Source organism: Carcharodon carcharias, chromosome 7, assembly GCF_017639515.1.
Source record: "Carcharodon carcharias isolate sCarCar2 chromosome 7, sCarCar2.pri, whole genome shotgun sequence".
Taxonomy (NCBI): Eukaryota; Metazoa; Chordata; class Chondrichthyes; order Lamniformes; family Lamnidae; genus Carcharodon; species Carcharodon carcharias.
Genome location: NC_054473.1, coordinates 17980025 through 18217802, shown reverse-complemented (window position 1 = coordinate 18217802; position 237778 = coordinate 17980025). Strand labels below are relative to the sequence as shown.

Sequence of the window (237778 nt, the reverse complement as noted above, 5' to 3'; positions counted from 1 at the left end):
TCTCTCTCTGGTGGAGGGTGTTCACTGGCAAAATGACTTGAAAGGAAAGCATCTGGGGCTGGGGTGAGGAGTCTATAAACATAAAAAGGTAATTGGCATATGTCTTTTTTATGCAAACTTAAAGTGTGTGTATGGGTGTGTTTGAGAGAAATAGAATGTGTGAGGGGGAGAGGGAGAGATGGATTTTCCTGCACAGAGATGATTCTGTTGAACAGCTTTTGTCCTGTTGCAAACGGACTGGTGTTTTAATATACACTGAGTGTTGATATGTAAAACAAAACTTATTATTTCTCACCAACGTCTGCTGCATCATTCATTTCACCTCAGCCTAGATTCAGGTCTTAAAATGCCACTTCTCCTGTCACATGATTGAGCTGCAAGCGGGAAGAACAACATGATGGTGGTTAATCAAAAACACAAATATTCCAAGAGTGTTTCTAAGCTTCTTCAAGATGCTGCACATCTTTGGACTTTGGATGACTAAATAAATTGTTGCTTTTGCAGTTTAAAACATCACCCGATACCCTGAGGGCCTACTCTCGATGCAGTATGTGGCATTTACAGGATAGTTATTCTTTCCCTTAAATTGAGCTCGATGACCAGCTAGGAAACGCTGAGACATCTATTTAACGCTCTTTATTGGTAAATCAGTGCTATAACCCATTACATGCAGTGTCCATGAGATGCTAATTGAGAATCACTCATGAATGACAGGCTCATTGGAGCCCTGTCATCACATCATCTAAACTGCTCATGCAGTTTAAATATAGCTGAGTGAAAGTCCTTAAGGGAACTCTATTTTTGTAGGGTTAATTACATCTTCCTAATGTGCATTCTAGCTCTGCGTGGTTAGTGCATGTGCACATTTGCAGGATATGTCATTACGTTAAATGATGTTGGTACTCCCTATGTTAAGCATGCATGGATGTTACTTTGATTCATTGATTTTTCCATAAGTGGCCATGGCTGTTGTTATGACCACAGCTGATGTTATTGCTGAGCAAGTCAGACCCCAGAGTGAAATCTGTCTCGCTGATCATAAACTGTTCTTTTTTATTGTGAAAACGAGGAGGAAGAGCTACTGACCTAAAAAACATAGAACTCCAGTGACACCTTTAGAATTTTAAAAATTAAAAATAAATAAAAAACTTCAGCACACTAGTTAAAAGTTACACAGTTAAAACAGTCTAATAGAACAATCCTCAAAAACATGCTTGGTTAAAAGTACGCAATTAAACTATCTTTTTGGCCACAACCCCTTCTAGATTTTTAACCATGAAAATTCAGTAATATTACCCAAGTCAAGGAATTGTTGTCATTTTAATAAAGGTACACATCATGGCTTCTCAGACATTTCCACTCTGAAGTTGAATTCCAAAAGGAGGTTCAAAAACAGACTGTTTCCTAAAATAAAGACTCTCCTGGCTTTGCTCCGAGTTGCTTTCTTCAATTTAAAATTTTCACAGCTTCTCAGCGCTCCAGCACACAGAACCTGTCTTCAGTGTACATCCCTCACAGCAACATTCCTACAGTTAAACAACTCTTTCCTTAAATATCTTTTACCCAATTCATCCCCGGTTCGGCTATCCTCAAACTCCTCTTTGAAACTCAGTTTCTCCAAATATAAAAATCTTTCATGTTCTCTATTTCGCCTCTACTTTCAGGTCAATAAAATTTAATATACCTTCCCCTGATTACTCTTGGGACCCCTGCAAGATGCAAATGTTGCTTGACACCTCTGAACTCCCTTTTGAAATTCTGCAGCTGAAAACCAATTTCCCACTTATTTCACGATGCAAATTTCAGATTCAACCTGTTTACTTGTAGCTCAAACCCACCATAACCTCTCATTGCAAATGCACAAACCTAACATCTTTAACCTTTCCTCCCTTAGACCCCACAGACAACCTGCCTCTAGTAACCTTCAGATAAAAACAAAAAAACTGCGGATGCTGGAAATCCAAAACAAAAACAGAATTACCTGGAAAAACTCAGCAGGTCTGGCAGCATCGGCGGAGAAGAAAAGAGTTGACGTTTCGAGTCCTCATGACCCTTCTGTCGAAGGGTCATGAGGACTCGAAACGTCAACTCTTTTCTTCTCCGCCGATGCTGCCAGACCTGCTGAGTTTTTCCAGGTAATTCTGTTTTTGTTTTGGATTTCCAGCATCCGCAGTTTTTTTGTTTTTATCTCTGTGTTTAATTGACTGCCACTGCTCTTCAAGAAATGCCTACCTCCTAGTTCTGTCGAAGGGTCATGAGGACTCGAAACGTCAACTCTTTTCTTCTCCGCCGATGCTGCCAGACCTGCTGAGTTTTTCCAGGTAATTCTGTTTTTGTTCTAGTAACCTTCCCCCTGGTTTAATTAGCCCTGGACACACACACCCACAGCTTTCTACATAGACAACCTGAAGGATTTTCCCCTTGGCGATTTGGGGGCAGGGCCCGCTTGCTGAGGGGTAAATGATGCGAGATGACGTTGGGAGGAACTCCCGACATCATCCCGGTCCCTTTAAATCTTCAGGAAGGTGGGCGGACAGCAAAATCAGCTCCGCCCGCCGACCTGTCAATGGCCAATTAAGGCCATTGACAGGCTAATTAACCTTGTTAAAGGCCCTGCCCGTCCAAGCTTAAGGCTGACAGGCAGGCCAGGAGCCCCAGCGGGTTTCTGATTATTCACAAAACTTAATCACCGGCGGGATGAAGTCTCATGTCCGTTTTAAAAAAATGTAATAAACTTTAATTGTTTCTTATTAACATGTCCCATCTCGTGTGACATTGTCACATGAGGGGGACATGTTAATAATTTTAATACTTCTCTATTTTTTGACTTTTCTTACTGGTCAGTAGACTCCCTGAGACAGCACTTAGTCACAGGGAGCAATGGGGATTCCCTCCCTCCCAGCACAGGAAGCGCATACATTTCCCATCGGGCAGGCCGCTGGGTGGGGCCTTAATTGGCCCATCCACTCAAAATGGCGGCGGGCCCCGTTTTGGCGGCGGAGTTCGGCTGCCCGCCCACCAAAAACTTTACGTTTCTTATCGCACAGCCTGATGTGGCCTTCGCTTACCTACCTTTTTCTCTCTTCAACATTTATTAGAACGAGAGCTAGTCATCTCTTCCACTCTGCTTTTACACCCAGAATGTGTGTGACTATGTGAGGGGGAGATACTGTGGCCTGGGGTTTTTTTCTTATGGCGGGCGGGAGTGGGCAGGGGTGAGTGTGCAGCTGAATGCCGCTGGCGAACAGCTACGTGCCGCCATTCTCCACGGGCAGGGCAATTAAGGCGCTAGTGCCCAGCGCTACCTGTGCGGGCTGTGGGGTGGGGGGGGGGTGGAGGGAGAGCTGGGGCCTGTGCCCTTCCACGCGCGTGTGCAAAAGGCAGGGAGCTGCCTCAGGGAGACTGTATGGTTATGAAAATAATTAAAGAATTGATTCGAAAATTTAGTCAAACTTGTCCCTTCCTGTGACGGTGCCACGTGAGTTGGGACATGTTTGTAAAGGTGGGGAAATTTGTTTAATTGTTTTATAAAAGCTTCAGGAAACCTCATCCCGCCCGTGGATGAGGTTTCCTGAAAAACGTGAAGGTCGCTTGGGCTCTTCGCCTGCCCCCCCCACCCTGCACTAAGGTTGAACAGGCAGCTTTCCTCTGTACTCCAAGTAATCCTTTAAAGGCCTTAATAGGCCATTAACATTTCGGCAGGTGCACAGCTGACTCTGGCGTGCGCCCCCCGACCAAAATATTGTGATGGCGCCGGGACACAGGCCTGATGTCATCGCGCATCATTTTACACAAGGGCGTGTCGGACCCGCCCACGCACAACAGCTGGAAGATTCTGCCCTGTGTGATCATCTCTGTGTATGCGAGTGTGTATGTCTCTGTGTCTGTGTTGCTGTGTGTGTGTGTGTGTGTGTGTGTGTGTGTGTGTGTGTGTGTAGGCAGGTGTGTGTGTGCAGGTTTGGATGTGTGGGCAGGTGTGTGTGAGGGTGTGTGCGTGGATGTGGGTCTGTGTGTTTGGGTTTGTGTGTGGATGTGTGTTTGGGTTTGGGTCTGTGTGTGTGTGTGTTTGGGTTTGGGTCTGTGTGTGTGTGTGTGTGTGTGTGTTTAGGGTTGGGTCTGTGTGTGGGTGTGTGCGTGGATGTGGGTCTTGTGTGTTTGGATTTGGGTTTGTGTGTGGGTATGTGTGTTTGGGGTTAGGTCTGTGTGTGTGTGTGTGTGTGTGTGTGTGTGTGTGTTTAGGGTTGGGTCTGTGTGTGGGTGTGTGTTTGGGTTTGGGTCTGTGTGTGTGTGTGTGTGTGTTTAGGGTTGGGTCTGTGTGTGGGTGTGTGCGTGGATGTGGGTCTTGTGTGTTTGGGTTTGGGTCTGTGTGTGGGTGTGTGTGTTTGGGTTTGGGTCTGTGTGTGGGTGTGTGTGTTTGGGGTTAGGTCTGTGTGTGGGTCTGTGTGTTTGGGATTGGGTGTGTGTGTGGGTGTGTGTGTTTGCGGTTGGGTCTGTGTGTGGGTGTGTGTTTGGGGTTGGGTCTGTGTGTGTTTGTGTGTTTGGGTTTGGGTCTGTGTGTGGGTGTGTGCGCGGATGTGGGTCTGTGTGTTTGGGTTTGGGTCTGTGTGTGGGTGTGTGTGTTTGGGGTTAGGTCTGTGTGTGGGTCTGTGTGTTTGGGGTTGGGTGTGTGTGTGGTAGTGTGTGTTTCGGGTTGGGTTTGTGTGTGGATGTGTGTGTTTGGGGTTGGGTCTGTGTGTGTGTGTATTTGGGGTTGGGTCTGTGTGTGGGTGTGTGCGTGGATGTGGGTCTGTGTGTTTGGGTTTGGGTCTGTGTGTGGGTGTGTGTGTTTGGGGTTGGGTGTATGTGTGGGTCTGTGTGTTTGGGGTTGGGTCTGTGTGTGTGTGTGTGTGTGTTTGGGGTTGGGTCTCTGTGTGGGTGTGTGCGCGGATGTGGGTCTGTGTGTTTGGGTTTTGGTCTAATTGTGGGTGTGTGTGTTTTGGGTTGGGTCTGTGTGTGGGTGTGTGTTTGGGGTTGGATCTATGTGTGGGTGTGTGCGCAGATGTGGGTCTGTGTGTTTGGGGTTGGGTCTGTGTGTGGGTGTGTGTGCTTGGGGTTGGGTCTGTGTGTGGGTGTGTGTGCTTGGGATTGGGTCTGTGTGTGTGGGTGTGTGTGTCTTGATCAGTTCCTGTTTTCTCTCATGCAAAATGCCAGACCAGGCCCATTGTGACTTTTGTTTGTTTAGTTAATTTTCTGCCCATTTTCCCCTTTTTGGAAAAGGCTAGCCTTTAATCGGAAGCCTCGAGCACTTCATCCAGACATTTCCAATGCAATCAGAGACAAAAGAGAAGGAATGAATCAACTTCTGATGAAAGGTCACAGATGTGAAACATTATGTGTTTCTCTCTCCATAGATGCTATTTTTAAATTCATTCATGGAATGTGGGCGTCGCTGGCTAAGCCAGCATATATTGCCCATCCCTAATTGCTCTTGAGAAGGTGGTGGTGAGCTGCCTTCTTGAACCACTGCAGTCCATGTGGTGTAGGTACACCCACAGTGCTGTTAGGAAGGGAGTTCCAGGGTTTTGAGCAAGCAACAGTGAAGGAACGGCGATATATTTCAATTCAGGTTAGTGAGTGACTTGGAGGGGAACTTCCAGGTAGTGGTGTTCCCATTTATCTGCTGCCCTTGTCTTTCTAGATGATAGTGGTCATGGGTTTGGAAGGTGCTGTCTAAGGAGCCTTGATGCGTTCCTGCAGCGCATCTTGTAGATGGTACGCACTGCTGCTACTGTGTGTGGGTGGTGGAGGGAGTGAATGTTTGTGGATTTGGTGCCAATCAAGTGAGCTGCTTTGTCCTGGATGGTGTCAAGCAACTTGAGTGTTGTAGGAGCTGCACTCATCCAGGCAAGTGGAGAGTATTCCATCACACTCCTGACTTGTGCCTTGTAAATGGCGGACAGGCTTTGGGGAGTTACTTGCTGCAGGATTCCCAGGCTCTGATCTGCTCTTGTAGCCACAGTATTTATATGGCTAGTCAAGTTCAGTTTCTGGTCAATGGTGCCTTACTTGCTGAGCATTTCCAGTGAATTTTGTTTTTATTTTGTGATGATCACAGTCGATGTTAATTACTGCACAAACCAAATCTCAGAGGGAAACTTGGCTTATGGACCATACCCTGTATTTTGTATCCTGGAAATAAGAAGAAAACATATTGATCTCAGCAGTAAGAAGTCCAATAACACTTTTGGGGTTTTAAAAATTAAAAGTAAAAGTTTTATTAACAAGAATAAAAGAAAAGTTAAGCACACAAGATTACAGATACACAGTTAAACTTAGTCTCACAAGACATTCCCTCGAAAAGACGTTCTACTTGATCAGACCAACAAGTAACACCTTCCAGGTAACACCTCCTTATAGATGTTTAACTATAAAAACCCAGTAATATTACCCAAGTCAAACTGCCGGAGCTTTAATCAAGGCATACCACATGACCTGTAACTCTCTTCCACTCTACTGTAGAAATCCAAACTTCAGAATAAAACTGCTTTTTTGCAGCCCAAGACTTTTCTGGCTTAACTGGATGGCTGATTCAAACCTGTATCTCCTCCCAGTCCAGAGCTCCAGTTAACGCTCCAGCTGCTTCATCTTGCAACTCTAGCCCAACAGCAGCTATCCTAAGCTTGCCATAGTAACTCTCAAATACCTATTTTTCCCCTTTCACCTTAGGTTCCATTGTTCCCCCCAAATCCTTCCAAATAAAAATTTTTTTAATGTTTCCATCTTGTTTTTGCTTTCGGGTCAATAAAACATAACATCCCCACTTCCCTTTGTATATGGAACTCCTACAAGCTGCAAACATGTTTCTTGTTACCTCTTCCCTTTGATATTCAAACAAGCTCTCCACTTATCTAAAAATGCGAATGTTAGATCCACCCTGTTTACTTGTAGCTCAAACCTAACACTTCTATCCTTTTCATATTTTAAATCCCCCCGGACAACCAGTCTCCTATTAATCTCTGCCCAGCTTGATCAAATCACACATACACGCACTCACAAACACACACACACACTGTCTTCTTCACAGAATAACACAATATTCCCCAAAAATATTTAAAAAAAATAACATCCATATCTCACAATTTAACCTGAGAAAACAGCCCTGGGGATGGGCATTTTCTGTGGAATTTGCACCACAATTGGGTCAAAGTCCAGTGACACAGTCCAGAGAAAATTGTTATACAATAAACGCATCGTTTTGATTATTTTTTTTCCGATGTGTGGAAGCGGTGTTGGGAGTGTGAAGTGCAGAACTTCCTTTGGCAACAGGGACTCTGTCAGTGGCAGCGAGGCTGTGTTATTGCGGGTCACAGCTCATTTCCAACATTCCCTTCCCTATCCTCCCTTCCCTTCCTTCCCGATGGCAAGGGATACATGTAGAGATCGCTGCAAAACCGTGGCACAGACTGAAATCAAAAAGGGGAAATGGGGAAATTGTTCTATGGAGGGTCAGTATGGATTTGATGGCTGAACGGCCTCTTTCTGGGTTGCAATGACTCCATGAACTTCCGGCCACTTGTAATCAGTATGAGGTGAGTCCACCCAGTGTGTTACAAAGGAAGCGTTAGGAAGTGTTGACATTGACAGAAAGGGAAGCACAGTTTCAGGATCTCTGTCCGACGCCGTTATCAGGAGCAACTGTGCGAAAGGTGTGGAAAGTGTCAGCAGGAGAGAAAGAGGATGTTTAAGAACCGACAAAATGTTCCTGAAGAGCAGGTTTCATTCCAATTCCGGAACACTTTGAGTTTAAAGATAGCAGATGTTGTTGAAAAATGTCAAAGCCCACACTGTACAGGGTTCATTGCCGGATGGGCAGTTTACTTCCTTGGCTACTTCAAAGCAGCACTCGAAATGCTGTCACCGAGTTAGAGGCAAGTGTCTGGAGCTGCTCCTGCTGTGTCTGGAGCTGCTCCTGCAAGTGTCTGGAGCTGCTCCTGCTGTGTCTGGAGCTGCTGCTGCAAGTGTCTGGAGCTGCTCCTGCTGTGTCTGGAGCTGCTCCTGCTGCACCGCTCTCCCAGGGTTTCCATCCAACTTGCGGAAAGATTATGACATGAGCGCGGGGACATTCTGAGGCAATGCCTGACCCCTCTTAAAGTGCCCTGGAAAGAATCTTCTATCCCTCTCAGGCACTCGTTTCTCGATATTAACACCATCGAGTGCAGCCCTAAAAAGCTTGCCTGGCGTCAAGAGACTGGGCTCAAATCAGGGGCTCGGGGAGATATCCGGAAACCTAGCTCTGATGCCCTCCATCCTGTAGTCAGGGTCCCCTGGAACTCACAGACTGGCAGAAATGGTCACTTGTCACTGGACAGATTTTAATTCCCATAAGATTTTTGGCCACTTGTCAAAAGTACAGCAATTCTGAACAATGGGAAAGGTTGGGAGGAACCAGAATTCTCCATAACCTGTACAATGGATTAAGGCCAATCTTGGCTTAACATGGCTTTAGCCAGGCCCTGTGTGAGTAGTTGCAATGTAGTGCTTCTCGCTTAAGTGTGCCATGGCTTGCTTTAATTTCTTGAGTGCTTTAACAGAGATAAATTATTCCCCTGGATTTAGCTTGATGGCAAGGGCTTGGGGTTTGGGGGCTAGTGAGTCGTGCAGAACTGGCTTTATAAAAAGCTGGGACTTGTGAATTATGTTTATATGTTGCAGTATTGACTTTGTCATAAGACAGTGCTCCCAGTTTCCTAGCTCTCTCCTGCCACCCGGTGTAGATAACTGGCATTACAAAGCTACCATCATGGGCAGCTACTTCCAAAACTAAAACGATGACGGCCTGAAGGATTTAACACTGCGAAAAGCATCGACACCTCAGGGTAAACGTTCATTGGTGCCGGAGAAGAATCTTTAATTTTCAATTAAAATGGTTGAGGACTCAATGGTACACAACTGCTCTGGGCGCAGGGTGTGGGCGGGGTTAATGGGACCAGAATGTTGCCTGCAGAATGTTAAGATTGTATTAAAAATACATCCTGTTGTTGTACATTCATTTTCTAGACTCCTAATTAGTGTAAAGTTATATGAGAACTAGAAGAAATCTAATACTGCATTTCTGTGTCTGCTTCTGGAGGGCATTGGTGCCTCTGGAAAAATGCTCCCTCTAGTGGAGATAAGAATGGCATTTTTCTGTAATTTGGGATCATGTTGAAAATCACTGTAATTAAGGAGGATGCGAATAAGTTGCTTGAATTTTCATAATTGCTACTTCGGTGAAAAATGAGAAAAAAAAAATTTGTAACTTAAATAAAGGATTGCTGGAAAGAAACCAATTGTGTGCGTCTTCCTTTCAATTCTTTTGTCACACATTTTAAAAAAATCCGCAAGAATTTAACTCCTTTGAAACATGTTTAAACAGAGGAGAACGCACAAAAGGCTTGTCACAAATTGGAGGCAGATTGCTGTCCAGGAGTTGGAACGATTGGGAAAGGGAACCAAGAGGTGCGTGGGTGAGGAGAGATTTTAAGCAAATTACAGGCAGTGTGAATCACAAGAGGCCTTTGTTCTCTGGGAACTAAACCCCGTGAAGCCTAGGCAGCTCATTCTTGTTCGCGCTTTGATGTCTTACCTGACGGTTTTTCTTTTGCATTCTTGGGATGTGCACATGAGTGGAAAGGCCAGGTTTTTAACGCCCATCTCTAGTTGGAGCTTGGTGCAATGGAGTGACCTGCTAGACCACTTCAGAGGGATATGCACGCGTGCACGCACACACACACGCACGCACGCACGCGCGCGCGCGCGCACCTAGTCACGGAGTCAGGCGCTGAGAGCCTATTCGGCCCGTTGAGTCCACGACCCACCCCCACCCCGCAATCCCCATCCTGCCCTCGGTCACCTTTGGCCTGGGATCCTGGACCTCTGGACAGCTGCCACTGCTCCTGCTGGCACTGGGGTTCTGAATCCCAGGGGAGGCCCGACAGTGGCTGGCTGAGTGCCCGAATGGCACTTAATGTCGTCAAGGCCTCCACCATGGAACGGGCTGGGGTTCTTGGCCGCTTCGCCGACCAGTGGCTGGGATCCCTGCTTCGATTAAAAGGCCAGCAATCCATTAGCCTTTTCGATCATTCTCTGCACCGGTTCATGATAATTTAATGATCCTGCAGCCCCCGTTTCCCTTTTGACCTCCAACGTTTCTCGCTTTTCACCATTTCCAAAGTATCCTGACCTATCTTAAGCCCAAAGTGAATAACCTCACACCTGCCCATGTTGAAATCTGTTTGTCAACAGTTTTGCCCATTCATTAAAACCTATCAATGCCTCTTTGTAATGCTCTGCTTTCATCTACCCTACTTAAAATGCTGCCTATCTTTGTGTCATCAGCAACCCTAACCCATCATCTAAGTCCCTAATTAATACAGTGAATAATTGAGGCCCCAACACAGACCTTTATGGGACACTAAACTGTTAATGAGATTACCTGCCCATTATTCCAACTCCCTGAGATCCCGTTCTTTAATTTATTAAATTCTAAGCTCCTGCCGCTCTCCAAACAAGGCCTCTCACTGACTCTTTGCTGTGTGGTTGGTCCCCTGGCTCTCCAATAGCCTTCAAGCCGTTCTGAGGTGCCCCTCCCCCGGCAACATACCCGGCGGGACCCTCGATCCTAAAGGATGTTAAAATAAAGGCACCAAATGCTAAGCAGGCCAGGCAACATATGTGCAGTTCGGGACAGAGTTAACGGCTCATGGTTGACAATCCTTTCGAACCGAGGGACACTTCGAGACGCAAACAGTTCCTAAGAAAGGCTCGGCCGGGAAAAGGAGGGAATGGGAAAGGGAGAAACGGGGAAGCTTGTGATGGGGTGGAAGGCAGGAGAGATTAAAAAAGCAAATTGGATGATGGTGCACAGCGAAAAAGAAATGGTGAGCAGACAGGCAAAGAAACAACAGATGCACCTCGAGTGCAGAAAGTTAGAAGCATTGCCCACAGTCCAAGTGTTAAAAAATGAGTGGGGCCAGGGGTCTTAATCTGAAATTGCTGAACTCAATCAAAAAACAGAAAATGCTGGAAAAGCTCAGCAGGTCTGGCAGCATCTGTGGAGAGGGAAACAGAGTTGACGTTGCGAGTCCGTATGACTCTTCAGAGCTACAGAGAAGTAGAAATGTGATGAAATTTATACTGTTTAAGGGGGGCTGGGGCAGGTGGAGCTGGATGGAAGGCCAGAGATAGGTGGGGACAAAGGATGGACTAACAAAGATATCATGAACTGAAGGGAGTGTTAATGGTAGGGGTTAGTGCTAAAAAAAGGGTGCTAATAGTGGCATAAAGGTTAGAAAGCAGAACGTGATAATAGCAGACACCAGGGTATCATTGTGTGAAAGAACAACATGGAACAGGTGGCCCTATAAGGGATGAGGTGGGAAGAGGGGCAGGGGGAGGGGAAAAAAGGATAGAAAATGGGGTAGAAGGGGGGATCTGCTGAGTTTTATCCAGCATTTTCTGTTTTTGTTTCAGACTTCCAGCGTCCGTAGCATTTTGCTTTTATCTTCCTGAACTCAATGCTGAGCCCAGAATGTTGGAAAGTGTCGAGAGGAGGTGCTGCCCCTTGAGCTGTTGTTGAGCTGTGTTTGAGGAGGACGGAGAATCAGAGCGGGAGTGGAGTGAATGAGTAAAATGACAGGCACGCTCAGGGTCATGCTGACAAACTGAATGGAGGCGTTCCTCAAAATGATCACCCAACCTGCGTTTGAAGTCACCAATGAGACTACATCACGAGCAGCAAATACATTATATTACATTGAAAAGAATACAAATAGGTCACTGTTTCTCTTGGAAGGAGCATTTGGGGCCTGAGATAGTGAGAAGGGAGGAGGTAAAAGAGCAATTTAGTATACAGTGCGATTTGCTAAAAGAGCGATATCAGCACAGCAATGGTCAGGCAGGGACAAATGGTGGAAGAGGCAAGCAGGCTTTATTTAGGGGCAAGGTGCACACCCCTCAGCTGGGTTTCAGGCAAGGCCATGATATCAACGTAATCATCAGGGATGAGCCCATGGATGGCCTTGTTCACAAGGCAATGGAGATTCTGGAGGAAGATGTAGGGAGAGGTGGTGATAGCTGATCTCTGGCAGAGTTTTGCAGGGTCAGATTTGGAAGGGGTGAAGCAGACAGGAAGGTCAGGGAGAGAGTACCATGGGACTGCTGGGGTTGCTGCTGGTGTGGAGGTAGCGACAAATACCCTGATGCATCCTTCGGAGGATGGAAAGAGAGGCCCAGAGGGAAGCTGTAGGGTTACCTAAGATGGATCCAAGTCCGCAATGGCAGCCGGAGGTGTAGGAAGGTTGAGAAGTGCTGAAGGGTTGGAGAAGGGTCTTGGGAGCAGAGCAGAGTACCCACAAGAAGAAATAAAAGCTGGCATTACAATAGGAGAGAGGGATCTCAGAGGGATAAAGAGACAAGTAATAAAAAGGGAGAGAAAAATGTGGAAATAGAAGTGAAGTCCAGAGGGGTGGTCAAAATGGACCAAGTTTTGTGTCATCTGCAAATTTCAAAGTTGTGCCTTGTACAGTCATTAACGTAAATCAAAGGTCCTTTTCCCTGTCTCTCCCGGCCCTCTGTGCACCTTGTTTCTACTTTTTAATATGACATCTTGTTTACCAATCTCCAGCCAAGCTACTTTAAACACTATCCCACAGAGCTAGTTAACTTGCCTGCAAGGATACTGGTCCCAGCTCTGTTTAGGTGAAACCAGACCATCTTGAACAGGCCCCAAGACTGGTTCCAATGTCCCAGAAATCTGAACTGGGAATTCCCTGTCCATCATTTTCATCCCTGCAACTGTCTTAAGTTGAGCAGGACTGTTTGCAACCTCAGTATCGTGTTTGACCCCCAGATGAGCTTCTGACCACATTTCTGCACCATCACCAAGCTCATATACCTCTGCCTCCAAAACATCGCTTAACTCTGACCTCGCCTCAGCTCACTGGCTGTTGAAACCCTCAGCCATGCCTCTGTTACCTCAGGACTCAAGTATTCCAATGCTCTCCCAGCTGGTCTCTCATCCTTGACCCTCCATAAACCCGTGCTCGTCCAAATGTCTGCTGCACCTGTCTTAATTCACTCCAATTCTAATTCACCCATCAACCTCCCTGTTATGACCGATGCATTTGGTAAAGCTGAGTTATTTAAAAATCCCAGAGGGAAACTTTAAACAACTGTCATAACCTATCATTCTAAGTGTTATAAAACAAAAACAGAATTACCTGGAAAAACACAGCAGGTCTGGCAGCATCGGCGGAGAAGAAAAGAGTTGACGTTTCGAGTCCTCATGACCCTTCGACAGAACTGTTCTGTCGAAGGGTCATGAGGACTCGAAACGTCAACTCTTTTCTTCTCCGCCGATGCTGCCAGACCTGCTGAGTTTTTCCAGGTAATTCTGTTTTTGTTTTGGATTTCCAGCATCCGCAGTTTTTTTGTTTTTATTCTAAGTGTTATGTTTGAGATGCGATTCTAAATTCAAGAATCAGACCACCAGCTCTGGAGGCTTTACATTAAACTAATTGAACAAAGAACAAAAAAAAGTACAGCACAGGAACAGGCCCTTTGGCCCTCCAAGCCTGCGCCGATCATATTGCCCGTCAACTAAAACATTTTGCACTTCTGGGGTCCGTATCCCTCTATTCCCATCCTATTCATGTATTTGTCAACTGCCTCTTAAACACCACTATCGTACCTGCTTCCACCACCTCCTCTGGCAGCAAATTCCAGATACTCACTACCCTCTGTGTAAAAAACTTGCCCCGCCATTTCCATAGTTTTCTCCTCTCACCATAAATCTATGTCCCCTAGTAATTGACTCTTCCACCCTGGGAAAAAGCTTCTGACTATCTACTCTGTCCATGCCACTCATAATTTTGTAAACTTCTATCAAGTCGCCCTTCAATCTCCATCACTCTAGTGAGAACAATCTGAGTTTCTCCAACCTCTCCTCATAGCTAATAACCTCCAGACCAGGCAGCATCCTGGTAAACCTCCTCTGCAGCCTCTCCAACACCTCCATATCCTTCTGGTAATGTGGTGACCAGAATTGCACGCAATATTCCAAGTACAGTCTAACCAAGGTTCTATACAGCTGCAGCATAACTTCCCAGCTTTTATACTCAATACCCCTGCCAATGAAGGCAAGCATGTCATATGCCTTCCTGACTACCTTATCCACCTGCATTGCCACTTTCAGTGACCTGTGGACCTGTACACCCAGATCCCTCTGCCCATCGATGCACTTAAGGGTTCTGCCATTTACTGTATAATTCCTGCCTGTATTAGACCTTCCAAAATGCGTTACCTCGCATTTGTCCGGATTAAACTCCATCTGCCATTTCTCCGCCCAAGTCTCCAACCGATCTATATCCCATTGTATCCTTTGACAATCCTCTTCACTATCTGCAACTCCTCCAACCTTAGTGTCGTCTGCAAACTTACTAATTAGCCGAGTTACATTTTCTTCCAAATCATTTATGTATACTACAAACAGCAAAGGTCCCAGCACTGATCCCTGCAGAACTCTACTAGTCACAGCTCTCCATTCAGAAAAGCACTGCTTCCACTGCTAACCTCTGTCTTCTATGACCAAGCCAATTCTGTATCCATCTTGCCAGCTCACCTCTGATCCCATGTGACTTTACCTTCTGTACCAGTCTGCCATGAGGGACCTTGTCAAAGGCCTTACTGAAATCCATGTAGATAACATCCACTGCCCTTCCATCGTTGATCATCTTTGTCACTTCCTCGAAAAACTCGATCAAGTTAGTGAGACACGACCTCCCCTTCACAAAACCATGCTGCCTCTCACTAATACGCCCATTTGCTTCCAAATGGTAGTAAATCCTGTCACGAAGAACCTTCTCCAATAATTTCCCTATCACTGACGTAAGGCTCACCGGCCTGTAATTTCCTGGATTATCCCTGCTATCCTTCTTAAACAATGGAACAACATTGGCCATTCTCCAGTCCTCTGGGATCTCACCCGTAGCCAGTGAGAATACAAAGATTTCTGTCAAGGCCCCAGCAATCTCCTCCCTTGCCTCCCTCAGTACTCTGGGGTAGATCCCATCTGGCTCTGGGGATTTATCCCCCTTAATGTTCTTCAAGATGCCTAACACCTCCTCTTTTTTGATCTCAACATGATCCAGGCTATCTACACACTCTTCCCTAGACAAATCAACCGCTAAGTCCTTTTCTTTGGTGAATACTGATGAAAAGTATTCACTTAGTATCTCTCCCATTTCTTCTGGCTCCACACACAGATTCCCACCTCTGTCCCTGAGTGGGCCTACCCTCTTGCTTTTTACATATGCATAAACATATGTAAACATATGAACATTTTATTAATTTACACAGGTTAAAATATATACACATGGCTACAAATTACTATTCATAACTTTTAACAAATTCCCAAACTGATCTCCTTTAAGGCAACAACCCATAGACTTAACCAAACACCAGGCAAAGCATTTTCACCTTACAAATTCAAAATGTGGTTCCTTTCACTGTGGAGCCAGTTGAAGGCTTCCAGCTGCCTTTTGATCTTACATTGCCTCTGCCTGCACACCCGAAAACTACTGAAGTTATACCGACCAGCCCCAATGAATGTTAATTTTCATTGTATCAACAGCATCTTTGAACTTTACCTTTTAACAATGAAACCCCTTTCATAGTACCAATTTTATTAGTAATATAATCATATTGCTTGGTAGCTGTTAGAAAGGTGTCAATTTTCACTCAGCTTCTTGAATGCTCTATTCAAAAAATGTAAATGCATGCTCTCTCTCTGTTTACATCTCAAATTAGTTAATCAAAGCACCCGGACTAGCTGGCTTTAATCCAATGAAGACAAACCCATAGACCAACGTGTATTTTAAAAGAATAATATTTTCCAAAATATTATATACACTAATAGCTTCATGACACCTCTGCTTGCTGCCCTTCACTGGTTCCCTGTCCAACAAAAACACCTCAATTTTAATATTCTCATTTCTGGTTTCAATTGTCCTTATGTAAATGCAAGTCTTTTTTTTTTGCTTATGGTTTTTTTGAAGGTTTCTGGGAGCATCTCATAGTTTACATAAGAATTAGCCACCTGCTGCTCAGGGTCTTAACGTCAAGAGTATTTGGGGACGGGTAGTCTAAAAGCGGAACACTGAGTATTAGTGGCCTGGCTAGTGTTTATTCTTCATTTTTAAAAAAATTATACCACTGAAAATTTTGGGCTGGATGTTGAAACGCTGGCGGGATTGGGACCTGGTGTGGGCGCGATTTTAAAATCGGGGTGCCGAATGTTGTCTCAAGGTCCCAGTGCCTCTGGGATAGTTTGGCCATCTAATGATGACCGTGAAACTATAGTCGATTGTCATTAAAAAACAAACCCCCATCTGGTTCACTAACGCTCCTTTAGGGAAGGAAATCTGCCATCCTTACCCAGTCTGGCCTACACGTGACTCCGGACCCACAGCAACGTGGCTGACTCTTAAGTGCCCTCTAGAATGGCCTGGCAAGCCACCCAGTTCTCAAGGGCAATTAGGGGTGGGCAATAACTGCTAGCCCTAGCCCACATTCCATGAACGAATAAAGAAACAAAATGTTCAAAACGCTGGGGGGAGGTGAGAGTGTTGGGGGTGGGTGGGTGGGGAGAATGGTAAACCCGCTCGCCACTAATTAATGGTCCATTCAGCCCCTTTCGGAGGTCACTAAGAGGTCGGGCTGGTTGGGAATCCAATTTTTAATGCTGGCTTCAGTGAACCTGAACAGCCTCAAGCACCTAAGTGCACAACATCAGGTTTGTGACTGGGCCAATGAAACGTTCTTCGAATGTGCGAGTTATCTGGGTAACCTGCGCCAGAACGCCCACCTTCCCTCGGTTTGGCCCTCATTCTCAGGCGTTTATCCTGCTGGGGCTCTGAGGAGGCCCCCTCAGCAAGAGGGAGTGGGCCTCAACATGGCCGCTGTTTTCTGTTGCCGCTGGCGCCAGACAGCAGCTCCCGCCTCCTGGAAGCACCCAAGGCCACCAATTGGGCGCCGAGCTTGCCTCCTGCCCAATCAGGAGCATTTGAATTTCAAAATAGTGTTGTGTGAGTGATGCAGTTGAGGCTTGGGGGGGTTGGGGGGGGAGGGGGGGGGGGGGGCGGCATGGGGGGATGGGGGGTGAGTTGTGGGGGGGGGGGGTTCAGGGCCCTAAATTCCCCTGAGCTTCGGGTTTCCGACCCCACCTTGAAACTCCAGCCCTCTATCTCCAAAGAGGCAATATTAACAATTGAGCTCAGCTTGTCAGTCACAAAGATATTATAGCTTGCATTTGCATAGCACCTGTCATGGACTCTGGGCGTCCCACAGCATTTTACAGCGATTGAAATACCACCTGAAGTGCTGTTACTGTTATAACGTGGGAAGAACGACACAGCCAACTTCCACAAACAACCGTGGGACAATGGCCAGATAATCTGTTCCTGTGAAGTCGATTGAGGGATAGATATTGGCCAGGTCACTGAGGATAGCTCTCCTGCCCCTCTTCGAAATAGTGCCCTGAGGTCGTAATTTACATCCATCTGAGACAGCATTCACCTGATCTGAAAGATGGCCCCTCTGACAGTGCAGCACTGCCTCAATGCTACACTGGGAATTTCAGCTTACATTATGAGTTCAAATCTCTGTAGTGGGAATTTTTTTCCCCCAAACATATACTTTATTCATAAAATTTATAAAAGTACGTCACAGAACATTTTGTCTTGAACATTATAGAAAGTACTGTGAGGTGCCTCAATACAATTGAAATACTCTTGATACTGTGAGGGACTAAGACCTCACCCTGTATATATATTTTATAAAATATGTAGAGATATGCTCTTGCTATCTCTAAAATATTTTAATTGGACAAAGACCTAAAATGGCTGAATCTATGTCTGCCTGTGATCCTCAACAAAAGAAGCTACCTGACAATATCAGAGAAACTCACACCTCGTTATCTCTAAAGAGCCACGAACGACCCACTGTGGGCTGTACACACCAAATTCAAAGAGAGCTATACAAAGGCCATCTGCATTTCATAACCCAGGCTGGCCAACAGGAGTCTGCGCATCTGCTAAGACGAAGGGCCCTCAACCTTCCTTTCAATTCTTAATGGTTGAGACATTTAACAATCTCAGGGACACAGACAGTGGATACACATCCTTTGTCAAAGACAGTATGGAGAGGTGGGAGTCAAGTGACATGGGCCTCTGGCTTGTGGAACCAGTAATATTGCCTTGCTGAATTACAAAGTCTCAGTTTGCCTTTTTACCATATGACTAGCAGCTTTAAGGAAGAGCTCTGGCCTAGGTTGGACACCTGGTCCCATCTACACCGCTTCTGCTGGAAATTCTGTACCATAGCCTACAAGATTGATACATCTCTGCATGCCTATCTCATCGTGTGAAGTCAACCCCACTGGGAAAGTGAATTATCCAGCATTGCAGCTTACCAGCCTCTGTGAAGGAATACCTCATTAGACTTTGATTCTGTACTTTGGAACCCACATGAAACAATATTTCTTTTCTGTGTGGTCTCTGCACTGCAAATTATTCTTTTCTCTATCCCTCTCTTTACGGTCTGAGTGTGGAGGCAACAGTGTGACCCTCCTCTCGCAATGAGTGTTTGCAAATAAACTAACCCTCTGAGTTCATCCTATCTCGAGTTTACTGTGGGGGTTATTAATAGAAAATTGGATCACACCAAAACCGAGTGGTTGGGGAATATGCCACTGCTTATAAAGCGGGAAGCAAATCCAAAACACCTTTCTGTTTACGGATGTGTTTTGAGAGAAGAAATTAGAGCTGTGTAAATGAACCCTCCTCCTGTCCATAACAATATTTACAATGTACATTCTGTGTCGGGCATACAGCCCAAAGGCAAAACATTTCAAATTAAATATTACAGGAAGTGCAATGGAATTCAACTTTTCCCCATGCAGCATGTTTCACTTTGAGGTGCTTCAATACAACTTAAGCTAAGGCCTCTCAGCCATAGTACACTGAGGGGCTGGAAACCGTAGAAGCACTCGGGCTGTATGCTTGACAAGGAATGTTGTGAATACCAAGAGTATTGGATCTGAACAGTAAGAACCTGGTCACCGAGTGTGAGGCGCTCTCGGTGTTACTATACTTGAAGCGGCCCATCCCTCACTCCTGTGCTGCGGCCATCACCTGCGCCATCTTCCTGTTTACCTGGAGGACAAAAACCTCTAGATAAAGGGGGAAAAACGTACCCAACATCACCCTCATCCTGATTGCCACCTTTGTGTGAATCTCCATCAAGCGTTGTGTAGACCCTCAGTACGCAATCACCAAGTGTCACTATATTTTGAGCTTTGACTTGTCCCCGGGGTTGTGAAGGATGTGTCTGCCAATGTTGCTGTGGAACACTCAAAGCCCTGCCACACGCACCACCTGTCCCTCGTGAAAGGTTTATGGAGAAAAATGCCCTTGACCGACAGGCAGCGGTCTCCACATAATGTCCTAGAGGCCCTGTAGGGAAAAGAGATGGTGGGTCCTGTCGAGTTGTTCCCCAATCAGACTGTCAAAGTCATTTGGCAGAACGCCTCATAGCCAGAACTTTCAAACAAGCACCAAGATGTGGCTTGGTTGGTGGTGAGAAAGGCCCTTCCCGTCAGATCCTTCCTACACGCCCAGAGTCTCACACCCTCTGCATATTGCCTTCAAAGTGGCCGTGGTGGGGAAGGTACTGACTGCATCTCTGAAGTGAGACATTTTTGTTTGGCAAAAATATACTTTATTCATAAAATATCTGAACAAACATTATAAAACATTTCAAAATAGCCCCCACAAAGAGTACAACCATATTCCAGTTTTTCACACAGAGCATGTTGCACCCTGAGGTGTTTCAATACAATCAAGGGACATGACAGTCATTTCAATATGGTCATTACAGACAGTCAGACAGTGCAATGGTATTGGTGTTATCGACATAGATCATGTTGCACTCTGAGGTGCTTCAATACAATTGTGATATATGTAGTATTCACTGCATACATTCAATGTGAGTCATATAGCCCGAGGGGTCTACACAGTTCCCAGTCCCTCGGTGCACTGTGGCAGAAAGGTCTTAGACAGCGACCCTTCCCCATTGCACCTTTGCAGCGGCTGCCCCAAGCTTTAGTGCGTCCCTCAGCACGTAGTCCTGGACCTCGGAATGTGCCAGTCTGCAACACTTGGTCAGGGACAACACTTTGCGCTGGAAGCCCAACAAGTTTTGGGCAGGCCAAAGAGTGTCTTTCATCAAGTTGACAATCCTCCAGTTGCAGTTGATGTTTATCTCGGTGTGTGTCCCCGGGAACAGCCCGCAGAGCACAGAGTCCTGTGTCACAGAACTGCTCGGGATGAATCTCGACAAAAATCACTGCATCTCTCTCCAGACATTCTTTGCAAAGGCACAATCCACAAGGAGGTGAACAACGGTCTCTTCCCCACCACAGCCACCTTGAGGGCAGCGTGCAGAGGGGGGTGAGACTCCTGGCGTGTAGGAAGGATCTGACGGGGAGGGACTTTCTCACCACCAGCCAAGCTACATCTTGGTGCTTGTTGGAAAGTTCTGGCGATGAGTCATTCTGCCAAATGACTTTGACAGTCTGCTCGGGGAACCATCCCACAGGATCCACCCTCTCCTTTTCCCTCAGGGCCTTTGAGACGTTACGTGCCGACCACTGCCTGATGGACTTGTGGTCAAAGGTGTTTCTCTCCATAAATTTTTCCACGAGGGACAGGTGGTACTTGGAGCGTTCCGCGGCACCGTGGCCAGAACCATCCTTCGCAACATCGGGGACAGGTAGAACCTCAGCACGTAGTGACACTTGGTGTTTGCGTACCGAAGATCTACGCACAGCTTGATGCAGCCGCACACAAAGGTGGCCATCAGGATGAGGGCGATGTTGGGCATGTTTTTTCCCCCTTTATCTAGAGGCTTGTACATTGCGTCCCTGCGGACACGATCCATTTTCTGACCGCCAGATAAAGCGAAAGGTGGCTCAGGTGATCGCCATCACGCAGGAGTGTGGAATGGGCCAGACCTGCGCCACGTACAGCAACAGCGAGAGTGCCTCACACCCGATGACCAGGTTCTTACCCACGATGAAGAAGGAGCATCGCTCCCACATGCCCAGTTTTCTTTTCACCATAGCCACTCGCTCCTTCCAGTTTCTAACGCATGTCCTGCTCCCTCCGAACCATATCCCCAGTGCCTTCAGGCCGTCTGACTGGCGGTGAAGGGGACAAAGGATCGGTCAGCCCAGTTCCCACAGATCATGGCCTCGCTCTTGCATGAACTCAGCTGAGTGTGGCTGACAATGATAGTTCATCATGGCACTTAACTAGGCGAAGGTAACCGTGTCACAAAACAAAAACAGAAACAGAAATACCTGGAAAAACTCAGCAGGTCTGGCAATGCTGCCAGACCTGCTGAGTTTTTCCAGGTATTTCTGTTTCTGTTTTTGTTTGGATTTCCAGCATCTGCAGTTCTTTGCTTTTATCTATGAAGGTAACCGTGTGCTTGCCTGGTATGGAAATGTCTTCTCGAACCCTTTTCTAAAAAGATAACCCCCCCCCCAGTAGTAAGGAAACACACACACACACAGGTGAGGCATCAAACATGCACCTAAGATGTGAGTCTTAAGGAAATAGAGGTAAACATTGAGACATGCCTGAACTGACATTTAAGTGGGGATGAAATACAGAGGTAATTGCCACAAGAGGGAGACTAGCCCTCAAGTTGTCGACCGGAGAAAAGTTAAAGCAACTTTTCGGTGGAAAGTTGGGTTAAAATATAAACTCTGCAGCCCATCCCACCAGTGTGAACAAACGTCTGACGTTAGCGGAGTTGGACTCTTTCCCCAGCGGCGAAGGTACACTCTACCATTACAGAGCTCAGACAGTCCCCGGAATCCAGGTGTGAGGGGCAGAGGGACAAGTCCACCCTGCTTCCCCCCTTCTCTCCCCCACCCCTCAATATCACTCGGTGGGGGGGTTTAATGTTTAAACAGCAGCCGGCCAGGGCAGCAGAAACTCTGAGCAGTGGTGGAGGTTATTGCTGATCCGGATTAATCTCTCTTTTCACCCTTCTCCATACCTGTGGCACAAGCTACCTGGACGGTTCCGGAACCCGCTTTCTTTCCAAGTCGCTGAAACCAGGTGAGTGGGGCTCCGAACCAGACTTTATCAACCTTTTTCTTCCCTCCCCGCCCCCAATTCCCATTGAACCTGAAATGTTCTTGAAGTTAATGAGCAACAAGGACCTTTGGTAACAGGTCGAGAATCAGGTAGAATGCTTACTTAAAGCCTGAGAATCCCATACAATCCCAAACCCTTAAGACGTGGGTTAAGTTACAAGGCCCCAAAAACTAGCTTGAAGACACTCAGAGGAGCTGAGAGGTTTACCTGAGACTTGGCCCGGAGTGGGTAGGGCCAATTTCACTTCCCTTTGAAAGGAAAGAACTAGAACAGGTCTCAAGCTGGTGAAACAATGAAGGGGAAGTTGAGGGTGGGGGTGAGAAAGGATATTATAGTAACCTTCTGGAGACTGTCCAATGAATTTTTTTTGCTTTGGTTTGGGATCACACAACAACACCAGCCCCCTAACCAGCACAGGGAAATTCCAAATCAAGACATCATTCAGGAATGGATCTGCCAGTGGCTTTGTCCCAAGTGGTGCTGTGTCTGGATAGGAGAAGGGGGACTGGACAGAATGGAGATTATTTTGTGTTGGCTGTTTCTGATGGAGCCTGTTGTTTGCAAGCATTTGTTGACCTGTAAATGACGTCCCTGGCAGCAACCTGTCACTTCTTCAACAGCCAGAGACTCCCTAGAATGGCCATTGCTGGAGATCGCAGTCTGTGGCTTTAAAGGGATAGGCCAGTTATCCACAGATCCCCCACCCTCCTCTCCTTAGGGCAGGAAAATACTTATTGTCTTAACCTTTGTCAAGCAGCTTAGCTCCTTGGATTTCTTGGATTCCTGGGTGCTTTGTTGGTTAGTCTGAACAGTAAGTTCCCCCCTTTAAGACCAGCGACTAGTTTCCACCCCTCTGCGTCTCTCCTGGTGAAAGTTAATATGAATGTCCAGTTGGACATGGCTTTCACTGCTGTCTGATGAGGATAAAACTCTCAGCTAGGAATAATTTGTATTTTCACAGTACAACTGAAAATCAAGATCACAATTCACTCTGTCAGGCAAAGAATCAAGGAAATAGCTTGTGCAACTCAGATAATTGTACTGTTGGACACAGCTGGGGCGCTATGTGGCAATGCTTGTGCTGTTTTTGAAAAAAAATTAACCGTGTGAGTGAATATATAATTAAAATGTTTGCAAGTTTATGTCCTTTCCTGCTACTGTCAGTTAGTGAGATATTTAAAGCTTATTTTTATTGCAGTAGTGTTTGGTTATGGGATGTGTGGTTTGTATCTTTAGCGCATTTCGAGGGTTTCAGGTCTATTTTAGTCAAAATCCAGGGATGACAAACAGATGTCAATACACAATTGTGCAATACTGTACATTAGAGAAACTGGCATCTGCAGAGATGACTAAATATTTTTACACACACACGCGCAGAGTGTATGTGCCTTTGTTTCTCGCCTCTTCCTGCCAAGTTTCCTTCCCGTCCTTCTCCCCTGCAAGATCTAATTCCTGATCATGTTCCACACCTGAACATGTAATGTCAGTTGTGGGGAAGCTCGTGGTCAGGAAGAATCAGAATGACGGAGCATTTGAGCTATAATGAGGTGATCAGACAGAACCATAAGGCTTTGCTTAAGGTAAGTCATGTTTGACTGACTTGCATTTTTTGAGATAAGGGTGTGATTAATAAAGTCGACAAAGGAGTGTCTAGAAATGTTATCTATATGGACTTTCTGAAGGCATTCAGTAAGGTTCTACGCAAAATATTATTGGCAAAAATGAGGATGCGTGGAAGTTGAGATAACAATTTTTTGATTTGAGTTGGTAATTGGGTAGGTAGGGGACAGAGAGTGGGGTTAAAGGGTGTACAGTCAGATTTACAGGGCGCAACCAGCAGTATTCACCAGGCATCTGCTTTGGGTCTCAATTTGCTGAGCATGAAGGAATAAAAGAGCTGATTAATAAATGTAAAAGCAAAATACCGTGGATGCTGGAAATCTGAAATAAAAACAGAAAATGCTGGAAAAGCTCAGTGGGTCTGGCAGCATCTGTGGAGAGAGAGACAGAGTTAACGTTTCGAGTCCATATGATTCTTCTTCAGAGCTAAAGAGAGGTAGAAATGTGATGCATTTTATACTGTTTAAGAAAGGGGTTGGAGCAGTTGGATCAAAATAGAAGGTCATAGATATGTGGGAACAGACGTCATGGGCACAAGATAAAGGGAGTGTTAGTGGTAGTGTTGAAGACTAAAGAAGGTGCATAGTGGCATAAAGGTAAAATAGCAGAATATGTTAATAGCATGACAAGGGTCAGCACTACGTGAAAGCAAAACGTAAGAACAAATGACAGATGGCACTGTGGGATAGGGGTTTGTGTGGTGGGATTGGGGAAAGAAGGGGTTAAGATAGTTGTATATCCAAGTTTGTAGATGACACGAAGTTCGGAGAAGTAGGTAGTGCAGAGGTGAGCAGGAAGTTAGAAAGGTCCGCAGATATATTAAACGAGTGGGAAAAGCTAAGGCAGGTAGAGTTAAACGTGGGCATGTGTGAGGCCATCCACTTTGGACATAAGAAAGTTAATGCAGAGCATTTTCTAAATGGTGAGTAATGAGGAGCTGTGGAGGAGCAAAGAGATTTGGGACTCCAAATAAACAGATTTTTTGGAGCCAGTAAAAGGGTAGAAAAAATAATCAAAATGGCTGATGGAATGTTGGCCTGTATGAGGGTGGAATACTAAAGGGATGAAGTTATACTTCAGTTGTTTGGACCTTGGTCAGACCTCATTTGGAGCACTACCATCGGTTTTGGACATTACATCTTAGGAGCAGTTTTATTGGGCTTGGAAAATGGTGCACTGCAGATTCAACAGAATGATACTGAGGCTTAGAGTGTGACATTGTGAGGACAGGTTGCATAAACTTGGCCGTATTGTCTTGAGTATAGAAGATTGAGCTGACTGAAGGGTTAAAAATGTTAAAAGGGTTTGATATAAGGTAGTGTTATGGTCCCTGTCGAGACCAATAATTTTTAAAAATAGTTATGGGGCTGGATTTTACAACCACCCCAAACCAACACCCCCCAACCCCCGCCAGCAGATTTGAAGGTGGGGTAGCCCATAAAATAACGTGTGTGAGCTTCCTACCCACCCCTGATCTGTCTACCATATTATGGTGGGTGGGAAAGGCCTTGGGCAGCCTGCCCACCATGTGTCAGCAGTTTTCACTGTGCGGGCTGCTGTCAGGCAAGAAGGAGCGGGTGGGGGGGGGGGGGGGTGGGGGGGTGGGGGGGTGGGGGGGGCCTCATTTAGGGGGGTGTTTGGTGTTCATGGGAGGCACACCACCACCCTCCCACCCCGCCCCAAGATTATATCCCTACTTTAACCCTCTCCTCCAGGCCTCTGAAACCTTGCCCCCCACCCCTGTCACCTGCCTGGCTGGGTTCTGCCACCCAGCGCCATCCAAAACCCGAGACATAGCTCTAAGTCCGGGTTCCGTCCCCTCTTTTTCTAGGGGACTGCCTGTAGTCCCAGCAGTGACCACCGCATGATTGTGGCGCTGCTGGGACTACAGAGCTACTGGCCAGTCAATTGGCCGGCAACTCTCCAGGGTGGGACTTCCTCCCAGATGGGGCTGGAAGCCTCGACCTGAAAGAATTAAGGCTGCTTCCAGCTTAAAATGGCTGTGAGGCAGCTGGCTTTTGGGTGGGAGGGCTGATAACCGACATTTCAGTCGGGCCTGAGGGGGAGGCGGGGAATATGGCACCTCATAAAATCCAGCCCATGAATTTCCCAGTGACTAAATCAAGAAGCGCACACAAGATTTCACATCGTAAGACTTTTACTGCAACAAACGAAAACCAACATTGACTAAACATTGCTTAGTAGGCAACTAATACCACACCACCTTTATACAGTATGCCACATTCTCATCAGAAATGTAACCTTGTGTATAATGTCCCAAGCCCCTCCAGCCTTTAACAGGCTCTTTTCTCTCTGTCCCACTAGGGTGCATCTTCCAGTGTCCTTTTCAAAGAAAGTCCCTTCACTCAATCTTCTGAGCATAAGTGAATGGACTTCCAGTAGCAAAGCCCCCTCTAGTGACTCCTCTCCACAAGCCTCATTTCTTCAAACAGGGAATCTGACCTCACCTTCACTCTGCTTGTTGGTTAACGTAACAAAACAGTCCCTTTCTTCTGCTTGGCATAGCAGCTGTTGTGGGAACTTTCCCCCAAATCTCTCTAGTTGTGATCTTCACACAGCAAGGCCAACAGCTTCCTCTTTTCTGTCCAGGTATTTAAACTTCCACCTTACTTTCAATAATTAAAAAAATTAGGTTTGATTTGAGTTTTTGTCTCCATTACAAGCAGGTGACATGGGTTTGTTGCCAGGCAGATCTTGTAGTAGGCCACACCCCCCTCTCCAAACTACTCCATTTTACCTTGAATTAATGGAGACAGTTTAAAACATAGCCACCATATAAAGTCCAACATTCATAACAGTAGATACAGAGGAACAATTTCCTCTGGTGGGGGAATCAAGAAAAAGGGAATATAATCTTAAATTTAGGATTAGGTCATTGAGGGAAGAAATCAGGAAGCAATTTTACACACAAAGGTTAGCTGAAACCTGGAACAGTCTTCCCTTAAGGGTTATAGATGTAGGGTCAATTTGAGCTTTCAAGACTCAGCTTCATAGATAATATGTTACTTAAAAGCATCCGGTGTATGGGGCTAAGGTAAGCAAAAGGAGTGATGATACAGATCATTGATGATCTAATTGAATGGAGGAACAAGCTCATTGGCCTGCTCCTGTTCCTATGTTCCCATGATATAGTCCACCAATACCTCATGTAATGTTCAATGGTTGAATTGTTCTGTGTTTGATTATTTGAGTCTGGTAACTGATCTATGCTCACTGTGCTTGATTGGTCAAACCTGTGTGTTGACTCAGAGAAAAGTAAACAGAGCTGCTAGAAGTTGCTAGAGCTGGGAGAAGCATGGTGTAGACATTTTATAGAGATGTTTTCTAACCTGTGTAAATAAACATGTTACACACTTAGAAACTAGTGTAATCCCTGCATTGTTTTGAGGCAAATCAAACATAGGATGTACAACACCTCATTCAAGGTTTTGCAAGCAATGATTATGAGTGTTAGGAGGGTTTTATATAAGGGGGGATGGGAGGGGGACAGTTTTTGAAACCAATCCTGCCTTGCCCAATATCCTCCAATCCAGTAGCATCATTGGATAGTGACCAGGGATGGGGACAGCAGTTCTCCTGCTATAAACTAGAGATTAGGGCCACTTCTTTGTAACTGCTCCATTGGAGATATCTAACTCAGTACAGATTCAAACTGAACCTGGGATCTTTCTGGTTGATCTAATTCAGCTTTTGTGACTGAGAGCCCAGATATAATTCTAATTTTTAAAATGGCTTCCCTCACTCTCGTCTCTGCAGGCATGTGACAACCGAGGAGCGTTGTTGTTTGCAAATAATTATTTTCTGAGGTTAAAAAGGATAGTAGAATCTGTAAACATGTAGTTGGATTTAAAATTCTCTTGCACTGAACCGTTGGACAGGGCAGTGCTTTTTGTTGACAGTGTTATTACGATGTGGGTCTCCACCTGCTGATCCTTGCATGACTGGTCCTGTTTCTCTGCCTTGATGGAAAAATCAAAGGCTGAGTGAAATTTGGGCTATTCCTCCTTCCTTGCTGGGATTCACAGCGGCCAGCCTCAGTGCAGATTTAACTGCTTTGCTGTGGAATAGCACCTATTAAACCTGGAGACAGAGAAAATGTGAAGCTCGGGCAAGCCTTTTGTTTTGGATTTGATCATTTTCTTTTGAACGTTAGAGCAGACCCTCCAAAACCTCTGCCCTCCTCCAATTCTGGTCTCTTATTTATTCCTTCACAGGATGTGGGCGTTGCTGGTAAGTGCAGCATTTATTGCCCATCCCTAATAGCATTGCCAACCCTCCAGGATTGGCCGGGAGTCTCCAGGAATTGAAGATCAATCTCCAGGACACGGCGGTGTGCAACCCTGGAAAAAAGGCTGTTTGGCTGACAGTCAAGCATCATCCAGTTGGGTAATGAGTCTTTTTGCTTTCCAATTGGTGTTGGAAGGCAGTGCGTCACAAAGATGGATGTGTTGGCTGACTTAATGGCTGTAGCATGGGGGCCAAGTCACGTGATGAAATCTCCAGGAATGCGCTTAATCATTGTTGGCAACCCTAATCCCTATTTGGCCTTGAGAAGGTGGTGGTGAGCCATCTTCTTGAACCACTGCAGTCCATGTGGTGTTCACCCACAGCGCTGTTATGGAGTGCATCACGATTCCTTCACGTCATCTTCGGCAGTGCTACCTTCAGCCTGGAATTCCCTCCCTAAACCTTTCTGCTCCTATCCCTCGCCTTTCCTTTAAGTCGCTCCTTAAAGCTCGTTGGTTACCTGCCCTGATACCCCCTCAAGTGGCTATCAATTTTCGACTGATAGTGCTCCTGCCTTGGGACCTTTAACTGCGCTAAAAGCGCGATATAACTGTGACTTGTTCTTATACGACTTGACTCATGACTGGGTAGCACTCGAGGCGAATCAATAAGAATGACATAAAAACAGGATGGGCGGGATTTTCCCGTCCCGCCCGAAGTCAAGGGATCTTTGGCTGGTCCATTAAATTTTCTGTCCTGCCTGTGGTGATTCCTGTCATGGGTGGGACCGGAGAATTCTGACCAAAAACGTTGGAAAACCTCAGCAGGTCTGGTGGCACATGAGGAGAGAAAAAAACAGAGTTAATGTTTCGGTTCGATGACCTGTCATCACATTGACACATCTGCCTCCCATTAAAATGACTACTGTAAACCTGAGTACTAATCATTTACTGTTGAAATACTCATGTTCGCTTTAGAATATGCCCCTGGAAATTGGCACCCTGTTCTCTAAGTACTCAACCCCAAATGGGCAAGATTTTTTTAAATGGTAGGGTTTTCATTCCTGCCTCCCAAAGAATCACAGCAGCCCCACGGCCATTTAGCGCTTTGAGGAGTGTTAATCGGCTGGCGCATGGGATTCTTGCCCCTCGCTCAGACAGGAGGGCAACCTCAAAGAGTCTCGCCTCTACCGTGCTGACAGTGCCAGTGGCAGCAGTAGCCAGGACTGGGACCACAAGCAATCCCCAGATTCTAAGTCCCTGAGTCCAGGACCAAGCAATTGTGGGGGTTTCTCATGGTGGGGGGGCAGAGGGGAGGCCTGGGGGTGTGTGGAGAGGTGGGCAGGAGTCTGGGCTGGGGAGGGGTTTGGGAACACCCGCGGGACGATAGACCTGGGGAGGTGCCTGATGTGGGCCTGAGGCCTGACAAGGGTGAACTGCTGGACCTCCCCCTCTGCCCTGGAACTCCTCCCGCCAGCCTCAATATTGAGGCCGGGTGGGAAGTGGCCCATCGAGACTGCACCGACACGTGGGAAACACCTGATCTACCTACCTAGGTTGAATAAAATTGAATGTTGATTCTTTTTGCCACTTCTATTAATTCCAGAGCCTGTTGGTTGTTCAGAGGGCCTTTGAGAGTCAACCGCGTTGCTTCTCTTCATTGTAAGGTCGGAAGTGGGGATGTTTGCTGACGATTACACGATGTCCTGCACCATTCGTGACTCCTCAGATGCTGAAGCAGTCTGTGTCCAGGGGCAGAATATTACGCTCGGCGGGTGTGCGCGCGCCCGACACGCCGGAGCGTAAAATGACACGTGATGAGGTCGGGCGAGCATCCCGACATCATCGCGTGCTCTCACGCTATTTCGCTTGGCGGGCGTGCGCCGGAATCGGCTGCGTGCCTGCCGACAATTCAAAGGCCTATTGAGGCCAATAAGAAGCTAATTAAATTCAAACTTGCGCTGCCCGCCCAATCTTACGGTTGGCGGGCGGGTGAAAAGGCCACGCGGCCTTTACATTTTATAGGAAACTTCATCCACGGGCGGGATGGGGTTTCCCAAAGCAAATTAACATCAAATATAAATTTTAGTTTTAAATTAAGAACATGTCCCAGCTCAGGTGACAGAATCACATGAGGCAACATGTTTTATGGCAATTTTATTTTCTTTCTTTTTTTTTTAAACAGTGCTTCATCTCCCTGAGGCAGCTCCGTGCCTCAGGGAGGTTGAAGGGCTCTTTCGCGCGCATGCATGAGGATTGCGCTAGGCCCGCTCGCCCTCCTCCCCCCGCTTGCACAGGCTGGCGCATGGGACTCTTGCCCCTCACTCAGACGGGAGGGCCACCTCAGGGAGTGCTGACCGCTGCCGCTCACATTCCACGTAAGGCCCACCAGTGTGAAATTGCAGTGTGGAGCCAATCACGGGCGGCAGTCGGCTTCCTGAACCCACCCCCCCCCCCCCCCCCCCCCCCCCAATCCGCCCACCCCCACCAAGCAACCCCGCAAAGGGCAAAATCCTGCCCCATATGTAGCAAGACCTGGATACCATTCAGGCTTGGGCTAATAAGTGGGAAATAACATTAGTGCCACACAAATGCCAGGCAACAAGAAGAGAATCCAACCATCTCCCCTTAATGCTCAATGGCCTTACTATCTCTGAATCCCCCACTATCAATATCCTGGGGGGTTACCTTTGACCAGAAACTGAACTGGACCAGCCATATAAATACTGTGGCTACAAGAGAAGGTCAGAGGCTGGGAATTCTTCAGTGAGTAACTCCCCTCCTGATGCCCCAAAGCCTGTCCACCATCTACAAGGCACAAGACAGGAATGTGATGGAGAGTGGCTGCTCTCCACTTGCCTGGATGAGTGCAGCTCCAACAACACTCAAGAAGCTTGACACCACCCAGGACAAAGCAGCCCACTTGATTGGCATCCAATTTACCATCGCTAATATCCACTCCCTCCATCTACAAGATGCACTGCAGGAATTCGCCAAGGGCTCCTTCGACAGCGGCTTCTAAACCTGCGACCTCTACTGCCTAGAAGGATAAGGGCAGCAGATACATGGGAACACCACCACCTGCAAGTTCCCCTCCAAGCCACTCACCATCCTGACTTGGAAATATATCGCCATTCCTTCACTGTCACTGGGTCAAAATCCTGGAACTCCCTCCCTAACAGCACAGTGTGTATACCTACAACACACGGACGGCAGTGGTTCAAGAAGGCAGCTCACCATCACCTTTTCAAGGGTAATTAGGGATGGGCAATAAAAATGCTGGTCTAGTCAGCGATGTCCACATCCCATGAAAGTGTGAAAAAAGACCTGAAATTTTTTTTTCTCTTCAGGTAATTATCCAATTCCCTCTTGAAAGCCATGACTGAATCTGCCTCTACCACACTGCCAGGCAGTGCTTTGCAGATCCTAACCACCATGGTGCAATAAAGCTTTTCCTCATGTCACTTCTGGCACTTTCGCCAATCACCTTAAATCGATGTCCTCTGCTTCTCAACCCTTCTGTTAGTGGAAACAGCCTCTCCCCATCCACTCCGTCCAGACCCCTCATAATCTTAAAAACGTCCTCCTAACGTTCTTCCACCCATTTAGAAGACCTCCAACCCCTCCGATGAATCCATCCAAAGAGAAATCCTCATCCCTGGAACCAATCCTTCAAATCTCCTTTAGTCTTTGATTTCAGACTGATTTGCCTAGAGGGCAAAGACTCATGGCATCTCATTAGGATGTGGCTTCTCCTAATAACCTTGAATGGAGTAGTGATTTAATATTTCCACAAATGTTCAACCGCAGAACGGTTATAGAATGGGCCTTTGATCAATGCATCAAAATGAGATGTTCGTTGCCTGAGCAAGCAGTGACGAGGTGCAACAAAATCAGGCGTGATTTATTATTGTATCTCACTTCCAATAAACCAGCCATGTACATTTATAAAGAGAAGAGAAAGGCAGATATGAAAAGGGGATTCAAATCGAAAGATCCTAGGCTTTAATCAGCTACTCTGCAATGCAGGTCTCCGATAGTCCTGTTAGTTACAATTACCATTCCTCATCTGATCCATGTTGTCTTAAGAAAAACTTATATTTACATCGTGTCTGCTCTTTCACAACCTCAAGACATCCCAAAGTGCTTCACAGCCCTTGGTGAACTTTCACTAGCTGCGGAATTTAAATTTAGTTAAGAGCTAAACATGGAATTAACAAAGCTAGTTTCATTGTGACCATGCAACTGCCGAGTTCTTGTAAAAAAATAACTAGCCCTTCAGTAAGGAAATCGGCCAACTTTAACCTGCCCTGGCTTGTACTTGATTCCAGATCCACAGCAACGTGGTTGACTCTTAATTGCACTGTGAAGTGGAGGCCACTCAGCCAAGGGTAATTAGGGGTGAACAATAAATGCTGGCACATCCTCATCTTGTGATTGAATATTGCTCAGTACCTCTCTGTTCGGTGCATTTAACTCTTTGCATTCTGTTTGCAAAGTGGAAAAGAGAGGAAAGAAGGATACACGTGGTATGTTTGTGTGTCAATATATTAGTATTGCAGTTATTATCACAGAGCTTATTGCAAACTGGCAATGCTGATCATCTGGAGTTGTGTCCTGAGCCAATGATACCCTCTGTTTCATTTTTTGTTAGCTCCTCCTCCTCAAGCCCGTAACGTGATGGTGTGTGATATTATCAGCTATTATGGAAAATATGTAGAGGATGTAGAATAGCTTTCAGCTTATTACTCAACAGTAATCACAGTGGCTGGGTCAAGTGCTCTCATAAACTACAGTAAAATATGATTCAGATTTTGTCTCAGATTTTGATGAGATTGGAATACATCTTGGAAGTTAATAATGGCCATTGAATATCATACAGAGGTTATTGAATTTAAAAAGCTAAATGGGAAGATATTTTTGTAGCTAGTAAAACTAAAAGCGCAATTAGTATTAATTGACCAGGCTCACTGCGTATGCCATCACATCTTATATGAGGAGGGAGGAGAGGGGCTTGTGGGATAAAGTGCTCTTTTCAATGGAAATTTGGAAAATGTCTCTTTTCTCTGTCATTAATGAGTCACCAATCAAATTTCAGGAATGACAAATTCAAAGTATTTTGTTAGCGGATAAGGCTGTCTCCCTTCTTTAAAAGAAAAATTGTCTTTTGGGAATTTAATAAAAATCATTGAAGAATTTATGCATTCTTGTACTGTGAGAAAACATCCATGTGATTGGATCACACACTTTGTCCAAACATGGGCTGTGTCTAGTTCGAGTGCATTGAGCACTCAGTTACACATCCGGTATTTGTTGTGGAAGTGACTTGAGGTGATTAATTGGACATGACAACATTATACTGCGTTGGCTTTAAGTGTGTAATTTTGAATCACTGATGGGGACCAGTTAATCAGATAATGTCCAGGGATGACAATCAAAGATACTGTAGGATGATATTGATCCCGCGGCACTGTTTTTGAAGAGCAGGGGAGGTGTTGGCACTGTCCTGGTCAATATGAATCCCTCAACCTACATCATTTAAAAACACAGATTAAATAGCAATTATCATGTTGCTGGGGTGGGGGTGGTAGAGAGAGCTGCAGAGCTCTTTTTAAACTCCAGAATGAAATGCGAACAAGGGAACTCAAATAACAAAAGCTGGGTGATTGATTATTCTAAGGAAATCTCATCCTCAGATGCAACTTGAAAAAAATCTTTGTTGACATTTCCCCAAGGGCTATTATTATGTCATTATGAATGTTTGACCAAGTTTCAAAAGTTACACTTGTCTCAGCAGGGGATTCAGAGTTTACCATTTCATTGTCAGTTTAAAGTGGCTATTAAATGATTATCTATCCTTGAGGTGGAGTCTGAATAGAAATGTGTCTTTTTTTAATAAGAGATTAACCACTTGATATTTAAAAGCTTTGAATGACTTTCATGAATGGGAATTTTTTTTTCATGATCAAGTGTATAGGAGTGAGAGCTGTATTAGATTGTTAGAATTTTTTTCTCATCTCCACATGGCTCTTGAGGTCTGCCTATAATGAATGCTGGGCTGTTGCTGGGGTGAGGTGGCATGGAGGTGTAGGGCATGAGTGGGGCATGGTTGCCAAGGAGGTGGTATAGGGTGTGAGAGGAGAATGGGGGTATGCGAGGGGTGAAGGCTAGAGGGCCAATAGCTTCTAAAATAACTGGAAATAAGTCCTACAGAACTGAGGTGGGCCTTCTAACCAGCCTGCCTCAGCACTTGCCCACCTCTGTGGCTCCCTATAATCTGCTAATGGGGTCAGCGGGCCCAACTCAATTGCACCCCCAGCCTCCCTGGAACAGAAATTGGGTATGGCAGGGCCGTTTAAACTGAGGTGGATCTGCCGAATCAAGAAATTACCCAGAGCAAAGATCTGGCCCAAAACTTCTTTAATTCCCCCAAGGTGATCCATTTTAAAAGCTTGCAGAGTATGAAAAGATTGAATATGCTTTAGCCCGTAGGATGTTGAATTCTTTAGCAGATGGAGTGTTCTGTAAAGTTCCTTGTGCTTATTTAGTTGTTACTTAGGCATTATTACACTTCACGAGAAATGGAAATTCTGCAACATTCCTTGATTTTCAGCTAGCTAACTTTACTTTTTTCTCCCCGGTGTAGCAGTAGGATAACCTTCACATCTGCGAGGTTTCTACAGGAACAGAACAGCCCTGAAGCAGATACAAGTTTTGAGTCTGGACTGCCCCACATTTACCTAATTTTTGGTGCATAAAACAACGCATTGCGACCACGTTTTCTTCGTTACTTTGTCATGTTGCCGGAATTGAAGCAGAACCCTCACAAGTTAAGGATTTTTTCTTGATCCTGGGAAAATTTGGTAATTGTCGATCCCCCTTCACCTACCGGCTCGCCTTGTTGAAGTGACACCTGGCAACGGGATGCAATTAGGGACAGAAATCCTCCTTTGGCTAACTGTCTGCTTGTCGACAAGTATTTCATTCTGCGATACTCAAAAGTGCCCGAGGGAGGCAAAGCACTTCAACTTTGATTTCCACTACACCCTGACAAGTTTTAATGCAGGGCAGCCAATCCAGAATGTAGTGGTGTACGAGTATAGTCCACAAAACGTGTACCTAGCTGTGCGGAACCGCTTGTATGCTTTAAATGGAGCTCTCGAAAAGACATCTGAGCTTCAGACTGGTCCAGTTGGCAGCCCGGACTGTGCAATATGCAAACTTTGTGCAACAGACTGGGAACCAGCAATTGGCATGGAAGATAATGATAATGAAGTTCTCGTGTTTGATGCTATTGATCCAACCTTATATAACTGTGGAAGCTCTCAACATGGCATCTGCTACCGGCACAATATTGAAGAAGGTAATCTAAGTGATGCAAATTGTCTATTCAAGAAAGAAAACAACAGGCCGGACTATTGTCCTGATTGTGTGGCAAGCCCATTGGGAACCCAAGTGCATGTTCATGCAGATTTATTTGTCACCTATTTGTTCATTGGTGCCACGGTCAACAGTACGTTGGCAAAAACTTACAGTCCAAAGTCAATATCAATGAAGAGATTGCTGGGATCACTGGATGGGTTTGAATTTCCTTCTCGCAATGAATCTTCTTTAACTGTGCTGAATGAATTTCTAGACTCCTACCCTATAGATTATGTTTATTCTTTCAGCACTGAAGATTATGTCTATTTTCTAACTGTTCAAAAGCAAAGCACAACTTTAAAAAGCTATGAGACTAGAATCGCTCGTTTGAAGGTTGGAGAGTACGAGGTCAGAAATTACCGTGAGCTTGTTCTGCAATGCGAGCATGAGCCAAGACGTAGGAGGAGAACAGCTGGTGGTAGGGAAACCCTATACAACATATTGCAAGCTGCTTATTTGGCTAAACCGGGTGCACATCTTGCCGAGGAGCTTGATGTTTCGGAAACAGATGATGTGTTGTTTGGAGTTTTTGCAGAAAGTGATCCCCAAAGCAAAGATGTGCGCAGTAGGTCAGCCCTATGTACTTTCCCAGTCAAAATGATCGATGAGGTCATAAAAAATGGCATGGACGACTGTTGCATGAGTTCAATGGAGCCCTTGGAAAGGGGACTGGAGTTTTACCAGAAGATGGAGTACTGCCCTCAAAACGTGAGTATGGAATTCTTTTCTGCTATTTTACTTCTTTCTATCCCTACCTCTCTTCAAAATCTGCTCTGAAGCACCAAAGAGGAAGATTAGAGGTTGGCTAGGCTTAAGCCAGTTAACACAAGACCAGCGATTGTGGGAATATGACTTGGAGGAAGAACTGCATTCAAAAACAGGTTTAGATCTAATGACCTTAGGTCTTGATCATATTCAGAGAGCCTCAGGCCTCAACTTTTGAATGGGAGAGTGTGCATAAACAGCACCCTGGCCATGACACAATTTATAGGCCATTGTGTCTTTAAAGTAAAATATCTGATGGGGAAAGGGATTATATTTTGAGCTGGTCAGAATGAGGGACATTACTGTTCTGAAATGCAAAACCTATGTTCTATTTATCCTGCTTTTTAACTTGGTGCCAACTATTTCATTGAGCTAATTTTGTTTTCTGTAACCAGTAACAAGCTAACTCTACAATGGGACCTATTTGCCAATGGGCTGATTGTCCCGGTGTAGAGTGGATGATCGCAGTTCACATGACTCCAACCTCAAGCTGAGCCCGGCTCTATTTTTTGGGGGTTTAGAATACATGATTAATGTCAGTGAATTCCAGGTAGACTGCTGCCTCAAATTCTGTGCTGACTGAATAGGTGTCTGAAGTACATGTGCTGTTGCAACTCTTAAGGTCTGGTGTGGTTGAAAGAACATTGCGCTATTTCTCAAGGGAGGGCGGAATGCTCCCCTGGAATAAAGTCAGCCGGAAGCTGACTTGTTCCCTGCCAGCCCACCCCACAGCCATACTGTGCAGCGGGCTGGCTAAATTGGTAGAGATTGGGACTCCACTCACACTTGGGAGGAAGCCCTGCCCTCGGGAGCTGTCACCGTCCATCAATCCGAGCAGTGCCTGAGCTAGGAATTTTTTTATGAATGAGTTCCAATGCATTAACTAATGAGTCAGAAGGGGAAGCCACATAGAGGAAATGATTAACTAAAGTAACTGAGATAGATGCTAGTGAATTAAGTCAATAAGATATTTTGTATTTATAAATATCATCTGATGACCAACTTTGCACTTGTGACGTCTTCACCAAGCTTGTAAACTGAAGGACACCCAATCAATTTTTATTTTTGACACGCATCCATTTTTTGCTCTCAATCTCTTTCTCATAAATAAGCTGCTGATCGTAACACAAGGCAAGACCACTGACACAGATTAAACAGGAAAAGAAATTGCAAATCTGAAAAACAAGAAGGCAGGTTTGATTGAGGTATTCAGAATGGAACTGGATTGCTATCCGAAAAAAGAGCATGTGCAAAGTTACGGGGGTAAGGCCGGGGAGTGATACTAGGCAGAATGCTCTTTCAGAGCAGACTCGATGGGCCAAATGGCCGCCTCCTGCGCTGTAAAGATTCTGTGAGAAACACTTGATGTTGGAGATAACTTTTAGTGCCAAAGAAAGGGAAAAGATAAGGTGAGGGTGAAGTTAGGGAGCTTCAGGATTTTTTGCTGAGTTCTCAGCATTCTTGGAGACTTGTATCCCATTCATTCTCTTTCCTGTTTTTCCAAGAGACCGTGTTTTATAACCCCCAAGAAGATGGCAGAGACCAACCTTGTTGCTTTAACAAATGCATAGGGACATTGGAACAGGGGTAGGCCATTCGGCCCATCGAACCTGCTCCGCCATTCAATTAGATCATAGCTGATCATCTACCTCAAACCACTTTTCCGTGCTATCCCCATATCCCTTGAAGTCATTCGTCCCCAGAACTATATGAATTTCTGTTTTGAACATGATCAATGATTGAACTTTTACAGCTCTCTGGAGTAGAGAATTCTGATGATTCACCAGCCCCTGAGTGAAGAAATTCCTCCTCATCTCAGTCTTAAATGGCCTGCCCCTTATTCTGAGATTATGTACCCTTATTCTACACTCACCAGCCAGGGGAAACATCCTATCTACTTCCACCTTGTCACGGCCTGTAAGAATTTTATAAGTTTCAATGAGATCACCTCTCACTCTTCAAAACTCCAGAGAATACAGGCCCAGTTTCTTCAATCTCTTTTCAGAAGACAATCCTTCCATCCAGGGATTAGTCTGGTGAACATCAGTAGTTCTCCCTCTGTGGCAAGTATATCCTTCCTTATTTAAGGAGATCAGAACTGTACACAGTACTCCAGATGTGGTCTCACCAAGGCTCTATACAGTTGCAGCAAGACAGCTTTGTTCCTGTACTCAAGTCCCCTTGTAGTCAACATACCCTTTGCCAAATCTGAGAAGAGAATTTGAAAATCTGCCTCTAGCCATGCTTCAACAACTCCTGCTTTCATGCCACAATCAGGAGATGCCACAGAAAGTTTTAACTTAACTGAAGCTCAGCAGAATAGTCACAGAAGCTGCATTATGGGAACGCAAGAACAAGAGTAGACCATTTAGCCAGCTGCCTGCTGAGACTGTTCTACCATTCATGGCAGATTTGTACCTCAACTCTTTCTTTGGATGCAAAAGTTACCTCAGACATTCCCCTGTTTTTATTTCAGGTTTGCATTTTTTTCTATTTAATCTGTGAGAGTATTCCTGCCTTTTGTGAGGATTAGGAGATGTTTTATGGGAAAGAGAATGGGAGCAAAAATGGATGTGCATGAAAAAAGTTTGATTGGACATCATTCAGTTTACAAGCTTTGTGAAGGTATCGCCAGCACAAAGTTGATCAAAAGATCATATTTCCCCCCCGCCCTTTGCTCCATATCCCTTGATCCCCTTGCCCAACAAAAATGAATGGATGGCAGTTTTAAAGTTTCTATTGTTCCAACATCCACAATTATTTGTGGGGCAGGAGAGAGTTCTGGATTCCCACAACCATTTATGTGAAAATGTTCTTTCTGAGTTTGCTTTTAAGTGTTTTAGCTCCAATCTTAAAATTTCCTCCTCTCTATCTGCCCTGTCAAATCCCTTTATCATTTTAAACACATTGATTCAATTACTTTTCAACCTTTGAAACACAAGGGAAAACAAGTCACATTATGGAACCTGTCCTCATAATTTAAGTATTGTTCTGGTGAATCTGCACTGTACTCCCTCCAAGACCAGTTTATCTTGAGCTGCCATACCCAAAACTGAACCCAATGCTACAGATGCAGAGAGTACAGAGGAGATTCACAATAATGATTCCCGGGATGAAGAACTGCAGCTATGAGGATAGATTGAAGAGGTTGGGACTGTTTTCCTTGGAGAAAAGAAGGCTGAGAGGAGACTTGATAGAGGCATTCAAGATCCTAACTATGGGTATGGACAGCGTAAATAGTGAGAAATTGTTCCCATTCATTTGAGCATCAAGAACTAGAGGGCACAGATTCAAAATATTTGGCAAAAGGAGAAAAAGTGATGTGAGAAAATATTTCTTCACTCAGAGGGTGGTTGGAGTCTGGAACGAACTTTCCCGGAGGGTGATGGAGGCAGGTTCCATTGAGGTATTCAAAAGGGAATTGGATTACTATCTGAAAAGAGAGAATGTGCAAGGTTACGGGGATAAGGCAGGGGAATGGGACTAGGTAGAATGCTCTTTCAGAGAGCCAGTGCAGACTCGATGGGCCGAATAGCCTCCTTCTGTACTGTAAAGATTCTGTGATTCATTGGCCACCCAGAAGGAGTTGTTTGAATTGCTGCTGATTTCTAGAACAGATTGCTTCAGGTGTGACAGCAATCGGTTACAATGCAAGTGGCTCTGATAGTTCCTGTGTCCACTTCCAGCAATAAGCAGGGATTCAAGCAACCAGACTGATCCGAAGGGTTGCCCTGTAGTACACCTACTTTATCTTGACTAGACCAGCCTTTTAGCACCCCCTTAATAACCCCAATGGAAGAATATCTGGTTTAAGGTATCGATCCTTTGAAAATAACAGTTCAGCCCCTTTACTGACCAAAACATAGAGGGAAGGAAGAACAATAGTTAATAGATGTAATTGTATGTTAATTATGTTATTAAGACACACAGGTGAAGGGCATTGCTTAATTAAGTACTTAGAGCACTAATAAAGAGAGACTGTTGGAGTGCTTCATTAGCCTCCAAAAGGACATTTTATTTTAATTTGTTAAGTTTCCTTTAAGATTTTGTCTTTTGTTGCAGTGCCCCTTTAAGTAGCTAACACTTTTATTTAACTTGGCAATTGGTTAATTAGCCAATCTAATTTTTGTTTAATCAAAAGAGTATAAACGGAAACTGAAGGGGGCAGTCAATTTACTTAGTTTATTTGTTAATTAGTTTTTTTTGTTCCATTGTTTACACAAAAGAATATAAAGAGATACCGCTGGAACACTGGCTGTTGGTACGTAGGAGGCAGGCATATGTAATATTGCATTCCGTAAATAAACTAACCATTAAGAAAAAGATTTGCGTCTAGTTTCACATTTCGCCAGATGGTTGGGTTCCATTTAACAATGGACGTGAATGGCTTTATACTTATAACTGATAGCGCAAAACAGCTTCTAATGTGTTTGAAACATACAAGACATAACAAATCCATTCACTTTGTAATAGTAAGGGTAGACTTTCCATTGGGTTCCCCGATTGTGTCTCTGTGGAACTCTATTCCCCAGAGAGTGGTGGAGGCAGGGTCATTTAATGCTTATAAGGCAGAAATAGATCAGTTCTTGATGAACAAGGGAAAGAGTATGGGGGATAGGCAGGGAAGTGGTGTTGAGGCCACAGTCAGATAGGCCATGATCTTATCAAATGGCGGAGCAGGCTCAAGGGGCTGAATATCCTACTCCTGCTCCTGATTCATATGCTTGTATGATCTGACTGAATGGAAGCCTAATGGCGGGTTGTAAAGGGTTGCTATCCACAACAATGACCTATCTCTTCTTCATTCAGGGGACTTTGTTACTTTTTTCCAAGATTTTCTGTTTTAATGTTAAAGCAGTTTTAAAAATTTTGCTGTTTTAGTTTGGATTTGGAAAGCCTGGCAAATGTGGAGCCTGCTTGTGAATGTTATGTTGCTGAATCGTTCTCCCTTATCTCAGCGGTGGGCTTGCTTAAACAAACCCAGGCAGATTGAGCCTACATGTCAGCTGCTAGTTTGTGTAAACCACCTCCTGGTATATGAACTACAAGAGTCCCTTTGGATGTTATGACAGTCTGAGTCATGTCCTGAATGGAGAGAGAAGCATAGGCATTGAACCCTGAGCTCTCTGTCTCTCACCTTGGGCTGTTTTACCAGTTAAAGGTGCTATATGGATTTAAGTTGTTGTTGTCGTCCCCAAAACTCTGCAACTGTTAAGAACAGAAGCATATAAGAAATAGAAGCCAGAGAAGACAATACAGCCTGTCGGGCCTGCTTTGCCATTCAGTATAATCAAAGATAACCTTGGGTTGGACTCCACTTCATGTGCAGATCTCTGGCTGCTGGCCTTGATCTCTTACAGTCAATGGCCAATGATCTAGATGAAGGAACTGAGGGCATCCTGGCTAAGTTTGCAGATGATACAAAGATAGGTGGAGGGATAGGTAGTATTGAGGAGGTGGGGAGACTGCAGAAGGATTTGGACAGGTTAGGAGAATGGGCAAAGAAGTGGCAGATGGAATACAACGTGTGAGGTCATGCACTTTGGTAGGAAGAATTGAGGCATAGACTATTTTCTAAATGGGGAGAGAATTCAGAAATCTGGAGTGCAAAGGGACTTGGGAGTTCTAGTCCAGGATTCTCTTAAGGTTAACTTGCAGGTTGAGTCGGTAGTTAGGAAGGCAAATGCAATGTTGGCATTTATTAAGAGAGGACTAGAATATAAAAGCAGGGGTGTGCTGCTGAGGCTTTTTAAAGCTCTGGTCAGACCACGTTTAGAATATTGTGAGCAATTTTGGGTCCCGTATCTCAGGAAGGATGTTCTGGCCCTGGAGACGGTCCAGAGGAGGTTCACGAGAACGATCCCAGGAATGAAAGGCTTAACATATGAGGAACGTTTGAGGACTCTGGGTCTATACTCGATGGAGTTTAGAAGGATGAGGGGGGATCTGATTGAAATTTACAGAATACTGAAAGGCCTGGATAGAGTGGATGTGGGGAAGATGTTTGCATTAGTAGGAGAGGCTAAGACCCGAGGGCACAGCCACAGAGTAAAGGGAAGACCTTTTAGAACAGAGATGAGGAGAAACTTCTTTAGCCAGAGAGTGGTGAATCTATGGAGGCCAGGTCATTGAGTGTATTTAAGACTGGGATAGATAGGTTCTTGATTGGTAAGGGGATCAAAGGTTACGGGGAGAAGGCAGGAGAATGGGGTTGAGAAACTTATCAGCCATGATTGAATGGCGGAGCAGACTTGATGGGCCGAATGGCCTAATTTCTGCTCCTATGTCTTATGGTCTTATGGCCAGATAAATGTTAAACTCCCTGGATGTTGTTGGCACTTCACATGCTAATACCATGATGCCAGCAAGTTCACTTTTATCTTGCGCTTGGCAGCAATGGGACAGGTAGTAGAATGTGACTGCCAGTGTAAGTTTGAGAGAGTGGTGCTCCTAGACTGCCCTCCTAAAAGACAATGTGTTATTATGAAAGGTCCTTAAACCCTTCAGGAGACAGGCTCTGGAGACAGCACCTTCCAAACTTAAGGCCACTACCATCTAGAGGAACAAGGGCAGCAGACACATGGGAACATCACCACCTGAAAATTTCCCTCCAAGCCACTCACCATCCTCACTTGGAAATATATCGCTCTTCCTTCACTGTCACTAAGTCAAAATCCTGGAACTCCCTCTCTAACAGCAGTGTGGGTGTACCTACACCACATGGACTGCAGCGGTTCAAGAAGGCAGCTCACCACCACCTTCTCAAGGGTAAATAGGGATGGGCAATAAATGCTGGCCCAGCCAGTCAAGTCCACAGCCCTTGAATGAATTAAAAAAAAGAGTACAGACCTATAAGCAATACTGGGGGAGGTGGCGGCATTGTGGTATTGTTGCTGGACTAGTAATTCTGGGGACCCAGGTTCGAATCAGATGGTGGAATTTAAATTCAATAAAAATCTGGAATTAAAAGTCTGATGATCATGAAACCATTGTCAATTGTTGTAAAAATCCATCTGGTTCACTAATGTCTTTTAGGGAGGGACATCTGCCATCCTCACCTGGTCTGGCCTACATGTGACTCCAGACCCACAACAATGCCCTCTAAACAAGGGCAATTAGGGATGGGCAATAAATACTGGCCTAGCCAGCGATGCCCACATCCTATGAATGAATAAAAAATAAATCCCAAGCAGAGTACAAATTGTTCTCAACCAGCCTGTGCTCGCAAAAACCAAAACAAAATTTATACTGTTAGGTGCAATTCTGTGATTGGGCGGCACTTGCTGAACAATCCTGAGTGCACCAGTAGCTACACTAGCAACCAACTTAAGACAATCAGTTGAGCTTGTGAGGTGGTCATTAAAGCTCGATAGAAGTGACATACATTCATACACTGGGACCTGTTCTCTGTAAACAAAAGGAACATGTTGAAATCTTATGCCCTTTTTGAATTACCTGGAACCTTGGTGAGCCTACAGTTACCCATTGCTTTCTTCATGGCAATGCCTTGGCTAGTCAGATTCAACTTGCCGACCAGTTAGCAGCCTTTTCTCTTGCAGTATAAATCGTTGTGATCGTTTGAAATTTGGAATTCTTGTGTTTGTCTTGATGAGTGCAAGACACACTGCTTCAGCAACATGTCTCTCTTTTCTGCGATATTTAACCTCCAAGGAATGATGGGTTAGGCATGGATTGGAAAGCAGAATTTTTTAAATTCTTAAATCCGATCCCAACCTGCCTTCAGTTTGTCTATTTCTGGTTTTAACAGAAATATGTCGGGGGTGAGGGTAGTTGACCAACTCACTCTCAGGAGCCGGTCAGTTACTGACATCTTCTAAGGGGGCTGTGATTTGACAATATTGTTGTTTTTGACTCAGGAATCCCAGGAGGTTAAAGAAAGCAAATGGGTTGGATCCAAAGGGTAGGTGCCTTCAATGCACTCCACACCCCGGCTGCTGTCCCACCCAACAGGCAACCAACCTGTCAATCTGGTTGGCTCTTGGGTGGAAAAGCTGTTGAAAAAGTTTCAAAGTCGCTTTGTGTTGAATTATCCTCTTCCTGGGCAGTCCCTCAGGACAGAGGGCGACTCACTTACACTCCGGTTTGATGGGTTCTGAGATGGCTGGAAAGTCCATTGTGCAATTTGCAGACTCTGCCATAAATGGTGCAGGTAGTGGTTGAAGAGTTGGGTAGATGGTTTATTTGGAGGTTTGTCTGCACCCTCCGGTGCCTTGACTGCTCCTCCGCATCTTCCCGAAGAAGTTCATTTCTGTAGGTCGTGGGGGATACCCTGACTTCTTGTTTGCCATCTGAGAATGCTACCCTGCACCTTACCCACCAGCCACACCCATCCCCCCCACCCCCACACCCCACCCACCCCCCCACGCCCCCCTCCCACCCCTCTCACCACCCCCGCTTACTGCCTGTTCTCTTTCCAGCCCTGAGTGAATATCAGGGCCTTACTTTGCAAGACTTTTCAGTATCACATGAATGATTGAAACAGATTATCTTTTCTTGAGGAGTGATTGTGTCTGAAATGGAACATCCCACGTTTAAGCATCCACTTGTTAATCTGAACACTGAAAACGTTTTGAAGCATCCCACTCATAGCCACTTGAGACACTGCTGAGATGTCTGGGCTGTGCACACATTCCTCTTATTTGGCTTTCGATCAAAAATGGGACCTAAGGCAGGAGGCCACAGTTACATTCTGGTAGAGTTTGCTCCAAGAGTAAGGGAATGTTTGCGTTTGCAGCTTGTGCACATGAGGAGGACACTGAGGCAACACTTATTAACTGATTCCTTTTCTCAGAATGCTGTCCGCACTCCAGCAGTGAAATGCATTTCAAAAAATTGCGAAGATGTGAGCATACTCGATCTGTGAAGCTACAACACAGGGTTTTCAGGCCTCCCCAAGGAAGGGAACAGAGGTGGATGGGGTCCGAAAATACTGGCGCTGGCTGGTGTGCCAGTCTCCTGACCCCTGTTCCCGGCAGCGCCCATTTTTGGCTGAAGTGGGTTTGTGGTCCAGCAAGACTCATCAAGAGCCTCGTGAACGGTAAGGAGGCTGGCTGGGATTTTCCAGTTGGCTTCCAGTTTCCCGATGCAAAGGGGGACAGGTTAGCTGCCTAGAGCGGCAGTAGGCCGAGGGATGGTGGGGTGCTGTTGTTCTAGGCAGGACTAAGGACCCTCCCTGGGTGGGATTGCAGCCAAAGGCCACCTAATATAGGGGGATTTCTATCACTTCCCACCCCACAGTGGTTGCCTGGCTGTTTTTTCCATTTTTTTATTGCATTTTTAAAATCATTGCTGAGAGGGTACCTCCATACTGAAGTGCCATCTCAGTTACTTACCCTCTCTTGCAACCGGCTGTGTCTCTGGTGTTGGAAGACCTCTGGCCCGTCAACTTCGAGAGTCCGCCCTCCACCCTTAATTAGACGGAGAACCTGCTCCATACTAATAAGGGGCGTCTCAGTCAAAATCTCAAAGAGTGACAGTTTCCCTCCAGGGGCACGTTCGGACTTGCCTTACAATGATATGCAGATGTATTACAATGAGGTGCCTGACATCTGATGGCAGGAAATGCGGCCCACCATCGACAGGCCTAGCGGACGATTGCAGACTGGTTTCACAATATCCTGTAACAAACTTTTGGCCTTTTCGCCATTTTGTTCACTCACGCCGGTGAGCACGCCCGACGCCGGTGGGCACACGCGTCCACACGTTCGGAAGTGTTGTCCCAGTTCCTGTTTACCGCCCTCACATTTGAAAATCTAGCCCAAGGCCTATGTACAGCAGCAAGCTGTCGGGAGTTTGTGTGGAGGTTGAGGGGGTTGGGGAATGGAAGTGCTGCAGCCCTGGATTTCGATGGGAGGAAAATCACAGGGTGGAATCGCCTGTGCCTGCTGGCGTCGGGTGTGCTTGGCGGCGTGAGTGGACTGTATGACGAGAAGGCCAAAAGTTTGTTTCACGATGTCGTGAAACCCGTTTGCGATTGTCCACTTAGCCCATCGATGGTGGGCCGCATTTCCTGCCGGCAGATGTCGGGGGCTTCGTTGTAATATATCTGCACTTCATTATGAGGCTAGTCTGCCAGAATCATCCTCCCTGCTGCCATGTTGGCGTGATTGTACACTGATGTGTTTCACAACTGCGACGTGAACCTGGCTGGCTGCACTGCGCTCAGGACTTCGAGGTTTGTTTGCCCACCTTGCTTCGGGCAGCACTCGCTGTCATCAGTGCTAGGCTTTGCAGACAGCACACATCACTTTTAGGGGGGCTCACAGACAGGTCTCTACCTACCAGATCAACCATAAGGCGGGGGTGGCTTTGTACGGCTGCAGGGCTAGGGCTTGCTTGGCGAAGGGGGAGAAGTGGCCTCAGGCAAGGGAAGAGGCTGCAGGATGAGGGCTGTACTGGGGAAGGGGAGTATCCCAGGGTGTGTCTGTGGGGACACAAGTTGATGTCTGCAAGTGGCCTCAAGATGGTGAGGGCTGAGGAGGTGGTCTCCAGAGGAGATGAGGCTAGATGGAGATGTGACAGTGTGTGTGAGAGAGAGTGGATGGTGGTGTCCCTTGAGCTGGCAGTGAGTGAGATGCCAGTGAGTGTGTGATGGGCTTGTGAGTGTGTGAGTCTAGAGTGATGAGATGGTTGCCTTACCCTGGCGGCACAGATGAGATCATTCATCCTCTTTTGCACTGGAGGGCCAACCACTACTTTGCAGCATTGGCAGAGCTGGGGTAGAGGACATCATGGCAAGCCTCCTCGGCGTCCAAAAGGCGCTCAAGGGACACATCACTAAACCTGGGGGCTGCAGTCTTCTAGCCTTTCGGGGCCATGTCTTGTCTGCAGCAGTCCTGGGCTGAAAGCACTGGGAGGTGTATGCACAGCAGTACTTTAAATGTGGTGCCCGGTGTGATGAAGTGGCGAGGTGATGGCGTGGCGGACGAATGAGAGCCACATTGAACAGGCAGGCTGTCATGAGACAATACCACTAGCATTCAGGGTAATGACAGCTTCAGCAACAACGTTTCTGTAATTCATGTTTTGCGACTTCTGTCTTGAATTTTAAACAGAATGGCTGCAGTGTGCAGGGTCAAAGTGTCAGCGAGAGATTAGAGATTGGGTGATAGGTTGAAATGAAAGCGAAGCACCCCGGATACTGGAAATCCGCAATTCACGCAGAAAATGCTGCAAAACGTTCAGGTAGAGTCTGTGTGGAGAGAGATTCAGAGTTAACAGGTTGGATTTTCCCTGCAGACATCCAGGCTCCCAATGCCAGGATCAAGTGAGATTCTGAATTGGGGGCAGCAGTAACTCAGCGGGGGCTTTCCCTGAGTTAGAGGGATTGGGGGTGGGGGGGGTGGGGGGTGGGTAGTGGGGGTGGGAGGGGCCAGGGGTTTGAGAGGCGGAGGGAGGAGGGTTAAAGTGGGGAATGGGGAGCATGACCTTTTGGGGAGATGCATCTGATGGGCACAGGGGACCCCCAGAGGAAGTGCCCCCCCCCTCCCCCCATCTCTCGCCCGACACCAGCTCGCCCAGTAAATACTGCGGAGCTTCCTACCTGGCGTGGGTACCCCCCCCACCCCCCCAACACCGTGAATAAAGTAGCGGTGGGGGCAGGATGAGGGCCTCAACAGGCTCAAGGGCAGGTGGGCCTGCTGGGCACCTCCACCTCAACCAGCCCCAAAACAGGAGACAGGCTGGGGCGGGCGGGTGGGCTGCAGGTGGGACCAGTGCTGAATTTTACGAGCCCCCTGCCTTCAAACCCCCTGGCAGGGGTCCATAAAATCCCACCCATTGTTTGCTGCAAAGCCCTGTGAAAGCCCATGAAGAAAGTGGAGGCCAGGCCTCTCTCTCCAGAATCGAACTCCAGTTGGCCAATGGCAAAGGAGGCAAAGGGCAACCTTGACTGAAGAGAGCGGCACCTTAAAGTCATTTCAGTGTTAACCTCCTGCAACCTATTTCTATCTTTAAGGGTTCCCATGTTGTACCAAGCATGTTTACATGATCAGAGCTGGTTGGTGCAAGGACAGTTTTCACAGTCATCAATCTGCGAGTTGTTGATGATGACCTTTGAAACATTGGGCACAATTTAATTCAGGCGATGTGTGGTTAAGAGCCTCGCACTACCTCCAGCGTCCTCCTTGCTGAAGGCCTGCTGTATTAAGTGTCAATCAGGCACTTAACTGATAGCAGTGGACCTCTGTGGGATTAAGGGCCCCAGAAGGGGGAGTCCTCATGCCCCGAGAGCTGCCGGTCACTCAGAAACTGGCAGCTGCCCGTTGTAGGCAGTGGCAGCGGGAGTGGTGGAAGCTACTGGCGACACGCCCGCCAGATGCCCAGGCATCAGCGAGGGGCCCCAGGCCATAGACGAGAGTCGGCTTTCGGCAATCCCACCCGCTTCCCTATGCTGTGTCCCTAAATCAGGCTCTCTGTGCCTGGCACCGAGGGACACCCCACCCCGCTCCACTGGGAGTACACAAAGTAACCTGATAGGGATGATTACCAGTGGCAGGGGGATGAGGTCCTTAAGTGAGCATTAAGGGCCTCAATTTGGTCGCGCAACAGGAAGGCTGTCCAAGGGCCTTCCCACCACAGACTCAATCAGGCCTCACCTGGCATCCTCCCACCTGATTAAATGCCTCTCCTGCCTCCAAACTCGGCACAAAGGAGGGCATTAAATTCTGCCCACTATCTTTGCACTCTGCTCCCTCATGGTCTTGTCAGAGAGAAGGCTTTGATTAATTGTTAGGATTCAATATTCACAACTGAATTTACATACATCCTATCATTTGCTACAGAATTAAAGAACAGATACAATACAGAAGAAGGCCATTTGGCCCATTATGCCTTTGCTGTCTCTTTGAAAGAACAATCGGAATTAGCCCTACACCCTCACTTTGTGTATATAACTCTAAGTCCCTCTTCAACAAGTTCAATTCCATCTTAGAGTTATTTATGGAATTAGCTTCGATCATCTTTTCGGGCACAGTGTTCTAGATCCTGACAATCCTGAGTGTGAAAAGGTCCTCCTCCTTCCCTCCAGATTTTTTATCACTGTTTTTAACATCTGTGACCTCTTGTCATTGTCCCACTCGTGAGAGGGAATAGTGCTTCTCTATCCGCTCCAACAAATCTCTCATCATCTTGAAAATCTCTCGCAGGTCATCTCTTAATCCCCTACGTTCCAAGGAGAGCAGTCTGATCGTTTCCAAACCTCCTCACAACTGAAGGAACCCATCCCTGGTAAAATGGTGATGAACCTCCTCTATACCCTTTCTGAGGCCTTTACATCTTTCCTGAAGCTTTAGACTCAGAATTGTCCACAAGACCCTAGATAAAGCCATAACCAGTGATTTATAAACTCTGAGCAAGGTCTCTTTGCTTTCTTACTCCGGTACTATTCATAATTCCAGGTAGCCCCTATACCTTTTTTGCACCTGATTAATACGAATCGTTGTTGGATCAGATCAAAAGCTAATGGTTCTGCATCTGGAGTTTTGTTTATAAGAAGGGTAGGTTAACTCTTTGGTATTAAACTGTCATGTACTTTTATGATGCGTTAATACTCATCCTTCCAGTAACAAACAGCAAAATGATGTCAAGCGTCAATTAACTACTTTGTCAGACGCGTTATACTGTGAGCTTGTTGAAGTTGGCTGCTAAGAACACTTTAAAGTAATTGCTTTTACTTTAAAGAAATAAAACACATACATATGTTTACATATATACACTCACACATATGTGTAATATATAGAAAATGCATACATATGTGTGTTCATTCCAGTGTTGTACAAGATCCAATATATCAAAGACTAAGTAACTGCTTGTGTGTCCCAATGAGAGTTTGTCATTTCCGGAGGAACTGGAAAATGAGTGTACTTTGAAATAGACCTTTTTGCTTGTTAATAGCATTTGTGCTGCACCACATCAGTCTCTTTGCTTCTGAAAGTCAATTCTTTAATCACCTTGATCAGTAGTTTAGAAAAAGAAATAAGAAGGACTTGCATTGCTATCGCACCTTTCGTGACCACTGGACATTACAAAATGATTTACAGCCAATGATGTTCTCTTTGAGGTGCAGTCACTGATTAGTGTAGGAAATGTGATAGTAAATTCATGCACAGCAAGCTCCCACAACAGCACGATAATAACCAGATATTGGGATTTTTTGGTGATGGTGATCGAGGGATAAACATTGGCCAGGGCACCAGGGATAATTCCTCTGCTCGTCCTCAAAATAGAGCCATGGGATCTTTTACAATCCCCTTGAGAGGGCAGTCAGGACCTTGGTTTAGCATCTCACCTGAAAGAACGCACCTCTGACAGTGCAGCACTTCCTCAGTACTGCAGTGGAGTGTCAGCCTTGATTGTTAAGCTCAAGCTTGTGGAGTGGGACTTGAACCCACAACCTCCAGACTCAGGTGAGAATGCATGATTGATTGGGAGCAATTACACAACTTAGTCCAGACATGCAGCTATCTATCTGCATTGTAAAGAAACACTCAACTTCAGGAAAATGATTTTCTTGTGAACCAACGCCCTGTCTGGGATTCAGGACAAGGTGGAATTTCACAAACCTGTGTTCACAAGTTGATTCCTTTTTGTCCAGTCTATTTAAATCCAAGGGGCGTGATTTTGAGACTCTGCCAGGGCTGGTATTAGAGGCGGATGGGTGCTAAGAATAGCACCACTAGCCTCTGTGCAAAGCCCTTGTGCCACCCTGCCCCCGAGTTGGAGGGTAAGCCTGCCCTCTGGCCCCTAGTTGGCCATTCCAGGGAAATCACGAGTGATTGCCCACGGTGCAGGTTCCTGACCCACATATTTCAGCCTGGGGACGGGGCTCAAACGCCCACGGTGGGGTGGGGGGTTGTGGGGAAATCCTGCCCCAGTTTTCAGAAACGTCCTCTCGGCCTTATGATCTCTTTCCATCCCACGCCCACAGGAAGTAGCCGCATGTGTGTCCAGTTTGGAATTGGGATAGATTTGTGAAGCAAGAATGTTTGTCGTGTGTTTACTAATTGTTGGTGTAAGGCGTTGTCTATTCAGTTGCCAAGGTAACAAAGAACATTTTGCAGACAGGGTTGGGCTATCTGCAATAAGTCATACCGGAGTAGACTCTGTCTCATCAATGAGATAATGACAGAAACAAACAGGAGTGCTATCAGCTTGGTATCAGAAGGGCGGGTCATATCCAGCACCTGTGAATGGGAGTCCCTGAGCTCTGACAACTCAGCCTTAAAGTCCAGGAAGCTCAGCTAACATTTCCTTTTTGCTGGTTTGTCTATTTGAATTTCCTGTTGATTTGAAACAAACTGTTACCTGGAGTTTAGAAGAATGAGAGGGGATCCCATCGAAACGTACAAAATTCTGACAGGGACGCGGGGGTGATGTTTCCTCTGGCTGGGGGGGTGGGGGGTGGGGGGTGGGGGGAGGTCGGTCTCGAGCAAGGGGTCACAGTCTCAGGATACGGGGTGGGCCATTTAGGACTGAGATGAGGAGAAAATTCAATCAGAGGGTGGTGAACCTGTGGAATTCTCTACCACCGAAGGCTGTGGAGGCCAAGAGACTGATTTAAGAAGGAAATAGATAGATTTCAAAACTCCAAAGACGTCAAGGATTATGGGGAGAGAGCGGGAGTATGGCGTTGAGATAGAGGATCAGCCATGATCATAATGAATGGCAGAGCAGGCTCGAAGGGCCGAATGGCCTATTCCTGCTCCTACTTTCTATGTTTCAATATTTCATTGTTTACCTTGGAATTAGATGGCCTCAAAACACAAAAATTTGTTAAGATCAGCAGCTTATGGTAGACGGGAATTAGAAAGTAAGATGCTTGAGAAAGAAAGAACTTGTGTTTGGACAGCACCTTTTATAATCTCAGGACTGCCTCAAAGCCTATTACAGCCTGTAAAGTACCTATGGGCTGGAGCGGAATTTTATGGCCCCTCCCACTGGGCGGGACTTTCCGGTACCGCCGAGGGCGGTGGACTGTTGAAGGGCTCGCCGCATTTTCTGGCCCTGCCCCCACCATGGTGGGGGCTGCAAAACTCACGGCTGCAATGCAGGAAATGCGGCAGCCGGTCTTGCTTGGTCGGTCGGGTGAAAAGGACCTTGGGGAAGCTACACCACTGGGACCCTCACGGGCCTGAGGGAGAGGCGGCTCGTGGAAGTGTGCCTCCCTGATAATAATCGTACCCGGGGAACTCGGAGGTGGAAACTGTTGCCAGCCAAGGAATCCTGACTTACCCTGTGTGAGTAACGAACAGCATGCTGTCGAACTGCGCAGCTCCGTAGTGCCACATGTCGGCAAGGAGCGATATGGGTGTTTGTGGTTACGTAAGACCTTATCTCTGTCGTATCCGACTGTTTAACTTTCAGTATCATTCGCTTGTTAATTCATGTTTAATTGACTCAGTTCTGATTTGGGGGAAAATAAAAAGTTTCAAGGAGTGAAATCTTGGTAATTTCTACATTTGGGGCTCATTTGGTAAACTTGGTTATTTTGCTTTATAATTTCCCTGTGTTTGGCTGTGGGTGAGGCTTCCAACGTGGTGACATCAAGTCGAAATTCCTGTCGGTAAATTTTACCCTGAGGCTCAGTCACCCTTTTGCAGTCCTTGAGAAATAAAAACTTGGGCACCTCAGCTCTGTATAATCCACTTGTTGACAGCTGTGCTAAAGGGTTAAATGGATATGATCTACAGACGTTAGTCAATTGTTTATTTTTAATTTGTTTTTATGGGATGTGGGCATCGCTGGCTAGGCCCAGCATTTATTGCCCATCCCTAATTGCCCTTGAGGGGTGTGATGTGTTTGTTTTGCTAGTATCGATTCAGATTACCTGGTGTCCTGCTGCCATTTCCCTCTTGACTTTTGTTCACCTGAAAGACGGACACATCTTTTTTTTCTCTATTCTTTCATGGGGTGTGGGCGTCGCTGGCTAGGCCAGCGTTTGTTGCCCTTTACCGCCAACGAAGTACTTTTTGAAGTGCAGTCCCTGTTGTAATTGTGGAAATGGGATTAAGAATATAGCTGTCCTCTGAGTGCACTCTTTACAAAGATTGAGGATGTTTTTAAAAAGTACAATGCGTGTTGGGATGCTTTTGGAGAGATTGAAAGGACAGGCCTAAGATCATGAGGAAGAGTTTGAGTGCCTGCAGTTCAGAGGACGAATGTGTGTTGTCCCCACCACCCCCCCCCACCGTGGCACTATCCTCTCTCTGTGACTGTAACCCCCCTCCAGCCCTACAACCCTCCATGCAACTCTGTGGCCCCCCAATTCTAGCATCTTTAATACCTCCAATTTTAATCGCTCCCAACATTGGCGGCTGTGCTTTCAGCTGTCGAGGCCCTACAATCCGTCTGTAAATCTCGCCATCTCTCTACCTTTCTCTCCCCCTCGGGGTTTAATGTAACTTAACTTTCTTACCTGCACAGTCATATCGCAAACCCCTTCCCACCTCTGCTCCAATTGAACAGGGATAATCACTAAATAAAACTCCCAGATCAGAAGGCCCAGAAGCAGCACCTTTCACACCCGATTAGTGCTGCTTGTGCACCGGCCGGTAGCCTTTCATTTGATCACTCACTGAAAAGGCAGCAAGACAGCTGACCTGTGCCGCACTTCATGAGGGAATGGCTGAGAGAAGAACAGCCGGGCACCCCACCAGGATCAGCACGGAATACCGGAAGCAAATGGGTCGAAAACTTCCTTCCCCTCAGCTCCAAGGAAGAAGCTGATGAGAGAGAGAGAGTGGGAGAGGGGGCTTCAGACCCTGAGGCTATTGGCCAAATCGAAATGGGAGCCTTCAGTGGAATCATAAACCCTCTCCCTCTTAGTGTTCTGGGACCTTGGCATTCTGCAGGAATCTCCTAAAATGTTGATTTCTCATGGCAATTCCTCTGATGGGTTAATAACGAAAGTAGAATTGTGCAGTCAAAACCACTGCTTCATTTATATCCCCCCAACCAATCAGAAGTATAAACCAACAGCTTTTACAAACGGAGGTACTTGCCCATGTGAAAATACACGGCCACTTTCTTATCGGGACGCTGTGCCGGACTGTACCGGCTTACTTTCACCTCTGCTCCCGCTGTAAGACAGCCCTTAGAAACTACAGGCGGGATTTCCTGGTCTCGGGTGGGATGGGAAAATCCCGGCCAACCTCTTCGTCCAAGCTTGTGCTCATCTCTTTCTGATATCCCCTACTTTGGCTGGGTGTCTAATTTCGATTGATAACCCTCTTGTAAAGTGGCTCAGGACATTTTATCACATTAAAGGTGCGATATAAATGCACGTTGTTATTTCCTGTTAACTCAAACTTAAGCTTTCGCAGCTTTGAGAGAAGGCGTCTGAATTGTGACCTTGAGGTATGGAAGATTGCGAAGCTATATGCGAAGCTACTTTGAATTTTAATTGTAGGAGGAGGGGGCCACAGATTCAAAATAATTAATTAAAATAGTCAAATTTAGAACTGATATACCAAGGCCCATCTCTGTAATCTCCTCTAGCCCTCCGGCCCTGGGAGATATCTGTGTTCCTTTAATCCTGGCCTATTGTGAATCCACAGTTTTAATTTATTCACCATTGGTGGCTATGATTTCAGTTGCCTATAGGTCCAAAGCTCTGGAATACATCGAAACATAGAAACTAGGAGCAGGAGTAGGCCATTCGGCCCTTCGAGCCTGCTCCACCATTCAATAGGATCATGGCTGATCCTCCAACTCAACGCCATATTCCCACTTTCTCACCATTCCCCTTGATGTCCCTAATATCCAAAAATGTATCAATATTTTTCTTGAATATACTCAGTGACCCGGCCTCCACAGCCTTCTGTGGTAGAGAATTCCACAGGTTGACCACCCTCTGGGTGAAGAAATTTTTCATCATCTCAGTCCTAAATGGCTTGCCTTGTATCCTGGGACTGTAGCCCCTGGTTCTAGACGCCCCAGCCAGGGGAAACATCCTCCCTGCATCCAGTCTGTCTAGCCCAGTTAGAATTTTATACGTTTCAATCAGATCCCCTCTCATTCTTCTAAACTCCAGTCAATACAGGCCCAGTCAAACCAATCTCTCCTCATACAACAGTCCTGCCATCCCCAGCATCAGCCTAGTGAACCTTCGCTGCACTCCCTCTATGGCAAGTATATCCTTTCCTAGGTAGAGAGACTAAAACTGCACGTAATACTCCAGATGTGGTCTCACCAGGGCCTTGCATAACTGCAGTAAGGCATTCCTGCTTCTGAACTCAAATCCTCTTGCAATGAAGGCCAACATATCATTTGCCTTCCTAATTGCTTGCTGCACCTGCCTATTTACTTTCATTGACTGGTGTACAAGGACACCAGATCCCTTTGTACATCCACATTTCCCAATATATCACCATTTAAATAAAATTCTGCCTTTCTGTTTTTCACACCGAAGCTTATAATTTCACATTTATCCACGTTATACTGCATCTGCAATGTGTTTGCCCACACACACAACTTGTCTAAATCGCCTCCTTGTCTAAATACCCTCCCTACACCTCTTTATCCAGCTTTCCTCCTTTGAAACACTTCTTAAAACCTACCTCTTTGATAAAGCTTTTGATCATCTGACCTAATGTCTTTCTATGTGGCTCAGTGTCATACTTTGGTTTATATTGCTCCTGTGAAGCACCGTGGGACTTTCATTACACTAAAGGCACTAATTAAATACAAGTTAGTGAGAAGGCTCTGTGGTGCAGTGGGTGGTGTCCGTGCCTCTAAGCTAGAAGCTCCAGGTTCAAATCCCACTCCAGGACCTGATAGCCAAGGAAGGTGTGCTCTTAATGTGGCCAAACAGGTGGAGTATCAACCTGTGTAAATCTTTCCAACATATGACAAGTAGTAAGAACAGGATTGATTCCTAGTCAGCCAGGTGATGGAAAGTAATTGGAGCTTCTACCATCACTATCCATATCTCCAGACCACAATGTGCATGTTACCACAGCAACTTGGGCTCTTGGTGGGGAGCACAGGCCAGTTGGTCAGATAGCTGGTGTGGATCTGATTGGTGCCAGCAGCATGGGGTTTGATCCCCATTCTGGTTGGGGTGGATCTGGGACCTGCCTCCTTGCCCTATCTGTGGTGGAGATTGTGGGTTGGACCTGCCTTCAAGCAGAGAACTGAAGAAGATAATTGTTGTTGAGTGATTATTCATGTAAAATAATGTACATTAAGAGTGGTGGAGGTGAAAGCTACAAAAGTATTTATGATCTAATTGGATGCTGCAAGGGAGGAGATACCTTGATGGCATCTGGAATTATCTTGTGAATTTTAGATGTAGTCGTGAAACTGTTTGCCATCCGAATGGCCTAATTTCTGCTCCTATGTCTTATGGTCTTATGGCCAGGTGCAATGAAGTACAAGTTCATTCTAATATTCATTCAATAAATAGGAAAGTACTTTTACATGGGAAGGTCAGACATTTGACAGGCACCACAGCACAGAGTTAACAATTTTCCAATTTCTATATCCACTGCCAATAGACCAGTGAGGTAATTGAACTAAATCTTCTTTCCAGAAAGAAAACATTTGTTAAAGGGAAAACTTTTCTTTTGAGTTTTGAGAGGGATCTGGACGATGGGAGAAGCGAGCTGAATATTTGTAGAGCTGAAGGGATGCCATTTTGGAGAATGAGCACAGTTCTGGATGAAGAAGCAACAACTATTAACACAGGGAAAGGACCCAAGATGGAAGAACGCCAAATTTAGAATCAGGGTTCACCCCAATGTTATGCTTTATTAAATATTAAACAATTTACAACATCAATCCTGGTGATCTCTGTGAGCGGGGCTGCCAACTGAGCAGTTTAGTTCTATGAAGTCACTGGAAAATAAAACTCTGTTCCAAACTCATCCCAAGCCCTACTTCGATATTGGAGGGGAACCCCTTTATTCCACCAGGATTCAATCCCACAGCAGTTTTCCAGAGAACGTCAGCAAAAAACCTTCCAGCAATATCTATCTTGTTGCATGAAGTACAAGTGGAATTGGGGGAATGCAAAGGTGTGTCCAAAAAATGTGCGCTTGCATATGCACTTATCAGTGCAAGTGGTGAGTGTATTAGTGTGCGTGTCTCTCTAGTCTGCGTCGAAAGTTGTCATAGTGATTCAACATTGTGTGAAATCAAGCAGCGGTTATCCTGTCTCGTCCCTCGTTTCACACGCCTGCTCCCCTGAAAAATATTTGTTTACTAAAGAAAGACAGGCTTGGGCTGAATTTTTCGTGGACCTTGAAATCCTGCCGCTGGGGCAAAAAGCAAAGGGGGTCCCTGCTCCTGTGGGTTCGAGGACCCTGGGTGGCATTTTGCTAGGAGCTAGCGATTAAGGGGCCGCCGCCAGGGCTGCCATGGACCCCAGGAGCAGCCGGCTCAGTCAAAGGGCTAGCCCCTCGGCAACACCACCACCAGTGGCAGTGGCCATCGCTAAGGCTGCATCATAAAGGAGAGAATGTCTCAGCAGTGAGGCACCCTCAAGAATTGGTGCATTTGGTTGGGGAAAGTTGAGCCTAGGTGAGCAGGCTCAGGCCGTGGGGTAGGTGGGTTGTCATGGCGCATTGGGGGTGCAGTCGTGGTGAGGGCAGCCATTGTTGCCGCGGGAAACCTTTTGTGGATCATGAAGCGTCCATCAAGGAGGGCAGTCACCCTCACACTGTGCTCGGAGACACTGGCAGTCTCCCCACCTGGAGACGGGTCCTCCTGATGCGGGCAAAATGCTAGCAGGGGCAGGAAGCGGCCTTTAATTAGCCACTCATATGGCTCAAGCTGCTGACCACTGGCAATATGCCACAGCATTAGAAAGATGCCTGCCCCCTCCCAACACCTTTCCCCATGCAGCCTACCTCCAATGGGGCAATTCAGCCCTTGCATTCTTTACACCCACCAATGAGGGCAGGCTGTGTATAATGCTTTGTTTAAAATCCAGCAGGCCTCTGACAGTGCAGCCCTCTTTCAGCATGGCTCTGTGTGTTATCCTAGGTGTCATGCTCAAGTGTTTGGAGTGAGACTTGAGCCAATAACCTTCTGACCTAGAGGCAAGTGTGCTAACCACTGAGCCACAGCTGAAAACCAGCTGGTAGTGTGTGCATTCTGCTATTTTTCTGCTTTTCTTCTCCATTTTCTAACAATTGCCCCTTCAATTCATGTTGACACTCTTCCTAATCTTACCTTTCCCTCTTATTCCTTCTTCCCCAATTTTTGGGGGCACTAGTCTCTGTTTTCTTTACCTACTCCATTTCATACTGTCACTCCCTTTTTATCCCCTTCTGCTTTTTCAAATTATAATGACACATGGCTGTGTAGTGATTGCACCAATTGGTACATACCTCTGTGAGTCATTAAAGGTAGGTAGGTAATTAGTCATAGTTCATGAGGGACCACGTATCTCCCTCTATTAGGGAGGGACAATTTGTTATACAGCTGGAGGGGGCACCCACTCAACATTAAGCATGTGCCAGATGAGGAAACAGGTCCCAAGTCAATTGAACCCATGCTGTTGGCGCTATTCTGAACCACACACTAGCCATCTAGCCAGTTGGCCCCCAATCATTTAATATTATTGCACTCATTTAGGGTGTGATTTGAGTGTATGTTCTTTTTTAAATTTAAAAAAAAATTGAAATATGTTAAATGAAGTATCTTAAATAGAAAAAATACCTGATTTTCTCTCTCAGTGCAATTCTCTTTTCTTCCACTTTTGGAAGAGGATCCTGCTATCATCGTTCCCCATCTCAGAGGTCAGACTGATGTTTTGCTTCTGGAGCTGTAACGAGCTACGCTGAAGCTACATCCCAGTGGGGCAGTGCTGTGTTCATAGGATTATGGTGACAGACATAAGGAATTATAAGCAGCTTGTTTACTGTTGCTCAAGTGTAGTGCAGGAGAGTTGAACTGTCAAAATGGGATTAAGTAAATATTTGGTATGTTAGCGAGACTGGACAAATACTTTGGGAATTTAGCCTGCAAGTTTGGCAGAGGAAAAGCTTCTTTTAGCCAAAAGGCAACCAAAATGTTTTTTTTCTCTGTCTGTTTCTCTGATTGTATCTGCGACTCTTTTTTCACCCTTGTTCTCTTATTTTTCTTTCTGTTTCTCCGTTATTTTTTCTTTTGACCTCTTATGCTTTCAAGTATCCGCTCTCCCCTCCCTCATTCTTTTTCCTCACTCCCAGTCACCCTCCACTCTTATTAAAACCAATCTTACAGTCCAGCTTCTTTCGATGAACGTCCCCATTGTTACCAGGCACCTGCTTGTTGTAGAATCATAGAATGGTTACAGCACAGGAGGCAGACATTTGGCCCATCGTGGATGTGCTGGCCCTCTGAAGGAGCAGTTCACCCTGTGCCGCTCCCCTGTCTTTTCCCAGTAGCCCTGCAAATTTTTCCTTTTCAGACAATTATCCAATTCCCTTTTGAAAGCCTCAGTTGACTCTGCCACTACCATACTCTCAGGCAGCGCATTCCCGATCCTAACCACTCACTGGGCGGAAATGTTTTCCCTCATGTCGCCATTGTTTCTTTGGCCAATTACCTTAAATCTGTGCCCTCTGTGTTCTCGATCCTATCAAAGGAAGGCAGACCTGGGATTTGTGGTTTCCGCTGTCTTGCTGCCTCCTTCTGCGAGATGCTAAACCAGACAGGTTTAGGCCGCAGCTGGAATTTTGTGTACAGTTCTGGTCACCATGTTGCAGGAGGGACATAATTTCTCTGGACAGAGTACAGAACGGATTTACAAGAATGTTGCCAGGGCTTGAAAATTGTAGCTATGAGGAAGGATTGGGTCGGCTAGGGTTGTTTTCCTTAGAACAGAGGAGGCTGAGGGGTGACTTGAGTGAGGTGCACAAAGTTATGAGGGACCTGGATAGAGGAGACAGGAAAGACCTGTCGCTCCTAGCGGAGAGCTCAATTATCAGGGGGCACTGATTTAAGGTGATTGGTAAAAGGATTAGAGGGGATATTAGGTAAAACTTTTAGGGTGGTAGGTGTCTGGAATTTGCTGCCTCGATTGGTGGATGAGGCAGAAACCCTCAACTCCTTTAAAAGGTACCTGGAACTGCACCTTAAGTGATGCAACCTGCAAGGCTACAGACCGGGTGCTGGAAGGTGGGATTAGGATGGGCAATTAGTTTTTTCAGTCACGCAGACACAATGAGCTGAATGGTCTCTTTTTGTGCTGTAACTTTTCTATGGTTCTAGGTAAATCCCCTTTTGTTTCCAACTTTGTTTAATTATGAAAGCTCATATGGGTGGGCACTTGTTGCTGAAATACTGATTCTTGGGCCTTGTGCCTATGTTTTGGAATTCATTGGGTATTAGTGTTAGCGTAGGGTAATTAAACTAGCTTTCTATCTGCTTGCAAGGTTTTGTGACCCACACAAAATGGAGCTCAGTAAATTGAGATGATGAGAGTGTTGTGCACTAATTAGCGTGCATTGTGCAATATGCCATGCGTCCACCTTCCATTCAGTAATGGTCTTTCTCTTCAGGAAAATTGAAGCACATTCACCTGGTCAGCCTAATTCGCCCAGTCACACTTGTATCTAAATCTGCTACCTTCTTTAATGTTTGCGTAGATTAATCTAATAGTCAGGTGCAGGATGGTTTCAACAGGTGTCATGGTGGATGTTCATTCTGGGGTATTCTCAACAAGGATTGATTATGCTGGAGCAGGCACAGCATTCATCCATTTTTGATGGAACTCAGTGGAAGTGATGTGCTGTAAGTTTAGGATTGCTGTCTATTATGATTTTATACTGAACTCATAATACTGTGGTCAATGCAAAAGCTTAACAATGACGATATAACCCCTAACTGCCTGGCATTGATCTAGTATATCTCCAGATGCTTTTAAATGTGTCAGCATGAACCTTCCTGCCTGCAATGTCATTTCCTGCTAAAGTATTAAAATTCTCATATATGAACATATGAACAAGGGGCATTCAGTCCCTTGAGCCTTCATCGCCATTTAATAAGATCATGGCTGATCTGATAGGAACCTGAAATCAGCATCCCACCTACCCCTGATAACCTATCATCCTCTTGCTTACCAAGAAGCTATCTACCCCTGTCCTTAAATATTCAGACTCTGCTTCCACCACCTTTTCAGGAACAGAGTTCCAAAGACTCACGACCTGCTGAGTGAAAGAATTTCGCCTCATCTCTGTTTTAAATGGGCGACTCCTTAATTTTTAAACAGTTGCCCCCTAGTTCTAGATTCTTCCACAAAAGGAAACATCCTCTCCACATCCACCCTGTCAAGACCCCTCTGGATTTTATAGGTTTCAATCAAGTCGCCTCTTACTCTTCTAAACTCCAGCGGATTCAAGCGTAGTTTGTCCAGCCTTACCTCATAATACAACCCACCCATTCCAGTATAAGTCTGGTAAACCTTCTCTGAACTGCTTCCAATGCATTTACATCTTTCCTTAAATAAGAAGACCAAAACTGTACACATTGGTATAACTGAAGAGTCCGAAGAAGAGTCTTACGGACTCGAAACATTAACTCTGTTTCTCCCTCCACGGATGCTGACAGACCTGCTGAGTTTTTCCAGCATTTTCTGTTTTTATTTTAGATCTCCAGCATCCGCAGTATTTTGCTTCTATTAAAGTTCTCATCCTGTGTTTAAATTTCTCCATGGCCTCGCTTCTCCCTACCTTTGTAATCTCCTCCAGCCCTACAACCCTCCAGGAAATCTGCACACCTCCAATTCCAGCCTTGAGCATCCCCGATTTTAATCACTCCAACACTGGCAGAGGTGTCTTCCGCTGTCTAGACTCTAAGCTCTGGGAGCCCCCTGTAAAGCTCCCCACCTCTGTACCTCTCAATATTTTTTAAAACTGGCCTTGTTGGCAAAGCTTTTGGTCACATGTCCTAATATTGCTCCATGTGACTCAGTGTCGAACTCAGTCTGATAATGCTCCTGTGAAATACATTGGGATTTTTTTTTTAAACTGTGTTAAGAAGCCATATAAATGTGAGATGGTGTTGTAGAAAGCTTTGTAAGAAGCTATTTCAACACTTCCAGATGGCAGATGCCTTTCTGAGAGGGTAAATCAAAAGTTAGAAACTAGTTGAACTATTGCAAAATAGTCCGTGGCAGTGTGTTGCAAAACTGTGAATTGTATAATTGAACTGAAGTGTCACTATTTCGAGAGGACTAGAATATTAAAGCAGGGATGTGCTGTTGAGGCTTTATAAGACTCTGGTCGGACCACATTTAGAATATTGTGAGCAATTTTGGGCCCCGTATCTCAGGAAGGATGTGCTGGCGCTGGAGAGGGTCCAGAGGAGGTTCACGAGAATGATCCCAGAAATGAAAGGCTTAACATATGAGCAACGTTTGAGGACTCTGGGTCTATGCTCGATGGAGTTTAGAAGGATGAGGGGAGATCTGATTGAAACTTACAGAATACTGAAAGGCCTGGATAAAGTGGACGTGGGGAAGATGTTTTCATTAGTAGGAGAGACCAGGACCCGAGGGCACAGCCTCAGAGTAAAGGGAAGACTTTTTAGAACAGAGATGAGGAGAAACTTCTTTAGCCAGAGAGTGGTGAATCTATGGAATTCATTGCCATAAAAGGCTGTGGAGGCCAGGTCATTGAATGTATTTAAGAGCGAGATAGATAGGTTTTTGATTGGTAAGGGGATCAAAGGTTATGGGGAGAAGGCGGGAGAATGGGGTTGAGAAACTTATCAGCCATGATTGAATGGCAGAGCAGACTCGATGGGTCGAAAGGCCTAATTTCTGCTCCAACGTCTTATGGTTTTATGGCCTTATATCCAATATCTAGCTTTAATTCATCGTACTCTGACATTGAACATTATACCTTACAGCCTGAAGTATTCCTGCATCGGGCAGGCTTGGCAGGAGTGGGTGGGGGTGGTCGTGGAGCTGACTGCTGCCCGCGATCGGCTCCGCACTGCCATTTTACTCAGGCGGACTCACCCAGCGTAATACGCGAGCGGTAGCGAGCGCTACCTGTGCAGGCGGGAGGAAGAAGAAGAGTCAGGGCCAGCGTGAAAAAGCACTTCAATCTTCCTGAGGCAAGGAGCTGCCTCAGGGAGATTGAACCACTTCCGAAAATATAAAATAAAATCAATAAAAATTTAATGAAATGTCCTCTCATGTGACTGTGTCGCAAGAGACAGGACATGTTTTTATTTTTCAGGAAAGCTTTTTACCTAATTTATAAAAGCTTTAGGAAACCTCATCCCGCTCTTGGATGAGGTTTCGTAAAAAAACGTAAGGGCCGCTTGGCCTTTTTGCCTGCTCGCCAACTGTAAGGTTGGACGGCCAGTGTTAACTTGGCATTAATTACTTTGTTAATAGCCTTAATAAGCCTATCAATTATTGGCGGGCAGGCAGTTGACTCTGGTGCGCGCCCGCTGAACAAAACAGCGTGGTGACGTTGGGATGCACGCCTGACATCATTGCGCGTCATTTTATGCGCTGGCATGTCGGGCCTGCCCCTGCATGCTGACTGAAAAATCCTGGCCTCTGTGTGTACACTTTAATACACCAACTACAGCATGGACCAGGCAACCCTTGGACAGAATATTTCCTCCTCTTAGCCACAAACTGCTCCCACCTCCCCACCCCATATATGTTTGTTAGAACACATTGGATGCCAGCATAGATAAGAATATTGCTGAAAAAAGAGACATTTTTTGTTGAAGCTTTTTGTCTTGCACCGGTCAGGACAATTCACAAAAAATGCCAATGTCAGGAGTAACAGCAAATCTATACTGTAGATGTGATTCTGCGATTGGACAACATTTGCTAAATAATCCTCAGCCTGCTAAGACCAATTTAAGTTTGTCAGTCAGGCTCTCAATTTGGCACATTTGTGTGTACCAGAAGCGACATATATTAATACACAGGGCCCTGTTCTTTGCAGACAGAAAGAACATGTACACACTGTGCGCCTGCTTCAGCTAAACAAAATAAGTGACAGCTATTGGCTGGTTAATTCCCCGGGACAATGTCTTGACTAATCAAAGTCAAGCTGTCTGGTTTAAATTTCAAACAATGCTTGGCAGTTGACTGTCAGCCTCCGTCAACTAGTACACTCTCCATGGCAATGCATCTGCCAATCACTGTCCACTTGCCAACCAATCAGCACTCTCTTCTCATTCAGTATAAATTTGTTGTTTTCCCTTACATTGCATTCTTGCGAATTGTCCTGATGAGTGTGAGATGAAAATCTCTGACAAAAAAAGTCTCTTTTCTTCAGCAGTACTCAAGTTCTGTACTACCTAACAAATATAAATAAGAGTGCTGGACACTGTTATTTGAATTTTACTTGACTGGCTACTAAATGGAGATTTGCAGATACCTAGACATGAGTTAAAATGTTGCAATGTAAATGGGATGTTCAGGACCTTAAAATAGAACATAGACGATATCTGAAAGCTCCCTACACATTGTCAACATAGACAAGCGATTCTTACATGGAGATGGGTATCAGGAACACAGAAAGGAGTCTCTGCCTCCTTCCATCTCTTAAAATGGAATTATGCAACAAGTTGCCAGGGAATAATTTTGAAGTTGTACTCTTGCTGAGAAGTGCAGGTGACACATTTTTAAACCTTTGGTCTGAATGTCTGCCTCTTCACTCAAACCCTCCATTGGACTCTAGTCCTGAAATCATACTCCAGTGTTTACTGGTTATTAAACCCTGGGAGTTTTATCGGTTTGCTGTACCTTGTTTGTAAAGAAGGGGAGCTGACACCATCCTACCTCTGGTCCTCAGAGAAGACGTGTTTGGGTACCAGACCTACGCCAACTCAGACTTGCCTCACATTTCACTATTAATCAGTTTTGAGGCGCTGAAATTGTGAATAAGGAGTTGGGCCCTAGATGCTTCTTCATAGCAGCTCCGTCCATCACAGAATTTAGCCCTTTTTAAAAATAAAATCCCTCCGATATTCTCTTCCCTTAAAAATGGTGAGTGGATTATTGATCCATTTGTGACAGCAGCGCTGATAAACTGCCCATGTTACTGACCCTTCTGCGGGAGCCTGGAAAATGAGCCCCAGCAGGCTTTTAAACCATGCAGAGTTGAAGTTTTGTTTCTATCCTTGTCTGAACCAACATCACATTTGCACCAGCCTATCAACAGGGCTGATTATTTCAGTCATCAAGAGCAGGAACCATGGCTGGTGATTCTAGCCCCTCAGTGAGGCCAGGGTACAAGCCAGTGGTAGAATCTGGAACCCTCTTTGCCTGCTTGATTCACAAGCTGTACAATGCTGTGCATATACCATGAACCGGAAGGGAGCTTTCACATAGGAACAGGAGTCGGCTGTCATAGAATCAATGAATCTTTGCAGTGTGGAAGGAGGCCATTCGGCCCATCGAGTGCACTGGCTCTCTGAAAGAGCATTCTACCTAGTCCCACACCCCTGCCTTAACCCCCATAACCTTGCACACTCTTTCTTTTCAGATTGCAATCCAATTCCCTTTTAAGTACCTCGATCGAGCCTGGCATTTGAAGATATCTTCACTGATCTTGAGCCAGACGTGTGGGGTCATTGAACTTTTTGCGACACTGTATTCAGGTCCTTGGGTCCAGAATCCTGCATTGATCACCATGACCGTCTGGCCAAATGCCACTGCAAAGATTGGCTGGTGGGCTTCTCGGCCTATCATGGGTAAATTATATCTCCTCCTCTCCGCCTTCTTCACCATAACCTCCAGCATCAGAGAACCGTAGAGCACGCCCTCTTGCCTTCTGCACTATAATGGATTTTGTCCCGCTTAGATTCTCTTCTACATGCAAGAATGCAGGCTGGCTTTAAGCAGCGCGGGCTAGCGTTAAATGGTGCTACCTCGCATGAACCTACACTGGTGCTTAGAGGTGCTGATGCGATTCAGCAACTCATTTAGCTGGGCAGGAATCCTGCAAATGAACAGGCAGCATACCATCAAAAGCACCAGGCACAGGTTAACTACACATTACAATCCCCATTTTCAGGGTCTGATAGTTTTGCCCCCATTGGACAGGATTTTTAGGTTGGTGCGTGGACGCGATCGGTGGGCCTGGGAGCGGACTGCTGCCCGTGATCGTCTCTGACTGCGATTTCACACTGGCTGACACGCTGAATGAAAGTTCCCTGTAGGCAGAGAGCTGCCTCAGGAAGCTGAAGGAATTAAAACCAATAAATAAAGAACTTAATATCCAGAAGAAAACGTCCACGCATCAGAACCAGTCACCTAAACTTATACGTGATGAAAATTCTTCCCATACGTTTTTATTTTTTTAAAAAAGTTTAATAACGGAAGCCTCAACCCGCCCTTGGATGAGGTTTCATCAAAAATGCAAAGTCCGCCTGGCCGATTCACCCCTCCACCAACCGTAAGGTTGGATGGACCACAAAAAATCGGGGGCGATTGGAACAGCTTTAATTGTCTTTTTAACTGTTGGCAGGCGCGCTTCCAACATTCATGCGTGCACGCCAACCGAAATATCGCGCAAGCGCAGAATGATGTCGGGACACTCGCCAGACGCCATTTCAGGCGATTTTGCGGCTGATTGGGTTGGGTGTGCGCCCACACTCCCACCTAAAAATTCTGCCCATTGTTTCAGTAGAAGTGGCCATTTTCAGTGCTCGGTTAGCTCTGAGAACATGAATACCTACGGTGCTCACTTTATCTGTCTCTTGTTTTTGCAAACAGTACTACACTATGAGGCATAAAGCTCATGTCTTTAGAAAACTTATTACTATGGATGAGCAATGCTTGTAAGAAATCCACTCGATGGAATTACAAATGCAAGTCATATCCTATAGAGATCAAGGGCAGAATTCTCACCTCGGTGGTCGGGTGCGCGCCCAACCCGCTTGAGCATGAAATGACGTGTGTTGACGTCGGGCGAGCGTCCAGACATCAACGCGCAGTCGCTCGATAGCTCGGTCAGCGGGGGCGCGCGGGAATCAGCAGCACGCCCGCCGACAATTAAAAGGCCTGCTAAGGCTACTAAAGTATCAATGGGGTTAAATTTTTCGCTGCCCGTCCAGCCTTACGATTGGCGGGCAGGCGAAAAGGCCAAGCGGCCTTTGCATTTTTTTGGAAACCTCATCCATGGGAGGAATGAAGTTTCCAATGTCAAACAGAAATAAAATAAAATTTTAAAAATCTCACTAATAACATGTCAGAGCCACATGAAGGGACATGTTTTATGACAATTTTCAAATCTTTATTAATTTTTTAAAAACTCTTTTATATCCCTGAGGCAGCTCTGTGCCTCGGGGAAATTCTCAAGCGCACACTCACGCGCGTGCGTGAAGTTCACACTCACTCCGTCTGCCCTCCTCCCAACCGCTGCACAGGCAGAAGAGAGGAAGGGATAAACCAGGGAACTACAGGCCAGTCAGTCTAACCTCAGTGGCGGGGAAACTATTGGAAGCTTTTCTGAAGGACAGGATTAATCTACACTTGGAGAGGCAAGGATTAATCAAGGACAGTCAGCGTGGTTTTGTTAAGGGGAGGTCATGTCCGACCAATTTGATTGAATTTTTCAAAGAGGTGACCAGGTGTGTAGATGAGGGCGATGCATTTGATGTAGCCTACTTGGACTTCAGCAAGGCTTTTGATAAGTCCCACATGGGAGACTGATAACAAAGGTAAGAGCCCATGGGATCCAAGGCAATTTGGCAAATTGGATCCAGAATTGGCTGAGAGGCAGGAAGCAGAGGATGATGGTCAAGGGGTGTTTTTGTGACTGGATGCCTGTGTCCAGTGGGGCTCCACAGGGTTCGGTGTTGGGTCCCTTGCTGTTTGTGGTGTATATAAACGATTTAGACTTGAATGTCGGAGGGTTGATCAGTAAGTTCACGGATGACACAAAAAATTGGTGGGGTGGCAAATAGTGAGGAGGATAGCCTTAGATTACAGGAGGATATAGACGGGTTGGTCAGATGGGCTGATCAGCGGCAAATGGAATTTAATCCAGATAAGTGTGAGGTGTTGCACTTGGGCAGGATAAACACGGGAATACACAATGAATGGTAGGACCCTGGGAAGTACTGAGGATCAGGGGCACCTTGGTGTGTATGTCCACTGGTCCCTCAAGGTAGTAGGACAGGTAGATAAGGTGGTTAAGAAGGCAAATGGATACTTACCTTTATTAGATGAGGCATAGAATATAAGAGCAGGGAAGTTATGCTGGAACTGTATAAAATGCTGGGAAGGCCACAGCTAGAGTATTGCGTGCAGTTCTGGAATCCGCATTATAGGAAGGATGTGATTGCACTAGAGAGAGTGCAGAGTAGATTTACCAGGATGTTGCCTGGGCTGGAGAGTTTTAGTTATGAGGAGAGATTGGATAGACAGGGGTTATTTTCCCTGGAGCAGAGGAGATTGAGGGGGAACGTGTTTGAGGTGTATAAAATTATGAGGGGCATAGATGGGGTAGACAGGAAGGAACTTTTCCTCTTGGTGGAGGGATCAGAAACCAGGGGACATAGATTTAAGGTAAGGGGCAGGAGGTTTAGAGGGGATGTGAGAAAGTATTTTTTCACCCAGAGGGTGGTGGGAATCTGGAACCCACTGCCTGAAAGGGTGGTAGAGACAGAAATCCTCATAACATTTAAGAAGAATTTGGATGTGCACTTGCAATGCCATGACATAAAGGCTATGGGCCTAGTGCTGGGCAATGGGATTAGAATAGTTAGGTACTTGTTTGATTGGCGCAGACTCGATGGGCCGAATGGCCTTTTTCTGTGCTGTAGACATTTATGACTCTATGATTAATCGATTTTAGTAAATTGTGTACATGGGCTTTCAAATCCCCCCATACATTGCTACAGTTTGCCTCACTCACTTAACCTATGATAAATTCCTGCTTCCATCCAGACAATTTGCACACATAATGGGGCTTCTTGATTTTATTGAACAGTAAATCATATGTGCATCATGATGTTCTATCCTACGATGTAGTGAGATCTTTGTCGAACGCTGTCGGATGTTTGTGTTGCAGACTGGTACAAAACTCTGAGGAAATTTTGGCCCTTATTAAGGGCACGCTGAGTAGGATGGGTGCAAGATTGACACAGAGGCCTGAAGCTTGCTGGGGAAGAGTGCAGGAATCCATTGTTTATAGCTGGGAGGACGGAGGATAAATTCAATGCGTTGTTCATTGACTGTGTGTGAGCATGACATGTGATGTATAATTCTAGGCATCGAAAAGAATGCTGGGTTCAGTAATAGTTCATAGTTAGTGAACCATGAGCTCACAGATCTGAGATTTCAACACCCAAGCAGATAGTTCATTTAAAACAACGGCGCATGAGTCAGCATGAGGTACCCTTATAGTAATTCAGATTTTGCAACTAAGCCCAAATACACTTAAACAGGAATCGTTCTACTTTAAGGTAACTTTTGAACCAGTTCACATCCAGGGGCAACGAACTCTGGAAACTTGATTTTCCATCTTGCTTTATTGGTTGGTTACAAAGTTCATGCTGAGAAAGATGAATGCTTCAACTACAACGTGAACTCTGCAACTTTGATTTCTTACAGAGAGCGACATTCAAAAAGCAAATTTATTAGAAGAACACTAACCAGGCACGATCTGTGATATAATCATGGTGGCATTGCTCATTTTAGAAAAGAAAGTCCTAATAGCCTTTTGCAACGGGCAGGGTTTTGGGATTGACTCTGGATAGCCAACATAGAATCGATGGGCTGAATGGCCCCCTTCTATGCCATATATATGACTCTGTAACCTCAGGATGTCCCAATTTGCGGCCACTGAATTACTTTAGAAGTGCAGCTCCTTTTGTAGGCAGCAGAGCAAGATCCCACTAACAGTAATGTGATTATAGCCAGATAATCTGTTTTAATGATGCTAGTTGAGGGATAAATATTGTCCAGGATAACGGGGAGAAGTCCCTTGCTCTCTGTGATATAATGCTATGGGAACTTTTATGTACTCCGGACAGAGCAGACTGGGCCTCAGTTTAACATCACATCCGAAAGATCTGGAGTGTTGGCCTAGAATTCTGTGCTCAGGTCTCTGGAAAGGGACATGATCAATTAGAATACCTAAGCTGGTTGTCCACTAAAATGTGACTGGACAGTTTTGTTTAAGTTAGTTATAGAATCTCTGATTCTTCTCAAAACTAACTTTTTTTCAGTACTTGCCATCATCCTTAATTTATATAAAAAAAGACAAATTCTCTTCCATACTAGTGTCTGAAGGCTCCCTCTCTAACCTAGGCCGCTGAGGCCAATGGCAGCACTCCCTAAAGTCATACCAGCTGGGATTGGATAACTCGGGAGTGACTGAGGATTGAACCTAGGACCTTTCTGGTCTGCAAAGCTCAGTGCTGCAAAAACTGGTCCCTGCTCCAAACTCCATTTCCTAGCTACTGACACTAGCCAGCTCCCTGGCAACTGTCTGAGACTAAATCAGACTATTCGGATATTTGACCCCGAGATAAGTTGCTGATCATATCCGTACCATTGCTAAGGCTACCTACGTCCACATCTGTAATATCACCCAATTTTGCTCCTGCCTCAGCTCATCTGCTACTGAAACCCTCATTCATAACTTTGTTACCTCTAGACTTGAATAATTCAGTGCACTCCTGGCTGGCTTCCCCAATTCTACCTTCCATAAACTTGAGGTCATTTAAAAATACCTGTGTCCTTGCACCTAGTCCTGCTCACCCACCACCACTGTGCTTGCTGACCTACATTACCTCCTGGTCAAGTAACACCTTGATTTTAAAAATCTCATGTTTTCAAAATCCTTTAGTGGTCCTGTCCATTCCCATCTCTGTAATTTCCTCTAACCCGATAACCCTCCAACATACCTGTACAAAGCTCATTCTGGCCTCTTGAGCATCCCTGATTTTAATTGGCGACTGTGCCTTCAGCTGCCTATAGGCCCTAAGCTCTTGAGCCCTAAATCTCTCTACCTCTCTACCTCTCTTTCTTCCTTTAAGACACTCCTTAACATCTACCTCTTTCACCAAGATTTTCGCCATCAACCCTCATATCTCCTTTTATGGCTCAGTGCCAACTTTCGCTTTATAATGCTCCTTAGGGGAAGTACCTTGGGGTGTTTTATTTGTTAAAGGCACTATATAAATATAAGCCACTGTTGCGTATTTGATTTTGAGCCACGAGTCTGTGGACGGCTTGTGCTTGTTGTGTTATTCTGGAATATATTTGCAGATCCATGTACCAAGCACCAAAATAGTGTTGATCCTGACAAGCTGTTGGTGAAAGTAAACAGCCCCTCCATAGAAGTGGCAGGGATGGGGGGTCAGTAACTTATCCTGAATTAAAGACTGCGTTGCGCTTATGTAACTCTTTTTCTTTCCATTTTACATCATTAATATTATAAACGTTGTTTGCCTGTCCATCATACTTTCAGATCAAATCTAAGGGCAAGATTTTTCAATATGGCGGGCAGGCTTGGTGGGAGTGGGCGGGGCTGGGCACGGAGCTGATCGCTGCCCACGATCGGCTCCGCGCCGCCATTTTACGCGGGTGGAGCCAATTAAGGCCTGCTCAGCGTCGTACGCGGCCGGTAGCGCTCAGCTGCCCGCTCAGCGCTACCTACGCGGGCAGGGGGAGGAGAGAGAGTCGGGGCCAGCGCTTTTTCATGCATGCGCATGAAGGAGCGCTTTAATCTCCCTGAGGCATGGAGCTGCCTCAGGGAGATTGAATCGATAATAAAATCACTAAATAAAATGTGTAAAAATTTGTTTAAACGTGCCCCCTGTCACATGAGTTGGGGCATGTTTTTAAATGTATGAAAACGTTTTTATTTATTTAATAAACGCTTTAGGAAACCTCATCCTGCTCGTGGACGAGGCTTCCTAAGAAACGCAAAGGCCGCTTGGCCTTTTTTGCCTGCCCGCCAACCTTAAGGTTGGACGGGCAATGATTCCAATAACCTTAATTAGATCCTTAATGGCCTTAATAGGCTGTTCGCATATCGGCAGGCGCGCAGCTGACTCTGGCACCCACCCGCCGAACGAAATATCGTTACTGAGCCGGATCACATCGGGATGCACGCTCGATGACCATCGTGCATCATTTTATGCGTTGGCGTGTCGGGAAAATTCTGCCCTCGGTGTCTCAGTGACATTTCCCTTAGGAGATCACACTTGAGACGGCTGGATCGTAGGCACATTTCTTTCAACTGATGGGTTCAAACTTAGGCTGAGCACATAGTCTGTGTGCCAGTTAATCACGTCGCTGAAGTTTCAATGAGAAAATACCTCAACAATGATGAAAATGTACTGCCCCGAAGCAGAGGAAGGTCCAGGGCTATTGATCAGGGCAGGACAGTGGGATAGCATGGACACAATGGACCGAGTGGCTTCTTTATCTGCTATCGAATTCTTACGAATAACCCATTTGTGGAACCTTCTAGTAAAAGAATGGAGAGGGTCAACCAATCAAATATTCTTTGAAAATTATTTATTTTGCCTCCTACTGTCCCAGCAAGTTAAGATGAAACATAGTAATAAATATGTAAGAGGTTTTAAAAAATACATTCTAATTTGCTCAAAAATTGCTCAAATCCTGTTGAAATGTAACCATTATATTTTGCACTAACCTCTGTCAGGGCCTAGGGTTCAAGATGGTGATCCCCAAGCTGCAATGCTATGTTTTGCCCTCTCCCCCTTCCTTGACCTGGCCGCCAGTGCCACGTTCTTGGCTCTTTCTAACCTACCTCACAGCGCTCTGACTTTACTTTTTTAGTGCCTGTTGAGACCGCTCATCAATGGGTTCCTGCTTTTTTGCCTCCCTCTCTTGTCCCTGTTACTGTTCCCTTTATGACCTTTGCTGGCTTGAATCATTGCCGATGTGTGTGTGTGTGTGTGTGTGTGTGCGTGCACTCCGGACTTGTGCTTTGATTTGTTTATTCAAAACCCATTCTGAACAAATTTGCTTATGTGGCTGGCCTATCGGGAGAAGATGAGTACTGTTGCCGGGATCGGATCTACGAATAAAAAAAAATGAAGTCAAAAATCTAGATTTCAAATTTTTCTTTGATTATTTTCATAAGCAATCAAATGAAAATGTCTGTTTTGTACCAGGATTGATTCTTTTTATCCAACTTATTAAACCAGCCAATTCCACTTCATATTCCAAAGAATGTAAACACTTCAGAAAAAAATTACATGCAACCTCAAATCGTGAGGCACACACTAATATTCTGAGGAATGGTCAACAATACTGTGATGCTGTCTTTGTTACAAATATCTTCTTGAATGCTTACATTGCAGAGGTCGCAACAGCTTCCACACTCCTACAAACAGCTTCCACAAGCTGACCTCTGACACGCTGTAAGCAACCTCATATGAGACCAGCTGGTCTTTCCACAGTGTGCACCAATTTTTGGTGCACTTTTTCCCACCTTCTCCCAGATGAGCAGTGTTATCCGTTTCCTCAGCAGTTTGATACACACTTCCTGCTATCTATTTATGATCTATTTATGCTTTCCCTTCCCCTTTTCCAGAACATGAGAGATTGTTGGGAGAAACCAACCAAGACATCGCCAGTTCTCGGCCGCATTGACAGATTTAGTGGAGAGCTGGATGATACTAAGCTGACGTCCATCATTGTGTCTGTAATTGGAAATTCCACAGTGGGTCATCTTGGAACAGCAGATGGAAGAATTTTACAGGTAAAAGATGCTTTGCCTGTATGAGTGAGACTCTATATCGGTTATATACTTCTGATCGTTGGTACTGGTTTAGGGCAGGAGCTGCGTTCTTTATCTGAAAGGGTGCATTTGCCCTTTTGCCTCAATTCACTTTAATTCTCGATGGCAGAGCCCTCTTGTTAGCGTAACTTGCTCTGCAGTGAAATCAGACATTCGATGTCATGGGGAGCTGTCTAGCTGGGCTGCCAGAGCTTAGGAAATCTGAACCTGAACACATTGTGCAACAGGCATCGTGTGTTTGCCAGAGCAGGGTGGGGCTGACTGATTCCCTTCCCTGAAGAGCATTAACCGTGCCAGTTCTGGCTTGGCCTCAGCACACTCTTCTCTGAGTCCGAAGTTGTGCACACTCTTCTCTGAGTCCGGAGTTTCAAATCTCACTCCAGAGACTAGGGGGCAGGATTTTGAGTTTTGGGGCAGGATCCTGGGATCAAGTGGGCACCACAGCCGCGCAGTGTGTGGGAAACAGTCCGGCAGTGATTTTCCCCGAATAGTCCTTTTAGAGGCCGGAGGGCAGGCTCGACGTTCATTTAAGGAGAGTGGGCGGGCCCTGGAAACTAGAAGGCCAAGAGGAGTCCCTCCGGCACAGAAGGAGCTGCAGCCTGCCTTTTCAAGTAAGAGAGAGAGAGAGAAAGAGGGCACCTCCATCTTGAAGCACTCCCCCGCCCCCCGTCGAACTTTTTAAGCTATGAAATTTTAAAAATGGAATCAGCAGCTGGAGGTGGCCTGTGGCTAGGCAGGAAGGGAGGGTCTCGAAGCCTGCCTGGGGCACTGCTACCCCATCCCAGGAGGCTGCCTCAGGTAGCTGGCCTAGCCTATGGTGGGGGGGGAGGGGGTGCAAATTGACTGGGAAATTCTCATTGGCTTTTTACACAAGAATACAAGAAATATGAGCAGGTGTAGGTCATTGGGCCCCTCGAGCCTGCTCTGCCATTCGATCAGATCATGGCTGATCTGATTGTGGTTTCAATTCCACTTCCCTGCCTGCCCTCCATAACCCTTGACTCCCTTGTCAATCAAAAATCTGTCTAACTTGGCCTTGAATATAGTCAATGACCCAGCCTCCACTGGCCTCTGGGGAAGAGAATTCCACAGGCCCACAAACCTCTGAGAGATAGAATTTCTCTTCATCTCAAGTCTTAATTGGGAGATCCCTAAATTTTAAACTGTGTCCCCTAGTTCTAGACTCCCCCTGAAGGGGAAACATCCTCTCAGCATCCACCCTGTCAAACTCCTCAGCTCTGAAGAAGAGTCATACGGACTCGAAATGTTAACTCTGTCTTTCTCTTCACAGATGCTGTCAGACCTGCTGAGTTTTTCCAGCAGTTTTTGTTTTTGTTTCAGCTTTCCAGCTTCCACAGTATTTTGCCTTTTTCCTCAGAATCTTATATGTTTCAATAACATCACTTCTCATACTTCTAAACTCCAATGGGATAGGCCCAACCTGTTCATAAGCTAACCCCTTCATCCAGGAATCAGTTGAGTGGACCTTCACTGAATTGCTTCGAATACCATTAAAGAGGGAGACCAAAACTGTACACAGTACTCCAGATCAGTCTCACTAAAGCCCTGTAAGAGCTGTACAATAGGCCTTAAGTGGCAAGTTAATCCCCTTAATTGGCTACATGTGGCATCTGGGCCTGCAGACTCCCTTTCCACCTCCAGGAAAATGGTTTGGGGTGGGTTGGTGCCAGCCAACAGATTTTCATGCTCACCAGCCTCCATACTCGCCCTCATCTGGCAGTGAAAGCCATGCCCTTGATTACAAAATCTACCCTTCAGTGCAGTACTGAGGAAATGCTGCACTGTCCGAGGTGCCATCTTTTTGATGAGGTGTTTAAATTAAGACCCCCTTCGCCGGACATAACAGATCCCTTGGCACTATTTTGAGAAAACATAGGGCAAATAGGGATGGGCAATAAATGCTGGCCTAGCCAGCGAAGCCCACATCCCGTGAATGAATAAAAAAAATCCTCCCTGCAGTCCTGGTCAAAATTTATCCCTCACCTAATAAAAAACCAGCTTATCCAATGATTTTCACAATGCTGTTTGTGGGAGTTTGCTGTGGGCAAATTGGCTGCTGAGTTTCCTGCATTACAACAGTGAATGCACTTCAAATGTATCTCATTGGATGTAAAACATGCTAAGACTTCCTGAAGCCATGAAAGGTGCTATATAAATGAAAAAAAAAGTATTTCTTAGTTAAAGCAGCAGAATCCTTCCAACAATCTGGCAGTTTCATGGTCATTTTTTATCCAGGGTCAGCTGGTCAGGTTTATTCAATTTAATTTTACAATTTGCTCTCATGGGGTCCAAACTCATGATCTATAGGTTGCTACTCCAGTCCCATAATGATTTCTGCGCTTGCTCAGCCAAGTTCATCATGTGGATGGCGGCTGTACACCCAAAGACCTTCTGTGCGGTGAACTGATAAGATAATGGAAAGTTTTGACATTGCAAAACGATGGTGGTTTTGTGGACATACCTGAGCTAAGATGTGTGAAGTGGTTTGCAGTGTTTACTCTCAGCGTGGGAGTTTGCTAATTGAACTTCAAGCAGAACAATAACAATCGTTTACTCTTTGGGATTACGTTGTTCCAAATACAGGAAGCTCTGCTACGTTTCTGATTCTTTCCCAAGTCTGCAGTTATATAAAGCCAACAGACTTATTTGGGACAGTTTTTTCTCTCTGCTTTTTTAAATTAAATTCTTTATTAAATGAAGCCCCCATTTAATATCCTATTGGAGCGCTTGTGAATTTTCGATGACCCTTGCCTAGGATTCTGGAACCATGTGTACTTTGTAAGGGTGTTTGCTGCTCGCAATTGCAGTTGCCTCACAAGCTGTTGAAGTTGTTTTGTGGAGCTTGTTGGTCGCTTTGCCTTCCCTGTAAATGTCCAAGTTGCTCTTGATTCTGTTCATTTTAAAGCTGTATGCGCTAATGATTCTCCTGTCCTTGTGGCAAGATGATGGTTTGCGCCATGGTGGTCAACTCAGTGTTAAGTATCGCCTGGTGTGGCTCAGGAGCCCCACTCTGGCATTGCTGTCTCTGCCAGATTTTCTACAGAGGAAGACAGTGGGCTGAATTCACTGGCCTCTGTTTTCTCTGGACCTGCTCCTCAGCCAGCTTTTCGTTTCTGCCCGACCCTTCCAATGCCTTTCCAAACAGTCGGTCTCCAGAGGACATGACCGTCAGCGACTGTCTCCCAGTTGTCAGTGTCAATATCCGCCATCTTCATATCTCCCTTGCAGGTGTCTTTGTAGTGGAGGTATGGACGCCCTGAAGGTCGTGACCCAGTGGCCAGTTCACTGCACGGAAGGTCCTTGGGGTAGATGGCCGTCATCCATGTGATGAACGTGGCTAAGCAAGCGCAGATATCGTTGGCTTAGCAATGAGCATGTGCTGATGGAATTAGCACACTCCAGGACCTCCGAGTTGGTGACCTTGTCCTGCTAAGAGATGCCGAGGATACAGCGTGTGAGAGAGCGAAGGTAGAAACCGTCAGCCTTTTCTCCTGCCTGGCATGTGTTGTCCAGGTGTCACCACTGTAGAGGGACATGCTGAGGATGTAGGCTTGGTAGATTCACAGTTTGGTGTTCTCAGTCAGGTTGCTGTTGTTCACACTCTCTTACTCAGCTCTCTTAGATTCTCCTGTCAAGTCAACATTATCCTTCCTGCTGCAGTAAAGGCAAGGTGTCCTTTAAATTGCATTTTCTGCAGCCCTGCTTCCTATTCATTTTATATAAATTAATACTCGTCCCCTGTATAAGATTTTTTAAAAAAAAGTTAGGAGAATTCAAAAAGCGGTGGAGCAATTGGAATGGGTGGGGTGGGGGAAGGGGGATTGGGAAGAAAGTAGTGGTGAAATTGGAGCACAGGGTTCCCAGGTAGGTCACACAGGTGGGTGTTGGAACAATGCTGAATGGGATGTGGGCTCTTTAAGTCATGTGTGACCTTTCTAGATATCCAAATCATCCCCATGTCATTGTGCTATAACTGAAGCTGTAGGTTGGCGTTGTAATCTCTTTGCAAATCAGAACTGAAAACAATTAAAGCAACACTGCAGTCAAAAACTTTCTCTTCGGTCTGAGGGAATATATCTATACCTGGGAGCCATATTATGCTGCGATACGGCTTGGGGGAAATGTTTTTTGCCGTCTCTGTCTCACTGGTGAACGGCAAAGGAGAAAACTAAAACAATTGAAGGAAGAAGAACAGTTAAAAAACGAAGAAGGAAATTGACTGATCACTGCAGATACAAAACCTTTTTTCTAATTTCATTGATTAGTGGTTGAAATAAATATTTATTCAACGAAGATCAGGCAGGTGGTGACAGTACATGAGGGAGCAGGGGAATATGATTATATAGCGATTAATCAGCAACATTGCAAACAGATTTTGTTATCTTTAAGTAAGGTTTGGCCTGGCCAACAGTAACATTGTCTGTTTGGGCCCAAGCATAGGGATTTGGCCATCTGTTTGTAATGAAGAGGACAAGTAACTTGCCCTTTAGAAAGTGAACTAAAGGAGTTTGTGGAATAGTAGATAATGGCCTGACTGGAAAACTGGATAAACGTGATAGGTACTGCATTAGTTACAACTCCACCAGAAACCACTGGCCTCATTTTAACTTAGTCCAATTTTGGACTAGTGAGCTAGAAACTCACCTAGTGCTCCAGAAATGTGTTTATTTTTTTGCCTCTGGGTTCGATTGGGTTTGATTTAAATGCCGCTGGGCAACTTGTGTGGGCTGGGGGGAATTCTTTTAGCAGGGAGGCCAGAGGAGCACTCAAACTTCTAGACTGTTATCATACAGGTAATCCACAGGTTTACTCCAATTAATTGTTTTGACTATTTTCCCTCGTATTGATGTATTGATGTTGGGTGTGCATTTGATCTGCCTTGTCACCGTTTTTGAAAATCAACGCCTGAGGGAGAGGAGATTACTTTTTGGCTGCAGGCAGCGCACTAAATGGGAGGTAAAGCTGTTGTTTTCTTTATAAACCAGCATCCAACTTCATTCTATACTTTGGGAAATTCGTCTGTACTTTCTTCTTAGGCAATCCTTTGGGATTGAGGACGAATTGCTCCCAGTTTCTGAGGTGTCTGATAAGTCCAATCTGCGACCTGCAGGCTCTGCCACATGCGGGGCAGGTGGTACTTGAAGGGTTGGGTAGATGGGTTGTTTGGAGGTTTGTGCCCTCTCTCCGACATCTCGACTTTGCCTCTGTGTCTTCCCGACGAAGCCTTTCAATGGGTTCGGCGCCTTCCCGGATGAACCTTCCTCATTCTGGTCAGTGGCAAGCCAGGGCCTCCCATGAGTCGGCGGGGATGTTTGTCCTCTTCTGGGATGCTTGGAGGACTCCTCCTGGGAGTCTCCTGCCACGACAGAGCTCTGAATGGAGCAGTTGCTTTGGGAGGCTGGTGTCAGGCACACGGACGACATGTCTCACCCAGCGCAGACGGTTTTGAGTGATTAGAGCCTCAATGCTGGGCACGTTAGCCTGGAAGAGGACACTGCTGTTGAATCATCTTTCTTGCCACTGGATTTTAAGGTAAGAACGCTAATAAGTGCCCTGTTGGTAAACAGCTGCCAGTATGCTGCTGAGCTGACTACTCTGCCTTACAGCCGGTATCAATAGTTAATTGTCGGCGACTGGCTGGGGAAAGATAATTGAAGAGAGATTGAACTGGTTCATCTGGTTTTATGAGCTGATGACGGGGACCCGCAGGCCAAGGGAAAATGAGTGAAGAAATTGAAAGAAAGCGAAGGAGAGTTTGCTGGCTGCTGTCACAGCAGAAGTGAAAATCAATCATGGGAACAGTAATCACCAGCTGGAGGTTAGTTCAAGGGAAGCTAAGGTGAAAAGGAATGAGACAATGGCAGGAAACCAGCAACTGGCCAGCTGGCCCCCAGAAGGAGAATATTATTTAAGCATTTGTAGGGCCACTAGTGTAGCTTCATGTGCGGCACAATAGCGGAACTTGCCTCTCAAGGGTTGGCCTCTTCAGCCATCTGCAGAGGTGTGCCATATGAAGGCACCCATTTCCAATCTGAAATGGATTGCTTGCTGTGTCTCCCTCACCTTTCATAGATGGAAAACTGCTGATGATGGGTTAATTTATGTCTCCAAGAGAGCTATAGCCAACAAGGTGTGAACCCGTTGGCACACATTGTAACTAGATGCTTCCTACCCTGAGGACATGAATTCCTTTTATAAGCCGGACCAGAAGATGTGTGATGGTGTTACGGCTTGTCAAAATGCTACCAAGCACAAAGCATTGTGTTCGAAGTGATTATTAAGGGCATCAGCACTAAAACACCAGCGGAGGAAGCAAAGGCAGCCCTGGGGGCTGAAAAGTAGTGTCCGATGGAAGAGAACAGCTCACCAGAATAGTGGGCCATAAAACCAGCGCACCTTCATCGGACTGACCCCTGAGAATCTGGAGCAGACCGCAAAATTGATTGAAAGCTGTTTAACTTTCTAATTCTGTCAATACAAAGTGGGTGATCTTCACATTCTGGCCCTGGCTACTTAATGTTTTGTGTGGCGACAGTGCAGTCGCAGAATACCAGATTGCGACAATAGTCTGAAATGTTATCGTGCCCACAGTGTGGGCTGTAGGGGGTCTCACAGCATCCCATTACTCTCAGTAAAAATAATGGGCAGAATTTTCTGCCTGTTGGGTGGGCGGGCCTGACCCAATGTCCGGCGGGTGGGGAGCCGATCCCCGCCGGAGAAGCGGGCCCCACCGCCATTTTACGTAGGCGGGCCAATTAAGGCCCACCTAGCATGATGTCCAGCAGGAAGAGCTATGTGCTTCCTGTGTGGGCAGGGGGAGATTCCCCAAAAGCGACAGCGCGCTCTTTCCCACATGCGCATGAAAGAGCGCACATCTCCCTGAGGCTAAGTGCTGCCTCAAGGTGATCGCTGACACTTGTACAAACATTAAAAATAGAAAAATAAAAAAATCCTTAACATGTCCCCCTCATGTGACAATGTCACACGAGATGGGACCCGTTAATAAATTTCACTCAAACTTTATTAAAGTTTTTTAAACTCTACGTGAAACCTCATCCCGCCGGTGGATGGGGTTTCATGTTTTTTCTGTTGCTCACCGAGGCTCCTGGCCTTCCCACTAACCTTAAGGTTGGACGGGCAGATCCTTTAATTGTTCAAATGATCCTGTCAATGGCCTCAATTAGCCATTGACATGTCGGCGGGCCCACAGCTGAGTTTGCTGCACCCCCGCCTTCCTGAAAATTTAAATGGGGCGGGATGACCTCGGGGTTTCAGCCCGACATTATCCCGCATCATTTTGCGGGTCGGCAAGCTGGCCCCGCCCCCTGCTCGCCGACGGCAAAATTCAGCCCAATATGTCATAACAACTTACATAGCGCCTATATAGTACCTTTATATAGCGCCTTTAATATAACGGAATGTCCCTAGGAGCATCATAAAACAAAATATGAGACCAAACCATGTAAGGACATCCTAGGATCAATGGTTATGTTTTAAAGAGTGTTTGAAAGGAAGAAAGGGAGGGAGAGAGGCAGAGAGGTGCGTTGTGGGGCGGGGGGGTGGGTGGGGGTGTGGTGGATACCAAATCTGAGGGCGCAGGCAGTTTGAAGGAGCAGCCACCAAATGTGGAGCAATTAAAATTCGGGATGCACAAGGCATCAGAATTAGACGGTCATGGCTATCTTGAGGGTTGTGGGGCTCTAGGAGTCTTTAAAAAAATTATTCTTTCATGGGGCGAGTGTCGCTGGCAAAGCCAACATTTGTCGCCCAACCCTAACTGTGCTTGAACTGAGTGGTTTACTCGGCCATTTCAGGGGGGGCAGTTAAGAGTCAACCACGTTGCTATGGGCCTGGAGTCACATGTAGGCCAGACTGGGTAAGGATGGCAGAATTCCTTCCCTAAAGGATATCAGCGAATCAGATGGGTTTTTACAGCAATCAATGATGGTTTAATGGTCACTATCACAGAGACTAGGGTCAGAATCTTTGGGTCAGTGTGTGGGGGTGGGGCCTGCTCACCGATGCATAAAATGACGCGCGGTGATGTCAGGCGTGCGCCCCGATGTCACCACGCGTCATTCCGACTTTCAGTTCGGCGGGCGCGCACCGGAGTTGGCTGTCAATGGCCTACTAAGGCCATTTAAATATCAATTGGAATACTTAAAGGAGCTACCCATCCAAGCTTAAGCCCAGGAGACCTTCGCATTTCTCATGAAACCTCATCCACGGGCGGAATGAGGTTTCATGCAGTGTTTATAAATTGAATAAAACGTTGTATTAAAGTTCATTGACATGCCCCAGCTCATGTGACACTGTCGCATGAGGGGACATGTCTTAAAATTTTTTTTTTCTTTATTAAAATTTAAAAAAAAATCAAACTACTCTCCCTGAGGCAGCTCTGTGCATCAGGGAGATTTCTGTGCTCATGTAAAATGGTGGTGCACAGCCAATCGCCTGCTCCCTCCCAGCTGCTGTGGTGGGATTTGAAACCATGCCCCCAGAGAATTATCTGGATTACTATATAAACAAAAATAAAAACAAAAAACTGCGGATGCTGGAAATCCAAAACAAAAACAGAAATACCTGGAAACAATCAGCAGGTCTGGCAGCATCGGCGGAGAAGAACAAAGTTGGCGTTTCGAGTCCTCATGACCTAGTTCTGTTAGCTCTTCTCCGCCGATGCTGCCAGACCTGCTGAGTTTTTCCAGGTATTTCTGTTTTTGTATCTGGATTACTAGTCCAGTGATGTTACCACTATGCCACCATCTCCCCCAAACATTACAGAGTTTGGGAAGGGCGTGGCCATGGAAGGATTTGAAAACCAGGATAAGAATTTTACAATCAAGCTGTTGCTTGATTGGGAGCTGATGTCGGTCAGCGAGCACCAGGATGGTGGGGGAACGGGACTTGCTGCCAGTTAAAGCACGGGCAGCAGAGTTTTGGTTGATGTCATATTTAGGGATGGTAGAATGTGAGAGATCAGCCAGGAGCGTGTCGGAATAGTCAAGTCTAACATAACAAAGGCACAAATGAGGGTTTCAGCAGCAGATGAGCTGTGACAGGGGCAAAGTTGAGTGATGTTACAGCAGTGGAAATAGGCGCTCTTGGTGATGGCACAAATATGAGGTTGGAAGTTTATCTGAGGATGAAATGTTACAGCAGGATTTTGAGCAGGCTGGCTTAACCTCAGACATTTATTCTTTCATGGGATGTGAGAGTTGCTGGCAAGGCTAGTGTTTGTTGTCCATCCCTAGTTGCCCTTGGGATGGTGGCTTGTTGAGAAGGTGAGACTGTTGCCTGGAAGGGGGACAGAGTCGGTCGCTAAGAAATGGAGTTTTAAGAGGGGACTGAAGACAATGGCTTCAGCCTTCCCAATATTCAATGGTGGGAAATTTCTGCTCATCCAGCACTGGATGTCGAGTAAGCAGATAACTTAGCAACAATGGAAGAGTCGAGAGAGGCGGTGGTGCGGTAGAGCTGAGTATCGCCAAGCATGTGAAAACACTGAGGCTGCCTGGGTGAAACTTGTTCACTCCCCTCCCCTTCTAGCGAACTGCGAGCCAGGAAAATAAATTGGATGCGTGTATTATGGTGTCTTGGAGCTGGTCCCAGGACTTTCCTGACAGAGTCTCTGTTCCACTGCTGCCATTATGGTCTCAGAGCTGCAGGCCCTGTCATGACTCATGCTTTGGGAACCTGCCGTCTATGCTGTATTATCTTCCTATTGCAGAAAAGCTAATTATATTTAGAAAAACATAATTGAAACATAAAGGCAGAATACAAAGAAAGAGCTGTGAAGGTGGAACTTAGGGAACCCATCCTCTTTCCTTGGCTTCTGTTAGCCATTCTGCATTTTCCCTTGCTCCTCTTGTTTCCTTGTGGTTTGTGGCTACTCCTAGTTAGACAAAAGGTATATTGCTTTTCTAATGACTACATATTGCAGCAGCCAACACACCATCACCCTAGGGCATGTTGAACAGCAACCCCAATGGAACCCAGACATCAAATCCATTGCTTGAACATGTTTTTTTTATTCATTCAGTTTTTTTAAAAACTCATTCACAGGATGTGGGCATCACTGGCTAGGACAGCATTTATTGCCCATGCCTAATTGCCCTTGTTTAGAGGGCATTTAAGAATCAATCACATTGCTGTGGGCCTGGAGTCACATGTAGGCCAGACCAGGTAAGGACAGCAGATTTCCTTCCCTGAAGGGCATTAGTGAATCAGATGGGTTTTTCTTTAATACCAGCAATGGTTTCATGTTCATCATTAGATTTTTAATTCCAGGGGATTCGAACCCAGGTCCCCAGAGCATTACCCTGGGTTTCTGGATTATTAGCCCAGCAACAATACCACTATGACGTTATGTCTGTGTTATGTTTCTGCCCTGCAACTGTGTATGATTGTTTGCTGTTTCTTGGGATGTTCTTACCTTTTGGAATACATGGACAGGGCTTTTTGGGTAGATGTGTTTTTTGCCCCAGCTCCCGAAGAGTCAGCATGGATACTGGCTGCCTTGCAGCCATTTAACATTTGGAGGGCTGTTAATTGGTTGAGGGCGAGACTTCCACCCCCAGCTGGGGATGAAGCCCCGCTCTAGAGAGCTACCGGCCAATCCAATGCAGCTTTGTAGTCCCAACAGCGCCAAGTTTGAGCAGTGGCCACTGCTGGGACTACAGCCAGTCCTTGAAGAACAACTAATGGAAATTGGACTGAAGGTAAACTTGGGGTATTGGTGGAGCCTGGTTGTCAGGCCCCAGCGAGGTGTAGGAGAGGTTGGGAGGGCTAGTTTTGAGAGGCTGTGGGGAGGGTAAAGTAAGGGCCTCAATGAGCTCAAGGGTGGGTGGGGTGCCTAACACTTCCACCACCCCCCATAAAATGGGGGACAGGTAGGGAACAGGCAGGTAGGTGGCTGACAGGTCTCACACTGCATTTTACGAGGTCCCTGGCCTTCAAACCCACTGCTGGAGGGTGGGAAAATTCTGCCTTATGTGTTGTGTGTTCATTGTCAAGGTATGATTTGATGTCATGAGTCATGTTTGAAATGGATCATCATGGGAAGTCTTGTGAAACTGTGCGTTCATACTCATTATCATTTGGGTATGTATCATTTGGTCATTTCTGATTCGCAAACACAGTGGGATGTTGAACAGGTTCTTAACTTGCCACATGGTTCCTGTCAGTGGTGCTCTGTACCTTGAAGAAGGCTTGGGGTGCCAGCCATGGCTCAGTTGGTAGCACCCTTGCCTTTGCATCAGAAAGTGGTGGGTTCAAATCCCATTCCAGGGTTTCAATGTAAAAAACAAAGCTGACACTTTGGTGCATTACTGAGGGAATGCTGCACTTTTGGCAGTGCTATCTTTCAGATGGGACATTATACCTGTCCGCCTTCTCATGTGAATGTTAAAGATCCCATGGCAATGTCTTTGAAGAAGAGCAGGGGAGCTATCTGTGGTTCCTTGGCCAATGTGGTAATCTGACGTGTAATCTACCTTTAAGAAGAATGTTATAATGGAAGATCACATGATCTTATTATCTCACATGATCTTATTATCCAATGACAGAACAGCGCGGGCTACCTTAGTAGTTTGTTGTCTGTAGTTACTAGTTAGTAGCCTAGAGTAAGAGTCTGTAATGTAGAGACATGGTTTTAGTTGTAAGTACGCAAGTGTAGCTGCTGAGTTCCTTTGTAAATAAATAGAATGTGTTCTACATAAGAACCGTGTACTGATCTGCTATGTCTATAATGCCAATTCGGTTATCCTGAAACAAGCGTGCAACCAGGATCCATTAGTCCAACTAAACTAGTGACAACAGCCAATATTTATTCCTCAGCAGCATCATTAAAATCATCTGGTCATTATCACATTGCTATTTGTGGGAGCTTTCTGTGCGCAAATTGGCCGCCACATTTCCATACCATTCAGAAGTACCACATTAGTTGTAAAGCACCTAAGGGCATCTGAAAGGCTCTTTGTAAATGCAAGTCTTTTCTCCGCTGCATGATGTTGTTGTTCTTAACATATCCACTCATCAGCTTTGTTGAAAATAGTCATCTGGTACCTTTGACTGGAATGAGCCTGTGCTGACGTCGGTGAGTGGCATCATAACCCTTTACTGCTGTTGGCATCGTTGTGCCAGTGGCATTCCAGAAGATGGCACGATTGATTTTGAGCTTTCTTGCTGAGGCCTCACACATTGTTGCTTGGTTGTAATTACCTTGTTACATATCCGCTCATTTCGGGTGCATTGAAAATATATGATGATCTGTTTTGGTCCATAACTGACAGGACACTGCTGAAGCTATAGTTAGATGAAGGTGAAGATATGTGCATTTACCCTTAGAGTTTAGTCCCAAATTGGAAAGAAATTAAACCTTAAGATGCCAGTGCATTATGCGGGTAGTTTTGGAGAGAATTAATTCTTCCTCTGGTGTACCTATTGTGGGATCCAGTGTATTTGCAACTATCCATGCTAAATTTTTTTTAAAATTGTGATGAAACAACTATTTGTTGAGCTTGCATTTCACTGTCATTTGCTTTTGCTTTAAATCTCCGTTGTGCAGTTGATAAGATTCTAGTTGAGCAAATCTCTTTTTATGTTTTGTCTCAATTACAAATGGTCACTTTTTCTGTATAAACTGCACGACTTGTGCTAATTTCTGTTACATGCCAAGAAAAGCTATTAACCACACCAAGTGCTCAGCATTTTGGAAACCGTCCAAATAGCCTGTAAGAAATCTTTTGATGCTGATCTCTCACTTCAAATTCCACATTGAAATTTCGTTGCAAATTCCTTCAGGGCATGGAGGTTTTGTGCCAAAGATTTGTTTACTTTGCAGGAACTGAGTGATGTACATCAAGTACTTTCATTCTCCTGCTGCAAACCTGTCTCCTTTAACTTGGATTAAGCTGGCTCTTTTTGCTTGTACAACAAAGCACTTCCTGATGGTGCCCCTCCTTGATGTGCAGTTTGGATGTAAAAGAAGCACTAATTCCGTGCCCCCCCCCGGTCTACTTACTTGATTTTGCACATGGAGGGAAATGGAACAGAAGTTCAGCAGATGGAGCCTTTTCAATTACTTCTGATGATGACATTCCCCTCCTGTTCTCAATTCCTCTGAGTCCAGGGGAATTTATATTTGGAGGGAAAGTCATTACCTTATTCCAATCATAATATTGAAAGTACAGCCTTCAGGCTTGCACAAACATGTTTGTGAAAAGTATGATCACCCCTGAAAATATCAAATACTGAATTAATGTTGAAGTGCATTGACTGTAGGCAAATGCTAATCATTGTTTTGCAGTAACTTGCACTAGAATGGTGTCTTTGATTTACCAAAATATTCCAAAACATTTCGCATAAGGAATGGAAAACCTGTAGCAGGAGCAGTTTGAGAGCCAGTCAAAGGCGAGGTATGTTTCAAGGAGGCTTTTTGAAGCAGAGATGGACATAGTGAAAGTTAGGGATTTTGGGGCGGGTGTTTCTGAGGTTAGGATCTAGACGGTCGATAGCTTGCCGCCACTGAATTTAAATGCGTGGTGCACAGGAAGACAGAGTTGGAGACTGTATAGTGTGGAGTAGAGGAGTTGGGAGAAGTGGTGGTGGGGACGGGGAAGGGATTTGTAAACATAGACAACAAACTTGTTTGTGATTGGTTGTGAATGGAGACAGGGAGCCAATGGAGCGTGGCGAAGAATGCGTTTGAGAGGTCTCAAGGTAATAGGAGGCTGGGTGAGGGTTTCAGCAACAGTGGAAATGTTGAAGGGGAAAGGAATAACAATGTTTGCAGCTGTGGAAGTATACATCGGGTTGTACAATGCCCAGAGGTTACGCACCTCCCTAACAGCACTGTGGGAGCACCTATACCACGTGGACTGCAGCGGTTCAAGAAGGCAGCTCACCGCCACCTTCTCAAGAGCAACTAGGGAGGGGCAATAAATGCTGGCCCAGCCAGTGAAGCCCACATCCTGTGAATGAATAAAAAAAAAATCTAGGGTGCAGCCTTGGGAAGAGATTGTCTATTTAAGTACTGAGGAAAACTGAGACCTGTTTTGGGAATATTAACTTGAGATATTCCAATATGTGGTGATTTCTACCATGAGCTTTCAATGTCACTCAGGTGGAGGTTATGGGAAGACAGTGGCACAGTGGTAATCTCACTGGGGTTTGTTATCCAGAGCCCCAGGCTAAAACACCGTGGGCATGGATTTAAATCCCGCCATAGCGGCTGGTGGAATTTAAATTAAAAGCATCAGTAATGGTAGCCATGAAATTATCGTTATTAAAAACCCACCTTGAGGGAAGGAAATCTGCTGTCTTTATCTGGTCCGGCCTACATGTGACTCTAGACCCACAGCAATGAGGGTTGACTCTTGTGGCCTAGCCAGCCGTTCAGGTTAAGGGGAATTAGGGATGGGGCAACAAAAGCTGGCCCACACCCCATGGAAGAATAAATGAAAACCTAAGAGCCGACAACATGATAACAGTTACGCAGAGGAAGGAAAGTGCTGAATTATAATTGTCCATTTTAGCTTCGCTACAATTTGATGCACTGGTGACACGCTATAAACCTTAAAAAGAACAAGTACCTTTAAGCCGTAACCATCTGTTACTGGTGAAACAGCAATGGTTGCTGGTGTTAGCAACAATAGTTCTGTCTGGTAAGACAGCTCCATTTAAATTATGATGGGGGGGAGACAATGGTGTAGTGGTAATGTCACTAGACTAATAATCCAGTGGATTGGATATTGATTCAAATCCCACCCCATGGCAGATGAAGGAATTTCAATCCAATTAATAAATAAATTTAATACATTTGGAGCTAAAAGCTACGCTCAGTAATGGTAACTATCATTGATTGCTGTAAAGACCCATCTGGTTCACTAATTCCCCTTTAGGGAGGGAAATCTGCCAACCTTACCTGGCCTGGACTACATGTGGCTCCAGATCCACAGCAATATGATTGGCTCCTAACTGCCCTCTGAAATGGGGAGGGTTTTCGTTAGTTAGTAAGTAGCTATTTAGCTAGTTAGTTCGTAGTCATTGACAATGCATTGTCAACAAATGCTGGCCTTGTCTGTGACGCCCATATCCCACGAAAGAATTAAAAAAAAAGATGTTCTGATGTATCAGAACTTTAGGAAGTGAACAACAGTGCCTCAAAAGGGGGCAGTCCTTGGAAGTTGTGAATCTCATCCAAAACTGGATTGTCAATCAGTAATTTGAAATACTGAATGTGTTCAGAATTTGCAGCTGTAATTGTTGTGCAGGCACCTCAGTCATGAAAAAACAACTTAAATTCATACAGTATCCTGGGCTTTATTAATTGGGGCTTAGGATACTAGAGCAAGGAGCTTATGTTAAACTTGTATAAAAACACTGATTTGGCCTTAACTGGAGTATTGCATCCAATTCTAGGTGCCACACTTTAGGAAGGATATGAAGGCAATAGAGAGAGTGCAAAAAATGTTCATGAGAATGGTTCCTGGGATGAGGAACATCAGCCATGAAGACAGATTGGAGAAGTTGTGACTGTTTTCCTGGGAGAGGAGAAGGTTGAGAAGAGATTTGATAGACATATTCAAAATCATGAGAGGTTTGAAGAGTGTAGATAGAGAGAAACGGTTCCCATTGGTGGAAGAATCAAGAACAAGAGGGCACAGATTTAAAATAATTGGTAAATGAAACAAAGGTGACATGAGGAAAAACTTTTTCATGCGGCGAGTGGTTAAGACCTGGAGTGCATTGCCTTAGAGTGTGATGGAGGCAAACTCAATCGAGTCATTCAAAAAGGAATTGGATCATTATCTGAAAAGGAAGAATGTGCAGGGCTACTGGGGAGAAAGGGGGGGGTGATGGGGGAGTGGCACTAGGTGCATTGCTCGTTTGGAGAGCTGGTGCAGACACGATGGGCCGAATGGCCTCCTTCTGTGATCGAATGCATGTTGTTGAAAAGCTCTGCTCTTTGCGGCCTGGGCTTTGATTTCTGAGTTTTGTCAACCCTCCTAATGTTCTCGACTCCTTTCTTTTTGTAGGTGATTATTCAAAGTTCCTCTAAACCACATGCGAATTTCAGCTTGAGTGAGTCAGATCCCGTTTCCAGAAAAGTTGCCCGTTTGAATGACTCCTTGCTGTTTGTTACTGGAAAAAAGGTAAGAGTTGAGCAAAAGCAGTCTTCTTTTATTCCATTTGGACTGGGGATGTCTTGTATTGATCACAAACCAATCAGAACACCAGGTGTCGCCAAATTAACCAACCTTCTATTCCCAAGCTTGCGCTTTTATGTTCAGAAGGTTGCACAGGTTTAATCATATATGCAGTGTGTTTTTTCAGAAAGCTTCCAGTTTTGCATTCCTGTTATTATTGAGGATATGGGTGGCGTTGTGATATTGTCACTGGACAAGGAATCCAGGGACCCAGGGTATTGCTTTGGGGATAAAGGCAAAATACTGCAGATGCTGGAAATCTGAAACGAAAACAAAAAATGCCGGAAAAACCATCATCCACCATCAGCAGGTCTGACAGCATCTGTGGAGAGAGAGAGACAGAGATAATGTTTCAAGTCCGTATGACTCTTCAGACCTGAAGAAGGGTGGAGATGTGGTGAAATATATACTGATTAAGGGGGGTGGAACCGGTGTAGTTGGTTAGAAGGCCAGCGATAGGTGGAGGCAAAGGAGAGATGGCAAAAGATGTCATAAACAAAAGGTCAAAGAGTTGTTAATGGTGGTTGTACTGGCAAAAGGAGGTGCTAATGGTGATTTTAAGGAAGCAAGATATAATATTGGCCGGACCAGGGTAAGCACACTGGAAAGTGACAGATGACCCTAGTAGGGGTGGGATGGGGGAAGAAAGATCGAAAATAGGCTAAAAGCTGGGAATAAAACAATGAATGAAAATGGAAATAAATATTAAAAAAAACTATAATGAAAATAAGTGGGAAAAGAATTTTTTTTTAATGATTTAAAAATATTAAAATAAAATAAAAATGAACATGGGAAAAAGGGGGATGAAAAAGGGGGGTAGGGACAGAGGAGAGAGCTCATGGTCTGACGTTGTGGGACCCAGGTTTAAATCCCACAACGATAGATGGTGAAATTGGAATTTAATAAAAAATCTGGAATTAAAAGTCGTAAAAAAACCATCTGGTTCACCAATGTCCTTGAGGGAAGGAAACCTGTTGGCCTACATGTGACCCCGGATCCACAGCAACGTGGTTGACTCTTAAATGCCCTCTGAAATGGTCTAGCAAACCACTTAGTTCTCAAGGGCAATTAGGGACAGGCAATAAATGCTGGCCCAGCCAGTGACACCCCCATCCCACTGACAAATTTTAGAAACAATATAGACTGTGGAGGACACCACAGTAAAAAACCTTTATCAGAACCATGTTTCCTCTCACTATTTTCTCATATATATATATTGTTTGCTCCTCTCTCTTTGCCTCATACCATTACAATTTCTTGACCAAGAAATTAATCTAAAGACTTAAATCTTTACTTGGCTTATTCTTGAATCGTCTTGAAGTAACTGGTTTGGGCTGAAGAAGGGCAACAGATGCCTGAGAACAGCACCAGCTGCAAGTTCCCCTCCAAGCCACACACCATCCTTATTTGGAATTCTATCGCCGTTCCTGCACTGTTCACTGTCATTGGGTCAAAATGCTGGGGCTAACAGCATTGTGGGTGAACCCACCCCAGATGGACTGCAGTGCCTCACCACCACCTCCTCAAGGACAATTGGGAATGGGCAACAAATGCTGGCCTTGCTCACATCCCATGAATGAATATTTTAAAAAAAGGCCTCTCGGCTTATATATTTTAAAATTGTTTGCCTTCTGTTGTAGAAAATCGCTCTCACATCCTTAGGTTTAGGACAGTTGAGATGGAAACAGACCGGGACAAAAAAAGGAACTCATGAGCTAATAGTCTGTAATACAACATGCTGGTGCAACAGCATCCTGTGACCTCTCATTTAAAGTGGTTTCAAATCTCTTAAGTCTAAAAAAATTGCAAGTATGTTGTGAAATGTTTCTGTTGACAAATGTTGTGGGTATGGAACAGAAGCTGGTATGAAATCCTCACCAAGTGACATCTGAGTTCATCCTGAGACGTCATCAACTAGATGTGATCTTTTTCAACCCATGTAATCTGGATAGGTTCCAGACATGGTCTTTAACCCCTAGCTGAGCTGCCAGCCCTGTTGTGGGGAGATGGTGATGTGGCTATCATGTCACTGGGCTGTAATCCAGAGGCCCAGGCTGATGCTCTGGGGACATAGGCTCAAATCCCACCATGGCAGCTGGTGAAATTTAAATCTAATTAATTAATCTGGATTATAAAGCTAGTCTCAGTGACCATGGTAACTGTCATTGGTTGCTGTAAAATCCCATCTGCTCTCCTTGCTTGGCCTGGCCTACATGTGACTCCAGACCCACAGCAATGTGGTTGACTCCAAGCTGTTCTGAAGGGGAATTAGGGATGACAAACAAGACTTTGCTGACAATGCAAAGAAATAAAGAAAAAAAATCTCCATCACAAAGACTGCCTACAGTAACATCACTCACCTCAATCAGTTTGCTGTGACATTCTCATCCATTCTTTTGCCTCTTCTCCACTTCACTATTCTAATGCTATCTTGACTGGCTTCCCATCCTGTATGCTCTGTAATCTTCAACTCATCCAAAACTCTGCTGCCTGCAATAACTCCCACCAACTCATCGCCCCTGTTGATGCTCTGTTCCCCGATGCTTCGGACTAAAATTCCTGTCCACTTATGTGAATCTCTTTGTAGTGCACTCCCCTATCTCTGTAACCTCCTCAGTACGACAAGCCAACTCTCTCACCAAACTCACTGTTCCCAAACTTTGTATATTCATCTTCCCTTTGCACCTTCAGTGGTGGCCATGCCTCCAGCTGTCTAAGCCCTACACTGGGGAATTGCTTCTGAATGCCTCTCTGCCTCTCCACATCCCTTCTTCTCTTTTAAGACTTTCCCAAAACCCACCTTTCTAACCTTTCTTTTGGCCAGCTCTCCTTTTATCTCCTTTGGCTCGGCATTCATGTTTTGTCTGGTTACACCTTGTGCTTGTATAGATTCAAATTCTTGTTTTTGTTATCACGAAGACTAACATATCCTCCTAGGGCTAATGTGGCTTATCTAGGCTTTGTACTGATACCGTATCTCTGAGCTAACAGAATCTGAGCAACTCATGCAAAACAAAACTCATCAGCTAGTTCTTAAGTTCAACGCTTCATATTGTGAAGATTAATATGGGCATGTACAGTTCTGGTCACAACATTACAGTGACATGACATCACATCAAAGGCAACTAGGGATGGGCAATAAATGCTGGCCCAGCCAGCGAAGCCCACATCCCATGAATGAATTAAAAAAAATTGCTTTGGAGAGAGAGCAGAGGAGATTTACAGGAATGTTGCCAGGGCTTGAAAATCACAGCTATGAGGAGAGATTGGATAGGCTAAGATTGTTTTCCTTAGAACAGAGGAGTCTAACTGAGGTGTACAAAATTATGAGGGGCCTAGATAGGGTAGACAGGAAAGACTTGTTTCTCCTGGCTGAGGGACCAATTACCAGGGCTCATGGATTTAACGTGATTGGTAGAAGGAGTAGCGGGGACATGAGGAAAAACTTTTTCATCCAAAAGGTGGTGGGCACCTGGAATTCACTGCCTAAGTTGGTGGTTGGGGCTGAGATGCTCAACTCATTTAAAAGGATCTGGATCTGCATCTGAAGTGCTGTAACCTGCAAAGCTATGGACCAGATGCTGGAAAGTGGTATTAAAATGAGCGGCTAGTTTCTTTCTTCTCTTTTCGACCAGTGCGGACATGATGGGCTGAATGGCCTCTTTCTGCATCAGAACCTTTCTATGGCTCTATGGGCTTGAAATGTACTTCAGGGATGTAATACAATCAGCGTATTCAAATATTATCTGTACCTCCACGTGGGCTACTCCTTGTATATAACATAGCCAAAATATTGTCTTGTGCATTATGGCATTGTGACTAAGTTGAGGATTTCTTCTGAAGAATGTTTTGTAACATCAAACAAAGATTTCCTTTTATGATTTCAGGTGACCAAAGTACCAGTCGATGGACCAGGCTGTCGTCACTTCCTCACCTGCAAATCATGTCAGATAGCACCTTCCTTTATGAAGTGTGGTTGGTGTGAAGGATCATGCACTCGGCAGCAGGAATGTCAGAAAAAATGGTTGCCAGATACTTGTACACCAGCTATTGTTGAAGTATGTTTCTAAAAATGTACAAATGTTTTCTTTTTAAAAAAATAGGCTTTGTTGATGAATCAGCAAGTAGATTGGATGATATCTGGGCCATACCCACCATTGTCAGTCTCGGCTCAGTTGACTCTCACCTCTGAGTCCGAAGGCTGTAAGACCCAAGTGCCACTCCAGAGAATAGAGCACACAATCTAGGCACAATACAGTATTTCATTGGCTGTAAAGCGTGTTGGAACGGCAGGTGGTCGTGAAAGGTGCACCTTCAATGCAAATAGTTTTTTTTAACGAGAGATCACTCCTTCTGCGCTGTAAGAATTCTGTGATTCTGTGGTGCTTCTGCTGGATTGTCAGAGGTATCGCCTTGCAGATCAGAGGTTAAACCGAGGTCCCGCCTGCTCTTTCAGGTGTACAGAAAACATCCCATGGCATTATTGGAAGACATAAGCAATTCTGGCACTTGGAAGACAAGCTTGGGAATTCTCAAAGTGTCCTAAGTGCAACACTTACCCTTCAATCTGTATTATTATTTGCTCATGTCTTTCTTTCTTCCTTTCTTTCTCTCTCACTTTCTTTCTTGCTTTCTTTCTCTCGTTCTTTCTTGCGTTCTTTCTCTCTCTCTCTTTCTTTCTCTCTCTCTTTCTTTCTCTCTCTCTCTCTCTCTCTTTCTCTCTTTCTTTCTGTCTTTTTCTCTCTTTCTCTTTCTTTCTTTCTCTGTCTCTTGAGCCTGGGTTGATCTCTGTTAGAGTAGCTGTACGAGTGCCAATGGATCCCCAAGGATTAAAGAAAGAACAGCTAAGACTCCCATTTGCAAACCCTGCCAGAATTGCTTATGTCTACACACTGGATATGACCGAATTGTGATTGCTGTGATACCATCCATTGTTGTATGACCTGGTGACACTCCCTGCCAATGCTCACTTGGTAGAAGTTCTGGAAGATTGATCAGTAAAGAGGGTGGTGTTGAGGGGTGGGAAGAACTGGAAGTGACCAAACACTTTTAGGAGATTGAGGAGAAAAGCTTTTAGCCAAACTGTTGAAGTGCATGGAGATCAAGTTTTCCTACAGCATAAATTTACAGTTACTGCCTGTAAAGTATATTGCCCAATGCTGGAATTTCTCTCCTAAAATGGGTTTGATTTAGATTAAGGTATGTATAAACCCTAGGTACGTGGCCAGTTTTCGAACTTGGGTATGACAAACCATTTTAGTAGCTTGTCTTAAGCATAAAGCATTAACATTAACCTATTTTACACAAAAGTGGTTAGACACCTGCTGTTTTCAAATGGACTTTGTGTTTTGTCTGCTGACGACTAGACTTTGAATCTTTCAAGATTACATAGTACCACAAATTTTATACAGTGCAAACCACTGAGCTTTTACATTGTGGGTTGGTATGTCTCCATTCTCACGACTGAGTTAAATCTAATGAGAAAGGATGGCAGGAGCTCATTAAATTTAACATTTTGAAGCTTGACAAGTGTGAAACTGCCTGTCTAGCTACTAAATATAAAATCAGAGCACTAGAATTGTTATGAATAGGAAATTATGGGAAAATAGGGATTAAAAAGGAGGGTGGTATAGGTTTGTACAGCTAACAGTATACATTTACAGGTTATTGCCATTCAAGCTGCAATTCTGTAACTGTTCCACCAATTATCTACAGTTCTGTTTGAATCAACAATGTTCAGAGCATAGAAGGAGGACATCTGACCCATGACAACCATTGCCCCTTGACATTCAGTGGCATTACCATCGCTGAATCCCCCACTATCAACATGTTGGCAATTACCACTGACCAGAAACTGAACTGGACTAGCCATATAAATACTGTTGCTACAGGAGCAGGTCAGAGACTAGGAATCCTGCAGTGAGTAACTCACCTCCTGACTCCCCAAAGCCGTCCACCATCTACAAGGCACAAGTCAGGAGTGTGATGGAATACTCCCCACTTGCCTGGATGAGTGCAGCTCCAACAACACTCAAGAAGCTCGACACCATCCAGGACAAAGCAGCCCGCTTGATTGGCATCCCATCCACAAATATTCACTCCCTCCTCCACTGACACAGAGTGGCAGCAGTGTGCACCATCTACAAGATGCACTGCAGCATCTCACCAAGTTTCCTTAGACAGCATCTTCCAAACCCACGACCACTATCATCTAGAAGGACAAGGTCAACAGACACACGGGAACACCACCACCTGCAAGCTCCCCTCCGAGCCACACACCATCCTAATTTGGAAATATATCGCCATTCCTTCACTGTTGCTGGGTCAAAATCCTGGAACTCCCTCCCTAGCAGCACTGTGGGTGTACCTGCACCACATGGACTGCAGCGTCTCAAGAAGGAGGATCATCATCACCTTCTCAAGGGCAATTAGGGACGGGCAATAAATGCTGGCCTAGCCAGCAATGCCCACATCTCATGAATGAATATAAAATAAGTCTCCTCCCACAGGCACCATACCCAAAAAGGGCATTGGCAACCATGGACTTCCATTGGATTGGTCCATGATTATGCTTGGCAAAGTACTGCTGTGGTTTGCTATTGCCTTCTGCAGTATGGCTGACCAGAAAACTCTCCCACTGTTAACACCTACCATCAGTTAGATTTATGGGCTGGTAATCAATCTCTTTGGCCACATTATGCACACAACCTCCATAGCCACCAAATTCTGAAGTGGGACTTGAATTTGGAGTTGCTGGGCTCAAGGTAGGGACACTACTGCTGTGCCACAAGACCTCCTATACCAGTCCTTTGAAAGAAGTACTCAAATAGTCTCACTGCCCAGCCCTTTCCCCATAGCCCTACACAGTTTTGTCCTAGAATTTATCTGATTTTCTTTAGAAACTTGTTACTAAATCTGCTTCCACTGCCTGTTCAGGTAGTTAATTCCAGATCATCACAACTGACTGTGTTTAAAAAGAAAATCCCTTCTCCTCCTTTCACCAATTACCTTAAATCTGTCTCCTCTGGTTACTGATCCTTCTGCCATTCAAAACAGTTTCTCCTAATTTACTTGATCAGATCCTCTCATGAATTTGAGCACTTCTAATCTCCCTTTAACCTTCTTTATTCAAAGCAGAACATGTTTTCCATGTAATTAAAATTCTGCATCCCTGGTACCGTTTTAGTATACATCCTCTGCATCCTCTCTAAGGTCTTAACATCTTTACAAACATACGAACAAGGAGCAGGAGTAGGCCATTCAGCCCCTCGAGCCTGCTCCACCATAAAATAAGATCGTGGTTGACCTGATAGTGACCTTAAATCTGCATCCCACCTACCCCCTTGCTTATCAAGAAACTATCCACCTCTGCCTTAAAAAATATTCTGACCCTGCCTCCAGTACTTTTCAGGAAGAGAGTTCCAAAGACTCACGAACCTCTGAGTGAAAAAAATTCACCTCATCTCTGTTTTAAATGGGCGACCCCTTATTTTTAAACAGTGACCCCCTGGTTCTAGATTCTTCCACAAGAGGAAACATCCTCTCCACATCCACCCTATCAAGACCCCTCAGGATCTTGTATGTTTCAATCAAGTCGCCTCTTACTCCTCTAAACTCCAGCGGATACAAGCCTAGTCTGTCCAACCTTTCCTCGTACAACAGCCCACTCATTCCAGGTATAAACCTTCTCTGAACTGCTTCCAACACATTTACATCCTTCCTACTGTGCAGTACACAATAGCCCAGTGAGTGGTGCTTAATCTAAAGGTTTAGCATTACTTTCTTGATTTTGTATTCCTTCCAATCATAAATGCACAAAGCCATTTACTGTATTGTGACAAATGTACAGGAAACAATTGTGCCCTCAATGCAGCTCAGCTTCACGTCCCTGACACTCAGCACATGCCCCCTTTGGAAGTTGGAGGCACTCTCTTCTCTGAGTAAGAAGGTTGGGGGCTGAAGTCCTACTCCAGCAGGGCTTGAGCACAAAAATCCTAGGCTGACGCTCTAATGCAGACTTGAGGGAGTGTTGCCGAGTTCTTTCCTGGGACGTAGGTGTCGCTGGCAAGGCCAGCATTTGTTACCCATCCTGAACTGCCCATGAGATGGTGGTGGTGGTTGTGAGCCACCACATTGAGCTGCTGCAGTCTATCTGGTGGCTTTTAGCAGTTTGGTACAACTGAACGGCTTGCTGGGCCATTTCAGAGGGCAGTTAGGAGTCAACCGCATTGCTGTGGGCCCGGAGTCACATGTAGGCCAGACCAGGTAAAGACGGCAGATTTCCTTTCCTAAAACACATCAGTGGACAAGATGGGTTTTTGCAGCAATCAGCGATAGTTGTCATAGTCATCATTACTGAGACTAGCTATATATTCCAAATTTATTAACTCATTGGATTCAAATTCCACCGGTTGCCATGGAAGGGCTTCAAAACCTGCATGGAGTGGCCCCTGGGAGGCCACTTCCAGACAGCTGCTCTGTCCCCTGATGCCTCTGGGGACCTGGAGGCTGACTGGAAGATGACCCGGGGGTGGGGCGGTGCCAGGAAACTGGCAGACTGGCTGGCGGTAGAAAACTCCCCGACCACCCATCTCCAGGCTCGTGCCCACTGGGGCCAGAAAATGCGGCACCTGCGGTGCGATCGACAGTACCTCAAGGTCAAAGGTGAGAGCAGGATTGTCCGTACAGAAACGCTAAATTTTTCAAGCTAAGATTCCGTAAAAGCAGATAGCGCTAAGAAAGGTTACGAAAAGGAAGAGTCAGAGACGCTACACTCTCCACTACAGCAGCCTTGTTGCACCATGTAGAAATGTAGACTCGATGGGCCGAAGGGCCTCTTCTGCACTGTGTGATTCTGTGATTCTCCAGTTGCACCTGCTCTTGCATAAGAAGCAGATTTTCAAATGGTTGAGGTATAAACAGTATTGTTTATAAATATTTACGTGACTAAATGGAAAAAAAAATGAGTCAAATTACGAAATTTATATTTTAAATCATCTTGGAGTTTCTTTGTCACAGAATGTTAAATTATAGCACTTTAGTTGCAATTGGCCATGCAATAAGTACATTTTTAAAAAAGACCTTCTTAATTTTTATTTGGAGCGTAGACATAGCGCGGGAAGGAAGAAAAAGATAAAAATAAGGCTGAGGAGAAAAGTAGTTAGGAAACAAAGGGGGGCAAATAAATGATTGGGAGAGAAATGTGAAAATGGTGACCTGTCATTTAATCCCAATTAAATATGATTGAGGATTTGACCATTTTAGGAACGTAGGAACAAGAGGAGGCCATTCAGCCCCTTAGTTCAGTTCCGGCACTCAATGAGATCATGGCTGATCTGCAGCCTAGCTCCCCATACCTGCCCTTGCACCCCCCCCCCCAACCCCCATATTCCTTAATATCTTTGTTTAACAAAAATCTATCAATTCAGTTTTAAAACTCAGTATTACTCTCTAATTAATCTAAAAGCAAAATACCGTGGATGCTGGAAACCTGAAATAGAAACAGAAAATGCTGGAAAATCTCAGCAGGTCTGGCAGCATCAGTGGAGAGGGAAACTGCGTTAACGTTTCGAGTCTAATATGACTCTTCATCAGAATTGGAGAGAGGTTTTATGCTGAAAACTCCAGCATTTTATTTTTTTTTGTCTCCAATTAATCGGTTTGATCGTTTTTCAGATCCCTCCCCCGCACTGCTTTGTCAAGGTTTTGCTCATTCCTCTTGTAACAGACATTGCATCTGATTTAAGGACCCCTCCTCTTGTGGTTTCATAATCACCTCCGAGGTGCCCCTCTTTCAAAAAGAGGAATGGAGCAAAAGCTAAATCTAGGTTTCCTTCGAAAGAAGCTCAAAGCCTAGTGATGTATGTTGTGCCAGATACTATACGTTCAGCTGCCTGTCGCTCATTGTACTTCTTCTCCCACTCTCTTTACATTCCAGTTTCAACCCAAAAGCGCTCCTGTTAATGGAGAGACCACACTGACACTGTGTGGCTGGCATTTCCAGTCTCCAAATGCTCCTCCAATAACAGCAACCTCCCATGTGATTCAAGTGGGAACCCGACCTTGCAGAGTCATTCCTGAAAAAAGCAACGACAGGAGGTAAGTTTGTACATTTCATTCTTCCCCATTTAAAATCTTCATAAATACATGTTTAAGTTAAGGAGTCTCCTTGTGATGATTCCCTTTTCAAAGGGAAAAGCTGGCTATTGGGGAAACCTTGTGATTACTGTGCCTGTGTAGCTGCTTGCAACCATGCAAATGGAGGCTGCTGCTTCCAAGTAACTTTACCAGTATCAGTTTTCCGGATCCTTGATCCCGAGTGAATGCCTGTTTTTTGTCAATGTAAAAGTCAGGAAAAGAATGCAGAGATCGTTTTCACATCCTAGATTTCATTGGCTTCCCTGCAGGAAGGGAATCAGAATCACCGTCGGCTTGAATGAGGCGGAGGGTGCTGTTCATCCCCTTGTCAAATTTCCTGATTAAACGCTTAATGAGTGCCCAGATGTAAGGTATAGCTCCAGTCAAACACGGAGCTGCTGCCTGTCCCTGCACCTTTGGCAGCTGGAGGGGCTGATGGAGTCCTGGGGGGCAAGCTAAAGACAGGAAGTTTTCTCCTTCGTTTTAATTTCCTGACTCCAGGATGTTTACTGGTTACCTCTGCTTGCTGATTCGTGAGCAGCTGCAGGAAACCCCAATATCGAGCCCCGCAAGGTTGTCAGCTGTGCTTGAATTTCTTGTGTTTTCTGCCCAGTGCGAGGGTGTGGAAGAGCCTGGTGCCATGATGGGAGGGGGGAGGAGTTTGCAAAAATAAATCAGCCCTAATACCTTCTTTGATTAGTATGTTTGTTGATTCTCTTAGCATGGCTAGGGAAGGGAACAGTATAGTTCAAGTAGTGAATGCCCTTGACAGTAGAGGTCATTAACCTGAAGTATATATTGAGCTCTAGAGAGGGAAACAGAGTTAACAGAGAGGCCATCGATCTGAAACGTTAACTCTGTTTCTGTCTCCCCAGTCGCTGCCTGACCAGCTGAGTGTTCCCAGCATTTTCAGTTTTTATTTCAGATTTCCAGCATCTGCAGTATTTTATTTTTGTGTTGAGCTCTCGAGTATGATTAGAACGAAAATGTCTTTGAGCTTGAGAAACCAATTGGCGAGTTCTCCCTGTGTCTCTCGATGAATTGATATGGTCATTTATTTCATTGTGGTTTTTGGTACCTTGCTTTGTAAAAATTGACTCCCATGTTCCCCTACATTACAACAGTGTCTGCACTTCAGAAGTCAGCTGTATCTGAAACGTTTGGGTTATACTGAGGTCGTGAAAGGTGCTTTTTAAATGCAGATTTTCTCCTTCTCTCTCTCTCTCTCTCTTTCTCCCCCTGCCTGAAAGGGGAACAGTTAGAGATACACATGTCACATCACGCTGCAGCATCAGGAGCTCACTAAACCATCTACAGGAGAAAAAGGCACCTCATGCTAGTTTAAAAGTCTGGCCCAGGCCCCCCAAGGGCAAATTTCTGCCAGTAACAAGAAATAGTCTGTAATTGATTAAAGTGCTGGATTTTCCCATTCTGAATCAGGATGGAATGGAGCCAGGACGGCAAAGGGATTGACACGGACAGCCTGTGTGCTGGTCTGCTGTCTCTGGGGGGCGGTGGGGGGGGGCTGCTTGTGATGGTGGTGGTGGTGGTGGTGGCGGTGGGAGGAGAGGCAGTGGGGGGCAGCTGGGAAACTGAAATCGTCTGCCTCACTAGCTGGGTGTGTTTGCGCACTTTCTGATTTACTGAGATTTCTATGGCGGCCTTGTCGAAGTTGACCTGCTCCAGCCTGATGGGCGGCAGTGCTGAAACGCTGTATTGGCTGGAACAAGTGCAAGCCTGGACAAAATAAAAAACTACTGAGCAATTTTAATAACCTATTTTTCCTTACCCTCTGCTGGGTCCCCAGCTCTCCATTTGCCCTAACCACTATGACCCTCCCGCCTTTTTAAGACTGGGCACAGACAGCAGCCACACCAATGGCTGCTGACCCAGGCCAGATTGCGGCCCCCCCCACTTCCCTTGTGTCCCACCTCCATTCCCATCCACCCCCCTCCGGCGCTACTTGGACAGCAGACTCGTCTCTAAGGTCATTGAGGACCCTGACCCTGTGAAAACCCCACCTTGCAGAAGGAAATAAAACAGTGAAAACTGAGAAATTAGAGCTGAGCTCCCAGAAGGCTGACAACAGAGGTGGGAATGCAGGCCGGGATTGGTCCCGACCCTTGATTCCAACCTTGGACTGGAAAATCCGGCTCAAGGTGTCTGCTACCAGAGAACTTTCCCACAGGAAATAATTGACCAGGTAGGTCAGGGATCACCTTTGATCCAATTACACGTCTTCTTAAAAACGCATGGAGCAAGTCAAGCACAGCTCTCATGAAGGCCGTCACTCTGTACCTATTTGCAAAGAGCTTTCGGGATCTGTACAACCTTTGGCTTACACATGCCAATCAATTTTGAAATAGTCTTGTTTTTAGTAAGTGACCGTAAAGCATTTGTGAAGTTTGCTGTTCATACAATGGAGCGTGGCTATAGAGAAAACTCACAAGTTAATTACTTAATTGAAAGATTCATATGATACAGTGCACCTCCCATGCATTACAGCACTGGCTTATAGTCTTGTAGTTTATACCTTTAAGTGTATAAATGTGTAGTTAATTCTATTTTAAATCTTGCATTAAGATCCATCGGTGCCTCAGGTGGTACCTGGTCTAATACTGTGGTAAGCTCATGCCAGGGTACAGTTCTATCACCTGCCCTTTATATAGTATAGTAGTCAGAAGTGAGTGCTTGACAGGTGATTGTCAGGCACGGATGGTGGGCCTTAGAATGCCATCGACTGACGTAGGAGGAGACACTTGTGGAGGAAACCAAAACCAGAGGCCATAAATATAAAATAGTCTCTAATAAATCCGATTGGGAATTCAGGAGCAACATCATTACCCAGGGAAAGGTTAGACTGTGGAGCTCTGTACCACAGGGAATTGCTAAGACGAGTAGCATATTAGCATTTCAGGGGAAGCTAGACTAATACATGGGAGGAGGGAATTGGGCATGGGGTGAGACAAAAAGGGATTGGATGAGAAGGTTCATGTAAAGAATAAACCCATGTCGAGCATAAAAGCTGGCATGGACCAGTTGGGCTGAATAGCCTGTTTCTGTGCTGTACCATTTATGTACAAACACGTGGAGCAACAGGAATTGAAACCCTATAAACTTGTCTTTCTTCCCCTCCCTGGCCTAGGAGAGAAATGGCTCAGTTCCACACAGGGGGGGGTCATCAGTCGATGTGAGGAAAAGGGGAGGCAAAAAAGTGTTCAGCTGAGCCCGTAAAGAGTTGGTCACTTCACATAAGTAATCTGTCACTGTAGATATCTCATGGACTGAGATTTCCGCTCATCAGGTGATCCCCTCGTGTGATTGGAGGACCCTGGAGCAGACAGAAAATGGGCCCCCCGACTGCAGTTGACCTCTGACCACGATTTCACACTAATTATCGGCCAGCCAGCGTGAAACGTGCGCGGAGAAAGGCTCAGCACTGCCGGTGGGGGTGGGAAGAGAGTGGATGCTGCTGAGCACTTCCCCTGAAGGCAGACCGCTGCCTAAGGGAGCTGCAGACCTCCACAGAAAAATCGCTTTCAATTGCCTCCTTAATGGGCTTAATTACCTGTTTAGTGGTCAACGGGCGCGATTCTGACTGCTGTGCGCGCCCGCTGAGCGAGATAGTGTGCGATGGGGGTCAGGGCGCACACCCGACATCATCCCGCGCTATTTTGCGGCCAGACGGGTGGAGCACACGCCCGCTCACGGGACATAAAATTCTGGCCCTTGCCTAATCAGGGAAAGTAAATAGTTAATTTATGTTTAAAATGGTGGGGGAAGATTTCCTCAGTTCACTGTTAATAGTAAAGTTGCTAACGCATTCCTTATACACTCACTGACATTTGCTAAGTGTGCCTATTTCGTACGCTGAGACAACAAGCAACAGAACAGTGATTGGGATATTGGAGGCTCACCCACTCGCCAACACGCAAGGCTCAGTCAAGCAAATCCTCACTCTTGACTGCAAGTTTGAACTGGATTATCTGATTCACTTACTTCGAACTCCTTTGTATGAAGCTCTTCAAAAAAAAAAAAATCAGCTTCTCACACCCTTGTAGCCGAGGGCAGTGACAAAGGCGTAAAATATATCTCTTTTTTTCCTGAACTTTTTTTTTTCATTGACCCTCACTGCTTGCTTATTTTCCCTTTTTCTCTTTTGCCTCAATCCTGCTGCTCTCAATCTCCTCCACCACTTCTGTGCTCGTCCGTCATTTCTTTCTGTCAGACTTCTGTCTTCAATCTCCCACTACACTTCTGGTTTTCCCTTTCTCTTCCTCCTATCTGTTTTTACTTGCCACCTTTACTGCACTTTCTCTTCCCTTCAGTGCTGTCTCTCTCTCTCTCTCGTGAACACCCTGTTTCTTGTGTTTTTCCCACTTCTGTTTTATTGCGTCCATCTTCTACTTTATTTTTTCCCTCCCTTCCTCCGCTTTTACATTATTCTTTCTCCTTTGTTTTATATGTGCCTCTCTCGCTCTACTCCCTCACTTTTCTGAGTGTTGCTGGCTGTCCCCTCACTTCTCGCTCTTTTTAAAAAAAAAATCATTCATGGGATGTGGTCATCACTGACTGGGCCAGCATTGTTCATTCCTAATCACCCTTGAGAAGGTGGTGGTGAGCTGTCTTCTTGAACCGGGGCGGTCTGTGTGGACTCATCTCTCTCCGTTTCTCTACTTTTCATATTTCTCCTTTCCCTCACTTTTCTCTCTCTCTCTCTTCGCTCCCCCATTTCTCCCTCTTTTGCCCTCTTCTCTTTTCTCACTTGCCCTTTTTTTTGCAATTCCAGCAACTTTCTTCCATTTTCTGTGGTGTGGAGGGACAGGATTGGGGTTTACTCAAGAGTAAGGGTAGCAGACTCTTTAATGCCTGTGACAGGAACAGTGAGAAACTAAACAAGTTCAGACTGAAGCTGGACAGGACTGCCTTTGACTGCTCCGTGTTGTGGTGATGCGGTGATTTCACAGGCACTCTAATGCCATCTGTTGTACATTAGAAAAGCAGTGTGAAAAGTTTGGTAATCCTGAGTGTGGTTTTTGCGCAGTTTTTGTGTTATCCTTGGGGCTAGTACAATGGTGTAGTGTTCATCTATAGGTCAGAGCCACTGATTATTGGTCAATTCATAAATGCGTCCCAAATGTTTAATAGGTCTCAATGCTCATGTGTCTTTATTTGCACAGAGCTGATTCACTCCCTGTTTTATATTAGTTAATTCGTTGGATGAATGATAAAGAAAGGTGGTAACTTTAACATCGTGTTAGTGTAGGGTTTTTCTATGTGTGATACATAGCAGCCAGACTGACAAATAAAACTCTTTAAAAAAAAAAACTCTTTGCCTATAATGTACTACAATGTACACCTTGAGCACATAATCTAGGCTGACACTTCAATGCAGCTCTGAGGAAGTACTGCACGGTCAGAGGTGCCATTCTCTGGGTGAGATGCTAAATCGTCTTCCGAGCTTCTGCTTACCCTCCCGGGCGGATACAAAAGATCCCTTGGCACATTTTGAAGAAGAGCAGGGGATTTCTCCCTTGTGTCCTGGCCAATATTTATCCCTCAAACAGCACCACTGAAACAGTTTATCTGATAATTATCACATTGCTAATGGTGGGAGCATGTTGTGCTTAAATTGGCTGCCATGCTCCCTATATTAAAACAGTGACTACACTGCAAAAGCACTTTGACGGTTGAGGCTGTGAAAGGTGCTATATAAATGCAAGTTCTTTTGTTTTATGGTATTGGGTTTTTTCCTGTCATAATACAAGTAAAAACAACAAAAAAGGAGTTAAAACAAGGCTGATTTACAGAAATATCTCCTAGTTTAAAATATAAACATTTAAGGAGTATTTTGAAGTAACAAACAAAATGAGTATGAAGGTGATAGAGTTCTTGCAGGTTTGCAGCCTAGCCCACTTGAGGCCTGCTTCTCTTAGACCTTTTAAAAAAAAAAGCATTTTTTGAGCGATCAGCAGAGGTCCTTTTAAGGAGCAGTGGTTACTTTCGCTAACGGAAGACAGCAGCATAGCGGTAATGTCTCTGGACTAGTAATCTGTTGATAGGCTAATGGCCTGGGGGCATGGGTTCAAATCTCACCATGCCAGCTTAGATTTAATTAATAAATCTGGAATATAAAGCTAATTACAGTAATGGTGACCATGACAACTATCATCAATCATTGTAAAAACCCATCTGATTTGCTAATGCTGTTTAGGGAAGGAAATCTGCTAACCTTACATGGTCTGGCCTACATGTGACTCCACACCCACACAATGTGGCTGACTGCCCTCTGAAATGGCTGAGCAAGCCAATTAGGGATAGGCAATAAATGCTGACCTTGCCAGTGATGCCCACATCCCATTAAATAATAAAAAAAGAGCACCTGGTATAAATGGCTATGCATGATCCAAGCTGCCCTTTTCTACCTGAAAATGTAAAGTAATTTGCATGTTTAAGCCTCCTGTTTGTTTCAGGTGAGTGGTTGCTCACTCCTTGATAAGGCCCACATCAAAATTGCATCAGGCAGATAGTGGCCTTTAAAGGGGTGAATGATTTGCAAAGACTTGTCATTTGCCATCTGCTTCAGGTGAAAACTAGGCAGTTGGCAAGTTGGAGAACATCCCAGTGGGTTTAATTTTCATGAAGATCCTCCAGATGGTAAGGCATAACCTTGGTGGAAAACCCATGGGAAAACCTAGAAACATAACGTCAATGCAGCTGGTACCTGACTCTTCCACTAAAGATATGTCACGCACGTAAGAGAACATTCTGTGGAAATTCACCCCCAATATCGGGTCAGGTGTTGGAGTTTTATGTTCTTTGATGGATCAATATTAGCCAGGATGATGCCAGGGAGCACTCCCTTGCTCTTCCTTAAATATGTGCCATGGGAACTTTTATGACAGTTATCTGAGGGAGGATTCTATTCAAATATGAAGCACCTTGAGGGTTTTGTTCCTATCTATGATTGAGTTTAGAAGACATGTTGTTGTTTCCTTCCCCCAGTCAAATTTTGCAAAGTATTCCTCAGCCTGTCTGTTCCTGGTCTGTTTGAAATCATCAGCACGATGTAGATAAGGCAAAAAGATTCTGTGTTTTAACCAAAAAAGGTTTGAGCAGTACTGACCTTGAAGGAAAGGGGCAGCAATGGGTTATGGGATCATGATCATCTCCAAGTTCCCTTCCATGCCAAACACCATCCTGTCTTGGAAATATATCGTCGCTTCTTCATCTTTGCTGGGTCAAAACCTTAGAGTTCCCCCCCCTAACAGCATTGTGGGTGTATCAACAGCAGAAGGTGGCTCATCACCACCTTCCCAAGGGCAATTGGAGATGAGCAATAAATGTTGACTACAAATTAGTCAGACATTGGGCATTTAAATACACATACCAGGTTGTAGTGAGCGAGCACCTTTTATATGGCGGCTGTCTGATACACTGAACGTCGAAATGGGTCTATAGTTAAAAAGCCCAAAATGCGTCTATGACAATTCAAGATACCCATAAAGCTATATTGCACCTAATTCTTAGCTCCTCCCTCCTCCTAAATTCCTGAACAGGTTCAAAACATATTGATATGTTGGATAACTCCATACTGCTTTTTTTTTCCTGGATTAGGGGTACTGAGATTTGGCAGAAAATTTGAGAGGTCAAGAAAGGTAGAATTTTAAAATGAGGCTTGAGACCTATGAACCTGATCTTAGCTTATTTTTAGTGTGAGCAATAGAGTGGATTTTTAGGGCATATTTTTTGCTGTGAGAGGTTCAGGTGGGATCAGCATTTTACCACTCTGTAGTAAAGCATGCTTGAACATGCCTACTCGCACTGAATTGGCAAAAATATTTGGTTAATACATTCTATTCTCCTTTGTACTTTACATTGATGAGAATCAACTTCATCTAAAATGTTTCACCTGAAGAAAATCTACCCATTTCAGGAAGGAAAAATAGTTTAGCCAAGATGCCCAGGCAATAAAGTTCAGTTTCCTTTCCCTGCTGGGCTCTCAACTTCACCGTGACATGAGGAGGAAGACTTTAAGTAGAAGGTGGGCAATTTTCACAGGGTGAGGAGAAAATCAGAAAGATTGTCATCACTTGGATGACAATGCCTCCTAAGTGGCATAGATAGCACCCACTCTCCATACTACAAGCAGGTGTGTACTCTGGATTAACCAAACCTATAGCTCTCTCTTAGAAAGCTATTGAGCCTGAGGCTCAATAGAAAATGGCAAAACTGAGATTGGTAGATTTTTGTTAAGGCAAGGATGTTAAGGGAAGTGAATTGGACAGAGTTAAAATGCAGATCATCCAGGATCTAACTGTTTGAAAATAAGGGGTCACTCATTTAGGACAGAGATAAGGAGAATTTTTTTCTCTCAGAGGGTTGTGAGTCTTTGGAACTCTCTTCCTCAAAAGGTGGTGGAAGCAGAGTCTTTGAATATTTTTAAGGCAGAGCTAGATGGCTTTTTGATTAACAAAGGGGTGAAAGGTTATTGGGGTAGGCAGGCAGGTGAGGTTGAGGTCACATTCAGATCAGCCATGATCTTATTGAATGGCGGAGCAGGCTCGAGGGGCTGAATGGCCTGCTCCTGCTTCTAATTTGTGTGTTCGAATGTTCAAATGGCGGAACAGGCTTGATGGGCTGAATGGCCTATTCCTGTTACGACATTCCTAAGATTGGAGACAAAATTTTAAGAGGAAAATTCTACTGTAAATCATTACCACACTACCTGCCAGAGCAACACACTGTTCTGTAGTTCTGTTGTATCTTGCACTAATTGTTCCTATGACAACACTCCTGTTGCGTTGCAATCTGTTTAAAAATAGGTGATGATCTTTTGTTGAATTTTACAGAAATTGCCTCCAGCACAACCACCTCTCACTACCTATTAGGATTCTGAGAGTGGATTGTCAATGGACTGTGTTTCAACTGTCGTTTAGTTGAGGACTTCATCAGTATTAAATGCTTCATGATTGTAAAATAATTTAAAAAGATTACTGAACACACCGTACTAATGGTAAAGAAAGAAAAGTCTTACATTTTTATAGTTTATTAATTTGTAACTCAGAAACGTCTCAAAACAACATGTAATGAATTACTTTTGAGGTGCATTCGCTGTCATGTAGGTCAACGGCAATGATACTACGTATGGCCAGAAGAGATCATGAGCTTACTATAGATTGCTAAAGCAGTGTAACACTTGACTTCACAAAATTTCTGATGCTTTTGCAAGTTCTGCTGAAGCATTGCTGATTTGCTTCAAGAATGAGAGGGCTACATGCTGCATTTTTGCTTTTTGGAGATGCTTACTGACAGAGCCTGCCATTGACCTTAAGAGATGGAGCACAATATGAGCATCTTTCTGACTTAAAGGACAGGATTTCAGCCCCACGTGTGGGCAGGTTTGGGGGCGGCTGGGCATGAAAATTTGCGCCGGCTGGCATGCCGACTTGTCTGCTCTATCTCACTCCCGAACCATTTTCCCAGAGGCTGGATGGGGCATGGCAGAGCTGTATGCCCGCAAGCCATGGGCAGCCAATTAACGATAATTAAAGGCTATTAAGGCCTGATGTCAGAGGCTGGCTGGAATTTTTCAGTGGGCCTGCAGGCCCTCCAAGGTGGAATAGGCCAATTGCCTGGTGATGGCCTCCCAGTGGCAGACTGGGGAGTCAGTGCTCCAGGCAGGCTTCGAGGACCTCCTGCCTTCCTGGCCTCAGTTCCCCTTCCATATTGGTGGCTCTGATGCCGAGGGTGTTTTTACATTTAAAGGTTTAAATAGTTGGAGGGAAAGTGCCTCGAAATGGAGACGCCCTCTCTCTCTCCCTCATCTTCCATGCTTAAGGACCTCCTATTGGCCCTCCAGCTTCGAGAGCCTGCCCATTGTCCTTAATTGGATGTCAAGCCCAGCCCCTGGCCACTGATTGGCCAATTCAGGGAAAATCACTGCCAGGTGACTGGTTCCCACACAGAGTGGGGTTGTGACCCCATTGACCCCAATGTTTGGATCCTGACCCAAAGGACAAAATCCTGCCCAAAATCTCTGGGGTTTTTTTTGGAGTGTGGGTAATGATTGAACTGAATTTCTCCAAAAATGTGAGCTCTAAAAACGTCATTGCGATGATACTCTTCCTCGACTGCAAAAGCTCATTGGCACTTGTCCACCTTATTTATTTTACTCTTGTTTGTTCTTTAGTTTTTTTCTGCCAGTTTTCTTCCTCAAATCGACATCACCAAAAACAAATGATAAAAAGCTAAATTAAAGCAAAAAACTGCAGATGCTGGAAATCTGAAACAGAAACAGAAAATGCTGGAAAAACTCAGCAGGTCTAACAGCATCTGTGGAGAAAAAAAACCAGAATTAACGTTTTGAGTCTGTATGATTCTTCTTCAGAGCTCTGAAGAAGACTTATAAAGACTCGAAGCATTAACTCTTTTTTTTTTCTCCACCAAAGCTTTCAGATCCACTGAGTTTTTCCAGTGTTTTCTGTTTTTGTACCAAAACCAAATTATTTGGTTGCTGTCATATTACTGTTTGTGGGAGCTTGTCACACAGAAATTCACTGCCACATTTCTTACATTACATGTAACTATACATCAAGGGTAATTCACTGGCTGCAAAGCAGTTTGGGACATCCTGAGGTTAATTCAAGCCTTGTTTTCTTCTTTCATTCTTTTCTCTCCTTTCCTCTTCCTAAAGTGTTAACTTTTCACTGGGGTATGGTTCCATGGGCACCTGGTACTCTTCACTTGCAAGCCTCAATAACCATTGCCAAGTTCAGTAATTAGGGTGATGTCACGGCTAACCCTGACCACCGTCCTCATGTGACGTGGATGCACTTTTGCTTTCACGCACAATTGCTCCTACCACCACCTCAGCTGAGCCAACTCCACGCAGTTTGAATTGAGATCCTTTCTGATCGGTATGGCTCAGCTGGTTGTAGCTTTAACTATCTGAGTCATTGACAGGGTGGGGCTGAGCAGAGTTGTAATATGCTTTTAAGGAATTGCAGCATGACATCACTAGAAAGGAAATGTGTCATGCAATCCAGTTTTAGTTTAGCTTTTGCATTCAGCAGGGCACATACACACAGAGCTCGGCTACAGGTGTCTTCAACCTTAATACCTCTGTATAAATATTCCTTTGTGCCTAGTCTCAATAGATGAACACATGTTTGTGCAATCCCTTCTGAGTGATTGGTGCCTTTTGTTGTGATATTGTATGCATGCCAATGCAGACAGTAACACGTGCCTTTAAGAAGCTACATGGTGACATCACTGTGTGTGAGTTTGGAGTATAAAAGTACAGCCTCCATATTCAATGCTCACTATTGCCTGTGACCCTGTATCAGCAAGACTCAATGTACATCTTATGAGTCAGGCATATAGTCAAGTAATCAGCCTAGGTAATTATTAAGACCCAGGCTACATGTAGGCCTGTGCGGAGCTGTATATAGTTGTTGCTAGAAATAAACTTCATTTAATTGTGTTCGACCAGCCTCAATATCTTACTTAGCATAGACAGTGTAGAGACAGATCCCTTGAGGTCCACATCAAGATCCTCAACATAAACTGTGGCAGAAGATTGCAACATACCACATCATCTTTATATCATGACAAAAACATGACAGGCAGCTTTGCTCTTTGTTTGAACAGAGGCATTCTGAAACATGTTGAGAGAGGGTGAACATGTCAGAGACAGCCCTGTCTGTTTGGAATGAAATGCATGCCTAATTTTTACATTAAGATAGAACAAAAACATTGTTTTTTTTTCTGGCAGGTTGTTGTGTAAGTTGCAAGTCACTGAAAAATCTCAGCCCGTCACTTCAACAGCGATCAAGATCACTATTCAAGAGAAGAATCATAACGGGGAATTCTCCATCAGCGGATCCGCCTCCCTCATAGGATTTGAATTTGTGGTGAGATTCCTGCAGCATCACTATTCATTTATTTTTTTCTCCCACATGTGTGTTCTCAGTGCTATATCTGGTTGTTAAGGTGCTCCCTTTAGGTGGCAGAACCACCACATGTAAAAGTTGTTCTTCATTTCTCTGGGGCTTCTACTGCACTGGAATTTGACTTGTTTATATTGTGAGTTAAAATCCCGAAAGCATCTATAGCGATGGAAGAAGAACTGGGCCAGATTAAGATATCAGCAGCCCTTACCTCTTACTCTCAGCCAGCCTCACTCAACTGGGTTGAAGAATGCAGCCATTTTAGTGGAAACATCTGCATACCCCCATTTGGTTAAATAGGTGAGGCGAGAGTGACTGCCCATGACATCAAGGCACCATTTGACCAAGTGTGACTTCAAGGAGCCCTAGCAAAACTGGAGTCAATGGGAATCGGAGAAAACTCTCCACTGGTTGGAGTCATACCTAGCACAAAGGAAGATGGTTGTGGTTATTGGAGGTCAGTCATCTCAGTTCCAGGACATCCCAGCAGGAGTTCCTCAGAGTAGTGTCCTTGGCCCAACCATTTTCAGCTGCTTCACCAATGTCCTTCCTTCCTTCATAAGGTCAGAAGTGGGGATGCTCGCTGATGATTATTGCACAATGTCCAGCACCATTCACGACTCCTCAGATGCTGAAGCAGTCCATATCCAAATGCAGCAAGACCTGGACAATATTGATGCCTGGGCTGACAAGTGGCAAGTAACATTTGCATCACACAAGTGCCAGGCAATAACTATCTCTAACAAGAGAGAATCTAAGCATTGCCCCTTGACATTCAATCCCTCATTGCTGAATCCCCCACTATCAACATCCTGGGGGTTACCATTGACCAGAAACTGAACTGGACTAGCCATATAAATACTGTGGCTACAAGAGCAGGTCAGAGGCTAGGAATTGTGCAATGAGTAACTCACCTCCTGACTCCCCAAAGTCTGTCCACCATCTACAAGGCACAAGTCAGGAGTGCGATGGAATATTCTCCACTTGCCTGGATGAGTGCAGCTCCAACAACCCTCAAGGAACTCAACACCATCCAGGACAAAGTAGCCTGCTTGATTGACGCCCTCCATCCACAAACATTCACTGCCTCCACCACCGACGCAGAGTCTCAGCAGTATATACCATCTACAAGATGTGCTGTAGGAACTCACCAAAGCTCCTTAGATGGCACTTTCCAAACCCATGACCACTGTCATCTAGAAGGACAAGGGTGGCAGACACATGGGAACACCACCACCTGCAAGTTCCCCTCCAAGCCACTCACCATCCTGACTTGGAAATATATCGCCACTGTCGCTGGGTAAAAATCCTGGGACTCCCTCCCAAAGCACTGTGGGTATACCTACACCACAGGGACTGCAGGGGTTCAAGAAGGCAGCTCACCACCATCTTCTCAAGGGCAATTAGGGCTGGGCAATAAATGCTGGGTTAGCCAGCGACGCCCGCACCCCATGAATGAATAAAACAAAAAGATTTGTGATCTGTCCCAATCTTATTGTAACTTACACCCCTAACTCTTCCTCAATCTTTGACAATTCTGGAAACAAAAATGCTGTCAGATGTAACGTGTAAATCACACGTCTAGGGCAGGATTTTTAGGGCGGTGGGTGGGTGTGGCATGTGGGCCTGGGGGCAGCTGGGGGTCAGCCCCCGACCGCAATTTCACCGCAGTTAATGGCCAGCGGGTGTGGAAGGCGCGCTGAGAATCTCAGCACTGCCAGGATGGGGGTGGGAGGAGTGCGGGGGGGGGGGTGCAAAAGTCTGTGCATGCGTGGGGGGAGCGCACACTGATATCTCCCTGAAGGCAGGAATGAACAATTCTAAAATCAAAAATAAAGATCTTTAAAATCAGAAAAAAAATGTCTCGACATGGGACTAACTCAGAACAACATAAGCAGAATAAAAATAACTTTCAATGAATTGATTAAGGGCCTTAATAGGCCTCTTAATTGCCGCCGGGCACACTGCTGACTCTTGTGCATGCCCGCTGACCAAAATATTGCACGAATCTGCATCATTGTGCACTATTTTACACCCAGTTGGATCGGGCGTGCGTCCACGCACGGAATGTAAAATCCTGTCCCTATATTTGATAAAGAAGTCTTCTCATTATGCGTCTTAGCCACTGGCGCGTGAAATGTCAAAGGAACAGAAAATGCTGGGAGAACATTGCAGGCAAGCCAGCATCAGCTTAATTCCCATTATGAGGTTTTGTGTTTTCCCTTGTTAATTTCCTCGTCTTTTGCAATGTTATATGTTATGTCACAGCTGTGCAGTGAATCATGGTTCAATGACGCAATCTTCATTTTATAGCCATGAAGTAATACTGTGCTCCCTGACCTCCTTTTCCAGCAGCTCTTTGCCTGCTGTGTTACAAATCGTTTCAGCCAAATTTGGGTGAACGATCCGGGCTGTTGGAGCCAGAACGTACCAGTGGCATCTTTATGTCGGTCTTCCAAGTAAAGAAAACCACATCCAGGCCCTCCGAAGGGAGGACGGGAAAATGAAGTGGATGGTAATTATCAGAGGAAAGGAGAGATAGAGGGCTGAATTTGTGGATCCCGGTTGAGGTGGGCACGGAATTCCACACTGCTGGCCGCCTTCCGGTTCCCGGCTCTAGCCTGGTTGCCGGGCTCTTTTCCCAAAGGAGGAATAGCCAAGGTGGGTGGGGCAGCAAGACTGTAGGTCTGTAAGCAGCGGGTAACCAATTTTGCTCAATGAAGGCTTATTAAGGCCAATTGTTGGAGGCCTACTGGGGTTTTCCAAGTCCTCAGAGACTTTGGGGAACATTGGAGCTGCCTGGAGGTGACCTCCCAGTTGCACTCCAAGGGCCAACACTCCATCTGGTAAGGCATCCCGCTGCCTGTGCTTTCACCTGAGCCACAGACCGTCCGATGGACCTGGCTCCAAATGACGAATACATCACCAGTAGGTGAGTCCCAGTCGTAAAGTCTGCATTAACCAATGCAAAGACAACCCAAGTTGTCTTTAGCCCCTATAGTCCCTTTAGCCCAGCAAAGCATCTCAAGGTGCTTCACAGGAGTGCAATGCGACAAAAAGTTAGCACAAAACTAAAGGAGATATTTGGGTAAGTGACTTGTTGAAGGAGGAAGGTTTTAAGCAGAGTCTTAAAGGAAGAGAGAATTGAAGAGGCAAAGAGGTTTGGAGAGGAAATCCCAGTGCTTAGGCCTCACATGGCTGAAGCCTTAACATTAACAGAAATAGTTGCTCCCACCAGCTGCCCCTCCACAAGCTGTCATGGCCACCCCTCCTCTGTGACCTAATGGAAGAATTTATTGCTGCAGGATCATGTAGGTGGGTGACCGAGTTAACGCATTATCCTGCGAATAGACAAAACTGGAATCTTGGTCTGTTGGGTTTGGCTCAGCTAATTGCTGCTATGGTCTCACATGAGAAAAGACAGAATCTTCAGGTGCTTCTGCTCACCTTCCAATACCTGACCTCAAGTGGCTATCCCTTGGTATAAGGCTAGTGTCAGAAGCTGGGAGTGCGCTATAGCCATACTCAATCTTGTCTACTCTCATTCCCAGTGCTTTCCAGTCGCTGAGTGCTCATCAAAAGTGGGAGACGCACTCTCTTTTGATCCCTATATTTTCCTCCAGTCAATGGCTGTGAAGCCAATTGCACTTTCATTCCAGTTCCCTCTGCTGGAATCATGTAGTTCTGTCCAAATCATTGGGATTAATCCCGTCTCTCTCTGGCACCGCCTCTTAGCAAGCTGTGCACTCTCTTGTGCCAGTGGCTCTAGTATACTTGGAGGTTGGAGTGGTTTGTAATTTCTGCAAATGAACCAATGTAACTTTTCTTTTTGTAGAAACCTGTCATAACTCATGTGAATCCAACATATGGCCCTCGAGATGGTGGCACGTCTGTCACTTTTCTGGGGAGACACCTAACAGCTGGCAATAACCAGAAAGTGACAATTGGTGGGAAAGATTGCATCATAAAGAGGTAAGAGATTAGGATGGAGAAAAGCTGTATAGTGGGGTTATACAAATCCTTGGCTTCAGAACCTATAACCTGCTTCCAAATGGTTAAAAATGCCAGTTTTTAAAGGGGACTGTTGCTGCGCTGAATTTGGACTGCAGTCTTGGTCTTGCACCCAGCATAAAACTTTCTAATTTTCTGCACCATAGCAGTCTGCAAGCACTTAACAATTTGTGGTTAGCACCTAACCAATAACACGTACTGATTCAACTCGCCTGTCAAACCCAGCACCCTATTGCCCATCTCGGGCGTCAACGGGTTCTCAGGTTGGTTCAGGGGTGGTAGGGATTGATGAACAGGAGATGAGACAAACACAGGCAGCAGCATTGGTTTGGAGCCCCTCCTTAAGCTTTACTGATCTCACCTTAAGCAGAGCTACTGCAGATGGTGGTGCAGTTGTGATGTAACTGTGTTAGTAATCCGGAGACTCAGGGTAATGCTCTGGGGACCTGGGTTCAAATCCCAGCATGGCAGATGGTGGAATTTGAATTCAATAAAAATCTGGAATTGAAAGTTGAATGGTGACCATGAAACCATTTTCAATTGTTGTTAAAAAAAAAACCCATCTGGTTCACTAATGTCCTTTAGAGAAGGAAGGTGTTTGACTCTGAAATGGCAAGCCACTCAGTTGTATCAAAAACTGGATGGATCACCTGACCTAGGCACCAGAAACAACAATGGCAAGCTCAGCCCTGTCGACCCTTACTAACATCTGGGGGCTAGTTGAGAGATATGTCTCACAGACAGTCTGACATGGTCATTCTCATGGAATAATGTCCCAGACACCACCATCACTGGCAGGGCAGACCCAGTAGAGGTGGCAGGACAGTGGTATACAGTTGGGACATCATGGGACCCCCATGAAGTCTCATGGCATCAGGTCAAACATGGGCAAGGAAACCTCCTGCTGATTACCATGTACCCCCCTCAGCTGATGAATCACTGCTCCTCCATGTTGAACATCACTTGGAGCAAGCACTGAGGGTAACAAGGGCGCAGAATGTACTCCGGCTCTGAAGAAGAGTCATACGGACTCGAAATGTTAATTCTGTTTCTCTCTCCACAGATGCTGCCAGACCTGTTGAGTTTTTCCAGCATTTTCTGTTGTTATTTCAGATTTTCAGCATGCTTTCATCATGGTATAGCTGCACCATGATTACAGAAAATGCTTTTGATTGGAGGAGCAGGATTTATGATTGTAGTCATTATTGGCTCTAATATAGCTGATATGACAAATTATTCTGAATGTGTGATTAGAAGCTGTTTTTAAAATCATGTGAATCAAGAACCAAAAAAAAACTGTCTTAATTCTGCACATCTCAAGTTAAAGATGATTGTTTTAAAGATAATTTTACTGGCAAAGTTATAGTCAAGGTACGCAATAATTCAGAGTTATGTGAATCTTAATTTTGATTTCTTTATCTATCGATCCATGAATTCGATATATGTATTTTTATTATAGACACTTGACAATTTGCCAAGTATTTGCTTTGGAAATGCCGAATTTTCGTCTTCTGCCTCCCAATGGTTTTTATTTTGGGCATTTTTTCTCTTTGGATACAAAAGGTTGCCAACCCCTGGGCTGGTTCATTACTCACTGAGTCAGCCGATCTTACCTTCCCATCTCTAATCTTTCAATGTAAAATATTTATATATTTTTTTTTACTTAAGTGTTTCAAGATGGGTGGATAAGATAACAATATTGGTTAGCTCAGTTGGCTAAGAGTATGGTGCAGAATGATGCCAATAGCATGGGTTCAGTCCCTGCTGTGGCTGGAGGTAGCTTTTGGGCCTTGCCTCCTTGCCTTGCCCCACAGTCACATTGTGGTATGAGGCATGATTGTCAACCCTTGGTAGACAGTGTCAAAAAATGGCAAAAGCAGCAAAGCACCCTGTACCAGTCATCCGCTGAAGCTGCCAGGCTACCCAGATATCTTGGACCCTCCTTGACTCTGGGATCATGCAGAGAGCAGCTGACAGAGTGGGCGGAAGTTGCATGCTCCCTTCCTCCACCATTGTCAAATGACTTGGTGTAGATTTATCTGTAAAAAGTGTAATTTCTGAAATCCCTTATGGTTTAGATATAGTCAAATGAGATTCTACCAGTACAGTGCACTCATCTATTTACAAAGGATCTTCACGGAGCCATGGGGATTGCAGTCTTTAAAAATGGTGTGTGGGGCCTGATTCTGAGATTCCTGCCCCCATTTCCGGCACCCCCAATTTCCACTGGCATGAGATAAAGGTGCACGTAACAAGTGTGCACCCTGTAGTACTGACCTGGCTGGCTCCAATGCAGGGATAAACATCTCCTAGACCCCACAATTTTTGTGGTGTCAGACCAGTTTCTCCAAGACTCATGGTTACAAGCCCTTCAGGGGAGCCGTGTGTGATAGCCTGGATTTAACAAGCTTATGAAAGATAACTTCAAAAGTTATTACCCTTGCCCCATTCGTGCCAACTCACGCCTCCTACCCACTCTGGCAATGCCCTCTCATACCCTCCATGCCAGCTCATGACCCCCAATCAAGCTTCCATAGCCCCTCATACCCTCCTTGCCAACACATGGCACTTCTATGCCCATGAACCCAGTATACACACTGTACGGAACTAATGAACGTTATAGTAACAATGGCATGTGTGAAACTGCTTAAAAAAGTTCATTATTTTCTTCAACAATGCTGTTGCTACAGCCCTATAAAGGTGCCAGAATAACCAGAACTTTAAAATAGCAATAAAATATATACAATTCACAGCTCTTTATTGCATGTAAATAAACATTGAGCCACTGACAAAAGAGATCTTAAAAAAAAGCTTATTACCACATCATAAAGCTGTGAATCATCTTCCCAGTAAGATTGTCAAGGCTGGTTATTGGAAGCTTTATACCATAATTAGTTATGGTTTACTTAAGCCAAGATTGCTTTTTGGCATATCTAACCTTGATCAAATCAAAAATGCACCAGTTTGTTTTAGCATACACAGGCATGCATGTTATCTGACCATCTTCCTTATTATGGCATCAAGAAACCAGGAATCCAGGAACTCCTCCTTGATCAGAAAAAGACTTTGCTCTTAGCGTTGGAAGGTGTCCATGAAAAATTACTTGAGCAGACATGGGAACAGGAGGAGGCCATTCAACCCCTTGACCTGTTCCGCTCCCATTCAGTTACAACATGGCTGATCATTATCTTAACTCCACCTTGGTAACGTAAGCCTAACAAAAATCTTTCAAATCTCCATTTTTACATTTCAAATTGACAGCGACCAATTGGAAATAGAGTTGTGGATTCCAGAAAGAACGAAAGCGGCGGGTTTATGAAGATAAAGAGTAAACTTCCCCGGAACGTCCCATGAGTTGAATGATATCTGTAACATTTCCTGCATTGTAATATCTGGAGAAAAGGATTTAGTACTGATTTTTTTTTCTGCTGTTGAATGGCTGTGAGTACTGAAACATTTATATGTTCTTTTAACAAATGGGCCTACGTTTCTCATCCTATTTTTTGTGCTTTCATCCACCAGCAAAAATAATACTTATATACAATGCATAACTCAAAAAATGGATCTGTTGAAGGAAGAACCTCCTGTTGTGGTGATAGACTCTGCAAAGGTAGCAACTGAGGGCAACTTCAAGTTCCAGTACCGAAAGAATCCCATCATCAAAAGCATCTACCCAAGCTGCAGCATCAAAAGGTAAGCCACAACCATTCAGCTGAGTTTTGTGCAAGTGACTCAGTCCGACAATGAGGTAACAAAAGGTTGCCTACTGTTGTTAGTGTTGGGAGAAGTGCATGAAAAATTACTCGAGTAGGCCACTCAGCCCCTGTTTCACCATTCATTTAGATTATGACTGCTCTGTATTTTAGCTCCATCCACCTATCTTGGCTCCAAATGACCTTATTGGAGTGAAGAGGGGGCTGGATTTTCACCTCAGGATTGGGGAACACGGCTCGGGCCACCTCCTACCATTTCCACCATATTTTTGTCTCCTAGTGAAGTAGGTAGGCAAGGCTTGGCTCTGCTGTCCTCTTTAGGCAGGTGTGAGGGAGCCATGGACGTGGGTGGGTGGATGCTCAGGTGGCTCCCTGCCTTGGGTTCTCTGGGACATCAAGCGGGATTTTCCTGCCCCGCCTGCCATTGGGAAAGTCAATGGACTTTTGGCCGACTCGTTGCATCCCCCCGTGGTGGGTTCCACCATGGCAGGGCCAGAAAATCCTGGCTATCGGCTCAGCCCTCCACATCGTTCTTCTGCCCCCTAGCCCTCACCCCTCACCCCGTTCAACTCCCCATCCAACCCCGATGACCCCTCATACTCTCATACCCCCTGTGTCCCCTCTATGCCCCCATGTATCCCCTCACCCAGCATCCACTGTGTACAGACCTCAGGAGCCTTGTAATTGCAAAGGAAAGCCTTTGGAATGGACTTTAAAAGAAATAAGGCTCTTACAAGCTAATAAAACTGTCAATGAAATTGATAGGATAAGTAGAAAGAAACTATTTTCACTTGCTGGGGAGTCTAGGTCTAGGGGGCATTGTCTAAAATTAGGGCCAGACTTTTCAAGGGTGAACTTAGAAAACACTTCTACAGTTGATGATGGGACAATTGTTAGTTTTAAAATTTGGGTTGATAGATTTTTGTTACCCAAACATATTAAGGGATACAGGATAATGGCAGGTGTCTGGAGTTTGATTGCAGATCAACCATGATCATATTGAATGGCAGAATAGGCTTGAGGGGCTAAATGGCCTCCTCCTGTTCCTACATTCCTATGGCGCTGGCTTCTCCAAAGAAATGGCCATTTATAGCAGGGAAAATGGTTACAGATTAATATCCTGCCTCTTTGCTATCCGCTTCCTTGGCTCCTGCAAGGAGACTATGTGGAGAAGCCTGAAGTTCTCTTTCAAGTCACTACACATACACACCCGTAGTGCAGTCGTTGTCAATGCAGTAATTGTTTACATTTGAGTTTCTGTTGGAGCTTTTCTCAAGGTGAAGAATTTCACACTGTACCAGATAATGATCTTCTCTTCGTGCTCGTGACTGACTGTTGATTACATCCCGGGGAAGAATAAAAACATTTCTCGGCCTCCTGCTGAGCGTGTGCTGAGTGTGCGTACGCGTGTGCTTGTGCATGTGTGCGTATGCATGCGTGTCTCTCCCTCTCTTTTGTGCATGTATTTCGAATCTAATCACCATTTAATCTGCTGGGCTTCCTAACAATAAAATGCTACTGTTTTCCACAGAGGCCTCAACATCACAATAAGTGGGACCAATCTAAACTCTGTCTATCAACCAAAACTAGTATTTACTGACGACAAAAACAAAACATTTGAAAAGGTAGGTTTTTAGATTAGAAATATTTCACCTTTATTCTGTCCCTCCTCCACATCTCTTCCCCTTAAGACTGCTAAAAATTGATAAAAAGTTAATGAAGTGCAGAGGAGTTATCAGTTAGGCTGGAGGTCTCGTGCTGCAGTGGGTAGTGTCCCGCTTCTGTGTCAGAAGCTCCGGGTTTGAGTCCCTCTCCAGGACTTGATGGTCAAGGAAGGCGCATTCATCATGTGACCAAACCAGCAGCCTCTCTTCCAAAACTGACCAATGGCAGGCGGTAAGAATGGGAGAGACTCCTGGTCTGCCAGGTGATGGAAAGAACGTTGGAGCCTTTACAATCACAATCCGTTGCTCCAGACTATAGCATGTTGCCACAGCAACTCAGACTCCTTGAGTGAACTGTAATGCGCCACCACCATTAGGTAGGTTGGCTGCATGTAAAATTGACCCAGTGGGACTGGATGATATGTATCTAAGGATAATGAGTGAAGTAAGGGTAGAAATTGCAGAGGCTGTGGCCTTAACCTTCCAGTCCTCGCAGACACAGGGGTGGCACTCGAAGAGTGGAGAATTGCAAAAGGTACACCCTTGTTCAGGCAAGGGTGTAAGGATAAGCCCAGCTACAACAGGCCTGTCAGTTTAACCTCAGCAGTGAGAAAGCTTCCTGAAACGATAATTTGGGACAAAATTAGCAGTCACTTGGATAAATGCAGATTAATTAAGGAAAGTCAGCATTTAATTGTTGAGGGCAAATTGTGTTTAATAAGCTTGCTTGGACTTTTTGACTAGGTAATGGGGGAGGTTGATGTGGTATACATGGATTTCCAAAAAAGCATTTGATAAAGTGCTGCATAACAGGCTTGTCAGCAATGTTAGAGCCCATTGAGTAAAAGGGACAGTAACAGCATGGATGCAAAATTGGCTGCGTGGCAAGAAACAGAGAGTAGTGGTGAACACTTGTATTTTGGACTGGAGGAAGGTATATAGTGGGGTCCCCCATGGACCCCTAGTTTCCTTGATACATAAATGGCCTAGACTTGGATATACAGGGCACAATTTAAAATTTGCGGATGACACAAAATTTGGAAGTATTGTGAGCAGTGGGGAGGTAAACAGTAAGTCCCTGTTTTAAGTTGCCTCATACAGTGTTAAGCACGTAACAGGGCTGGTATGCGCGCTTAGTGTCGGGACTTTCCCTTTAGCGTCATTTTGCACTGGGGCTGCCAGAGCTTCTGTGACCCCATCTGTACCATTTTGGAACAGCCTCTTCCGCTCCCTGACATTCTTTCCCCCTCCTGGAGACTCTCTCCTGCTGGCTGAGACTCTCCCTCTCCCTGAGACTCTCTCTCTTTCTCTTTCACACACCCTCCCACTCGCCAGTTCCCTGCCTGAATCTCCTTCTCGCTCCCTTGTTCGCTTCTTCCTTCTCCTGGCCCTCTCCTGAGTCCTTGTGCATAGTGAGGGTTCAAGAGAGAAGGGGGTGGGCGGAAGAGTTCAGAAGGGAAGCGGCGAGTGGGAGGGTCGGGTTGCGAAACAACAAGTGGGAGAGAGTCAGGCTGTGGAAGAGAGTCAGTGGGCAAGAGCTAAGTAGAAAGAATTAGCATATTTCTTCCATTTTTTAAAATCATATTTTAAAAGTTATTTCATTTACGAATATAGGAATTTAGGAATGTACAGTAGTTCAACTTACAGGGTTTAATGTTTTGATGCTTTTTTCTGACGGGAAAGATCCTGCAGTACATAACTGTAATGGAAAAACCTGACATGTTTCAAGTCGTTCCACTTAAAAGTTGCACTTTTCAGCAATGCAACTACAATGTTGAGCAAGGACTTGCTGTAGTGTTAAACTTCAAGAGGGGCACAGACAGGTTGGTGGAATGGGTGGACAAGTGGCAGATGAAATTTAATGCAGAGAAGTGTGAAGTGATTCATTTTGGTGGAAGGAGTGGGGAGAGACAATATAAGACAGATTCTGAAGGGAGTGCAGGGACAGAGGAACCAGGGCATATATGTGATCAAATCGTTGAAGGTGGAGGAGCAGGTTGAGAAAACAATTAATAAAGCATGCAGAATCCTGAGCTTTGTCAATAGGGGCATAGAGTACTAAAACAATTAAGCCATGATAAACCTGTGCAACACACTGGTTCAGCCTAAACTGGAGTATTGTGTCCAGCTCTATAGGTGATGTGAAGGCATTAGAGAGGCTGCAGAAAAAGATCAAGAAAATGTCCCTGGGATGACTTATGTGGATAGATTGGAGATGTAGAGGCCGTTCTCCATTGAGAAGATAAGGTTGAGAGGAGATTTGAAAGAGGTGTTTAAAATCATGAGTTTGGATAGAGTAGACAGGGAGAAATGTTTTCCATTGGCAGAGGGATTGAGAACCAAGGGGCACCGATTTAAGGTGATTGGCAGAAGAAGTAACAGTGGCGTGGGGAGAAACCTTTTCACGCAGTGAGTGTTTATGACCTGGAATGCACTGTCTGAGAGTTGTGGTGGAGGCAGGTTCAATCGTGGCTTTCAAAAAGGAATTAGATAATTACCTGTAGAGAAAACTATTTGCAGGGCCACAGGGAAAGGGCAGGAAGGTGGAACTAGGTGAACTGCACATACAGAAAGCAAGCACGGGCACGATGGGCCGAATGGCTTTCTTCTGCGCTGTAGCTGTTCTATGATTCAATGATTCTATAGGGCAGAGAATTGTTTTAGCATTCTATTCCCCTATTGGCAAAGCTCAGGATTCTGTATGCTTTATGAAACGCTTTCTCCACCTGCTCTGTCACCTTCAACGATTTGATCACATATATCCCCCGGTTCCTCTGTTCCTGCACTCCCTTTAGAATTATACCATTTGTCTTATATTGTCTCTCCTCATGAACAACAAATTCATGATTTACCTGGTGAATTTCCTGCTTTACTGCCACTATGGAAGGACCCCAGCTATTTAAGGACGCACCGATTTTCTGATTGGGCAAACAAAATAAAGTTCCGATGGCATTAAATCCAAGAGGAAACGATGCCCAATACCTGTCACCTCGTTCGCTGTACCCCAGGGCCAGCTAACCCAGCTGAGACGCACTAATCTTAACAACCTCAGAAGCGGACCAAATTTTCCAGGAACTAATAAAATGTTTCGAAAGCCTTTCAGCCCCACCTTCTGACATAACTCCCATAGAGCTTTTAAGAAGCAGAAGCCACTCTGCTTTCTCTTCCGCAGCCCCCATTTGGAGACCTTGCCCGGGATTTCCCGGTTCCGCCAGCGGCGGGCATCGTTGTAGGCGGGACCGAAAATGTTACTTTTGGCCGCTCTTCGGATTTTCTGCAGCGATGCTCGCTGCTGGAAAAACCCACCGCTTGCCCTTTCCCTCAACCAGCATCCCTTTGCCTTCTTCTAAATTCCTGTGTGAACCAGCTGACCGTGTTAACATTCGCAATGCCCTAAATACCCTTCCTCTTGACCGCAGTCATGTGAACAGCCGGACTCTGCCACGACAATGATCTGTCAAACTCCTTCGATTGATGATGATGAAGTGGAAGGAAAGCTGACTGTGATTATGGACGGCGTGCAGAACCTAAAGGCATTTGAGATTGAATACATGCAGGACTACGTGGTTCATCCATTTGACGATGATGAGGGGAACATATACAAGTTAACGAAGAATGAAGATGAGATTGAGCTCCATGTGAGTTGATCGTTTTAGCTCCTCAGCTGCCATGAGAAAGTATGAAAATTATTTGTGTGTTGAACTCTGCAAATTAAATTGAAAATCTGTACTCTTGGGGATAGTTTCTTAGGGAAAAAAAAGCTTGACTTAGAAATTTACGGCTGCGCGTATCAAGACGTGAACGAGAAACGCAACGAGAAACGTTGGCCAGGACTTTTCGGTTGGCGTTTGGGGGCCGGGCTCGACAGGCCGGCGTGTAAAATGACGCGCGATGGCGTCGGACATGTGTCACGACATCATCGCGCTGTCTCGCCATGTTTTGTTCGGCGGGCGCGCGCCGAAGTTGGCTGTGCGCCCGCTGATAATTAAAAGGCCTACTAAGGCCACTAAGGAACTGAATAATTTCAAATTTACGCTGCGCGACCAACCTAACGGCAGGCGAAAAGCCAAGCGACCTTTACATTTTTTAGGAAACCCCCCTCCACGAGCAGGATGTGGTTTCCTAAAGCTTTTTACAAACTGAATGGATGGAAAATTTTCCTGAAATGTAAAAACATGTCCCATCTCATGTGACACCGGCACATGTTTAATTAAATTTTAATTCCATTTACTTATTAATTTCAAAAGCGCTTCAGTCTTTCCTGAGGCCCGATTGAAGCGGGCTTTCGGGCACATGGGTGAAAGTGCGCTAACCCCGACTCTCCCTCCTCCTCCCCCCACCCGCACAGGTGGCGCTGAGCGCTACCGCTCACCTCTTACGCTGGGCGGGCCTTAATTGGCCCTCCCGCTTAAAATGGCGGAGCGGAGCCGATCGCGGGCAGTGACCGCCTCCACCCGGTCCCTCTGAGCCCAACCGACGTGGAAAAAATTTTGACCAGTGTGTTACATGGGTAGACACTGGTGCATAAACCAAGCATGGGGTTACCTGGGCTGCTTGCTTACGCATCACCTAGAACATGGCCTCAGTGGTGACATTGCTGGAGCTGCACCGGGAGGTCACCTCACTACTGGAACCTGTATCTGGAACCCCAGTGCTGCTGCGCTTGATTTGCACCAGTAGAAAGAGACTGGCTCTGGTATCCTGAGGGTGTTCTATGGCTGCAGTGTTACAGTATTGTGGTAAGCCAGCTGCAGAGAAAATGTTGCACTGAGAAAACAACACAGAATTATGAGTTGGTTCGTGTGATTGAGTTGGTGACCACAAGCTTACATCTTTTGTTGAATTTTTGTGCGAGATGCCAAAGGTTGGAGTGAGGTATTCCACAATCAAGCCAGCTTGTTTGTTTTAATGCAACCAGCCACCACTCAGGCACTGTGCACGTGCAGGTACTGCTCCTCCTAGAGTTGCAGCACAAATAAATACAACCATTCAACAACAGCTTATAGTTGCCTTCTATGCACTCAAATGTTCCAAGTCTTGGTACAGAGCGAAGCTGATTCCGCTTTTTCCCAATTAACTCTAGCCTCCAAAGAACGACATGGCTGCAACAGCATGACTTACTTTTCTCCCCTCTTTCCCTCTCCTTCTCTTGCCCTGGCACCTCCCTTTCTTTCTCTTCCTCCCCTCTCTCTCTCTCTCTCACACACTCTCACTCTCACATTCACACACACTGGGCAGGATCTTTAGGTTGGCAGGCTTGGGATTGGCTGGGGAACAGCCCGCCAACCGCCATTGGCCCCCGACTGCAATTTCACTCTGGCCGGCCAATTAACGGCCAGCCAGCATGAAGTGTGCGCTGAAATGCTCAGCGCTGCCGGGGTGGGGGACGGGAGGAGGGCGGGGGCTGATGTCAGCGCGGGCGAGCGCTGAGTGAAAGCACGTTGAAGGCAGAGAGCTGCCTCATGGAGCTGAAGACTATAAAACCAATAAATAAAGTGTTTAAAATCCGGAAAAAAAAATGCCCCCGCATCACAATAAGTCACCTGAACATATACATGATAAAAATTCTGTCCAAACATTTTTTTTTTATATTTAAGGAAGGAAACCTCATCCTGTCCTTGGATGAGGTTTCATGAAAAATGCAAAGTCCGCCTGGCCGGTTCACCCGTCTGCTAACCGTAAGATTGGATGGACTGTGAGAAATCGGAGTCAGTTACAACTTTAGTTGCACTCAATGGCTCCTTAATTGTTGGTGGGCGCACTTCCAACTTTTTGCACATGCCCGCTGACTGAAATATCACGCGAGTGTGGGATGACATCGGGACGCTCGCCCGACATCACCTCACGCGATATCGCATCCAATCAGGTCGGGTACGCGCCCGCACGCCAACCTAAAATTTCTGCCCGCTTACTCACACTCAGATTCTCACTCACACTCAGATTCTCACTCACACTCACCCATATTCACACTTATTCATACTCAGATTCTCACTCACACTCACTCACACTCAGATTCTCACTCACATCACCCATATTCACACTCACTCACTCAGATTCTCACACTCACCCATATTCACACACACACACACACACACACACATACACACACACATTCAAGCTCAGACTCACGCTCACACTCACCCATATTCACACACACACACATTCACGCTCAGACTCACGCTCACACTCATCCATATTCACACACACACATTCACGCTCAGACTCACGCTCACACTCACCCATATTCACACACACACACACATTCATGCTCAGACTCACGCTCACACTCACCCATATTCACACACACACATTCACGCTCAGACTCACGCTCACACTCACCCATATTCACACACACATTCATGCTCAGATCAGACTCATGCTCACACTCACCCATATTCACACACACACACATTCACGCTCAGACTCACACTCACACTCACCCATATTCACACATATACACACACATTCACGCTCGCTCAGACTCAAGCTTACACTCACCCATATTCACACACACACACATTCACGCTCAGACTCACGCTCACACTCACCCATATTCACACACACACACACACACACATTCATGCTCAGACTCACGCTCACACTCACCCATATTCACACACACACACACACACATTCACGCTCAGACTCACGCTCACACTCACCCATATTCACACACACACACACACATTCACGCTCAGACTCACGCTCACACTCACCCATATTCACACACACACATTCACACTCAGACTCACGCTCACACTCACCCATATTCACACACACACACACATTAACGCTCAGACTCACGCTCACACTCACCCATATTCACACACACACACATTCACACTCAGACTCACGCTCACACTCACCCATATTCACACACACACACACATTCACGCTCAGACTCACGCTCACACTCACCCATATTCACACACACACACACACACACACACACGCATTCACGCTCAGACTCACGCTCACACTCACCCATATTCACACATATACACACACATTCACGCTCGCTCAGACTCACGCTCACACTCACCCATATTCACACACACACACACATTCACACTCAGACTCACGCTCACACTCACCCATATTCACACACACACACACATTCACACTCAGACTCACGCTCACACTCACCCATATTCACACACACACACACATTCACGCTCAGACTCACGCTCACACTCACCCATATTCACACACACACACACATTCATGCTCAGACTCACGCTCACACTCACCCATATTCACACACACACACACACACACATTCATGCTCAGACTCACGCTCACACTCACCCATATTCACACACACACACACACACACACACATTCACGCTCAGACTCACGCTCACACTCACCCATATTCACACACACACACACACACACGTCTCACAGCAACCTTATTTGTTGTCACTCTTGGTCGAATTTATCAATTGGTTCTGAGCTCACATCTATTTAAACCTGGGTTGCAAGTATCACAAAACCCCTTTTGAGTTGGGAGGTGACTTTCACGACCCTGACTATTTAGATTGGATTCCCACTTTAGTCATTCAAGGATTAAATACTGCGATCTAATCCACTATCCCTCACAGTACTCACAATCTACTGGGTGCATAGAGAAAAATATAGGAATAGGTTTAGGTCATTCAACCCATCAAACCTGTTCCATCAATTAGACCAAGGCTGATCCGGATCTTATTGCCACCCCCACCTTGATTCCGTACTTCTCAAAATCCTTGTCTAACTAAAATCTATCAACCTTAGTTTGAAATTTCCAGTTGACCCCCTCCCCCCAGCCTCAACAGCGTATTGGGAGAGAGTTGCAGATTTCCCTTACCCTTTTTGTAAAGCAATACTTCCAGTGGGGGCCCTTGTGCTGCAATGGGCAGCATCCCTACCTCTGGGCCAGGAGTTCTGGGTTTGAGCCCCACCCCAGGGTTTGTTGAGGTCTGTAGTTCTGTTGAAGGGTCATGAGGCCTCGAAACGTCAACTCTTTTCTTCTCCGCCGATGCTGCCAGACCTGCTGAGTTTTTCCAGGTAATTCTGTTTTCGTTTTGGATTTCCAGCATCCGTAGTTTTTTGTTTTTAACTAAAGAATGTTAAAATGTTTTAAAATTTGTATAACTTGTATTTATACAATTACTTATAAAAAGAAAAGACAAGTGCATCCTGACATTACCCCTGGATGGTCTGGCTCTAATTTAAACATTATGCACCCCACTCCTGCTTTGTTCTAGACTCTCCTCTAGACCAGAGAAAATAATTCCTCTCTCTCTCTACTCTAGCAAATCTTTTAATCATCTTTTCAAAAGGAAATTGGGAGGCACTGGAGGGAAATAAACTTGCAGAGCTGTGGAGGGGATGGGACTGACTGGATTGTTCTACAGAGAGTTGCCATGGACTCGTAAGGCTGTAGGGCCTGCTTCTGTCCTGTATTGACTCTTTATTAAACACCTCAGTCAGATTCCCCCTTAATTTCTAAAGATCCCATTTTGTGAAACCTGATTAAGTAGGCAACGGAAAGAGGAAAAGTGCTTGTCATTAGCCCGGGTGTCACCTAGATCACAGGTCAGTAACTTCCAGATCGGTTATTTCGAACATGAAACTGAAGATGGGGAAAAGATACATTGTGGATTTTCATTTTGCTGAAAGTGTGGGAGAAGATTGAAAGGTTTATTTGGCAACTCCTTTTTAACACAACTTTCATTTTGCTTCCATGGAGACAGCACGCAATGTTGTTCGAACTGCAGAAATGCTTGAATGTGACTCTTACCGTAGGAGGCGTGAACTGTGATGCCAAGATACTGGTGCAAGAGATTACCTGCAGGGTGCAAACTGAAGAGATCCCCAGTGAAGGGCTTCCAGTCAAGGTTTACAAGTTGAACTTTTTCATCTCTCTGTTTTCCACTAACTGTTTTGCAGTGTGAATTTAAAGCATTCCGCTTCGTAGACACATTCAGTTTTTCACTTCATCGAAGGCTGTGGACGAAATTTGTCCCTCGTCCACTGTGCATGGTATCGTAATGTGTTGATGCCCCGAAATGCTGTGACACCTCTGATTTCTCATTTCCCCATGTCCAGTTCTGGGTGCCACACTTTAGGACCCAGAGAGCACAACTTTAAGGCCATTGGCAAAAGAAGCAACATCGACAACATGGGGAAAATCTTTTACACACAGTGGCAGGTTAGATTCTGGAATGCACTGCCTGAAGGTGTGGTGGAGGCAGGTTCAATCGAGGCATTCAAGAGGGAATTGGGTTATTATCCGGAAGGGAAGAATGTGCAGGGTCACCGGGGGGAAGGCGGGGGAATGGCATTGGCTGAATTTCTCATGCGGAGAGCAGGTGCAGGCACAATGGGCTGAATGGATTCCTTCTCTGCTGCAGCAGTTCAGTGATTCTGCGAAATGTAATGTCATGTGTTTTTTTTTACCCCAAAACAATACTTTATTCATAAAATTCATGGAAGTTCATTACATAGCAGTTCAAAGTTGACATTACATGAAGTGCAAACCAGATTAATTTCTTTCAACATTATGTGGCACACTGAGGTTCCTCACTACGCTTAAAGTTACAGGTTATATTTATAATATTCATTCCATATCAAACATACAGCCTGAGAAGTTTTACACTATTTGCAACCCCTCAATGTACTATGGTGGGAGACCCTGAGACAGTGACCATTCCCCATTGCAATGACTGCCCCAAGCTTTGGCATATCCCTCAGCAAGTAGTCTCAGACCTTGGAATGTGCCAGTCTGCAACACTTGGTTGTGGACAGTTCTTTGCACTGGAAGATCAACAAGTTTCAGGCAGGCCCAGAGTGTCTTTCACTGAGGTGATGGTCCACCAACAGCACTTTTTATTATTATTCATTCATGGGATGTGGGTGTCACTAGATAGGCCAGCATTTATTGCCCATCCCCAATTGTCCTTGTTCAGGGGGCATTTTAAGAGTCAACCACATTGCTGTGGGTCTGGAGTCACATGTAGGCCAGACCAGGTAAGGACAGCAGATTTCCTTCCCTAAAGGACATTAGTGAACCAGATGGGCTTTTATGACAATTGGCAATGGTTTCATAGTTATCCTTAGACGCTTAAGTCCAGATTTTTGTTGGATTCAAATTTCACTGTTTGCCATGGGATTTGAACCTGGGTCCCTAGAGGATTACCCTGGGACTCTGGAACACTAGCTCAGTGACAATACCACAATGCCACCACCTCCCCCTGTATTAATGTTTATCTTGGCGTGCGTCCCTGAGCACAGCCCGTAGAACTCAGAGTCCTGCGATACAGAGCTGCTTGGGATGAACCTTGACAAAAACCGCTGCATCACCTTCCAGACCTGCATGGTGAAGGAGATGGGCTGCAGTCCCTTTTCCAAAGCAGACACCTCGAAGGCAGCGTGTGGAAGGGTGAGACTGAGTGTACAGGAAGGATTTTTTTTTCCCAAAAATACACTTTATTCATAAAATTTGTAAATGTGCATTCCAAAATGTTTCAAATTGAATGTTACAAAAAGTGCAATAAAATTCAACCTTTCTCCATCCAACAAGCTCCATTCTGAGGTGCCTCAATACAATTTCAGTATTCCTGATATTTACAATATATATTCCATGTCAGGCATAGAGCTCAATAAGTTCTACATGGTTTCCATCCCCTCGATTTACTGTGACTGAAAGGCCTTAGACTGTGACTTTCCCCCATTTGCACCTCTGCCCCAAGTTTTAGTGCGTCCCCAGCAGATAATCGTCGATCTTGGGAAGTGCCAATTTGTAACACTTGGTCATGGACAACTCTTTGCACTGAAGGACCAGCAGGTTTCAGGCAGACCAAAGAGCAGCTTTCACTGAGTTGTTATACTTTATTCATAAAATTTGTAAAAGTACATGACAGAACATTTTGACCTGAAAATTACAGACATGCAATAAAATTCATATTGTCTCCATACAGCATGTTCCACTCTTAGATGCTTCTATACAATTGTAATTCTTTTCATATTTACAACTTACATTCTATGTATATGCCCAGGGGAAAAAGATCTCAAATTTAAAAATTACAAAAAGCGCAATAAAATTCAACTTTCTTTCATATAATATGGACCTCTGTGAGGCACCTCAATACCCTTGCATTCGAAAAGCACATTCCATGTCAGGCATACAACTTATCCCACCCCTTGGTGTACCATGGCTGAAAGGACTTAGACAGCGACCTCTCTCCATTGCGCCTCAAGGCAGCTGACCCAGGATCTGACAAGGTTGGCTCTTCTCACCGCCAACCCAACAGGCATCAAGTAAGGAAGGTCAGAGGGTGGGCTGATGCCAGGCATCTTTATAATCACTATTACTATAGCATTATGGAAGCAAGCCAATCACTTAGCCATGGTTAAGATGCCTCTTGACAAAACACTCCTAAGATGATATTGCTTTAACTAGGTTGGTACAATCTACACATAATTCAAAGTAAATTTATTCAAATTATCTAATAATGCAAATGGCACAGTATTACTTACATTGATTAAAATTGAATTACTGGATGAATTAGTGCAAAATTAGAAAGCAAATTTGAATCACTAAAAGTAGAATAAATCCTTCCATTTCTACATTTGGGTAATGGAGTCCAATTTAAGAATGCAAGGAGAAACCCAGGATGAAAGAAAAGGCCAGTCAGGTGACCGGAACTCATTTCTCTGATAGCAACTCCCGACAACCAAACTGAGAGCAGTTAGAATGTGAAACCTCACTACTACAGGCAGTAGTTGATGTAAGAAAGCATACATGAGGAAGAAAGCAATAGAAGAATACACTGATAGATGAAGAGGGGTGGGAGGAGGCTCATGTGGAGCTTAAACACTTACAGATACCAGTTGGGCCATATGGACCATTTCCATATTGTTGAGTTCTATGTCATTCTTTATAATGTGTAAGTTTGAACTGCCCTGATGTTTTCAATGTTTCCGCATTGCTTGACAGATTTTTGCACAATGTTTCGGGTCAGATACCCAAACTATTCATAGCTAATGGTGGAAAATCTAGCCCTTAATAAAATCCTCTTGTCAAGGCTCTTTTTGGTCTTTATTGTTCTTTTCTCGTTTCAGCTCTGGGTGAATAATGTGGAGTACTTCATTGGCTATGTCATCTACGTCGACGAAAACGCCGAACCAATTGTGGGAATTATCATTGGCACGATTGTGTTTTTGTTGGCAGTAGTGATTTTGGTAGCTGTGCTGGTGATATACAGAAAGAAAAGTAAAGGTAAAAATGTTTTTTTTTACCTTCTTCCGACAGCACTGACTCATCCATCACTACCATCCAGCCACAGGTGTTGCCAGGTGCGAAGGCTGATTGTTCAAAAGACCTGCCTTGGTGCTCTGGGTCTTCTAGCTGTAAAAAAAAAACTCAATAAAACCAAAACCACCCCTCTAGCCCTCATCCCTCACTCCCCACACACTCCCCATGCTCCCCATCCATGCCAATGCAGGCCAATCTATGCCCTTCACTCCACCCCTCCATGGTCCCCATACCCTCCATGCCAACCTATGCCAGTCTACCCATCACACGGCCCTTTATAGCCCCTATATCAACATAGTGCCAACTCATGCCAATCCATGCCCCCCCACCCACCACCCTTTGCCCTTACCTCTCCCATTGCCAACTCACCTTGCATCCACCATGGGCAGACCTCAGGAGCCATTTTGGGATGAGATAAAATGAAGTTCTAAGTGTCCATTGATGAGTTCACTATTTAAAAAAATAGTCTCATTGATAAAAATCAATTCAATACATTTAAGTTCCTTTGATAAAAATCAATTCAATACATTTAAGTTCCTTTAAATACTCAAAGCACTTAATCCCTTATGCAAATGACCATCTGTATTCATAGCCCCACATCAAAGACTTTATAATCACTTGGAGCTGCCAATCTAACTGTGAACTTACAGGACCCCCACAGTGATAATGCTAGGTTGTGGAATCAGCCTTCATGCAGCATTAATCCTGTAATGATAAACCTCAGGCTTGTGTCAACAGAAAATAGAGAAAATGCAAACAGTCACAGCAGGCCTTCTTTTTTAAATTAAAGAGTTTGCAGATTTAAATGCCCTGATAGCTTGATAGTTCCAATGAGTTTATCCATTTTTTATGCTCATTCATGTCTACTTTTAACAATCTCACAGGGCTCTTGACCTCTTCCAAAGGCCTCTTGGCCTCTCCCAAAGGGCACCTTACCTATCTGAAAGGGTCCTTTGCTTTTCCAAAAGGGTACCCGACCTGTCCAAAAGCTGGCAGGCTTTAGACCTTCTGCTCAAATGCCTAAAGCCCACAAGTCATGTTTTGCACATTCAGCTAATGAAAATTGCACCTGTTTGAAGTCTGCTGCCCTTTTACACGTGAAACTGCCTGTGTGAAGCATGGATGCGCAAACTACAATCTGTCCCCTTCCATCGGGGGCAGTGCTTCCAGAATAAGGGCTCCAACGCCATCTTGGCTAAACTGGAGACCCTTTTCTGTCATCGTGAAAATCTGGCCCATAAGGTCACTGTGGCACAGAAGGAGGTCATTTGGCCCATCAAGTCAATGTCAGCTCCCCGTAGAGCAATCTAGTCAGTCACAAGTCAAGCCAAGCCCTCTTTTCACCTTATATCCACACGCACGTGCCTTCCAGCAAGGGATATTAGAAAAAGATTAGAAACAGACACGCTGGCTAGTTAAACAATTTTTTAAAAAAAATCTTTCTCTAATTATGCAGTGTGAGTGATGATTGAATGACAGCTGTAGTGCCCTCAGTGCTGCTTTGGCTGAGATTAGCTAATCCAATACAGGTCAGGAATGGAACTTGAAAGCAAAATACCGTAGATGCTGGAAATCTGAAACAAAATACAGAAAATGCTGGAAATACTCAGCAGGTCGGCATCTGTGGAAAGAGAAACCGAGCTAACGTTTCAGGTCGATGACCTTTCATCTGAAAGCCTCATCATCCAAACCTCTCGGTCTCTCAACCCTCCTGGTCCATTAAGACCTTGAAATCTCCATCTTTGACCAAGCTTTTAGTCACCTGTTGTAATATCCCCTTATGTGCCTCAGTGCTAAGTTTAATTTGATTTTGCTTCTGTGAAGCACCTTACGATATTCTGATTACGTTAAAGGTGTTATGTAAATACAAGCTGTTGTTTGTTATTTTACAGTTAGACAGCTTTTAAAATGGTCAGGAACATTCCTGAGAGAGTAAGGCCATCTCTTTCCCACCCCAGGGTTTTAAATTCTCCCCTCCTCCAACTCCATTACCAACCTGCTAGGGAACAATGCCTCTACGCCTCTCCTCCCCCAACACCGCTTGTTTTGAATTTTCTTTCTCCTTTGTGAGCCAGTTTGGCTCACTTGGTAATACTACTCCCTTTGATTCCGAAGGTTATGCTTTTAAGCCCTGTTTCAGTAGTTGGAGATCTCCAGCGCCACACTAAGCAGAATTGTAGACCGATACAACCCATGGGGCAGAATTTTTCGATCAGCGTACGGGTGCGCACCCGACCCTCTCGAGCGTGATGACATCGGGTGGGTGTCCCAATGTCATCGTGCAGTCGTGTGATATCTCGGTTGGTGGGCGCGCGCGAGAGCCGGTAGCGCACCCACTGACGATTAAGAGGCCTATTAAAGCCATTAATGTTGTAATTGAGACGGAGATTTTTCATTGCCTGTCCGACGTTACAGTTGGCGGGCGGGTGAATCAGCCAGGCAGCCTTTGCCTGTTTAAAGGAAACCTCATCCAAGGGCGGGGTGAGGTATCCGATATTAATTTAAAAAAAAAACGTTTGGACAGAATTTTCATCAACCGTATGTGCAGGTGACACATTCTGATGCATGGACATTTTTTTTGGCCTTTTAAAATTGTCATTTATTGCTTTTGGATTCTTCAGCTCTCTGAGGCAGCTCTCTGCCTTCAGGGAGCTTTCATTCTGCGCCCCCACCACCCCCGCCAACTCAACCGCACTGACTTCAGCGCTCGCCCTCCTTCGCCCCCCATCCTGGAAACACGTTTCAATGCGCCTTTCATTGTCTGTTAATTGGCCGGCCAGCGTGAAACCCCATTGGGGGCTGATCGCTGTCGGTGATCGTTCCCCGGACCCACCAATTGCAGGCGCCCATCGAATTAAAAATCCTGCCCATGGTTATGAATCTGGCTGGGGGATGATGTAATGTCACTGGGACTAATAATCCAGAGGCCCAGGCGAATGTTCAAGGGACGTGGGTTCAGATCGCACCACTGTTGTGTTTTTATAATGATATAAAGGCACCGCTTGTTCATGAGTGATTGCGGACACAAGTTGTGGGTTCATTTATTAAGCCTAGGCACAGATATACATGGATATAAAGCTTGAAGACACCACCCATCTGGTTCATTAATATATTTTAGGACAGGAAATCTGCCATCCTTACCCAGTCTGGCCTACATTTGACTCCAGGCCCACAGTAATGTGGCTGTCTCTCCACTGCCCTCTGCAACAGCCGAGCATCTCGCTCAATTCAAGGGCAATTAGGGATGGGCAACAAATGCAGGCTGTGCCGGAGAAGCCAACGTCCCATGAAAGAATAAAAAAAGCATGTGATATGTTAAACCAATTGTTGATTTATTATTGGCGCTGTCTGCCCATTTCATTGGTGTAGGCAGGCATTAAAATTCTCATGTAATGAATCAAAGAAATTCTCCCCATGTTTTGACTAATGTTCAACCTCAAGCAGTACCACCAAAAACAGGTTGGCCGGTTGTCCATCTCATTGCTGGTTACGGACTCTCACTGTGTACAAAATGGCTGCCATGTTTGCCTACAAAAGAATCCATAAGACCATAAGACAGAGGAGCAGAAGCAGGCCATTCAGCCCATTGAGTCTGCTCCGCCATTCAATGAGACCCTGGCTGATCTGAAAATCCTCAATTCCACTTTCCTGCCTTTTTCCCATAACCCTTGATCCCCTGACTGATTAAAAATCTATGTCAGCCTTGAATATATTTAACGACCCAGCCTCTACAGCCCTTTTCGTTAAAGAATTCCACAGATTCACTACCCTTTGAGAGAAGAATTTCCTCCTCAACCCTGTCTTAAATGGGTGACCCCTTACTGTGAGATTATGCCCTCTGGTCCTAGACTCTCCCACAAGGGGAAACAACCTCTCAGCATCTATCCTGTCAAGCCCTCTAAGAATCTTATATGTTTCAATAAGGTCACCTCTCATTCTTCTAAATTCCAATGAGTACAGGCTCAACCTCTCCTCATAAGAAAATCCCTCCATACCCCGGATCAACCTAGTGAAACTTCTCTGGACTGCCTCCAATGCCAGTATATCTTTCCTTAGATTAGGGGACCAAAACTGTTCACATTATCCTAGGTGTGGTCTAACTAGTGCCTTGTATAGTTTTAGCAAGACTTACTTATTTTTATACTCCAATCTCAGAGGTATTAAATGTTACACAACTAAGGCAAATAGATGGACTTAAGCCATGACCTAAATAAATAGTGGAACAGTTTTGAAACGCTGACTGGCCTACTCCTGTTCCTGTGTTCCTGTCCACGTAACAACCACTTCACTTCAAAATGACTCACCGGCTGTAAAGCACCTTGGCTGGTCCTGAAGATGCTAAGGGTGCCCTTTAATTTTTTTTGTTCTTCTTTCCTTATGTTTCCTTGGCTCCTCAGTTTTCTTTCTTTAGCCACTGCTCTGCTCCGAGGCATACTGGTGCCTGTCACTCAGCTCCTGGTGTTTTACACAATTTAATCCAGCTCTCCCATCCTGGCATCAGACCCATAACCCAAATGTTGCCTAGGTCTACAACACTGCTGCCTGGTCAAGGAGGCTGGATTTACTGCGAGGCGGTTTATGAACCCAGTCTCCCTGTGGCTTTTTGTGGCATTCAAGAATTTTCAGCATGCAATAGATGCAAGATGTTATATCCATTAACTGAAAATGAATCACCCCTTGACATATACATATCCTTTCGACTTCCATTATCTAATTATGATGCACTGTGTTTGGTTCAATTAACGGTTTAATATGGTCTCTTAAGCCAGTTGATAAAAATGATACCTTGTTTTTCAGAGCATGAGGATTTACTGAGCCGGTTGGAGGCATCAGTGAATATGATATCTCTCAATGCAGTACCACCTGCCCCCAGCGACTACAGAGATTCTCGTAAGTCCCAGTACGAAGTCATATTCTTCACCTCTAAAAATATGCTTTTCATCTGAAATTTTGTTTTAAAATTCCTTTGCAAATGCAAGGCAGACTCATTCCTCAAGACAGAGCTGCTTTTTAAAAAATTACCCATTTAAATTTAAGGACTAGCACCCTGCCAAGTTTGACTCCATTGTCTGCTCTGAAGAAGAGTCATGCGGACTCCAAACGTTAACTCTGTTTCTCTCTCCACAGACGCTGCCAGACTTGCTGAGTTTTCCAGCATTTTCAGTTTTTATTTCAGACTTCCAGCATCTGCAATATTTTGCTTTTATATTTGACTCCATTGTGTGTTTGTTGGTTGGAGGGCTTGGGTGTCAGAGGGGAAGGAGCTCGTGGTTATAGCTTGCTCGGTTTACCCCCTTCAAAAGCAACATCCCCGTTGAAGTAACAAGAATGGAGTCAACTTGCTATTTATGTTTATTTTAAATAATCTTTTTACATGGTACATTTTATTCGGGAGAGCCACAATCTGGTCATTAATGCTCAGTTAAGGTGCATTGCACTCATGTTTAAAACTCACAATTGATTTAGCATCAGCTACCGTTTGTGGGAGAGAGTTATAAAATTCTACCACCCTTTGTGTGTAGAAGTGTTTCCTAATTCGACTCCTGAAAGGCCTGCCTCTAATATTTAGACTATAACCCCTTAGTCCTACACGAAGTAGTTTCTCTCCATCTACCCTATTCAATTCCCCTTAATATTTTGGGGTAGGATCTTACCTATGGTGGGTGGACTGGGCAGAAGTGGGCAGGGGCTGGCGCAGAGCCGATCGCCGCCCACGAGCCACCATTTTACGCGGGCAGGCCAATTAAGGCCCGCCCAGCGTAACGTGCGGCTGGTGGCACGGAGCTGCCTCAGGGAGATTAAGTCTATAATAAAAGTTTTTGGAAAATAAAGACAGTGTCACATGAGCTGGGACATGTTTGTGAAGTGTGCAACATTTATTTATTAACTTTAGAAAACCTTCAGGAAACCTCACCCTGCCCGTGGATGAGGTTTCCTGGAAAACGCGAAGGCTGCTTGGGCTCTTCGCCTGCCCGCCAACCTTAAGCTTGGATGGGCGGCGTTGTCAATAAGGTCAATTGGTCAATTGCTTTCTTTGTGGCCTTAATAGGCCGTTGACAGTTCGGCAGGCGCGCAGCAGCCTCTGACGTGCGCCCCCTGAGCGCAATATCGAAATGATGCACGATGGACATGCCCAATGTCATCTCTCATCATGTGTGTTGGGCCTGCCCCCACACGTGATGGCAACATTCTGCCCTTGAAAACTTTGATCAAATCACCCCTCAACCTTCTAAGTTTCAAGAAATAACACCCATGGTTGGTACAATCTCTCCTCAGAGTTTAATTAACTCTTGGAGTCCACGTATCATTCTAGTAAACCTATGTCGCACTCCCTCTAAGGCCAATATATCGTTCCTAAGGTGTGGTGCCTGGACTGTCGATACTCCAGGTGTGATCTAACCGGGGTTTTGTATAGCTGAAGGATGACCTCTGCCATCTTTCATTCTAGTCCCCCCCCCCCCCGATATAAAAGCCAAGTTCAAGGTGAGGGGCTGGAGGTTTAGGTGGGGTATGTGAGGGAAAACTTTTTTACCCAGAGGGTGGTGACGGTCTGGAATGAGCTACCTGGGAGGGTGGTGGAGGCGGGTTGCCTCACATCCTTTAAAAAGTACCTGGATGAGCAGTTGGCACATCATAACATTCAAGGCAATGGGCCAAGTGCTGGTAAATGGGATTAGGTAGGGAGGTCGGGTGTTTATCATGTGTCGGTGCAGACTCGATGGGCCGAAGGGCCTCTTCTCTACTGTGATTCCTACAGCCTTTCTAATAATTTCCTGTCCCTGCTCATGACATAGTTTAAAGTTGTGTGTACCTGGACCTCCACACCTACAGGTAACTCCTGTTGGCTTCAATGATATTTCTGACTGACCACAACTGACGTACTTGTTGAAAATGAAGTTTTTTTTTAATGTGATGTGCTATTTTTCCATTCCTACATTGGTCCCCATGGAAAACTCCCAGAGGGCGATTTAAAAAAAAACAACTGAAGCCACCATGAAACAGGAATATTTTGCATTCCATTGAATACTCTCTTCTGGTTTTTTTTTTGGCATGATCTATCTTCACGTGGCACTATTTCAGAGAGGGGAAGGATTGTTCTCCTCAATGTCCTGGCCAATATTTATCCTTCAACCAAATCACCGAATAAAAAGTGGATTATCTGATCGTTATCTCATTGCTGTTTGTGGGATCTTACTACGTGCAAATTGGCTGCCGCTTTTCCTGCATTACAGAAGCGTTTAATTGGCTGCAGAGCACTTTGGAACATCCTGAGTTTGGTGACGGGTGCTATATAAATGCAAGCCTTTCTTTTTCTATTTCATCTGACAATTTGCAAATGCAAAATGGAGCGACCAGGAGATTTCCCACCAATCCAGCTGTAATTATACACTAAACACTATGACAGAATGATTATCTGGCAGAGTCACAAAGAATTCCAGCAACATGTCCAAGCAATTGTTTATTTGATAATCTTTGAGAAATGCTAAAGCTGAGAGTATCTGGCCATGTTAAAAGAAATATATTTCTATTGGTTAGCCCTCAGTCCGACCTCGATGTCTGGGTCAAGTGGGATCACATTTAGAGGTTACAAAGGCAACACAGATGGTGCTGCAGTCCCGTTGCTAAGCCCTAAAGAAATAAAACCACAGAACCTGAGGCCTGAGCTGCTGGAAGAAGTGAAAGATATTCTGATCCCTAGAGAATGTTTAACCGCCTACATGGACCAGGTGATTGGAAAAGGTTAGTATGTGCTCAATTGTTTATTTATTAACCTTCATGGAACTGGTTTAACTTGTTTCAGGACTGTGCTGTCCAGCAGATTATCAAATTATAACTTTATCTCCCCAATCTCCCAATGGCTGTGAAGGTCTTAATATTGTTATGGGTCACTTTTAATATGGTTGCATGCATATATAGTCTCTCTCTCTTTCTCTATCTCATTCTCTCTCCACCCCCCACCTCTCTCTCTCTACCCCCCCCACCTCTCTCTCTCTACCCCCCCCACCTCTCTCTCTCTCTACCCCCCCCACCTCTCTCTCTCTCTACCCCCCCCACCTCTCTCTCTCTCTCTACCCCCCCCACCTCTCTCTCTCTACCCCCCCCACCTCTCTCTCTACCCCCCACCTCTCTCTCTCTCTACCCCCAGACACCTCTCTCTCTCTCTCTACCCCCAGACACCTCTCTCTCTCTCTCTACCCCCAGACACCTCTCTCTCTCTACCTCCAACCACATCTCTCTCTCTCTCTCTCTCTCTCTACCCCCAGACACCTCTCTCTCTCTCTACCCCCCCACCTCTCTCTCTCTCTACCCCCCCACCTCTCTCTCTACCCCCCCACCTCTCTCTCTACCCCCCCACCTCTCTCTCTCTCTAACCCCCCCACCTCTCTATCTCTACCCCCCCACCTCTCTCTCTCTCTAACCCCCCCCACCTCTCTCTCTCTACCCCCCCACCTCTCTCTCTCTCTAACCCCCCCACCTCTCTCTCTCTACCCCCCCACCTCTCTCTCTCTACCCCCCCACCTCTCTCTCTCTACCCCCCCCACCTTTCTCTCTCTCTACCCCCCCACCTCTCTCTCTCCACCTCCCACCTCTCTCTCTTCCTTTCTCTATCTCATTCTCTCTACCCCCCACCTCTCTCTCTTCCTTTCTCTATCTCATTCTCTCTCCCCCCCACATCTCTCTCTACCCCCCCACCTCTCTCTCTCTACCCCCCACCTCTCTCTCTCTCTACCCCCCACCTCTCTCTCTCTCTACCCCCCCACCTCTCTCTCTCTCTTTCTCTACCCCCCACCTCTCTCTCTCTACCCCCCCACCTCTCTCTCTTCCTTTCTCTATCTCATTCTCTCTCCCCCCACCTCTCTCTCTCTCTCTCTATACCCTCCCACCTCTCTCTCTTCCTTTCTCTACCTTATTCTCTCTACCCCCCACCTCTCTCTCTACCCCCCCACCTCTCTCTCTCTCTCTCTCTATACCCTCCCACCTCTCTCTCTCTTTCTCCACCCCTCTCTCTTCCTTTCTCTATCTCATTCTCTCTACCCCCCACCTCTCTCTCTTCCTTTCTCTCTCTCTACCCCCCCACCTCTCTCTCTCTCTCTATACCCTCCCCACCTCTCTCTCTACCCCCCGCACCTCTCTCTCTCTACCCCCACCTTCTCTCCCTCTCACCTCTCTCTCTCTCTCTCTCTCTTCTCCTCACCTCTCTCTCTCTCTTCCCCCACCTTCTCTCTCTCTCTTCCCCCACCTTCTCTCTCTCCCCCCACCTCTCTCTTCCCCTCACCTCTCTCTCTCTCTTTCTCTTCCCCCATCTTCTCTCTCTCTCTTCCCCTCACCTTCTCTCTCTCTCTTCCCCCACCTTCTCTCCCTCTCTTCCCCTCACCTTTTCTCTTTCCCTATCTCTGTGCTAGATTTTCCCAATGGTTCTGGGAGAGGGGAGATGGGTAGGTGAGAAATGAAAGCTGGAACTGTTTCCAGGTTCCTAACCCACTGGTGGGGGAAACAGTTACCCATTGGAATTTTCACTGTGGAGCTGCCTTAATTGGCATGGAGACAGGTTCCCTATCCAATTAACAATGGAGCACGAGCCCCTCAAAGCTGATGCCTTCCAGCTCGAATAGGGCAGCAGCCTATAATGGGTGACAAGTAACTGAGAGGGTTTTTGTCTTTTTCTTTATATTCATTCATGGGAAGTGGGCATCACTGGCTGGGCCAGCATTTATTGCCCATCCCTAATTGCCCTTGTTCAGAGGGCATTCTGAGAGTCAACCACATTGTTGTGGGTCTGGAGTCACATGTAGGCCAGACCAGGTAAAGATGGCAGATTTCCTTCCCTAAAGGACGTTAGTGAACCAGATGCGTTTTTAGGACAATCGACAATGGTTTAATGGTCATCATCAGACATTTAATTCCAGATTTTTATTGAATTCAAATTCCACCATCTGCCAAAGCAGGATTCGAACCCGAGTCCCCAGAGCATTACCCTGGGTCTCTGGATTACTAGTCCAGTGACGATACCACTATACCACCACATGCAACACACAGGTACCTCACACCAATACTTTTCAATCTTACATTCAGCAGCCAGGCCATTAAGGAACAGCCCCTCTACAAGGCAGCAATTGGCTGCTCTCACATCCAGCAACCAGGAAAGGTCTCCAGTGCTGCCTGCAGGTATCTAAACCAGGCCCAATGCTTCCCCTAATAAAAACAAAAAACTGCGGATGCTGGAAATCCAAAACAAAAACAGAATTACCTGGAAAAACTCAGCAGGTCTGGCAGCATCGGCGGAGAAGAAAAGAGTTGACGTTTCGAGTCCTCATGACCCTTCAACAGAACTAAGTAGAAATAGGAAAGGGGTGAAATATAAGCTGGTTTAAGGTGTGTGTGTGTGTGGGGGGTGTTGGGGGGGGTGGGTTGGTTGGGGGGAGAGAGAGTGTCTCCCCCCCACCCAACTCACCACCCCCTCCCCCCCCACCCAACCCACCACCCCCTCCCCCCCAACCCACCACCCCCTCTCCCCCCACCACAACCCACCACTCCCTCTCCCCCCCCAACCCCCCCCCCCACCACCACCACCACCACCCCCCCCCCCCAACACACACACACACACCTTAAACCAGCTTATTTTTCACCCCTTTCCTATTTCTACTTAGTTCTGTCGAAGGGTCATGAGGACTCGAAACGTCAACTCTTTTCTTCTCCGCTGATGCTGCCAGACCTGCTGAGTTTTTCCAGGTAATTCTGTTTTTGTTTCCAATGCTTCCCCTCCCTCCCACAGTGCTGGCATTGCTGCAAAGTCCATTTTTAAAAGTTGGAGAAAGGGCATCACGATTTCAAAGTGCTCTCTCCCTCATCTACCTGTTGTTGTTGCCTACTGCTACTTTCAAATTGGAAGGCCTTTGATTGGCCCACCCATTTGAGAGTCCACCCATTGCCTTTCATTGGCTGGTGAGCATGCCCTCTGGCAATTAATTGGACATTCCAGGGAAAATCACATTGAGTGACTGTTTCTCACACAGTGTAGACTACTGACCCACATTTCAGCCTGATGGGAAGTCCACAGGGAAAATCCTGCCCGGTCTATCTCTCTGTATCTGCCTGTTTCTCTCTGTCTCTCTCTCTCTTTCATTCCATCTCTCTTTATCACTATTCAACTCTGTATCATACAAATCTATGTGTGCACTTCCTGGATGTATAACCTAACCTCCTGTGCCACAATTTCGAGTCATGCTTTTTATATTAATGATTCAATAGGAATAACACTGAGGGCCATTTTGACTGAATGATCTGGAAAGCAGGTGATATCAGATCTGCTGCCCATTGCACATCTTTCTGGGATTTCTTTTGACTCTAATAATGGCCTGTACCCAGGCTAACAAATCATTTTTCTTTATAGATGCTCATGGACCTCCTATGTATTTGTAGTATTTTCCATTTTGCTGTTTAAATATTTTACTTTTTAAATATTGTGAAGTTTTACTTCTCATACAGCTTCTTCTGAACTGTAATGAGATTTTATTTTAAACCAAAAGCTTTTGTATTATTTTTTATTAAACTGAAGAACTGATCTTAATGGACAACCAAACTAGTTAAGTACAAAGAGGCCCTGCATCAGAATTAATTGTTTGTGAACTAAAGAACAGAGCAACCGAATAAAAGCACCTGTTTCCAGCTCCTAGTCATCATGGTTAAAATAGAATAAAATTTATGGGCAAGCCTTATCTTAAAGACACAGTGGTGAGGTGAAGATTGCACATTTGGCAGCCAACTTCTTGAAGATTGAACTTAACACCTAAAAATCATGTTTGGAGCAATTTGTTATCTTTTGCCTCAAATGCTTATTAATAAGTTAATGTCATGGAACTGTAACCTAACCAATCAGTGACAGTTCTCTTTAGGGAAAGTGGAAGAGGTAAAGCCACTTCAGGGTTGACCTCATGGTGACATGCCTTGCAGTGGGACCAAGTCCTGTCCCCTGCTAAGCTACAGAGGTTTTGATTGATTAATTGCCAGTCGTATTCACGAGTGCAGTTGTGGCGGGGGCGGGGGGGGGGGGGGGGGGGTCCCTAAGCCTTGAATTTACTCCTAGGTTTGCAGGTGAAGGAGGTCTAGCTATAGAGAGAGATTGTGAGCCCCACTATCAGACAAACAGACACTCCACTCTTCTGGGTTTCCTGTTTGGTTTGTACAATGAAGGATTACTGTATGTGGCCAACTCCCCAGCTGGCTGCCGAACTGCGAGAAAAGTTAAACAGAATTTTGTTTTATTGAACAAACTAGACAGAGAGACAAAGTGTATTATTCTTGGTTGAGATTTCAATGCATTGAAACTAATGTTAAAGTAATGAAGCCTCTCTTTGCAGGACATTTTGGTAGCGTTTACCATGGGCTGTACAAAGACCAGAACATGAAAGATATCCACTGTGCTGTGAAGTCCCTGAATAGTATGTACAAGAATACCACTGGCACACTGTCATTGTTCCGTGGGTCTTTTTTTAATCTCTCGGTACTAACTTAATAATTGTTTTAGAGTTTCTTCCCCTAATTTAGCTCTTCTTGTTTCAGACATCATTTCACATCCAAGAGGTCAGACATTTGACCTGTTTTCTTGTCCTGACACATTTACACTGCAATCTTGCTGTTGAGTTATGCAAGAGTGGTGGTCCAAGGTGAACAAGCAATATTTGGCCTCAGTGCTTTTCCACCTTCCACTCCCGATCAATTTATTTGTTCATATAGCAAAGTGCCTTGTATTCCTTTACCCTGTCAACCTCAATTCCCATCTCCCCATGGCACATCCTGGATGGGCAACTCACCCGACAACTATTGAGTTGCACTTTTACGCATTTAAAATCGGGAGCAAAAATACCCCCCCCCCTTTTCCATCTTAAACCTACCCTGTTTGCCTACCCTACCCAGTGACTTTAGGACCAGTTACAATCCCCTCATAAACCCCGTGCCTGAGCTGCCTGGCTTGGCACAGACTGGGGATTAAAAATGAGATTCTTGGTCTAATGGTTCAGTATCATCCTTCATGGATTGAGTTTTCTTTAAAATAATAATTCATTTACAATGAGACATGCTCAGTGTAACATGGATCAATCTTTCCTCCACTCCCATTTTAGTATTTCTTTTCTTCCCTTGGTCATCACCAGATCTCCTGATAGTTCCATTCCATTTTCTAACCAAGGAGGCAGGCAAAAGACCTACATTAAGGCCTCCACAAATGCAACTCGTGAGAAAGCCACCAGGTAGTCCACAAGTGTGGAGATTGTGTTGCATTCCAATTTCACCTTTCTTCAATGGACTGACTGAGATTGGACAGGCGAAGGGACCCATTGAGACTATAGGTGAAGATTTTAACTCATGCTCCAATCACTTAAATAGGGTTAAAATCAGGCCTAATTGTTATGACACAGCAGTTGGTGGAGGCTGAGTTGTTTAAATCCCAGAGGGAAACTTGAACAACTGTCATAACCTATATCTTCAATTGGTTTGAATGGTTTATTCAACAAATACAAATTGCACTTTACCTTTTATTCCTTACATTTATCTAATTAATATCTCAAAACCACTATACATCAATGCACCCAGACTAGCTGGCTTTAATCCAATTAATCCAAGACACATAGACACAGACCCTACTACAATTCCAATTTAAAAATAATTTCCAATAACATTATAGAGATTAATGCCTCTTCGTGGCACTAATGGCGTCAAAATTCTTGGGAGTTGGAGAAAGTATATGCCTCATTTCCGCAGGGGGCACCTGGGATGTCACCTGGTGCCTGGCCTGGCTGGGAGTCTGTCTCTTATATTCCATTCTGGGGAAGAGATATTGTGGGCAAATAGTGCCAAATCTGACCCAGCATCCAGGAGATATGTTGAGAGTTTTTAAGTTACAGAGAAAGATCCCATCCTTTGCACCATTGACAATCTAGGATAAGTCCCTTTGAGACCTTCTGACAGTGTGGGTCACCCCAGAATAAGGCAGTTGACCCTAAAGGGATTCTGTAATCAGACTGAATCCAATAGAAATATTTTTTTTTCTCTTCAGTTCGTTTGATTCTTGTGAAGACCTCACTCTACTTTAGAGAGGCCAGTCAGCTCTGGTCAGCATGACAGGCACCCTTGCAGGCACTGACGACCCACTCTGGCTATGCAAATGACCCGACCCCTGCAATTTAGGATGGTGTCTCCACCCTCAGCTCCATAATGTTGCACTTATACTTCATAAATAGAGGTACTGAGTACAGAAGCAGTGAAGTTATGCTGACCTTTTATAAAGCTCTGGTTAGGCCCCAACTAGAGTGTTGCATCCAATTTTGGTCACCATATTTTCCGAAGGATCTGAAGGTCATTGCGAGGGTGCAGAGGAAATTTACCAGGATGATTCCAGGGCTGAGGGATTTTAGCTATAAGGTTAGGTTGGAAAAGCTGGGATTGCTCTTGGAGCAAAGGAGTTTGAGGGGAAATTTGATAGAGATGTACAAGATTATGACAGGTTTAGATTAGGTAGAAAAAGGAAAGCTGATTGAACAAGGACTAGGGGACACAGATTTAAGGTTTTGGGCAAAATAAACAGAGTGGTTGTGAGGAAGAACCTTTTTATGCAGTAAATTGGATAGGCACTTCCCATATATGAAGCATGGAGATCTCTGGCATTTTATCCGTACGAGAAGCAAGTAATGACTAATTAAGCTGTTGCAGGGCTACATGGGTAGAGCGGGGGAAGGGGACCGACTAGATCGCTCTATAGAGAGCCAGCATGGACTCGACTGACTGAATGGCCTCCTTCTGTGTCCTAATGATGCTTATATTTCTGTGATACTGGCAGGAGTGGGGCCCCAAGAATTTCCAGGCCATAGAGCGCAAGTCTCAGTCCAACTCCTAGTTGAGGAGAGTTCATTGTGCAGGCACATACAAAGTATACAAAACGCTCACATTTGAATAAAAAAGCAAAGTAAAATTTCAGTCTGCTTCATGCAGCATAATCGTCCTTATGTGTTGTGGTTTCTCAATAGGAATTTCAGATGTTGAAGAGGTTGAGCAGTTTTTGAAAGAAGGGATTATCATGAAGGATTTCCACCATGAAAATGTCCTATCTTTGCTGGGAGTTTTCCTTCCTATGGAAGGGTTACCATTGGTAGTGTTACCATATATGAAGCATGGAGATCTCCGGCATTTTATCCGTCAGGAGAGGCGAGTAAGTAATGACCAATTAAACTGTAGCAGTATAAAATGATAGGAGGAGCAGGGTGATGGCATGGGTCAGCACACTACCCTATCGTTTTCAGACACTCGGGTGATTTTATCCATAGTGCAAACAATGTGTGGCCAATCTGATAGTGACAGCTTTGCATTATTCTCAGAAATTAAAACTCCCTCCTGCTCCTGGACCATAAACACCCTAACTGAAGTTTAGTTTGAAAATCTCCATCCATTTCCCTCCTCCCTGTGTTTTTGGGGGAGGTGGTGGCATAGTGGTATTGTCACTGGACAAGTGACCCAGGGTAATCCTCTGGGGACCTGGGTTCAAATCCCAGCTGGTGAAATTTGAATTCAATAAAGATCTGGAATTAAAAGTCTGATGATCAGGAAACCATTGCCAATTGTTGTTAAAAACCCACCTGGTTCACTAATGTCCTTTAGGGAAGGAAATCCAGCCTCCAGGTGACTCTTAACTGCTCCCTGAATGAGGCAATTAGGGATGGGAAATAAATGCTGGTCTAGCCAGTGACACCCATATCTCATGAATGAATTTTAAAAAAAGTAACAGGGATTCTAATCTATCTATAATGGCATGACTAAGCGAGACAAGAGCTTATTTTGTGCAAGTATGGTGTAAAGAGCAGTGACTCTAGTATTCAGGGGTCACAGCCCTGCAATCTATTATTTGCCTAAATAATGATCTACATCCTAGCCACGTCATTGGGTGTCAACTACTAAATGTCTTCCAATTTACAAATTGTGCTAGGATCATTAACTATGTTATTGTATGAGTTGTCACTACGACCATTGATGAGGCACAGATGACAAGGTTCCAACGCAGTATATCACAATAAGAAGGGAGGCAGTGGTGCTGGTGTAGTGGTATGGTTACTGGACTGAAAATCCAGAGACACAGGATAATCCTCTGGGGTTTGAATCCCACCACAGTAGATGGTGGAATTTGAACTCAACAAAAATCTGGAATTAAAAGTTTACCGTCCTTATTTGGTCTGGCCTACATGAGACTCCAGACTCACAGCAATGTGGTTGACTCTTAAATTGCCTCTGAACACAGGCAATTAAGGCTGGGCACTTCCCATAAACAAATGAAAAAAAATAAATATTGCTTTTGAGGAGAATACCACAGAGTGGCAGAGTTCAGCATTAAACATGCAGTATCTGATCTTTGCTACACTGCCAACTATTTTCTATAAATTTAAGAAAAGATCAAGAGTGTAGCTGTCTATAAATAATGTGAGGCTCTGAGGAAGGGGCACAGGTTAGGTCTTCATTGGAACTTGTTGACTCTCTTGTGCCTTGTAACAAATTCCCAGCCACCCGTTAAATTATCTCCTTGTCCCTTTATACTGATCTTGTAAAGTGCAAGCTGTTTTTTTTTTTACAGCTTTTTAGTGATGTTTACTTTTCAAGAATACAGTTTTTAATCACCACTCCACTGAGTCCCTGATCTAAACCAGATGTCTAAGTGAGTTCCAGCTGCCTCATCTTAATAAACGGGAAGGCAGCTGGAACTCATTCCGGAAGAGGCCCCCACACTTCCTATTGCCCAACATAGAATGGCAGGAGGAGATGGTAGTGATGATGCTGCTGAACTAGGAATCCTAACACTGTGGGGGCATGTGTTCAAATCCCACTACAGCAGTAGTTGGAATTTGAATTCACTTAATACACAGGATTTAAAAAAAAAATTCATTCATAGGATGTGGGCACCCCTATCTGCCCTTGTTCAGAGGTCATTTAAGAGTCAATCACATTGCTGTAGGTCTGGAGTCACATGTAGGATTCCCTAAAGGACATTAGTAAATGGGTTTTTATGGCAACCATTTCATGGTCATCATTAGGCTTTTAACTCCAGATTTTTATGGAATTCAAGTTTCACCATCTACCGAGGCACGATTCAAACCCAGGTCCCCAGAACTCCTGAATCCCCCTGATTCTCTGGAATATTAGTCCAGTGACAACATCACTATGCCACTGCCTCCCCTGATTGAAAGCTAGTCTCAGTAGTGGTGACCATGAAACTATCATCAATCGCTGTGAAGACCTATCTGGTTCACGAATGTCCGTTAGGGAAGAAAATCTGCCACCCTTACCACGTCTGGTCTACGTGTGATTCCAGACCTACAGTAATGTGATTGACTCTTAACTGCCCCTGAAGTGTTCAGTCCAGGGCAATTGGGGATGGGGATGGGCAACAAATGCTGGCTTTGTAGTGATCCCCAACATCCCATGAAAGAATAAAGAAAATAAAGAATATAGGACTACAAAACAGGAGCTCTGGCTCCAAGCCTAGTCAGGCATAGGAGACGTATGGTCTAGGGAAAGCAGCAGGAAAGGATAGTTAAAAAAAAATTGTATTAATATAGCCAGTGTGGATTGGCATTGATGGAGGATTACAGGCAGGTCTTCAGTATCTATTGAGTTTTGATCCTGATTGCAGATGTTTGTATTTTTCCTATTTTATATGCAGAATCCAACAGTGAAAGATTTAATAGGCTTTGGGCTACAGGTTGCCAAGGGAATGGAGTACCTCGCACTAAAGAAATTTGTTCATAGAGATCTTGCAGCGAGAAATTGCATGTAAGTACATTAGTAAATTATCACGTTGAAAGCCCATTGTACAGGGAGAGATTATGAGTGATTTACGTTTGATTTTGAAGTCCGCTTTCCTTAACCTCTCTAGTATATCCTTTTTTACATTCTCCCTGGTGTTTAAAGTTTACAAAACGATTTCACTGAGAATACAGCATTCAACGCTATATCTTTCCTAAAGCAAAATTAACACAGTATTTCCTTCAGTAACTAGTCAGTAAAAGCACTGCCAAGGATAAATCCTGGAAGGCTCTTTGTCTGTACTGAGTTAGCTCACCATGTTGAGTTCTGAGTTTGGCTGCCTTCAATTAACCACAATATCATTGTCCAGGAGAGGGGAAAATCAGCTCTAGGTTACTGTTGAAAGATGCATATGCCCACATATGGCAAATGCACAGCATTAGGCTCTATGATGCCTTTGCTGATTTGAATAATTTACCATCACTTACTCCCGAGGCTCCTTGTTCAAGTTAGTAGAGTAGTAGAGGCCAGTGAGGAACCAGATGTCCAGCAAAGATCCTTCACTTTAGGACACAAAGAGAGAAAATTAGCTCAGGAATAAAGAAGTGATGAGTAACCCTTTCAAAGTAAATTTTATTTATTGCAGTTATCCTTTTGCACATGAGATTAACATCAAATAGTTGGCCTGTGGATAGTGCAGTCAGTTTTAAGGGGAGATGGTGGCAGAGTGGCATTGCTGTTAGACTAATAATCCAGGTTAATGCTCCTGGTGACAAGGGACACGTGTTCAAATCCCATCAAGGCAGCTGGTGGAATTTGAATTCAATTAATAAATGTAGAATATAAAGCTAGTCTCAGTGATGGTGACCATGAAACTATCATTGATCGTCATAAGAACCTATCTGGTTCACTAATGTCCTAAGGAAATCTGCTATCCTTACCTGGTCTGGTTTATGTGTGACTCCAGATCCACAGCAATGTGGTTTACTCTTAATTGCCCTCTGGAATGGCCTGACAAGCCACATAGTTCAAGGGCAATTAGGGAGGGGCTACAAATGCTGGACTTGTTAGTGATGCTCATGAAAAAGAAAATTGGGTGGAGGGCTCTGAAGTTTGACAAGGTCAAGCTATATACATTAAAGAAAGACTTGCATTTACATTTTTCATGACCACCAGGTGTCGCAAAGCACTTTACAGTTAATTAAGTGTTTTTTAAAGTGTACTCAGTTGTAATGTAGGGAATGCGGCAGCCAATTTGTGCATAGCAAGCTCCCACAAACAGCAATGTGATAATGACCAGATAATCTGTTTTTGTGGCATTGACTGTGGAATAAGTATTGGCCAGGACACTGGGGATAATTAAGATAAAAGCAAAATAATGCAGATGCTGGAAATCAGAAATCAAAATAGAAAATGCTGGAAAAACTCACCAGGTCAGGTGGTATCTGCGGAGAGAAACGGAATTAACGTTTCGAGTCCATATGACTCTGTCTGTGAAGGAGGGTCATATGGACTTGAAGCTTTAACTCCATTTCTCTCTCCACAGATGCTGCCAGGGCTGCTGAGTTTTTCCAGCATTTTCTGATTTTACACCAGGGATTATTCACCTGCTCTTCTTTAAAATAGTGCCATGGGATCTCCTGCATCCACTTAAGAGAGCAAACGGGGCCTCACCTGAAAGACAGCACCTCTGACAGTGCAGCACCCTCTCAATCCTGGCAGTGCAGTGTCAGTATTGATTTTTGCGCTCGTGTACTGGGGGGTTGGTTAGCTCAGTTGGCTGGGTGGGCTGGAGTGTGGCGTAGAATGATGCCAACGGTATGGGCAGGATTTTTACCTTGTCGGCTGGGCGCAGCGGGCGGGCCAGGGAGGGGCTGCAAAATCGACTGCTGCCCGCGATCGAGCCCTGACGGCGATTTAATGCTGGCTGACCAATTAACGTCCAGCCAGCATGAATCGCACGCTGAAACGCTCAGCGCTGCCTGGGTTGGCGGGGGTTGGGGGGGGTGGCGGTGGGGTGGGTGGTGGTGGTACGGTGGTGGTAGAGGGGCATGCGCAGAGGTGAAGGCTCAGTGAAAGCTCCCCCTGGAGGCACAGAACTGCCTCAGGGAGCTGAAGATTTTTAACATTATAAATAAACAACTGGAAAATAAGGACAACATGTTCCCCTATGTGACTCTGTCACATGAGCAGGGACCCGTTAAAAATGAGTTGTAAAAGTTTTTTTTTCAAATCGCTGGTCGAAACCTCATCCCGCCCGTGGACGAGGTTTCGCAAAAATGCAAAGGCCGCTTGGACTATTTACCCGCCCGCCAACCGTAAGGTTTGACGGGCAGGGAAAAATTGAACTAAATTTAATTAATTAATGGGTTTAACAGCCCTTGCAAAATTGTCAGCGGGCGCACTGCCGACTCCCGCACACGCCCGCTGACTGAAATATCGCGCAAATGCACAATGATGTTGGGACTCTCCTCCGATGTCATCGCGCGTTATTTTTCTCCCGTTTGAGTCGGGCGCGCGCCCACTTGACAAGGGAAAATTCTGCCCTATGGGTTCAAACCCTATACCAGCTCTGGGAGTGCGTTGAGGCCTGTCTCCTTGCCTTGCCCCATGCTGACGTGGAGTGGTGCCCTTCAAGCTGTATAACTAATTGTCTCTCTCTAACGGAGAGAGATGGGGGTCTGTGGAAAATTGCCTGGAATGGGACTTAAACCTTGACAACTGAGAAGTAAAAATGCTACTAACTGCTGCCTTGAGCGATCAGTAATGTGTCTTTCAGCATCAAATGCCTGAGTACAGGAATTGGACACATTTCCTGGTCTGTTGATTACTATCAGGTGAGGTAGCTTGTCCAGGAAAGGCAAAGGCTGATTTTTTTTTTGAAAAGGGATATAGATGGGATTTCTTTAAGGACTGACCATTGAGATTTCCTGTTTATGGAGCGAGAGCTGCCCCCCATTGTTGACTTGTGTTTTTCTTTGAATACTTTAGGCTGGATGAGTCCTACGTGGTGAAGGTGGCAGACTTTGGAATGGCACGGGATGTGCTGGACAAAGAGTATTACAGCATTCAAGACCATCGGAGAGCCAAATTACCTGTGAAATGGATGGCACTTGAAAGTTTGCAGACTCAAAAATTCACCACTAAATCTGATGTGGTAGGTTTTCAGATATTCTGTTGGGCACTTCTATTATTGTCATCCTGTAATAGTAATTCCTTATTTCATAGAATAACACGCTGGGGTGTAAAGCTTTTCTTTTCTCTTATCCTTGGGTTTTGCCTCACCAAACTGATGATATGATGTATTCATGCTGCCTGGCTTGCACCAGTGCTACTCAGCCACCAGTACTGCGCTGGAGGGATGAAAGACTAGCTTTTCCTCCATTTGATGCTTCCTTAGGCTGGCATAATTGAAATGATCAATGTGCTGTGTCTTGGGATGTTTTACTACAATAAAGACACTATACACGTGTGAGTTTAGGGGAGACTGTGGCATAACGTTAATGTCACTGGACCAGTAATCCAGAGGCCTAGGCTAATGCTTAGGGAATATGGGTTCACAATCCCACCATGGCAGCTGGTGGAATTTATATTCAATTAATAAAATCTGGAATTAAAAGCTAGCCTCAGCAATGGTGACCATGAACATGGATTGTCTTAAAAACCCATCTGGTTCACTTACCTGGGCTGTCCTCCATGTGACTTCAGATCCACAACAGTGCAGTTGACTCTTAACTGCCCTCTGAAATGGCCCAAAAAGCTACTCAGCTCAAGGGCAATTACAAACCTACTGGAGTTTTTTTGAGGACATTAGCTAGCAGAATTGATAAGGGAGAACCAGTGGTTGTGGTGTATTTGGATGTTCAGAAAGCTTTTGATAAAGCCCCACCATAAGAGGTTAGTGTGTAAAATTAAAGCACATGGGATTGGGGGTAATATATTGGCATAGATTGAGAATTGGTTAGCACACAGGAAACAGAGTAGGAATAAACGGGTGTTTTTTGGAGTTGCAGATGGTGACTAATGGGGTATCTCAGGGATCAGTGTTTGGGCCCCAGCTATTCACAATGTATATCAATGATTTGGATGAGGGAACCACATGTAATAATTCCAAGTTTGCTGATGACATGAAACTTGGTGAGAATGTGAGCAATGAGGAGGGTGTTAAGAAGTCTTCAAGGTGATCCAAACAGGTTGAGTGAGTGGGGAAATACAGATGCAGTATAACATGGATTAGTGTGAAGTTATCCACTTCATTGGGAAAAACAAAATGGCAGACTGTTACTTAAATGGTGATAGATTGAGAAGTGTTGATGTACAAAGGGACCTGGGTGTCCTTATCACCAATCACTGAAAGCAAGCATGCAGGTGCAGCAAACAGTTAAGAAGACAAATGGTATGTTGGCCTTCATTTCGAAAGGAAATGAGTACAGGAGCAAGGATGCCTTACTGCAGCTGTAGAGGACCTTGGTGAGACCACACCTGGAGTATTGGGCGCAGTTTTGATCTCCTTACCTAAAAAATGATTTACTTGCCTTAGAGGGAGTGCAGTGAAGTTTCACCAGACTGATTCCTGGGATTGCAGGGTGGTCGTATGAGGAGAGATTGGGCTGACTAGGCCTATTCACTGGAGTTTAGAAGAGTGAGAGGGGATCTCATTGAAATGTATAAAATTCTGACAGGGATGGACAGGCTGGATGCAGGCATGATGTTTCCTCTGGCTGTGGGGGAGTCTAGAACAAGGGGTCACAGTCTCAGGATATGGGGTAAGTCATTTAGGACTGAGATGAGAAGAAACTTCTTCACTCAGAAGGTGGTGAACCTATGGAATTCTCTACCACTGATGGCTGTGGAGACCAAGTCACTGAATATATTTACAAAGGAAATAGATAGATTTCTAGACTCTAAAGGTGTCATGGGGTATTTGGAGGGTGTGCGAGTATGGCGTTGAGATAGAGGATCAGCCATGACCATATTGAACGGCAGAGCAGGTTCAAAGAGCTGAACGACTCTGCTCCTATTTTCTATGTTTCTATGTTTCTAATTAGGGATGGGCAACAAGTGCTGGCCTTGCCAGTGACACCCACATCCCACGAAAGAATAAATAAATAAATAAGTTGTTTGTTCTTGCGTAGGGGATCAGTGCTGTGAGCTGTGTTCTCTCATCATGATACAGAAACGAGCTGGACGTTTGAGACTGAAGCCTGGGCTGCCTCCTGACAATGTTTCATGTTGTACAGTGTGCTTCTCTTGCAAAGTAGTTCCGTGTCACACACTATTCCCCAATTGAAGTTGTGGGTGGACGAGCTGCTTCCAAGCCTCCAAAACTGGGAGCAGTGCAAAAATGATTCTTGGGAGAGTGAGAAGATGAGAAACATGATCTATACGTTTCCTCCTGACCCTGCTAGGATTCCAGTGCACTCCGTGGGCATTACTACTGTTGCTTTGGCGATTGGAAAAATTCTATTTTTATTACATGAGATTGCATGTTTTTTTTTACTGGTTTGTGTTGAGGATTCCAATTCCATCCATTCTTCTATGAAACCACAAACCTGTTGCCTTGCTATTTGTAGAACTTAGTAAAGACCAAAATATGTCGTGTGCAGTGAGTATGACTGCATATTCACCTACACTCTGATCATATCATAGTTAGAGCCTAGGGCCAGGATTCTCCCCCCCCACCCCGCCACATTGGGGGCGAAGTTGAAGGGCGGGCATGCACAGGCGCGGGGGGGATCCCACAATCGCATGCGCATGAAAGAACGTGCTTGTCTCCCTGAGGCTAAGTGCTGCCTCAGGGAGATCAACTCCAAATGTAAAAAAGCTAAAAATAGAAAAATAAAATTTCCCTAACATGTCCCCTCATGTGACACTGTCACATGAGTTGGGCCATGTCCATAATTTTTCCAAACGCTTTACTAAAATTTTTTAAAAACCTACACGAAACCTCATCCCGCCCACAGATGAGGTTTCATGCTTTTTCTAATTCCCACCGGGGTTTCTGGCCTTCCCGCCAACCTTAAGGGCAGGTCCACTGATTAGTTTAATGGGTCTGTCAATGGCCTCAATTGGCCATTGACAGGTCGGCGGGTGCACAGCTGATTTTGCCACGCCCCCGCCTATCGGAAAATTTAAATAGGGCGCGGTGATGTTGGGAGTTCCGCCCGACCTCACCACGCGTCATTTTACGCGTCGGCGAGCAGGACCCGCCCCCTGCTCGCCAATGGGAAAACCCTGCCCTAGATGTGGGACACAATTAGTTTGCAATTCATAGAAACATGTAAAATCTGGAGGCTGGGAGAAAACTGTTGGCAAGTCTGGTCTGTCTTTATATACAACGATTGCCCAATTTGACCTTAGAGAGATGGAAGCTACTTACCCCTGAATTCTCCCTTGTTCGGCTCTTCGAAAGACCCCTCACTTCCCAGCGAAGTAATCTGAAACCTGTCCTCTTCAACTTATAGTTGCGCTCCTTCGTTTTGCTTAATCGACTGAAGCTGTGCAGAAAATGTTTGTGTAAAATTCCATAGTGAACCATTTCGAGACATCATTAACCTAGTAGTCAACTAGATGGAATGGGTCTATAACTATTCACATAGCACTTACAGGACTTTTGCACAAATATGTTAACTGACACCTTCCCAGAAAAAATTAAACCGGAAACTATATTTTTAATCACACTGTAGAATATTGGAAGAATGGCAGACGGTAAGAGGATCGAACCTCATTGATATCATGCACACCACTGGAATCCATCTTTAATGAGTGTGACTTTGTGTAATTTCTACAGCTATTTACAGGTTTATCTGTTGCTATTGTTATATTTAGTGGTCCTTTGGAGTGCTGCTGTGGGAGCTGCTAACTCGAGGGGCACCGCCCTACCCAGAAATAGATCCTTATGACATTACGAGATACTTGTTAAAAGGGAGAAGATTACCTCAGCCAGAATACTGTCCGGATGAGCTGTAAGTGTTTTATACATAAGAACATAATATAAGAACATAAGAAATAAGAGCAGGAGTAGGCCATTCAGCTCCTCAAGCCTGCCCCTCTCTCTCTTTCCTTTCAAAACTGAAGGCTCGTTCCAAGAGATAAACACTGAAATGACCAGGCTGGATCATTATTTGGTTGTCGGCTTCCAGGGAGTGTGCAGCACCCCCCTACCCCCATTCCCAATCTGACCCCGGGAAAGTCCCCACGAGATACACGAGATAGGAATGCATCGGTGGGGCAGATCTGATGAAGTTTATGGCTATTTTCCAGTCAGCACCCCCCCCAAACTCCTCCCTTCCCATCCTCTAACCCTGTCTCCTAGGTGACGTGAAAATCCAGCCCGTTATAATTATTTTTAAGTCTGACACTGATTTGCTTCAATTTCTCCATGAAAAATGCTCCCACTCGCATGCCTTGCATTCTGACTTCAGTTTTGACGTTGAATGTGTCAAACGTGGGGCAAAGGTGAGAAGGAGGAAGTGCCTTAAACTTTGCCTGCACTTCTTTAAGCTGCAAACAGTGTGGAAAATGCTGCCTCCTATTGGTCAATGAGCCTTCAACTGTAATGGTGAAAACTTGCATGGAATAATTCATGAGTAATGGAATTGGGAAGGTTTGGTAGAAACGTGGTGTGAATACTCCATTACACATCATGCCCATTGAGAAATCCAAATGATCTAGCGTTATAACGTGACTCAGAGGCCATGCTTTATTTTAACAACCCTCTTCCTTACTCAGGTTCGACATTATGCTGCGTTGCTGGGATCCAAAGCCAGAAATGCGTCCAAAATTTACTGAGATTGTCTATGAAATCGAAACGATTCAATCTATGCTGAAAGGAGAACATTACATCAACTTGCAAGTAAATTATGTGAATTTGGAGAGCAACCAGCCTTATCCAGCAATCGACACTACTGACGACGAACTAGACCTGGATTCAGACTGATTACATTTTGCTGCACTTGCTGCTAAATCTATTCAAAACATTGACTTGAATTTCAGAAGGATGCTATCTTTAAACAGTGGAAGGTCATTCCTGCAATTAAGTTACAATTTCTCCCTCAGTGTTTTCCCTCTGTCTCTGCTAATCCTTGTGGTCAGTGCAATCTGCAGGAGAGGACTCGGGGATCCTAAATTGTTAATACATCTTTGCAACCAAGAGTTTTGTCCATAAGCAACCCTGTGCAAACCCAGGCAATGATGATTTCCTTTTCGGCAGTGTAAAGGCTAGTGGGTTTTTTTTATCATTACCAGCAATAGCTTGTACTTATATGGCATTTACAGGGGCATTGTCCATAAAATTTGACACTGAGTCACATAAGGAGATATTAAGGTAGGTGATCAAAAACTTGATCAAAGAGGTAGGTTTTATGGAGTTTCTTAAAGTGTTTGGGGGGGTGGTGTGGTGGGGGGGGGTGGGGAGGGGGAAGGGGAGAGATGTAGCAAGGCAGAGAGGTTTGGGAGGGAATTCCAGAGCTGAAGGCCTTGGCAGCTGAAAGCCCGGCCACCAATAGAGGTTACAGAGGTTGGGAGGAGTGAAACGATGGAGCAGTTGACAACAAGGATGAGAATTTTAAAAATGAGTCATTGCTTAACATGGATGCCTGTGTAAGTCAGCGAGCATGTAATGTGATCCCAGTAACACAATCTCACCAAGAACTCTGAGCCACAAGGCGACAATGGCTTATATAAACCAGTTTTCTGCCCTAGGAATCATAGACAACAAAGGGGCATTACAGGAAGAGTGAGGAATTGTGAAATTATATCCTCAATTAGATTTAAAAAAAATTCATTCATGGGATGCGCGCATTGCTGGCCAGACCAGCATCTGTTGCCCATCCTTAGTTGCCCTTGAGAATGTGGTGGGTGAGTTGCTCTCTTGAACCGCTGCAGTCCATGTGGTGTAGGTACACCCACAGTGCTGTTAGGGGGGGAGTTCCAGGATTTTGACCCGGCGACAGTGAAGGAACAGCCGATATATTTCCAAGTCAGGATGGTGAGTGGCTTGGAGGGGATCTTCCAGGTGGTGGTGTTCCCATCTGTCTGCTGCCCTTGTCCTTCTAGATGGTGGCAGGCATGGGTTTGGAAGATGCTGTCTACAGAGTCTTGGTGAGTTCCTGCAGTGCATCTTGTAAGTGGTACACACTGCTGCTACTATGCGTCGGTGGTGGAGGGAGTGAATGTTTATGGATGTGGTGCCAATCAAGTGGGCTGCTTTGTCCTGGATGGTGTCAAGCTTCTTGAGTGCTGTTGGAATTGCACTCATCCAGGCAAGCGGGGAGTATTCCGTCACAAATGATGGAATGGCTAGAGGTAGGTTTTCTACCCAATATAATGAAAAAGGAATTAACTTTCATAGAGCCAATTGCCTGCACCCACAGTGCTATGTCAGCAAAACCAAAGTTCTATTCAAAGACTTGGCTTGTGTTAATGTTTCATTTCCAATGTTTAAATTCAGTTTACCATTCTGCAAAAGTAATGAAATATTCACCAGATACTATTCTGTCGATGAAACATTTCGTAGTTAATTAAAAATTCTTGAGGCGAAAAATATTGTGCTGCGAGCAACAACCTGATTTGTTTTATAATGGTACCTTATTAGGTATTCATTAAATTGGAGAACATCACTGGTACCTGAATGTGTAAGAGACAATTTGTCAATAAGATTTAACAAAGAAAAATCTAACATTTGCATTACTTTCCTCTCCTATTTTGCTGGACCTGCGCACTACAATAATTAAGTGGATGACTGATCTGTCACCAGCTCTTTGCTTCTAGGCTGTCCCCATCCATCCCACCTCCCTCCCTCATTTATGAGGAAGAATTTAACCTTTGCGTCCATTCACCACATAATCCCAGAACTCATTCCTCACTAACAGCACTGTGGGTGTACCTACACCAGACGGACTGCAGCGGTTCAAGAAGGCAGCTCACCACCACAAACGCAAGGGCAATTAGAGATGGGCAAAAAAAATGCTGGGCGAGCCAGCGACACCCACATCCTACAAAGAAATTTTTAAAAAAAGACGATGGTTATTAAAAAGTAGAAATCACCAGCATTTTCCTTTATAAGAGCCGGCCAGGTATCAGCAGCAGTTTAAACTATAACGGCACCCAATGATCTCATGCTTGCAATGAGCATTGCCAATTGCAGAATAAAATTAATAGGCCATGCACCAATTTTCCCCACAATCTGCTACCCCCATCCCTGCTGGGAGAATAGGATTTGCCTTTAAAATGTGGCTAGCTAACTCACCAGTTAATTTCTCATCAGTTTGAATAATGAACATTTTAGAGGTCCAGGCGGAGAAATAGCCACGCAGTCAATCAGAGTTAATCCCTGTGGTAGCATAACTCTTCAATTTAACATCGAGCTGCATTTGCAACATTCCAATGTTTATTGTATGGACTACACCACCTGGGCAATTATTGACCACTCTTTAAGTGAATGAGTGTTCTTCATTGTCTGTTTTAAATGTGTTTCTCATTTCATTTAACTTGAGGTCTTCTGGTCCTGTTCTTGTTACCCTGTTTTAAAGAAATACACATTATTTTTTCTATCCCATTTATTGTGTGCTTCTCGATAAGGTCCACCACTAACTGCTTTCTCTGTGCTTGGTACCGTCTAAGCTTCTCTGATTATTTCTTTTAATCTATGAGCGTTGATGTGGAATCAGTCTTTTTGCTCTTGTCTGCAAATTCTCCAATACTTGTGCTTTTGTGCAGAGTGCATGTTGGAACTAAGTCCTCACTTAACAAGTAAGAATACTCACAGTTTAATTCACTCCTGCTGAATGTTTAACTCTTTTGCCAGGAGGTCTTCTTGCTTCATTTAGGAGTTTACTAAATTGCAGATAAAACTGTTTAATTTGCTAACTTGTGTCCCCTGCAAATCAATATCTGAAGACACATAAATTACTGAACTGAAGCCTAATGATTTCTCAGATGTTCTGCCGTCTCCAGATTTAACTGGACAGTGAGCTGTTTGGATTGTGTTCAGCATTAGAGGCATGGATCATTGCAGGAGTGCTTTGCATTTAAATGTTCTGCTAAGGTTAAAGAGCTGTGTGGAATTGAAGTGAATGAGAAGTAGTTTGAACTGTTCAAATCCTAAGCGTAGATAAGAATTATATTTAGAATCAAGTCTGGAGTTGATGGAATTAATAATCAATTGTACAACTGGTGAAATTCTCTTATCGTGAAACATGTACAGGCTGTTACCATACAGTGTTTATTTTTGTAGATTTTTGTATTTTTTAAATTATAATAATTTTATCCTTGAAATTCAACTCCTTGAATGCTTAATGGATTTGAATGAAAATTCTTTATTTGGTACTTAACAGTCGCTGACCTGTTTAAAATAAATGGGCCGATTCTTCTGTTAAAATAGTGGATGAAGCATCTGTGCACTACTGTCTGAAGAGTCTGATTTCAAGGTACATGCATCAGAAACAGGTTTTCTTTTAATTTTGCCCAGGCCAAATTAAGGATTTAAAAAGAAGTATGAATGCACTCAAAAATATGCAACATTTTCCTGCCTGAATCCTTGCCAAAGATTAGTGAAATCATGTCAAACGAGAGCAAAATTCCATGGGTGAGAAATTGGGCTCCTTTGTGCCCATGTTTCAAGGACTAGGAGGGCCTCCTGAGTTCCAAAATAGAGTCGGCAGCAGGTGGGCACATTGGTTCAGATGCCATATTGGTGAGGACATTAGCATGGACACAGTGAATGGCCACCAGAATTATGAGAGCAGACATATCATGGCACCGGTTGATGTGCAACACCAATCTGGTGCCAGCAATGCCATTTTTGAGCTCAACGCCTCAGCTAACGCCCATCTTAATCTTGCACAGTTGAAGATATGTTCAGCAGCAGTAAATACCTCACCGCCCTTATCACCTAATTACAGTTAGTTGCTGGTTGATTTTCATCTGGCTATTGTTTTGACTCTACAAGGGTTTGGTGCTTTCTATAGCTCTTTCAAGTTGCAAAGGTCTACAGGAAATGGTGTGGCAGGCATTGCAGGAACTTTTTCTGACTTTTAGAATTTTGCACAAACAAGTTGTGTTGTGTGTGTGTTATAATCGTGTAAAGAGCCCAATCACTCATAACGGGTTGTGTAAACACATTGTGGGACTATTTATTTAAACTAGGCACATGAGAACATATATACACGAATAGAAAACTTGAAGACATCAGCAGCACAACCGTGTGCCCATGTGCTCTGCTTGCAGGCCAAAGTAAATTGGGACTGAATCGCATGACACACTTCCCCTCGAGTGATGGCATGCTGCCATCCCTTAAAGGCATATTACAACAAGTTGCTCCCAGATTGGGGTGCAGTATTAAGCATCCCCTTGGAATAAAGCATGATTTGGAGATTGAGCAGAGGCCATGTGGAGCAGGACTACTTGCTGGAGGAGAAGGAGAAGGGCTCATAACAGGAGCCCTTATATTACAGGATTTTCAGGAGTAATTCTCCCACATGAACTTCAGTGCGGAATGATGTGTGAGACCTCTGCGCTTCAGTAGGGACATCCTCATTTAAATCTATCATTTGATGCAGACGCAAGTGCCACGTGGCTGGAATGTAACGTCCTGCGGGTGGGCGTGCGCCTGACCCAAGCAAGCGCAAGATCACGCGAGGTGACGTCGGGCGAGCGTCCTGACATCATCGCGGACTCACATGATATTTCGCTCGGTAGGCGAGCGCAGAGGCCGGAGGAGCGCCCACCGACAATTAAGCAGGCAATTAAGCTCAGTAACGGCCCAACGGGAAGCGATTTTTCGTGGCCTGTCCAACTTTACGGTTGGTGGAGAGGCCAATCGGCCAGGCGGGCTTTACATTTCTGATGAAGCCTCATCCGGGGGCGGGATGAAATCTCCGTTAGGATTTAAAATGAAAAGAAATATCTGGGCACTGTTCAATTATTTTATGAGGCCTGCTTTCATGTGCTTTATTGTGCTGAATGGACATATTTTGCAGCATTTTTGTGCTTTTTTTTTATTATTTGGAGGTCTGCGGCTCCCTGAGACAGCTGTCTACCTTCAGGGAGCTCAGTAGAAGTGCTCACCAGCACCCTCAGTGTCGTCGGCGCCCGCCCTCTCCCCACCCCCACCGCCAGGGCTGAGCCTTTCTCAGTGCGCGTTTCACGCTGGCTGGCTGTTAATTGGCCAGTCCGAGTAAGATCGCGTTCGTAGTGCGATCTCGGCTGGGATTAGGTCTGCTTCTGGCTGCACCGACATCGTGCGCACCCCCAGGGTAAAATTCAGGCCCACACTGCCAGTGGCTGTGAGTTGGAGGTATTTGCAACACATTGCAGTTTGCTGGACATAAGGGAAGTCACCGAAGCTCTCTGTTCATCGCAAGCTAACAATATCTCACTTCCTCTTGCCAGAGGAAAGCCGGCGTAGTGACCAGGCGGCTTTACTAGGATTGTAGGCTCTCTGGTGGTGCAAGGTGACAGTGACTGCACACAGCTGGCTTTGTGGCACTGCGCGTCAACTCTGAGATGTACCGCATCTGACAGCGATTCCGCTCCTCCATTGTCTGGCTGCTGTACAATCACGAGCAGTGAATCATGCACACAGGTCAATGCCCGTCATTCCGGCAGCAGCCTTGATGGCCTGATTCCGTAGCAGTCCACCGTGTCAGCTGCATTCGCAGCACCACCGCAAACCAAAGTGTGGCTATGAGTGAAAAGGGCTATCTGCTGATGGTGCCACGGCAAGCATTGTAATGAAAGCTAAACTGACAAGTGTGATGTGATCGAGCAGACCGTTGGCTGGTTGAAACAAAGTTTCCATTGCCTGGATCACCCCGGAGGAGCCTTTCAGTGCTCGGCAGAGCGGATATCAAGATTTATGGTGGTTCACTGCAGCCTGCACAACCCCACCATCAAATGGAGGCAGCGCTTGCAATGAGCTTTATGGCAAGCAATTGAGGAACATGAGGAGGAGGAAGGGAACTCAGACAGGCACTTTCTGATGCAGAACTCGTTTGTGTTTACTAGTAACAATACTAGTAACCATAAATCCAATTCCCCATTTGCCAACAGTCCTGCACCTTACCATTCATCTGTCATCAATAATCACACTGCTTGGCCATTGATAAATGCTACCAGAATAATCTAAATAAACATGCAATCAAATTTATAAATGAAATCATTCAATAGTGCATTCAAAATTCAACTAATCATCCTTGTCGTTGTCTTATTGCCTGTCTTCCATGTGTGTTTGCTTGTCCTGGTGCTCCTAAGTTATGTTCCCCCGATGGCTGCAGTATGGCTGATGGGGGTTTTTGATATTCATTCATGGGATGTGGGCACACGTTTGTTGTCCATCCCTAACTAACCTTGAGAAGGTGGTGGCGAACTGCCTCCTAGATCCGCTGCAGTCCATGTGGTGTAGGTACACCCACAGTGCTGTTAGGGAGGGTGTTCTAGGATTTTGACCCAGTGACGGTGGAGGAACGGCGATATATTTCAATATGCTCATGGTCTTGGTGGACAACCCACGCAGCTACATGCCTAGGACGCCCGGCTACACACCGCGCCAACTTGACATGGGTGGCAGCAGCCTGGATTGACTGACTGGCAGGCAACAGCAAGGACACTAATAGAGTGACATGGAGCCATTGCCTCTCTCCTGGGGTAGTGCCTCAGCCGTCCTAGTGACCTGTTGCATGGCAGCTTGCTGGACTGTCAGGACAAAGCAGCCCACTTGATTGGCACCCCATCCACAAACATTTACTCCCTCCACCACTGATGGACAGTTAGCAGCCTGTGTGTACAAGATGCACTGCAGGGATTCACCAAGCCTCCTTTGATAGCACCTTTCAATCTCACAACCACTACCGTCTAGAAGGACAAGGGCAGCAGACACATGGGAACGCCACCACCTGGAAGTTCCCCTCCAAGCCACTCACCATCCTGACTTGGAAATATATCACCGTTCCTTCTCTGTCCCTGGGTCAAAATCCTGGAAGTCCCTCTCTAACAGCACTGTGGGTGTACCTACGCCACATGGACTGCAGCTGTTAAAGAAGCTAGCTCGCCACCACCTTCTCAAGGGCAATTAGGGATGGGCAATAAATGCTGGCCCAGCCAACGATGCCCACATGCCATAAATGAATAAAAAAAGCGCCCTGCTAGCCCCTTGGCACACTGCATTTCATTGCCATGATGGCAGCTCTCTGCACTCCCACCGCAGCACTGGGACATTGGGTGGCTGCTACTTGTGCTGCAATGGAAGCTGAAACATTGGCCATCAGATGCTGCACCATGGTTGGGTCCACAAGTGTGTGAATGGAGCTGGCCACCACTTCCATGTTGAAAAGGAAGGCTTGAAGCCCTGCTCCGAGTTGGTTAAGGACTCCTCCGTGCCCCTGATACACGTTGCTGGCTCTCCAGCAGACTTTCGAAAGCACCAAGCATTGTTCTTGCCCATCAGTGTTCTTCTGTATGTTGCCCATCAACTTGCTCATCTGAGCCCTTTGCGGTAGAACACCGCATGCTGCACAACCTCACCATGGCATCACTAGCAAGGGCAACATTTGTTGCCCATCTCTAATTGTCCTTGGACTGAATGGTTTGCTAGGCCATTTCAGAGGGCAGTTAAGAGTTAACTGTGGGTCAGACCAAGTGAGGTTGGCAGATTTCCTTTCCTAAAGCATATCAGTGAATCACATGGGGTTTTTTTTAAATAGTCAATGATAATTGTCACAGTCACTGATTGTTTTGATTAACTTTTAATTCCAGATTTATTAACCAAATTTAAATTCCACCGGCTGTCATGGTGAGTTTTGAACCCCTGTCCCCAAAGACTGAGTCCCTCGTCCAGTGACATTACCACTAGGCCACCCATTGCCCCGTATTAAGTATGGGCACACCATCATCTTTAATAGGTTCAGCCCTGCTACTGGCCATGACCTCAGCAATGGCTGTCTCAATAATGACCAGGATGGTTTCTTCCATGGGAGTTAGGACCTGTCTCCCTCCTGCCATCTCTTGCTGCCCCCAGTTGTGTGCCACCTTGCTCTGCAAGAGAGGGGGAGGTGTGTAAATGAGTTTCGTGCAATCAGTTTGGGGGATGTGGCTGTCATGGTTGAATATTTGGTTTCTTGTAGAAGCTGTGAGATGTGGGCCTGAGGCTTGCAGCAGTGCTAAGTGTCTGAAGGTGAGATGGAGACTATGAATGTCATGCATGAGTCCTGAGTGATAGAGATTGTTGTCAGTGAGTGATGGGGTATGGTGAATTGAACAGTGACTGAGGCTAGTGGTGGCGTGGGTAGGATATGATAATTGAACTTGCATTCACTGACCTTGACCACTCATGTGAGATCATTGAACTTCTTACAGCACAGCATCCAGGTCCTCGGGGCTTGACTCTGCCATTGACAGTAATGGCTATCTGCTTCCATTGCCTTTTGAGCATTGGTCTGGAAGGTCTCCTGGCCCCTTGTGAATACAGAACATCTGTCCTCCTTCCCACCTTCTCCAGCAAGTGCTCCAAAACAGAGACCAAAAACCTTGACAAATGCACCCTCCCTCCCAAGTGCGCCATTCTCCAATGCTGCGCAGGTTAGAGTCACCTTCTGTATGACTGCCAGTAGCTGTTCCAGCCACAGTGCACCTCTGCTTTTGGAAGTGCAGGCTAGCTCTCTGTGGTGCCAGCCACTCACGATATTGTTCCTCTGCTGATGTGTCCAGCTACTCCACAGTGTGGCTAACTCTGGCTGGATACTGAACTCATTGAAATAAGCAGGGAACATTTGTCATGCTGCTTGCATTGGCATCGATGGGCACGGGTTAATGGCACATCGCAATCCTCACGAAGGTGGCCATCGAGCTTAAGCCCCAAATGGTTTCAAAGCTGATATGACCAGTGTGTGGGACGGAGGAGATGAAGAATTCAGCTCTGGAGCACTGAGCCTCCTCAATTTCCAACTGGATGGATATGAATGTTTTCAAATGCGCCACATCCGGCTCAGAGCAAATTAGATGCAACCATGCACTAAAGTAGAGATAACGCTGTGGTCCCTCCTTGCATATGTTTTTCTTACCCCCCAGGCACTATATTCCTTTGTTTTCTTTCATTTTCCCTGGTTTTCCTGAGCTCGACACCAGCTTCGTGCAAAGGTGCTGCTGACTGGTTTCTGCCTGTATTGCTTCATAAGGGGGTTGAAGAGATGGAAAGCAGGGTGGGCTCTTTAGATTGGAGCCACTGCTTGTGTGGAGAATAAACAGCAATACTGATGGATTGAGCTGAAAGGCTTATTCTTCGGGATTTCCAAGTAATTCTATAAATCCCCTGCCAACAAATGCACAAGAGTGTGTCAGAAATTACTCTCCCCTTAATTTACTATCTTGCTTAAAAAAACTCCAATGCCTGTTCAGCTACTTGCCATAGCACTGTGCTGAAACCAGGAACTTAGCAGCTCTGATATCTGTTGCTATGCAACCCCCTGGACCCCCGTTGCTATACTGTAACATGATTCAACGTGCTGGGCCCCTGCATTATCTGCAGCTTCAGCCTTTGCCAGCATAGAGTTGTTAGCTCAGCCTCTAGTTGCTTCACAGAGAGCTGCTGATCTCTAACTTCCTTCAGCCCTACGTACAACCCTTGCCTCCTCCAATCCTGGCAACTTGCTCAGCCCTGACTTCCAACTTTCCATCATTGATGGCCAGCCCTTCAACTTCGGCTCTAAACTCTGGAATTTCCCGCCTCAATCTTTCTACCTCTGTCTCCTCTTTTAAGGCACTCCTTCAGACCTATCTCTTTGACACTTTTGATTACCTACCTGAAGATCTCTTCATGGCTGAGTGTCAATTTTTTTTCTGTTAAGGTTCCTGTGAAGTGCTTTGGGACTATTGCTATGTTAAAGGTACTGTATAAATACAAGCTGTTGTTGAATTTAATATCAGAAACAGATTAAAGCCACATTTTCTAAACTGAAGTTGAGCTCTCTCTTGGCAGTGTATAGTGGGCATGAATCCGAACTTAGAATTAAATTGCGCAAATTTAATAGACTATCTCCAGAGAGGACACGAACTTCCAGGATTCGGAATCTGAAATGGCACAGCAGTGTAACCATGCTTCTCTTGGGTTTTGAGGTACGTTTCTGGAATCATCTCAGGATAGAGAGTTCTAATGAAATGGAGGAATACGAACTGAGTAGTCACTGAGAGATGAGATGGTTGCATCTGTTTGCACATATACAGGAACATCCAGAGAGGTAGTCGTAATGGGTTGTAGCAGGCATGTGGGCTGAGTTAGAATGAGAATTTAGGCTAAATTATTCTGTACAAGCCAAACCCAAGTTTACATTTGCAACTTCTCCAATTATTGCAGAAGCCACTTTGCATCAAATTGATGTCATCATCTGCTTTAAGAGTGCTCGATGTCCATACTGTGCGCAAGGCTTAAAAAACACTCCACTCTCTAACATGCCTAGGTAAAAGGTGAAGTTCTATAACAAAGGGCCATCGATACAAGAATTAGAACAAAAAGCGTGCAAAATATCTTTAGACAGGGCATTATGATGTGTATGGAATTCACTTCCTAGATTATTGGCTGAGGCCAATGTACATTTTCAAGATTAGCTTGGAGTGGTGGATGAATGATAAGGAGATAAAGGAATGTGGGGAGGTAGTGGTCACTGGACTGGTAATCTAGAGACTCAGGGGTAATGCTTTGGGTACCTGGGTTCGAATCCCACTTTGGCAGATGGTGGAATTTGAATTCAATAAAAATCTGGAACTAAAAGTCTAATGATGACCATGAAACCATTGTTGCAAAAAAAAAATGGTTCACTAATGTCCTTGAAGGAAGTCTGCCATCCTTAACTGGTCTGGCCTGCATGTGACTCTAGAACGACAGCAATGTGGTTGACTCCTAAATGCTCTCTGAACAAGGGCAGTTAGGGATGGGTGATAAATGCTGGCCTGGACAGTGATGCCCATGTCCCAGGAATGAATTTAAAAAAAGTACAGGGCCTGTTTCAATAGGATCAGGACCATTTGCTCATGTGGATGGTGAAGATGGTTGAGCCAAATGGCCTCATTCCATGTTATAGTGTTTATGTTTTTTCCATGTGTGTCATCCTTTGATTCAATAGTTATGTGTCATGCTTACAATATGAAAGTAAATTATAAACAAAGGAATATTGCCTTTATAAAAAGGCCCTATTCAAGTAGATCCAATAGCATTTGAAATGCCAAATAAGAATCTATTTCCTGATAAGCTGAGTTGCAAACAAAAGATTGCTTTCTTTTATTCTTCCATTGGATGTGAGTATCGCTGGCTGGACCAGTATTTCTTGCCCATCCCTAGTTGCCCTTGAGAAGGTGGTGGTGGGCTGCCTTCTTGAACCGCTGCAGTCCTTGTGATGTAGGTACACCCATGGTGCTGTTAGGGAGGGAGTTCCAGGATTTTGACCCAGCCACAGTGAAGGAATGCCAATTTAGTCCCATGTCAGGATGTTGTGTGGCTTGGAAGGGAACTAGTGTCTGGTGTTCCCATCTGCTGCCCTTGTCCTTCTAGGTGGTAGGGATCATGGGTTTGGAAGGTGCTGTCAAAAGAGATTTGGTGAGTTGCTGCAGTACATCTTGTAGATGGTACACACACTGCTGTTGCCATGTGTTGGTGGTGCAGGGACTGAGTGTTGAGGGTGTTGGATGGGCTGCTAATTAAAAGGGCTGCTTTGTCCTGGATGGTGTCAAGCTTCTTGAGTGTTGTTGGAGCCGCACTGATCCAGGCAAATGGATCACACTCCTGACTTGTGCCTTGTAGATGGTGGACAGGCTTTGAGGAGTCAGGAAGTGAGTTACGCTCTGCAGCATTCCCAATCTCTTATCAGCTGCCATGTGTACAGCTGGCCCAGTTAAGCTTCTGATCAATGTAACCCCAGGATGTTGATTGGTGAAATGTATTTATCTAATGCTCAAAGTAAGGTTCAAAAATATTTAAGATGATCTGTATATACAGCACTGTGCCACTGTGTGGCAGTGTAACCTATGACTCGAAAGATTGTTTCCAATTAATGTGATTAAATGATTTTGTGAAAATATAAATTTTAACTTGGATAAAGTGAGTTGTTTAATATTAAAACTGCTGATTTTGAGTTCATGCAGTTTGTGTTTTTGTCCGTACTTTATACCTCCATCTTGGGAAGCCTGATTAAAGAAGCAAGGCAGGCAGACATTGGGCTTTGAAACACCAGTTGAGAAGACAAAAGAAATCAATATCAATGGTTACATGGTACCAGGTTTAAGTTTGAAATAGCTCCTAATCCGTTTTGTTTTAGGTTCTTGGCTAACAGGGGAGTCAAAGGTTATTGGGGGTAGGCAGGAATTTGGAGTAGAGGCGGCAATCAGATCAGCCATGATCTTTTCGAATGGTGGAGCAGGCTTGAGGGGCTGAATGGCCTACTGCTGCACCTAGTTTGTATGTTCATATGTCCGCGTGGAGTGAGAAATTCCACAGTTTAAGTAACAGGAAAGTGGTAGGAGATGGTACGATGGGTCTCAACACAGCTGGGGATGTAGAAAAGGAGGAAGCGCATGTGAAAAGATATATTTGGAGGAGCAGAAGAAGAAAACTCAAAGGAATGCAATCAAAACAATATCAATCATGAAGAGGTCAAAAGAAAGGTCGCAAGGGAGTGAAAGAAAGATTTGAGGCCAGCCCTCAATGCGAATCTTCTCATGTCCCCAGCTTTCTTCCCTCCTCTCCAGAGCAAGCAATGTGTCTCCCAGAAGCCATTGGCTTCGTGTGAGATGAAACTGCATATTTCTATAGTATTCAAGTGTGGAGGTGCAACAAAGCTGAAGCTATCTTGATCCTCTCAAAGTGTCTGTAATATGTGCTCTATCCAGGTATGGTTTCTAGATCTCTTATCAAAGGCAGCAATCCTATTTTCTCCAGTCCCTAGGATATGGGGGCCCATCTGACCTAATATTCTAGATCAACCATTGGGTGGGGTTACTCTCTCCACACAGGGAAGGGTTTTGAAAGCATTTTGTAACTGAAGGCATTAAATATATTTTCACTCCTGACACTAGCGGCCTCCTGCATGCTATGGTTTGGATTTTAAATAGGCAGCAAGGGTCTCGCAGCTGAGGCGAAAAACTAGTGGGAGGGGGGTGCCACCCCACATTACAGGGCGTGAGGCTGCATTTTGTTAGCAGCATTTTGTTAAGGACCCACCCCCACTCCTCCCACCTCAAAGAGTTGTTTGCCAAATCAGAGGGCTGGTAGCTCAGTGGCGCCACTGCCAGTGATGGCCATGGCTGGTACAGCGTCTGAAGGATGAGAGCACATCAATGGCTGTGGAACCTCAAAGTTAGGTAATTGGGGTCTGGGGGTACCGGGGCTGGTCAGGCAGGCCCCAGAAATGTTGGGGGGAGGGGTGGGGTGGGGGGGGTGGTTGGGGAGTGTGGGTGGTACCATTGCCATGGGGGCAGCCTTTGCAATCATTGGGGGTTGGGGGGGGTGGTGGGGAGGCAGGGTGGGTCCCTTCATGGACCAAAGAGTGTCCACAAAGGAAAGAGCCCTACCAAAGGCCGCTGGGAGACTGACCAGGTTTACCCGCATTGAAAGGAAGAGGCCCTTAATTGGTTTAATTAATTGATCTAAGTGGTTGAATTGGGGTCCAGGCTGGCAGGGTGTCTCCCACCTTTCACACTGCTGACAAGGTGGCATGGTGTCACGTAGACCATGAGTACACTACCCCCGCCTCCCTGTGCCCGCTTCAGCCTCCTAGGCAGTCCCCACATGGCTGGTAAAAACTCAGCGCTTATATGTTCAGTTAAATTTCTGCTGAACTTTACCTATCTTCCAAACATTCTGAATCTTTCCAAGGTTTGGCATCAGCCTGAAACTCTGTCTAATATTAAGATGCCCAAGCTTATAAAGTGGGGAAGGTGGAGGGACAGAAGGGCTTAATTCAGAATCCTTGTCAGTAGCACACTGAAGCAGACCCAGGACTCAATCGTCAATCAGAGACACAGACTAGAGTTGAATCTACAAAACAAATGAGGTTTATTCACCCACAGCAGTTGTGCCTTTACGTTTCGAGAGGTCACCGGGACTATTTTCCCTTTTAATTCTCCCTTTTAATTCCTTCCATTTCAGTCTCTCCCGACTAAACCATTTCCCTGCCATTTATCCTTCCAACTTTGGAGTCGTTCCTGACTCACCTTAATTGTCTTTAAAGATTTCTTAAAGATATACCGCCTTGTCTTGGTCATTCTGGTATTTCGTACAGCTTCTTAAGGCTGTACCCCTCTTGCGGTTGCAAAGCTCTCAAAAAACCACTGGCTCGTAAATCATCCCTCTCTTATCATGTTGCAACATGAAGACACTTCCGCCTTAGAGTAATGCTTACACTGCAGCAGAGACCTGGAGAGCAGTGATGCGCAACTCCCTGCAGGTGATCGTTTGTCACAGCATAGAGTACAAGGGCAGATTCTCCTCTTGTACATTTCTGAGACAGGCAATACTTCAGAGCTGACTGGTCAACCGTGTCAGCAAGTCAAGGCTCCATACTGAGACTGGGCTAATGTGTCATCTTCCCCTGTAGTTCCACAGCGGTGTCAAGCATGTTTAAAAGGCACTCAGGGAATCCCTTAGACCATATTTTTTATTGGTTTTGGTTGAGGTGCAGAAGGCAAATCTTGCATTTATATAGCGCCTTTCACGAATGCAGGATATCTCAAAGAGGTTTACAGCCAATATAGTACTTTTGAAGTGTAGCTACTGTTGTAATGTAAAAGATGTGGCTGTCAGTTTGCACACAAACAGCAATGTGCTAATGGCCAGATCATCTGTTTATTAGTGTAGGTTGAGGGAGAAATATTGATCAGGACACTGGGGAGAGCTCCCCTGCCCTTCTTCAATGTAGTCCCATGGGATCTTTCACATCTAAGCTAAGAGGGGAGACAGAGCCTCAGTTTAAAGTTTCATTCAAAGGGTGGCACCTCGACAGTGTAGCAGTTTTGCTGAAAAAGAGACATGTTGCCGAAGCTTTTTGTCTTGGACTCATCAGGACAAATGCAAGAATGCCAAATTTCAAACGACGACAACAATTGCTTTCTCTAGGGCAACGCCTTGGCTAATCAGAGTCAACATGCCAACCAATCAGCACCCTTTTCTCCTGAAGTATAAATTACAGTGATCATTTGAAATTCGATATTCTTGTGTATATCTTGACGAGCGCAAGATGAAAAGCTTTGGCAACATGTTTCTCTTTTCGGCAATATTCAAGTTCTGGACTACCAAGTGTAGCCATTCCTCCGCACTTTACTATAGCGTCAGCATGGATTTTGTGCTGAGGTCTCTGGAGTGAAATTTGAACGCACAAAATTCTGACTCTGAGGCGAGAGGGCAACTATGTATACCAAGTTCCCTCCTCGGTAAGGGAATTGCAGCTGGAGCTGGACAGTATAAACAGATGCTGCCTGAATGGAACCGATATGGCAACCAGCAAACTCAAACCAACGCAAATACATCATGAAAAATCTCTCACTCTTGCATTTGAGTTAGCTGGATATTCTAAAATCTCTATATTCTGAAACCATTAGAAGACTTTCTGCAGGTTTGCTAATTAATTTGAACAGAAAGGAAATGGTATATAGCAGTCTAAAACAGAGAAATTAATTAGTTACAAATAGAACCCAAGGATGAGAAACATATGGCTATAAATATTGATTGGTACAGATTGTGAACTGTCAAACTCAAGCACATTCAAGGAGAAAAAGGGGCTTAGTTCTGATCATGGACACAACTTAACTGGGGCCAATCAGTCAATCTGGATTTTTTTGAAAATCAGATTTTTATTATCTTATGATCTGTGGAGTCGGATATATTATGGATTGCACAGGGTTTGCAAGCTTTGAGTGTTTTTAGAGGTTATAGGGTTCGAAATTCAACTTCCACGATAGTGCGAAAAAGGCAATAGCAAACAATCCCTCTGTGATAACTTGGCTCACTTGTCAGTGCCCCCAACACCCTGTCTACTTTCCAAACCACCTTTCCACACAAACACCTCCTCTCTCCTCACCGCCCAAAGCCCCAAACACTCCTCCCAGTTGGCAAAGCAGTGATTTACTTGTACTATTTCCAATTGGTCTACTATTTGTTGCCCACAAAGTGGTCTCCTCTACACTGGACCAGACCAAATGCAGATTGGGTGACTGCTTTGTAGAGCACCTCTAAGCATAACCACGAGCTCCCGCTGCCCTGTCATTTTAACTCTCCACCTTGCCGTCACGCTGACATCTCTGTCCTTGGCCTGCCGCACTGTTCCAGTGAAGATCAATGGAAGCTTGAGGAACAGCACCTCATCTTTCAATTGGCACTTTACAGCTTTCTGGACTCAACATTGAGTTCAACAAATTCAGATCATAATCTCTGTCCCCCATTTTGCTTCCTTTGCTTGTTTCAGTTTTTCTCTTATTTTTGCTTTCTTTTGTTTCTTTCTTGACCCATCACCATTCCCTTTGGCCCTGGAGGACTAACTCTTCTGCCATTCACTCTCTCCTGTCTTCCAGCAAATCACAAGCCTTCCTTTTGTCCTTGTTCCCACCCACCCCTTGCTCAAAATCTATTACATCTCTAACCTTTTCCCAATTCTGATGATGTTATTGACCTGAAATGTTAACTCTGTTTCTCTTTCCATGGATGTTGCCTAACCTGCTGAGTATTTCCAGCATTTTCTGTTCTTACTTCAGATTTCTAGCGTTCGCTGTGTTCTGTTTCTCAAACAGTAGGTAGTCAGCCTGCTTTTGAACCTGCCTGATCTTTTATCATTGACTGCATTAATTGAAAAGAAAATTGGTCAGGGTCTGAAGCGGGCTGCCAATTCGCAAGCATTCTTTTTACGCTACTGTCAGTCAAATTTCACCTCCCTCTATGTTTTTACCTCAACGGCAGGAGGAATGACAATCTTTCTCTGTTTCTTTTAAACCCAGCACTGAAGTCACTGGAAGCTTTTGAGCCATGTGATTCTTGAGTACTTGATTTGGTTCACAGGGTTGAAAAAAATCAATTGCAACCTACCAATTACAATGGTTCTCTTAATGCCTCTCAAGCGGCTAATTGGCCATTGTAGATATAATCATTTTGGAAGGATTTGTTAGTCCTGTTGTGCTAATATTCATGTAATAAGCACAACACAATCCCAATTCACCCACAGGATGCTGCATATCATAATAACCTGATAACAGTTAAATTATGCTCAGGGGTACTTTGTAAACTTAACCACAGTTGTCATGTGGTCATAAAAGCCTCGCAATGCTATACAAACGCTAAAAACATTCTTTGTTGGATATCTGTTCTACATATGAGGGAATTGATTAGCTGCCTAGTATGTGATGCAGATGCTAACACCATGGGTTCAATCCCCTAACCTGAGGTAGCTCTTGGGGCCTACCTCCTTGCTAGTGAAATGATGGTATAAGTCATGATTATGTGATCCCTGGGCACCAATGAGAGAATGATATATTAAAGACAAACTGAATAACGATCAGTGCTTGGGCCTCTGTTATTTACAATCTACATCAGTCACTTAGATGAAGGCACCGAGTATGAGGTATCCAAGTTAGCTGACAGTAAAAAGTTAGGCAGGAAAACGGACTGAGAGGAGGATGCAAATAAGTTGCAAAATGATATAAAGGTGTTGAGTGAGTGGGAAAGAATGTGGCAGTTGGATTATAATGTGGAGAAGTATGACATTATCCATTTTGGTGAAGGCCACAGACACAGATTAAGGCGTCAGTGGTTTAGGACTGAAATGAGAAACGTCTTCACTCAAAGGGTTGTGACCCTTTGGAATTCTCTACTCTAGGGGGCTGTGGATGGCCAGTCATTGAGTATATTCAAGACTGAGATTGCTAAAATGTTTAGGTACTGAGGACAGAATTTTGCCCTTGGCGGGTGAGCTTGGTGGGGGCTTTCGGAAGCCTATCGCTGCCCGCGATCAGCGTTGCACTGCGATATGACACTGGTTTAGGCTCGCCCAGTGTGAAACGTGAGTGGCAACGCTGCCCATGCAGGAGGGGGGGAGGAGTGCAAGCTGGGTGAGCGCCAACTTTGCGCATGTGTGCAAGTGAGCGCTGCATAACCCCCTGAGGCACGGAGCTGCCTCAGTGAGATGAAGAGATACAAAAAAATAATTAAAAAAAAATGCAATAATGCGTGTCCCCTCATGTGACTCTGTCCCGTGAGCAGGGACATGTTATTGATGAAAAATTAACGTTGTTATTTTTATTTGCTTTTGGAAACCTCATCCCCCACCTTGGATGAGGTTTCGAAAAAAATGCAAAGGCCGCTTGGCCTTTTCCCCTGCCCGTCAACCGTTAGGCTGGACGAGCAGCGAAAAATTTAACTTAATTGATCTCTTACCGGCCTGAATAGGCCTTTTAATTGTTGACGGGCGCGCTGTTGTCTCCGGCACACACCCGCTGACTGAACTATCCGACTGCGTGCTGACGTTGGCACGCTCGGCCGATGTCAACGCGCGTCGTTTCACGCTCGAGCGGGTCGGACCCGCGCCCGCCCACCCAGTGAAAATTTCTGCCCTCAGGGAATAAAGGGATATTGGGGTGTGATGGGAAGATGGAATTGAGGTAGAAGATCAGTTCTGATTTTCAGATGGTCGAATGGCCTTCTCCTGCTCGTTCTTACATTCTAACATTTCTCTTTTAATTGATTGTCCTGTCACTTTGTGGTGTATTATCGTTCTGAAATTCCATGTACTATTGACTGTGTTGTCAGCATGTGATGTATTGTCGCTTTCCAATTGCATGTAAAATCGATCCTTCTGTCACTATGGTGTATTGCAGTTCTGAAATCTCCCAGTCGAGGGTGCTAATTCCTCACTTTCCATCATCGATTTTCTTCTCTTTAAGAACATATAGAAAATACAAAAGGTAGTCTCATTATCCAAGAAAAACCTTTTATACCTACATGACATGTGGGGGGCCAGCTGAAATTACTGTAAGGGTGCTGTTTGGAGATTAATGCACTGAGAGTGGAATCCAGTTAAAACAGGTCTGTAAATAAAGTTCTATAACAAACTATTTCCTGGTATTTTTACGCTGATTTTAAGTAATTAATATTAAATCTGTAAATTTATTTATCTATATATGTATCTCTTTGCCTTTCCATTTGATATAGTACTTTTTGTGTGGAAGAGCACCCTAAGATTCTCGTAGAGGTTTAAGGAATTTTAAGTATAATTGCATACCACTGATATAGTCGGGATAGGTGGAGTGACCTGTTTTCATGTTGGAACTTTATATATGTATACATAAGGCGGGATTTTCCGGACCCACCCACTGCCGGGATCTTCTGGTCAATGGACTTCTGGCTGGGGCACCGCCTTGCCCATGGTGGGTCCTGCCCGCGACAGGGCTGGTGAAACCCGGCCATAGTCTTGTGCCCAGTGTACCAATAGCAATTCTCGTGTAATTCGCTTCTGTGTCAACTTGGCTCAGTGGTAGCTCTCCTACTTCTGAGATTGAAAGCCCCACTCCAGAGAGCTGAGTACATAATCAAGACTGACACGTCTGCTTGCTACTGAGGGAGAGCTGGATACTGAGAGAGGTGCCATTGTTTTTTGGGTGGGATGTCACACCGAGGATGGTTCGGGTGGATGTAAAAGATCCCATAGCTTTATTCGAGGAAGGGCGGTTGAGTTCTCCATGGTGACCTGGCGAGCATCTCACTCTCAATCAATGCCACTGAGAAACAGAATATGTGGTCATTTAACACATTGCTGCTTGTTGGACCCCGATGTGTAGAAATCGGATGCTGCACACCCTATAAAACAACAGGGACAATACTTCGCATTAGTTCTCAGAACATCTCAGCTGCTTCACAGCCAATCAGACTTTGTAGCCTTAAAGGGAAAGACAGCTACACTTTGGCAGTGAAATAATTGATCTCTCCCTTATGTGCTACAAAAGCTCCTGTTGTTGACAGCCCGTCATCAATTTGTCAGAAATAACATGATGGGCAAGCTGTTGGTTTATTTGAAGATTTTTAGAGTCTGTTACTGCTCCGTGTGTCACATTTTTGCACAATGTTTAAGCAAATAATCGGGGAATTATCTCAAAGAATTATGTGCATAACGTACAATATTTTTTTGACTTTCACATTACTGAAAGCCCCATTACAAAGACTTGAGTACATGGTCAGGGCTGACAGGCCTTGACAGGTCTTGAGGTACTGAGAGAACGCTGTATAATGAGAGGTGCCATTTTTCGATGTGGTGTCATGCTAAGGATGGAGATTGCGTTGAGGCCACAACAGTAACCAATCAAAGACAATTTTAAAAAATTGGGGGAGGCGGTGGCACAGGATTATCTCTGGACTGGGTGCTCCAGAGACCCAGGGTAATGCTCTGGGAACCTGGGTTTGAATCTCACCACAGCAGGTGGTGAAATTTGAACTCGATAGAAATCTGGAATTAAAAGTCTGATGATGACCACGAAACCATTGCCAATTGTTGTAAAACCCCATCTGGTTCACTAATGTCCTTTAGGGAAGGAAATCTGCCATCTTTACCTGGTCTACGTGATTCCAGACCCACCAACAATATGGTTGACTCTTAAATGCCCTCTGAACAAAGGCAGTTAGGGATGGGCAATAAATGCTGGCTTGGCCACCGATGCCCACATCTTATGAACGTATAAAGTAAAAAAAAAACTCATTAGCCTTTAATTATCCTCAATTATTTAAACGACTTGACAGTAGAGGATACCTGAGCAATGGCCTTAAAGTGACCAGCCAGGGTAACATTGTAATCATGTCCCTGATCCCAGCCTGTGCACAATATCAGTTGGTTTACATTGGATTTTCTTTTGTCCGCGCTTGCAGAAATTATACAAGAAATGTTATGCTCTCCTTAGCATTTCAACGGATTATATTACTTTATGTGAGTCACATAGCAAAGTCACACATACATTTTATCCATACAGATTAGTCTTATTGGCGTAAAGATAGGCAGCATTGTAAGCAGTGGGAAAGGAAGCAGAAAATTACAAAGACGAGTTGATGGGCTAAGTGAATGGGCAGAGATGTGGCAAATGGATTTCAACATAGGCACGTGTGAGGTCACCCACTTTCGCTCTAAAAAGGACAGAATGGGGTACTTTCTAAATGGCGAAAAGCTAGAAAGAGCGGAGGTCCAAAGCGATGTTCCCCCTAAACTGATCAGCTGTGCAGAAACCCACAAGTTATCAAGCAGTCTGTGGACACATTGTCCCCTTTAAAAAATAGTGTGCACCCAGCCACACAAAGACATTTAACGGGGCTGTGCACTTGCAAGAATAGGCCTCACACAAAAAAAAATAATTAGGGGAATGGTGATCCAAAGAGATTTGGGGATCCAGGTACACGGATCATTAAAATTTCATGGACAGATGCAGAAAATAATTGGAATGGCTAATGGAATGCTGAGACATTGAGTGCAGTGGGTATCACCCCTACCTTTGGCCAAAAGCTCCACCTTCAGGTCCTACTCCAAGATTTGATAGCCACGGAAGGTGTGTTCATCGTGTGGTCAAACAGTTTGATTATCAAAACAAAAACAGAATTACCTGGAAAAACTCAGCAGGTCTGGCAGCATCGGCGGAGAAGAAAAGAGCTGACGTTTCGTGTCCTCATGACCCTTCGACAGAACTCATGAGGACTCGAAACGTCAACTCTTTTCTTCTCCGCCGATGCTGTCAGACCTGCTGAGTTTTTCCAGATAATTCTGTTTTTGTTTTGGATTTCCAGCATTCGCAGTTTTTTTGTTTTTATCTCTTAAGTTTGATTATCAGCCTGCAAATCCTTCCAATACGCCTGATGACAGGCAGTAAGAGTAGGAGAGTTTCCAGGTCAGCCATGCTACAGAAGGCAGGGGCCAACCACTGCAGCACCTTGCCAAGCATAGTCATGGACCAATCCAATGGAAGCCCACGGTCAGCAATGCCCTCTTACGGTTTGATACCTGAAGGAGGAGGAGGAGGAATGGAATGCTGGCCTTTGTGTCTAGAGGACTAGAATACACCGGGGTAGAAGTCATGCTGCAGTTATACAAAGGTGGATCACGCCTGGAGTATTGTGAGCAGTTCTAGGCACCACACCTTAGGAAGGATACATTGGCTTTGGAGGAAGTGCAGCATAGATTTATTGCAATGATACATGGACGCCAATTTTTAAATTACAAGAAGAGATACACTAACTAGGCTTGTATTCCCTGGGATTCGGAAGGCTAAGGGCAATTTCTTTGAAGTTTTCAAGGTTCTAAGGGGAACAGATAGAGTAGACAGAGAGAAACGATTTCTGCTGACTGGGGAGTCTAGGGCTAGGGGACGTAATCAAAAAATTAATTTCAGGAGCAAAATCAGGAAACACCTCTATGCCTATAGAGTAGTATAAGTTTGAAATTCTCTTCCTCAAGCAGTGACTGACACTAGATCAGTTGTAAATTTTAAATCTGGGAGTGATTGATTTTTGCAAACCCAAGATATTAAGGGATAAAAGGCACAAGCTAGAATATGGAGTTGGGTTACAGATGAGCCATGATCTCACTGAATGGAGGAGCAGGCTAGAGGGGCTACATGGCTGCTGGGCTATAGAGTGCGAGGTGGGTTGGGACAAATAAAGGCTGCTGCCTAGATATTCCAGCTAGTGCTATTTTCACACTGGCTATTAACCTGTTTAACATAAACAGGTCTACAACAGCTGATTAGGAAACGCAGAATAGCATGCATATACTCTCTAGTCTGTTTATGTGTGATTACATTCCTGCATGTTCTTATCTGTGTCAGTGTGTGACTGACTCTGTTAACAGCTAATATATCCCCGTGATGCGGGTGACATTTGGCTGCAGTATAAAAGCTTTACTTTTTCCTCGGATTATGGATTTCAATGGATTTTTGTTTTTTGCCACATTCTATCCGGCTTTCTCAGCTAATTCTCCCCCTACTCTCCTGAAAGTATCAATTTCTCGCTGGAGGGTGGTTTCATGGGTGCTGGATCCACTCCAACCCTCACTGCTCGTGCATGGGCCTGGACAATGTGATTTAGCCAGCTATTACCTGTGGGCATCACGGCCGCTTTTCCCTGCCTAGAGTTAAAATCAGAGTTGTTGGTTTATATCTTCATCCAGGTTAGTTAGTTAGCTATTTTTAGTTGCACGATTACTGTGCGTACAATTTCCCAACGGGTGGAGTAAACACCCTACCCCTTGATGTCTGTCAACGTGTTATGGAGCAAATTGGGATGGGCTGGGGCGGTGATGATTCATATTTGCCTAATGCAAAGGAAAGAAGAGTAGACTCATATGTAGGTTGAAGTAGCAGAAGTAGCTTTTGATTTAACACAGAGTGGCAGGATTTTCCAGACACACCCACAGCCAGAATCATCCAGTCCTGCAGGCACTGAATGTCCCGCTCTGGATCCTGCCGCGACAGGGCTGGAAAATCCTGGCCAATAGCACAATCACTCATATAAGTACGAGCATGTTAAACAGCTAATCGGATACAATAATGCAAGCTCATTGCAACGCTGTGACTTTCCACATCCCTCTCATAAACCAAGCTCCAATCGTGAGTCTAGCTTCACGTGATCTAATGACTATAAACTTCCGCTGATACCAAAATAATTATATTCATGGCTTTTCAACTTTAAGGCTCCACCCCACGGATTGTTAGGATTCCAGTATTGATCACTACGGGGAGGACTTTCCCCTCGTCGAACGGGCGCTGTGAGCAGGCCCAGGGACGGCCGTGAGACTGACTGCCGCCCGTGATCGGGCTCCGACCGCGATTTCACGCCAGTTGATGGCCAGTCAGCGTGAAACATGTGCTAAGAGCCTCAGCGCTGCGGGGGTGAGGGGCGGGAGGAGCGTGAGCGCTGGAGTGTGCGCTTGCGCCGGGAGAGCGCGCGCTGACAGCTCCCTGAAGGTACAGGGCTGCCTCAGGGAGCTGAGGGATCTTAAATACAAAAATAAACTTTTTTTACATATGATATAAACATGTCCCCACATGTGACGCAATCACATGAGGAGGGGCATGTAAAGAAGGATGTTAAAATTTTAAATTTTTTTTTAGTTAGCATTGGAAACCTCTTCCCGCCTGTGGATGAGGTTTTGTTAAAAATGCAAAGCCGCCTGGCCTATTTGCCCTCCCGCCAACTGAAAGGTTGGACGGGCAGTGAAAAATACAATGTAATTAATTACTTAAGGGCCTTAATAGGCTCCTTAATTGTTGGCGGGCACACTTGCCTCCTCTTGCGCGCATCTGCTGAGCGAAAGATCGCGAGAGTGCTCGATGGTGTCGGGACGCTCGCCCAACGTCACCGTGCACTACTTCAATCCTGTTCGGGTCAGACGTGCACCCACCCGGAGGATGAAAAATTCTGCCCGGTCTTTGTTACATGTGTAATGACTGTCCCAGTCGTTGGAAATAACAGAATCGTAATTTGGTTCAACGCATGGAGTAATACCAGCTTTTCTAAGTAGTCAATATGAATCATGAGTTAACAACCATCCAGAACATCTTAATCATAATCAAATTTATGTCTTAAGTAAACTCCTTTCATTGCTTGGTTATACTTTCCAACAATTGATAAATATATAAGACCATAAGACATAGGAGCAGAAATTAGGCCTTTCGGCCCATCGAGTCTGCTCCGCCATTCAATCATGGCTGATAAGTTTCTCAACCCCATTCTCCCGCTTTCTCCCCATAACCTTTGATCCCTTTACCAATCAAAAACCTATCTATCTCGGTCTTAAATACACTCAATGACCTGACCTCCACAGCCTTCTGTGGCAATGAATTCCATAGATTCACCGCTCTCTGGCTAAAGCATTTTCTCCTCATCTCTGTTCTAAAATGTCTTCCCTTTACTCTGAGGCTGTGCCCTCAGGTCCTAGTCTCTCCTACTAATGGAAACATCTTCCCCACGTCCACTCTATCCAGGCCTTTCAGTATTCTGTAAGTTTCAATCAGATCCCCCCTCATCCTTCTAAACTCCATCGAGTATAGACTCAGAGTCCTCAAACGTTCCTCATATGTTAAGCCTATCATTCCTGGGATAATTCTTGTGAACCTCCTCTGGACCCTGGGCCAGCACATCCTTCCTGAGATACGGGGCCCAAAATTGCTCACAATATTCTAAATGTGGTCCGACCAGAGCCTTATAAAGCCTCAGCAGCACAGCCCTGCTTTAATATTCTAGTCCTCTTGAAATAAATGCCAACACTGCATTTGCCTTCCTAACTACCGACTCAACCTGCAAGTAAACCTTAAGAGAATCCTGGACTAGGACTCCCAAGTCCCTTTGCACTCCAGATTTCTGAATTCTCTCCCCATGTAGAAAATAGTCTATGCCTCAATTCTTCCTACCAAAGTGCATGACCTCACACTTCCCCACGTTGTATTCCATCTGCCACTTCTTTGCCCATTCTCCTAACCTGTCCAAATCCTTCTGCAGCCTCCCCGCCTCCTCAATACTACCTGTCCCTCCACCTATCTTTGTATCATCTGCAAACTTAGCCAGGATACCCTCAGTTCCTTCATCTAGATCATTAATGTATAAAGTGAAAAGTTGTGGTCCCAACACTGACTCCTGCAGAACTCCACTAGTCACCGGCTACCATCCTGAGAAGGACCCCCTTATCCCCACTCTCTGCCTCCTGCCAGACAGCCAATCTTCTATCCATGCTAGTACCTTGCCTCTAACACTATGGACTCTTATCTTACTGAGCAGCCTCCTGTGCAGCACCTTGTCAAAGGCCTTCTGGAAGTCCAAGTAGATAACATCTATTGGCTCTCCTTTGTCTAACCTACTAATTACCTCCTCAAAGAATTCTAACAGATTTGTCAGGAATGACCTCCCCTTGATGAAACCATGCTGACTTTGCCCGATTTTACCATGCACTTCTAAGAATTCTGAAATCTCATCCTTAATAATGGACTCTAAAATCTTACCAACGACCGAGGTCAGGCTAATTGGCCTGTAATTTCCCGTCTTTTGCCTCACTCCCTTCTTAAACAGGGGGGTTACATTAGCAATTTTCCAGTCCTCTGGGACCCTCCCTGACTTCAGTGATTCCTGAAAGATCACCACTAACTCCCCCACTATCTCTTCAGCTATCTCCTTCAGAACCCTGAGGTGTAATCCATCTGGTCCAGGTGATTTATCCACCTTCAGACCTTTCAGTTTTTCTAGCACCTTCTACTTGGTAATGGCCACCATACTCACCTCTGCCCCCTGACTCTCTTGAACTTTGTGGATGTCACTCGTGTCTTCCACTGTGAAGACTGATGCAAAGTACCCATTCAGTTCCTCCGCCATTTCTTTGTTCCCCACTACTACTTCTCCAGCATCATTTTGCAGTGGCTCAATGTCCACTTTTGCCTCCCCTTACCCTTTATACAATTAAAAAAAACTCTTGCAATCTTCTTTTATATTACTGGCTAGTTTACCTTCATATTTAATCTTCTCCCTCCTTATTTCTTTTTTAGTTGTCCTCTGTTGGTCTTTGTAGGCTTCCCAATCCCTTGGTTTCCCACTGCTCTTCGCCGCATTGTACGCTTTCTCTTTAGCTTTTATGCTGTCCCTGACTTCCCTTGTCAGCCATGGTTGCCTCATCCTCCCTTTAGTATGCTTCTTCTTCCTAGGGATGAATTACTCCCAGAAACTTCTGCCATTGCTGTTCCACTGTCTTTCCTGCTAGGCTCATCTCCTAGTCAATTCTGGCCAGCTCCTCCCTCATGCCTCTGTTGTTATTCAACTGTAATACCGTTACATCTGATTCCAGCTTTTTCCTCTCAAATTGCAGGGCAAATTCTATCATATTATGGTCACTTCCTCCTAAGGGTTCCTTCACCTTAAGCTCCCTTATCAAATCTGCCTCATTACACATCAGTAAATCTAGAATTGCCTGTTCCCTAGTGGCTCCACCACAAGCTGCTCCAAAAAGCCATCTCGTAGACATTCCACAAATTCCTTTTCTTGGGATCCACTACCAACCTGATTTTCCCAGTCTAACTGCAAATTGAAATCCCCCATGATCACTGTAACCTTGCCTTTCTTACTCACCTTTTCTATCTCCTGATGTATCTTGTGCCCCACATCCTGACTACTGTTCGGAGGCCTGTACATAACTCCCATTATGGTTTTTTTACCTTTCCGGTTCCTCAGCTCTACCCACACAGATTCTACATCATCTGATCCTATGTCGTTTCTTGCTATTGATTTAATTTCATTTCTTACTAACAAAGCAACCCCACTCCCTCTGCCAACCTGCCTGTCTTTTCGATAGGATGTATATCCTTGGATATTTAGCTCCCAGTCCTGATCCCCTTGCAGCCATGTCTCCGTGATGCCCACCACATCATACCTGCCAATTTCAATCTGCGCCACAAGCTCATTTACCTTATTTTGTATACTGCGTGCACTCAGATACAACACCTTCAGTCCTGTATTTCCCATCCCCTTTCTCATTGTCGTTCATTTATCTGATGTGCTTGAAGTTAGATTCCTAGCCCTTTCCAAACACTCTGTCCTATTTTGTGTTCTGGGGACTTTAATAGCCTCTCCTGGGCTCTCCTTTCTTTTCAGTTTTTTCATAATTTTCCATGAAGTTGAATCCACCCCCCCCACACGCTAACCTGCTGCTTTGTTTTCCATTAGTCATACTTCTTGGAGTTTTACCCTCCCCCCTGCCCACTTTCTAGTTTAAAGTCCTGTTGACCACCCCATTTACCCTTTTCGCTAGAATATTGGTCCCAGATCGGTTCAGGTGGAGACTGTCTCAACAGTACAGATCCGTCCTGTTCCAATACTGATGCCAATGCCCCACGAAATGGAATCCCTCTTTCCCGCACCATTCCTTTAGCCACGTGTTTACTTCCCTTATTCTCGCGTCCCTTTGCCCTATATCATCTTTGCTAAAGCAAAAGAAAGAACAGGAGACACTTTTGTATAAGTTGAAGTAACATAAGGGAGTGGCAAGATGGCTACTTCAGAGCACAGTATCCCCCACTCCTGAGCAGATTGGTCCATTGTCTCTATGGATATGTTTGGTTGTACATTGACAAAAGGGCGAAAAAGCTAACAGAACCAACCAATTGCGACCAATTGGATCTTTAACACGGGATATTGGATAAGACCATGATTTTGGGGATCTCTCAAATGACTACAGTGAATATGTGTTAAACCAGGGCCCTCTCAGGTGAACATAAACGATACCCTGGCACCATTTCAAAAAAGAGCAGGGAGTTCTCTCCATTGTCCTGACCAATAATTATCCCTCAATCAACATTACTGACACAGACTATCTGGGAATTATCCACACTGCTATTTGTGGGAATTTGCTGTGTGCAAATTGACTGCTGCACTCTTTATATTTTGAAATATAGTCACTGTTGTGAAGCACTTCATTGGCTATAAAGCTCTTTGAGGTCATGAAAGGTACTAAGGAAATGCAAGTTCTTTCTTTTGCTAGCGTCACACTGTAACCAGTTTCTGGATAACTCGTTCCCTCATATTCCTTTGCCCTTCTTCCTCTCCTTTACGATATGCCTGCTGTACAATTATTGCCTCCCACTGGCAGCTAATTGAAGCAACAACGCACCCAGGGATTGTTCAAGAATGTTTGCATTCTGATGTCGTAGGGTTTTGGGATTTTTAGCGCTTCAATCTCAAAGGGCTTTTGGCTAACTTAAATTGAGATCCTGGTTTTAAATAAAATTCAGCCGAACAGAGATTTAATCCAAAACGCAAAGCTTTTGGTGATGTGGTACTGGATTCAGCCCACAAGGAATAAGGCACAGTTAAAACATCAACCCAAAATGGTACTTTTAACTTGGAACATTCGTCAGTCTGCTTTTCGTAAATTAGAAAGAATGTACTACGGAAATTTAAGTATCAAGTTCACAAACTAATGAGCTTGCATTGTTACAACTCCCCTGGTCTGTGGGTTGTAAACTTAACTGGACCAGCCACATAAATACCCAGAAACTTAATTGGACCAGTCATGTTCATACTGTGGTTACAAGGGCAGAGGCTTGGGGGAGACAACAAGCTTGGCTCCACCAGTGACCATGGCCAGGTCTGTGTTTCTTGCCGAGGATACTCAACCCAGGACTGATATGTCTGAGGTTCCTGTAAGAGTTCAGGATACAGAACTGCAAGTGCCCGTCGAAGCATCTGATGTTCAGGCAACTCTGGAAAAAGGAGGTACCTGACAAAGAATCTAAAATTGTGGAGCTGCGACATGCCACAAGTACAAGGAAACCACCTGAGAGACTGAACTCGTAAATTTCTTACCCAGTGTAAATATTATGTTGTCTTGAAAAATATGTACTTGTAAATATAATACGTAAAGCGGAGTTAAAATGGGTGGAATGTAGGAATTTTGGAGGTATCTGATAACACATTGTTGAAGTTATTATAAATCTGTGCAAGCTGATTTACTCCAAACCAAGGTGAGGAAACTTTCTTCTCTCTGCGTACAATAAATGAATTGAGGCAGCCCAAACCTAATTGCGAGTGGATATGGGACTACAGTACAAAACTGTTCACAGTTTTCTCAATGGTTTCTCAATGGACCCTGTGGTGTAACACTGAGAGGGTGTGTAACCTCTCCACAAAGCAGACAAGATATTCCTCCAGCAGTTATATCAGAGGTGTCACTGTAAAGAAAGAACTTGCATTTATATAGTGGCATTCATGACCTCAGGACATCTCAAGGCACTTTACAGCCAACAAAGTCATTTCTAAAGTCTATTTATTGTTATAATGTAAAAATTGTAAATGCAGCAGCCAATTTGTACACTACAAGATCCCATAAACAACAGTGTGGTAATACCAGAAAATCTGCTTATATAGTGATGTTGGCTTTGGAATAAATGCTGCCTGGAACACTAGGAAGAACTTTCTTGCTCTTCCTTGAAATAATGCAGTACGTGGGATCTTTATGTCCTGCTGAGAGGGCAGACCTCTGGTTTAACCTTTCATCCAAGAGATGGCACCTCTAACACTACAGCACTCCCTTAGAACTTGTGTTCGAGTGCCTAAAGTGAGAACTGAACCCGCAACCTTCGGACTTTCAGACTGACACTTAGAAGCGCCCCCACCCTCCCCATAAAATTCAGACAGGAGCCAGCAGCAAGATGTGACATATACACAACAAATTAAATCAATGTCTGACATCAAACCAGTTGAAGAAAGAACTCCTAGTCACTAACTGCCTGAAATAGCACAATTTTCATCACCAAACTGTGCAGAGGGAGGCTTAAAAATGCTTTCCAGCTAGAATGTGTCCTTTTCAATCCTGCATTACCAACCAGGTCAACTCTGCACTAATAATTAATGGCCCTCAGCAAACGCGAACCACTTGAAACCAGACCAAAGGGCATACAATTTCCCATGGCTGTCAATCCAAAACATTTGAGGAAACATTCTGCCCAAGAATGGTTCAAAACACTCTTTGCCAACTCTGTTGTTGATTCTGCTGGGACAAGGTTACGTAATTTACTGTTGTTGTATCACTGCTCTTTTAATCTTAGCAAAATGGGTTGAAAAATGGGTTACTGGCGGGTTGACCCCGACCGAGACATTGCAGCCGACCTGGACTCGTATTCCACACTCTCCACAGAGGAAATCAGAGGTAATGTGTGTCCCTAAAGGGAAGGTCAAGGTTGAGTCAAGCTGTGCCATTTTAGTGTATGTCCCATTGCTCCTGAGTTATACCTGCTCCTATTATATTATCACATTACACACTGCAATTAAATTTGAACAGAATGATATAGCTTCATAATATATTTGCTGTACTCTAATTGCTGCTCTCCCAATAGCATCTCAAGGTGGACTAATTCATCCTTCATTTTTAAAGATGTGCTATGCAGCAAAAGTGGTAGCAGAGCTCCGGAGATATAACAAGTAGCTTCTATACACTCAACAAGTGCACTATGCAACATTTATACACAGAATTGCGTAGAATCTAAAGCACAGAAACAGGCCTTTCAATTCAACTGATCCTGATAACTGGTGCTTATTCTCCATGTCAGCCTCTGCACTCCCTACATCATCGAACCATTTTGGGATACCCTACAATTCCTTTTGCCCTCATGCATTAACCTGGCTGCTCCTTAATTACATCAATGCTATTCATCAGTCTCAAGCATCCCTCATAGAGGATGATAGTGGTATAGTGGTAATATCACTGGACTAGGAATCTAGGGTCCCAGGCTAATGCTGTGGGAGCATGGGTTCAAATCCCACCATAGCAGCTGGTGGACTATAAATTTAATTAATAAATCTGGAATTGAAAGCTAGTCTCAGTAATGGTGACCATGAAACTATCTTAGTTTGTTGCAAAAACCCATCTGCTTCACCAATGCCCATTAGGGAAGGAAGTCTGGCCCCATATGTGACTCCAGACCCACTGCAATGTGGTTGACTCTTCACTGCTCTCAAGGACAATTAGGGATGGGCAAATATGGCCTTGCCAGAAATGTTCACATCCATGAATGAACCAAAAAAAAAACTGTGTCTCTCTGCTGTGTAAACGGGGAAAATCTGCTTTACTCATGTTTCTGTATTTCAAACCTCACCTGAAAGCTGTGCAGAGGGAATATAGCAGTTATGATCAAGGGGTGGGATACCTGCAGCTATGTGTAAAGTATGAACCCCTTTGCAGCACCATCCAACTTAGATATTATTGAACATGTTAAAAAAAATCCCTGAAATATCTGCTATTCTCTATATAGCTTCATAAAAGAGAGAGCAAAAGGCCTGGAGGTCCTGCTCATTATCTGGTCCCCAATTGTACTCGTTCTCCTTTCCTTTGGTGCCTGTTCCTTAAAAATCATTCCCTTGTAACAATAAACATTTGTGTTTTAAGTGAAAATGATTGAATATTCCACATATAGTATGGGAAACGAGCAGTTGGTAGTATCCCAGCCTCTGAGCCAGAAAATTTAGGTTCGAGTCCCACCCCAGGGACTTGATGGCCAAGGAAGATGTGTTCACAATGTGGTCAAACAGGTTGATTATCAACCGGCAAGTTCTTACAACATACACCGACGGCAGGTGGTAAGAGCGGGAGAGATTCCTGGTCAGCCACGTGATGGAAAGAAAGTTGGTGCCTCTATCCATAGCTCCAGCCTACAACCTGCATGTGATGGTGCATGTTACCACAGTAACCTGGACTCCCTGAGTGAACTATAACACACCACCACCAATCTGGAAAAGGCTTTGTTAAATGTTTACTTTTCATGTGAGACATTTGATCTGCATTATAATATCACTATAATTATAATACAAATTCTAAGGGAGTGCTGCAACATTGGAGGTGCCTTCGGGGCTCTTTCTGATACTCATGCAATAACCTGGCACAATTAGATTTTTGGACCAGAGCTCTAAAATCTGACTGGATAGCCTGTAGTGGGGAGCAGTGACGTGGGCAGTTCTATTGTGATCGCTACTGAAGACTGACCATTTTAGGGCCATTTTTGTGATTGGTCCTTTCCACCCCCTCCCCCCTGCTGTTAATTAACATTCCTTTTTTTTAATTCTTTCATGGGATGCAGGTGTCATCAGCAAAGTCAGCATTTGTTGCCCTTCTCCAATTGCCCTTGAGAAAGTCGTGGTGAGCTGCCTTCTTGAACTGCTGCATCCCATGTGGTACAATTACACCCACAGTGCTGTTAGGGAGGGAGTGGAAGGGTTTTGACCCAGCGATAGTGTACGAGCACCAATACATCAGATGGGTAGAGATTGACCACCCAGCCAGTGTATATATCGATTGACATTAGCAATAATGTTTCCTGGTTGACGTACTAGTTGCTTGGCAGCACGGGGGAGCAATGAAGCTGCATGACATAAAGTAGAGACTGACAACTCACAACATAGGGGATTGTAGTCAAGAAATTCTCAGGCTGCCTGAAAAGGGAACAGCAATTCTCTAGCCCAGTCTTCGGCTGTTTTGATGTTTTACTTGCTCAGAGTGAAACTTCTTTAAAAAAAATTTTCATGGGATGTGGGCATCGTTGGCAAGGCCAGCACTTGTTGCCCATCCCTAATTGCCCCTTGAACGAAGTGGCTTGCTAGGCCATTGCGGAGGGCAGTTAAGAGTTAGCCACATTGTTGTGGGTCTGGAGTGATATGTAGGCAGACCAGGTAGGATTTCCTTCCCTGGAGGATATTAGTGAACCAGATGGGTGCTTACAATATTCGATGATAGTTTCATGGTCACCATTACTGAGACTAGCTTTATAATTATGTCCTACACTGGCTGCTTTCACATGTGGACAGTTCTATTGTGATCGCTACTGAAAACTGACCATTTTAGGGCCAGCTTTCCTTGGCTATATAGCTCATCATCCAGTTTTATGGCCTGAGGCCAGGAGTGTCACAACTTGTTGCTTATCTTTATGGAGTCCAGTGTTTTGTTCCAAAACAGGATCCATTATTCCTCACTAAACTCAAGCAGATTTTCTAGGCTCAGTTGTTACAATCTCACTGCTGAGTCAAAAGGCTGTTAGTTCAACTGCTCGAGGGCATAATTTAGTACTGATGGAGCACTGTAATGTTACAGATGCCACTTATCAAACAGTTTCCAACTGAAGGCCCCATCTGCTGATTCAGAAGGAGATAAAAGATCTTGTGGCACTATTCGAAGAATTAGATTCTTCTTTTCAATTCATTCATGGGACGTGGGCATCAATGGCAAGGCTGACATTTATTACCCATCCCTAATAGCCTTGAGAAGTGGTGGTGAGCTGCCTTCTTGAATCACTGCTGGTGGTAGTGATTCCAGGCATCTGTTGCCTTTGTTCTACCATATGACATTGAGATCGCAGGTTTGTAAGGTGCTGCCAAAGAAGCCTTGGTGAACTGCTGTGGTGCATCTTGTAGATGGTGCTCACTGCTACCACTGTATGCCAGTGGTGGAGGGACTGCATGGCTAATGTGGTGGATAGGGTGCCAGTCAAGTGGCTGCTTTATCCTGAATGGTGTTGAGTTTCTTTGAGTGTTGTGTCGAAGATTTCCATTGACTTCAATTTTACTAAGGCTCCTTAATGCCACAGGTGGTCAAATGCTGCCTTGATGTCAAGGGCAGTCACTCTCCCCTCTCCTCCGGAATGCAGCTGTTTTGTCTCTATTTGGACCAAGACCGTAATGAGATCCAGAGCCAAGTGGCCCTTATGTAACCCTTTTTCTCTTCTGACCAATCAACGGCAAACAAACAGGTGAATTAGTCATCCTTCTCACTGTTTGTTTGTGGGATCTTGCTGTGTCCAACTTGACTGCCAAATTTGCTGCCAAAACAGTGACTACATTTCCAAAATAATTGATTGATTGTGAAAATTTCACTACATCCCAAAGATGTGGCAAGGCACTACTGCAGTTCATTGCAAAATTTTCTTAACTTTGCATATGATCACATCAGGCAGTATCAGGCCAACATTCATGTTCTGGGGCCTGAACTGTCTCTCTTTATTCATAAAAGATTTTCAACTGAGCTGAGTGGTTGCTTAACTCTGGAACTGCTGTGCACTAAAACATATACCAGTCTCAGTTCATGAACACAGGAACAAGAGCTGGCTATACTCTTTGAGCCTGTCGTGCCATTCAGTGAAAGCATGGCTTATCTGCATCCTAACTCCATCCACCACCTTGCTTCTATACTCCTCAATACCCTTAGCAAAACAAAAAAAAATCTGTCAATCTCAGGTTAAAGGTTATGAATTGAGCTAGGCAATTGGCTGGATGGCTAGCGTGTAGGTCAGATTAACGCCAACGGCACCGTGGCTGAAATAGATTCAGGGCCTGCACCCTGTAGTGAAAAAAATCACAAGCACTTTTCCATGATACAGCAAATAATTGCCAAAGACCTGTCTTTGGGCTGACAACTCAGGAAGAAGAAGAGAGCTAGCTGTATAGCTGCAGCCTTTCTCACCACATTTGGAGGAACCAAATGATTAGACGCCTGAGCTGTACAGATACCATCTGGCCAGCATCACTTTGATAGTTTGTGTTGTATGATGGAGTTAACTTTGAATGTAGAACTGGAACAAGTACAGAATTAACAAGTCTCGGGTGTGACTAGATATTGGAAAAAAAAATCTTTTTTCTACAGTATAGTGGATTTGAGGAACAGACTGCAGGCAAAAAAACTTAACTCTACGCTGGCCACTTTTTTCAAATACAGTTGGTTGAGAATTGAACGCTAGGGGGATTGGAATATTTTCCGAGCAGCCTTCCATCTCACGAGATGATGATTTGTGCCTTGGTGGTCAACTAGGTGTGAAACAAACAAAGGTAAAATGCTGCAGATGCTGGGAATTTGAAATGGAAACAGAATGTGCTGGAAATACTCAGCAGTATCTGTTAACATTATGACTACTAAGCATCAAATCTTATTGCTGCCTTGGTTAAAACGTGGGCAAAAGAGTTGAATTTCACAGTTGAGGTGAGAGTGACTGCCTTGATGTCAAAGCAGCATTTGACCTACTCGGCATGAAGGATCCCTACTCTGGCATGGCAGTATCTCCTGCAGATGAGTGCAATGGGCTGAGGAAGCATAGGATAACACTGGCCTCTGTCTTCCCTGGGCACTCTTTCAGCCAGCTGAGCTTTCCATTTCTCCTCTCCTCCTCCAATGCCCCTCCAAACAGTCAGCCTCCAGGGGACCTGGCCATTGGTGGCTGTCTCCCAGTTTTTTGGTGTCAATATCCGCTATCTTCATATTTCACTTGCAGTGGAGGTATGGACACCCAGCAGGTTGTGACCTGGTGACCAGTTCATTGTACAGAAGGCCTTTGGGCATACAGCCATCATCCATCCGGTGAACATGGTCGAGCCATCGCTGGAGTCATTGGCTTAAGTAATGTGCATATGCTGATGGAATTAGCATGTCCCAGGACGTCTGAATTAGTGACCTCGTCCTGCCAAGAGATGCCAAGGGTAGATTTGAGACAGTGAAGTTGGAAGCTATTCAGCCTTTTCTTCTGTCTAATATGTGTTGTCCACTGTAGAGGAGCGCTCTGAGGATGCAGGCTTGGTAGATTCGCAGTTTGATGTTCTCAGTCAGGTTTCTGTTGTTCCTCATTCTCTGACTCAGCTTGGACATAACAGCTGCAGCTTTTGCGATACATGTATTGATTTCATCAACAAGTGGTGGATTGCTGGTGATTGTGGGGCCTAGATATATGAAGCTATTAAGCTATTAACAACTTCCATATCACATCGTCAATGCTGATTGATGGCAACATAGACTGAGATAATAAAATGCTCTCGGGATCACCTACATTCATGAACTGCTGGGACCAAGGAAATATAATAATGGATAAGCAGCACCAAGTTTAAGTAGCGGAGACTTGTGATGGATATCTAGAAGTTGGATTATTTACTGTTGAGAGTCAGGGAACCACTAAACAAGAGCATTCCCTCAAGAAGTTAAATAAATAGGGCAGATCCCTTAATGGATAAGATAGTTAAATCATGGGGCAGAATTTTCTGCCTGTTGGGTGGGTGGGCCCAATCCAATCTCCGGTGGGTGGGGAGACGATCCCCTCCAGAGAAGTTGGCCCCGCCGCCATTTTACGTGGGCGGGCCAATTAAGGCCCTCCCAGCGTGACGCCCGGTGGGAAGGGCTATGTGCCTCTTGTGCGGGCAGGGGGGTATTGCCCAAAAGTGAGAGTGCGCTCTTGCTCGCATGCGCACGAAAGAGCGCACATCTTCCTGAGGCTAAGTGCTGCCTCAGGGAGATCGCTGACAATTTTAAAAAGATTAAAAACAGAAAAAAAAAATTCCCTAACATGTCCTCATCATGTGACAATGTCACACGAGATGAGACATGTTCATAATTTACAGATTAACTTTATTAAAATTTTTAACACCCTGCATGAAACCTCATTGCGCCGGTGGATGAGGTTTCATGTTTTATCTATTGCCCACCGAGGCTCCTGGCCAACCCACTAACCTTAAGGTTGGATGGGCAGGTCCTTTAGTTGTTTAAATGATCCTGTCAATGGTCTCAATTGGCCATTGACAGGTTGGCGGGCCCGCAGCTGAGTTTGCTGTGCCCCCGCCCTCCTGAAAATTTAAATGGGGCAGGATGACGTCGGGGGTTCCGCCCAATGTCATCCCACTTCGGCGAGTGGGCCCCGCCCCCTGCTCACCAATGGTAAAATTCTGCCTATGGTCTTTGAAAGGAGTAGCACTGAGGCAGAGTTTCCTCTATGTGTCTCTACTAGCAGTGTTCTGGAGGTGCATTTTTTTTTACTCATTCATGGGATGTGGGCATCACTGGTAAGGCCAGCATTTATTGCCCTTGAGAAGGTGGTGGTGAGCTGCCTTCTTGAACTGCTGCAGTACATGTGGTGTAGGTACATCCACAGTGCTGTTAGGGAGGGAGTTCCAGGATTTTGACCCAGCGACTGTGAAGGAACAGTTGATATAGTTCTAAGTCAGGATGGTGAGTGGCTTGGAGGGGAACTTGTAGGTGATGGTGTTCCCATGCATCTTCTGCCCTTTTCCTTCCAGGTGGTAGAGGTCACAGGTTTGGAAGGTGCTGTCGAAGTAGTCTTGCTGAGTTTCTGCAGTGAATCTTGTAGATCGTATACATTGCTGCCGCTGCGTGTCGGTGATGGAGGGAGTGAATGTTTAAGGTGGTGGATGTGGTGCCAATCAAATGGGCTGCTTTGTCCTGGATGGTGACGGGCTTTTTGAGTGTTGTGGGAGCTGCACTTATCCAGGTAGATATTCCATCACACTCCTGACATGTGTCTAGTAGATGGTGGACAGGCTTTGGGCAGTCAAGAGGTGAGTTACTCACCATAGAATTCCCAACCTCTGAGCTGCTCTTGTAGCCACAGTATTTATATGGCTTGACCAGTTCAGGTTCTGGTCAATGGTAACTCCCAGGATGTTGATAGTGGGGCGTTCAGTGTAATGCTATTGAATGCCAAGGGGCGATAGTTAGGTTCTCTCTTGTTGGAGATGGTCATTGCCTGGCACTTGTGTAGCGTGAATGTTACTTGCCGCTTATGAGCCCCACCCTGGATATTGTCCAGGTCTTGCTGCATACGGAAATGGACTGCTTCAGTATCTCTCGAGTCACGAATGAACATTGTACAATCATCAGCGAACATCCCCACTTCTGACCTTATGATGGAAGGATGGTGATTGGTGAAACTGTTAAAGATGGTTGGGCCTAGGAAACTACAAGGGATGGAATCCATCGAATGTTTCTGGCCTGGGCTGGTTGCATGACAGGCTTTAACCCTGGAATCAGGAGGTAGAAACAGGAGAGCTGGAGAAATGCAACCATAAGGTCTTGATGCTTGAAGATCATGCTTGGGGGTTGGGGGTGATGCAACAGTGTTAAAAATGGCTTCTTGTTGCCTCTTTGATGTGTTCTCTTCAGGCCTTCTAGAGTTTCCTCTAGGTGTCTCTACTAGCAGTGTTCTGGAGGTGCATTTCAGTGGCACTGGTGTGAGTCCAATTGCCATAAGTTTTGGGCAGCCCCTTGAATTTGGCACATCATGGGTGAACATTGAGGGAAATGAGGCAGAACAGCCAGGAACACTCCCTCATGCATACCCATGCTATACCTTCGCTAATGCAGACACAGGCCCAACATTCCTCTCTGAGGGAACCCCAGGAAATAGCAGCTAATGAACTGATGGTGGAAACTGTTCAGATGAACAGACGAACAGACAAATTTGGAGCAGGAGTAGGCCATTCAGCCCTTCGAGCCTGCTCCGCCATTCAATAAGATCATGGCTGATCTGATTGTAACCTTAACCCCACATTCCTGTCTACCCTCGACAACCTTGTACCCCCTTGTTAATCAAGAATCTATCCACCTCTGTCTTAAAAATATTCAGAGACCCTGCTTCCACCGCCTTTTGAGGAAGAGAGTTCCAAAGATTCACGACCCTCTGAGAGAAAACGATTCTCCTCATCTCTGTCCTAAATGAGCGACCTCTTATTTTTAAACAGTGACCCCTAGTTCTAGATCCTCCCACAAGAGGAAACATCCTACCCACATCCACCCTGTCAATTCCCCTCAAGCTCTTACATGATTCAATCAAGTCACCTCTTACTCTTCTAAACTCCAGTGGATACAAACTTTCCTCATAAAACAACCCACCCATTCCTGGTATTAGTCTAGCAAACCTTCTCTGAATTGCTTCTAACACGTTTACATCCTTCCTTAAATAAGGAGACCAATACTGTACACAGTACTCCAGATGTGGTCTCACTAGTGCCCGGTATAACTGAAGCATAACCTCCCTACTTTTGTAATCAATTCCCCTCACAATAAATGATAATATTTTCCTTAGCTTTCCTAATTACCTGCTGTACCTGCATGCTAACCTTTTGTGATTCATGCCCTAGGACACCCAGATCCCTCTGAATCTCAGAGCTCTACAAACTCTCACCATTTAGTTAATAAGCTTCTTTTTTATTCTTCTTGCCAAAATAGATAATTTCACATTTGTCCACATTATACTCCATTTGCCAGATCTTTGCCCATTCACTTAGCCTATCTCTGTCCCTTTGTAACCTCCTTATGTCCTCCTTACAACTTACTTTCCTACCTATCTTTGTGTTATCAGCAAATTTAGCAACCATACCTTCGGTTCCTTCTTCCGCGTCATTCATATAAATTTTAAAAAGTTGAGGTCCCAGCACTGATCCCTGTGGCACGCCACTCATTACATCCTGCCAACCAGAAAAAGACCCATTTATGCCTATTCTCTGCTTCCTATCAGCTAGCCAATCTTCTATCCATGCCAATATGTTACCCCCTACACCATGAGCTTTTATTTTCCACAGTGACCTTTGATGTGAGACCTTATCAAATGCCTTCTGGAAATCTAAGTACAGTACACCCTTACACCTTTGAGATTCAAACCGATGTCTTGCCTGCCAGTTCTGGGTTGACAAAGATCATATAGCAATTTTTCTCCAAAGGTGAGCAGGGAGTTCCCCTGCTGTCTTGGACAACATTCTTTCCCTCATCCAATGCTAGATAAACAGATTGTGACTAATCCTTATTGCAGTCTGTTCAATCTTGTGTTCATAGCAGCTAAGCAACAACAGGTTAAAAAAAAAACTTGATGTTGTTTTCAATAAAAGCGAAATACTGCGGATGCTGGAATCTGAGATAAAAACAGAAAAGGCCTGGCTGCATCTGTGGAGAGAGAAACAGTTAATGTTTTGAGTCCGTATTACTCTTCTTCGGAGCTGAAGAGAGGTAGCAGTGTGATGTTTAAGAGGAGGTGGAGCAGGTGGAGCAAAATAGAAGGTCAGGGATAGGTGGGAGCTCAGGAGAGATTTGACAAAGATGACATGGACAGAAGACAAAGGGAGTCTTAATGATACTGTTAAAGACTAAGGAAGATGCTAATAGTAGCATCAAGGCGGAGGCTGGTGGAGTGAAAAGTGAAGACAAGTTGATGTTGTTTGTGTTGTTTTTTGGACATATGCTAAGGTGCTAGATAAAGGCAAGAATTCTTATTTCAAGTACATCTTTGTGTGTGAAGTCAAAGAAAATGGGTATAACTAGAATAGGCACAAATTGGTGAAGAGGAGACAACGACTTTGATTGCTGTGAGGATAGACTGATAAAGGTAAAGGTGGAACATTAAAATTATGGGGCTGGAAAAGACTTTCTGATCCATCTGGCTGATTCCAAGAATCTTGGTCATTAGCTTCTCCAAACTTTTCCACATTATCAGTCCTTTTTATGGGGCCATTCCAAATGTTTAATGTCACGTCATGTGTGCTGTGCCCAAAGACAGACCCTTGGCTGATTGCCTGTAGCAGTTTACAAGCCATTGCCTTGCCTTGTCAGAGGCCAGGTGAGGAGGCAAATCTAAGTCTAGGGCAGCTGGAACAGGAATCAAACCCACTCTGTTGATATTATTCCGAACAACACACTAGCTATCTAGCCAACTGAGTTAACCAGGCCCCCTCCAAATGTTTACCACTCTGCATTAGGTAGTTAGATCGAATCTATTTGTTCACCATCCTTTTAAATTGTAGCCCATCTCCTTTGGATCTATAATTTGTTGTAAGCTCAAACATATTAGTGGGATTTGATTAAACCTTAAGCATCCTGAATACCCGAATAATATCTCCCTGAAATTTTTCTTCTCTCAAGATTTTCAATTCCTTTTAGGTCCGATATGATAGAGATATGCTCAAGTCAAAAGCTTGGAGAATGAGGCCTAAGCAGTTTGTTTAACTTAAACTTAAACTAGAGAGCAAACGTAAAGAAAGACTTGCATTTATATAGCACCACTCAGACCTCAGGACACCTCAAAGTACTTTACAACTAATGAAGGGTTAACACTGTTGTAAAGGCGGAAAAGCGGCTGCCAATTTGTGCACAGCAAGCTCCCACAAACGGTAATGTGATAATGACCAGGTGTTATGATTTAGTGATGTTGTTCAATTGCTAAATATTGGTGGGGACTGGAGGAAAATTCCCTTGCTGTTCTTCAAACTAGTGCCTGCAGATCTTTTATTTCTGCCTGAAAGAACAGATTTAACATCCAAATGATGGCACCTCCAACAGCGCAGCATGAATGGGGCATGAACCCACTACCCTTTGACCCAGGAGGGGAAGGTATGACTAATGTTGGCGCCAAGAGAATAGGCCAAGTGATTAATAGAAATTCTTCTCTGAACATACTGGAGATTAGTGGAAGATATTCATGCTCATGAAGGAACAAAGGTTCATCAGGATAAATGCAGACATTGACAATATAGTGTTCAGTTGAGTATTCCCAAAGTAGGATTGGAGCCATTAGCTTCAGCACATTTAGGCCTTTTCCTGGGGGAGAAAGTACTTCTTCACTGAACTGGGCATATTTCTGCAATACCAGATAACAGAACATTGCATCTAGAGACAGAGAAAGACATCAAGGAGTATTGCCAACTTTCCCTGAATTACAATCTATCTTTACTGAAGTGTTTTGACACCTAGGTATTTGATGGCAGTTAAGTGTCTGAACCATATAGACACCATCTGTCCATTGTCCAATCTGCTTCAATCATCTCTACTAATTGTGTGTAATTGAATTAGTTTGTTGAGCACTAATTTTGCTAATTCATGATCCAAAATTGGTCCTTTCTACCCCTGTTCTCCAGCCAGCAAACCGAAGCAACCAGGACCAATTTCTACCCCAATTACAAGCAAAAGGAAAGACTTTCATTTATTGTTTATTGTTTGCAGATTGTTTAACTTAAACTTAAACTAGAGAGTGAAGGTAAAGAAAGACTTGCATCTATATAGCACTGCTCAGACCTCAGGAGACCTCAAAGTACTTTATAACCAATGAAGGTTTGACACTGTTGTAATGATGGAAAAGCAGCAGCCAATTTGTGCACAGCAAGCTCCCACAAACAGTAATGTGATAATGACCAGGTGATATGATTTAGTGATGTTGGTCCTTGTTGCAAAGGTTTGCTGTACTTGACCTTGTAATCCCCCCCAAGTGCTTTACAGCCAATGAAGTACTTCTGAAGTGTAGCCACTGTTGTGATGTAGGAAATGCAGCAACCAATTTCTACACAGCAAGCTTCCACAAACAGCAATGTGATTATGACCAGATAATCTGTTTTTTTTTCAAAAATTGGGTAATAAATATTGGCCAAGTCACTAGGGATAACTCTGCTGCGGTTCTCCAAAATAGGATTTTTAAAAAAAAATCCATTCGAGAGAACAGACAAAGTCTCATTTATGAAGATGGCTCCTCCATAAAGTGCAACACTCCTTCAGTCCTACAGGTTGTAGCTTACATTTTTCAGCTCAAGTCACTTGCACTTGAACCCACAACCTTCTGACTCATAGTGCTAAAACCTGAGCCACAGCATTACACTGGAGATTGGATTGGAGAGGGTTGAGAATCACATCAACTCTCTAATGATTCCATTCAACTCATTCAATCCTAGGGAATCTGATTCACTGATCAGTTTGAAAGAGAAATAGTTTTTTTTTAAAAAATCAATCTAGTCAGAAATAATCTCCATGTAAATCAGATCATGCTCCCTAAATAAGATATCCAAAACTGGAGACAATATTTGAGCTGATGCCTGAGTAACGAGTTGTTTTGGTTTAGCATTACCCTTCTGCTACTCTACACCATGATTCATCAAATGTTGGTTTGTTCACATTTTTTTTTACAGTTTTATCAGCTTAATCTCTCACTTTTAATATCTGAGCTTTCAAGTTTCTCTGAAGCTTTATTACCATTTGGTATACATGCCCCCATCCTTATATTTCTTCTCAAAATATATCTTTGCATTTTTCCACTTCACCTGACATCTCTCTGTCCAATTCACTATCTTGTTCCTGTTCTCCTGAAGTCACTCACAGCCCATGTCACTGTTAACCACACTCCCTACTTTTGTATCAGCTCCAAATGATGACACAGATTGGAGTATAATACCCTCCCTCATGGGGGTTTGGAGGCGGGGATGGCATCTAATCAGGCGGGAGAGTGGCAGGTGGGGTCCCCGTCGCATTCTCCCCTCTGCCCTGATGAAGTTGGTGGCAGGGAGGCTTATAGGCAACCTTCCTGCCCTGTTGCAACTGGGGCCCTTAAATGGCCAAGTAATGTATTCACCCAGTGACCTTTGTTCAAAAGGCATTCAGTGCCTGATGGACAGGCTGGCACTGGGAAAGCGATGGAGGGGGAGGTTGCTGAGATCCACCCCTCTGGTCTTGCTGCTGACTCCACCACCCCTTTCCCTGCAAGCTCCACATCTCAATCCCACTCTCATCATCACTCACTTTTGGCCTGGGTCCCTCCCTGATCCTGGGCCTAGGGTGGGTGCATGGCCAGCAGCAGCCACTGCCTCCTGGGTGGCACTGCTGAGCAATGAAGAGTTGCTTGCCTCTGATTGGCTGGTGGCTCTTGGTGGGTGGGACTTCCACCTCCAGGATCATTGATATTGGAAAAGGCCCACTACTGTCCAGTTAATTGCCTGAATCGCACTTAATGTGGTGGGCCTTCTTGAGAAGAGACTCTCCAGTCAATGGGCGAGGCCTCTATGACCTGTATTAAATTCTGTCCATGGTTTCTCTATAACCAAGTCAAATCTATAAGCACTCATTTAATGCTGACTGCCAACTTCCCCTGGTGGGAAATTGTCAAGTTGAACAGTGGCCAAGGAGAAGAGTATGAACTGGGTGAGTTGGAAGAGGAAAATTTTAAAGGGTGGAGGATTAGCTGGAGTATGGTATCACTGTAGATTGAGAAGGAGTAGAGTAACTCTGTGTACTGGGATGGAGGGAGTTGAGATTGACTTTTGAGGTAACTGTTGGGCGAAGTGATGATCTGGCTGGACAGTTGAAAATCCAAATATTACTTTGTTTTCCCTATTCTTCTAAGAGCACAAATCTATTAATTATATGAAATATAAAATAGGTGCTTAAATTTAATTGGAATACACCATTTTAATGAGCAAAGTTTGAATGTTTTAATGAACAGGTCACCAAATCACTAAAAATGTTCTGAGGAACTATTTTGAAACTTTTGCCAGCATTTTCTAATTTTCTAGGTTGCTATAAGAAATCTGAATGTGATTTATAACCAAAGGAACAAAGTGCTTGTCTCTGTGGCCTGGGATTTTAGTAGGAACTCATATTTAATTGTGCTATGTAGATACTATTATTTCTTAAAATTATGAACACTTCTTAACTCAATTTGAACCTTGACCTTGGTGTGTTTTAAGCTTTTGTTTATCTGAACTAATGCAGCAAAGGGAGGGTGCAGGATGCAGAAAATAAAACAGGATCTGCAGAAATACAAATGAGGTCTTGGTGATTGGGAATGATCGACAGACAATTTGGTCATATGCCCTTAGATACTGCCAAAGTTTGTACATTTAAGTGGAGGCCCCTTAACTTGCTTACCAATGGTGAGTGACCTTGCCACTAGGAAGACATGATGGGGCCATTTATGCCTGTGGTAGCTCTTTGAAAGAGCTATCCAATTAGTCTCACTTCCCTGTTCTTTCCACATAGCCCACCAAATGTACCTTTTCAAATATATATCCAATTTCCATTGAACCTGCTTCCTTCACTAAGTCAGGCAGTGTATTCCAGATCATACTTTAAAAAAAAACTCCTCTCTGCCCCTCCATCCCCTCCCCCATCTCCTGTCATTGTAAGCATCCATGAAAGTCTGATAGAGAGGGGGGACCTGATGTGTTGAGTTCCCCCTCACTCAGGAACAGTGTGCTGCCAACAGGAGCTCCCGCCCCCACCCCACCCCCTCATGCATTTTAATTTAAGGAAAAGAATACCATCTTCATAAGCCCTAGTCTGGATCCACAATCATTGAGATCTTGTCTGGCTCAGAGATGAGTATGCTACCAGTGAGTTTGTCACAAGCACTGAGCTTCACAATTTAGTTATGTTTTGAAATGTACCTTTAACTCAAAGTAAGACCGAGAATTCCCAATAAACAACTCAGCTCAGAGACTTGCCCAGCGGATCTGGTTGCCATGGGAAGAGAGCCTCAAACAGAAACCCATAATGTGGGAGTGGCAGTTTTAACACCTCTTCACAGTATCTCACAGAAAAAGGACAGCTGCTACTTGAGACACAGAAGTTACTGCTATGGAAGAGCTGGGGTTTGGTGTTAACAGCCAAGCAGGATGCTTGTGAGAGTTTGGTTTATGTTGAAAGGAAAGGGAACATCACAGACAAGGCTCTTTATTCTACCATTGGACATAGGCATCACTGGTGAAGCCATCATTTGTTGCCCATCCCTAACTGCTCTTGAACATTACAGAGGACAGTTAAGAGTCAAACACATTGCTGTGGGTCTGGAGTCTCATGTAAGCCAGATCAGGTAAGGATGGCTGATTTCCTTTTCTAAAGGACATTCGTGAACCTAAATGGGCCTTTACAACAATCAATGATTGTTTCATGGTCATCATTACTGAGTCTTTATAGTTCAGATTAATTGAATTTAAATTCCACCAATTGCCATGGTAGTATTTGAACCCATGCGCTCCCCCCACCACCCTCCCCCCCCCGCCCCCAAGACCTTTAGCGACAGGATTATTAGTTTAGTACATTACCACTGTGCCACCATCTCCCCCTAGAGCGTTAGAAGATTTAAGGAATGGACAGTCACCAAGATGTGCTTTGCCGGTGGTAACCATATCCTGGAAAACTTAGGCTGAGTGGAACAATTGTTGAAGGACACTGGAAGTTTTAACCTGGCTTGGTGGGAGGGAATGGATATTTGCTGGGAAGCTGAGTGTGACTGTGGGACTGTTCCTCTAATACTAAGTAACTGTCAGAAGCATGGCATTGTGTAAAAGAGTTTCGTAAGACATGTTGAGTTGTTAGTTGGTGACTGCGAAACTTAGCTTTTTCTTTAGCTTGACATATAACCTGCTATTTAATATTTGATCTACCTTGATTCCAATTTGTTTGTTGCAGTAAAAGTTTTCACGCATGGAATCTTGTCTTTCAGTTCTTTCCATCGGTTGCTGGGAAATTAATCTCTTTAGAAGTTATTGGTTTCTATGGGGATTTTAATAAGTTAAATAATTGTGGTCCAGATGTATCTCCATTGACTATATTCCAGGTCCATTTATTGATGGAAAGGATTCCCTGTACAGGGAGTTCGTCCTTAGACTCTGCTAACATTTTGTGCAGGTCACTCTTTACAACATTGCTACATAACACAAATTGTGTGTCCAATGCATGTTGAAAGCTCTTTTTATACAATATCTTTCACCATCTTAATTTTAAGATGTTGCAACAGCTGGTCAGCAGGAAGGTTACTTGAGGAAAGAGCCAAATTCAAACGGGCTGTGCAATTTGTTCAAATGTATGTCTGATAAGAACATAAGAGCAAGGAGCAGGAGTAGGCAATTCAGCCCCTCGAGCCTGTCCTGCCATTCAATATGATCATGGCTGATCTTATTTCGGCCTCAGCTCCAATTTCCTGCCCTCTCCCCTTAAAATTAATGATGTCAATTAAATTCAGAAAGCTGTCAGTTAGTTAAACTCTGCTTGGCCATGGTTACTGTTCTTGAAGGATTTTAATGAACTTGTACTTATCCAATCAGTGAGTTTGATTTGGAGCCTTTGAGAAAAGACTGTCTGACTGGAAGTTCTTGAGGAGAATTAATGAGCTCAGTCAACTGTATATGGTGAGGGAAGGATAAAAACTTTGTGCGTAAAATATTAAACATAGCATACCTTTAGCATAAATTGTGAACTTTGACTATTACATACTGTGAAAGGAGCCAAAGGTTAATCATTACTGTGACAATAGACATATGATGTTACTCTTCCTACTGCTTAACATAATTGGCAGTCAAAGGCTAAGAAAAATGTCCTACATTTTATTCTGACGTTTTTGAAGACAAGTGAAGTCTATGGAAGCACGGGATAGGACTAGTTGCTATAGCAATCTTAAAAATTAAGCTTTCTGTTAGCTATCCAGGGAAGGCCACAATATTTCACGCACAAAGTGAGTGAAAGCACTCTCAAGGACAGACATGCAGAAGGCTCATCTATGAGAGGAGTCTAAAACAATGGAGCCAAAAATAAGCAAGGCTTAAAAGTTAAAGAATCCCAAAACTTAGCAATGTGGACCGAGTGTTGTATCTGGAACATGACATTCATCATTTCACAGCACAAGAGCTTTTAAATGGCTTCTCCCAAGTAGTCACTGGTTAACAGCTTTGCAGCAGAAAATGCAGGTAAAGAGGGTACAGGGGCACGTCAGTAAATGTGAGTAGTCAATGGAGTGGTGCAATAGTGTGAAACAGGTGAATCAGGAACCTGTTTTGAACCTCGCCCAATATATATTTCCAAAGTCAATGACAGTGGAAATAAAAATCAGAGGAGATGTAAAGTGAACTGCTGACCCCCCTGGTTTACATTGTCGCAAAGTCAAGATCTAACTGCAATGTCTTTTATGACTTGTTACGCATTGTTTGGCAGTTCCAATGCAATAGTGGCCCAGACCTTCCGGTCTCTGGGTAGTCGGAGATTGGACATACTTTAGAAGATGCGCTATGGGACCCCTTGGAAGCCCCAATACAAGGAAACCATGGGAATTGCCTGGGAAGTTTGAACTTCTGATGGGCAATTCCCCTGTTCCACAGGACCCGCTGAAAATGTCTCCAACTCTGAGTTAGAGTTGGAGAGTTTGCACGGTTCTGACTTACTTACCTAAGTAGTTATCCAGGAAATGTTGGACAGGAAAAGACCTGGTCCAACACCCGGGTAACAATACAACTGAACCCACTTCCCGACTAACACCACACCCCCACCCTCCCGACCCAACTCTCCCCTGACACAACCTCAAAGGTTTCTGACCCAACTGTCTCCCACGCACCTGCCACCCTGCACACCTTACCCACCCTACTTCACCTTGCTTACATTCTTGCCTTCTCTCCTTAGCTGTTTTCAAAGAAGCTTGTGCACTTTTAAAACACGACTTACTGGAATTTGGCAGCTCATGCCATAAAAAAGGGGATGTGGTTTCTTTTTTTACATTCATTCATGGAATGTGACTTAAATTTTTATCTAATTGTAACTGTAACCTTGAAATAGTGGAGCATCGTGCATACAGGTGCTACTTATAGAAGGAGGAAGATGAATACCGATGAGGAGAACATTTTGAATCATCGTCCAAGAACACTCTCACTCATCATGTCAATTAACCTGTTCTTGAGAGGTAAAGTTTTCACACTCACCTTTAGGGTCATTTGTCTTTTTAAAATCCTACTTTTAACAGAATTCCCAGCTTCTGAACGGCTCTTGTAGTCACAATATTTATATGGCTGGTTCAGTTCAATTTCTGGTCAATAGCAACCCTGAGGATGTTGATAGTGGGGGATTCAGCAATGGTAATACCATTAAATGTCAAGGGGGGGAATGGGGGGAGGGGTGGTGATGGTTAGATTCTCTCTTGTTGTAGATGGCCCTTGCCTGGCACTTGTGTGGTGTGAATGTTACTTGCCACTTATCAGCCCAAGACTGGATGTTGTCCAGGTCTTGCTGCGTATGGACGCTGTTATATGGATTTAAGTATCTAAGAGGCTGTGACTTTTACATTACTTTTTATTGTATGTCAGCCAGGCTGGCATTGTTAAATGACAATGAGATACTAACGTGCTGATTTAATTTTTTATTGTATGCAGAAGGAATATTTCATTTGCACATTTGCTTCTCCTTTGTTCCTTTACACCTCATGTCTGAGTTCTGGTTTCCATTTTTCCTGTCTATTTCCCTTTCTAGGTCTCCCTCACCATCATCTTTCACCCTCATGTGATATCTTACGATCCTTTCTCTTTGTCTCACTCACACTCCTCCCTCCAGGTTTGCAGCATCTCTTTACTCCATAACTCTTGCTACTCTCCCTACATCCTTTTTTGCTCCCTTCTTCTCTACTTCCTGCTTGTATCCTGAATCCTGCTACTCTCCCTCCTATTTGGACCCTTCTCCTCCCTTAATTGAGTAATGCTCCCATCTTCCATGTCCCCTACCTCCCTCTGTCTCCATAAAAGTTGTATTCTTTAGCAGGATAAGACTATTTCACACCAGCTTCTTATCAGGAATTGTATTCACTAGAGGCCTATAGTATGGAAGCCTACAGCACAGGAGGCCATTCATCCCATTGTGCCTGTGCCATCTCTTTTGAAAGAGCTGTCCAATTTGGATTCACATTGCAAACTTTCTTCCCCCAGCCCATGATGTCATATTTGACCCCAAGATGAGTTATCCACCATATATTCACACCTACATTAAGACTGCCTTTTCTACCTCTATGACATCTCTTGACTTTGCTGCATATTTTTTCGAGATCCTTCAGCTCATCTTCTGTTAGACCAAATGGGGGGACTGTGGCGTGGAGGTAATGCCATTGAACTAATAGTCCGGAGACCCAAGTGGGTAATGGGTTCAAGTGGCAACTGGTGGAATTTAAATTCAATTAATAAAATCTGGAATATAAAGTGAGTCTCAGTGATAGTGACCATGAGGCTATCATTTTTTTTTGTTGTAAAAGCCCATCTGATTCACTAATGCCCTTCAGGGAAGGAAATCTGCCATCATTATCCAGTCCGGCCTACATGTGACTCCAGACCCACAGCAATTAGTTGATTCTTAACTGCCCTCTGAAATGGCCTAGCAAGCCTCTCAGTTCAAGGGTAATTAGGGATGGGCAATAAATACTGGCCTTGCCAGTGATGCCCACATCCCATGAAAGAATAAAGATCCTGACTTGTTCAACCTGTATAACCCTTCATTCCCAATTGCTAGGTGAATTTTTATGCTTTGCTTGCCTTAGGTGCCTGGAGTTGACCTTGAGGGCCTCTGGTTATGCTGCTGGACTAGAGACCCCACTTGCTGTCACTGGATGATGAGCTGGTCTTTTCTTTCATCAGATGTGAGCACTGTTGTCAAAGTCTACATTTGTTGCCCATCCTTAATTGGCTGGAGACCTTCGAGGGCAGTTAAGGATGTACCCAGTGAAAATCACAATGAGTGACTGTTTTCATCACCCCGCCTCTCCCTCCCCCCTCCCCCACCCCACCCCTTCCCCCGCAACCTCTGGGGGTGGGCTTGGCACAGGAAACTGTCCCGACCTCTATTTCCCACCCCCAGAAGGAAAATCCTGCCACATATGTCTGACCGATTCAACAATCTGCCTACGTCCTCCTGAAATCTGCTGCCCACCTCACTATTTACTACGTTGTCAAGTTTTGCATCATCAGCAAACTCTGAAATTGTACTCCCTTTACCCAAGCTCAGGTCATTTCTATAGAAAACAAGGAAAGGAATTGTCCTAAGATTGATCCCTGGTTGGGGGGGTGGGGGTGGGGTCGGGGGGGTTGGGGGTAGTGGGGTGGGAGGGGTGTGGGGGGTAGGGGTGGGGGGCCACTGTATACCTCTCTCCAGTCAGGGAAAAAACATTCATCCAGTATTGCTCTCTGCCTCCTATCCCTTAGCCAATTATATACCCTAGTTATCGTTGTCTTTTGATTCCATGTGCTTCTAAATTCAAAATAAGCCTGTTAAATGCCTGTTGAAAGTCCATGTTTACAACATATAATGTGCTTCCTTCATCAACCAAGGATATCGGACCAGTCAAACATGATTTGCCTTAAATTTGTGCCGGCAATCCCTTGTTAACCAATGCTTCCCGAAGTGAGAATTAATTTTGTCCTTTGTAAAATGGTTCTAGTAGTTTTCCCACTGCTGTTGTCTACCCATGCAATATTGTATGGCAAATTCTGAATTATACCCATTTGACACAGTATGCATGAAGGCACATGAAAAGAAACTTAAATTTTTGCCTGGCTAATTTTGTGCTAAACAGATTAAGCTTTTATCTTGTTCCATCCTTTAGGGTTCTAAGGAACCAAAGTGTTTGGCTATTCATTCTCAATACATTGAATTCCAGTCCTAATTCATGCACATGGAATTCTAAAGAATCAAGCCACATTGCAAAGGAGAGAAATGTTTTATTATCGATTGAATTACATCCCTGAATTATTAAAGAGGTATCATTTTCCACCAGCAATGGGAACCCACTGTGGCTTAAATGGCCTGCAGCACAGTTAGATGTTCTGCTGATGCACTAGCTTTAGTTTGTGTGTGTGTAGAGGAATGGGTTGCAGGTAGGAGATACTTTGAAATCATGTTTCCATATGAAAGAATTCCTTGCTCTTTTGCACTGCCAACAAAAGGGAAAGCAAGTAATTATTTATCACAAAAGTTCAAAATAACTACTGACAAGACTTAGCCAGATAGGAGTGCATTTTTGCGGTGATACGCTGGTGTGCATCCCATTTTTCATTACATCCACTATCATCAGGGAAAAGTTGAATCACTGAGAGAGTATGACAGTCTTCACAGGCAGACCCCAGAACCACAAAATTCATCGCCTGTTAATGAATAATGTTTTTTAAAAATTCATTCATGAGATGTGGGCTTCACTGGCTGGACCAGCATTTATTGCCCATCCCTAATTGAGAAGGTGGTGGTGAGCTGCCTTCTTGAACTGCTGCAGCCCATGTGGTGTAGGTACACCCACAGTGCTGTTAGGGAGGGAGTTCCAGGATTTTGACCTAGCGACAGTGAAGGAATGGTGATATATTTCCAAGTCAGGATGGTGAGTGGCTTGGAGAGGAACTTCCAGTTGGTGGCATTCCCAATTGTAAGTTCCTTTCCATTATCAGCTTACTCCATGTCTGAATACTTTGTGACAAGCTATAAGAGATGTTCTGTTGGCTCAATGTTCGCCAGCAAATAAATGTCTTCCTTCCTCCCCAACCACCACCTCTGGTGAACTCCTTCCATTCAGGAGCCTTCGGGATAGTTAGGGATGCAACACCAGGGCTAGAATTACTGACCTAGAAAGGAAAGAAAGGACAACAAGGGCGGTTTTCATATCCTCAGGAGAGCGCAGTGGTTCATTAGATCTGAGCGTTCAGCTGGTGAGTTATTCATGAATTAATCATGGTGTTTAGTAAATGCACTAATACAAAGAATGTGTCTTTGGCCTGAAGCTGGCATGCAATAGAATCAGAAATTATAGCACAGGAGGAGGGGTGGCGGGGCATTCAATCATTGAGCTTGTGCAGAAGCTAGCTCTTTTTCTGGAGCTGTCTAATCTAGCTCCATCTCCTTGCCTCTTGTCCCGTATCCTTTTATATTCTTCCTTTTCAAATGAATCCCATTTTAAATTGTGTTCTAGTTTTGCCTCAGTTGTCACTTGTACAACTCTTTTTGACGCTCTTCCTGTGCCCTTGTAAAGCACCAATTATTCTGTGTGTGGAAAGATTTTTTTTTTCCCTGACTTCACCGTTCATTCTTCTAATAATAATCCTCTGCCTTTGTCTTATTGTTACCAATGAAGCAAGCAACAAAAATTAATTCCTGCACGCCCAGCCACCTATGGGTGGGAGTTGGGGTATCAAGGGAACAAGTTCGGACATGAGCATTAGGATTGCCCTCTCACTCTCTTATCCCTCTCTGCCTTTCATCGTTAAAGGCTGAAATGGAATCCATTTTGTAACCTACTTTACGATTTTTTTAGGTTGTAAGAATGTGGCCATGATTCAATTTTTGGATAAATTATTGATTACAGATGCACTTGTGTTTCCAATTAGAATATTTCCTTTTACTGTATCTTTTGGGAACTTTGTGAGTGTACCCTTTAGTGTGTTATGGTGGAAAGAATGGTAGTCACTGCAGTAAAAAGTGGCATTGAAGTAGAGGCACATCAGTGCACCAGGAGTCCTGGGGTTGAACACAGGTTTGGGCCTGTAATTCTCTCCAACTTCCAATCTTATAGACCCGTACAGCACTGCAGGAAACCATTAGGCCTATTTTGCCTGTGCTGGCTCCAATTGGTCCCCCTCCTCCTGTTGTTATAAGGGACTTGTCTGGGGAGATGATGGTGTAGTGGTATTGTTCATTAGAATAGTAATCCAGAGGCTAAGGCTAATGCACTGGGGACATGGGTGTTCAATCTCATCATGGCAGCTGGTGAAATTTAAGTTCAATTAGTAAATTTGTAATATAAAGCTAGTCTCAGTAATGGTGTCCATGACAACTATCATCAATTGTTGTAAAAACCCATCTGGCTCACTAATGTCCCTTTAGGGAAGGAAATCTGAAATGGCCTAGCAAGCCACTCAGTTCAGGGAAATTAGGGATGGGCAACAAATGCTGATCTTGCCAGTGATGCCCACGTCCCGTGAGAGAATAAAGGAAAAAAAATCCCCTTGTCCAGTCCCTTCCCACCTACATCCATGATTCCTCTGACACCTTACGTCACATCAACAATTTCCAGTAACCTGGCCCCAACCGCCTCCTCTACACCATGGATGTCCAATCCCTCTACACCTCTATCCCCCACCGGGATGGTCTGGTGGCTCTCTGCTTCTTCCTTGAACAGAGGCCTGAACAATCCCCATCCACCACTACTCTCCTCCGCCTGGCTGAACTTGTTCTCACGCTGAACAATTTCTCCTTTAACTCCTCTCACTTCCTCCAAATAAAAGGTGTGGCTATGGGTACCCGCATGGGCCCCAGCTATGCCTGTCTCTTTATGGGGTATGTGGAACATTCCTTGTTCCAGTCCAACTCCGGCCCCCTTCCACAACTCTTCCTCCGGTACATCGATGATTACTTTGCTGCTGCTTCATGCTCTCGTCGGGACCTGGAAAAATTTATTAATTTTGCTTCCAATCTCCACCCCTCCATCATTTTCACATGGTCCACCTCTGACACTTCCCTTCCCTTCCTTGACCTCTCTGTCTCAATTTCTGGTGATAGACTGTCCACCAATATCCAATGCAAGCCTACCGATTCCCACAGCTACCTTGACTGCAGCACCTCACACCCCGCTTCCTGTAAGGACTCCATCCCATTCTCTCAGTTCCTTCGCCTCCGTCGCATCTGTTCTGATGATGCTACCTTCAAAAACAGTTCCTCTGACATGTCCTCCTTCTTCCTTAACCGAGGTTTTTCATCCACAGTGGTTGACAGGGCCCTCAAACGTGTCTGGCCCGTCTCCCATGCATCCGCCCTCACACCTTCTTCTCCCTCCCAGAAACATGATAGGGTCCCCTTTGTCCTCACTTATCACCCCACTAGCCTCCGCATTCAAAGGATCATCCTCTGCCATTTCCGCCAACTCCAGCATGATGCCACCACCAAACATATCTTCCCTTCACCCCCCCCCCCGGTGGTATTCTGTAGGGATCGTTCCCTCAATGACACCCTGGTCCACTCCTCCATCACCCCCTACTCCTCAACCCCCACCTACGGCACCTCCCCATGCAAACGCAAAATATGCAACACCTGCCCCTTCACTTCCTCTTTCCTCACCGTCCAAGGGCCCAAACATCTCTTTCAAGTGAAGCAGCATTTCACTTGCATTTCCCCCAACTTAGTCTACCGCATTCGTTGCTCCCAATGCGGTCTCCTCTACATTGGAGAGACCAAACGCAGACTGGGTGACGGCTTTGCAGAACACCTTCGGTCTGTCCGCAAGCATGACCCAGACCTCCCTGTCACTTGCCATTTTAACACTCCACCCTGCTCTCTTGCCCACATGTCTGTCCTTGGCTTGTTGCATTGTTCCAGTGAAGCTCAACGCAAACTGGAGAAACAGCATCTCATCTTCCGACTGGGCACTTTACAGCCTTCCGGACTGAATATTGAATTCAACAACTTTAGAATTTGAACTCCCTCATCCATTCCCACCCCCTTTCCGTTTCTTCCCCCTCCCTTTTGTTTTTTCCAATAATTTATATAGATTGTTCTTTTCCCACCTATTTCCATTATTTTTAAATGTATTCCACCCATTGTTTATTTCACCCCATCCCCACTAGAGCTACCTTGCTTGTCTTGCTCTCCACTCTTAATTAGCACATTCTTTTAGATAATATCACCACCTTCAACACCTCTTTGTTCTTTTGTCTGTGACATCTTTTGATTATCTGCTCCTATCACTGCTTGCTTGTCCCAACAAACCGCAGCCCCTCCCCCAACCCTTAAACCAGCTTATATTTCATCCCTTTCCTTTTTCTACTTAGTTGTGTTGCAGGGTCTTGAGGACTCGAAATGTCAACTCTTTTCTTCTCCGCTGATGCTGCCAGACCTGCTGTGTTTTTCCAGGTAATTCTGTTTTTTTTTGAAAAAAAATCAAACATGATCTTAAGGATTTACGGCTGAAAATCAAAATTTGAGTTTTAAAATGCATTCCAGTGACTTGAAACAGCAGTTTATAAGAGGGTTGAACATTTGCATGACATTCCAAAGCCATTACAATGGAGTCAACCTGTCTAGAAAACCCCAGGGACAATTACTTTGAAAGAGTGTGAATGAGATCATCTCCAAATCCATTCACAGAATAATCCAGATGATCATCTGGTGTATTCACCTGCATGGGGACCACACATTGGATGTAATAACTTCAGACAATGAACTCTAGCTAAGAATTCACCCAGACATAATATAATCATATAAACTATGGACCTGGAATCCACTCGCTGCAACCATGTTTGGGTAACTGGTCAGCTGAAGAAAGAGGATCCTGTGACAAGACAACTAACTCTCTTTTGTGTTCAAGAAACAGATCTTTTCCCCAGGATACAAGCAGAAAAGACACCGCAGTGGCTCTGTGTGGGACACACTCTCTCTTCCCATCCGACATTGAAGTTTGAGTCCTGACTGCTGTTCAACCATTCACCTGCTGCAGACAGCATTTTTAAAACATCAACCCAGCAGTTTCAGAACAGGGCGTAGGTCATCTGTTAACATATTTAAATCATCTCAACACCAAATCCAGAGGGACGCTTGAACTCAGCCTGAAGCTAATTAAGTTAATTCACTAGACCCATATACTTAACCATAGAAATTATAGAATGTTTACAGAACAGAAAGAGGTCACTTGGCCCATTACATCTATACCAGCCAAAAATGAGCCATTCAGTCTAATCCCACTTTCCATAATTTGGTCCATAGTCCTGCAGGTTACGGTACTTGAGGTGCATATCCAGATACCTTTTAAATGAGTTGAAGTTTTCTGCCTCTATTACCCTTTCAGGCAGTGAGTTCCAGATCCCTACCACCCTCTGTGTGAAAAACATTTCCTCATTTCTCTTCTAATTTTTCTACCAATTACTTTAAATGGATGCCCCTGGTCACTGACCTCTCTGCTAAGATAAATAGGCCCTTCCCATTCACTCTATCCAGACCCCTCACAATTTTGGATATCTCAATCAAATCTCCCCTCATCCTCCTCTGTTCCAAGGAGAACCACAGCCTATCCAATCTTTCCTCATAGCTGCAATTTTCCAGCCCTGGCAACATCCTTGTAAATCTCCTCTGTACCCTCTCTAGTGCAATTACATCCTTTCTGGAATGAGGTGACCAGAAGTGTACATATTAAGAGCAGGAGTAGGCCATTTGGCCTGTCCAGCCTGCTCCGACATTCAAACAAATCATGGCTGACCATTTACCTCTTACACCATTTTTCCCACTTTCCCATATCCCTTAATGTCATTAGTATCAAAAAATTTATTGATTTCTGTCTTGAACATACTCAGTGATTGAGCTTCCATAGCTGGCTGGGATAGAGAATTCCAAAGATTCATCAGTCGGTCTTAAGTGGCCTGCCCCTTAGTATGAAACTGTTTCCCTGCTTCTAGAGGTTCTACTTTTAGCTGCATTTTTATAAAAGCCTAATCTATCCTCCCATACTATAGCTTATTGCTGTGTCTGACAATGTTGAGTACAAGTGTGCTTGAAAGTTGGAGCATTTTTATTATTTTTCTTTAGATTGGGTTAGTACAATAAATAGGATCCTCTTTTTTGCACAAAAACTGAGAAAAACCTGTCTCTGTGTGTCTTTTACAGTCACAGCACAAACGGTTCAACACTCAACAGGCAAGATCATCCATTTTTAATGAAACCTGTTGTGCTTAAACGAGGAATGGGAAAAGAGGGGAGTGAATCTACCTCTGCACACCCGTAACACTCTTCTTTTCCCTTAGCCTTGCAAATATTTCAAGTAGGTACTCAATTCCTTTTTGAAAGTTATTATTGAAACCACTTCCACCAACCTTTCCAGGCAGTGGGTTCTGACTCAGAGCAACTTGCTACATAACCAGAATTCTCCTCCTTTCATCCCTTCCTACCAATTATCTGAAATCTTTGTCCCCTGGTTACCACACTACCTCACCCCCCCCCATTGTTAGCGGAAACAATTTCTCCATATTTACTCGATGAAAATCTTTCATGCTCTTGGCCGGGTTGTCGAGCATCATAATATATTCTCTCATATCTGTTGTTCTGGATTACACTCATGGTAAATCCTGTGTATCTTCCTGCCAACTTCTACACGTGCATACTGCATGTTAGGCAAGCAATGGGCCCGTACCCACAGAGGAGGTTATATCTGAGAGCACAACATGTTATTCTGATGATGGCTTAAGCCATTTATGTTCAAAGGCACTCAGTGCCTGAACTTATCCCAGATATGATACAACTTATCCCAAGACTGGGGCCGTCCAATATACGTCTATGATCAGAACATAGAGACAGGAATAGACCCCTGAGGCCTGCCAGTCAGTCAGTGAGGTTAAGGTTGATCTGTATCGTAACTCCATTCACCCATCTTGGTGCCAAATCCTCTTGCCTAGCAAAAATCTGATGTTATCTAACTTAAAATGATTAACTAAGCTCGCATCTACTGCTATTTTTGGGAGAAGGTGCTCCACATTCCTACCTTTTCCATGAAGAAGTGTTTTCTAACCTCTCTCCTGAATGGTCCAGCTCTGATGTTAAGCTTATTGGTGGAGGTGCCTTGTGGAGGATATGAGGTCTTGGCCACCGGCTGAAGAGCCAGCGAGCCCTGCCCTGCCTCATTCCGGGAAGGCCAGCCGCACCTTGTTCCACTCGGTCACTTGACAGGCCAGTGATGGGCCTCTCTCTGGGGTGGTTGTCCTGCCCGCTGAGAGGGCCCAGCCAGAGGCACTATGAGACCCTGAGACTATGACCCCCCAGTTGTAGATTCTCTAGCAGGAGAAAACAGCCCCTCAGCATCTCCCCTGTTGGGCCCTTTAAGGACTGTGGAACGGCAGCGCCAGCAATGAGGTGGCGACTCGTATCGTCGCCAGATCCCAAGTCACAGGTGAGTGATGGTTGGGGTGTGGGGTGTAGGGTGGGGGGAGGATCAGCAGCAAGGAAAGGAGGGTTGGCTCTCAGCGCCGCCCCACCACCCACTTCCCGATGCTGGGCGCCTTGATCAGGCACTGAGTGCCTTTGAATGAGGTATGCCGCTGGAAGCTTACACGCAATGCCACATTGGTTTGCTGCTTGTGTTCCCCACATAGTGAGCCGCCCGCCTGCTGCTGGGTTATAACCAGTGACAGTAAGATGAGGCCCTTAGTGAGCATTAATTGGCCACTTAAAGGCTTCAATTGGCTGTGGGGTGGTAAGGCTGTCCTTGGGCCTTCCCAGCAAAGACTTAATCAGGGTGGAGGGTGGGAAGGTGGCGGGGTCTGCACCCACTGCCCTCCCACCTGATTAAATGCTACCCTGCCACCAAAGCCACCACCGGGGAGGGCACAAGATTTTGTCCTGTGTCTCATTTTGCGAGACTCGCACACCAGCAGATGAAAGTTTTATCTCCAGCTATACACAATTCAAGCTGAATTCAAGATGACATGCTGTCAAAGCTTTTCATCTTGCCCTCTTCAGGACAGGTTCAAGAATGCCAAATTTCAAAGGGAGCAACAATTTAAAAAAATGGAACTAAAAAATGGAAGCGGATTAGTTGAGGCATTGTCATGGAGTGGGCAGGAAAGTGAAGTTGAAGCGGGTCATCCATGAATGATGGAGCAGGCCTGAGGGGTCATATGGTTTACTCCTGCTCCTACTTCTTATGTTCTTAATTCATCCTGCTTTTCTTTAAGATTTTAGAATCTATCTCACCTGATCCACATATTTTAGACTCACTTACAAGCGTTGAATTTCTTTACACTGCATGCTTAGCTGGCTGTAACATAGGTTACAGATGCTGAACCAGTTTGACTGAGTCCGGAAAATCATCCACACTATTTATTTCTTAACCCCAGCGCCCAATTTAACTGCAACAGCTTTGCAAATCCAGGCCAATTTATTCCTAATTATACATCTGAAACTTTAATTTAAAATACATGTCTTTTTCTAATCTGCCATGGTATTTCTATCCATTTTATTCTCTAAAGGATCTAATTGGGCTTTAACATTGCAGTTATATTCAGAAGCACACTCCTTTATTGGAATAATGAGACACATTTCCATTTTGTACATCAGACACTGCAACTCTCATCTTAAAGAGATTTATAATGTTTCCAGGTCCTTTAATCCTAAATATTTCTGTTTCTTTTCTTATATTTCATTTGCTGATGCCAGCTCTCAGTTAACAGGTTCTAAAGTTTAATCTAATATCAGAGAATAAGAACTAACAGCAGGAGCAGACCATATGGCTCTTGACACTGCTCCACCATTCAATACAATCGTGGTTGACCTTCTACCTGAAACTTACTTTCCCGCCCTACCCTTTGCTCTCCAAAATATCTATAAATTTTCATCTTGAAAATACTCACCAACTGAACAACCCTTCAAGTGAAGACATTCCTTCTCATCTCAGCCTTAAATGACTGACCTCTATACCCTGAGACTATGACCCCCAGTTGTAGATTCTCTAGCAGGAAAAAACAGCCCCTCAGCATCTACCCTGTTGAGCCCTTTAAGGCTTGTATACCTTTTAATCAGATCACTTCTCCATTCTCCTGAACTCAAGAGAATTTCAGCCCAATCTCTTGTTCCAGGAATCAACGTAGTGAACTTCTGTTATGATCCCGCCAAGGCAAATATCTCCTTCCTTGGAATGAGGAGACCAAAACTGTCCACAGTACTCCAGGTCACCCAAACCCTCTATTACTGCAGCAAGCCTTTCTTACTCTTACACTCCGACCTTCTTGTAATAAAGGTCAACATACCATTTACCTTCCGAATTGCTTGCTTTACGTGATGCATTTTATGTTATATCCTTGGCAATTTTTCTCAGCCTCAAGAAATGATTTCCAAAAATGTGCCGAGAAGAAATATCTAAATTGAAAATTGGCCAATCGTGTCAGTGGAGGCACCTCTAATGGTAATCGAGTATTAGGTTCTTGAATAGCCCTTAAGGCCATTACTTGGATGATGTCACAGTGCTGATTAGCAGTGAAGTGAATGAATGGCCAATTAGGAGTAAACTGGTCTGAATGAATTGCAAAGCTGTTTCCTTGTAATTGGGTGATGGGATTAAGCGTGGAGGAGCAAATGTTCCTCTTCTCTCTAACTGCCTGACGTGTCCATATACACAAGCACTTGCACAGACACATGGCAGGAAAGAACCTGGCTGTTCACTCATGAAAAGAGAGATGTCCTTTCTCACCACAGCAGTATTCCATGATGTATGCATAATGGGACAACATGAGTTGTAACATCATTCCATAAATTATGTGTGGCCATTTTGAAAGCCATGAATAAATTGGAGACTCATATCTGTGGGTGGGTTAGCGGTATTGTCACTGGACTAGTAACCCAGAAACCCAGGTTAATGCTTCAGGGACCTCTGGGTTCGAATCCCACCACAGCAGAAGGTGAAATTTGAATTCAATAAAACATCTAGAATTAAAAGTCTAATGATGACCATGAAACCATTGTCAATTGTCATGAAAAGCCTTCTGGTTCACTAATATCCTATAGGGAAGGAAATCTGCCATCCTTACCTGGTCTCCAGACTCACAGCAATGTGGTTGACTTTTAACTGCCCCTGAAATGGCTTAGCAAGCCATTCTGTTCTCAAGGACAATTAGGGATGGGCAATAAATGCTGTCCTGGCCAGTGATGCCCCCATCCCATGAATGAATAAAAAAAGTGCAGGTGCCTGAAAGTTGTTTTTGTATGTAACTTATCAAGTAAATGGAATATCCAAAAGTGTAGGCCCAATGAAACCTGTGATCACATTAAATGTGGGCGCATTAATTATAGCTGATAATTATGCTTTATCATTGTAAAGTGGCCTTTGGTTAGCATGTCTGCGACATACATTTGTCTACATGTATATGTTGGTTTCTCCCTTTCATCATGCATCCTATCAGTGTGAATATTTGCTTGTAAAAGGGCTAGCTGCTCTGCTCCAAGGCAGTAAAAATATTTTATATTCTTTCATGGGATGTGGGCGTTCGCTGACTAGGTCAGTGTTTATTGCCCATCCCCAATTGCCGTTGAGAAGTGGTGGCAAGCTGTCTTCTTGAATAGCTGCAGCTCACACCCACAGTGCTGTTAGGGAGGGAGTTCCAAGATTTTGACCCAGTGGCAATGAAGAAATGGCGATATATTTCCAAGTCAGGATTGTGTGTGACTTGGAGGGGAATTTGCAGGTGGTGGTATTCCCATGCATTTGTTGCCCTTGTCCTTCTAGGTGATAGAGGTCACAAGTTTGGAAGATACTGTCGAAGGAGCCTTGGTGAGTTGCTGTAGTGCATCTTGTAGATGGCACACACTGCTGCTGCTATGCATTGGTGGTGGAGGGAGTGATTTTTTAAGGTGATGGATGGGGTGCCAATCCAGTGGGCTGCTTTGCCCTGGATGGTGTCAAGCTACTTGAATGTTGTTGGAGCAGCACTCATCCAAGCAAGTGGGGAGTATTCCATCGCACTCCTGACTTGTGTGCCTTGTAGATGGTGGATAGGCTTTGGGGAGTCAGGAGATGAGTTATTCACAGAATTCCCAGCCTCTGACCTACAGTATTTATATGGCTAGTCCACTTCAATTTCTGGTCAATGGTAACCCCCAGGATGTTGATAGAGTGGATTCAGCGATGATGGAATGTTGAGGGGTGATGGCTGGATTCTGTCTTGTTGGAGATGGTCAATGCCTGGCACTTGTGTGGCAGAAATATTGCATCAGCCCAAGCCAGAATGTTGTCCAGGTCTTGCTGCAAATGGGCGCGCATTACTTCATTGTGCAATCAGCAGTGAACATCCCCACTTCTGACCTTATGATGTAAGCAAGGTCATTGATGAAGCAGCTGAAGATGGTTGGGCCTAGGACACTACCCTGAGAAACTCCTGCGGTGATGTCCTGGAATTGAGATGATTGACCTCCAACAACCACAACCATCTTCTTTTGTGCAGGTTTGACTCTTGTACAGTTTGATGCCAAAGTGATGTCATCCCTTTCCTTATCTCTGCATAAATTCCTAAAAACAGCCTAATAAGTTAGAAGTTGTCGTAAGAAAAAAGTTTTGATGTAATATTTTTTATAAATCTGCATGCCTTAATTGCTCTTGGCTCTGGTAACCCTGGCATATAGCAGCAGATTGTTATTATATTCTATTGTTTTTAATTCATTCACAGTGTTTTGATCTGTGATCTAACAAAGTCAGTTCGATTGATCTGGAATGAGCTGCCCTTTGCAACTGTACACCGACTGTCACTGATAATCTGTACTTTTTTAAGTTTTCACTACTTTCATCCTGTCTTATGCTTATCCACAGCCAAGCCTGAATTCAGATTTCCTAACTTTTGCTTCTTTTTCCTGTCACTGGGGGTTTAACCATTAACATCCTCCAGTGGTTTGACAAGCTCTGTGTCCATGAATTTTCTAGGGTGTATCCTGACTGTTCATTCTTTCAGTCCCATTAACTATTTGATATGATTGAATATTTACAGCTTGCTGAAGTATTCCTACGGACTGTAAATGTTCCTCTGAATAATTAGTAACCTCCACCATTTCCTCACCCTCCAGTACATTGTCAAGATTTATTGCCCTTTCCCAGTTGTACTTGAGAAGATGAATACAACTGAGTGTTTTGCTAAACAAAAACAGAATTACCTGGAAAAACTCAGCAGGTCTGGCAGCATCGGCGGATCTTCTCCGCCGATGCTGCCAGACCTGCTGAGTTTTTCCAGGTAATTCTGTTTTTGTTTTGGATTTCCAGCATCCGCAGTTTTTTTGTTTTTATATCTGAGTGTTTTGCTACGTCATTTCAGAATCAACCATACTGCAATGGGTCTAAAGTCACACATTGGCTGGGCTGAGTAAGGATGGCAGATTTCCTTCCCTAGAGGACATTTTGGAAACCAGATTGGTTTTTAATGACCATTCAGTAGTTACTATTAAAGAATTATTTGATTAATTGAATTTGAGTTTACAGTTGCCCTAATGAGATTTAATCTCATGTCTCTGGATTATAAAGCCAGGCTTCTGAATTACTAATCCAATAACATAACCACTGTGCGAACATACACCAACAGGTGGTTCACAGAATCACAGTGCAGAAGAGGCTCTTCAGCCCATCGAGTCTGCACCGACACGTGAGAAACATCTGACCTACCTACCTACCCAATCCCATTTACCAGCACTTGGCCCATAGACTTGAATGTTATGATGTGCCAAGTGCTCATCCAGGTACTTTTTAAAGGATGTGAGGCAACCCGCTTCCACCACCCTCCCAGGCAGCACATTCCAGACCGTCACCACCCTCTGGGTAAAAAGGTTTTTCCTCACATCCCCCCTAAACCTCCTGCCTCTCAGCTCGAACTTATGTCCCCTTGTGACTGACCCTTCAACTAAGAGGAACAGCTGCTCCCTATCCACCCTGTCCATGCCATGTCATAATCTTGTACACCTCAATCAGGTCACCCCTCAGTCTTCCCTGCTCCAATGAATATAACCCAAGTCAATCCAATCTCTCTTCATAACTTAAATGTTTCATCCCAGGCAACATCCTGGTGAATCCCCTCTGCAACCCCTCCACTGCAATCACATCCTCCCTATAATGTGGTGACCAGAACTGCACACAGTTGAGGATTTAATTTTAAAAGAGTTGTTTGGAAGTACAGAACTTGAGTATTGCTGAAAAAAGAGTATGAATTGTTGAATTTATATTTGTATGAATTTATACAGTATAAATTGTTGTTTTTCCCTTATATTGGTATCCTTGTGAAGTGTCCTGATGAGTGCAAGACAAAAAGCTTCAACATGTCTCTTTTGTCAGCAATACTTAAAAAAATGGCCTAAGCATTCATTGCTCTTGTTTCATTCATATTAAATTGATAAAAGTTTAAAAAGGCAGGTGCATTTTATTTTTGCAGTACTCAAATTTAGTTAGCAGATGTATTGGTCAATCAGTGGATGCCTGCTGGGTCTCTGACAAGCAGAATTTCACTGGGTGTGACCACTGACTGTTTTGTTTTGGCAGCTGTGAAGTGCACAAGACATGGGTGATATCTGCATTAAATAGCAGAAAATGCTGACCTGGCCCAGAAAAGTCAACAAATGTGAAAAAGGCAAGCATTCTTGTTCAAAGAATTTTCAGGCAGGAACGCACACTTTGTGTCAAATCACAGTAAATTGTATAGACCCAATGATGCATATGCAATAATTGTTTAATCATTTCAGACCTAGAGCATTGGTTGGCATGGAGTGTGAGTTAAAATTATAATCACAGATGAGATGATCATAAGAGGTAGATTGCAACTGTACTGCAAGGCAAACAGGAATTAATTTTTAAAATGCAAATTAAATCAAGTTGAAATGCATACTGCTCATGGAGTTAAGTAGAATCCCAAGTTGTATTTTTACAGGAGTACCATATGAATGTTAATCTTTCCTACATATGTGCTGATTTATTATTGAAAAACACTGAAAGGGAGAGTGTGTGAAACAGAACTGACAGCACACAAGAAAGGCACTGATATATCTATAGCAGTAGCGAACCCGTGCGCTTGGCGTCTGTTATTCGTGTAATGTGCATGGAATCCAGAAGACTGCCAATATGGAAAAGGATGTAACACACAGAATCAAAATCAGAAAAAATAAATTAAATTAAAACTAAATAGCACCTTTAAGCCAATAAACATCCCAAGGCACAGGAGCATTGTAAAACAAAATTTGACACCGAGCCATGTAAGGCAATATTAGGGCACTTGGGCTTTAGTGAAGAGGCAGGTTTGAAGGGGTAGAGAGGTTTAGGGAGGGAATTCCAGAGCACAGGACCTTGATAGCTGACATCAGGGCCACAATTGTGGAGTGAGGAAAACATTTTCACTTCACAAATTATAGCAATAAATCAATGACAATGTACTGGAGGGTGAGGAAATGGTGGAGATTGCTAATTATTCAGAGGAACATTTACAATTCGTAGGAATACTTCAGCAAGCTGTACTAGAGGTAAATATTCAAACATATCAAATAGTTAATGGGACTGAAAGAATGAACAGTCAGGATACACCCTAGAAAATTCATGGACACAGGACTTGTCAAAACACTGGAGGATGTTAACGGTTAAACCCCCAGTGACAGGAAAAAGAAGCAAAAGATAAGTTAGGAAATCAGAATTCAGGCTTGGCTGTGGATAAGCATAAGACAGGATGAAATTAGTGAATACTTAAAGTACAGGTTATCAGTGGCAGTCAGTGTGCAGTTGCAAAGGGCAGCTCATTCCAGATCAATCGAACTGACTTTGTTAGATCACAGATTGTGCAGAGTAACAAACTGAAGCAAACATTCAAAACAGGTGAATTTTATTCACTCACAGCAGTTATGCCTTAAAGTGCAGAGACGAACATGCCCAAGAACAACTACCTCCTCGTCCTGGATCTCCATTATTCTGGGAGGACCCTGGATATGGAATATGCTCAAAGGAAAGGATGGGTTGCCTAGAAGAGACTGGATTTTTCTGACCAGAATTCATTGAATAGCTTCTGCCTTCCTCAGTGGAAAGGGTCTGTGACTGTGCAGCACCACTGCAGCACAATGTAACTGTGGACCACAAATGTCCTGTCTGTCTGCTTTTGTGTCCTGACGTATTTATTAAACAACCGATGAAAGGTTGATGAAATTATGCTTTCAATTGAACAAATCTTGGTAAAACAAAAAAAAAAACAGGGATTATCTTCCAGTATATAGAATGAGAATATAAACTATTTCCTGATTTTTAATCTGTCAGCCTGAGCATCATTCCTGATTGATGTTAATTGCCTTTAAAGATTTTTTAAAGCTATACCGTTTTGTCTTGGTCATTCTGACATTTCGACTAACTTCTTAAAGCTGTAACCCTAAAGCAAATCCTGACTTCTCAAAGGTTTATGGCTCACGTATCATTCCTCTTTTACTCTGTTACAGTAGGTAAGGGGATGCTGCACATAAGGAGTTTCTAGCAGCATGTGAGAGGTTTGAACATAAGAGGTTTGCTAAAGACGAAATACGTAGGGTGGGATTTTCTGCACCCGCTCACTGCTGGGATCTTCTGCTCCCGCTGCAAGTCAATGGGCTTCTGGCTGGGGCGCCACCTCACCTGTGGCGGGTCCCACCGACCCGCGATAGGGCCGGAAAACTCCGGCCGTAGTCTTGAACCGAATGCAGCAACAGATAGAGGGATGGGAAGGAGACGGAAAGTGGTCACTTTTCAATATGTGTGCTAGTGTGTTCCAGGACCTGTTCCTCAATTTATTTTATTTCCTATTGTACAAGTGCTTTCCATATAGGTACAAGAGAAATAATAGTGAAAATAGCAAACGTAACGCCTTTATTCAAGAATGGAGAGAGATGGAACACAGGAAACTTTAGTCCAGTTAGCCTAACATCTGTCAGGGGAAAATTGCTAGAATTCATTATAAAAGAGGTTATTAGCAGGATACTTAGGAATTCATAATGGGATCAGGCAGAGTCAACATGGTTTTGTGAAAGGGAAATTGTATTTAACTAATTTATTGGAGTTTTTTTGAGGAAGTAACAGCAAAGCGGGTAAAGGGGAACCTGTAGATGTGGTGTACATGGATTTCCAAAAGGCAGTTGATAAGGTGCTGCATCAAAGATTACTACACAAGATAAGAGAACATGGTAACATATTAGCATGCTAAAGTTTGCAAACAGGAAGCAGTGTCAGGATAAATGGGTCATTTTCAAGTTGGCAAGCTGTAACTGTGGAGTGTCACAGGAATCAGTGTTGGGGCCTCAACAATCTATATCAATGACTTGGATGAGCGGACTGAAGGTATGGTCGCTAAATTTACCAATAACACCAAGATAGGTAGGAAACTAAGTTGTTAAGAGGAGGTAAAGAGTCTACAAAGTGATGTAGATACGTTAAGTGGGTGGGCAAAAATTTGGCAGATGGAGTGTAATGTGGGAAAATGTGAACTTGTCCACTTTGGCAGGAGGAATAGAAAAGCAGTATACTATCTAAACGAAGAGAGATTGCAGAATTTGGTGGAAAAGAGGGATCTGGTTGTCCTGGTACATGAATCACAAAAAGTTAGTATACAGTTGCAGCAAGTGATCAGGAAGGCAAATGGAATATTGGCATTTATTGCAAGGGAGATGGAATATAAAAGTAGGGAAGCTTTACTGCAGCTGGAAAGGGCATTGGTGAAACCATATCCGGAATACTGTGTATAGTTTTAGTCTCCTTATTTGAAAAAGGATGTAAATGCATGAGAAGCAGTTCAGAGAAGGTTCGCTCGACTCATTCCTGGAGTGAAGGGTTTATCTTCTGGAGAAAGGTTGAAAAGGTTGGGCCTTTACTCATTGGGGTTTAGAGGAAAGAGCAGTGATCTTATTGAAACATATACGATCCTGAGGGGACTTGATAGGGTGAGACCAGAAGGATGTTTAATTCTGGGGGAGACTAGAACTAGGGGATGCAGTTTAAAAATAAGAGGTCTCCCTTTTAAGACAGGGATGAGGAGAATTTTTTCTCTGAGGGTCATTAGTCTGTGAAATTCTCTTCCCCAGAAATTAGTGGAGGCTGGGTTATTGAAATTATTCAAGGCTGTGTTAGATAGATTTTTGATAGGAGTCAAGGTTATGGAGGGCAGAAGAGAAAGCGGAGTTGAGGCCACAATGAGGTCAGCTACAATCTTATCAAATAGTGGAGCAGGTTCAAAGGGCCAAATCATCTTTCTAAGTCCTTTCTTCCTATGTTCCTATGGGACAGAATTTTCTGCCTGTCAGGCGGGCGGGTTTGACCCAATCTCTGGCGGGCGGGGAGCCGATCCCCACCAGAGAAGCGGGCTGCACCGCCATTTTACGTGGGCGGGCCAATTAAGGCCCACCCAGTGAGATGTCCGGCGGGAAGCGCTATGCACTTCTTGTATGGATGGGGGGGATTCCCCAAAAGCGACAGCGCGCTCTTTCACACGTGCGCATGAAAGAGCGCACATCTCCCTGAGGCTAAGTGCTGCCTCAGGGAGATCGCTGACACTTTTAAAAAGATTAAAAACAGAAAAAAAAATTCCCTAACATGTCCCCATCATATGACAATGTCACACGAGATGGGACATGTTCATAATTTACAGATTAACTTTATTAAAATTTTTAAAAGCCTGCATGAAACCTCATCCCACCAGTGGATGAGGTTTCATGTTTTCTCTATTCCCCACCGAGGCTCCTGGCCTGCCTGCTAACCTTAAGGTTGGACGGGCAGGTCATTTTAATTGTTTAAGTGATCCTGTCAATGGCCTCAATTGGCCAATGACGGTCGGTGGGGCCCGCAGCTGATTTTGCTGTGTCCCCCGCCTACCTGAAAATTTAAATGGGGCGGGGTGATGTCGGGGGTTCCGCCTGACATCATCCTGCGTCATTTTATGCGTCAGCAAGCAGGCCCCGCCCCCTGCTGACCGACAGCAAAATTCTGCCCCATGAAGTTTGTTGATGATATCAAATTTAGAGAAGATGGTAAACTGTGAGGACTCAAAGAGCAGGTTACAGGAGTATTTAGATAGCTTAGTAACCCAAAGGCTGAATTGCAGCATAACTTACATTAGAAAAATATAAAATTCATATTTAGATTAACTAATCCAGTTGAAAACATGGAAACGTGTAACAATCATGTATCAACAAAATTACCGACTCAGCAGGTAACAAGGAAGCAGTGGACGGGATATTAAAAGAAGAAATAATGATAGTAATTTGGTAGTGTAGAACATGAGCGTTAATGAAAAAAGAGACATGCTGCCAAAGCTTTTTGCCTTGCACTCATCAGGACGGAATCACAAGAATACCAAATCTCAAAGGGAATAACAATTTATGCTGCATGGGAAAAGGATGCTGATTGGTTGGCAAGCAGATTCTAACTGGTAGTGGGATTGCCATGGAGAACGCTCAGGGAGCAGTTATCTCCCAAGCTTTCGTTTACATTTAAACCAAAACAAGTCGACTCAGGTCGATTTTTTTTTTTCTCCCTTAACGGGGTTGGGGGGGGGGGGGGGGGGGGAAGAGACAAGCTGTTCGCCGCTCTGTAAAATTCATCCCAAAGAAACAAAAATGTGTCTTGAACAGGTGTACTATTGGCTGCAAGAAGAAAATCGAAACAAGCAATGGAAGGGAAACAAAATGGGAGACAGAGTTTACGGTCTGAAATTGTTGAACTAAATGTAGATTCCAGCAGGCCGTAAAGTGCCTAACTGGGCAAGATGTCATTAGTCCAGTAAACCAGAAGTTCGGGCCAATGCTCTGGGTTCAAATCCCGCTGTCGCTGGTGGAATTTATATTCAATTAATGATTCTGGAATTGAAAGCTAGTCTCAGTAATGGTGACAATGGCAACTATCATCGATTGTTGTAAAAACCCATTTGGCTCATTAATCCCCTTTAGGGCAGGAGGTCTGCTGTTCTTACCTGGTCTGGCCTACATGTGACACAAGACCCACAGCAATGTGGTTTACTCTTAACTGCCGCCTGGAATAGCCTAGGAAGTCATTCAGTTCAAGGGGAATTAGGGGTGGACAACAAATGCTGGCCTTGCCAGCGATGCTCACATCCCATGAAAGAAAAGTAAAAGATGAGGAGCTATTTCTGAAGCTTTCATTAGGCTTTGCTGGAATAAGATGTCAGCTTGGCAGCAAGGTGGGGAATTAAAAAGACAGGCCACAGGAAGCTTGGGGCCATGTGTGTGGACAGAACAGAGGTCTTCTGCAAAGTACTTACCCAATCTTGTGCCTGGCCCCCCGAGTGTAGACTAGTTTCTGTTTTTATTTTAGATTTCCATCGCCTGCAGTATTCTGCTTTGTGACTGCAGTTTAAATGTTTGCTAAAATGAATTTGTGCATTTCTATGACCACGTTATGGGACAGTTACCAAGACTCTTCTGTGATAAGAAATAGAACAATGGATGCAGGATGAAAACAAGTTGGCATCCATTGTTTAGAAATAAGAACTTCCATTCTGGTATTTTTGTTTGCAGTAACACTTGTCATGCCATAATTAATTAGCATTGACAATGTTTGTGAGAAAAGACTATAAAGATCCTAAGCTTTCCTGAATATGTTGTGGAGGGAGTTGGATTCGAAAAGGGAAAATGGAGTTTAAGTTTCCACAGAGGAGAGCTAACGGGTAATGACATTTATTTCTTTGTATGTCTGTTGCTCAAAGTTATTGTGTGCATCTGACCTCTCTTGCATACAATAAATGGACAAACCTACATTTTGCTGTTGGAAGTTGAAATAATTTTAATAAGCCTGTTTCCTTTTTATGTAAAACATACTTTTCCATAGTAGAAAGACTCAGTGTGGCCATAACATTACAAGAAAAGACACCCCACTTTCAATGGGTTTTAACTCCTAAATTTCCATTAGCCATCAGGCATGAAGGAAAAGTGGACCCTTTAAAGCCTATTTTAATTATCTTGTATGAAACCACGCTGAAGCTTCTGTTGGCCTAATGACAGGAGAGACCTCTGAAGAGGAAACCATTTCAGAGGCTGATGCATATCAGATTAAGTGCTTAGCAGACAAGTGTCATTTAATTTGGTTTTATGACCATGGAAAGAGACTGTGAAGAAGTCCTATGGTTTCTTAGGGGATGTCTGTAAGGTTTGGTTTTCTTTTCTGGTGTGTAATGTTTCTTCAGGCTGTTCTACTCAGCGAAAAAAATGACGAGATCTGTATGTCTTGACTTCAAATTACAAACATATGACAAGAAGAATGAGAAAAGATTATCAGGCCCATTAGGCCCAGCCCATCCAGATATGGTGCTGCTGTGTACATCATTTACCTTTCTCTTAGTTGTGCAATCACCCTGCAGAGGCAAATATAAGGCGGAAACTGCAGCCAGGTAAGAAATACACTGGGTTTCCTCCCTGTCCTCCTCAGGCAGTCAAGCATGGCTCCAGGAGATCACAACACCCTATTATTCATAATCATTCAAGCAAACAAACAACTTACTTTCTATAACTAGAATTGCCCTCTTCACTTGAGAGTGTGTCTCCATTTATCTAAATAAAGGAATTAATGAGGCTTGCTCAGTTTGAAGCTGTCACATAACATTAGATAGCAAGCTTTGTTTTCAATATATTAAAAGTGCTGCAGTATCTTAGAAATCTTGAAGCCACCCACCATTTTGAAGATATAACTGATGTCCTACAGCGAATCAACCATCTTTTCTTGCTGATCCACCTCATGCTTTCTAAGCAACAGTTTAACATTCATTCTTAAATGTGAGATTTATAGGTTCCTGGAGAATTGATTTTTTTTTTTTTTGTTGCTGTTCTGCTCCTTCTGAGTTTATTCGTTGTGCAATAGTTTTTCTGCTGTTTTTGCTGGGGTTTTATTTTTTGCAATAGAGGACTTCCTTTGCAAAGAACCCCAGCTACAGCATTGTTGCTGCCTCCGACTTTCAATGTCAGCTCCAACTATACTGCTCAGCAAAGACAAGGCACTGAGCCTTTCAAACACATGAGTTTGGATGAGGAAGAGGGGTTAGGTAGAGGGAAGAAGGGCAGATCTGCTCGCACCTTAGATTTGGTCCACGAGCTACGATTTCCGATTCTGGCAGACCTTGCTGGCTATGTCCAAGGAGACTGGACTTTGCTCTCCATTTTCTGAGAGAGACCTTGAAACTTGACCGTCAAACATTTTGCATCTGGATAACCGCGGCCAATGCACCGAATGTTAGTGTTGCTGGATCCTCTTGAGCTTCTATGGGTATCGTTTGCCACATTAGTCAGATTCAGATCCATCCAATGCATCATGCAGGTTAGAGAAGTCTCATTTTGTGGAGATGGGTGATGGAACGTTTTTGTCCATATAAAGGTGGCAGCTTGGTGAGAGAAAACAGCACCATTAGTTTCTGGCAAGTTTCCCTTGAAGTGCGGTGCTTTGGCGCTAGCACATGGGGAGTTATGATGGCTGCTTACAATTAACCCATGGCAAAGTTGACCAGGAAATACTTTTATTTCATCACCGGTACAGATGGTGTGGAGCCTCCATAACAGAATAATGCAGGTGAATTTACAATCCCCCCTGTCAAGCGCCCTGCAGCCTTTATCTTTCCCTAGCTGATGATTCCAGTGCTATTTCATCAAGAAGACGGACACTGAAAGATCCTCACTCTGTCCCTTTTAGAATGGGAATCCAGAAATAGCTGATTCTTGCTTAGGATACTCAAATTTGTTTTACACTGGAATAGGAGTTCTTTTTCATGACCGCGTCTTACTTTCAGCTTTTTTGTTCGGTGGATCTCTATTTTGATGACTTGTATTTTGACAAAGGAACATGAAAGGCAAAGGAATCATTGTCACCCATGAGGACAAAATATTTTACGCTTTCGGTAGGATGCAGCCCTTTAGAAAGGCTCCCTAACTGCAGACGCTTATTTTATAACAGCTCCATTTCTTTTATTTTTTTTTTTCATTACTTTTATGCAAATCGCTATAGCAACATTGGCCTGTGCTGCCTTGCTATGCTGTGCCAGCTGCATATTTTATTGCTTTGCTGTCTCTGGCACATGAAGGCAATGGAAAGGAATAGTGAACTCTCACTGGCCTTAAACAGGCTTCTTTTCAAACAAGCCCAGAAGATGAAAAGGGAAAATATTGAACAGCAGTTTGGGCCTACGGTGCTGGGTGGGATATTAGTGTGTGGAGGAAAAAGATAATTTGATGGATTGTTTCCCTTCCAAGTCCATTTGAAGCAGTACTAATTAGCTTAGCATTGCCTAAGATATGATTCCAACATCCACATGGAGATGAAGGTGGGGGAAAATGGTCCACACGTTGGCCAAGTTAACAGCGAGGCAATGCAGCCCCACAATAACAACACCAATTTGCATTTATATAGCACCTTTAGCACACTAAGACATCCCAAGGTGCTTCACAGGAGTATTATCAAACCAAATTTGACATGGGACCACGTAAGGAGGTTTTAGGGCAGGTGAGCTTTGTCAAAGAGATAGCTTTCAATTAGCATCTTAAAGGGGGAAAAAGAGGTAGAGGGACAGAGTGATTTAGGGAAGGGATTCCAGAGCTTCGGGCCTAGGCAACTAAAAGCACAGCTATCGAGATTGGAGATGCTCAAGACATCCGAACTGGAGAAGCGGAGATTTTAGGTAGGTTTCTGGGGCGGGGAGAAGTTACGGAAATTGGGAGGGGCAAGGACATTGAAGGAATTGAAAATAAGGATGAGAATTTTAAAATCAAAGCAAGCTCCCAAAAACAGCCATGTGACAAAGGCCAGATAATTGTTTTTCGTGATGGCATTTGAGGGATAAATGTAAAAACGGGGATAACTCCCCTGCAAAATAGTGCAACGGGATGTATTATGCTGATCTGAGAAGAACCCTATGTCACCACTTTTCCGGAAGACCCACCGAATTACGTGCCGATCAGGCACTTAACTGGACAGCTGCAGGCTTTACCCAGGATTAAGGACCCTCGGGCGCAAGTCCCAACCGCTGAGCACTGTCAGCCACCAGCAGCCCTTCAATGTTTGGCAGTGCCACTGGTGGGGGTGGTAGGGGTGATGGTTATTGCTGGCAATGCTCCCATGCAAGACCCAGGATTGCCTATGGGCCCAGGCACAGGTGGGTGATGACAGGATGGAGGCTGCAAGGTTGGGGGGAGGGAGTGGGGCAGCAAGGGCAGGGAGGTGGCTTTCAGCTGGAAGCCCCCCGTCCAGACGCTGGGTTTGGTTTCTGGGCTTCCCACATGGACGAGCCCCCCCACCCTCTGCTGGGTGAATACCATCAGTGGAGGGATGAAGATCTTACCTCAATTGAGGGCTGGGCGGGAAAGCCATCCACAGGCCTTCCCATCACAGACTTAATTGGGGCAGGGGTGGGAAGGGGGTGGGGCATCCACCCACCACCCTCCATCCCGATTAGATGCCCGCTGTCACCAAACTTGACATGGGGAAGGGCATTAAATTCCACCCCTGGAGTGGGACCTGAAGCCTAACCTTCTGACTCAGAGGCAGGAGCGTCACCCACTCATCAGCAGTTGACACCATAAAAATTCAGTGAACATAGTAAATCTAAGAAGGAAGGAAAGATTCATGAAGGTAAATAGTTTGGGGACTCAGTAGGAGGCCATTTAATACTTTCACGTCTGTAATTTCTCTGCCATTCTTACAATCTCCAGCTGTGACTTCAATATCTTTAGAGCTGCTGCTGATCTTTCACCAAGGTTACAGCAGGAGATTGAGGAACGTCAGTGAAAGTTCCGCTCCTTACACAGTTTCTTCTTCAGTTGTGGAGTTGTTCTACAATATCAAGGAAAGCTGTTAGTGATATCATGATGCCATGTTGAGATTAACCTCCATCCTTTCCCGAATTGCAGTGCTTGCTCGCTTGTACAGACCAAGACTGGGTCCATCTAAATCTGTTTTAATATCAAATAATTAATAATAATATCATAGGTGTCTGAGGTCCTGAATTTCCTCTGCTGTAGAGTACCGAATATTTGGCTGGATTCTGGCAAAATTCAGAGTAGGTCTCAGTCACATTGGTCCTCGAGGAGAACACACACACAGCTCCCAATGTCTCCAAGCTATACAACTATGTAAGACTGTCCTCATGTGTCTGGTCTTAATAAATTATTAATCATCTATCAAAATTTTCTTTTGAAGGGAGGGTGGGCACTTAAGTTGCCTGTCCACGTAAGGTGGTTCTAATGTAATATCATGCAAATGAGGAAGAAAGATCTTACTGCTAGACATTAAAATTAAAATTGCTAGTTTCCTCATTGCAATTGATTGTCGCCACAGCGTCTCTACTGATGGCTGATCTTCCACCTCTGAACCTTCACCTCAGGGGTCCTCCAAGGATGTCTTCCTCACTTATATGTCGTCCCTTTGCAATGCCATCCACAAACATGGGGTCCGCTTCCATGTGTAACCTAGCAACACCACCTTGATCCTTCCACTGCCTCTCTGCTGTCAGGCCTTCCCATGTTCTGAAATTCCCTGCCTAAGTCTCTCAATCTCTCTATCTTTACTTTGTTCCTTTAAGCCCTTCCTTAAAGCCCACCTCTTCAGCCAAGATTTTGTTGAGCCCACTTAATAACTCCTTATTCTTTAGACCTCTTGCTGTTGTGAGAATGGATGTTTTCTTTTAATATTTTGGGGGAATATTGTGCTATTCTGTAAAGGTGGCTGGATGTCTGTGTGTGTGTGTGTGTGTGTGTGATTTAATTAAGCTGGGCAGGGGTTGATAGGAGTCAGGCTTTCTGGGTATTTGGAAACATGAAAAGTTAAAGGTGTTAAGTTTGAGGGACAAGTAAATTTGCATTTTTAGATAAGTTGTGAAGTTGTTGAATTTCAAAGGAGAGTCAGAGGTACAAAGGAAAATGTTTGGATCTTGCAGGAGTCCATAGGTAAATAGAAGTGGGGTATTATATTTTTATTGATCCAAAAGCGAAGACAAGATGGAAACATGAAAGTTCTTATACTTGGAACGGTTTGAGTTTCAAAGTGGTGTGAGAACAATGGGACTGAGATGAAGGGGATAAAGGTATATTAGAGTTACTGTGGATAGCTGGTTGGCATAACCATTGAGCTGAATGACTCAATGAAAACCCAGCCTGTAAACTCTGTTTCTCTCTCCACGATGTTGCCTGACCATTTCCATCTGTTTTTATTTCCGATTTCCAGCATCCTCAGTATTTTGCTTTTGCATGGACATGGCAGGACTGGGTTGAGTATAGAAGATTGAGGGGAGATTTGATCGAGCTTTGTAAAATGTTCAAAGGGTTTAGTGTAGGGTACATACAGTGATGACAGAATCAAGAACAACAGGACATAACCTTAAAATCAGAGCTAGACCATTTAGGAGGGAAATCAGGCAGCATTTCTTCATATCAAAAGTAGCAGAAAACTGGAATTTTTTCCCCCCTCAAGATGCTGGATCAATTGGGTTTTCTAAGAGTGACACTGATAGGTATTTGCAAACAAGGGTATCATGTATGTACACTTGTAAAGGCAAAAGAATGAAAGGATATGAGGAAAAAGGAAGGGGAGTTTGACCAATTGGATAGCTCTTTCAAAGGATTGTACAAGGTCTATGAACTGAATGGCCTCCTTCTAAACCACCCCATTTAATGACTCTGTAAGGCAGGTAAGGTGGTACGGAGGGACAGATCATCCAAAATCTATTTGAATGGCGGAACAGCCTCAAAGGGCTGAATGGTCTACTCCTGTTCCTTTGTTCCTCCACCTACCAATAGTGGTGGCAGGGAGCTACCTGGTATAACTGGTAGAAAATTGACTTTTCAAGTCTTGTAATCCAAGTTGTCTAAATCTTTATTAAAAGCCAGTGCAAATATATTTTATGATTAATGTAAAGATCCATTTGCTACTGATAGCTGCTTATCCCCATAGACCAAAATAAACAGTACAAACATGGAAGAGAACCTTAATCATAAGAAGTCTAGGCAGAGTAGATAGAGAGGAACCGGTGGAAGAGCCAAGAGCCAGAGAACACTGATGTAAGATGAAATTCAAAAGAACCAACAGCGACTTAAGGAAAACTTTCTTTATACGCAGCAAGTGGTTAGGATCTAAAATGCATCTCCTGAGAGTGACAGAGGCAGATTCAACTGTGACGTTCAAGTGAGAATTGGATAAGCACCTGAAGAGAAATTTGCAGGGCTACGGGGAAAGGACAAGTGAAACTAGCTGAGTTGTTCTTGCAAAGAGTTGGCATGGGCACAACAGGCAGAATGACCTCTTTCTCTGCTATAATCATTCTATAGTTCTATTGTCAGAGTGAATATATTTGTTTTTGGAAAATACTATTTGTTGGAAAGAAGAACTGACAAATCTAGTCCTCTTTCAAGGGGTAACAATGAAACCATGACTGCTTGAAGTCTCTTCAGGTTGTTATGGCACAGCCGATGGTAAAGTAAGATAAGAGCCCGTGGTGTTAGAGGCAAGGTACTAGCATGGATAGAAGATTGGCTGTCAGGCAGGAGGCAGAGAGTGGGGATAAGGGGGTCCTTCTCAGGATGGCAGCTGGTGACTAGTGGAGTTTTGCAGGGGTCAGTGTTGGGACCACAACTTTTCACTTTATACATTAATGACCTAGATGAAGGAACTGGGGTCATCCTGGCTAAGTTTGCAGATG

The 237778-nt window shown here is 44.7% G+C and overlaps 1 protein-coding gene across 2 annotated transcripts; it reads left to right on the top strand.

The window, feature by feature from the left end:
- The first annotated feature begins 21889 nt into the window (after positions 1-21889).
- Positions 21890-160119, top strand: mst1rb (macrophage stimulating 1 receptor b). Of its 2 annotated transcripts, none has more exons than XM_041190791.1 (21): positions 21890-21919; positions 34758-36241; positions 73810-73977; positions 90078-90194; positions 94136-94306; positions 100186-100346; positions 112162-112300; positions 116172-116308; positions 119870-120040; positions 121592-121685; positions 125144-125362; positions 130463-130606; positions 133833-133989; positions 138823-138915; positions 141562-141765; positions 146385-146465; positions 149046-149227; positions 151724-151833; positions 154798-154963; positions 158635-158771; positions 159538-160119. In XM_041190791.1, exons 2-21 carry the CDS (start codon positions 35036-35038, stop codon positions 159743-159745), a joined length of 4065 nt encoding a protein of 1354 aa, XP_041046725.1. In that variant the 5' UTR covers positions 21890-21919; positions 34758-35035; the 3' UTR covers positions 159746-160119. The 2 variants fall into 2 exon arrangements, with proteins under 2 accessions (XP_041046725.1, XP_041046724.1); XM_041190790.1 differs by lacking the exon at positions 21890-21919 and adding an exon at positions 21920-22205.
- Positions 160120-237778: the final 77659 nt, after the last annotated feature.

Excerpts from the sequence above, each read along its gene's own strand:
- mst1rb (XM_041190791.1), top strand. The coding sequence starts at position 35,036 with ATGCAATTAGGGACAGAAATCCTCCTTTGGCTAACTGTCTGCTTGTCG. Across the intron at positions 36,242-73,809 it reads TGGAGTACTGCCCTCAAAAC|AACATGAGAGATTGTTGGGA; the intron begins GTGAGTATGGAA and ends CCCCTTTTCCAG. Across the intron at positions 141,766-146,384 it reads GGACCAGGTGATTGGAAAAG|GACATTTTGGTAGCGTTTAC; the intron begins GTTAGTATGTGC and ends CTCTCTTTGCAG.